This window comes from Equus asinus, chromosome 14, assembly GCF_041296235.1.
Source record: "Equus asinus isolate D_3611 breed Donkey chromosome 14, EquAss-T2T_v2, whole genome shotgun sequence".
NCBI lineage: Eukaryota > Metazoa > Chordata > Mammalia > Perissodactyla > Equidae > Equus > Equus asinus.
The window spans coordinates 48,891,760-49,164,416 of NC_091803.1; the positions used below are offsets into that span (position 1 = coordinate 48,891,760).

The 272,657-nt window shown below is 60.0% G+C and overlaps 7 protein-coding genes and 1 long non-coding RNA gene across 16 annotated transcripts; 4 read left to right on the top strand and 4 right to left on the bottom strand.

Annotated features, from left to right (window-relative positions):
• Positions 1–6,832: 6,832 nt before the first annotated feature.
• On the bottom strand, positions 6,833–14,496 carry SSTR5 (somatostatin receptor 5). Its single transcript, XM_070484006.1, has 2 exons — positions 14,391–14,496; positions 6,833–9,436 (listed from the first exon to the last, which is right to left on the bottom strand). Exon 2 carries the CDS (start codon positions 9,398–9,400, stop codon positions 8,303–8,305), a length of 1,098 nt encoding a protein of 365 aa, XP_070340107.1. The 5' UTR covers positions 9,401–9,436; positions 14,391–14,496; the 3' UTR covers positions 6,833–8,302.
• Positions 14,497–88,254: 73,758 nt separating this feature from the next.
• SOX8 (SRY-box transcription factor 8) lies at positions 88,255–93,439 on the bottom strand. Its single transcript, XM_014849019.3, has 3 exons — positions 92,835–93,439; positions 91,252–91,478; positions 88,255–90,499 (listed from the first exon to the last, which is right to left on the bottom strand). The coding sequence occupies exons 1-3, from the start codon at positions 93,254–93,256 to the stop codon at positions 89,775–89,777; spliced, it is 1,374 nt and encodes a 457-aa protein (XP_014704505.2). The 5' UTR covers positions 93,257–93,439; the 3' UTR covers positions 88,255–89,774.
• Positions 93,440–105,680: 12,241 nt separating this feature from the next.
• LMF1 (lipase maturation factor 1) lies at positions 105,681–222,494 on the top strand. Of its 5 annotated transcripts, none has more exons than XR_011494397.1 (12): positions 105,681–105,885; positions 117,377–117,686; positions 128,368–128,378; positions 156,160–156,308; positions 172,915–172,980; positions 187,900–188,067; positions 196,548–196,731; positions 197,235–197,388; positions 197,651–197,834; positions 198,431–198,543; positions 198,934–199,215; positions 202,946–203,320. XR_011494397.1 is itself a non-coding variant. In XM_044747608.2 (11 exons), exons 1-11 carry the CDS (start codon positions 105,714–105,716, stop codon positions 199,106–199,108), a joined length of 1,686 nt encoding a protein of 561 aa, XP_044603543.2. In that variant the 5' UTR covers positions 105,681–105,713; the 3' UTR covers positions 199,109–199,248. The 5 variants fall into 5 exon arrangements, 1 of the variants encoding a protein (XP_044603543.2); XR_011494395.1 differs by lacking the exon at positions 202,946–203,320 and adding an exon at positions 201,435–201,573; XR_011494396.1 differs by lacking the exon at positions 202,946–203,320 and adding an exon at positions 199,348–199,485.
• Positions 208,056–209,641, bottom strand: LOC139040235 (uncharacterized). The gene is made up of 3 exons (XR_011494401.1): positions 209,504–209,641; positions 209,287–209,380; positions 208,056–208,169 (listed from the first exon to the last, which is right to left on the bottom strand). It is a non-coding gene; the product is annotated as an uncharacterized lncRNA (long non-coding RNA).
• An 18,616-nt stretch (positions 222,495–241,110) lies between the features above and the next one.
• On the top strand, positions 241,111–250,991 carry LOC106836191 (uncharacterized). 2 transcript variants are annotated; one of them, XR_011494399.1, is made up of 8 exons: positions 241,111–241,220; positions 246,153–246,513; positions 247,221–247,307; positions 247,693–247,808; positions 248,437–248,557; positions 248,726–248,766; positions 248,934–249,024; positions 249,169–249,416. XR_011494399.1 is itself a non-coding variant. In XM_070485283.1 (8 exons), exons 2-5 carry the CDS (start codon positions 246,941–246,943, stop codon positions 248,441–248,443), a joined length of 396 nt encoding a protein of 131 aa, XP_070341384.1. In that variant the 5' UTR covers positions 241,113–241,220; positions 246,153–246,940; the 3' UTR covers positions 248,444–248,557; positions 248,726–248,766; positions 248,934–249,024; positions 249,169–250,991. The 2 variants fall into 2 exon arrangements, 1 of the variants encoding a protein (XP_070341384.1); XM_070485283.1 differs by having other exon boundaries at positions 241,113–241,220; positions 246,153–247,126; positions 249,169–250,991.
• Positions 250,992–252,018: 1,027 nt separating this feature from the next.
• GNG13 (G protein subunit gamma 13) lies at positions 252,019–254,174 on the top strand. Of its 2 annotated transcripts, none has more exons than XM_014848907.3 (3): positions 252,019–252,150; positions 253,704–253,835; positions 254,005–254,174. In XM_014848907.3, exons 2-3 carry the CDS (start codon positions 253,738–253,740, stop codon positions 254,108–254,110), a joined length of 204 nt encoding a protein of 67 aa, XP_014704393.1. In that variant the 5' UTR covers positions 252,019–252,150; positions 253,704–253,737; the 3' UTR covers positions 254,111–254,174. The 2 variants fall into 2 exon arrangements, with proteins under 2 accessions (XP_014704393.1, XP_070341385.1); XM_070485284.1 differs by having other exon boundaries at positions 252,029–252,150; positions 253,669–253,835.
• On the bottom strand, positions 254,143–263,160 carry CHTF18 (chromosome transmission fidelity factor 18). 2 transcript variants are annotated; one of them, XM_044746935.2, is made up of 22 exons: positions 262,972–263,160; positions 262,599–262,772; positions 262,369–262,519; positions 262,017–262,185; positions 261,504–261,596; positions 261,366–261,418; positions 261,094–261,238; positions 260,398–260,607; positions 259,781–259,878; positions 259,376–259,499; positions 259,143–259,294; positions 258,812–258,905; positions 258,350–258,448; positions 258,147–258,277; positions 257,684–257,855; positions 256,602–256,826; positions 256,372–256,521; positions 256,153–256,283; positions 255,340–255,484; positions 255,082–255,222; positions 254,575–254,632; positions 254,143–254,499 (listed from the first exon to the last, which is right to left on the bottom strand). In XM_044746935.2, the coding sequence occupies exons 1-22, from the start codon at positions 263,060–263,062 to the stop codon at positions 254,363–254,365; spliced, it is 2,943 nt and encodes a 980-aa protein (XP_044602870.2). In that variant the 5' UTR covers positions 263,063–263,160; the 3' UTR covers positions 254,143–254,362. The 2 variants fall into 2 exon arrangements, with proteins under 2 accessions (XP_044602870.2, XP_044602871.2); XM_044746936.2 differs by having other exon boundaries at positions 262,376–262,519; positions 262,972–263,118.
• Positions 263,161–263,301: 141 nt separating this feature from the next.
• Positions 263,302–266,929, top strand: RPUSD1 (RNA pseudouridine synthase domain containing 1). 2 transcript variants are annotated; one of them, XM_070485285.1, is made up of 6 exons: positions 263,302–263,435; positions 264,224–264,413; positions 264,489–264,612; positions 264,741–264,843; positions 264,982–265,083; positions 265,615–266,923. In XM_070485285.1, exons 2-6 carry the CDS (start codon positions 264,232–264,234, stop codon positions 266,052–266,054), a joined length of 951 nt encoding a protein of 316 aa, XP_070341386.1. In that variant the 5' UTR covers positions 263,302–263,435; positions 264,224–264,231; the 3' UTR covers positions 266,055–266,923. The 2 variants fall into 2 exon arrangements, with proteins under 2 accessions (XP_070341386.1, XP_014704392.3); XM_014848906.3 differs by lacking the exon at positions 263,302–263,435 and adding an exon at positions 263,487–263,625 and having other exon boundaries at positions 265,615–266,929.
• Positions 266,930–272,657: the final 5,728 nt, after the last annotated feature.

The following is a 272,657-nucleotide window of genomic DNA, read 5'->3' on the forward strand; positions in this document are numbered from 1 at the left end:
CACCAGGAGCAGGCTGCCCGCTGGGCTGCCTGGGGCCTCATGGTGCTGGACAGGCACGGGGGCTTGCTCAGTCCTCGTCCACCTCAGGGGCTCTGGGCCCACAGAGCACCCAGCCTGGCTGGTCCCTCCATCACGGCCCACCCCAGCTTGGCTCCGTCCCTCCAGGAGCCCCAGCCCATGAATCGATGACCCACTGGGGGCCCCACATCTTCGGGCTCACTGGGGCCCCAAGGAGGGTGGTGTGCGGGCCGGGGGACCTTCTCTGGACAATGGTCAGCGGATGGGGGCAGGTGGGAAGGAGGTGGAGGACCTGCTCATCCATGTCACACGCAGGCACCTCTTTGTCCCTGTGCTGGGGGAGGAGACGCAGGTGGGCACACGAACACCCTCCCGGCCCACATGGAGCTCGGTTACCCCACAGGAACATCACCCCTGAGCTGGGGCTGGAGCAGGAACCTCCCTGCCCGCCCCGTGGACAGGGGCCGGGCAGAGGGGACCTGGGGCACAAAAGCCTAGAAAAGCAGAGCTGGGGGGGAGGGGTGGTGAGCAGGCCCCGGCCTCCCGGACACACAGAGTGGGGCTCCCTTGACAGGTAGGGAAACTGAGGCTAGCAAGCGTCTCCAGAACCCCTGTGCCTGTGTTGACCTTGTCTGCCGCCTCCTCAGGGCAGGAGCCTGCTTTGTCTGAACCCAGCACCCTGTCGGGGGGTGGGGGAGCCCGGGCCGGGGCTGGGGGTTTGGAGTCATGGCCTCCCCCAGGTCTGAGCACAGGCCCCACGCCCAAGGCCTCAGCTTCTCCCTGGGGCCTCCCAGAAGCAGGTGTCCGGACCCAGAGACACAGAGCATCAGGGGCTTAAAGGGAACCCCTGTCCCCGGGACCCCTCGCTGGACCAGACGCGGCCATGGCACTTGGCCAGTGACAGCACACTCCTGGGGGGCTTGACGTGGGAGGGGGGCCACGTCCTGGCCTGGCGGAGCCGTGGCCCTGCCGGAGACAGGACTGGTGCTGGGAGGCAGCCCTGGACGCTGAGCTGGGCGGAGGCTGCCCTTTGGCCCCTCGGCCTGTGTCCTTTTATGGCTGGAATAGCCGGGCACACCCAGGGCGCTCGGCAACGGGCAGACGCGACGGGAGCCACCTCGGAGGCTGATGGGGCTCAGTGGTGGGGAGATTCTGCTGTAGAGATAAAGGAGCCTGAACAAGAACACGGGGTCTGCAGGGCATTGGGAGGACCCCGCCTCCCTCCATCCTCCCAGGCCCTGGACTCCGCACCCAATCCCGGCCAGAACCCCAGACACCCCTGTGTGCCACGGGCCAGCCTGGCCAGGAGGCGGGGGAGGGAAGTCTCTGTTCGGGCTACAAACAAGCCCATGTTCTTCTCAGCTCCCCGCCGGACAGTGGGGACCCAGGGCCTCTGCCAGGCCCCCCAGAGCGGCCTCCAGGGACCCTGAAGGTGCAGGGCTGAGAGCACCGTGGCCTGGGAGGGGTGCCTGGGCCCGGGGAGTCTGCAGACCCGGCGGCCCCTGCCTCCTTCTCACCTCCCCATGTGAGCCTGGCTGTCCACGGAGCCAGGCAGGGATCACAGGGGCAGCTCGGCCGAGCTCCCCAGACAGACCCTGCTCCCAGCCACTGACCCAGGAAGGTAGAGCCGGTCAGGCCAAGAAGGGCATCCAAGCGCCAAGGTGACTTGCATCCTCAGTGAACCAGGGGTGGGGTGGGGCTCATGTCCTGCACGTGGCCGAGACCCCCAACAAGATGCCCCCAGAGCCTCAGGGCACTGGAGGGGGACACTCAGGGGGATGCAAACTGCCGGAGGGTCCAGGAGGAGACGGCAGTCCCGTGACCCCTCACACCCTCCAAGCTTATTTATTTAAAAAAAACCTACTGAGAACAGAGGACAAGGAGGGCTGATGCAGAGGCACTGTCTCCACGAGGTAAGAAAGGCTGGAGGCAGCTGAGCAGCCTGGGGGGGCCACACGGGCGCCCCGCCCTCGGGAAGAGGCCGGAGACACGAAAGTCAATGCACCCGGGCGCTGCCGACCACTGGGAATCTAAGAGGGTGAATGACCCCCATCAGCACAGCGGGTGACGCAATCAGGAGGGGACCCCGCCACTGGGGAGAGAAGCCGGGGGAAGGGGGGACCGAGGGACACGAATGAGGGGTGGCTGCGCCTTCTCCTGACAGAGGGAAGCCCGTCGGCCAGCCAATTCATCCATATTTATCTGTTGAGTGGAATTCAAGTAAAACATCCATTTTTTAAATTTAGGTGAAATTTATAGAACATAAAACGAACCATTTTTAAGTGCAGAATTCAGAGACATTCAGCACATTCACAGTGCTGTGCAACCACATCCTGTATCTGGTTCCAGACATTTTGAACCCTCAAAGAGACCCCGTCACCATCTGTGGTCACTCCCTGTCCCCTCCTCCCACCCCTGGCGCCCATCGATCTGCTGTCTGTCCCCGTGGGTCAGCCTGTTCTGGACATTTCACAGAAATAGACTCACACACCACGTGGCCTTCTCCGTCTGGCCTCCCTCACTGAGCATGCCGTCCTCAGGCTCATCCAGGTCGCCGAATGTGTCAGGATTTCACTCCTTCTTGTGGCCGAATAACATCCCACGGTCTGGATGAAGCGGAGTTTGTTTATCCGTCATCCGTCAATAAATATTTGGGGTGTTTCTCGAATGAGGCCATTATGGGTGTGCTATTATGAACATTTGGGCATAAAATCCATTTTTTTCACTTTAAAAAATAATGTTGGAGAGAACCTGGAAGAACGAATAGGCAGAAGGAACCTGGAGGATTGTGACCCAGCTCCGTTTTGTGGGGACACTTGTCCTAGTCGATACTGAAATAGAGTTTGAAGATGTAACTATGAATGCAGTGGGCACCAGTCAGGGACAAATGGAAGCCCCAAGGTCTGTCATCCCAGAGGACAAGGGAGCGTGCACGTGCCAGCAAAGCCGGAGGCTGCGAGGAGGGGGATGTCCATCGGAGGTTCGCCTCCTGTGCCAAGGCAAACTGCAGTTGAGTGAAAGAGTCATCAGCAAGGCAATCATTACAGATACATGGGATACACACCCACGGGCACAGCAGCATCATTCAGAAGAGCCAAAATGTGGAAACAACCCAAGTGATCTATCGATGATGGACAGATAAACAAATGTGGTACCCACAGTGGAATATCACTGCTACGACCTGGCTGAACCTGAGGACACGAGGCTCAGGGAAATGAGCCAGACACAGAAAGACAAACGCCGTGTGATTCCACTCATAGGAGGCCCCTGGAGGAGTCAAATCACAGAGATGGGGAGCAGGACTGTGGGGGGCCAGGGGCCTAGGGAGGCAGCTGGGGGATTGTTTAGTGGGGACAGTTTCAGTTTTGCGAGATGCCCAAGTTCTGGAGATGACGGTTGCACAGCAGCATGAGTGTAATTAATGTCACGGGACTGTGCACTTCAAGTGGTGACGGTGAATTTTATGTTGTGTGTATTTTACCACGATTAAAAAAATATGTGGGGATATTTAACTAATCTCTGGATGGGAAAGACTTCTCGATTCTAAAGAGAGTGGAAGAATTCCCCAAGTAGACGAGTGATGGGTTTGACTTTGTAAAAACAGGAAGCAGGGTTCTATATCAATCCTGAAGCCAAAATGCAAAACACAGGGAAGCGCTCCTGCCCTGGGGAGCCACGGGGGGCTTCCTGCCGTCAGAGAGCCTGCACAGACAGACGGATGAGAGGACAGGCAAGGAGTAAACCCATCGTGGTCACCATGGGCCCAGGGGTGCTCCTTCCAAACCCCCCAGAGTGTCGGCATCTAGATATTCTTCTCTCCAGGCTGCCTGGTCAGCACCGTCACCTGTGTCCCTCAGGGAACATGTGGGCAGGGCCTGGTGGGGGACCCAGGTGGAGCCCCCAGCTTGGCCAGCTCCCAACAGGGTGGCCTCGGAGGAGCATGGACAGACCCATCGTGCAGAGGGCCGGGCGAGGCCACAGCCTGGTGTGGGAAGTTCTGTCGCCCCATGTCCACCCCTTCCCGTCCCACCGACCCCTGTGGAGCTTCCAGGCTTCCTCTGTCCTGCAGTGGGGAGCCCAGCAGGGTGCAGGAAGAAGGGAGGGTCAGGGCTCAGTCACTGGCCACCAGGTGGCTGCTGCCTCGGCTGAAGGAAGCCCCTTGGTCTCCTGGTTCTGATACCCCATCCCCCACCCTTGGGACGTAAAGCCCCAACATTGTCAGCCCAGGGCACTGTGCCACCCACCGCCCTGCAAAGTGTCCTTTAATTAAAGTTCCTCAAACTGCGCACATGGATGGGGCTGCCCGCAGAGTGGGGACGGGGTGCGGCAGACATTGGGGCAGCGGGAGCCACGAGGGCTGTCGGGCAGAAGAGAGACACGGCTGGTGCCCCCTGCCCAGTGCTCACTTTCTTCCACTGAGAACCAGCCCTGCGGACAGCCCCAGAAGGACTGTGCCCCTTCCCCTCAGGGCACCCCTGCCCTGCACCCACAGCCCAGAGCAACTCACACACATGAGTGTGGCCTGGAGGATGGACACTGGCCCGTGGGTGCAAATGTCGGGGATCAGATTGGCTTAGGAAGGGCCTCAAGCCCCTCTCTCGAGGCAGCGGCCTGAGGAGGGATGTTTGCTTGGGCGGAGTCCCTGCCCCCCCAGTGCTGGGACCCACCCAGGCACCTAGATGGTGCCCCTTGATCCCCGTCAGTGAGAATCTGGCAAATGCACAGCTGTCACCACCATCTCCAGATATGTAGCCTGACAGAGGGGAGAGAGTGGGCCTGGGACCGGGAGGGGCCAGGGCCCTGGAGGGAGGTGAGAGCCCCAGGGCAGGGAGGGGCAGAAATGGGGAACCCCCCCCCTCAGGCTCCTGGGCAGTCACAGGACCTTCAAGGTAAGGTCCCCCACCTGGCAGAGTGCCCACCACTTAATGTCACTCAATTATTCACTCAACAAACACCCTTCAGGGCCAGGGTGGCCAGACCAGCCCTCAGGAGCCGGGATGGCATAAGCCAGTCTGCACAGAACAGGACAGTGTGCTTGGCTGCAACAGAGGGGAGCCGGCAGTGTTGGGGTTGGGGACCCCTGTCGCCAGGGCTGGAGGAGGGTCACAGACTCAGGTGTCCTTCCAGGTCCTCCTTTCCACCCAGCCCTTGAGATCCAGGGTTCTGCAGGGGCCTGAGAGGTGACCATCGAAGATCCTATTCCCAATGCCATTCAGTCTCCCTGACCCCACCAGAGGACATCACAGCCCCCTCGGTCCCCAGGTTCCTGTGGGAAGTCCTTCCTGGTGTCTGCCTGTGGTCCGCCCATCGTCCTGTCACAGGACATCCAAGGAGGGTGGGCCCTTCTGACCCCTCCTCAGGACCCCACCCAGGGCACCCGACACCCCTCCTGCCGATGGGGATTCAGCTGGGAAGAGCCGCCACCCGCCGGGGCCTGTGAGCACAGCCTCGCTCAGCCCCCGGGATGGGCCAGACTCAGTTTCCTTCACTGTTGGGGTACAAGACCGGCTCTGCCTGTGGGAGCTGTGCCCTGATCACCCGCCCTCCCACCCGTGCCCCACCCTGCCAGGCAAACAGACCCCTCCTGCCTCTGCCCCCATCCCGGAGGCACCGCGTCCTGGCCCCGGGCCGGATTTCCTGAGCAAGGTCACTCCGGGAGCCACTGGAGCCCAGCGGCCAATAAAACCCATTGATGCGGACAGAAAGCCCATAAAGTCGTCACCCCCCCAGAGGGTGTTTGCTCTATGTCCCCCCCCCACTCCCAATCAGGGCCTGGGGATGCCGGACCTGCAGGCAGTGTGGAGGCTCTGGGGCCCCGACAGCTGTCCCCAGCCTGCGCTGGGTACAGGAGGGCAGCGGCCTGGCCAGGATGTGTTCCCGTGTCCACTGGCTCCCAGGGCCCATGCTCCTCCTGGCACACTCATGGGCCTGTCCCGTGACAGATGCTCGGGGGTGTCCAGGTCCTCGTTCCCTCCAGCTCCATGCCCCATCCCCCCTGGGGGCTTCAAGGACTGTCCACGCTGGTCAAGCCTCGTTCCCCACGTCCACCTAGACCCAGCGTCCACGGCTGCCTGGAGTCTCACGGAACATCCCACAGGTTCCCCCGCCCACTGGGTCCACACACACATGCACACGCACACGTTCACACCCCACAAGGGCAGGAGCCGGTCAGGACACTGCTGGCGTCTGTCGTCCCCATGCTGGCGCGGTCCTGGGGAGGGAGCTCGCGATGTCGGATCAATCGGGAGAAATTGATCTGGGCAGAGATTTCTGAGCCATCTGCTCGCTCCCCAAAGTCATTCTGAACAGATGTACTTTGTATCCACATCCTGGGGGAGGCCTGACCGTGTAGGGGAGGCACAGGGTGAACAGGCCTCAGTTTCTCCCTGGGCACCCCGCCTCGCTCTGGGATGCTGTCCCTAGGGCAAGTCGGGAATGGGTTTGGTCACCAGTACCTGCTGACTCTGATTCCAGGCTCTGGAATGGAGGAGCTGTCCCCCTGCGCCCCAAATTGAGCCCAGGAGGGATGGAGACTCAGCCTGGAGCCCTGGAGGCTGCTGGGTCCCCACCCACCCAGGAAGAGGGTCCCCAACCAGTCTCCCACTCCCAGCCCCGTCCTGGGGCCTTGAGGGGAAACACCACTCCCCCCTTCCAAGCTGGTTTACACCTCTGCTTTGTTACGTCTAAGTGACCCAGCTGCCCACTTCCAGCCAGGGGTCCGCCCACCCCCACCCCAGGCTCCTCCATCCACTGCCTCTGATTTGCACCAGCTTCGATCGGCTCCAGGGACAATATTTGCTTTGGGAAAGAGTCAAACATTTATCCTCTCGTTTATTCAGGAGAGCGGCTGTCACACACAAGCGCCCTCATTATGCGATGGTGTTCCCAGGGCTTGGCCTCTGTCTGGCCAGTGCTCAGGCCCGGGCAGCGTGGACCAGGCCTGTCCCTTGCCCAGTACATCTCTGCCTGCTCCCTGTGCCCTCCTGGGGGTCAGGGTCCTGCTCTGGGAAGACCCAGGAAGCCCGAGCCAAGCTGGGGGTGGCACCGGGCAGGGCTATCCCAGATGGGGGCCCCGCGGGCTGAGTGAGCCCCCAACTCTGACCCTTCTCCTTCCAGCCTCAGAGAGAGGCCCAAGGCCCCGGGCTCCCAGCAAAGCATGGGCATCTTCCAGGGACCCACAGGCCTGGTGGCGGGAGGAGCTGGCGTTTCTGGGGGTGGATAAGACCACTCTTGTCCAGGGACGCAGAATTCCTCAGGGGCCTGGCATTTGCTGGTGTTTTCACGCCTACACGGCACTACCTTTCCAAGCCGCCTGCTATTTGCGCTGGGAGGCGGCTCCCCCACTGCCGTCTGGATATTTCTCTTCTGCTCCTATCCACTCTCCCTCCCGGGCCGGAGCCCCTGCTGAAAGCAGAAGAGCCGGCTGCAGCTTCCTGCGTCCTTGCCTGCCCCTCCCCAGGAGGGCCTCTCGCTGTGCTCCTGGGGACACCTGTGTCACCCCCGAAGCCTGGGGGCCTACTCTCCACCCCTGACCTCAGCCCCTTCGCTCTCCCTCTGCACTTGCTGCCCTCCCCACTCGCTTCCACGGTGGGACCAACGGAGCCCCGCCCAACCTCAGCAGCCTCCTGGGACCATGCCTGCAGCCAGCCAGGAAGGGAGAGACAGTGACGGGGATGGGTGGCAGGGCGGATGGGGGCTCGAGGACAGGAGAGCTCAGCAGGCCTGGCTGTCTCCCCTGGAATGCCAGTGCACTCGCTGCCGGGGGGCCGTGTGCAGCTTCACACCTGCCACCCCCAAAGTCAGCACAGCCATAGGTCCTGAGAGCTCTGGGGTAGAGGCCGCAGCCCAGCGCCTTCTGGCTCTTCAGTTTCACAGAGCAGCACCTGATGCTGACCAGGGGACACAGGGCTGATGTGTGGGGGGTACATGTGATAAGAGGGTGGGGGCCGGGCAAGCCATCACCAGCTCACACCGATGGTCACTCCCGCAGCCTGAGGACAGGACTGGAGGGTCAGGATGCCCTGACTGTTGCCCGGGACACCCAGGCCTGTCCTACCCACCCCCTAACATCCCGGGACCTGGCCTGCATGGCGACAACAGACTGGTGAAAGTGACAGCTTGTCACTGCAGGACCAGGACCACCCATGGTCCTCACACCACAGGGAACCTCCAGGCCGCTGAGGGGGTCAGCTGGGCAGGCCCCCGAGTCTTGGGGGAGTGTTCTGCCTGGGAGAACGAGACCAGACAGGGGCAGGAGCCACCCGGCGCCGCCCGCCCACGGCCCTCACAGCTTGCTGGTCTGCATGAGCCCATTGGCCTCGGAGCTGCGGGCGGGTAGCGTGGCCTCCTCTGGGCGGCCACCCTTGTCAGGCCGAGGCTCCGTGGCATCTGCGTCCTCAGCACCTGAACCCTTGCGGAGGCACAGAACCTTCCGGAAGCTCTGGCGGAAGTTGTCAGAGAGGAAGCCATAGAGCACGGGGTTGGCGCAGCTGTTGGCGTAGGACAAGATGACCACGAAGAAGTAGGCGCCGGCAGAGGCGGGCTCCTCGGGCAGGACGAAGGCCAGGTTGACGATGTTGACAATGAAGAAGGGCAGCCAGCAGCCCACGAACACCACCACCACCACCACCACCATGCGGGTCACCTTGCGCTCCGACCGCCGCCTCGTGGAGCCCACGCGCACGCCTGACGCCTTCACCTTCACCACGATGAGCAGGTAGCACAGGCAGATGACGAGCAGCGGCCCGAAGAAGCCCAGGACGGACGTGTAGATGATGAAGACGGCACCCCACAGGCCCACGGGCTCCGGCCAGCTGAGGTTGCAGGTGTTCCAGCCCTCCTGGATGTCCGCGAAGATGACCAGCGGCAGCGACATGAGCAGCGAGAAGGCCCAGACTGCGGCGCTGGCCAGCTTGGCCACCCTCGGGCGGCGCCAGCGGGTGGAGCGGATGGGGTGGACAATGGCCAGGTAGCGGTCCACGCTCATGACGGTCAGGCAGAAGATGCTGGTGAACTGGTTGATGCCGTCCAGCGTCATGACCAGGCGGCACAGGACGTGGCCGAAGGGCCAGTAGGAGATGGCGTTCTGCGTGGCCAGGAAGGGCAGCCCCAGCATGAGCAGCACGTCGGCCACGGCCAGGTTGAGGATGTAGATGTTGGTGACCGTCTTCATCTTGGCGTGGCGCAACACCACGTAGATGACCAGCGTGTTGCCGCCCAGCCCCGCCACGCACACCAGCAGGTACAGCACGGGCACCACGACCGCCCGGGCCCCCGGCGAGGGTGCGGGCCCCACCAGCGTCCCGTTCTCGCCACCTCCACTGGTGGCCGCTGAGGAGGTGTTCCAGCTGGCCAGTGCGGAGGCCGGGGACAGAGGCTCCATCGCGACACTGAGGGCAGGGCTGGTGCGTCGTCTTCTCTGCAAGAGAAGAGGAGGGGACGCGGGGACCATTAACCGGACAGCCAGGCACTTCCTCTCCCGCGTCCGCCCTGCCTGCCGGTGAGGCACAGGATTACCCCACGGCATCGGGTAAACACGATTACTCGTGGTCGACTCCCCGGGAATCACGTTAAGCAGATTGTTTGGAAAACAAGCCCAGAGAGGAAGGAGCACATCTGCCTGTGAGCCGAGGCGTCGTCTGTCGATGCCCTGATGGCTTCCGGAGACATAACCGTCCCCAAACCGTCCATGGCCTCCCAGCTTGGCCATGGCCACCCTTGCGTCTGCATCTGGTCTTGCTGAGGCTCATGGAGCCCTGGGGGCAGCACTGCCACCCCTAACTGGCAGCAAAGGGACTGAGGAAGGCAGGAGTCACCTCCCCAGGGACCCACAGGATGGGTGGAGAGGGACAGACTTGGCAAGCCCCTCACACCCAGCCAATGCCACCCACCAAGCCCTGCTCTCCTGGGCGGCCCCAAAGCCGGACTCTGGGTGGCCTTCTGGAACCGTCAGGAGGGGCTGGGCTTTCTGTGTGGCCGAGAAGCCAGACTTCAGGCTGCAGAGGCTCTGCCAGTGTCCACCTCGCTCTCGGGAAAGCTGCCTCCTGGGAAGGGGCGTCTGTGCCACCCCCGGCACAGCCCTGGCCATGTGGCCGAGCAGCCTTGGCCTCACTGCCCCCTGCCAGCCCCTGTCCAGCCCATCCACCACAGCATGGATGTCACTGGGCCAAGGAGACGACCTGGAACAGTTGGGGGAAACGCACATGTGTGTGCGCACGCGTGGGTGTGCAGGGCAAGCCCAACCCTGGGAGAGGGCGTGTGGAAGGGGAAGCTGGGGAGAACAATGGAACGCAAGGGGTTTTGCAGGGAAAGAGCCGAGGCAAAGATGGGGGAATGGTAATGCCCGTGGTGCAGGGTGACAGGCATACATATTCCTTACACAGCTTTCATCCTTCTCCATGTGTCTGAAACAGTCCATCACGATGATGATGCTCAACAGGAAATGCCTCCATGGATGGGAGGGGGAGGGGAGAGGGTAGGCGGGCAGGGCTGGGGCCTTGGCCACACAAAGTAGGGTGGGGGTCCAGCAGGGAGGCTAAGTGCCCCCAGGGACCCAGACAAGGACCTGCGAGGGGCTGGAAAGGGCGGCGATGCCCCAGCAGGGTCCCTCAGGCCCAGCAGCACCCAGGGCTTCTCAGAACTCACGACACCCTCCAGGAGGCCCGGAATCAACCACACTGACAACGACAGAAAGGATCCTCTGCTCCCAAAGGGCAGACACACCAGAATTTCCAGGTTCACTGGGCCAACTGACACCAGGAAACGTGAACACGACCAAGAACATCGCCAATGGGCAGGTGGACGGGTGGATTCATTTCAGGTGAAGTAAAAGCCATGTGACAACAAGAATGCCTGAGACACGTTTCTATGTGTTTAGCATCCTCAGCAAGGCGTGGATAAAAATATTATGAAATAAATTTGGCTTCTGTCTAAGAAGTAAAACGAACAAGTGTCTATTTTTGAAAATTACAACTCTTGGGTATGAAAAATTATCATTTGGACAAAAAAAATAAAACAACACACAAAAGTCAGGATCAACGCCAGTCTGGATGCAGTTGGAGAGAGAATTGGCAAATCGGAGGAGGGGCTGAGGGAGGCCCCCAGAGCGTGGCACTGAGGCCAGGAGCCTGCAGGGGGCTGGGAGGGCCAGGGGGCAAATGCGTCATTCAGGTGGAAGGCTGGCCACAGACAAGAGTCCTGCTCGAAAGCACCAACCCTTCCCCAGAAGGATAAAGTAAAAATGCAACAGCATCAGAGCCAACCTCCGGAGCATCAGTGATAAAAGACGGCCTTATGGAGGGACAAGACAAAACCCATGAGGAGTGAGGATCCAGACAACAAGTCCCACCGGCCACAGGAGCCACGGAGGCAGCTGAAGAGAGAAATGCCATCACCCTGGATCCCCACCTGGATGGGATGTTGTGACCTGATGTGAGGTGTGTGACAAAACCTCTGTTAAAAAAGGTCAAAGTTTGATGTTGGGGACCACTGCATTTCAAGACAAAGCTGGGGTCCCTCAGGCAGCCTGCTGGGCCCTCAGTCAGAAGGGGTGCTCCTGGGTTGGGGGAACCCACCCTTCCCGGGTATTTTACCTGCGTCTGTGCCCAGCGGGGAGGAGGGCCTCCCGGGACACTCAGAGATGGGTGACCTGCAGGCTCGCTCTGCAGGCAGGGAGTCAGGCTGCTGATCTCTGTTCCTGGGACCTGGTGCAGAGGGGGCCCTGCTCATATTTAACAAAGCAATAAAAAATTTAAAATAATGTTTGAAGCTCCCTTGAGGTGCTGGTGGGGAATGACTTCTACCAGGACGCTGGTCTGGAGACAGCCGGGTGGGCTGTGTGCATGTCGAGGTGGAGAGTCCTGGGGGCCGCACCTCTCCCCAAAAACACCCAAGGAGAGGCTTCCGGCCCATTCTGCGTGGGACCCAAGGGGGCTGGGTGGGGAGGAAGTCGCAGCCCCCAGAGGAGTTTTGTTCACCCACAGAGAGCGGGGTCTCAGACGCGGCCCCAGCATGGGGCCTGGATGCGTTTGATGCTAAATCAGGAATGTGCTCTCGGCTGCTCAGGGCGCCTCCAGGGCCACTGCCCGGCGCCCGGCCGCCCAGGACCCTGAGCGGGCTGCGCAGAATGCCAGGCACCCCTGCTGTCCCCCCAAACGCCCCAACTCCCGACCGACTTCAGAGCGGCGAGGAGCTAAATCAGGCCGCGCTGCTGTGCCCGCGCTCGGAACATAATTCCGCAGGAGCCATTATTCAGAAGCGGCAATCTTCTTAGTCACAGAAATTGCACACTCGTGGGAAAACCATCCCTGGGGCCCTTTTCCCTGTGGGTGGGGGATGCAGCAGGGGTGGGCTGTGCAACGGACTGTGAGCCAATGCTGGGGGCTTCCCCATCCAGGAGGGATCTTGTGGGGAACAGACCCCGTCTTCACCCTGCCCCAGCCACCCCCACACACTGGCCCAGTGATCCTGGGCAAGTCATGCCGTGTCTCCAAGCCCTGGCTTCCTGTAATCAGTGACTCCTACAAACTGCAATGTTGTGAAGCAGATGAAATAAGCTCGGGTGTGCAGGACGCAGTGTGCAGCACCTGGCTCACTGCCGGTGCTGCCCGCTCGCCTGCCCCAAACAGCCCGGCACCTCCTGCCCACCGTCAGGAAAGGCACCTACCCTGGGCAACACGGAGGAGGGGGCTTCCCAGGGGCTTGGGGACAGGGACGAGTCAATGCTCAAGTGCTCTGTGCCTGGGCGGGAGGTCCAGCCTGCACCACTCCAAGCCCTCCCAGGCTAGCCTGATATCAGGTCAGTGGGAGGGAGCCGGCATCCCCCATCCATGGGCAGCTGCCGCTCGGAGGAGTCGAGTCTCCGTGCTCCTGGGGCCCATGCCTCACCTGGGAGGCTGCGGATCCACAGGTGCTCCCTTGACCTGTGTAGGGCGGGGGCAAATGTGGGGGATGGCATGGCTAAGAGGACAGGCCCCAGCACCACCCCAGGGCCCTGGATCCAGGCCTGCCGCCCCTGTGGGAGGACCTTGCTCTGGTGTGCAGCCAACTCCTGCTCCTTCCCCAAATATGCTCCGGCCGTCCTTATGGCAGCCTGTGGTCAGGGGCTGTACCCTCTCCCCAGGAGGGGGACACTGAGGTGGGTGTGGGCAGCTCTGTGCAGCAACAGGGAGGCCAGGCCAGCAAAACCACCTCCTCAGGGTCTTGGTGGGGTCTGCACACCCTCAAGACCACGTTTCACCCCCAGCAAACTTTCTTGGAAATCTGGGTTGTTATTTTGCCGGGAACGAATGGTGGTGAGTCATTGTCATTGGTGCTATGGACCACCTTGTGCCCGGAGGCTCCCAAGTGGTTGGCTGTCCCCAGGAACCTGTTCTTCAGTGGCGGCTCATCAGCAGCCAGCGCAGCCTCAGAGTCTGGACAGCACTGGCTCCAGCCCTCACCCTCACCCAGGACCCAGGGTGGCTGGCAGACCAGGGACAGTGGGCCAAGCAGGTGGGCAGGTGAGGGCCCTGCCGGGAGCCTGGGTGGGGAAAGGGTACACAGGTGAACTTCCAGGGCTGTGTTCCCTTCTGGGGAGGCTGCAAGAGGGCTCCAGAGCACAGGTTCCAAGCCCTGGAGAGGTGAGGGCTCCGTATCCAGCAGGCAGGGGCAGCCCCATCTCCTCCCCAGGTCAGGGTCACGCAACTGCTGGAGTCCCCAGGGCCAAGCAGACCGTGCGCCGGCCGACAGGCCCCTGGAGCTGGCCCCAATGCCTACAGTCTTCCCACCACCTCCCCCCCCCGGTCGAAGGGCAGACCCCACCTCTACCGGCCAGCTCAGACCGGCTCCCGCTCGCACCCCCACGGCTCCTGCTCCCTCGGAGTTCCGCTTTCCACACCCACCCCCATCCACACCCACCCCCCATCCACAGCCTCTGAGCAAGGGAGCTAACCCTCCCCAGACGCGCCGCCTACCCTTCACCAGCCCCAGGACAAACCCCACTGTGGCGCCCACCACGGGGATGTCAGGCCGGGAGGGGCGCGGTGAGCAGTGTCCCTGCGGCCTCTGCCTGGACCCTGGCGCACAGGGCCCAGAGGCCGGAGGATGGCGAGGGCGAGGGCGAGGGCAGCGAGGTTTCGGGAGGGGATGGAGGGGCTGAGACTGGAGAGCAGACGGAGGGGAGGGGAGGGACCCCGCGCGGCAGCAGAGGTGCATAGGGGGCTCGTGGGGGACAGGGCGAGCCGCAGCGAGGAGAGCACGGCGGGACCCCAGGCCAGGGCGGCGCGGGGCTGCACGCAGGGTGATGAGACCCCCGCAGAGGATAACAGGGACCTGAAGCGGGACCCCGGCGAGAGCGGAGGGCAGGGGCGCGGGTGCGGGGGCGCAGCACTCACCTGCGGTGGCGGCGGCGGCGGCGCCCTCTGGCCCGGGGAGCCGAGTGCCGCGCTGCGCTCGCTCGGGGCTCGGGGCACCGGCGGGGCGGGGCGGGGCGCGGGGCGGGGCGGGGGGCGGGCGCTCGGCTCCCCGGGCCCCAAGCCCGTCTGCCTGTCTCCGGTCCCAAAGCCTTCGCATGTTTGCCCGCAGCCCTTGTCCCGTCGCGGCGACTGGGTGACAGCGGCGCCCCACCTCCTTTTCTGTCCGTCTGGTCTCAGATCTGAGCTCGGAGGGGCTCCTGCAGCCAGCACGACGGGGGCGGAGGGGCCGGAGCGCACTCCCGGGAGTCCGAGGTGGATCAGGAGAGTCCTGCCTCCGGGGAGAAGCGCTGGAGGCGTCTGCTCTGACGGATGCGGCCGGCTGTGCTGCAGAGACGGTCAGCGGCGTGGCCGAGGGGCAGCAGGAGGCCCCAGCTGGTGGGGTGGTTTTGGGGTTCCCAGCATGCTCCCTTCATTCTGGGGTCTCCCGTTAGCAGGCATGAGAGCCCCCCTTGCCCATCAAAACAGGCCCCCCCCCCCACCGTCTCACACCTAGGGTGGCCAAATTGGCAGGTCGGCCGAGAATCTGCATTTCTGACAAGTTTCCGTGTGCTGCCATTGCTGCTGGCTGGGGCCCCGCTGTGACAGCCACTGACTTTGACAAGTAGTATGAGCTCCTCATGTCCACTAGGCACCGAGAGCTGGGTGGGCATTTGGACAGTACCCTACACGGGATGCAGCCCCGAGCTTGGGGAGCCCAGCTGCTGGCTGAATGACACTCCGTGCTGGACACTCTGTCTAGAGGCCTGAGGGCACACAGCCAACCCCTGGCCCCACTGTGGCCCCTTCCAGTGACATCGGGATCCTTCCAGGCCTGGCGCTGGGCCTGGGCCCCTGGGGCTGCCGGGACAGGGCAGCCTGTGGGAGGAGCCCCTGCTCGGGGGCAGAACCCAAGGACCCCTAGTTCACCTCCGCCCCCTCACACACTCCGGACCTTCCACTCACCCTGCCCTGGCTGAACTGGGCTTTGCTCTGGAGACCTCCCTTCCGCCAAGATTCAGCTGGAGCCAGGCGCTGGGGAGGGGCTACAGGCTGGGTCCCAGGGCCCCTCCCCAGAATCTGCCTCCTGTAAGCCCTTCACCCTCTCGCCCTCTCTGGAGGGTCCCGCGTGGGAATTGGTGCCCAGTGGATGGGTGCTTGGTCCAGTCATAGCCCAGCACCAGGCTGGGATGCCTCTGACACTCTAACATCCAGGTGGTCTCACCTGGGTCCTCCTGGGGGCTCTGATGGGAAAGGAGAGAAGGTGCCCAGAGATGTGGCCGTCCCCTCCAAGGCTACCTTCCCCCCCCCCCCCGTCACCCAGTGCTCCTGGCAAGAGTCTCCTCGCCCTTCAGCCCCGAGTTCTGAGACTGCACACCACCCCCTGCCCCAGGAGGATCAAGTGAGGTGAAGCCTGGGGACACTCTGCAGAGGTCATGCCCAGCACGGGCAAGGAGGGCAAGGATTAGTGGCAGCTGGATGCCATGGCAACAGGGCAATGCCCGATGTACTCCCCAGAGACCATCTCTGACCCCTCGCTTGGGGACCCCACCTTAGCTGTGAGTTCCATCATAGCTTGTGATTCACCCTTTCCAGAGGCTGAGGCCTTGGAGGCTGCTGGACATGAAGTCTGCCCCCTCCTGCCCTCCAGCCACTCTGCATCCCTGCCCCCCCGCCCATGCCAGGCTTGGCCACCGCTGCTGAGGCTGCCCGTGATTATTCAACAGCGATGGAGGCTGACTCCAGTTCACCTGGAAACACCCCGGAGGCCCCTTGTCTGTGTTCCCAGGAAGGTCCCCAGGCTGGGGCGGGCCCTGGGGTGGGGGTGAGACACTCTCTGTGCTCTGGACACGCTGGCCTTCCCTCCACTCTTCGGGTGGGCTGTGCTGCCCCACACTGGCTGTTTGTCCCTTGGCCACCCACTGCTCCAGACCACATCCCCTTGGAGATGTCTGTCCTGGTTGCAGAAGGTGTGAATGTCGGTGAGTGAGCGTCTGCCCCCCACCACTCTGCAGATGCCACTGTGGGCTCGCGGGAGGCACAGGGCCGCCTGCAGGGGCCTGAGCCCCTGGGAGCCTGGGGGTGGCTGGGCTGACCCTCCTGGCCATGGTTAAAATGGGGGCACATTAAATTGCAGTTTCCCAGCCTTCAGAGTGGGAGGTGGGGTGCTGTGAGGCTTCATCCCAAAGGGACTTAGTGGGCATCACGCTGCGCCGGGCACCAGCCAGGAGCCAGGATAGAGTGGGGACCAGAGACCCAGCCCCTGGCAAAGGGGCGATGAGCCTGGCTCAGCTGGGAAAGGGAGGATGGGGAATTTGGGTGGAGTGCACCCCAGGAGACTTGGCATCCGGCGCTAGTGAGGAACCCCTGCACCCCTCGGGGCATCTTTGGCACCCTCCTGGCCCCACCCTCTCCTAGGCGGCTCTTCCCTCACCTGCCAGTTGCACAACCCTGATGAGGCCTCAGGCCCGCCCTGGGCACTCTGATTGGCTCAGCTGGGGCTGGGGTGGGGCCTGTCTCCTGAGGGCACTCTGATTGGCTCAGCTGGGGGCGGAGCCTATGCTAGCCTAGCCCCACTCCCCGCCTGGAGAAAGAGGTGGAGCCTGTCAAGTCAGGACCGGGCAGGTGTGCCTCCCCGCTGAGTCTCTCCTGGGCACTCCAGAGGGTCAACACGGCTGGAGCACCATGGCCAGACCCCCAGGTGGAGGGCACATGCCACCAGACACGAACGGGCAAAGGAAGAGGCGCAGGTGGGACACACGGTGGGGGTGCACCTGCACCTGCCCAGCCTCCTGGCACACGTGGGCCCCTCCCCATCCTGTGGCCTGGAGGGGAAGCGGCAGAATTCTGCAGGTCCTAGCTCTTCATTTGAAGAGGCTCAGAGAGGGCAAGGGGCTTCGGCGGGTGCAGAGCAATGGTGGACTAGGATCCAAGTCTCTGGATGCCGAAACTGGGCCCTGCTCAGGACAACCTGCTGTCCCTCGAATGTCGGGCTCTGCAGGGGTGAGGAGGGGACTGATGTAGGCTGTCCTGTCTTACGTGGGCTGGGATGTCCCACATGTGGCTGCTGCAGCCCAGCTGGGAGCCGCCTCATCCTAGACGGTGAGTTCCTGGGAGGCCAGGCCCAGCCTCACCTCTGGCAGGGCCTGCATGCCCAGGAGAGGCCTCTCAGAGTGACTCAGCAGCCCCACTCTTGCCAAAGACTCCCCATAAGGCACGCTGCTCTTCCCCACCTCCCCACTGGCTGCGTTGGGTGGCCCTCAGGCCATTGCTTTGGGGGGCCGGAGGCTCAGCCCAGCAGGGTGACAAAAGCAGCCGAGGCCCATCCATGCAGGTGATGTGGCTGTTTCCAGGGCCACCCTGCCTGTGTGCAGGACACCAGCCCCTCAGGCAGGGCCAAATCTGGCACTTGGGCCATGTGGCACCGAGCAGAGCCATCGGCACTGACTCAGCAGTAGGGTGTGAAGGCAGGCGAGCCATGAGAGGGAGGAGGAAGGCAGTGAGCTTCCAGAATTAGCAGACATGAGGTGGGGGCTGGTATTGTCCTGTTTACAGACAGCGTCATTGATCCAGGAGAATCACCAAGTGCCTGCCCTGAGCCCGGGGCTGTTCTGGAGGCTGAGGGCACCAGGAGAAGGTGGCAGAGCCGGGACCCAACCCTGCCTGATGTCAAAGGCTGTGGGCTTCCCTGCTGCCTGGCCAGGGAGGAGGAGGCAGATGGAGGGGGAAGTCCTGAGGTTTGGAGCCCAGGCAATGAGGAGAGGGCAGTGCTGTGGCATGGAGAGGAAATACACATCCCATTTGGGGATGCTGTGTCCCAGGGGCCTGGGCCTGTCTGCAGAGGTGCTGGAAGGCAGTGTGTCTTGGGGTCCAGAATGCTCTATGTGGCCAGGCAGAATGGTGGCCCCCTCCTCACACAGGCTGCAGTCTGCTTAGACCAGCCTCTCCTGGAGTCAGGGTGCGTCCTGCGGGCCCCGAGTGGGCTGCTGGGTTTGGGCTGCCGTGCACTTCCACTGCCCTGAACCCCTAGGGGGCAGGGGCAGGAAATGCCCAAAGGAGATGACTGGAGTTGGGGCAGCCCACTGGGGGTGGGAGACTGAATATACAGATGGACAGTGGCCAGCCACATATGACAAGGGAACTCTGATCCACAACGTGCGGCACCCAGGCGGGAGGCCCAACCACAGCCTCTGCCCAGATGGGCCAGGACTTGGTCAGTGACAGCAGCTACCCTGCGTTGTTCCTGCTTCCAACCCAGGATCAGTCAGAGAAAGCCCACTGTGCTCCCAAACCCATCACATGGGGCACCTGCTTCTAGTCGGCCGCCCTGGCCTCTGTGAGGACACACCTGCAGCTGCCCCTTTTGTCCACCATTAAGCTTTCCCCATCCCCAGCCCACCCTGGAGTCTGCCCAAGGCGGTGGCAGAGGCCCACCCCTTGTTATGACCAGCTGTGAGTAAACGGCCTCTCTGTTCTCGCCTGGGTCTATAGCCAGTCGGTCGGAAGCACAAGGAACTACCTGGAATTGCAACTGGCATCTGAAGTGGGGGCGATCTGGTGGGGCTGAGCCCTCAATCTGTGGGATCTGATGCCATCTCCAGATAGACAGTGTCAGAATTGAGTTAAATTGCGGGACGCCTGGCTAGTGCTTGTTGTGTAGATATGTCTGGTGTCAGACGTGAAGAACTGAGCATTCCGAGGGTGGAGAAAATAGAAGAGGTTCTCCTATACAGCGTGTGACCGTGTGGTCACGCAGGGCCCCGTGCTTGGTCGAATGCTCTGCTGTGGCCATCTTGAAATTCTTAACAACTTGATCTTTGAACCAGGGTTTTGTAAGTGATGTCCGATGGCTCAGTGGTGCATGGCTGGGGGCAGAGGAGATGCATGCAATATGCCCCGTGTGCATGTGGCATCCGTGATGCCCCTGAGCACAATTCCGGTGGGGCCTCCATGCATGGAGTTTAAGACCAGAGCTGGTATAGGGGCTCCTGGGGCCACCATAACAGAGGACCATAAACTGGGGGGCTTAGGACAACATAGATGTAATTTCTCCAGTCTGGAGGCCAGAAGTCTGGAATCAAGGTGTCAGCGGGTCCACACTCCCGCCAAGGCTCTAAGGGAGAATCCACTCCTGCCCCTTCCAGCTGCTGGTGTTGGGACAACCCTTGGTGTCCCGTGGCTTGTGGCCACATCACTCCAACCTCTGCCTCCATCTTCATGTGGCCGCTTCCCTGTGTCTGTGTGTCTGTGTGTCTGTCTGCATCCTCTCCTCTTCCTATAAGGGTTGGATGTAGGGCCCTCTAAACCCGGGTTGATTTCATCTTGAGATCCTTAATTACATCTGCAAGGCCCTATTTCCGAATAAGATCATGTTCTGAGGTTCAGGTGGACATGAATTCTGGGGTGTGTGTTGGGGGGTACTTTTCAAGCTGGTACACAAGGTGAGCCTGTGGTGTCTATGACTGAGTGATCCAGGAGGGAGGGAGGGAGGGAGGCAGTGGCAGTGAGGGGCCGTGCTCTCTGTTGGAACCAGAACCTGCTGTGAAGGCACACAGAAAGACGGCAGGGCTGTTCTAAGAAACACAACAGACCGGGGCCCCATCTCATCCTTCCAGGCTATTTCCTGCGTGAGCTGGCCAGTTACAGGGAAGCGGTGGTGGAGAAGGAAAAGGGGGATGAAGGTGACACGGTTCCCTTTCCCTGGGTCCTGGCTCCCTTCCTCTCCGAGGCCCAGCAACAGGCAGGACGTGTGCATCAAGGAGCGGGGTTGCGGCAGTGCTGCGTGAGTCCCACTGATCAGGTAACAACAAAACACAGGTGCAGGGACGAACCACGACGTCGACATCGAGGTGGGCGATTCGGGCAATTTCCCTGAAGGCGAGGAGAGCCACAGCTGCCTTTACAAGTGACGTCACACAGAGAGGAGGCGGAGGGTAACATCCACGTCGGTGGTTTTAGTCTCTAATGTTTCCTTACATGGAGCAACGTTAAATAACAAATGGAAACACGACCGCAGGTTGCAAGGGGCTGCGGGAGAGGCAGACGTTTTCTGTATTAGTGCCGTCAATGGCCCCACTTTCTCATCTTGCGCTGAGCCCCACAAACTGTGTAGCCGGTTAATCCGAAGGAAGAGGCGAGAAAGGAGAGGAGCAGAGAGCAGGTGGGACCAGCAGAGAGAAGAAGCAGACGCGTCTCCTGCCTGGGTGCTGTCTGGTGGCTGTGTGGGCTCTTGGCACCTAAAAGATGTGTTAGCGAGCACCAGCCTTGCAAACCAGAATGAGCAAACGAGCAGAGGACTGACCCCAAAGCAGGCTGCACACACACCCCTTCGAGGTGCCAACTCCTGCCCAGTTACTCAGTTAACAGACCCCACTGAGGGTGGGCCTGGCGTCAGTGGACATTCGCCCAATGTGGCCTTTAGCAGCCTGTGGGTGCCTTTCCCCCCTGGACTGTGCCCGCAGCGCCCAGTGGCCAGAGCCGGGTTGTCACTGCCTCCCCCACAGCCTGGCTTTAGCTGGAAGGAGATGCTGGGCCACGAGTGACCATTTCTCCAAGGCAAGAGGGCAGCCTCGGCTGAACTCAGTGAGAAGGTGGAGCTGTCAGCCAGGGTGGGCTGGCCAGTGGTGACCTGCCCCTTCTGTCCTGGGGCCTTGGTTGCAGTTCATCTCTGTCCCCACTCGGAGCCCCTTGGGCTAGAATCAGGAGCTGCGCCCTCCCCCACGACGCCCTTGATTTCTCCCCTGCCCTTGAGGACCCACAGAGCCTGCCTGGAGGGGCTTCAATCAGCGTGATGTGACAGCAGTGGCCGGCAGTGTAATGTAATCAACTCGGCTGATTGCTACAGTGACATGATGGCACTTGGTGGCATAGTGATGAGGCGCAAGTTCCAGATCTAAGGCAGGAGTGACAAACACACAGCCTTGGCCCTGAGGAGGGGCCCGGGGATGGCAGGCCTGGGGGGACAGGTGCGGGGACGGAGTCCTGGGGCTCCCACAGACACCTCCACGGCCAGCCTGCGGTGGCCTGGCTGCAGCCTGAAACCCAGGAACTGGCCCCTTTTTTAAAGTAATAGACTTCATATTTTAGGGCAGTTTTAGGTTTACAGAAAATGGAGTAGATAGTACAGAATGTTGCCCTATATCCCTGCCCCGGCGATTTCCTCTATTGGGGATCTTGCATTTGTGTGACACATTTGTTATAAGTCATGTTGCATTCATGTGACACATTTGTTATCACTGGTGTTGCATTCATGTGATACACTTGTTATCACTGATGTTGCAATGACCCATGGTATTGATACATTATTACCAACTAAGCCCGTAGTTGATGTGCTGGTTCCCTCTGGGTGGTGTCGGTGCTGTGGGTTTGGACAGACGTATATGACGTGTATCGCCCATTATGGTATCACCCAGAGAGATGCCACTGCCCTAAGAACCCCCTCCCTCCCCAGTGTACCCCTCCCTCCAATACCCCCTGGGAACCCCGATCCTTTTCTTGTCTCCATGGTTGTGCATTTCCCAGGCCGTCACGTCGTTGCAATCATCCGGGATGTGCCCTTTGCAAACTGGCTTCCCTCCCTTAGTCACGTGCATTCAAGGTTCCTCCGTGTCTCCTCGTGGCTTGGTAGCTCATTTCCTTTTAGTGCTGAATAATAATCCATGTAAGGATGGACCACAGTTTATTTCTTTCTTCATCGCTTCCTGAAGGAAGTTTGGTTGCTCCCAGCCCCTGCCCTTCGAGGGACAAGCAACACTCAAAGTCCCCAGCAGTGCCCTCCCCGCAGCCCTGTGGCCTGTGCCCTGCACACGCCTGTGAGGGGTTTGTTCAGGTGTCCACCTTTCGGGAACAAGAACATCTGGAAGCTTCCCCGGGCCCATCTCAGCCTCGCTGCAGGCCTGGGACAGGGCCAGGCAAACGCCAGGGTCTCTGCTAGCGTCGGATGGGTCTTGCCCAAAGAATGCTGGTCCCAGAACACAAGGGGGAGATACATCAACTCTGGGTAGCAGAGCCCTGCTGTCTCCTCCAAGAAGCGCTCCTGCTCAGAGCTCTGTTGCCATCGTGGGCTTACGAGTGTTAGAGGGCCTGTACTGGGCTGAACAGCGTCGCCGCAAAATTCGCATCCACCCAGAACCTTGGAATGTGACCTTATTCGGAAATGGGGTCCTTACAGATGTCATTAAGTGAGGGATCTCGAGATCGTCCTGGATCAGGGTGGCCCGAAATCCATTGACTTGTCTCCTTACAGAAGACGGACATGGACACAGGAGGAGGCCACGTGGAGACGGAGGCAGAGACTGGGGTGATGTGGCCACACGCCCAGGATTGTCTTGTTTGGAGCCCTCAGAAGCTGGAAGAGGCAGGAAGGATCCTCCCCAGAGCCTCAGAGGGAGCTGCCGACGCCCTGACCTGGGACTTCTGGCCTCCGGAGCTGTGAGAGGATGCAGCTCTGTTGCTGTAAGCCTCCAGGTTTGCGAGAATTTGTTCCAGTGGCCCCAGGACACTAGGACAGGCTCGGTCCCCGCAGGCTGCCTCCCCCCCTCTCCATGTCGGGGCCCCCGGAGCCCCTCCTCCCGGGCTGATCCCCGTGCTCTCCTGGACTCTGGTCTCCCCTCAGAGACCTTGCTGGTTGCAGCTGAACGTCCAGAGGGCCCGGCGGGGTCTCTGTGGCCCCAGCTCCCAGGGGAAGGAAGGGCTGCATCTTGGGGGGTGGGGCACCCCAGCACTTCTGCACCTTTGCTCTCCCGCACACGACAGCGCTGTCCGCACTTTTCCATTTCATGTTTGCACATCGAGTGCGTTTTGGTGTTGACGCATTTGAACCTCATTTCAGTCACTTAATTTCCCACTCGGAGGCAAATCAGAGGAGAATTTTCCTTGATTTGTTCGTATCTGTTAACTTTTACATCAATAAAAAAAGCCCATTTCGCTCGCCGGAAGCCACGGTAATGCTCTTTTCTAATATATTAGCATTTACTCATTCATCAACTTAGTTCATTCCATTTTACATCTGGAAGCCAAATGGCACTTGGAGACAGAATTCCTCATCAGAGAAGCAGTCGTTTCCAAGTCAGCAAGAAGACAGAAGCTCGTCGCTCGGCTCTGGTGGTGAACTGGGGGGCTCGAGGGTTAGGGGACACGTGCCCCACCTCACCTCACGTATCCGGGCCCGGGCCAAGAAGAACCACCAGACCCTCCCAGGGCGTCCTGGCCTCGTCTCACCTCACAGCTGCCCTGACACCGGGGGGCTGGCCACTCTTCCTTCGAGCCAGCTGGCCCGTGGGGACACGCTGGCCCCAGGGTCTGGTCCAGTGGCTGCGTCTCCCCAGACCCCCAACACCTGACCAGCAGCCTGGTGTCCTTGGGTCCTTGGGGACCTCAGCTCAGCCCTGACCCGCTGCAGACCCAGGACAGTGGTCACCTCTGAGCCTCTGCTTCATCATCTGCAAAGCGGGGATAATAAAAATAATGAAAATGAGGAACAGCGACACTGACCGTGATGGGTGGTTTTGTGTGTCCACCTGGTGAGGCTCCAGGACCCATTCCCCAGGCTCACGATGGTGCAGGTGCTGCAGTGGCCGTCTGTGGATGTGGATGTGGTGGCTCTAAGCAAAGGAGATGACTTCTGGGGTGTGGGTGGGCCTCATTCAAGTGCTTGGAGGCCTTAAGAACAAAGCCGAGGTTTCTGCCCCAAGAGACTGCCACAGCATCAAAGGCCACCATGGGGATGCTGCCATTGCAGGGACCCTGGACCCCGTGGAAGCCATGAACACGTGGATGCAGACGCCTGCAGCGACTGCCCTGGGTGGCGGTGGACCCCGCTCTGTGCCTGGCCGGGCCTGAGTCACGGGTTAGCTCCACGCACTGAGATCAGAGCCTCTTAAAAGGCGACCAATGTGTGGCCTAATTTAACCTGTGATGACCGGGGGCTCCAGCAGGGGCGTCCAGTGGGCAAAGTGTCCAGCTGCCTCACGTGTCTTGGGTGGCCGAGTGATGGCAGAGGTCACCCAGGCCAGGTGGGGCGGTGGGTCACACAGCCGCCCCCCGTGCGTGTCTGTGTCCAAGTTTCCCTCCCCTCTTGAGGACACAGTCATTGTGCTGCCCCCTTACCTCCAGTCTGACCTCATCTTCTCTTGGTCACGTCTGCAAAGACCTTATTTCCAACAGGCTCACGCTCGGTGACTGGGGGAGAACTTAGATGTATCTTTCGTGGGGACACAATTCAACCCCCACAACCAGCTTCAGAGCATCAGGGCCTGATTCTGCCCCAGGCTTCCGGCTGCGCTGACCACTGGGCTGTGCTGCTCATCGGCAAGCTCCCTGCCGGGGCAAAGGCTGGATCCTCCACTTGCCTCCATGAAGGGACCACCTGGAACTCCCACAGTAGAGGGAGAGCCTGGGGAGGGACTGGGCCCCCCGCCAGGCTGCTGGACCCCCCAGGGACTGCACTGAGGGTGCCTCCACGAGGAGGGGGCTCCCCTGAGATACCCCCCTCCAAGTGCCAGGCCAACCTTGGGGTCCTCTCAGAGAGCTCCAGGCTCTGGACTGGTGGCCGAGAGTGACCGATGTCCACTCCGCGCCCCAGCGGGGCTGTCCGAGGCTCCTCTGGGTGTCTGGACAGTGTCCCTGGAGACTGGTAGGCAATTCATTTGCTCATCAGCTCTGTAAGGCTCTCAGCGGCTCCCTGGAGGCATTTAAGAGCCGCTGTCTCTAACTTCATTAGGGGCGGCTGGACCAGAGGAGGCCTGAGCTCCACCCTCCAGGTGGGGTGGGGCCAACGACCGAGTCGGCCATGCCCCCTCTCAGCCCTGCCCCAGCCCCGTCTGCCCTGGCTTTGGAATCCTCCCTGTCTGGGGCGCTTAGGCTGGGGACAGGTTCCTGGCTGCCGAGAAGTGGCCACAAATGTCGCCAGGCCAAGGGTCACCCCACCCCCAACCCCTGGTAGTGAGACTGGGCAGCTGCTGTGGGATGTCGTCCCCCCTGGGCTCTGAGAGGACGCTGGCGGTCGCCCTGAGAAAGCCACGGGTGTTTTCACATCCCAGCAGGTGCATGGATGTGTCCTTGTCAATACCCGTCTGCTCCCTGGGAAGGCCTGGAGTTCAGCCAGCTCCCGGCCTGGCCAGCACTCACTGGCCGTCGGTTGGAGGGCCAGAGCCGGGCTTGCTGGCCTGAGGCGGGATGCTGGGACGGGCTCTTCAAGGTCTGCCCCATTCAGCTCTGCCAGGGGACCTCTGGTTCTCCCGGCCTGGGGGGCTGGGAGGGGCTGACGGACCGTGTGCGCGAATAGCATAGCGTTTACCCTGAGCCGGGAGCTCTGTCTTTTCAACTATTGTCCTGTTTGATCCTTTCAGTTCCCACGAGGGAGGTGCCTGCCACCATCCTGTGCCACCAGGAGGGGACGGGGGCTCCAAGGGCTGCAAGCTCGCCCCCACCACACATCTGCTAAGCAGTAGGGCTGAATCCTGATGCCCCGGCTCGTGCCTGAACCTGCGGTGCCCACTGCTTGTCTTCTCCAGGGGATGGTCAACAGGGCACCACCAGCAACTCCGTGGGTGGGGATGGGGGAACATGGGGTCTGTTCTAGGACACAGAGACCACCCACGCTCCAGCGAGGCAAGCCTGGGTGCTGTGCAGAGATGTGTCCACCCCAGGGTGAGGGCTCCGCAGGAGGAACCATCCAGATGGGGATGACCTCACACCAAGAGGGAGCGCCCGTGTCAGCACTTTAAGAACTAGAAATGACAACAGCAGAATGATTCAAAGGAGATCATGCAATAAGCATAAATGATTAAAGAGATAAGAGTGGAAATAAAACCAATACGACAGTGTGAAAAAAGACTCAGCAGATTCGAAAAACAAATGGAAACTTCAGGATGAGAGGTGTGCTGAGTGGCATAGAAACCTCACCCTGTGGGCTAGAAGGCAGCTTAGATGTGGCCAGAAGAGGCTAAGGGAGTCGGAAGACAGAGCCAAGGAAATCGCCAGGCGGTGCCTCGCTGACTGAAGTGAGAGGTGCAGCAAGATTAGGGTTCTCCTGCCGCAGGATGTGACAGCCATGAACCGAAGCCTAGACCCAAACAGGAGGGTGGGGGACATCAGGAAATGTGCAACGGGGGCTCCCGAAGGCCCTGTGCTCAGTGCCCATGTCTGTGATGACGAGATGAGGAGCAGGTGTTGGGCCCCCAGCCCAGCGTGGTCCCCAGAAGGAGCAGGGTGCCCTGATGATGGATGGGGCTGGGCGGTCAGTGGTTCCTGCCAGGCCAGGAAGCAGGTTGGGGGAGTGACCTGTAGCCCCAGTGCCAGCATGGAGAGGGGCTCCCAGGCAGCTCGGGGACCCCCCCACCAGTCTCTGGTTGGACAAGGTGGGCAGAGGGGGACGTCTGGAGTCAGCAGCCAGCTGTCTTAGGGGCTCAGCCCTGGCCCCCTTCCCTTCACACCAGGCAGTTAGGGGGGTGGGCATAGGGGCTGTGTTGGGGGTACTCAGGCCTCAGTAGAAAATGTTCAAAGCCGCCAAGAACCTCCAGCCCTGCGTGTGCTTCCAAGTGGATCCTCGGAGCATCAAGCTGACATTGCGATAATTGGTTAAAAAGACAAATTAAGGCATTAGCCAAGGACAAATTACAGGCTCTCAACACTGCTGGGAGGGGGGGAGGGGACCTGGTTTGAACCGAGATGGCGCAGTGAGGGGGGAGGGGAGGGGAGAGACACAGGGGCTCAGGGCCCCTCCCTCTGCCATCCCTGCCTCCTCCCCCAACACCTCTCAATGGGTTCCTGAAGGGGTGTGCACCCCACTGCCCCCTCCCCTACCAGGGCACCCCCATGGAGGGTCCTCTTCCTGGGACCCCCATGTCCCCTGCCATGTCCCCTCCACCTGTCCTGGACCCCAGGCTCTCCTCCTCCCCACACCTCCCTCTCTGCCTAGACCCTGCCTGGGCAGTGGCGGGGCAGCTTGTGGTGGGGGAGAAGGGAAGGCAAGGACCCACTCCCTCCCCAGGTTTCTGAGAGGAGGCAGCCCCCCTGCTCTCCCCGAGGGGAAGTGGCCTCCCTGCTTACAGTCAAGGGTGCCAGGGCCTGACCCCCGACATCTCAGCTCCCACCAGCTCCCCCCTCCTCCCTCGCCGGACCCTGGGCACACGCGGGGCCTCGGGCATCGGCCGGCCTCTGGCGCCATCTGCTGGGCACTGTGGTCACTGCGGGAGGCGGGCTTGGCTGGGAGCAGAGGGTCGAGGATTAAGAGGGTGGGAGAGCCCCCCCAACGCTCTCCTTCCGGATGGGGGCGCGGTTAGAAAGCCTGGGCCTAGGGCCCGCCCACGGCCCCACAACTCCGCCCACAACCCCACGGCCCCGCCCACAACCCCACCCACAGTCGGATCTCCGCGCTACCCGCCACGGCCCTGCCCAGGTCCTAGCAAGGAGCAGGTTCCCGTGGCGCCTGCTGTGTGGCCTCAGCGGGTCACTCAACCTCTCTGAGCCTCAACGTCCTCCGCAGCAACACGAGGTCATCATTACTTCCCCTCCTGTTCTCTCTGCCGGGAGTTTCCAGGAGGGCCCGGCCCTGCACCTGCCCCAAGACCCAAGTCTGCGCGGCTCAGACCTCCCGCAGCACTGCTGGGTCCCTGGGGACCCCTCGGTTGGAAGGCTCCTCCCAGTGCCCCCCACGGCCCCTCTGCCTGACCCGCAGCCCTCCATGGGCGAGCCCTTGTCTTGGGGATCAGTGCGGACAGCTTCAGGGCCCCAAGTGCAGATGGTGTGAACAGAACGGGGGACGGGGGGCTCTGCAAGGACCTACCTGGGGGTCTGTGTCCACTCTCGCAGGAGCCCCTCCAGCAAGAGCTCACCATTCCCGCCCAAAGGACAGCTGGGGCCGGGTCTCGGCGGGTGCTGGGCGACCCCACCTGACAGCGGGGCCGGTAAGACCTGGCACAGCCACCCCAATGCCCGAGGGTGCCCCTGGGCCGCTCCTAAGCCCCCACCCTCCCCAGCCTTCCTGCTAGGGTCTCAGGGCCAGATCTGGGAACCCCAACCCGAGGCAGCCTCCTCCCGGTCCCCTCCTCCACCCCAGCCCCCTCGACATCCCCCCATGGAGAGTTCAGAAGCCGCTCTGATCCTGCGCTCTCAGTGGACCGCAGCACAGCGCCGCCTGGCTGCTCCCTGATCCCTGGGCCCCGGTCCGCGGAAGCACCCGGAATAAAGCGGGCGTTGGCCACCGGGGGGCGCGAGCACTTCGCACACAGCTCCAGAGCTGCCGACACAAAACCGGGAGCGTCCTGCGCAGCTGAGACCCCAAGCCTGGGGGAGGGGGATGTCCTCGCCGTGGCTCCTCCCTGCGTTCTGGTTATGACTTCCCACTGGGACTGAGGACCTGGGTTTCAGGCGGAGAACCAGGGAGGCTGTGGGGCCTTGAGGAGCTGGCTTGCATCTCGGCTCTGGCAGGGGTTCCCGGACCAATGGGGAGTGTGGGCCCTCTTGCTGCCCCCAGCCCGTCCACCCTCTGCTGGCTTGGCTGCCTGGGCCAGTGGCCAGCCCGGCCGCCCCACACCCTCCAGCAGCTGGCTGGCGACCATCCTGGCGGCCGGTGGACTCCGCTCAGCCCGGCTGGCCACACCTGCCACAGCAGCTGGTTCAAAATCCCCAAATCCCAAAAAACCGGCCCTGCTTGGCCAGGCCGGGGAGTCCTTGGCCCTGACGGTTGGCCTGTCCTTTGCTGAACTGGCTGTCAGGAACTGCAGCCAGGCCAGTGGGCAGACAGCACCCCAGCGCCCCGAGGTGCCAGGGGCTGCGGGTGCCCCAGGCTGTGTGGACCTTGGCTTGGTGGGGTGGATGTGTCCCCACTGCTGGAGTGGCTCTCAAGTCTGCAGACTCACTTTTCGGCACAAGGATTAGTGGAGATGCTCGCACAGCAGTCTGACCACCCCGCCACCTCAGGCCAAGGAGGAGGGGGCGTCTGGGGCGCCCTGTGCAGTCAGGCCGCCACTGGGGAGGCCCCAGCCCGCTGTTGTGACGGGGACCCTCGGGCCCCTATGGCCTGGAGGGAAGGGACGCAGTGCTGCAGGGGCCCCTGGGTTGGCTCCCAGCCTGGGGTGAGGCCCTGCTCCCCTCCTGCTCAGGGCTCCCACCCAGGGCCCAGGCAGGGGGCTGCTCCCTGACTCCCTGAATCTCAGGCTACGGGGACATGACAGGCCCCCCAGGAGTAACCTCACAAGTCTGTGCGCTCGGCACCTCACCACGCGGATGCTCACTGACTCCTCGAGCGTTTACTGAGCCCCTGCTGAATGCCAAGGGGCCCCTGGTGACCATGCTGTGCCCACACAGGGCAGCCTTCTCCCAGATTCCCACCTCCTCCCTGCGGTGTCTCTCCCCGAGGTCGCACAGCCTCCACCTTGACCCCTGACCTGCCTACCTCCATCAGCCCCAGGACGCTGGTCTGGGACATATGCCTCAGGAACAGGGTGAGGGCAGCTTCTTGGGGTCACTGTGTGCTGCCCAGAGAGTTAACGGGAGCGGGTTTTCTGGGGGCTGGGGACGGCGGTGGTCAGAGCAGCGAGCAGACCCAGACCAGGGGAGGCCGGGTGCCATCAGTGGTAAACCGCCCCAGGGGGATAACTTCCTGCGAGAAGTGCACGACTCCCGGAGGAGGGGGCCATCCCAGGAGCCGTGTCCATGTGGCCTCCCATCTGAGGAAGTGCTGGTACCTGGGGGCTGGGGGTCAGGTGGGGGTCAGCCGTGTGCTCTCCCCGATGCCTGCCCTCCCCGCTGCGCCCCCTGCCCCCGCATTGTTCCCCAAGCATCTGCAGCCGCTGTAACCGATCCCCGGGCGGGCGGGGCCAGCCTGGGCTCTAGGCTCTCCTGGCTCTGGAGCCTCCGGCCCAGCTGTTGCTGGGGAGGCCATGTCTGTCCTGGGGACCAACAGCTGCAGGCCCGGAAGCACCCCCCTCCCCCCGGAGCAGGTGTGCCCCTCACGGCCAGCCCAGCCTGCCAAGGGCCGGTCCCAGGGGCACGGGGGCCCCTCACCCTCGTCTACTTGGCCTTGGGGAGGCCCTGGGCTGGGACTGGCATTCGGGGTCCACAGGCCTGTGGCAGCAGAAGCTAGGTCCCCTGAGACCAGCCTGTGCGTAAGGCTGGCCGGGTGCTCACTGTGGCTGCCACCAAGAGTGGCCCCTGCCACGAGCCCCACTGCCCCGACCTTGTGAGGCCGGCCGTGCAAACCCAGACAGGGTGCCTTCTCCAAGGTCCTGGGGGCAGGGGCCAGGAGGTCAGCCTCCCTGGAGGGACACGGAGCCTACTTGATCCCGGCCACCCAAGTAGGTAGCAGTGAGCAGCCGGGGAGCCCACCCCTCTCCTCCATCCAGGCTCGGCTGGCCTGCCCCATGCCGGTCCCTGCCCTCCAGGCCGCAGGACCCACAGCGCCTCCCTGATCCAGGAGCCTGCTCCACTGTCCTCTCCGATTCTGGGGTGGGGTGCCCTGGACTGTCGAGGCCACTTGTGAACATTTGTCCAGGGGTGTCCCTGCCCTGGGGTGCCTCCAACCGGCATTTGGCCCTGCAGCCTGGCTGCCTTTCCCCGGGCCGTCCGTGGCCATGGTGGCAGGAGCTCGAGGTTTCAAACCAGGAGCACCCTGGGGGCCGCCTCCCCCTGCCCTGCGCCAGCTCTGGGCATTGACTCTCGCCCTGAGTGCCCTCCGTGCCCTCCAACTCCCCACCTCGGCCCGGAGCCTTCCTTTCTAGTCCTCGGAGCCCCTTCCCCATCTATGCCAGCTCCCGCCGCCAGCGCACCCTTCGAGGAGAGGGAGCAGCTCTCAGTTAGGGCACAGGGACGGGAGGCCCAGCGGGGGCCCCAAGGGCAACTGGCCCCCTTTACGGAAGAGAGGCTGGGACTCTGGGAGGGGGCTGGCCCCATGGGTCGGTGTGAGCCACGCTGGCTGCCCCTCGCACACTTGGTGCCTGTCCTGTGTTGGGTAGTGTCCCCCCAAAGTCGTGTCCACCTGGCCCCACAGCATGTGATCCTGTTCGTACGTGGATTATGGTAAGAGGAGGTCAGACTGGATTAGACGGGGCCCTAAATGCAGCGACTGGTGTCCTCAGGGGAGAAGGGAGATGAAACCAGAAGGAGCTGGGGCCAGGAGGGCGGGGTCAGCCTGGCGTGGACGTAGGGTCTGGGCTGAGGTTCTGGGAGGAGAGAAGACTCGTTGCTCCCTCTGGTACCACCAGGGCCACCGCTGGCTGTGGGTGGGCTGGGCATCTCTTGGGCCGGGGTCACCAGATTCCCCACAGCTGCCTGGAGGGATAAGCTGCCAAGGCCGTGAGGCCGTTTCTGCCAGAGCGCAGGCTCCCTTAGTGACATCTGCCCCGGGCCGTGCTGAGGGACGGTGTCACACGTGCCCGTGCTCACCATGCCAGCTGAGAGGGACGAACCAGAACCCGTATAGATCCTCCCCAGCCGGCTCCTAGCCTGGGGTCACTCGGGGCCTCAGAACGAGGCTGAGGCCACTCCCGGGAGCCATCTCTTCCACGTCAGCCTCAGACGTCTCCAGGACCTCGGGACTTCCTGCCTCCCTGGGCTGCCCTGCAGGACGGGAAGGGGGTGGGCACGTCAGCTTCCCCAGCCAGGTCCTTTCCTGACGCCCCGGTGATGGGAGGCTGGGCCAGAGGTGGCTGGTCAGGCAGACGCGATCCCCATGCTCCTTGGAGCCCCCGGCATCTCCAGTGTCAGTTACCGCGGCCCCCTCCTCAGCACCCAATCCATCAGCCCCTCAGCACAGGCACCGCCAGCCCGGGGCCCGGCGGCGAGGTGGCCAGCTGGCTCCCCGCAGGTGATTCGTCTGGGCCATTTCTCCCCAGTGTCTTCAGACGAACATCTGATGACCTCACGCCGAGGGGCGGCTCTCCGCGGGGTCTGGATTTCCCATCTCCGGGAGCCTTTCTGCACGGGGCCGAGTGGTGGATGTTTATTTTATCGCTTCCCCCACGCAGGGGTTTCATCATTTAGCAGCAGGCTTGAGGCGGCTCCACGAGGACCCATTTGTTTCTCCAGATTTCTCTCCTTTTCCAGACCCCCAAGTGTACGCGCCGCTGGCCGCGTATCATGTGTTCCCTCGAAAGAAGTGGTTTTGCTATTAAGGGCTTCATTTCAGCCAGATTGTTCTACCATCCCTCGTCGTGGGTCCAGCTGCCCGGGGCCAACGGCCGCTCCACGGGGCTGAATGGACCCATGGGGCTGGACGGACCCATGAGGCTGGGCTGGCTCAGCCCAGAAACGCCTGCCAGAGGTTCAGCTCAGGTGCTCGGGCCAAATGCTCGGCAGGCACTCTCAGCCCCATTTCATGGGCCCCTCAGGGATCTAACACCACAGAGGGCAGACCCTGGGGTAGCCGCCGCCTCGCAGGGGTCTTTGCTCTGGCCAGGGCCGTCGGGCACCCACCAGAAAGACTGTAAAGAAAAACGAGCACTCATTAGGCACCTACTGTGTGCAGCTGGCTCTGCCCACCTTCTCTCTAAACGAGAAGTTCAAGGCCTTCCTGCCCCTCCCAGAGAGGATGTGCGGCTCCGAGAAGTGATGGTTCACAGACGCATGGAGCATCGGGTGCGCCAGACGCTGGTCAGAGAACATGTGCTCTGTTCTCTCCAGCCCAGTCCAGGTACAGGTGTGACTGTTGTCCTTTTTCTCAGACAGGAAACCCAGCCAGAGGCTGAGCACCCATCAACGCTGGTGCCCACTGGCCGCCTGCCAGCCCCTCCTCCACACTGGGCCCGGTGTGGGTGCCCGGGTGGGCAAGAGGGGTGGGTCTGGATGAAGGAGGAAGGGTTCAGGAGTCCAGGAAGACTCACTGACTGAGGGGATTGGGGGCGCCTGGGGGGGCCCAGGTCTGCCCCTGCTGGCCTGGATGCAGGGGGCCTGGAGGGCAAGCCTGGAGTGTGCTGCCTGGATGGGGCAATGGGGCCTGGGGTATTCCCCACCTCCTGGCCCCTCCCTCTCTGTGACCATCTTGCGAGTCACCATCAAATGGCCGTCGAGCTCCTTCTGCGCTCCAGCCGTCTTAGGGAGGCACCTTAATTCAAACAGCCTTGCGCTGACTGTGCTCCTTGGTCCTGCCCAGGCCCCTGGACAGATCTGAGGGGCCCAGGGTTGGGCCTGGCCTCCCCTCCCCACCTGGGTCCTGAGGCTCGGTGAGTCCCGTCAGAGAGGACAACTGGGACCAGGGGGTCAAACGGACAGACGAGGAGAGCAGGTGTGGCCACCTCTCAGGCTCTGTGGGCTCGTCCACAGCCTGGAGCCTGGCTCGCCGGGGTTATCAGGATGACATGAGGGTGATGCCCTTCGGCCCATGAGGCAGCAGCGGCTTCAGCCTGTCTCTGACACCTGCCAGCACCAGGCCCCAGGCTGCCTGGCTCATGCAGGGGGAGGCCCGGGGAGCAGCCGTGTGCTGGAGGGAGCACTTCCTGACCCCCGACCCTGTTTCCAGGACCGAACGCAGGTCTGAGGAGCCCGTGCAAAATGAAGATGTTCACAGATGGCTGAGAACCTCGAGTCGTAGCCGCAAAGCGCTGCCCAGCACAAGCCCACAGATGGGAGCACCAGGGCCTGCCCCCCACGGCACATGTCCTCGAGCCCCTTGACACAGCAGCTCACGGCCCCATGGATGCAGATTCTCAGGCTGTGGGACTGGAGGACCCCTGTGGGCCCCCAGCCCACCTCCCCCAACCCAGGCCGGCTGGGGGTCTCCAGGAGCCGTTTGCCTTCTCATCTCCTCGGTGTGAGCGCAGCTGTGGCCCCGGCGGAGGAAATCCTCAGCTTTGCACGGCCCCCGGGGACGCACAGCTCGTCTGGAACAGCTGGGAGGGAGCTGGCTGACGGGACGTGGGGCTGCTGCCCGTTCTCAGGCAGGGCTTGGCTGGGGGCGCCATTTCCGAAATGGGGGACCCCCGCCAGGAGCCAGCCCCCCAGAGTTCAGGGATCTGCCCCACCTGCCAAGGAGAACTGGGTCGCGGGCCTGTGTCAGCATCCCGGGCGGGTCCACCACCCTCATAGGGCTGCCCCAGGTGAGGGGCTGGGGCCCCAGGCCACTCCTACTTCCAGGCAGGGGCAATCCCCCTGAGTGGCTGTGGCTGCTCCCAGAGTAAGACTCAGCGCCCCCCCCCGCCCTTGCTGGGAAATAACCCCATCCAAATGCCAGGAGTTTGTGTCACTGAATTACCTCCACGACACCCAGGGTTCTGGGCACAACCAGGGGCCAAGAGAGAGAGTAGGGCGGCTGCCCCTGGAGCCGTCCTGGGGCCACAACGCTGTGATCTAGTGTAACTGTGACACAAGAGACCCCCAAGGGGGTGGTGGTCTTGGGGTGAGGCATGGGGGTGAGACACTGTGGCAGGCTGGACGGGGCGCATGCCCCTGCTCAGAGACCCCCCGACACTCCCAGCTGGAGGGAGAGGTCTTCTTGGAGGTCCTTGCAACCACAGCATCTCCCTGATCAGGTCGTGCTGCCCTGAGGGGCAGGGAACTTGTCCCCAGGTCCCCAAGGGTGAGGGGCTGTTTGGTGTCCCCACAGTGGGGTTGGGGAAGAGGAAGACAGCCTGCTGCGTCTGCCAGGCTGGAGAGGGTTGGCGATGCCCGTTAGGGCAACACATGGGCACAGGCAGATGAGACGAGGCCCAGGCCACTGAAGCCTTGGGGTTCCCAGGAGAAGGAGGGACAAGAATGGGGCTCACCCATCTCAGGCCCTGAGCTTGTCCTGGGTGCTCCTCCCCTACCCAAAACGCCTGAAGGCTTCTGAGGCAAATAACAGAAACATCCATCTCCCAGACTCAAGTGAAAAGCACTAGTTTCTAGATCATGAAGTTAGGATATGGCTTCAGGCATAGCTGGATCCAGGTGCTCAGCTCTCCTGCCTGTCCCACTGCTCAGCTCAGCTTCTTCACTCTTTTTTTTTCCTAAAGATTGGCACCTGGGCTAACAACTGTTGCCAATCTTTTTTTTTTTTTTCTGCTTTATCTCCCCAAACCCCCCCTCCCCGGCCCGTACACAGTTGTATATCTTAGTTGCATGTCCTTCTAGTTAAGGGATGTTGGACACCACCTCAACGTGGCCTAACGAGCAGTGCCATGTCCGCGCCCAGGATCCGAACCCTTGGCCGCCACAGCAGAGCCCACGAACTTAACCACTCGGCCACAGAGCCGGCCCCAGCTTCTTCACTCTTTCAGGGAAGATGGCCTCTTCCATGCACTGAGCGCCCAGGGATGAGAGGCCCTGTCTCTCCTTCATCCAGCTCAGGGGTGGCTCAGGTTAGCCCTGTGGTCACATGTCACATGCCATGGTTGGGAAGAGGACCCTGTGATAAAGCCCCTTGCCCACCCAACAAAGTCCAGATGGCCAGGGAAAGAGTGACCTGTATCCCCTCTGAGGACCTGTGAGGTCCGAACCTCCAAGAACTTCAGTGTTGAAAGGCTGACACTTGAGGCTGTTGGCCACTGACCTGGAGACCACCCATCTCTTAGCCCAGCAGAGACACTTGGTCTTTCTGGGTGACCAGCCTGGAGTGTCAGCAGGATCCCAGGACAAGCTCCCTACAGCCCCTGGGGAAGCAACAAGAAGCAGGACAGCTCCGAGCCCATGAGCCCTGTGTCCTGCACCGGCCGCACTCAGGCCTCCCCACCGCCCAGCACAGGGACACAGGCAGCTCCCCCTAGGCTGGCAGCTGTTCCCAGAGCAGCACCCAGTAGGCTCTCCGGGGACCCCTTTCCCAATGGGACGTATCCACAGGCTGCCCCAGGCCCCCAGGAGCAGAAGGCCTGAGCAGCTATCCATCCACAGGGTGCCTCCCACTGCACCCTGGCCGTGAGGAGGCCGAGGTTTTGGGGGGAGGTGAAGCCAGGAGTGGACGGTGGCGAGGGCTGGTGTGCAGCTCCAGGCGGCACCCTGGGGAAGGGGTTCTTGGCCCGGACGGGCCCCGCCTCCCCACCGTGGGTGCTGGGCCATGGGGTGGGTGGGGCGGCCTCTCTGGCTCTGTGCTGCCGGCCAGGGCGGCCGCCCCACACAGCACGGCTCTGAGCCCGGGGCGGGCCGGGAGGTGCTGCCCGCTGCCTGCCCGCCGGCCGCCCGCTCACAAGGGCCCCATTGTGCGGCTGCGGCTGTGGGCAGCAGGTGGCTGCCCGGTCCCACACGGGGAGGCCCTGCCGCCAGCCGCGCGAGCGGAGGAGGGCACGGCGGGCACCGGCGGGGTGGGGGGTGGCTGGGCCGGCTGGGCCGGGGCGCAGCACACACAGAGCGGGGCTGCAGCATGAAGGCGCCTATTCTTCCGGCCCGGCCCGCCTGCTCGGCCCGGACGGCATGTGGCGAGGCAGCCCCCACCCGGCCTCGGGCCTCGGGCCAGTGCCCGGCCGCACCCCAGACTCGGATGCTGGCTCCGTGGCCTGGACAGTGGCTGGGGCTGGGGATGCAGGGCCAGTTCTGAGCAGGGCAGTCCAGGCAGCTTCCCGGGGGTGGTGAGAGGCAGGAGAGGCAGGGAGCAAGCAGCAGGGGACCAGCATGAGAGCGAGGGACCCCAGGCGCCAGGCGAGGCCAAGCGCAGCCACTGGGCACTTGCGGGCAACAAGCTGGCCCCTCAGGAAAGGCCTGAGCACAGTGGCGAGGTTCTCACGTCCCCTCTCTGTGCCTCAGTTTCCCCAGTTGTGGAAGGAGAGGGCACTGGAATTGCCCTGGAGGTGGCTTGAAGATGACCCATGGATAGGCCAGGGGGCGGAGGGTGAGCGCCAGGCCAGGGCTGGTCATCCCTCCCCTTCAGCCTATGCATGAACCAGAAAGACCGCCTGCTCTGGGGCCTCTGGCCACCCAGCCCTCTCTGGGAGCCCCCTGCCCACCTGGCTGGGCCCATCTCTGGCAGCTGGTGGGGATGGGGCTCCAGGAGGGGCTCGGCCACCGCCTCCCTGGGCCCCTGTCTCTTCTCCCCTCCCCAACCCATCAGGCAGGGAGGCCCCAGGCTGGCCGCTGGGCAGGCAGCTCCTGTGCAGGCGGGAATACACGTGGGGGCAGCAGCCCAGCTTCCCCGCCCCCCCCGCCCCGGCATTAGGTGAGGACAGCTGGAGCCAGCCAGGGAGGCCAGACGGCCCAACGGTCATGCGGGCCTCTGGCAACCGGACGCTGGGCCGGCTCCCCGCAGCTCCAGCCCGGGCCCGGCGGGCGGTCGGAGAGGATGCCCAGTGCCCAGACCAGGGCCAGTGGCCCTCCCTCCGGTGCCCCAGGGCCTCATGGCTGGTGTTGGCACAGTTGTTTCTCAAAATGAGAGGCTGGAGTCAATGCTGCTTTAATGCCCAGGATGTGACAGATCGAAGGGTGGGAGCAGTTGGCCCAACGGCAGAATTTGAGTCAAAATAAAGCTTGGCCCTGGGCCTGGCTCCCCGGGCCCTACAGGAGTGTGGGCGCACCCTCCCCACGTGGACACAAGGCCCGGGATGGGAGGGCACCTGCGAGCGTCCACCGTGGTGCAGGCCACCCGCCTGGCGTGAGCTTCCGACGACGGCCTCGGGAACCGGGCGGAGCCCCCACGGTCACCTTCACAGATGAGAACCCGGGGCCAGAGCCCGCCGACGCCAGGGACTGCGTGCGCAGGCTCGCTGCTGGATGCCAGCCTGGACCAGGCCCGCGGGGTCCTTCTTCTGAGGAGGGCACTCCTGGGACTCAGCCTGTGCCCTCAGAGGCTCCTCCCGCACTTGCCCCCAAGGGCCCAGGGGCTGGGTCTCCGCGGAGCTCCCCCCCAACACACAGTGTCAGGTGGTGGACGAGCCACTGGGCTCTGAGAGCCAGAACCCTCTGGTGCCTTTCCCACTCGGGTCCTGACCGGGCCTCCCGGCGGGCCCCCTGCCCAGCTGTGCCTGTCCCCAGATGCACCCGGCGAGGAGGACCTGGGGCCGGCGCCCTGGAAGGGCCCCGCATACAAGATCAGCCTGTGGGCCACCTCGGCTCTCTGGGAGCTGGGGCGTCGGGGGGGAGAGGTTCCCACAACTGAGAGCGCTCAGCCAGTTGTGAGCCGGCAGGAAGAGCTCTGTTAACTCACTGGAGCTGGCATCCGGTGCCCGGCCGGCTCCCGAGCCAGGTGAAGCCTCCCCCAGGCCTGGCCCTCAGGGCTGCCTTGCTACCGCAGGACCCAGGAAACGTACAGCTCTGACCGAGGCCCCGCAGCTCTCACCTCCTGCCAAGCATTCACTCTCCCTCCTCGGCCCTACCCACCAAGCCCTGCCCGTCCCCACCTGCATGGCTCAAGGCCGCCTCCTCCAGGAAGCCTGCCTGAAGCCCCCCTCTCCTTCCTGTAGTGGCTCACAGCTGGATGGTCAAAGAGCCCAAGGAAAGGAAGTGGGGCCTGGAGACGTCTGTCCATTCATCTGCCGGCCTCACCACCCAGGCCTGGGAACAGGGTGTCTTGAACACACTCCCCGCCTCTGACAGTCCCCTGGATGAGTGTCCCTGCCCTAGTGGCCCTCAGGTCAGGGCGTATTCTTCATCTCTGTGTCCTGGCCTGGCATGGCGCCAGCCGGCAGGTGAGGCCCGTGTGCAGAATGTTGCCCCAGGAGACCCTGCTGGGCTCCTGCCTCTGGTGGTGACCGGGCCCTGCACGCAGGCCTCCACCACCGCTCCTGGCTCCGCCTTTCCCGGCGCCAGCAGGCTGGCCAGGGGTACTGGGGAGGGTGGGGAGAGGGGAGGGTGGGGGCCGGGCCGGGGGCTCCCCACCCCCGGTGGCCTGGACGTGGCACAAATCAATTCTCCCCCAATTTCTTCCTGGGCCAATCTGGAGACGGATCAGACGAGGAATTCCACAGCCGGCGGAGTGGAGCCAGGCTTAATGCCGACCAAACCCGCTGCACCGCTGCCGGCCTCCCCCGAGCCCCAGTCACAGCCAGAGCCCGATTACTGTGCTCCCGTCACGCCCTGCGGCTCCGTGGAGGGGGAGCCTGACGCCCCCAGGCCCGAGGGGGCCCCACCCCCACCCAACTGCTGCTTGGTGGTCGGCCACCCACTGGCCCTGTGTCCCGGAGAGGCAGAGCTGGACCCCCGGGCGGGGACCTCACTGTCCCCCTGAGGCCTGGACTTGGCCCCCTCCCTCCAGCAGGTCAACCCTGATGGCCAGCTTCCGGGCCACGGAGGGCACCAAACCAATGTCCGCTCTGGGTGGACACTGAGTGTCTGTCAGTGTCCCTGAAGATGTGGGCTTCATGGCTGCAGAGTAACACACCCCATGGCATGTCCCCAATACTTCTCAGATTTTAAAAATACTCTGCCGGGGGAAGAGGGGTGCCGGGTTTGGTTTTAAAGTGAGGAGGTCTGGTGGAGGAGGGCCAGAGGCAGCATCAGAAAACCACACGTTGTCGCGTCGGGGTGCACGTGCTGTGGGGTGGGCAGGGGTCCCACCGAGGGGGCTGAGAAGACCGGGCTCAGGTGTTTGGGTGTCACTGGGCAGCTGAAAGGGCAGCTGGAGACGTCCGTGCGAGGGAGTGGCATTCGGAAGGGGCAGACCTGGGGGGGCTGCAGGGAGGCCCCCAGACTTAGGGGGCAGGCGGCTCATGTTTCCCCCACCTGGGGCTCCCATCTGTGAGGAAGGAGCTCTGGGCTCAACCACACGTGGAAGGTACCGGTCAACAGGCGGCTCGGCCACGTTGCTGCCCTTCCCACCCTCATGGGTCTCCTGCTCCAGTCACCGCCTCTGGCTTCTCTGTTGTCCGCTCCATCTCCCTCCCACCATGCTGAGCACGGTGACATGAGGCCAGGGGCACAAGCTCTTGCTCCTCCCGGGCTTCCTCCACCCCAGATCTTTCCATGTGGGCTGTGTCTTGTCCACCAGACCCAGACAAGACGGCCACCTCCCCTGCCTTCATCCTCAGGCTTCTGTCACAGACTGCCGTGCACTGGGTGGCTTAGACAACAGACGCTTATTTCTTACAGTTCTGCAGGCTGCCATGTCAGGGCGCCAGCAGATTCAGTGTCTGGTGAGAACCCATTTCCTGGTTCAGACAGCCAACCTCTTGCTGTGTCCTCCTTGCAGAGGGGGCAATGGGACTCTCTGGGTCTCTTTTATGAGGGCGCTAATCCTATTCATGAAGCTCATGACCTGTCACCACTCAGAGTCCCCATCTCTTAACACGATGACCTTGGGGGTTAGGATTTAGCACAAGAATTTTGGGGGGACATGAGCCTTTAGTCCATAGCATCCTCTGAGAAGCCCTCCCCGACTGGCCACCGTGTCGTCTTCCCCCAGCACTGTCCCTCACAGAAGTGGCCCCGTGTGTGTCTCTGCCTGCCTGGCTGGTGTCTCTTCCTTCTCAGTTGTCTGGATCCTCAGCCCCACTTGCTGCCACCGGCCCTGCCGCCCAGTCCAGCACCCGGCACTCGGAGGCCATCAACACGTGTCGCCCAGCGAATCGGTGAGCAAGTGGTGACCAGAATCCCCGGCTAAAACTGAAAATAGAGACTCAGCCATTTGGTTACATGATCTGCCGACATCTGGCGTGCAATTCTTTTCACTGAATTAACCAGCTGTTTTGGAGTCATGCATAACCAGGCTGATTAAATTCATTTTTGTAGGTTGGTTTGAGTTGATGGAACAGAACAGAGTCCAGCATCGGACCTCGCACGCGGAAGGGCCGAGCGTGTTGAGAGTTGGTGGAAGACAAGCGTGCGTTCTGTAACAACCGGTGTGGGGACAATCGTCCCCCTGTAAATACATGCACAGCTGGATCCCTACCTCACACCGCACACGAAAGTAAATTCCAGATGGTGGAAACGGTTAACGTGGAGAATAAAAACTTGTAAGCGCTGGAAGACATGAGAGATAACATTGTAGCAAGACTGAGGTGGGGATGCTCGTGTAAGCCTGATGCTGAAGCCAGAAACCACCAAGGAAAAGACCGTCGTGGTTCATTCACAAGCAATTAAATATCCCAGCTCCACCCAGGGTGCACGGAGCGAGGTTACAAATGAGCGACAAATGGCGGTAGGGCAAGATTTGCCTCAGTAACATGACGTCACAGGGTAGGAGGGAGGTGGTCTTAGCTCGGAAGATGTGAGGTCCAGTGGTCCCTGGAGGCTGGCCATTAGTCAAAACATGGAAGGATGAGGGGGGGGGGTCCCTTAACCGTCTCTGCTTTCTGGGAACGTGAGGCTCAGGAAAGCTTCACAGAGGGAAAGCTTCCCGCGGCCGACTTTCTCGAGTTCTCGAGCCGGGGTGGGGAAGCTCTTCGTGGTGGACACAGAACCGAGTCCCTCTCCTTGCAGAGCCCGTGTGACTTCTGCAGTGGCCGACAGCAGGTGTCCGGGGACAACCCAGCCCATGCAGGACTGAGTCCTGCAAACTTTATATCAAGTAAAATACGCGTGACATCAGTTTACCAACTTAACCGTGTCTCAGTGGCATTAAGCACCTTCACAGTGTTGTGGAGCCATCCCCACCCTCCATCTCCAGAGCTCTTCATTGTGTAAAACTGAAACTCTGTCCCCGTTAAACACTCACTCCCCCTCCCCCAGCCCCCAGCACCCACCCTTCTACTCTCTGTTGCTATGAGTTTGACTCCTCCAGGGACCTCCTATGGGTGGACTCATACAGCATTTGTCCTTTTGTGTCTGGCTTATTTCACTGAGCATGATGTCCTCACGGTTCATGCACATTGTAGCAGGTGTCAGGATCTCTTTCCTTTTCAAGGCTGAATAATATTCCGTTGTGTGGAGAGACCACATTTTGCTTGTCCACTCATCTGTCAATGGACACTTTGGGTTGTTTCCATCTTTTGGCTCCTGTAAGTAACAGACCTGTGAATGTGGGTGTACAAGGATCTGTTTGAATCCCTGCTTTCAACTCCTTTGGTTGACTGCTTCGGCCCAGGACTGCTGGGCCCCATGGTTTAATGTTTTAGGTCCTTCATGTGCCTTTGAATGCATCGGCTGTGCGTGTCACCTGCCTGACGTGGTTTCAGATTCCCTCCTCCTCTGGGCCCGTGTTCAGGATGCAGCCATGGCCGGGGGAGAGAGCAGGTGCTTGCACACCGAGGGGTGGGCGCCTGCACTGCACGTCCCCGCCAGGGCCAGATTTGCCCTGGAGCAGCCCTGGACAGAGCCCCTCTGTGCCCACCTTGTTCCGCTGTGGTTGTCATGGTGAATTCCGGGGGCGTCTGCCTGCCTCCAGCAGTTTCTGGAAGTCTCCAGGTACAATTTTTGCGGCCGCACCAAGACTTGCTTGATCTGAGGCAGCCGCTTTTTGGCAGCTTCTGGAAAAGAACCATTCCTATGTGCCTGCCCCCATGAGGGTTGGGGGCAACTCAAGAGAAAGTCGCTCAGGAAGATGTGCACAGAAACCCCTTCCTTCAGCTTTGGTTCGCCCTCCACTCTCCTGACCTCCTGAGCCATTCCTCCCTGCCCCCCCAACCCGCCCCCTACCCGGGCCCATCACCCCACCGCTCCCCTCCTCTTCCATGGCCTCCCCTTGGGTTTCCACTCCAGGGCGACACCAGCATCTGTGCGAGGAAGGCAGAGCCCCTTGCAGGGTCCCAGAGCAGCGTCTCCCTGGACGGTCAGCCAGAGCTGATGGTGCCGGCCAGTGCCCTGGGCCTGGCAGATGGGTCATCAGGCCTGGATCTCCCCTGATGCAGCTCCCGGGCTGCCTGGGGACCTAGGGCAAAGGGACAGCCCAGGAAAGGAGGCCCAGAGGATGAAAAGAGCGAGCGAGGAGGGGGGCGCTCAGGGAGAAGGTGGGGGGCCCTCAGGACTGAGGACAATGCCAGGGCTCAGAGTGGAGGCTCTTGTGGTCAAGGGCTGGCCGCCGTCTGTGATCCCAGGTACTCAGTCTCCGTGGTGGGAGCAAGGCCCGCACACTCGCCCCTTAGCTCAGGGTGTCGGTGGAACCGCCCCCCGGCTTAGTTGGGGAGCTGCCTGACATCGCCTGCAGCTTACGACACCAGGGCTGGCTTCTCAGCCAGCTGCGTCTGCCCAGGGCTCTGCGGTCCCCACTGAAAGCCCACTTCCCTAATTACACGTTGGGACGGTGGTGGGGCCAGCCTGGCGGCAGTCGCAGGCCTGGCTGTCGTCTCAGAAGGAAGTTTCCAGCCTCGGGGCCCCAGGAGACCCAAGACCCTCCAGGCTCCCCGGGCAGCCGTGGGGCTGTGCACGTACACGGCTGTTTGTTGAGTGGGAATGTCTGTGCCGCCAGATGTCCCACGGCCGTGCTCCCATGGTGCAGGCCAGGTCTCCTCTCCCGAGACTTCTGTCTCCAAAGATGGAGCCGCCACTGTTCTCGGTGAGCAGATGGACTTTTGTCAGATTTGGGTTCAATGTCCAGCTTAGCTACCAGCTGTGTGACTTTGCCCAGGTCACCTAACCTCTCTGAGCCCCTCTTTCTGCACGTGAGATGGAAATAATAATCCTCTCTTCTCTCAGGCTGAGGATTGAGAGCGAGGCTGCGTGCGCAGCTCGGGGCCCGTCCTGCTCCGAGCTTGAGGGGCTGTGGGCCTCAGCGGGCAGAAGGCCGCGCCTGCATGTCAACCAGCAGCACCGTGCAGGGAAAGAGCCTTCCTCTTGGTCCTCCTCAGCCTCCTCGTGATCTGACGGAGAACGGCAAGGGTGGTCACCCCGACTCACGCAGGGAGGGCAGGCCTCAGGCCCAGAGCCTCCCAGGATGGGGCAGCAGCCTCTGTCATGGTGCTCAGCCTGCCCACTTTGTGTGGCCGTCCAGGCAGTGTGTTTAGCATAATGTGGAACTGAAGACCCCAGACTCAACAGGGGCCTGAGTTTGACATTTGGCACATCACTCAGTCCTGTCTGCCTCAGTTTCCCCATCTGAGAAGGGAGAGGCCGACAGAACGTGCCTCAGCAGGCCAACATCAGGAAACCTGCACAATGGGCCCCTTCTTGGAGCTTTAGGGGTCCAGAGCAAGCTGTGTGGAGAGTTCCGCGAAGTTCTGGGACCCAGCGGAGCCCAGGGTGTGGGCAGGAGCCGGGGCAGAGTGGAGAGGCTAGAACAGGCCCACACACGAAACCAGCTCTGCGGGGTGGGCAAGGGGGATGGCACTCACGGCGCGTCCCCAGGACTCAGCCTGTGCTTGGCACAGTGAGGACTCAGAAGGTGCTTTGTTAATGAATGAAAGCGTGAATGAACGAATGCGGGAATGAGTAAATGTGTGAATGGGTGAACGTGGGAATGAATTAGTGACCACACTCATGTTGGGGAGCAGGGGGCAGGCCGGCCCCTCCAGCCCCAGGACTCCACGTGCCCTCTCCCTGCAAAGGCAGCAGTTCAGATCGTCCCCTGGCAGCCAGTGCTTCTGTTGGACACCTCAGCGGGGGTTGGAGGGGCAGGGGCTTCTGACGGAGGCTGGGGGGGCACGACATCAACCTCACCGGAAAATGCTTGAGAAGTGGCCAGTGTCGCTCTCGTCAGATGAAATGGTGAAAGACAGAAAGTCGACCAAGGACACGGGACCCCTCTCCCTCGCTGCCCCGCGAGTGCCAGCTCGTGCAGCCTTTGGAAGGAAGCCCTTTGCTGTGGCGTCCACATTCCCAGGAATGGGTCCTGAGCAACAAGTCACAGGTGGATGGTGTGCCAGGGTGGGCCACACCACAGCAGCTGCAGGGGAGAAAGTAAACAGCCCTGGACCTGCAGACTGGGAGGCCACATGGTGCCTCTCTAGGACGGGCAGTGGGCAATGAGTCTTCATGGGAAGATGGCCTCGAGAGAGCAAAGGCCACAGAGAGGGCACCCAGTGCAGTGTGGGCACCAGACTCCTGCGTCCCAGCCTCTGGGCCTTGGGATGAGACTGCTTATGAAGACGGGGTCTTTGAAGAGAGGATAAAGGTAAAACGAGGCCCCTCAGGTGGGCCCTAATCCAGTGTGACTGTGTCCTCGTGAGAGGAGGAGATCGGGACACAGACACACGGGGATGACCACGTAGGGACACAGGGAGGAGACGGCCGTCTGCCCGCCAAGGACGGAGGCCTCAGGAGAAACCAGCCCTGCCGACGCCCAGACCTCAGACCTCCAGCCTCCAGGACCCGGAGCAAATACATTTGTGGGGTTTAAGCCGCCCGGTCTGCGGTGCTTTGCTGTGGCGGCCTGAGCTGACCAGAGCGGCCGCGTAAAACTTGCCCCACACTTAGCTGCTTAGAACAACTACCAACGTTTCTTCTTATTTTTTTTTCTTAAAGATTGGCACCTGAGCTAACAACCGATGCCAATCATCTTTTTTTTTTCCTCTCTGCTTTTTCTCCCCAGATCCCCCCAGTATATAGTTGCATATCTTAGCTGTGGGTCCTTCTACTTGTGGCACGTGGGGCGCCACCTCAGCGTGGCCTGACGAGCAGTGCCATGTCCGCGCCCAGGATCCGAACCAGCGAAACCCTGGGCTGCTGCAGCGGAGCACGTGAACTCAACCACTCGGCCACGGGGCTGGCCCCATTACCAACATTTCTGCCTCACGGCTTCTGAGGTCAGGGGTCCGGGAGCAGCTTCACCAGGTGGCTCTGGCTCGGGGTGCCCCGTGAAGTTGCATGTAAGATGTCAGCCGGGCTGCGTCACCTGACGGCTGGACTGGGGCCGGAGGGTCCACTTCCCAAGGGGCCCACTTGTGTGGCTGCAAGTCAGTCTGGCTGGGCGAGGCCTCGGCGCCATGTGGACCTCCCCACGGGCAGCTCCCTGGGCGAGGCACCTGAGAGAGAGGCGGAAGCCGGAAGGCCTGTCGGACCAAGCTTCGGGAGCCACACTTTGCAGCGTCCTGCCAGTTACACAGGCCAGCCCTACTCAGGGTGTCAGGGACCACAGCAAGGTGGCAATACCTGAGGACGAGGACCATTGGGACCACCTTGGAGGCTGGCTGTCCACATGGGGTTACGTGGACCTGGTTCCATTTTGCTTTGCAAGATTTTACAGTCGGTAAACAAACACGCTCTACCCACCTTCACAGGGCATCATCTGGAGGGACGCACACTCCGACGTTCCCCGAGGTCGCGCCTGTGCATTTGGGGGTCACAGTAGAAACCTGGGCTGTCCTCTCTGCCGTAGTGGGCACATTCTAAGGGGCTTTGTGATGGGCGTGTCTTACTTGTTTTTAATGTTTAAAACTTTGTGCAAAAGAAAAAGATCAGAGATTCCTGAGTCCCGACCTTGAAACTGAAGGCCACTTCGCAGATCAGACAGCCCTTCCTGGGGCCCCACCGCCCAAGGAGGCGAGAGATGATGACTGAGTACAGGAACCTGGCCGCGGGGGGTCCCGGCTCCATCGAACCAGCCTCACCGTCCTCCTGTGCCGCAGCTCCCGGCGCAGCTGGTCACTGCTGAAGTTGGAGGCTCAGCTCCTTCTTTAGGGGTGAAGGACTCAGTGGGTGTTTCTTCCGGTGGGCTCTGCTCTCACCAGGGGTGAGTCTATACACAGAAGTATTGACTGAGCCCTGCTCCCAGCGAAAGCCATGAACAGGAGGAAGAGGCTCGGCCGTCATGAGGGCTCTTGAGCCAGGCTTCAGGCTAGCAGACCTGGGCTAAGAGTGGACTTCTCCCTCTGAGTGGACACCCATCCCCTCCCTGTGACATAGAGCCCGCCCCTGGGGCCGTGATGGGGCTGAGTGATGGGAAGTCTGTCTCACTCGGAGGGGTCACATGCGCTGCTGACCATGACGGCGGACCCATTGAGAAGGGCTGTGGACACACTCACAGCACCTGCGAGGTGCCATTTGGGGTGATTGGCACCTATGGCCCCTTGGCCCCTGACCCTAATCCTCACACATGCTCCCTGGACCCCACCACAGTGGCTGAGTTACAGGCTATGTGGCCACTGCCGCCACCCTGGTGGCTCTGAGAACCTCAGCCAGCCAATGGCCGGCACAGGAAGGACTCATGAGTCCACAGAGTTGAAGGGGAGTGTTGAGGTCACCTGGCTGGATGGGGTGAGACAGTGGATGCCCAGGCCGAGGCTCCACCTTGCAGCAGAAATCACCTGTGTGGGCGGAGGCCTGGCCTGAACCCAGACCCTCCCGGTGCGACCGGCCCAGGTGCCACCCCACCCCTGGCCTCGGTCCTTTTCAGTCATGGGCGGTAACCGGCAATTACCAAGGAAAACCCACAAACGATTGTATGTAATTGTCCCAAATCCCCAAAGCCACAGACGCACAATCCGCCTGCTGGAGGGCCAGGCCGTGCGGGGAGGCGTCTCCAGGCAGATCCCAGCTCTCAGCCGAGGGATCTCCGGGCCCAGCCCCTCCCGGGCCCCCCAAGAGGCTGCAGTGCAGCCCCCCAGGCCTCCTCCCGGCCTTCCTCCCTCCTCACGAGGGCGCCCCCGGGGTCCGGGCTCTCCCACGGGAAGCTGCGCTGGTCCTGCTGATGGCAGGGCTTCCTTCGGAAGTTTCTCGGCTGGAGCCGAGGTGAGCACGGGCGAGGGGAGAGCCCCACCATTGTAAGTGGGCAGGACTCGCCGGGCCGTCGGAAATGGGACGACGACGTGCTGGGGTGGCAGCACCGTTGGACGAGCATTCTGGAATGAATTTCGGCCAGTTCCCCCTCCTAACTCCACGGCCTGCTTGGCTCTGGGGGTCTGCCCCTGCCAGGACGGTGGTGCGACGCGCAGTGCCTGGACCCCAGGCACCGATGACCCCCTTCCCGGTCAGAGGGTCTCCCCTCAGCTTTGAGGTTCAGAGGGTGGGGGATGCCTGGACAGAACCCCGGGTCCCAGCCCCCTTCCTGCCCTGAGACCCCATGAAAGGCAGGCACTCAGGGGGCCAGTGGGGACCCCTGCTCAGCCCTGTGAGCCCCCGGACGAGGGTCCCAGAGGTGGGCCCCACCTCCATCCAGAGTCAGACCCCAACGAGGCCAAGCGCCTGGAGCTTGTTTGCAGGGGTGGGGAGGTAGAGGGGGCTCCTGGCGCTCCCTCTGCAGGTGGGAAGCCGTGTTTATGCACCAGCTCCTGGGCCTTCAGCGTCCAGAGGGTGCCTCGGCCCGCGGGCTGCGGCAGGAGCAGAGGGGAAGTGCCACGGAGAGTCTGGCTGTGTCCCGTCAGGGTCTCCTCTGCAGGGAAGAGAACGTGGCCCCACACATGGGTCTGCGGGACATTTCCTGAACAGCCGGGCACACCAGAGGCAATTAATAAGCGCAGATGCCCTCCTGTGGGGGTGAGGCAAAGGGATGAGGGAACCCATGCCTCTCCTAGCACAGATGGTAAGAGCCGTGTGGTGCACCTTGTCCTGGGGACGTGGCCCCTGCCGCAGCACAGGCCTGAGCTGCGCACAGTAGGTGTGGAGGTAAGATCCGCCCCCTAGGGACCCACTGTGCACCCGGGAGCCCTGGGGAGCTGGCCCACCCCTCCCTGACTCCGGCCCGGCCTTAAGGGGTTAATGACAGGTGGTCAGGCGAGCCCCTGTCCTCCGCCCCTGCTGACCCCTCCCGACCCCCTGAGCTTTTCCTCTTCCCCCCCAGTGCCCACTCATCCAGCTCTGAACAGGGCCCTGTTGTCCACTGCGGCCCACACCAGGGGGCAGGGGACGTCAGGCCACTGCCCTGAATGCCTGTGGCCTGCTTGGCAGGACGGCAGGAGAAGCTGCTGCCTGGCTCGCTAGCATGGCTGGGCCTGGTGGCTGGCTCAGGGGCCTCCATGAGGGGGCACTGACCAGGGCCAACTGCCCCATCTCCTCGCTGGCCTCTGTCCACAGTGGCAGCAGTGGCCAAGAACACGGGCCCCACCACTTCCCACCTGCGTGGCACTGAGCCTCAGTTTTCCCCCTGTACCTCTCAGGGAGGTTGGAAGCTTGAGGGAGGCATGTGGGAGGCGCTGGACCAGGGCCAGTGCTCATCAAGGTCCCCTCCCTCCTGGTGGTCCTCCAAACCAGGGTCCCATCCGAAGCCAAGGCCCCCAGACTCCTGGCAGCTGCTGGTGGCCCCCACAGCCCCAGACTGGCCCCTCCAGGCACCCTGAGGGTCACCTCCATGGCCAGCAGCCTCAGACCAGCTCCGCTGGCCTCAGGAGCCTGGGGGAGGGGCTGTCAAATTGGAGTCAGAGGATGTTGGTCACTGCACCTGGAGCGCCATCCACTCGGGCCCCGGCCCCTCCAGGCCCCTGTCCAGACACCCTGGTCATGTGCTTTACCATGAAGCTAGCCTGCGCTGGGCCCAGCGCCCCCCTCACTGAGTTCCCAGGGCCCTGGAAGCCCAGCCACCCTGGCCAGCAGCTCCCCCTCCTCAGCCAAGCACACACCCCAGGTGCCCCCTCCCTGGGTGCTCCTCGTCCCCTCCAAGGCTGACATTGCACCCTCAGGCCCCAGTAAAGTCTGGACAGATGGATACTGGGGGCATGTGGAGCTGCCCTCCCTGGGACCCTTGCCCTTTCACAGCCACCTGCTCTCGCCCTTCCACCCCTGCCCAAAACACCCTTTGTCCGCTTTTTCTGTTCTCTCCTTGGTGTGAATCAGCTTGGACCGGCCACACCTCTTCCCTCCCTGAGATTTCCCCCGCCTCAAGGAGGGCCAGCAATTACGCTGCTGCAAACTGGAAACACTCCTTGGTGCAGCGACAGGCGCCAGCAGGCGCAGACTCCCACCCTGAGCCCACAGACGCAGGCTGGGCAGCCTGCCTGGCGACCAGCGGGGAAGCCAAGACCCCGGGAGGAGGGTGGGCTGTGAGGGGCCGGGGGCCTGTCTGGGGCTCCCCTCCACTCCCATTCATCCTTCACCCAAGTTCAGACACGTGGAGGGATGGGTGTGTGGACAGACAAATAGATGGACAAACAGATGGTTGGATGGGTTAATAGATGGGCAGATGGATGGGTGGACAGATGGATGGATGGACGCGTGGAAAGATGGACAAACAGATAGATACATGGATGGGTGGATGGATGGATGGTTGGATGGAGGGATGGACAGATAGAAAGATAGATACATGGATGGGTGGATGGATGGATGGTTGGATGGAGGGATGGACAGATGAACAAACAGATGGAAAGATAGATAAATGGACGGGTAGATGGATGGATGGATGGACGGGTGGATGGATGGATGAACAGGGTTAACAGGGCCTGCAAGGCACATGGAGCCTTTAACTCCCTTCCCTTGGCAGTTAGGGGTTTTGGGGGCAGCACCACTAGCTGGGGGTGGGGAGATGAGCCGGGGCTTGGCCCTCACCCGAGGGGCTCATGCAAACGTTGAGTCTCCGCGCCCCTGCCCTCTGAATTTGGTGGATGGTTCTGCGGGTGGGCACATCCCACATGCCCAAAAGCCTGCTTGGGGCTCTTCTTGCAAAGACCTGGAGGTGGGGCAGCAACCTCTGTCTGGAAATGCCTAGGAGCCCCAGGCACAGGAGTCCAGCCAACCTGGGAAGTTGTGGGTGGCTTCCAATCCCATCATCTCTGGGACCTGCCTGTGTGCCCGGCTGTGGTGGGCTGAATCGTGCCCCACTAAATTCACGTCCACCAGAACCTGGGAATATGGCCGTCCTTGGGAAAAGGGTCTTGGCAGATGTAATCAAGTTAAGGCACTCTAGACGAGGGCATCCTGGATTACCCGGTGGGCCCTAAACCCGATGACAAATATCCTTATGAGAGACAGAAGGAAGACACAGACAGAGGAGGAGCAGAGATTGGGGTGACGCAGCCACACGCCAAGGGACACCGAGGATTGCCAGCTGCCACCCCTAGGGCCACCTTCTCTATCTGGGGATTTGGGGCGTGGGTGGTCAAGGCCCCATCCACCAGGGCCGCTGGCATCTGAGGCCAGGCTCCTGGGTTCACCTCCCAGCTGCCCCTAAGGCACCTGTCTTGGCGTCTCTTGTCCTCTCTGAGCCCCAGGCCCCCCAGCCTCTGGCCCTCCAGCTGCGGTGCGGTCCTGGCGGCTGCTGCTGTCCCTGCAGGCCCCGCCCCTCCTCTACGCCCATCACAGGTCACTCGCTCCCTCTTGTGTGAACACTCGGGGAGCGGGTTCTCTTTCCGGGAAGGCCCCTGACTGAGGGGCCTTTCTGTCAACATCGTCACCCTGTGATTAAGCCATCTGGCTCCTGTCACGGCCCAGAGCTGCAGCTTCTGACCCCAGCATCCCTCTGGCTAAGTGACTGCAGACGGCCCTCCCGAGGTGGTGGGTGAAGTCAGGCCCTCGTGTCCAGCCCTGGCTGAGTTCTCCCGCTCCATGTGGCCAGCACCCAGGTGTCCAGGTCACGAGAGTGGAGCCCACCGCCCACCCACTCCTGGCCTCCTCCTAGAAAGACCTCCGTCATCACGGCCCAGGGTACAGGGCAGAGCCTCAGCAGCAAGGGGCCTTCTGACGGGGCTGGGAATGTGAACGCCCCCCTTCATCACGGAATCCCGGGGGCTCTGGGCACAGCGCTCTGGAGAAGGCCTCCTGCCCGGCAGACCCCCAGCCCAGCCCACGGTGTGGGAAGCCACCGCCCCCTCAGGATGCTCTCTGAGGTCCCACGGGCCTCCCTGGCCACCCCACCCTCTGATGTCATTTTCCACCCGGCCCACGCCCTCTGGAAAAAGAGACCGGGACCCCTCGTTGCCAAGCCAGGGGGGCCAGGGCGGGGGGAGGCCAGCGGGAACCCAACCAGGCGGCAATTTAAAACAGGAGGCACGGCTCGGAGGCCACCAGGGGAGCGGGCCCAGGCGAGGCGCCTCTCAAGGGGAGGCCACATCCAGGCCAAGAGGAGCTGCGAGCATGAGGGGAGCCAAGGGCCAGGAGCCGCTCAGCAGACAGACGGCTGACGCCAATGCGGGTGACGTCCCCCTGTCCCAGGGGCAGTCCTGCATCCTGAGCCCTCACGTGCTCCCGTCCTACAGATGGTCACAGGGTTCAGCGTGGTGTGACAACACTCAGATCCAACGGCCCAGGTTGGGGCTGGGGCTGGGGCTGGGAGCAGGGCCAGCTACGCAGACAAACCAGGGGTGGGCTGGGCGGCGGCTTAGTTCTGGGGCCACATAACAAAGTGCCACAGACTGGACAGCCTGAAACAACGGAAATGCATCCTCTCTTGGCCTGGAGGCCAGAGGTGTGAGGTCAAGGTGTCGCAGGGCCGCGCCGCCTCCGGAGGCTCCAGGGAGGATCCTTGTTGCCTCCTGCAGCTCCTGGTGTTGCCGGCTGTCCTTGGCTTGAGGCCTCGTCACTCCAGCCTCCGCCTCCATCATCACGCACCGTCCTCTCCCCTGTGTCTCTGTTTTCTCTTCTTATGAGGAGACCAGCCACTGGACTCAGGGGCACCCTGCTCCAGTCTGACCTCATCTTAACCCAATCACGTCTGCAAAGACCCTACTTCCAAATAAGGTTACTTTCTGAGGTTCCGGGTGGATGTGAACTTTAGAGGGGCCCAGCACAGCATCCCAGGATGTGAGCAGAGGCCTCGCATCAGGAAACTGTGATTGAGGTCTGGTAAGTGAGGACACAGCTGGGCGGGCAGAGCACCGCTGGAAGCTTTGGGGCGGGCCGGGTGGGTGGGAGAGGGGACGGGGCCCCCTGGGCTGGGAGTCGGTTGGGGCCCTGCAGCTGGCTCACGGCAGTGGTCAGTGGGTGCTCACGGAGTGACCGGGAGGGAGGGGGCAGCAGGACTGTGGAAGGAAGAAGGCCCTAAGTGGGAGAAAAAGGGACACAGGACAGGCACATGCCAGCCCAGGGAGGCGCAGAGAGTCTGAGGGAGAGATGGCCATCCAGGGGTCAGACGCGTGTCCAGGGGACTGGCGGCCACAGTCGGCCTTCCCCGTGACGGACGTCCACGGTGCTGAGTGGAGACACAGCGCATCCACCCTCCTGGCAGGCAGCCAGCGAGGAGCCAGCCTGGGGGGCGAGGGGCTGAGGCCTACCAGGGGTCTGTCGGGGTGGGGGTCACAGGGAGGGTCAGCTGAGGCAGCAGCTGCGAGTCTGGCGGAAGGCGGGGGGCGCACAGACTTCCTTCCCGGGGCTCAGACGCGCATCCGAGACGGGAAGCAGTGACGGGTCTCGGAATGCGGAGCGGGCGTCCCAGCCTCCCTGGACGGGCACTGAGGGTCCCCCGGGCTCCCAGTCTGCGGCGGGCTTGGGAGGAAGGAGGGCCATCTGCTTTCCGTCTGGCGGACAGTCCGAGGCTGCCCGTCATGCGGCTTGGGCGCTGCCCTCCCAGGCGGGGGTCCTGCAGACCCACCGGCCACCCCGATGACGTGCAGAAACGGGAAAACGATGACAGCAGCTCGGCAGTGGTCTGCGCTGTGGGTAACGTGGGCTGTCCCTGTTGTCCTCGCTAAACCCACAGGGCAAGGAGGCCGAGCCTTCTGGAAGGTTCTGTTTTGCCCCACGGGAGCAGGGTGGCAACACAGTCTCCCCAGTTCCCCGTGGCACGGCCCCCAGCCCTGCCCCGCGCCAGCTCACTGGCCCCTGGCTCTCTTCGCAGACAAGCTGGCTCGTCAGGGTCTTGGACGTGGGGCCTGTGGTCTCTCACAGGGGCCCCCAGTTCTTTCCGCCCAACGACAAGGGAGAAGAGCATCCATCCAGGCAGGATCTGCCGTCTGCTGTGTGCAGGGTCTCCGCCCTGACATGGGGGCGTCCCCTGGCCCGGCCCTTCCGGGCGCGCTGGGTTCCAACCCCCAAACCCTAGGACGGGGCGCTGCTCCTCCACTCAAATTCATCCTAAAGAAAACCAGGGTGCACACAGTCAGGCTGCTGGGAGAACGCAGTCACGGCTGGATTTACAGAAGCAGAAGCCGGGGTGCTTCCACCAGGACCTGTGAAAACAGCTTGTTGTCATGGACAGAGGACCGGGCGCAGGACTCCGTCCCGGACGTGCTGCACGAGAATTGCAGGAAGCGGGGCTGTGTAACTGCATTATTTTTTTTCCTTTTCTTTATGGTAAAAGATACATAACGTAAAATTTACCATTTAACCACTTTTGGGTGCACAGCTCAGCGGCATCAAGCACGTTCACGGTGCTGTGCGGCCACAGCCCCCGTCCTCTCCAGAACTGTTCATCTTCCCAAACGGGAGCTCCATGACCCCCTGGATCCAAAATACTATCACTTCCACGTGTAATTAATATTAAACTTAACTGAATAAATAATATTAAAATGATTAATGAGACATTTTACGTTTCTTGAAGCAGTTTTACAGGGATACAATTCACATACCACACAATTCACCCGTTAAAATGTGCTCTTCGGTGGCTGTTAGTATTTTCACAGTGGTGCAAACATCTCCACAGTCCGTTTTAGGACATTTTCATCCCCACAAGGGGAAACTCCATCCCCATCAGCTGTCACTCCGAGTTCCCTCCTTCCCCCAGCTCCTGGCACCCACAGATCCACTTTCCATCTTGTCTCTGTGGATTTGCCTGTTCTGGATGTTTTACACTAATGGTATCACACACGCTGTGGCCTCCGGTGTCCAGCTTCTCTCACAGAACATGACATCCTCAGGTCCATCTGTGTTGTAGCACGCGTGTCAGAGCGTTGCTCCTTTTTATGGCTGCGTAATATTCCATTGTGTGGATGGAGCCCATTACTTTTCTTTTTTTAAGTTTTGGAACTCTGACGAGCATTTCGCTCTGATGGCTCATCTTGATTTGGACCAGCCACCTTTAAGGTCTCAGCAGTCCCAAGCAGTCAGCAGGGCTGGAGGACACGGGCCCATCAAGCCCCAGGACTCTGGCAGCAAGGCACGCCATACTCTGCAAGACAGCACTGAAACAAGGGGAAGCGAACAGCTCTGAGTTCTCAAAAAGAAAGAAAGGAGGCTGTGTCTGAGGATGTTTTCCAACTAGCTCTTTGACTTGGTTTTCTGATGGAACAAGCCCGAATGTCTGTTGGGTCCTTTCGGGGGCGCAGCACATCCTGACCCCACACTGCCCATCTGAAGGGGCCGGGCTGGGCTGCAGCCTCTGGCCAGCAGCCTCTGTCCTGCTCCCCACACGCAGACGCCCCGCCCTCCGGCTCACCTCTGTGCTCACCAGTGCCCACCTCCTCCTCTAACGGGCCTTTGGTGCCCGGGACCATCTCCATGGCAACACCAGCACTCAGTGGCGGCAGGGCGAGGGCAACCTTCTCACGGGTGTCAGGCGTCTGGCCAGTGAGCTGCCCTCAGCAGAGTGCTCACCCTGTGGGGTCATTTTACACATCAGATGCCATCACCTCCTCCCGGTGCCCTGAGGGGAAGCCAAGACCCAGAGGGTGTAAAGTTGGCCAGTGCCACCTCTTTACTGGCTGACGCATCCTGATGGCCATCCTGGGCTCCTCTGGACACCTCGGGCATGCTCAGAACCACCATACTGCCCTCCACCGTGAGCATGGCTGCGAGGGAGGGCCGGCATGGGGCAGGAGCTGCCCGGGCTGACATTCCCACCACTATTCTAGATTGTAGAAGCTGCCCCTTATAGATGGGGAAACTGAGGCACAGAGGGACAGGTCACTTGTCACCCAGCTGGGGGTCTTCCGACTCCTAATGAATGTGGTGATGACAGCACTTGTCACATGCTGTACCCTGTGACTCCAGACCCCACATGCTTGCCCGGCAAGGCCAGTTCCAGGAAACCAGGTTTCCTCTGTCTGCATCTGCTCACGGCTGCTGTCGGAGAAGCTGGCTGCACCCATGGGACAGAAACCTGGCGGCCAGCATGAGCCCTAGGCCAGAGTGCTTTCCTCGAGGCTCCACCCAGGTGACCTGGTGGCACCCGGCTTGCTAACACACATCCGAACGTCCCTTCAGCCTGGGGGACAGACGATGGAGTTGCAAGGCCGGCTGTGAGGCCAGCCAGCCACCCGGGAGCCAGTGCCCGAAACCTGACTTCTCCAGAGGGGCTGTCCTCTTGCCGGCAGGGGCTTTTCTTGCTGGAAGCTTCTTCGACTTGCTGTGACCTGGGCCTCTCGGGAAATGGGTGGCCCTTGGGGGTGGGCACAGGCCCCACGAGGCTGCCACGGGGCCCCATGAGTCCCAGTACCTGACAGTGTCTGTCAAGTCTGATTCCCGTGTCGGCCGGGGGCCGGGCTGGGCTGCTACTCCGTTACAGGTGGGGAGACAGAGGCTCAAGAGCCAGGTCAGTGGTCCGGGGTCTCCCTGGCTCGGTGGGGTGGGCCTGCCATTCAAACCTAGAGTTTTCTGGCTCCTAATTAATGTGCATGATGAACCGCTCACCAGACAGGGAACCGCTTCCCAGCAGGGAGCCCAGCGCCCCCGGGGCACCTCATCGCGCCCCTAGCACTGTGGGAAGGAGGCCATCGCTCTGCCCACCTCACAGATTTGAGAACTGGGGTTGCAGAGAGAACGGATGCGCTGGGGACGGCAGCTCAGCGTCCCTCCCCGGTCCCCCTGTGTAGGGACGATTCTCTGTACTGTGGGGGGAGTGGGGTTCACAGTGAGGAAACTGAGGCCTGGGGAGCGGGTGTGGCTCCTTCCTCAGACCCTCATGAAGCTCCTCGAGCCGCCTGCACCCTGTGTTTGTTTGAGCTGTGGCTCAGGACTGTCCCCACAGCTCATCCACCAGGCCAGGCCGCCCAAAGCTGGCCCTCAACTTTGCCGGCCAATGTGTGGGGTCAGCGGCCTCCAGCCCCAAGGCCACGGCTGAGCAAGGGACAAGAAGGGGCCTTATCTGAGCCGCCACCTAGCCAGACCCCTCAGTGGGGGACTCCAGGGTTCCTCTGCTGCACTGCGGCCCCCCAGGAAACAGGAACCAGCGTCTCTGTCCGGTCATGACCCGATGACAGGCCCTCGTCCACCAGGGAAGCTGCCTGGCCACCAGCCCTGCGTCCCCAGCCCGGGCAGGGGGGAGCTGCCGCCTGGCTGTGGGAGCCGGGTTCCCGTGAGTCACCCCAGGGAATTCGGCCCGGGTCCAGCAGGGCGGGGCGGCAATTGCTCTCGCTGGAGGCAGAAGGAGAGGCCCGCAGAGGGACCTTGGCTCTTGCCAAGTGGATTCCAAGGGTGTTTCCAGGCAAATCAGGAAGTGGAATTGGCCCCTCATCCCAGAGGGGCTCCCACCGCCGGCCCCCGGGAGGGAGGGCAGGCCCTTCCCCACCAGGAAAGAGAAACCAAGTCACGCTTCACCTGACTCAGCCTCGGATCCCTGACACCTGCGCTCCCTCGGACCCAATCCCCAAGGTCCCACAACCAGGCGCCCCATGACTCTGGACAGTCACAACTCCCGCCACGCCCACTCCCAGAGGGAAAGACATGGCAGCTTTGAGGGCAAGGCAGGATTGGATCGTAGATCAGACCCCCAGGACCAGAAGAGACCCCGACTCTGGGGTCTAGATCTGTGACGAGCCAGCTCCCACTGGGATGGAGGACCACGCTGGGGCCAGGCTGAGGGGGCCCCAACAGTGGAATTGCCTTTTGGGATGGGAAGGTTCGAGCCATGTGACGGGGCTGCGAGGGCTCGAAACAGCTCGGCCCAGGGCCCCCTGCACCCAGCCGTGCTCGGGGTCCCGGCTTCTCCACTCCGGGCCAGCGCGGCAGCCGTCCAAGGCAGGCGGCCCCACCCTGGACATAACGCCCTCTGTCCACTCCCGCCATGGCAGCCGGCCGGTCACTCAGGGCCACCTCTGCTGGCACAGCCCTGCATTCCAGCCAGGAAAACCCCGCTTCCCTCGCTTTGGCGGGGAATTCGCCCAGAAGCAGAAGTTTATTCAGATCACCTGAAACCCCCGGTGAGGGTCACAGCCGGGTGAGGGCCACGCAGCCTTCCACCCCAAGCCCCTCACCGGGCCCCTGGGGGCAGCAGCCACTGGTGGAAATTGGGGAACTCGAAACTCCCCGGGTCAGAGGCAGAAGCTGAGGGGTCTTGATGGCAGAGCCCAATTTTCTTTCTGGGTACAGGGGGACACGTATGGCCAAGTTCCACCCCCTGAGCGAGGTCCGAGGAGGCAGTCAGCAAGCCCAGCCCCTGGCCGCCGTGTGGTGTGGCCCGAGCGAGTCATTTCGCCTCCCCACCCCCCGGTTCCCACATCAGCTGCCTGCAAACCCCCACTGCCTGGGTCCCTCTCCCATCTCGGGGGAAGGTCTGCTGGCTCCGTCCTCACCCACCTGGCACCCTGCCCGCCTGCCAGGGATGGGCTGCCGGCCGCACGTTAATCTGTGTTAATCGATCAGTTCCTGGTGTGGGCTGGGACGGGGCCCCAGCTGGGCCTGTCTGGCTGCTCTGAGTCTTCGACTGGCTGATAACACTGCCCCTCCCAGGAGGACCCCCACACGCAGGCGGGGCCGGGGCCAGAGGTCAAACTCATTAGCACACGCAGAGCCGCTGGCTCCTCCAAGGACGTCCTCCCTCCCTGACCTCTTGACCCAACCTCTCCCTCTCTCTCTTGTGAAAAATCCCAGGATCCTGACCCTCCCTCCCCCACCCTCCCCTCTGTTTGCTCGGACGTCCCAGGCCCTGGTCCCTCTGCACAAGCAGGGCCCCCTGCTGGCTTTGTGTGACCACCTGGAGGTGAGAGCCTGGCACCACAGCTGGGACCAGCCCCTGACCGTGCCCGAGGTCCCCGACGGGCGGGGGACACAGGGAAGAGGACAGGGAGCCCTGGGCCCCCATGCTCGTCCTGAGAGACGGTGCTGAGACCCCCAAGGTGGGAGAGAGACGTCTGCACACAGACCCTCAACACGGCAGCTCACGCGTCCACACGCGTGCACACACGTGGACACACAGCCCGCTCTGTGCAAGAGCAGAGTCTCAGGTGCCCTAGGAAAACATCCTCGTGCAGAGCTCGTTATTCTGGGCCGAGGACACCAGGAGTGCCGGAAGGTCCTGGTGGGCCAGAGGACTGCGGGCAGACACCCACTTTTCTGGGAGGAGAGTCTGACTTTCGGAGCGTTTCTGCCCCAGCTTGCGGCCTCGGCGGGGCAGGTGCACAGCTGCTCGGGGATCCAGACACGGAGAGGGTGAGTCCCAGGGCCCCCGGCCCAGGCTCAAGATGCAGCCACCAAACGCAGCGCAGCGCAGGCGCCCGCCTCTCCAGTGGACATCCAGGGCACGAGGGAGAGTGGCCACTGCCCTAGAGGCCGCCAGGAGGACCAGCCCAGGACAGCTGCTCCGACGTCCCTGTGGCCACATCTGCATGGTGGACCCTTGCTGGGGCCCGGAATCTTCCATTGACTCCACTCCACGGTCACCCTGTGTGGTCCTCTCGCACCTGGACACCAGGGGACCTGAGGCGCCGGCCTTTCCTTGTGTCATCTCTGCCACCCACAGGCCTCCGGCTCCCCCAGACACTGGCCGAACAGCCGCCAGCGTCTCAGGGCCCGGGGAGGAGTAATGGGGTCTCCAGGTCCCAGGACAGCAGGAAAGAGGAACGAAGAGGCGGCCTGCACATGATTTACGGCAGTCAAGCAGCCACCCTAGTGACCCCCGAGCTCAGGGCCCTCGGCCCTCGGCCCCTCCCGCCCGGATGTGTATGGGTCCACCATCCATGCAAGTGGATGGGGCCAAGGGGGGCCGGGGTCAAGTGTGGCCGGTGGGCACAGGGGCTGGGACGCGGGTGTCGTCGCCAGCTCTGTGCAGCCACCGCTCTCCGGGGTACAGCTGCCCTCCTGAAAGCTGTCCCCTGCTCTCTGATTCGCGGCCGCCCTAATCCCGCACTAATTAGATTTCTGCGTCGATGGAGAAAGGGCTCCGAGTGCGCCAGCCCACCGGCGGCCCCGCCTGCTGCTTGTTTTGCACAGAATTTTAATTGTTTCCAAATTAATCCTCAAACTCGGTGAGCTCAGCGCAGATAAGCCGGTCGCGGGGAGGGAGTCGGCTGAGCCTCCCTCGGACGTGACGCGATGGTCCAGCGATGTCCAGCTCCTCCGCGCTCTCCCGCCGCCGGAGCACAGCCCTTCAACCTGGCTCCGGAGTTTCCCTTCTGTTTGATTCTGGCTCAGCTTCTCTCCTAATCCTATTTTCACCAGTTTGTATCCCATTTAATACAGCTTCTGTAAGTCAAAATTAATTACCCTGTGTGCTTCCAGCCCTGTGGTCTCCTGCTCACCGTTCCAGGAGGCCGGGCTCAGAAAGGAGGGGCTTGGAGGGCAGGCAGGTGGAGGAGAGAGGACAACCCCACGCGTGGAGGGGGCTTTGGGGTCCTAATTCCACATCAAGGAGGCCCCGCCAGGCTGAAGGGGCAAGGTCCCAACCTGGTAGTGTTGGAGGACCAGCCTCTTCCACCAGGAAGTCCTCCCTGATTGCCTCGGCCTCTCTAAGCTCAGCTGCTCAATGCTGAGCACGCCTTCCCCTGCACCCTGCTCACGGAGGACTCAGGCACCTGGTAAAATGTGTCCATTACAGTGGGATAAAAATGAATAAATGTACCAGAACCCAGGAAACAGAAGAAAAAAGAGAGAAGTTGGACTTCACCAATGTTAACACCTTTTGTGCATCAGAGGACACCCTCAAGAAAGTGAAATGACAGCCCACAGCATGGGAGAAAATACTTGCAAATCAAATGTCTGAGAAAGGACTGGTATCCAGAATATATAACGAACTCTTCAACTCAACAATAAAAAGACAAATTACCTAATTTTAAAAAAGTGGACAGGGGCCAGTCCCACGGCCTAGTGGTTAAGTTTGGTGCACTCTGCTTCAGCCGCCCAGGTAAGGTCCCTGGGTGTGGACTACACCACTTGTTGGTAGCCATGCTGTGGTGGCAACCCACATGCAAAATTGAGGAGGATTGGCAGGGATGTTAGCTCAGGGCCAATCTTCCTCAGCAAAAAAAAAAAGGGGGGGGTGGGCAAAGGCTCTGAACAGACATTTCTCTAAGGAATATACACACCCGGCCAATCAGCACGTGGACAGATGGTCAACAGCACCAGCCATCAGGGAAACACAAATCAAACGAGAGGGCCATGCACGGGGGCCCAGAATCAATAAGCAAACCCCAGAAAACAAGGAGTGTTGTTGAGCATGTGGAACCCTGTGCATTACGGGGGGCGGGGGGAGAAGAGAAAATGGTGCCGCCACTGTGGAAAACGGTTGGGTGGTTCCTTGAAGGTTAAACAGGGGGTTCCCACACCAGCCAGCAATCCCACTCCCGGGAACACACCCGACACAACACACGTCCACATGGAAACATCTCTATGGATGTTCACAGCAGCACGACTCACAGAGCCGAAGTGGAAACAACCCAGTGTCTGTCAACGGATGAGGGATAGACAACTGTGGTCTGTCTGGACCGTGGAATATTACTCAGCCATGAAAAGGAACGAAGTTCTAACACAGCTGCAGCGTGGATGAACCTCGAAGGCAGGACACTCAGTGAAAGGCCAGACACATCCTGTGCGATCACCCCTCCTGAAACGTCCAGAACGGGCGATTCCATTGAGACAGACAGTGGTCAGTGGTCAGTGGTGGTCAGGGGCTGAGGAGGGGGGAGCCGTGTGAGGGGTGCAGGGTTTCCTTGAGGGCTGATAAGATGTCCTACGATTGATCGTGATGATGGTTGCACAACCCACTATATTTAGTGAGTGTATAAAAACTAAGGAATTATATACACTTTAAAAAATGATGCATCTCATAGGATGTAAACTGTATCTAAGAAAACAGAAAAGGGATTACAAAAAATGAAGAATGAGTGACTGAGGGGAGAAGAAAGGTCCAAAGAAACCAAGAAGCTCAGAGAGTACCAAGAACCCCTGAGATGGGTTCAGGGGGTCATGTCCTCTGCTTGGAGCTTCCCGGTAAGCAAAGCAAAGATGGAAACACTCTCATTATGATGATGCCATTGGTTCTCCTGTGCGGAGCACTGACTCTGTGCTGAGCACATTCCAGGCACTTCTCATGTGTCAACTAAGTTCACCCCTGTACGATGTGGGCAGGAGAAGGCCCAAGGTCACTAGCTGGTAAGTGGCAGAATCCAGATGGGCACCCTGGCGCTTATCACCTCCACCCCCTTACCACCTGCCCATCTGACCACAGGGATGCGAGTGGTCACCACCAGCAAGGACAGCCACACGCAGCCTTGCCAAACGAGGTTCTGGGACTTGTTCTCCAGCACAGGGTGGGGGATGACCCAGCAGGGTGACAGCCACCAGGACCAGCCAGCCGCCCTGCAGACAGAGGGCAGGACGGAGGGCAGTCCCTGAGAGACCGTCCAGGGCTCATCACAGGCGGTCGCCAGCCAGAGGGGCCCCTCTGGCCCCCCATGACTCAGGTTTCAGGAATGTTTCCAGCCACAAGGACTTGGGAAGCCAGGCCCATTCCTAAGTGGGTCGGGAACTCGCTGGTGCCCTGGACGGGGGACCCCTGCGCTGCAGGCTGTTGGCCCCCCACCACGGTGTCCCCACAGAAGCGTGCAAGCTCGGGGGGCTGGAGCAGACCCTCCAGACGCAGTGTCTCTGCGAGGCCCGGGCCCTGGGGGCTCTGGGGCTTGTGGTCTCCGTGGTGCTTCCCTTCCTCGCCGCTTTCCCCCAGGGCGAAGTCAGAGGGCGGCGCGGGCACCGCAGACCACAGTTCCCACGGCCTGAGCCCCTCGGACGCCTCCTCTGACCACCCCCCAGCTCTCTCCCCCAGGCATGCGGGGGCTCCCTACAGCCTGCCTCTTGCTCCCTCTTTTTTCTGGAACCCTTGGCACTGGATCCTGCTTGACTCTTAAACACCCAGCATCACGAGGGGCCTGGAGCCTCAGCACCTGCACACCCCGAGGCCTGGGCCAAGGGGAACAGCATCACTGCCTGCACCCAGTTCCCCGGCCCCAAGCCTGCGGGAGGTGGGGGCTCTAGGGCACCACTCACCCACCGGGCCAACCCTCGGGCCCACAGTGACCCCACCTGGGGTTCAGACCAGGGGTCAGCCTGGCCCCTCATTTCGGAGTCCCAAGCGGGCTCACCACACACCTCCAGGAAACAGGCCCCGAGCAGACAGAGTGCAGGGAGCCCCCGGAGGCACTGGAAGGGTCTGTTCCAGGCCTCTCCAGCTGCTGGTGGCTCCCAGCTTGTGGCCGCGTGGGGCCTGTCTACACGGTGCTGCCCCTGAATTTGTGCTGGGTCCACACTCCCCCTTCTCATAAGGGCCCCAGTGCTAGTGGGCAGGGACCACCCTGTTCGGGCATAACCTCATCTTCCCTTCACCAGTGACAGCAGCAATGACCCTATTTCCAACGAGGTCACATTTGGAGGCACTGAGGGGCACCAATCCAACCCATAATAGCCCCTGCCAGAAACTCCAGCACCAGCACGGCTGGTTTCAGGCCGAAACGTGTGCCGGGGAGTGGGCTGCACGAGACGCCTCGCTGGCCTGGGTGCAGCTTCTCGGCGTGTGGGCAGGTCTCTAGGGCTCGGCCAAGGGAGTAGGGGCAACTTCCTAGGGGCACTGAGGCCGATGGGCTGAGCTGGTTGCAAAGAGCGCAGAGGACCCAGTCCGGGGTCCTGCTGTTTGGGGTCTGCAACCGGGCTACGCTGTGGGGCAAAGCGAATTAATGTCGCAGGTGGAACTGAGTCTGCCAATCAGCCGACCTGAGAGGGGACCGTCCTGGGTTACCCAGTGGCCCGACGTCATCACGGGTCCTCAGAAGTGGAGGAGGGGCCCAGAGAGAGGCAACATGAGCTCTCGGCAGCCACACTGGCCGTGAAGACGGAGGGAAGGCCACGCGTCAAGGACGCAGGCGCCTCTAGGAGCTGGACCAGGCACGGAGTAGGTCTTCTCTCCCTCCAGAGGGAGCCGGCCCTGTGGACACCTGGACTTCAGCCCTGAGAGACCTCCAAAACTGTGAGCGCATAAGATGTCACTGTTTTAAGGCACCAAGTACGTTAGAACAGCTAATGCGCCCCGTGAGAGTAGGGGGGCCCCGGGAACAAGGTCCAGAGCCCACGCCGCCCACATGGGTCCAGCAAATTGGCCACAGAGGCTTTGGATGGAGTGCCGGTCTGGTGCCACAGAGGGGGCCGCAGAGGGAGGAGAAGAAGCTCAGCTCAGCCACACCCACGAGAGACGCCATGCAGACCCAACGCCACGCAGACCCGACGCCACCAAAGGCCATGCCCTGCTCACTCCACCTCTGGGAAGGACAGCTGGCTCTGACGGGGTGACCAGCGCTCTGACTGTGTGCCGTGGCTCAAGGCCTAGGGACTGCCTGGGGGGCCCTGGGGCTCGTGGGGAGCCCGTGGGACCCCAACAGGGCTAGGCAAGCCCGCCTGTCCCTCTCTGCGCCCTGGAGGCCTCTGTCCTCCGCCGACCCTGGTCCGAACGGCCGGTCTGCCCAGCTGCTCCGAGCAGACGCGGCCACAGAGAGTGGGCCCGGCCCCAACACACACAGCCCCGGAGCTCTGGCCCGAGGCACCCTCCCAGAGGGAGCGGCTTCCAGCCGTCCAGGGCGTCGTCTCCATCCTGAGCCTGGCCGGGGTCATGCCGTCGCCAAATGTTGTCCTTAAACGCGGGTCGGTGCCAGCGTGGGCCACGCTCTGCGCCACCCCACTGCTCAGACGAGGAGACCGAGGCTCAGAGGGGCCACCAGCTCCGCAGCCCATGCCCGGACCTCTGCCCTACAGGGAGAGGTCGCCCACTCGGTTCTGCGTACAGAACACAGGAAGGGACCAAGAGGGAACCAGACGCCCAGGCGGGCTCAGGCTGCCCCCGGAGTCGGGGTGTTTGGATGCCAACCCCTCACCCCCGGCATCTTCCCCAGGAGCCAGAATGGCTGCCAACGAGAACTATCTGCGAGGAGGTTGCTGGGCTGTGAATCAGGGCTGTGTCCACAGCATCAGGCCAAGAGGAATCGCAGGCCCCTGTCCGGCCCCCTCCCTCAGGAAGCGCAAGCCAGGGGAGGGAGTAGGGGGTCTCCCGGGCCCGCAGCTGATCAGGTGAGAACGAGCTCTGCTGAGGTGCCCTGGGTGCCCTGCAGGGTGAGTGGGGTCCCTCAAGCCAGCCACTGGCCATCCCTGCAGCCTTCATCCATCTTGCTCACCCCAGGGCCCTCCCAGATCTTGGGGGCAAACTGAGGCCAGGGAGGGAACACAGGTACCTAGGGTCTCACAGCTACTGGGAGAAAGAGTGTGACCCCAGACCCAGGGCTCCACCTTACTGAACACCTGTCAGATGCAGGTGGAGGTGAGGACTTCCGGCCAGCTGCAGCCCACCTGGCCACGGGGACACTGCCCTGGGCTGGGCTCTGCCCCACCAGCCCCTGTGCTCCGAGCCCCAACCAGCTCCACCTGCAGCTGCAGGTCCCCAGCACAGCCTGGACGGCACCGGGACAGCCCAGGAGGAGCCACGCAGGTAGTGTGGACCCTGAGTGGGCTGAGGGAGGTGGGGCATACCGGGCTGGAAGAGCCCAGGACCCCACTGGTGACTGACACCTGCTTCACAAGCGGATTAGTGGATAAGAGGCCATGTATGAATCGGGCATGCTGGGCCTGCAACCCACACGGATGTGTGAACACCACTGGTGTTCGTAGACATGTCCCCATGCACGTGCACACATGTGTGTGCATGGGTGTCTCTGCCTTGTCCCTGAATGTTTGAGCATGGCAGTGTGCACGTGTGTCTGTGAGTACATGCGTGTGTGTGTGTGTGCATCTAACATGGGGATGCTCCCATGAGCTTTGGGAACCATGAAGGGCCCAGCCCAGCCCCAGGATCCCTGTGGGCTGCAGCCGTCTGCTCTCCCTGGGACACTGTTGGCACTGGCCCTGGGCCTGGGGCTGGCTGAGCGGACACCTCGGTCCTCACACCCCAGAGGCCCCCGCCCGCTCTGTGACTCATGCCGGCGGAGCAGCAACACAGACAGAGGCAGGGAGGCGGCCCCCATCACAGCCTGGCCCCGGGGCTCTGCAGCATCGGCTGGATGCCCCAAGGCCCAGCAGCCGTGACCAGGATGACGGCTGAGCCCACATGTCCTGGGACCCAGGGCGGCCCCTCCCGGCGCTCTGCATCGACCACGTGCTGCCTTCCCAAATGTGTGGATTCCAGAGCAGCTGCTCAGCTATCAAATCGCCTTGGGAAACAGACAGACGTGCCTGGCCGAGCCGGGAAATCCGCGCCTTCCTGGGACACAGTGGCCGCCGGAGAGCCCTGAAGACCAATTTTCCACTCAATTTAACTGGCTTCCCCGTTCCTCCCAGCACAGCCCCGGCCTCGGCCCCCAGCACGGCCCCCACCATCGCCCCGGAGCCTCCACATCGCTAGATGCAGACCCACCTCCCCACGGGGCTCCTGGTGTTAGCAAGCCAAGGGGGCAAAGTGTGGCTCCCCCATGGCCCTGGAAAGAGCCGCACACTGAGGTCCTCAAGGAGGTTTCAGGAGTCTGGGGGAGAACCCTACCAGCATCACCAACCCGCCATGGGGGTCGCCTTTTGAAACAGACTTCAAGCTCAAAAATGGATTAATTTTGAAAAACAATAGGTTGCTAGCAGCACAGGCGGCCGTGGGTCCAGCAAGGCAGTGTTGTAGACGCCCCCCCACCCCGGGAGTGTGGGCTCCTCATGCTCAGCGTGGGCACGTCTGAGGGTGTGGGAGATAAATTAGGTCAATGGGCCCTTCCAGCACCGACCATGCGGCCAGCTCTATGCTGCCAGCTGAGCGGGTTCGAGCAGAAAGAGATGCATCATCCCTGCCACCCGGGAGCTGATTCCACCGGAGAAAGCAGGCTGGCGAGGCAGGACGAGCCCCTGGGTCATCTGACCCAAGCAGGGAGGAGGGCCAGGGTGCTGGCCAGCAGGGGGTGTGTCACGTCCCCAGCCTCGCCGACACCGGCCCCATCGTGGCCTCGAGTTGGTTTCCTCCAGCTCTCCCCTGGCCCAGTGAGCTTGCGGCCCGTGAGAGTCAAGACGGAATCAACGCCTGTGGGAACCTCCCCCACCCGCCAGCCGGGCCAAGGACGTGAGTGGAGGGCAGGGCGTCAGCGATGGTGGGCGGCTTGGAGAGATGTGGCCACCAGCCAAGAGCACCGAGGATGCCAGGGAACCACAGCAGCCTCAGGGACTAATGCATTTCAGGGCCCGTAACATGGGCCACAGACCGGGGCTGAAGACACAGAAGCTTGTGCTCTCGCAGCTCTGGAGGCCAGAAGTCAAAAGTCCAGGTGTGGGCAGGTTCCTTCCTGCCCATCCACCTCCCGGTGGGTCCCAGGCGGTCCTGGGCTTGCGGCCTTGTGACTACAGCCTCTGCTCCGTCCTCACTCAGCCGTCCTCTCCCTGCGTCTTCTTGTCTCCCTCCCTCAGGCGAGACCACCCCGGGCTGTGCCCACTTCAGACCACGGACGGAGCCTGGTGCTCACGGCTCTAAGCTGCTTGCTCCCCAGCATTCCTGGAGTCAACCACTCCCAGAATCCTTGTCTCTGGAACCAGCCTGGGACGCATGGGGCTCGCGCCGTTTCCCCTCGACGCCTGGAGACCAGTAGGACAGAAAGTCGGCCGCAGGTCACACAGACCCAGGAGGGCCTGCTTCACCTCTCCTGCAGAGCGGGGTCTCCTGCCTACAGATGGGGCCACATGGACTCTCAGCTGGTCACCCTGAGTGGAGACAACCTCGGCCTAGCTATGTCACTGAAACCACCCTTGGCCTGCACACCCCCTCATGTGTTGTGCCTGAGTGTGTGTGAGCCGGGCCCCCTCGTGTCCCTCTCGCCCCTCGGTGTTGCTGTGACCATCTGGCCTCACTGTCACAGCCCAGGCGTGTTTTCACGGGCTGTCCCTGCTTGTGGACAGGCGGCGATTCTAATGCAGGGTCACCACTGGCTGGCCACCCGGCACCTGACGTTTACGGCGAGAAGTCCTCCGAGGTCCCTCCATGCCCCCGCTTCCTCTGGCCGGCCTCTTTTACGGCCTCACATTCGAGACGCCAGATGCTCCCACCCGCTCCCCCAGGGAGGCTGCGGGGAAGGACAGGCTGGACGGGGGCGCAGGACACCTGGGGAAGCGTGCCGGGGCCAGGCCTTGCTGGCCAACAGCTGCTGCCACGGAAGTGCCAGCCGGGCTGGAACAGGCGATAGCCCAGCCCACGGCTCACGGCCAGGCTCCCGCGCAGCGGCCCGGGGGCCTCGTGTCTCCCTCTGGCAGTGTCTCGCGGACATTTCTCTCTGTTCCTGTGGACACTCTCTGAACACCTGCTGTGCGGGACTTCCCAGTAGGCCTCCCCTCCTGCCTCCAACAGACCTTGTGACTTCCTGCCACCATCCGACGGGGAGGCTGCCATTTAAGGCCCCGTCCCTCCCTGGCCTCCTTCCTTTATTGAAATCATAGCCCAAATCACCTCTCAGAGCGCGGCCCTGGGGTTGCTGTTCCAGCCTGGTCCATCGGGACCCACAGTCTCCCCGCCTCCCAGCCCCCCGAGGGTCCCCAGGCCACAGTGCCCCTGGCAGCCTCTTTCCCCGTCTGGTGGCTCCAGCTCCAGCTCCCTGACATCCTCCTCCAACCAGCTGGATCCCCTCAGTGCCGGGGGCTCCCCTCCTGTCCACAGTGACCCCCAGAGCAGCCCCCATACCTGTGGACCTGGCTGCCAACCTGGGAGCTGACCTGGGTCTGGGGGCTCCCCAACCTCCCTGGGCCTCAACTTCCTGAGCTACAGTTGGGGCTGCACTGGGTTGAATGGCATCCCCCCAAATTCATGTCCGTTGCGACCTCAAACATGACCTTATCTGGAAATAGAGTCTTCTCAATGTAGTTAAGTCAGAAGAGGTCATCCCAGATTAGGGTGGGCCTCCATCCAGGGACGGGTGTGCTTCTAAGGAGAGGAGTGGGGCAGGCAGGCACAGAGGGGAGGCGGCCGTGTGACGACAGAGCCAGACCCGGGCCAGCAGACCTACATCTCGGACTTCCGGCCTCCAGAACTGCCAGTGAACAGTGCTGCTGTGGAAAGGTCACGGTGGCGCCAGGACACTGACAGACACTCGTCATTGCTCCTTCCCCCAGGGTATCGGGAATCCACCGGCCCCATGGTCTCACCCACGACAGACCACTTTTGAGGCCCGGCGATGGCATCCTGGCTTCCCTCTGGCTGGCCTGGGGGACATGGGGCGAGGGGGCAGGACTCCAGCCAGGACATCTAAGCCGAGGACGGCGACGGGTGCCCTTGGTGACAGGGTCCACAGGGGCCATGCTGGAGGCTCCTTCTCAGAGTCTGCAGGCCCAGCTGGGAGGGTCCAAGAGACATCAGGGACCTACAGAGCTTCATGGGTCCCGGGAGCAGCCCCGCCCAGGGTCACAGGGAAGAAGGGAGTGGGGCGTTACAGGAACTGAGGCCAGAGCTGGCCAGGTTCCCTCAGGGCCTGGCACAGCCGGCAGGGACGGGAGGAGGACGTGGAACCTCATGGGGAGGAGTAGGGACAGCCAGCTGCCCCCCCAGCTGTTTGCACCTGGGCCAGAGGGGTGTCCCCAGGCCAGGTTCCAGTTACCTGGCCTGGCAGGGCTCCCCGTGGCTCCGGGCACGTCCGTCCTGCCCGGTGTCCACACCCTCCTCCCTGTGCTGGCCGCCTCGAGAGCTATTTCAGGCGCCTGGTGGAGACACGACCCGTCTGGCCAGAAGGGGGCACAGCCCCCGCCCACCGGGCACTCCCTGCCAGGGCGCCCTGGCCCTGCATGCTGGGTGACTCACGCCCGCCGTCGGCTGCCGGCCATCTCGGTGCAGGCCCTGGCCCCCCGTGGTGAGGGGCCCCTGTGCCTGGTGCTCTGTGGAAAAGCTGGTACCTAGGAATGCCCCCTCCAGCCCCCTCAGCAGCTCCCCGAACCCCAAACAAGCGTCTTCCCACATCTGCTCCCCACCAGGCACAGGCCCCACCTGGAAGATCCCTGGTGGCCTGGGGGCTAATGTGGGGGTTGGGCCTCCAGGCCTCTCCTTCTAGAGTCTGAGCCCGGCCTTCTGCCCCTTGGCATCAAGATGTGTCCCCACCCAGAAGAGAGAAATCAGACTCGCACCGTAGTCCTCATGGTCCCCTCGGGAGTCCACACCACCCTCCCCTCATTGCTCTACACTCCTGCCCCGTGTTGCTGGGCGATTGACCAAAAGGCGCCGGGTAGCTTTGGGGAGCCTGCCACCCAAGGTCTGGAATTCTGGGACAACTGTGGGTGACAGTTTCTGGATGGATGGGGGCAGAAGTGACAGGCTCACCTCCCGAGCTGCCCACGCCCCACCTGGGCCATGACTACAGTGGGAGGGTCACCCGCTCCAGAATAAGAATAGCCCAGGCCGGCCCCTCGGGCCACAGTGGATGAAACGAAAGACCATCCAAGGTCCTACATCCCTTGGGGCCTGGCCAGTCCACACCAGGGGTCCCAGGACCCCTGCCCTCACAGGGGGTGCATGGAGGGGCTCGGCTCTCCAATCCCGAAGGCCACCCTCTACACCAAGCCCTTCACACCACGTGCCTGACTCCCTTCAAGTGACCCCAAACCTGAGAGGGCGCTGCTACTGCTGAGAGGTCAGGGAGGAGGTCAGAGAGCTGAGCATGGCCCCCAGGGCCACCCCTCCCTGCCCCACACTGTCTTCCAAAATTCAAATCCATCCAGAATCAAGAAAATAATGTTGTCGATGCCCACTTTAAATTGCCATCCCCTTCGCACCCCCGATTGACTGGTTACTGGAAAGTCTGTTTTACCAAGGGCTTTCTGTAAACGGCTTGGTTTTGGCAAGTTTGTGTGACTATCTTTGTTCATACAGAAATCTGGAAGCCGGCTCTGTGTGCGGGGTCTCTCCCCCCACCCTGGGCGCTCAGCGGGGTGCTTCTGCGTGAAATACACCCCTGGCCGGCCGCACGGCCCTGCTCGAAGCAGTAAATTCTGCGGAGGAATTTGTTTAACCTCTCGCCCCGAGGCGGTGAGTGTGGCGGGCAGCCTCCTGGCGCACTCTGACAGGTTTTATGATGCTTGGCAAGGCCGCTGTGGAGACAAGAGAAGACCCGCCAGTGGGAGTTGCTGCAGGGTGGGCTCGCTTGCTGGCTGCTGCTCTCAGAGAAAAAAATCTGAAGCCCCAGGAGTCTCTGCAGCAAACCCACTCATTCATTCATTCATTCATTCATTCATTCATGGCCGACTTCCCTCTCTAGCCAGGCTGGTTGCTGAGGACTAGACCATGAAAGATCCTGCCCTAGGCCCTGGCCCACAGCCCTTGCCCACCCTGAGACGATGGGGTAGGCCATGCTGAGTGGGGAGCTTCATAACACGCCCAGCTCTGTCGCCCCCAGAAATCAGGAGGAACGGCTGAAGGAAGAGGAAGAATCAGAGAAGATCTGCCACCCTTCAAGCCGTGCTGCCAGGTGTGGGGTGCCCTAACGGAGAGTGAGACTCCTGCCTCCAGAGGTAAGCAAGGAGAAGCTAGGAAGCTGTTGGGTTCAGGATGCCCCAGAGAGCAGACTGGGCCGGGTGAACCTGGGGCCTCTCTGGGAGCTCCTCCGTCTCCCCCGCAGAGACAGCGTGCTGCTGCCGGCCTGGGTCTGCAGCCCTGGGGCGGGTCCTGTTCTTCCCGCTGAGGGTGAGGAAGGAGGTGGTGGGCAGGCCCAGGAAGACGAGAACTTGAACCAGCACACACGCCCACGTTCGACACTCAGCGCCTCACCAAGAGAGGCCCAGCACGCCACCCCGCGGCCCTGGGTTTTGTAAGACTCTGATCTTTCAGCTCCATCTCTCAGTTGGGGCCTGGATGACCATCCTCTGGAGAGACTGTGCCTCCACAGCCATCAGCCGCCTGGGCTGGTGCGGGAGCAGGGGCTGGGACGAGCAGGGCACTCAGGCAGCCTGGTCCACCAAGGGCCGAGGAGATGGGGACAGTCACCGCTGTTCCTGGATGCCCACCTGAAACAGATGTTTTGTAAAATGAGTCTTAATTGAAATAAACAAAGGAAATTCTCCCCTACTTGGTGTTGGTGTTGGCAATGCAAAACAATCCACCCACTATGTGAGTTGGGGGCAGCCCACACAGGTGCTGAAGCCCCCGTCTCTGCCCACGGCCCCCATCTCATCCCACGGCTCCATCTCATGCCACAGCCCCATCTCATCCCACGGCCCCATCTCATCCCACGGCCCCATCTCATGCCACAGCCCCCCATCTCATCCCACGGCCCCCATCTCATCCCACGGCCCCCCATCTCTGCTCACGGCCCCCATCGCTGCCCCAGCCTGAGGGTTCTGTCCAGCCAGGCCCGGGGCCCCTGGCAGCAGCCCCTCAGCTTCCCCGCAGGCTCCCTCCACCATGGAGGCCTGGCTGGTGCCACCTGCCCTCTGCATCAATATTGACCCGGCCCAGGAGTCGGGACCCATGGCCTGCCGGGGAATGCAGGGGGGTCGCACGCGCCCGCCACGCTCGCGGGCTCCTGGAATGTTTGTGGAGGCTGGAACCGCCCCGGGCGCCACTCAGGGCACTCACCCTGACTTTGGGAAAAATAGCAGGTTTCTTTTTTCCATGAAACGTTCGTTAACGGCTTCTGGAGGGAAAGAAACCTCGGGACTGGACCCACCGGGGGTGTGAGACTCCGTTGTGCTGGCCGTGCGGCCCGGTGGGCGTGGAGCCAGAGGTGGAACATTCCGGGGCGGCCTCTCCATCGGCTTCTTCTCACTGCATGGTTCGCTCAGGTTTCGACACCAAGCTCTGGTCTGCGGCAGGGCCAGTTGGGTGACTAGCCACCATGTGTGTCCACGCGGTGGTTTGTGCAGAGGGGGGTCCGTACAGAGAGCATGGAACCCTGCTGGGCTGGCCCCGGGGAAGGGCTGGTTCATCAGGGGCACAGAAGCCTCTGGAACCCGTCCCGGAGTGTAGCCATGGACTGCCTTAAATCACACGGCATTTGACCTGCAAATATTCTAGGGGCTTCTGTCCGCTCGGACCGCCATGACCGAGCACCACAGACTGGACGGCCTCGACTGCGGAAATGTATTTCCTCCCCATCCTGGAGACCGACATCCCAGGTCCGGGGTCTGTAGGGCTGGTTCTCCTTAGGCCTCAGCGTGCAGGTGGCCGCCTTCTGCCTGTGTCCTCACATGGTAGCCCGTGTGTGTGTCTGCGTCCCGATCTGCTAAAAACAGTCACCCTGGACCAGGGCCCCCCCAACCACCTCTTTTTGCTGTAATAACCTCTTCGCAGACCCTGTCTACACAGGCAGGCACGTTCTGAGGACCTGGGGGTTAGGACGTCAACGTGTGAATCTTGGGGACACACTCAGCCTGTAGGTCTCCCATCTGGCCATCTCCCCAGAAGAAGGCGACAATGAGAATCGCGCCCAGCACTCAGAGCTCTGCCGTTCACAGACACCTCCAGCTCCATTGTCCCCCTTCAGTCCCATGGGCAGGGCACTGACTGTCCCCATTTCCCAGGCCCCAGGGTGGCATGGAGATGGGGACACAGCTCTCCACCGGCGGGGAAGAACGGGGGCCACATTCGCTGTCCAGGGGTCTTCGACCTCCTGCCCATGGGAGCCCAGGCCGTGCAGGACCGCAGGGGGTGGGGCAAGGACTCCTGGAGCAGCGCCTGGGCCCGAACCTCGCCTCTCTGAGCCTCAGTTTCCCCACCAGAGTCTCCGCCTGGAGGTCACATGTGTGAGGGCTTTGGCCTGTGTCCTGAGCAGGGCAAGTCTCCTTCTGGGACAGCTGTTATTGTCACCAGCATGTCACGGGTCAGGAGTCACACCCAGGGAGCAGGGCAGCAGAGGGTATACAACCCTGGGTAGAGGCGGCGTCCAGACGGGCCTGGGTGAATGGCGCCCCAGAAACCCCCCACCTGCCCCTTGAGGGACTGCCCTGCCCCGTCCCGCACGATCACCCCCACAAAGTTGGGGCCTGGCCACAGAGCCGTCTGCCTGAGCCGCCAGGACCTCCTGGGGCACCGAGGCACCCTGGTCCCCCTGGGGTCCACTAGTCTTTGAGGAACGACGGGGCTGGCGGGCGCTGCCCATTAATGAGGCCTGACAGCCGACGGATAATGAAAAGGGACATTATGCGCTGGACTTTCCAGGGGGTGTTGGCCTTGTACAGCATCCAGGTGCTGCCGTTAGGGGGGTGTGGGGCGTGCGGGACTCTGGGCAACCAGTGGCCGCTCCAACCCCTTCTGGGGCTGCTTCTGGGCTCCCAGCCCAGTTGGGCGGTGTGAGGAGGCCCTCCCGGGCTCCGGCCATGGGCAGCGGTTTCCATGAAGCCTGGAAAATCTCTTTGGGGCCTGCCCCTTGTGGGAGCGTGGTGTGTGACTCTGGGGGTGGGCGAGCCCCTGGGCTCCACGAGACTGCGTGGACGTGTGCGGGCAAGTGTGTCTGTGGTGCTCACTGGGTGTGCACATGGCACGGGGGGCCCGGATGTGGAGGGGAGCAGGGGCTGCTCCAGATCCAGCATCAGCTCCTCATTCTGAGCCGGAGTCCTCGGCTCTGGGCAGCGTCCTCAGGAGGCTCGCCAGGCCACTGTCCACGCCCCCAGGGAGGCCACATGCCCTCCTGCCACCTCTGCAGTATGCTTCTCCATGCCCACTTCTCCTGCCAAGGGCAAAGGCTAGCCCCACTCCTCGCCCCTACATCCCCAGCCTGCCAGGCTCAGCCTTGACAAGGACTTCCATTTCTCCAAACTCAAAGCTGTCCCCTGACCTGAGAGGGCCAAGCCTGCATCTACTCCTCGTTGGATGGAACGTCTGAGCTCCGGGTCCATCCCCTGCCTTGGGCGAACACCAGCCATCGGACCGGACTGGCCAGGCCCATGCTCATCAGGTCTTCTCCCGCCCTCCCAGGCCCTCGGACGTCACCTTGGCCTTACAGCTTTCTGCAAAAGGTCAGATTTTTCTTTAAGTGACCACAATGCAAATGGTCTGGATGAGTCACGTCCAAACCTGAGTCATCCTGGCTGCCACAAATCTTTTTATTTTAATTTATTTTCTTTATTGAGGTGAGATTCACATAGCATAAAATTAACCATTTTAAAGTGTACAATTCTGTGGCATCTGGTACATGCACAGTGTGGTGCGACCATCACTTCTATCGAGTTCCAGAACTTTTTCATCATCCCAAAAGCAAATCCCGTCCCCATCGTCAGTCACTCCCCATTCCCCCCTCCCCCAGCCCCTGGCACCCACTGATCCACTTTCGGTCCCTGTGGATTTTTCTGTTCTGGACATTTCATAGAAATGGACTCACACTGTGTGGCCTTCTGTGTCTGCCTTCTCCCACCAAGCATGACGTCCTCAGGTTCATTCATGTTGTAGTGTGTGTCAGAGCTTCACTCCTTTTCATGGCTGAGTAATATTCCACTCCGTGGATGGACCACATGTGTTCACCCCCGGCCTAACCCTTGTTGCCTCATTTTCCCAGGACCATGAGAGGGAGCAGGCTTCTGAACCTCCACGCTCATCCCAGCCCACTTATTCAGCCACTGCACATCCAAGCTTCAATTTTGCAAAGGTTTGTCCTCGAGGTGTCTCTGGGAAACCAGGGGACAGGACTAACCGAGCGAGGTTCAGGTTTCACTAATTTTAAACAGCCTGGCTGTGGTCTGTCAGGGTCCTCGGGGCCTGACCGGCTGCCCTCTCTGTACAGAGACATCGATTCCTGTTCGTGGAGGTCGCCCCACGTCTGCTGTCCTTCCCTCTGAGGGGCAGCCCCCATGATTCCAGAAGCGGGCTCGGAGCCAGGCGTAAAGGGGCCGCCTGTGTCCTGTCACCTGATCCTCCGGAGCCCTGGCTGCAGATAGGCTGACAGACGCGCCTACGGCCGCAAGGTGACGGGCAGAGCCGAGGAGGCTGCGTCCCCCGCCCGCTCCAGGGTCCGAGCCCCCGTCTCTGCTTCGCCTAACGCGGCTCCCAGCTGGTTTTCCTGCTGGCGTTCCTGGGAAAGTCAAATCCTCCCGGGTGGAAACGGCATCTGTCCAAGTGAGTTTTCTGAGTCTGGTTTAAACACTTTGGGAAGCTCCAGGAGAGAAAATATGGTTTTGATTTCCTGGAGCCGGCTCAGAGCCTGAGCTCGGCCCACGTGGCCTGAGAGCCGTCTGCTGATTCTCACCCAGACGGCGCGTCACGGGGCGCGTCACGGAGCGGGCCCAGCGGGAGCTTGCTGGCAGGTGGCCTCTCTCCAGGGCCCGGGGCTGCTGTCCGAGGGTGCTGCTCCCTCCAGCCCTGGCTGCGGACACAGCCAGATGTCCAAGCTCGGACAGGCCACTTGTCAAGGTCACTGAGAAACTTGGGCGGGGGGAGAGCTGACGCTGTGGGCTTCAGGGGAAACCTTGACCCACCCTGGCAGCCACAGTTTCCCTTTCCAAGCCCCGTGGCTGAGGGACAGGGGCCCCCCTCCCGCCTGGGACTGCCCAGCAGGGTAGTCGCTCCCCGGGTCAAGGATTTGGCAGCCGGGCACATGGACGGGGTGAGGCCCTTTGAGCACCTGGGCCCATTTCCCAGCTTGTCTGAGGTCAGAGGTGTCAGCTGTGCTCACCTCTGATTAGGGGGTCCCAAGCCCACAGGCCGCAGGGGGCGTTCAGCCACCAAGAGTCCACGGCGAGGGGTCCCTCAGGGTTCTCCTGCTGACTCCCCCAGGCTAGGCTCTCAGAAGCCCCTGGGAGCATGTTGGGGGGAGACCCACAGGCCTCGAGGGTCTGGGGCCACAGGGAAAAGGCTCTCCTGCTCCTGGGGGTCCCTGAGGTCTACACATCTCCCTGCACCCCACACCAGTTGGAGAACAACCCGAGAGGCCTCACTGGTCTCTGACGTCTTATAACCTGAGCCCCCAGGTTCCTATTGACAGAATGTTGGAGACCCCCACCAGGGGAAGGAACGTCACGTGGGGCCCTGACAAGTGCTCAGCCCGGGGGGACGCGGGCCAGGATACGACCAAGCACCTCCCAGGCAGACTCTGCCCCTAAGCCCCCATCCACCCCTCTGTCACTTGAAGCCACTCAGCAGATCACAGCCCCTGCTGGGCAGCTCCACGTGCCTGATGTGCGGTGCTGGGTCAGCGAAAACCGAGTGGGCCTGCCAGTGCCCGCCCGGGGCTCACGGTGTGGGGGTGGGGATGATCGAGACCCACACGGTCCCACTGGTGGTGGTGATTGTTGATGGTGACAATAATCAGATGGGCTCATTGTTCAGGGCAGTCCAGGAAGGCTTCTTGGAGGAGGCAGAGACAGCATGTAAGCCGAAGGTGAGGGGTCCAGTCAGGGAGAGTCAGGAACGCACATGTGAGGACACCCAGGGTCGTGGGGCAGTGGACACCACTCTCCCCTTCTCCAAGAAGGGGAGCTGTCCTGTTGAGGCAACAATTTTGGGAAGGTCTGGCTGGTGCCCTTTGCCATCCTCCCCACCGGAAGCCAACAGATGTCCCACTCCATCCCCATCCGGCCTCGTGGGAAGCGGCTTCTTCTCTTCCCTTTTCTCTCTCTCAGGTCCTGGGTGCAGGGAGCCGCACCCTGGGCCCAGGCCCCCTGCCCAGGCTCTCAGCCTGCCTCATTAGCGCTTTTCTTCCCCACCGGCTCCTCTACCCTCTCCCCCTCAAGCACTGGCCCTGCTGTGTCCTGGCTCCTACCAGGGCATCTCCCTGGAGAACCCACCAGGCCAGCCCCAGTGCCCACTGGCCATCGGCAGACGTGGACTTCCTGCTGCTCGCTGGCTCATGTGTGCCCACTGCCCACCAGGAGCCAGTCCCTGCATCTAGTGGTCCATTGTTCCCAGGAGCCCCCACGCCTCTCCCAGGGTGACCCCCGCGGCCCCTTGGCGTGCTCCAGAGTCCAGCGCAGGATTAGGTAATGGCTGGCTGGGCTGTCGGGGCCACTGGGCACACATGTCCTGTTTTGTGTGCGTCTCCTGGGGTCCACCCAGCCTCGGAGCACAGCCTCAGCACTCGTTGCTCTGCTTCTGTATCCCTGGCTGCGAGCGACATCTCCCATTTTAATCCCATGCTCAGGCTCCTTGGGGCCCAAGCCTCTCCTCCCTCAAGCTGACCGCCTGGCCGCCCTCTCCTTCCCCATTGGCTCCTTCACCCCTCAGAGCTCCAGGCAGGCAGCACTTGGGTGTCCATTTCCCAGATGCGTAAAGTGAGTCTGGGCCTTCTCAGATGTGCCCGGCCTGGGGAACCAGCAGGGACTGCAGAAGCGGCCTCTGGCTGGGGTCCCTCCATCCCTCTGACATGGCGTCCAGTTCGGGGAGCTGAGGCTGGGGAGTGATGGGGTGCATTTTGCAGACTGGAGCTTCAGGAACTCCAAATAAAGGAGGATTCGGTTGGGACTCTCCGGGGGCATCATGCAAATGAGCCTCCACTCCTGCTGTTTCGTAACGAGGGGCAGGGAGCGGCCGCGCCCACACTCCCGGATCTGCCGCGCCTGCCGCCGCCCACGACCCTGCGGAATTAGCTGGCAAATGGGAGGAACAGGTGACAGGGCGCCCGCAGGAGGGGAGTCAGCCTCGCCATCTCACCCTCGGGGTACGCAGAGCGGAGGCGGCGGCAAGGGCCCCTCGACCCCATCCAAACGGAGATAGAATTTGTCTCCTCTCCAACAGCACCGAGCAGGCTGCATCCCCGCTTTGCAGGAAAATGACTTTCCTGCCAGATGGGATCAGGACGCCCACGTCCCACAGTTCCCGCTTCTGTCTTCCCTAGCGACAGCACCCGCTGAGTCCTGACGCTGAGCGCCTTCCCGAAGTGATGAAAACCCCCGCTCAGCCTGGGCCTGGGGCTGGCCTGCGACATCCATTTCCCCGGGCGGTGGGGCTGCGGCTGGTGTTTCATGGAAGGAAATACTCCAGCCAGCACTTCCTGCTCAGGTTGCCTGGCGAGCCTGCAGCTCCCACGGGGCCTGGCGGTCACAGTGCACCCCACCCCCGTGTGCACCCCACCCCCACTCGCCACCTGCGGCTTCAGGGCAGGCCTGGGCATCCAAGGTGCCCGCTACCCTCCCCAGGGGGTCCAGAGGGGGTCCAGAGGGGGTCCAGAACCTCTGCCAGCCTCAGGACTGTCCCCTAACCAAGACGCCCAAGAATGCTTCTCCATGGGCATCGCCAGTGCGCCCGGTTACCCAAGAGGTAATGGGGCTTGGGGCTGCTGGGGCAGGGGCACCTGCAGTCTGACCTGTGGGGCGGCAGAGCCCAGGAGGAGGGTCTGGGCCCACAGCTGACACAGCAAGGGCCCTTTCCCCCTCCCGGAGAGGGTGGGCAGATAGGTGCAGGGCCCAGAGTCTGCCCCCTCCCTGCCCCCCGGACCTCCCCTTGCTCCTCTGCCCAGGGCTTGGCCTGGGGTCCCGGCCAGTGGGGGGACTATGGGGCAATCACAGGCCCTTCAGGCTGAGTCCCCTCCTGATTAAATAGGGCAAGGACAGGCACCAGCCCAGCAAGCCTCCGAGGTCACGCTGGCTGAGGACGGGTGGCCTGGACACCCTCCTTACCCAGCCGGTGTCCTGGCTGTCAGTAGGTACCCCATCTCCTTCTGCACGCCTGTCTGCTCCCGGCCCAGAGGCTGGGGTGCTCCCAAGGTCCAAGGAGCACCAGCCTCCTGGCATCCAAGTTCCTCTTTAACAGAACCCCGTTCTCCTTCAGGGACATTTTATCTCCAGGGGACGCCTTCCCTTCCCGCCTGTCCCTCCGCGGATGGAAGGTGTTCCAGATGCCCCAAGGACCTACAGAAGGCTGCCTTCGCTGCCACTCCATAGTCTCGGGATATTTTCTTTCCATCTGATAGAGAGGAATGTTCCAGAATGTGTAGACTGGGGGGCACACATCCCTGGGTTCTGGAGAGAAACATTCTAGAGGCCTGGCTATCCACACAGTGAGTCAACATAACTGGATTCATTTTGGAAAAAAGCCCCTTGAAATGTTTTTCTCACTGCCCTGCCTTAAAAAACAAAAACAAAACCAAACCCCAAAACCCTATTGATGTACACCAATGGAATCCCACAGAATGTTCTCTGCCTGAGGGAGGCTCTGGGTTGTCTCCGTTCCTTCTCGTGGCCGAGTTGCGTCCCCATGTGTGAAAATCCCGTAATTCACTTATCTGCTCCCGGGGCGTGCAGGAGGCTGTCCACCAAGAACCTTCCAGTCTCGTGGTGAACGTGGGTGTACATTCTGCTGGGTCCGCCACACCAGGGAACAGAACTGCCAGGTCGTAGGGCACCTGCATGCCAGCTTTGGGGGGCACTGCCATTTGAAACTGTTTTGAAATACAAGACCCCGGTTGCCCACTTCCTCACCAGCACTTGATATTTTCCCTCCTCTTAATTTCAGCCATCCCGGAGGTGCCACGCCTTTTAGAGAAGAGAGTTCGGCACATGCTTCAGCTGTTTCTTGATAACTCAAGGTCGAAATCATCAGCATTAGTCACTGTCCTGAGTTAAATAGCTCAGTGACACTCGGGCTGAGCAGACGAGCCCTCCCCGTGTCAGGCACTCAGCGCCCATTTCACAACAATTCACCAGGCACAGACGGCCAGACAGCGACCAAAGGTGCTCAGCTCCTGAGGCCTCATTTGTGCCTCTGGGCCTGCCGGTGGGTCTCCCGTGCAAACGGCCCTCGCCATCTGAGAAACGTAAAGGAGAAGGCGCCGATGATCTGAGCGTCCTGCTCTGGCCCCGCCCTGCCCATTTCTTTTTCCACGGGGCTGTCATCTGGCTTCAGGCTTTGAAAGAACTGACACTTGGCTTGGTCCTGTCTGGAGCAACTGTGCCCTGGCTGTCCCTTCATTCATTCACAGACTCCTTCGCTCAGCAAATACGCATTAAGCGCCTGGCCTGTGTCCGGGATAGCCTAGGTCCCATGTGGACGTCAGGCACAGCCACAGCCCCTGACCTGTTGAGCTCGTAAGGCCACCCAGGGGCACGTTGCCCACGTTAGAATGGGGCTGTCCTCCACCCCCTGCTCTCCCCCACAGCACAGAGTGAGTGTGTTTCCACAGACAGGCGTAGGCGAACCTCTTTGCCAGGGTGACCACCATCCTTGTTCCCCTGGGGCACGGGGGCTTCCTAAGACACGACTTTCAGTGCTAAAACTGGAAAGTTCTGGACAAACTAGGGTGACTTGGGCACCTGCTTATCAAGCCCTGGACCCAGAACTGTGAAGAGCTGCCCCTGGGTCCAGTCAGCAGCTCTGCCCACCTTGGGCATGGCTCAGACCAGCCCCTGTGCTCCTCAGGGCTGCTGCTCACTCAGGTTCAGCGAGAAAAGAGCTGGCTGGAGTGGCCCCGGGGGGCTTCTGGGGGCTGAGCGAAGGAATGAAGGATGATGTCGTTTACCAGGACCAACAGTGGGCGAGGGGGAGCTCACAGACCTTTGCTCCGAGACAAGATGCAGTGGAAACGTCTCAAGGAGGGGCAGCTTCCTCAGGAAGACTCCCTGACAATCACAGAGCAGGCTTGTCCGTGTGTGCTGCCCACCGTGCCCTGCGTTTGTCCTGGGTGACCCACTCCTGCTGCACCAAGGAAGGGCAGGCCTGGGTCGGTCTCCTTCTCCCTTAAAGCCCAGTATCTGGTGTATGATGGTCACTGGACGGATGGACAGATGGATGGATGGTAGATGGATGGATGGATGGATAAGTGAATGATAAATAGATAGATGGACAGATAGATGGAATGAAGAATGGAAAGATGGATGGATTGATGGATGAGAGATGAATATATGAGTGGATGGATTGATGAGTAGATGGCTGGATGGCGGGCTGGTTGGATGGATGGTTGGATAGGTGATGGATGGGTGGATGGATGGAAGGATGGGTGGATGGATGGATGGAAGGATGAATGCAAGGATGGATGCATGGATGGATGGGTGGATGGGCAGGTGGGTGGGAGGATTGGTGGAGAGCATGTCAGCCCTCTCCAGAAGGCTGACTTCTCGCTGAGGTGTGAGTCCTATTGTTTTATCTCAGTGACAGCTTTGGGTGCTCTTCATCGAGTGGCTGTTCCTAACCAAATCCTGTGCTGAGCACCTGCTCATATGCATCTCCCATGTTCCTGAGCACTGTTCCTGGGGATGTAGGGACCATTCTTCCCTTACAGACGGACCACTGAGGCCAGAGAGGCTGGTAACTTGTCCGAGGCCGTGCACCCTGGGGGACCCAAGCTCCCAGACACCAGGCACCATGCCTCAGGATGAACTTTGACCCTGCCTTGACACCCCTATCTCTGTTCGGGAAAAGGTAGAAGACAGGTTTCCAGAGCCAGGGTCACCCAGGCCCTCCGGCTACTTTCATCCCTCCCTCTCCTTTAGTGATCAAGTCCCTCAGAGGACCTGAGTGACCCCGGGAAGTGGGGGAGAGCGAGGGGAGGTTCCTCTTCTTTGGGGGTGATGCCCAGTGTGTCGAAGCCCCCTCAGTCTAACACACATGTTTGAGAGGGGACACACACAAAGCCATCAGGTGGAGGGTTGCAAAAGTGTTGAAATTGCCTCCCAGTGGTATCCGGGTACCTGACACCCAGAGGGACACTTATTACCTAGAAACAGGTGTGGTCACTTCTCCATGCATCCCAGACTTTGGGTGGAGCCCCCCTCTGCCCGGGGGCGCCCAGAGCTCGCCCTCTGCCTGCGAAAGGGGCCGTCCTCTGCTCCCCATGAGGGTCCCAGTGTCCCAGGAGTAGCCCCCTGGGACGCAGCCTTGCCACTAGCCCGGTTCCAGTCCTGGAACAAGAGATGCAACCTCGCACTCGTCGTCTGTCAGCCGGGGCTGCAGGAGCCTCCCTCCATGATCCGTGCAGGTCGAAGGAGAGGATGCTGCCGCGGCCTCTCCTGAAGATGTGCCACCCAAATCAGGCGCCGAGGCTCTGCAAGGTGTCCCAGTGGTGGTGTCGCTTGGCCCTTAACATCCAGCCCGAGAAGGGTTGTTGACTGATTGGCAGACACACCTTGCTTGTCCTCCAACATTCTCATCGCCCCTGGGGCAGGGGTGACCCCTTTCCCAGTCTGTCTGGGTATCAGCTCCTTTCCTCCTATCCCTGAGACAACACCCAAAGGGGAAAATGGACATTTCAAGAAGCAGCAGGAAGCCAGGGAGCCGGGGGTTGGGGGCGGTTTTCAAATCCAGCCCCCTGGGGGGCTGCCGAGTCACATGGATGGGACAGGGTGAGCCTCTCGTGGGCCAGGAGCTGTGGGTGGCAGGGCCCCACGATGCGCTCCTAATCCACAGGCTCTCTGTTGTTGTCCCCCCCGAGGAGTTCAATTTTCCTGGTGGGAGAGCCGGATCTGTGGGTGGCACTCTTCCTGGTGACGTCTAAATAACCATGACAGCAGCCGCTAAGGATGGTGGAGCCGGGCGCGGGAAGAGTTTCTCCTGGGTCTTCAAGGCTCCAGGTCTCTCTCCTCCTCCCCCTCCCTCCCCTCTTTCCCCTTTCTCCTCCCCACCCCTGCCTTCTGCTTCTCACAGTGTGGGGAGCAGCCCCACTGCCGGCCTCTGTCCCCCGAGCCGGGACGTGGAGTCCAGGGGCCAGAACACCCACCCCAAAGTCCCCTCTGCGTCTAAATATTTACTGCTGTGTCTGCACACAAAAATTAATACACCGATGTTGTGGGCCGATCCCCACTGCCCGCCTGGCCTTTGGAGAGTCAGGCCGCGGCCCGCCCTGGCGGCCACAATGGCAGCGCCCACAATGCAACTCAGAGGCCGGCTGGTCGCGCATACAAAGCACCCGCCCGGCCATTATCATTCTGGAGCCGAAATCCACCCGGCGCGCATCTCCTCGGTCATTCAGCAGCCCCTAATGACATGTCAGTTCCTTGCCCTGCTATTTTCTGTCTAATTAATTCTTTTATTGTGCACCGGATAAAGACAGACAAAGACTTCCCGGCAATAATGATTCATTAAAATGCAGCGCCTTCGCCCGGCCCTGGCCCCGCACCAGCCGGCTGCTCTCCCCTCCCGGTCCGCGCCCCTTAACCCTTTGCAGATCCTGCAGGCCTGGCTACTGGCCGCAGCCGGGCATGGGGTGCTGGCCCCGCCTCGGCCCTGGGGGAGCAGTCGAGGGGGCTCCTGCAGCTGCCCCAGAAGACTCCGACCTGCCCATTAGGGGGCCTCTTGGAAAGGCCTTGTGAAGGTCTCTCCATCTCTCCTGGCAGCCTCCCAGAAGCCGAGCCCTGGGTTCCAGCCCCAGCCACCTGGGGAAGGCAGGGACCAGGGAGAGTCGGGGGACTACCACACACAGGACGCTGATGGAGACAGTGCAGCCTGGGCGAGGAGGCAGGGAGGCTGCCCCGGCCTCCACCCGCTGTTGTGCAGCTGAGCCGAGGGAGGCGACAGGTCACTGTGAGGCTGGGGGAGGCCAGGGATGAGGAGTGAAGACCCCAGAGGTCCAGAGACAAGTCTGCCAGCAGGATGGGGCAGGAGGTGCCTGTCACATGTGTTTGTGTGCTGGCCTCGGTCATGCCAGGTTAATCCCCAGGGCACCTTGCTGAGGTGCCATCCTGTGGTCACGGGGGGAAACTGAGGCACAGAGAGGTCAACTGGCAGGTGGCAGAGCTTCCAACCACTGGCCCACCTGCCCTGCTGCGGGGAGGCTTGGAGGACACCTTGGTGCAGCAGGAGGGACCCCAGAGGTGGAGGCCGGAGAGATGGCACCCAGGCCCCAGCCTTGGGATGCACACTTTCTGCCCAACTCACTCTTGCTTAATTTTCTTACTGGAAAACGCACCTTATTTTGCAGATGAGCAAAAGGAAGCATCATGCTATTGGAAGCAGGAATAAAACTGCCAATCGTTGCTCTCCGGCATCTGTGCAAAATGCTCAGTCACAGGTGGGTCCTGATCTCACCGAGTCCCCCCAACATCCCTGGGGGTCGTTCCCATCTCACAGGTGGAGAAACCGTGGCTCCCAGAGGGAAGCCAGGTGCCCCAAAGCCAGCCAGAAGCAGCAGAAGACAGGATGCCCCTCAGAGCCTGGTTGCCAGGGGTCGCCAGTGTGGGGAGCGGGCAGTGCCAGGCCTCCGTCTGCTCTCTGCTCCAGGACTGTCCTTATGCAAGGGTGGGCCCAGCCCCGTGTGCGTTTCCACTTTGCTCCTTGCCTCCCCGACTTTTCTTCTCTGAAGCCTCCTGCAACCCTGGGGAAGCCCCAGGGTCCCCACAGCCCCATCCTGGGAAGACATCGTCTGTAGATCTGCTCCTCCTGGGCACAGGGGACCCCAGAATCGGGCAGGCCTTGGCTCAGGCTGAGATGTGGCAGCAGGAGGCTCTGAGAGACAAAGTCTCTGACAAGGCAGACGGCAGATCACTCTCCTCCCCTCCCCCGACAGCTCTCAGGAATGTCGAGGGTCCCTGGGGGAGGGGACCACGGTGGGACTCTGTGGCTCCTGGGCACGCCCTGGGCTGGGGGCAGCAGGTGGTCAGGAGGCCACAGCCACCTTGCCTGCAGTGGCCAGCTCCACCGCTACCACGTCCTCAGGATGGAGCCAAGGCTGCAGCACAGGCTTCGGGGAACAGGGCAGAGGGCTCATCCCAACAGGTGAAGCAGGCGCCCCAGAGAGGGAGCTGCCTTTGGGGGCAGAGTGTGGCTCGTCTCCTTCCCTCGGGAGTGATTCCTGGCCCTGAGTGCCTGGTGGGGGTGGCCCCGTCTCCCTTGTCCCGGGGTCTACACTGGCCCAGGGTGGAAGGTTTGGCACCACTGGCTCTGCAGCCCTGAGAGTGGGTTCTGGTCACACAGGTTTCTCGTGAAGCCTGGTGGAAGGTGTCTGAGGAAGCTGTCCACACAGGGTGGTGAGGGCTGGTCCAGTGTCCGGTGGACATGTCCACCACCCAGAAACATGTTTTCCCCCAGCCCCAATGCCGTGGACAGCAGCCCCTGCTAGCCTGGTCGGCCAGAGACGGGGTCGACAAAGATCCTCCATCCTGGGCTGGCTGGAGGCTCCGGACCAGACTCTGCGGGGGAAAGATTGGGGTCCAGACATCAGGCTGGGCCCCGGGGTCTGTGACAGCCAGCCTGGGTGCTGTCCCCCTAAATGTGGCCTAAAGCTGCAGCAGGCTGGATGGGTCCTAAGTCTGACCCCTGGGACCGGCCTGGTGCATGGGGCTCAGCCTCTCACGTCAGCTGCTCCAAGGACACTAGCCCTCCCAGGGCTGACAACCACACCGGCCGTAAACTCACACCAAACCGAAAATCTGCTCCCGAAAGCCGGTGTCGGCCCAGGAAGAGCGTTTGTGTGCGGGACCAGAAGGGGCTTTTCCAGTCCATCGGAGTGGGGCTGGACCCTAAACACCATTTCCCCTTTCTCTTGGACCAGGGCAGTCTGTGCAGCTGAGATCAGAGGCAACACACTCTGTTCTGGGCGAGTAAGTGAAAAATGAGGAACTTTTCGCACCAGCCCATCCCTGGGATGGGCTGGTGCGACGCTCTCAGCAGGAATGGGGCTCCCCACGAGCTTGGGCAAACACCCCTTGGACTTGGGGCTGGGTGGGGCCGAGGCCGGCCTTGTGAATAAAATTGTCAGCTGAGAGCTCGCCAGAAAAACCCTCACCAGTTGGAGGACCAGGGCAGCCCCGGGACCCCTCCCAGTGACCCTAATCCCTTTGTGTCCACCCTTTGCTGCCTGTTCAGAGCATCACCAGAGACCCCACATTCTCGGAGACAGAGACCCCACAACTCCCAGGGCCCTTGGCCGTGGGCTCAGCTTCTGGTGCCTGAGAAAGCTCTAACGGGGAAGACACCAACCAGGCACCGGAGAGGGGAGGTAGTCCCAGGAGGGGCAGCGATGAAGCGCAGGACAGTGGTGGCCGTCCTTCCTCTTCCTGAAGCTTCACTAGCTCAGATGTAGGAAGCCCATGGGAGGCTCGCCTGGGACCCACGGGGGCTTTCAGAGCAGGGCAGGCCGCTGGGAGAAGGGCTGGGACCCGGGGAGTTAACACGCAGGAGCCCCGCCAACTCCAAACAAAACTGGCAGCGCCTCGGGCCTCGGGAACCTGGCAAGACCGGAGCGAGTCCCGGAGCAGCACAGGGGCAGCCGTGCCCACTCTGTCAGCAGGCCTGACGCCCGGGGTTTTCCTTGGTTTGGGGTGTCAGTGCAGCAGCTCAGAGGGCCATATGGACCTGGACAGCCCTTGGCTGGACGCAGGACGGGCTGGGCCATTTCCACGCAGGCGGCGGGCTGTGAAGGCCATGGGCATCTCTGAGCCTGGCTTTTGGCAGCCCCCTCCGAGACCCCTCCTCGCCTGAGAGGCTTGGCACGCCCCGGACCTCGTAAACCCGGCAGCTCTTCCCAAAGTCTGCTCTTGGCAGGCCCTGGACATGGCTCCCCAGCGTGAGCGAGGGACGAAGCTTGAACTGCAGCCACACAGGCGGCTGGGCAGGCGAGGGGACGGGGTGGGTCCCCCCCTACCCGGGCCACCCCGTTAAAATCACAGAGGCAGCTGCCTTGTGTGTTTGCCTTCACGTGGGGAGCTGGATCCTCCTGTGTCCGGACGCATCTCCAGTCTGCACAGCCCGGAGGCGGGCACCCAGGCGCCGTGATGCCCTGCATGGCCGAGGGCGCGTGTACCGGGGAGACCCAGCCCAGAGTGAGGCCCAGCCCAGGGTGAGGCTGCCCCTCGCTTGCTGTCGCTCCCCACAACCGTTTCTCCCTAGAAACACTTTCCGCCAACAGACAACCCTGCCCGGTTCCCGCAGGGCGGCTTTCTTCCAGCTCCCAGTCTGGCTCCGTGCCAGCGCCCGAAAAATGCCGTCAGCCACCCAGGGACAGGCTCTGGGATTTGCTGGGAGGAAACCACAGCCCAGAATCTGGCCCATCTGGACCCATTCTGCCTACTAAGGAGGCCCCCCCCGGGGAAGGAAGACTATCGCTGGCTTCCTGGAGGTTTCTAGACCCACGGTGTTCAAATTCAGACACAGCACCTGCGGGTGGGGTGGTCTGGCCGTCCACTGGGACAGGGAGCTGTCTCCACCCTCGGTGTGGGTCTGAGTCTGGCTGGCCGGGGGCTCCAACTATCCACGTCCTCTGAGGGGGCTCGGGGTGAACCCTCGCAGAACCCCACTCCTGTCTTGGCCAAGCCCTTCAAAGAGGGACCCCAAGGCCCTGGAGCCCCACATCCCGCCCCCCACCCCCAGCCGCCCCTGCTTACGGAAAGCAACACACAAATTGCAGCTCACGTAGATAAAAAGCGTTTTTTTTTAATTTTATCAAATCGATCTGTACAAAAGTTAGCTTTGCTTGGTCAGAAAGTAGCGAAACACAGCAGGTAAGTGACAGCGAAAGTCCAAACTCGACACCAAAAAATAGATGGCGTAAAAACGGGTTTGCTATAGTTCCTTGCCCCCAACCCCAGAAAGAGATAGGCCGAAAAAAAAAAAAAAAAAAAGAAAAAATTTTTTTTCTTCTAGAAAATGGTAGGAAAAAATAGAAAAAGTAAAAAGGAGCAACATCTCAGATGTCTTTCAATTGACAAAGTCTTAAAGGCACAAGTTTCCGTGAAGTAGGCGGTTATCTTTGCTCAGCACACAGCGGAAGCAGGCAGGTCAGTCAGGCGTTACTCACCTAAAACTAAGAATCTAAACTCGCTTAGTGGAGAAGGTTTCAGTTTCACAGCTTGGAGGTGGCGCCTGGTTCCTAAGAGCCGGGATTAACGCGTTTTGCAGCCATCGCGTCCTCCCAGGAAGTTCCCGTCTCTACCGCTTGGCACCAGCGGTGGGCAGGGGGGAAATTCAGCGACGCCCACACCCGCTAAACCTCAACTTCATCCGAGGTGCCGGGGCCCCCAACCTGATCAGAGACTATGAGGCAGATCCTTTTCCTCCCTCAGGGGCCCAGCCGCCCCCCCAGGGGGCCTGGAGCTCGGGGACCTCCGCGGCACCCCCAAAATGCCCAGGGCAAAGGCCCTAGGCCCCCTGCCGTCCTCGCCCTCCCCCTCGGTTCCCCGGCTTCCGTCTTGTCTTAAATTCTAGTCTCTGCACAAATCAATTCATTAATTACAGATAAAATAATACAGAACATAAATACATTTTAACAGCTTTCAAAACCAAACACGTTTAAGCTTCAAAAATAAAAATTAAAAAAATAAAATAAAAGGAGAGAAGTGTTAGTCACAGCCAAACCTCGCTCAGGAGAACCCTAGCTACAAGGATCACCCGGATCTGATGGGCTGGTCCCCACAGGTGCTCCTGCAGACGCGTGCCCACCAGGCTGCGGGTGCCCCCCTGCCGTGGGGATGTCGTCGTTGGTCCTGGGGTGTCTCAGTGCCAAGGCTGGCCAGGACCTCGGAAGGCAGGTGGCCGGAGACCCCTTGCCCCTTCCCTCCTTTTGTCCTTTGGGCTGTGCCTGCCGCTTTGCGCCCACCGAGGTACAGAACAAGGTGCCGGTGTCTGTGCAGAAGAGGACCCAATGGCCGTCCTTCGTTTCGGAGTTACCAGTCCCCACAAAGAGAGAGAAGGAAAGGAGGGCTGTGTCCGTTGATGGGAGTCTGGAGATCTGCAGGCAAAGTGGCCTGGGCTACAAAGCCAGCTCCCCGCAGACCCCAGCAGGCACTGACGAGCCGTGCACACCGAGCGCGCCTCTCCTCTGCTCCACGCACACCTTCCCGAGGGCCTCCGAGGCCCCAGCCGTCTTCGCCAAGATAAAGTCCGCCTCAGCCGACAGCCGACGCGGGCCCCTCCACGCGGCCACAGCGCCCTCAGGGTCTGGTCAGGGTGGTGTACACGGGCTGATCCCAGTTACTAGGGGGGCTGTGGGCAGGCGGCACGGAGAGCCCGCTAAGCAGGGGTGAGGCATAGGGCCGGCGGGACGAGTGGAAGTAGGGGTGCTGGTAGAGGCTGGCCGGGTAGCCGGGGTACGGGCTGTAGTAGCTGGGGGCCTGCAGGTCAGTGTAGTCGCACTGAGAGCTGGTGAAGGAGCTGGCGGCCGCGGCGGGGGCAGCCGTGGTGACGCTGGCCTGGGCGCTGTAGGAGCTGTAGTCGGCACGGCCTGGGGAGTCGTGTGACTGGTCACCGTAGTGGCTGGGGCTCAGCTGCTCCGTCTTGATGTGCGGCCGCGGGGGGCCTGCCTCGGTAGGCGACGCCGAGGCCGACGGGGCTCCCTTGTGGGCCCACACGGGGGACGCTCCGATGCCGGAGTGTGAGTAGGAGGTTCCCCCGTAGGAGCCGGCAGCGGTGGGCTGGTCTGCAGGCAGGGCCGAGTGGCCGTTGAGGGGCAGGTACTGGTCAAACTCGTGGACATCGAAGGTGTCCATGTTGCCGATGACCTCGCTGCTCAGCTCCGAGATGTCCACGTTGCTGAAGTCGATGTTCTGGCGCCCGCTGTCCACCAGGCGGCGGCCTTCCAGCTTCAGCTCCTGCTTGCCCCCGTGGTGCAGGTCTGTCTTGGGAGTGGTGGGCGGGGTGGGCGGCCCGTGGGTCTGCCCTGGGGACAGAGCACATTTCAGGGATGAATGCCTCTTCTGTGGGGGGTGGGGTGGGGCTGGCAGGGCCGGCCAGGCTGGCGAGGCGCGCACGGGAGGAAAACCAGCCCCGCTAACTGAAGGTAGGAATCAACGGCTTTTTGTTCCTGTACGTTTCCCAGAAATTCCAGCAAAGCCAGACCCAGACCTCACGCCTCGGCCGAGGAAATTCCGTGAAGCACTGTTCTGGGGGAAGACCTGGGGCCATGAAGGCCCCATGGCGAAGACCACAGTGGGAGAAGGAGACCCCAGCCCAGTGCACACGACGACAGCGCAACCCACACAGAATCTGTTTTCCCCGAGAATGCTGGCTTTAGCCAACTGGACCGAGACTGTTTGGCTGGCCAGGACTCCACTCTGGCCAGTCTCATCCTGAGCGGGGGCTGACCACCACGCGGGCAGTATGACTGAGTCCTGGGTCAGAACCAGCAAGAAAGCCAGGGGACGCAGAAACACCTCGGGCAGGACAGAAAGCAGCAGGTCACAGGGCAAACCATCATACCCTCGGTGTCCAGAGGGGGCTAAGCAGGCGACCCCCACTGTGTGCGTCAGACACGGCTGCTACCTGGGGTCTGGGGACTTTCTTGGGTACCCAAGGAAGGCCTGATTCTCTCGAGGGTGCCTGCCCCCAACCCCCTTGCTCATCTCAGCCACGGCCAGAACCCCTACTTCTCCCACTGGGGAGTGTCAGAGGCTGGTGGCCCCGGGAACCCACCTGCGTGGTCGCCATGGTGGTGCGTGTCACCGAGGCCCGAGTCGCTCTTGTACACGGCTCCCCCGGGGTGGTGGCCCAGCTCAGTGCCTGAGTCCCCGTCGCCCTGGCTCTTCACGCTCTTCCTCCGGCGCGGCTGGTACTTGTAATCCGGGTGGTCTTTCTTGTGCTGGACCCGCAGCCGCTCGGCCTCCTCCACGAAGGGGCGCTTCTCGCTCTCGCTCAGCAAGCTGTAGAGCAGAGGGCAGAAGCAGGGTGGCGGGGTGCCCAGGTGGCGCTGGCAGGGGACCAGGACGACCCCCACCAGGGAGGCCTGCGTGCATTCCCAGGCCTCGGCGGCCACCAGGCAGGCACTCCCCCCTCGCTGAGGACAGGAGGGCTCAAGCTGGCCGGCCGTTTGCTGAGGTCTGTGCTCATCAGGGTCACAGGAACAAGCCAGAACAAGACCCGAACCTTTCTGTCTCCACTTTTCCCCTCCTCCTTCCCCTCTCGCTGAGCTGTCTGTCCTCTCCCTTTGGGGTTTCCAAGGCAGGCGGGGGAGGAGGGCAGGACAGAGCTGAGAAGACACTGGACAAAGCGAGACTTCCCGGGAACCCGGCGGGACTTCACCGGCAGCTGATCTTCCCAGACCTCTGGAAACACTGGTGAAACCCAGTGGTCCTCACTGAAGCTCTGAACACACACTAGCCCCTCAGACCCTTCCAGAAGCTCACCGGTAACTGCCTGCGGGACTGGGCTTAGGGGCAGAGAGGTACGGGCTGCCGCGGTCCACAGTGCCCAGACCAGAGACAGGCAGGAGCACAGAAGACATTCACGCCAACTCTGAGCACCCACTGACACAGAGAGGAGTGAGATGTGGGGAACCAGCACCCCAAAGCCAAAGCTGTCCATGGTAAACCCAAGCGGAGAGCATTGGTTGGGGTGGGCTGTCCTGAGCAGCAACTCTGTCACTACTTTCTGCAGAACCAACCAGCTTCCCCAGGCCCCAGTGTGCACAAACCTTGTCTCTGCTGGACACCACTTCACCCCACTCCCTCCCTGCTGCGGGGTGCAGAGGTGGCAGGGGAGAGGAAGAAGCTGTGGGGATGGTGACATGCACTTCCTCCCCCCGCGTTCTGGACTCCCTCCGAAAGGTGGTCGGAGAGTGAGGGGGGAGCCCTTTCCAAGGAGGGGGCACCTCGAGAGAGCAGCGCACTGCTGGAGGCTGTGTCCTGCTTCCAGAGAGAAACCACCTTTCCTCGGGGGCAGGGACAGGCCACCAGGATCTGGGGCCACTCACAGCTGGGGTCTCCAACTAGGCATGCCAGCCACTGCCTTCAGCAGGCTGTTCGCGGACTCTGGGAATGTGCTGGGCGGTTGCACACTCCTCCCGCTGCCCTCCACGGGCCCTTCTGAGTACCCCGTGCCTGGTCCCAGCTGGCCAGAGGGGGTTTTTCCACTAGGACTCGCCCTGGGAACAGCCACTGGGAGCAGGGCCGAGGCCGGGCGCGGTGCCACCTCCTCGAGCCCCCGCGTACCCCAGGACCCGCTCCCAGCCCGCGGGGCCCGGGCCGCCGTCCCGCCCTGGCCCGGGGACGTGCACTCACCGCCACAGCTTGCCCAGCGTCTTGCTGAGCTCGGCGTTGTGCAGGTGCGGGTACTGATCGGCCAGCTTGCGGCGCGCCGCCTGCGCCCACACCATGAAGGCGTTCATGGGCCGCTTCACGTGCGGCTTGGCCTTGAGCGCGCCGCCGCCGCCGCCGCGCACCGGCATGGGCACCAGGCTCCAGTCGTAACCTTTGAGCACCTGCGACACGGCGTCTCGGATGCAGGCCGGGAAGCGCTCGTCCGCCGCTTCGGCCGCCTCGCCCCGGCCGCCGCCCCCCGCGCCTGCCGCGCGGCCAAGGCCCTCGGAGCCGGCGGGCGACGGCGGCGCGTCCGAGTCCGAGTCCTCCACGTGCGACATGGAGCTGGCGGTGCCAGACGGGCTGCAGGGCGGCTGGGCGCGGGCCTCGCTCATGTCCAGCATCGGGGCCGCGCGCGGAGGGGCGCGCACCGGGGACGCACACCGGGTTCGAGGCCCGGCTGCGCTGCGGCCGCTCTGGGACCTGAGATGGCCGCGCGGTGGCCCGACCTGCGTCGTCGCCGCCGCCGCTGCCGCCGCCCGATCCCGCGCTCCCGCCGCCGCCGCCGCCGCCGCCGCCGCCGCCGCCGCCGAGGCTCAGTCCCGGCGGAGGGACCCGCAACAAGTTTCTTTAAGCGGAGGCCGCGAGACCCCGCCCCCTGCCCGGCTCCCCATTGGCCGGCGCGCGCTCCGCTGCCCCCGGGGGCGGAGCTTGGAGCCCCCCGCCCCCTCCCCCCACCTTAAAGAAAGCGCCGCGAATCCCCCGGCGCCCCCTCCTGCCCCGCCCGGCGCGGCACCACGTGGGGCCCGGCGCGCCCGGCAGCCCAGGACCGGAGCCCGGGCTGTGCACGCGCCCTCCCGTTCGCCTCGCCACGCCGTGGGCCCCCCTTCCAGGAGGAGCGGGAAGGAAACAGGGGTCAGAGAAGGGAGCAGTGGGGCGCTCCGGGGCGCCCTGCTCCCTCTGCGGGCGCGTCTGGGCTCCCGTGCGTCCCGCCTCCGGTCCCGTCGCGCAACCGGCTCCGCAAGGAGGCGCGTCCTCAAGGGCCCCCCCAACCAGCCCGCCTTGAGCCCCGACGTCTCGCCCGCAGCCCAAAGGCGCCGGGGTCAACTGCTGCCAGCCTGCGGCCCAGGGGAGGGTCGGCTGGACCGCGTAGCCTCAAAGCCCGGGCTCCCCGCCCGCAGGGCCAGCGCGACATGCGGGAGGCTCCAGCGCGCCTGAGTCTGCGCGCCGCGCGCGTCCAGGTAACTCGCGCCCAGGGGCCGCGGCTGCGAGCTGGGCGATCCCAGGTTCCCCGCCCGGACCGGGCGCGAGCGTAGACAGCGCTGGCGGGGGCGCGGTCCTAGGAGCTGAAGGGGGCGGGAGCGCTGGGCGGGGCCTGAGCTGACCCTAGCTCTTGAGTCCCTGGGGCCGCCCGGCGGATGGCGTGGCCGGACGCGGGGGCCCAGGGCCTTCCGGGCGTGACCCGGGGGGTGGGGGCGCGGAGGCTGTCCAGCGGAGCGGTCCTGGGTGGTCCGGGGGGTCAGGGGCCGCTCGGGGCGCCTGGAGTGGAGGAGGTGGGCGCGCCCGCCGAGGAGGGAAGGGGGCGGGGTGTGCCGCCGTGTGTGGGGGGGCGGCGGGGTCGGAGAGGGGACATTTCCCCGTAGGCAAGCGCCGGGCCGCGGCTCCGAGTCCCCGCCCGTGGCCGCCCCCGCGAGTTGGCCTTGGGCCCGGCGGTCCCCGAGGGCGGCTCAGATTCTTTCGCCAAACCCGCCGGGAGCGACGGACCGGCCGCCCAGAGCTTCGCCATCCCCTCCTTGGGCGGCCGACTCTGAACAGGCGCGTCTCGGAGCTTGGGCCCGCGCGCCCCAAGTGACTCCGGGCAAGGGCGCCCAGCTTCCCGACCGCGCGCCTCCCGCCGAGTCCTGGACGCCTAGGCGAGTGGCCGCCGCCGCCGAAGGAGTGACGCCGTCTTTCTGGCGGCAGAAAGGGCTGGTCTATTAGCAGAAAACTCCGAATCGAAAGCCGGCGAGTGGTGCTGAAGCGTCTCCCCGCGCACCTTTCCCGACCCGGGGGCCGCCCCCGCGCCTCTGACCGCGCAGGATGCGCCTCCTGCCCCGACCCCGGCGACGGCCCGCCCCCGCGCGGGGGGCTGCCAATTCCTTAGAGAGGAAGACGCTGCGCACTTAGGCCTTGGAGCCGGGTCCCGTCCGGACCGCCCGTTTGGGGACTAGGCCTTGGCCTCGGTGGCTCCGGGGGCTGTCGGGGGACCTGGAACAGCGGGTGCCGCGGCCTCTACGGGACGCTTCGGGGCCTAAGAGGGAGGCGCCCGGCGCCTGCGATGCTCAGGTCTGCTGCCACCTGCAGGGTGACCAGAAGGCTGCTGTCTTTGTGCGCTGGGCTAACCCGCTTGCCCCAGACAGTGAACCCGACCTTCTGCCTTCCTGGAAAGCACCACGGGGAGCCTCGCTCTTCAAGGCGAACAGTGGCTGGGAGGCCCCACATGATGGTGAGGGCCAGCCGGCCTCCAGGGTGACCTGTCCTCCTCTTTTCTCTGCCGGGTCACCTGCCAGGGAACACCCTTCCCTTTGGGGTCCCCGCTCTGCAGTCTCAGGACACTGAGGGAGGATCCAAGTGGGGGCGCCTGCTGAGCTCACTGGCCCAGTAACCCTGCCAGTGAAAGCAGGGTTTAAGTAAAGGGGGCAGAGATGACAGACGGAGGCCCCCACTGCCCTGCCCAGACCCCCTCAGCAGATCCCGCCTGCTCCCCATGCCTCGCGCGCATACTGTCAGGCACCAGGTCTGGGTTTTCACGAGGAACTCTGCTTTGCTGAGGAAAACGAAGCCCAGGTTGCACTGGGTACGGTGGGCCAGGCAGCCTCTCCCCGCTCCCCAGCGACCCACAGAGGGGCACCTTACAGCTGTGTCCCCGGACACAGGTGACCCCTGGGACCCTTGGAGGGAAAGAGGCCAAGCTGGGGGAGTCTGGGCTAGACCCTGGTGGCACAGTGGTGTGGCACGTGCCGTCCTAGGCCCCACCCTTGGTTCCACCAGCTGCAGTGACCACCCTGAGGGCTGGTGGGGGGGTGTTGGTGGGCAGCCCCTGTTGAATTTGTGCAGGCCACAAGTCCCATGGGATGGTGGGGGGAGGCAGAGCCCCGCCAGAGCGTGGGTGCCCTTCCAGGGAGGCGGCACTTGCAGTGTAGCCCCACAGCCCGGGGTGGCTGCTGGCACGTGGGCTGGTGCCCAGAAGTGCCCCCAAGTCCTCCACTGTCTTGAAGGCCTCCAAAGTTGGCCAGTGCACTATCCAGCCTCATCCTTCATTCATGCTGACCTCGGTTTGTGTCCTCAGCTGCTGGGTTGGTCCTGAGGGGACACCGGGATGTGGCCTTCAGAGGAGGAGGTGGCCACGGTTGGTTCGTGTCTTCATCAGTGTTGATGAAGCACCTGCTTTATGCCAGGGGCTTTCTGGGCAACATGAAATAGAACCACACTGCACAGTCCCTGCCCAGAGGATGCTTGAGTTGGGGTGAGGGGGGGTGACAGCACACACACCAAGGGGTCGAGACACTCACCATGGGGTGCAGGAGGGGTCCAGGAAGGCAGCTTTGGGGAGGTGACAGTTAAGCTGAGACCTGAAGCTTCCAATCTCTCAAAGAAGAGAGGACGTTCCCTTGGGGGGGGGGGGCATGTGCAAAGGCCCTGAGGCAGCAAAGAGTACAGGGTATTTGAGAACAGAGTGAGGCCACAGTGACTTGAAAGTTGAAGGGCAGCTCTTTGAACCACCTCTCAGTCCACCTCCTGCCTTCCCCCCTCTTCTCTTAGCTCCTCCTTCCTGCCCCCACCTGCCGCTATCCAGATGGCCTCACCTTCATCTAGTGAGTGGGCTTTGAGGTTTCAGGGAGATGATCCCATTGGCCAAGTTTGGTCAGGTATCTGACCCTGGAATGTCAGCCCTGGGGCAGAAGGAAGCTGATGTAAACGAGGTTTCTAGACCAAACCCTGGCAGAGGCTCCAAGAGTACCTGCAAAGAAGGAGATGTGGGCTGGCAGGCACCCCTTGTGTCTACAAGACCTGAGACCTGGCCAGCCTAGGCCTGGAGGGCTCAGGGAAACCGCTTCCAGGCACAAGGACCCCCGATGTGCCCATCCCTTGGCTTGTAGGAACGGCAGCTCAGGAAACCCCTGTGTGTGTGTTTGTGTGTGTGTGTGTGTGTGTGTGTGCGCGCACACACACTGCAGAGGCTGAGTAGGAAAGAAGGGGCTGCTGAGGGATAAATGCCACCACAGACGAGAGCACCCTGCTATCGCTCCTTGCATCGCCCTGCCCAGCCTCTGCCTGGCCCTCGCCTTCCAGTCAGGGAGGCTGAGTCCGTGGTTTGCAGTCTTTAAGAGAAAAGTGTTGAGACAGGCCACGTGGGCCCACGATCCCCAGGGCCGGCATGTCCCCTGTGCGTCCACAGCCCTGGCCCGGGCCTCCACAAGCCGGCCTGAGGAGCTCGGCATCACATCCTTGGGACCCCAGCTCAAGCTCAGAGATCAATTGATGCTTTTAGCTACTGGCCGGTCTGCAGAAACCAGATGTCCAGGACGAAGGTGAGGAAGCAGCTCTGTAAAGGCAGCTCGTCCTGCCCCGCTGGGTCCAGAGAGAGAGAGGAGGGGTGCCCACAGGGCACCAGGACTGCAGCGTCCCCTGGTAACAGACTCTCAGAGCTCTGGGCCAGCTCTTTGCTGAAAGCCCCTCCCCAACTTGGTTTGCTAGCTGCTAGGGAACTTCTAGTTTGGGTGGAACGCGGCCCCTTGGTTGGGCTGATGTCCACTCGGGAGCTGGCCATCTCTATTCCTCACCCTTCCACACATGCAGAAGACACTGGAAGATCATGCCCAGATTCCTCCCCTCGGCCCCCAGGACCAGGGTGTTCTGGGCCGGTCTGTGGTGGGCACTGGTTCCGTGCAGGCTCCTCCAATGCTGTGTCTCGGCTTCAAGCTGGCGCATCCTCGCAATCCCGCGGGCTCAGGTCAGGGTGGACGTGCTCCCGGCTCTCCCTCTGCACCTTCTCGCCAGCTCTGAAGCCTCCTGATAGATAAAACCCATACTGCCTGGGAGTGACCTCCGACCACCGGAGGTTGGGGACGCCACTGCCGTGGCTGTTCTCCTTTGAAAGGATTCCGGGAGGGGACAATGCTCAACCCGGGGAGCTGAGCCCCCGTGTGCGCTGTCTGCTTGGGGACACGTGCTGCGCAGATGTGTCGGGAGCAGCTGTGGTCTCTGCGCTGGCCTCCACTCAGCCCCTGCTGGTCGCGGTCCCCGAGCATCCAGCTGTGCCCGTCCATCTCTCTCCAGCCCGTGGGCTTGGGGGAGCTGGCTCCAGCAGCAGCCGGCAGGCCTTGGCACATCTCTCTAATGGCCTCGGCACATCTCGGCAGGGGTGCTTCTGTAGCCAAACGCTGTCCTCAGGCAGGATCCTGGGTGTCTCAACACGCAGCCTTCCCTGGGTGGAGGGAGCACCAGGGCGTCCAGACCAGGCACCAGCAGTGTCTTCTGCAGGGGGAAACTGAGTCTGCTGAGGCAATGCAGACTTGGGGTCAGGCTGTGCCTCTGGGCGTTTCTATATCTAAGCCAGTAAATTCCACTCCTTGTTCATGCACAAGGGGTCTGTGTGATGCCAGGCTCCTGGACCCCCGGACCCCAGCCCCATTCTGGCTCCAAACTCCCCTGGACCACCAGACCCCACCCTCATTCTGGGTCCTCACTTCCCTGGACCCCAGACCCCACCTTCATTCTGGGCCCTCATTTCCCTGGACCCCAGACCCCCCCCTCATTCTGGGTCCTCACTCCCCTGGATCCCAGGCCCCAGCCCCATTCTGGGCCTTCATTCCCCTGGACCCTTGGACCCCAGCCCCATTATGGGCCCTGGCTACCCTGGACCCCATAACCATATTGGATCCTCACTTCCCAGGACCCCCAGACTCCATCCACACCCTAGATCCTCCTTGCTCCAGATCCCACTCCCATTCTGGGCCCGCACCGCATGGACCCCAGCCCCCAGGATTCCTGCCCTCCACCATCGCCATCACCTGGTCCCCGGCTCCGTGCACCATGCTCCTCTGTCTTCTGGGCCCTGAGCCCCCCTGAGAAGTGACGAGGCCAGGAGAGGCTTTCTGGGCCCACGTGCAGGAGGCGAGCCAGGATGCTGAAGTTGACCCTCGCTTTAGGACACCAGCTTTCTGAGCCCAGACAGGCTGCCGAGAGCTGTGCTCGTCCTTCCAAGCGGGACTTCAGGTCTAATGACGCTTCTTGTTCGAGATGTCTGAGTTGAACCTCTCTGAAGCGGAGCCCTGCGTCAAGGATGACAGGGAAAGGCCCACAGTGGCTTGAAATAAACGTGTCACAGAGAAAGTCTCCTTTCCTAGAAAGGGATCTGGCCGGCTGCAGGCCCTGACTGCCTCTGCCACAATGGAAGGTTCCAGAGACTCATCATGCCAGAGGCAAATTAGGACACACCCCCTTGGGAGATTTCCACCCGTACGCCAAGTAGTTATTTTTCTGCGCGTGGTGGAGGAGGGTTTAAGACACCCTCAGGCAGGAGTGGTGGGCAGAATGGGAGAGAGCCATGCCCTCCTGCATGAGGAGAATGGCACTGTTGTGAAGGTGCTGGAGTCCGGGAGGCTCAGAGTGAGCGTGGCACAGCTTTGCCTCCCTGGGCTCCAGGTGGGGCAGGACATTCGGCTCCTGTTTGCTTTGGTCCCTCGGGGCCTGGCCCTGGGGAGCAGGTGTGGCAGCCGCTGGCTGGCGCAGACCCCCCCCCGCCCCCCCGCCCCCCCCCCCCCCCCCCCGCTTCCTCAACCGCAACCTAACATCCCCTTCCTCGTGGGACGTGGCAGGTGTGGAACAGGACCCGTTGCCAACTGCTCCTGCACCCCAGGACCTGAGGACTGTGGGACATGCGCCAACTTTGCTGCTCAAGCTGGGGGTTCCCACCCAGTCACCTTTGCCATCAGTTTGAGAAGAAATCGGTTCCTGGTCATCAGAGGAGGTAGCTGGGACCTCAGGAACAGGTGGGTTGGGGCGTTCTACTTGACGGTCCCTCTCTGATTTCTAAGCAGAGGCCAAGTGTCTCCTTCGACAGAGGGGCCCCTAGTGGGCTTTGCAGAGGTGGGTGAGGCCTGGATAAGCCGACGAGAAAAGTTCCTGCTAATGTGACCTCTGAGCATCGGTTGGAAGTGACGGTACAATCTGAGGGGTTAGAAGGGCATTCCTGGTGGCTTTCAACCTTCCAGATGACCACTGTGAGATGGAGAGAACCCCCTTCATGTGGCCCCTGTGTGGGTCCATGCAGCAAGATCCTGGAGGGTGTATCTGAGCATTTTCTATTCCGTGGCTCATTCCGCAAACATTTCTGGAGCTCCTGTGCCATGGCAGGTGCCGGGCAGAGGGTGGCGACCCACAGGGGGCCCGCCCCTCCAGAAGCTCGTGCTGGCAAAGCATTCTAATAAAGCGTGAAACGAGGCCTACGGAGTGGCTTGTGAATTGGGGCTTCATGCGGGCCGCCTGCCCCTGCCTCCTGCCCTTGGGGTGTGGAAAGGGGTAGGAGGGAGTTTGGGGCTCCCCCAAGACAGGAGGGCATTGGAGATCACGGGACCTGATGCTGTCGTCTGTGGCCCTTCGACTTTGGGGGAGTTCTGGGGTTACTCAGCGCAGCGGAGGGAGCGCCTGTCTGTTCTGTGGGCACTTCTGGGCCTGCGTGAGTTGGGATAAAATAGCATGCCCGGCGTGCGATAGCCAACACCTGATGTTACTGTACTTTCTCTGTCTGTAAACTCATCATCGCTCCAAACTAGCACCTTTCAGAGCTCGTCTCCCGCTGGTGGGCCCATCCGGGCTCGCCTTCAAGGAGAACATGTACCAGGCATGCCCTTCACTCTTTCCACAAATGAACTGTCTGCTTGGATCACCGGGCGAGGGTCAGAGGAAGCCAAGACCGGCTGATGGATGGCACTGGGCACAAGCTCCCAGCCCAACCCTCAGCCCTCCCGTCCGTGAAATAAGAGGTTTGGGCCAAATCAGGGAGGGGTCTTGGGCTCAGGTGCCTTCAGGAACTAATCAGGGAGAGGAATGTGGAAGCTGCTGTGGTCAAGGCCATAAGGAGTTGTGGGGCCTGTGGATGGCTGGAGAGAGGCCCCCATCATCCCAAGGGCCAGCCAGGGCCCCCAGACCTCAGCTGACCACAGATGCACACCTGAGCCCAGCTCGGATGGGTAGCACTGCTCACCAACACAACAACTTGTGGCTTTATATTTTATTTTACTTTATTTTTATTTATCTTATTTATTTATTTTTTTGAGGAAGATTAGCCCTGAGCTAACTGCTGCCAATCCTCCTCTTTTTGCTGAAGAAGACTGACCCTGAGCTAACATCCGTGCCCATCTTCCTCTACTTTATATGTGGGACGCCTACCACAGCATGGCCTGTCAAGCAGTGCCATGTCCACACCCAGGATCTGAACTGGCGAACCGCGGGCCACCGAAGCAAAACATGTATACTTAACCGCTGCACCACCGGGCCAGCCCCACAACTTGTGGTTTTGAGGCTGTTTGTTACGCGGCATTATTGTGGTGATCGGTAGCCCATATGCTAACTGATACAGCTCTGTGGGCAAAATTCAGCCCACAAGCCTCCTGTTTGTGACCCATGGCCTAGGCCATTTCCAAGACTTCTTCTAGTGTAGAATATGATTCTAAGAAAAACCTGTGCATTCTTCCCTGCTGTAGGACTCTATAACCAGAGAATGTGAATGCACTGGGATTTCTTGCTTCTCACTCTGCCCAACAGTCATGGCCCCCCAGCTTGGAGGGCCACACGAAGCACGTCTCCTTCTGGGGTGCGGGTGTGGGAGCGTTCATGGCCCGGAGCTGGCGGTGCTGGGAGAGGAGACAGGCAGGCCAAGCAGAACAGCCGTCCATGAGTCATGGTTCCAGAGCAACCAGCAAATGGCCCAGCACCTGCTGCCCACCCCCACCCGCACCTGCCAGCCTCACCAGGGGGTTTTGGCCGCTGGACAGTCAGGGCGGGACCGGCCGAAACCGACCACCCCTCCAGAAGAAAGTGACAGATGTTAGTGCCAGCGGGTCCTACCCTCCCCATCAACAGATGTCAAGACATGAAAAATTGGGGTAAATGAAGGGTGCACAATTAGATTTGGGCCCAAGCTGGGTTCCTGAGGGTGCCAGAGACAGCTGCAAATGCTCGTCAGCGACAATTGCCCTGATGCAGGGAGGCTGCCAGGCCGGGGTGCCCGGGGACAGCTGGACGAGGTGCCGACATGGGGCTCATTCCTCTGTGAAGCCGTCCCGCAGCTGCTGGGAGTGCCGCCAGCCCGCGGGCCTGTGCGCCGCAGCTCTAGGGCGGCCTGCTGGGGACACGGCCCTCCTGGGGGTTCCGGCTCCTCCATGGGTCCCCACCACACCATCCCATCTTGAGCTGCCAGCTCCGCTCAGGGGAGCCCCCCTTTTCTCTTCTCTCCTCCTTTTCTGGGCTCCTTCTCCCTGCCTCTGTCCAGGTGGGGCTTGGCGCTTCCGCCCAGCCCCGGTCCTCCTGTCACGGGCCCTAGGACAGCCAGGCCTCTTCTCAAGCACCTCAGCCTGACTTTTTCTCATGGAGTTTTTTGTTTGAAGATGGCGGTTCAGGGCCCCTCCCCTCCCCGTGCACACACACACTTCCGGCACCTGGTGTTGGTGACAGGCTTTTTGGGAGGGACCCCAGGTTCCTGTGGCTTGCAGGCCCTGAGCTACAGGGTGAGAGGAAAGCATTTCTGGGCCTCTCTGGCAGGAGGATCCCGGCCCTGGGCTGACTCTGGGTTTGCAGAAGAGGTTTTGTTGGGGTTTTTCATTTGTTTGCGGTTTTTTAATGAGGAAGATCAGCCCTGAGCTGACATCTGTGCCAGTCTTCTTCTATTTTGTGTGTGGGTTGCTGCCACAGCATGGCTGATGAGTGGGTCTAGGTCTGCGCCTGGGATCTGAACCCATGAACCTGGGGTCACTAAAGCGGGGTGTATGAACTTAACCACTACGCCACCGGGCTGGCCTCATTTGGTTGGTTTTTAAGTGGAGTGCCTTCTTAGGTCATAAGATGTACCCATGTCTAAATATTATTTTAAAACCGTTAGATGCCCCCCAAGATAGACGAAGAGGTGCGTTTGACGTAAACGACATGACCTAGTCCCAGGCAAAGCCATGCCTTTCAGGTGCCTCTGAGACACCAGTGCAGGGTTCCCACATAGCAGAAAATGAACCATTTTCAAGTGAACAATTCTGTGGCATTTCGTGAATTCGCATCCTGTGGAACCGCCCCCTCTCTCCAGTCCTAGAACAGTTTCATCACCCCACAAGGAAACCCCGTGCCCCTCATCATCAGTCCTCACCCCCTCCCCCAGCCCTGGGACCCACCCTGGACTTCCTGTCTCTGAGGATTTGCCTGTTCTGGACATTTCATATAAATGCAGTCAGACAGTATGCAGCCCTGTGTGTCTGGCTTCTCTTGCTTAGCTCGGTGTTTTCGAGGTTCATCCATGTTGTAGCCTGTGTCAGGACTTCACTCCTTTTTATGGTTGAATAATATGGGTGCACTGTGGATTACGTTCAGGCTGAAACGGGCAAGAGCTGAGCCACTTCCCAGCCTTTGCTGTTCCATGAGGTCCCTCCTGTGCCGGTTCCGGACCCTCAGATGGACTGGATCTCTGTGGTCAGCTCCCAGGAGGCGACCCCGGAGAAAACGTGAGAGCCTGAGCTCCCGGCAGACCTCTCCAATGGCCTCGCCCACCCTGGGCAAACCCAGTGAGGGAGCCCAGCGTCCAGAGCCCAGCGAGCTGGAGGCCAGACAAGGGGCCCCTTTCTGCTCTGCACAATGCCCCATTGTGCCCTTCTCTGGGGAGAACAATGCAGCGCTGGCCAGGGGAAGCTGAGCACAAAGGGCCCTTTGTGAGGACCGTCCCCACCTGAAAAGCATCACCAGGTCACACCTGATGGCAGAGCTGTCCTTCCTGGCCTTCTGTCCCCTGAGCAGCTCTTGCATCTGGATGGGGACCCAGGGACCTCGCCTGAGCTGAGGGCACTGGCTTCTGCCCACTCTCCCTGAATGGCTGTGCTGGCCTGTCCCGAGCGTGGTGCCTAGACAAGGGGGAGGAGAGGTGCAGTTCATGGGTTTCTGTGGAAGGACCTGGAGGCAGGTCATGGGCTCTGGCTCACTGTCCCGCTGACCCCCAAGGCTGTGAGCCTTCGGGTACACGCTTCCCTGCTGGCGGCTTGCCATGACGTAGAGATGTTTGCCCAGCCCACTGCAATGTCTTTTACAGGTCCCACTGCACAGGGGGCTCCGAAGGGAGGGTTTTTCATGGAAAAGGAAAAGAAACAAACAAAAAATCACACTGTAAGATACACACACATGCTGTTACCCCAACAGTGGTGTCGGGGGGCGGGGGGACGTTGGGGAGGGGTTCCAGAAGTTGCTGGTCTGGCCAAGATCTGGGGGATCCTGTGTCTAGAGCCAGTCCCTGCCCTCATGGAGCTCACAGTGCAGATGGTGAAGATATAATTAAACAAGAAAGACTGATCATTTGACCACAAGAGTATTGATAATTCATATATCAAAATACTAGGAACAAGATGTAAAGAGAAACAAACAAAAAACCCAGGACAAACATTTGCAATATGCGCACAAGAATAGGATCTTTAATATGTAAAGAGCTCTGACAAGTGAATAAGAAAAACCCACATCTACTTCAATGATTTGCTTCTAAGTGCCCCTCAGTTTACCCAGTGACCCCTAAGCTTCCAGTGCAGGACCTCTTCTTTGCTCTAAGGAATGCCCATAACTCCACCCTCTGGGAGCCACCTCTCCTGAGCAGTGCCTGGGCTGCTCTATGCTCAGAATGTGCAGTTGCTCGTGTCCTCACCGGGGCTTTACTTGGGTCCTTGGTCAGTAAGTTCTTCCCTTCTCTGGAGTCCTCAGTGCACCTCTGTTCCCAGTGGCTGGAGGTCCAGTCTTGACAGCCAGTAGGAGTGCTGCTTGTCTGATGGGGGCTTTGCTGACGTGGGCAGACCTGCCCCTCTGCCGACCTGAGCTAGAGGATCTGGCTGAATTTGGGAGGTAGAGGCCCAGCTACTGCCTGCACTGTCCCTTGCTAGCTGTGTGACCGTCACCCCAGCATCCTCCTCGGACAGTGGAGATGAGGCGTCGGGGAGGGGACACCTGTGAGGTACTTGGCCACCCACCGTGTGCAGGCAGCAGCAGCCTGGGTCCCTGGGGTGAAGCCACTGCTCCCACCTTTCCTCCACGGGAATGCAGAGGGAGTGTAGTACCTGCCACGGTCCTCGGCTGCCTTGGACGCTGACCAGGCCCACCTTGGTCCTGTCCAGACACAACCTCTCCGACAGTCTCCTTCACATGGAATTTCTACTTCTGGAGTGCCTTCCGTCCTCTCTTTAGAGTGAGGGTCCATGAGGGTAGGCGGCTAGGTAGGGGAGGGCACGAGGTGGGGGGGAAGGGGGCGGCCTCCACAACGTTGGATGATGAATGAATGAATGCATAATGAACGCAGTGGGTCCACCCCGGTCCAGGTGGAGGCATGCACGCCGTCCTCCCAGGCCCCCAGCCCCTTGCCCTCACTGCTGCAGCGCCCCGCGCGGCCTTGAGCGCGCTCCCCGGGCGTGGGTGCGGCCGGCGGGGTGGGCGTGTCCTCCAGGCGTGGGCGGGGCGGACCAGAGAGGGCGTGTCCTGTGGGCGGGACCGCCCGGAGTGGGCGTGTCCTCCGGGCGTAGGCGGGGCCGGGCGGAGTGGGCGTGTCGTCGCCGCGCGCCGCTCCCCGCACATGCGCCTTGGCGGCCAGCGATGGCGGCGCCCGAGGAGCCGCTGAGGAGGCGGAAGGTCGGGAGCGCGGGCCCGGGACCTGGGTCTCCGCCGGGGCCGGGGCGCGACCCCGCGGGCTGCCCGGCCCGCCTCGGCGCAGGCACCTTCTGGCTGACCAGGATCGTGCTCCTGAGGGCGCTCGCCTTCGTTTACTGTGAGTCGCGGGCCCGGGCCCCCGCCCGCGCGCCCCTGCGCGACCCCTTCACGCCGCGGCCCCTCTCTGCCGGGTCGGGTGAGCCCGGGGCGAGGGTCTTCGCGGGGACTCCGCCCGCCGCCTCCGCGTCGGGGGCCCCAGAGCCCGGCCCGCCTCGGGGCGCCGCGCGGACACCTCCTTCCCGAGCCGGGGCGGCTGGGCAGCGGGCACGTGGGCGCTGCCAGCACCCCGGCAGCTGGACTGCAGGGGGACAGTCCACTGCGGACCCCCGAGCCCCCGACGCCTCCCTCTGAGTCTTTCCTCCGACTTCTCCCTCCAAGCCCTTCCTCAGAGTCCTTCCCCAGAGTCCTCCCTGCGAGTTCTCTCTCCTGAGTCCTCTCTCCTGGTCCTCCCTCCAAGTTCTCCCTCCCAGGTCCTTCCTGTCGAGTCCTCCCTCTGAGTCCTCCCTCCAAGTTCTCCCCCCTAGGTCCTTCCTCTCGCGTCCTCCCTCCGAGTTCTTCCTCCTGAGTCTTCCCTCGTAGTCTTCCCTCCCGAGCCCTTCTTCCTAGGGCGCTGGGCCTGGCCGAGGCCCACCCCTGCCCCTGGAAGGTCACAGCTTGGCCATGGCCTGGACACTCCATGGCAGGGGCATCCTGAGCCCCTCCTGCAGGCCACTGAGATCCAGATTTGACCGCTCAGCCTGCAGGGTGCGGGGCCTAAGACCAGTCAGTCCAGGCCCATAATGCAGACACCCAGCTGCCCACCAATGCCCAGCACACCGCCCCCATCCCACCCACCCACTGCCACCTCCCACTGGGCGTGGAAGCGCAGTGGACCCACCAGTGCACGCTTCCTGAGCCCACCCTGGTGCTGCCTGGCTGGCGATGATCTTGTGCTGTGGCGCTGACCACCTGGACCGCGTTCTGAATCCATTCCCTCCACGTGGAAGGAAGGGTAGTTGCATTCTCTGGCAGCTCTCTCTGGCGCTCTCTGGGCAGTGGGTGCCCACTGCAGGGTTCCTGTGGCGGCTCGGCCGTCTCCCACACATGGGTGTTGTCTGGAGGGATTACTTAACCGTGGGGTGGCCAGTGCGGGCTTTCAGCTGAGCCACGCTCTCTCTTTTCCGAGTTACTATGAAAATAGCTCTTGCCTGTGTTCTGTCCTCCACAGCATTAGAGATTCACTCTGAGCATGTGAACTGTCACCTAGCAGAAGGTGAAGTCAGACAGTTGATCTGTGAGAATTTAATAGGCCTTTAAAGGGGCCCGTGACAGGGGGAGCCCCAGTGGCCCGGCACTCAGAGCACACAGCCCTATGGAGCTGGCTGCTGGCTTTGGTCCCTGCAAGGACCTTGTTCAGTGCAGAATGAAACAGCTCTGAGCCACCAGGTCCAGCAGACATTTTAAGCCAGGTGCTGAGCACAGAATGACTTGCTTTGGCAGATTCACTTTTTTTCTCTCTTGTAAGGATATTTGGGGCAGAATCTGCTTTTCAGATCAACGAAGGAGTCGGTTTCCCATCTTCCAGGGACGAGGTTCTGTGGCTCAGGTGGCCCAGGGCAAGGGGCAGTCATCCCACAGGAATCTTTCCCTGAAGGGTTCCGGATCTCACTGGGGCCTCGAGCTCCCGCAGAGTCCCCAAAGCCCAGGGGTTTCCCACGGTGCCTCAGGGGCTCGCCACATGGATCCCTTAATGTCAAAGTCTAGCTGCCCCCGTGGACTGCTGACCCCGCCACCAGGCTGCACTCTGCTCCCTCGCCCTCTGCACCGTTGACAGTGTGCTTGTCCACCTGCAAGCTCCTTGCAGCCAGGAACCGTGTTCTCTTTACACCTCTGTCCTCTGTCTTCCAGCTCCACAAAATTCTCTTCACTTTTTGCAGACAGTCTTTCTCCTTGCCGCGTGTCACCTTGGGACACTTTTCTAAGCATGCTCTCCACCCCCTTCCCCCCTACCACCCCTGGCCCCTGGGTGTGGACACTTGGGACACAGACTGCCCACCTGCAAGGCCCCTGGTTCCCTCTTGGGTTGTATTCCTCATTCCTTGGATCTCATGTCTTTCTGTTTTTTGGTTTACTCTCTCTTTTTGCTGGAGGGTACCCCTAAACGTGTCTGCACGGAAGGATGTGGAGAAGGTGAACTTCCTGAGTCGCACGCACCGACAGTGCTGGTTTGCCTGGGTCTACGATTCTGGGCGATGAGAAGTCTCCACACAGCCTGACTCCTGCTCTTTTGCAGATGACTAAAGGGTTTCGTTTCTTCTACACACGCACTTCTGACACCAAATTTGTGGGGTTTTTTCCTCACATTAAACAATTCTGACACTAACGGCCCAGAGCTAGTGCAGACGCCACAGGCTGAGGGTCAGTCCCACAAGACCACCCCCACTGCAGACACCAGTCACGAGTCCAGGTTGCCACCTGTGCTCTGATCCACTGGCTATAAATCAGGGTTCCCACGGCCCCCACCTCTGGTTCCATAATTTGGTAAATGGCTCACAGAACTCAGGGAGACACTTTACATAATGCTTACTGGTTTATCATAAAGGATACAACTGGGGAACAGCAGATGGAAGAGACGCACAGGGAAGGAGTGGGGGCCGACGAGGAGCTTCCACGCCACCCAGAGTGCCAACCCCAGCACCTCCTGTGGTCACCACCCCGGAAGCTCACCAGACCCTCTCATTTTGAGATTTTATCGTGATTAGCTCAGTCTCCAGCCTCTCCCCTCCCCAGAGGTCAGAGGTTGGGGTGGGCCAAAATTTCCAATCCTGGAATCACGTGGTTGATTCCCACGGCAACCAGCACCCGCCCCAGAATCACCTGTCAATGTAGACCCGGGTCAGGTTGAAAGGGGCTTCTTACGAATGTTGACAGACCCCCTTCTCACCCCACCACTCAGGAAATCCCCAGGGTTTTAGGAGCTGTGCGCCAGGAGCCGGACAGAGACCAAATGCGTACATCTTATATGACAAGATGACGGTGACCTGTTTTTGCTTCTGGAAGCTTTTAGAGTTTCTGCTGCCTCGCCGTCCTCACTCTGGGGCCTTGTTATTAATGGTGCATGTACCTGAGAGTCCCTTCCTCATCCCTTCTCAGGCCTCATGCTCTCCTTGGTCTCCAGGCTCCTGCCCTAATTCTGGACGAGGTTCTCTGGCCCCCCAGTCTGCTGACTCAAGGCCCGAGTCTGTCCAAACACCCCACTGGGGGCCACTGACCTGTCAAGACCCTCCTCTGGCTGGAGCTAAATGAGGGTCTGATGGAGAAGATGGGCTCCTCCCAGGCCCGAGGGGAGGTGCTCCCACATGGATCCCCCCGCTCGCCCCCCCCACCCCGCTGTTACTGGCTGAGTGATGGGGACGCCACCATGGGGTCTCCAGGAGGAAACGAGCATGGGAGCGAGCAGAGGGGGGGACTTTGTCAGGCGTGAGCAAACCTGCTCAGCTCACCCTTGGTGTCCCCAGATCACGTGTTGTTAATAACACAGCTTGGACCGGATCCCACGGCTAGCCTTGCCCGCTCTGTGACTCCTCGTGTTTGTAACCCCGCCCTCTGGGCTCGTTTGGGTGCTCAGTGCCTTGCTCCAGGCTTTCCTTGTTTACGCTCACGTGCTGGAGAGCTTCCTTACCTCTTTTCCCTCATCGAACAGTTCTCATCTAGTACTCTGAGGCGGATCGCAGGTGCCCTTCTGCGAGCGGTCCAGCAGTCGCTGCTTACCTTTCCTTAAGAAGAGCCAGGCCTCCCCGGGTCCTCGCTTCGCAGGCCACACGAGCGAGCGCAGGATGGAGGCAGCGGAGGAGAGCCGGCTGCTCCGTATCTGCTAAACTCTCAGCTGTTCTTTGAAAAGTTTGAGGGGAAAATGGAACCAAAAGAATACTTGAAATCCTGCTTCTTTTTTATGCTGTTCTGAGCTTTCAGCACTTCTAAGAGTTCAGAGGAAATGAGTCTTCATTCTTTCCTCCAGGCCACTCGCATTCTAATGGCAGCTCTGCCTGGAGTTACCAGCTTCTCTGTCAAATACTTGCAGTTTGTTTAAGAAGCAAACAACTCTGCCCGGGGAGCTCCCTCCAGCACGTGCCTTTTGAGAAGAACACAGGGCAGGTTATCGTGGCCCAGAGTTCAACCAGGGGCTACAATCTGTGCAGCGGAGAAGATGATTCTGCTCTAATGCGATAGTAATTTATCTGAAAAGAGAAAACTAAATTTTTTCTGATTTTTAAAGAAAATATTTGCAGACATCCTTGACAATGCACTTTTAGGGGACCTGGTCACCTCCCCTACATCAGTCTCTGGGTTACCCCCAGTGAGCAGCAGAGGAAGAATCTCCAGCCCCCACCCCTCCTCCCTAGAGTGTGGGGGGGCCGACCCCTCCTCCCTAGACTAGAGTGGGGTGGGGGCCAACCCCTCCTTCCTAGAGTGGGGTGGGGGCTGACTGAGTCTAACATTGATTGGTTGGTTTAGCTTTGAGATCCTATGATTCTTGGAAATTGTTTTTTCTTTGTACTTAGCCATTTCTGTAACAGGAGTGGAAACTGAAATAGGTTTTTTCCTCTGAAATTTAAATCCAATCTATCTGTATTTTTTTCCTGATAAGTTTAGAAGTTTCCTATGCTTCTTGCCTTAGAATTACTTTTTAAACCATTTACTTGGTGAGACCAAGTCTCCTTTTTCTCCTGTGGCATTGGAGCGTGAACTGCGGTGCAGGAGGACGTCCAGTTCCTGGGCCACTGCTGACTAGGTCCTGCTGGAGGAGCCTGGGGCTCCAGAGTGGGCAGGGGCAGCCAGAGTCCGCGGGGGAGAAAGGCTGGCCTCAGGGGGCACCGCTGTGGGGGTGGCCTGGACATGGCCAGGAAGGTCAGTGGCACGTGGCCTGGGGCAGCATCTGGAGGTGGGAGTGTGGGGGGAAGAGAGCAGGAGCAGGGCAGCCGCCCACCCCCACCCTCTGGTGTGCAGCCTCCTCTGTCCTTAGTGATGCTGCGCGGCTCTGCCCTCATCTCCAGGGCCCCCAGGAGACGCCGGCCCCTCTGCCTGCCGCTGTTGTGGGAGGAGGTCAGGTGCCCTAACTTCCTGTAGTGCAGGGAGCCACATGTGTGGGCTCTCAGGAAACATCCGCCCTTTTCTTAAACTATTAACCAAACCCCAGATTTTATTCGGCTTTTCCACCCAGGCCCATCTCCCTTCAGGATCCCTCCCAGGACCACAGTGCACCTAGTCGTCTCGTCTCCTGTCCCGTCTGGTCTGTGGCGGTCTCCAGAGTTTCCTGGTCTTTTGTGACCTTGACAGTGTTGAGCAGTTCTGTTCCTGCATTTGGTAGAATGTCCGCAGGCTGGGTTTGTCTGTTTCCTCATGTTAGGCGGGCCATGGGTGTGGGAAGAATCCCACAGAGGTGAGAGGCCCCTCTCGTCCCCACGTCAGGGGCACCTGAGTCCACACAGCTCATCCTGGGCGATGCTGACCTGCAGCACCCGGTTAAGGTGTGTCTGCCAGCATCTCCTCTGTCAGGTTCTACTCTTCCTGTGCGTTCTGTCCTCTGGAAGGGTCACTGAGTCCAGCCCACACTGCAGGGATGAGAGGACTCGGCGTGCCTCCCCCCTCCCGCCTCCCCCGAGGGGCGTCTCCATGTGTCCATGGAATCCTCCGTGAGGAAGATTTGCATCTTCTCCCGTTTATCTGTCAGTCGTCTCCTTCACACCGTGGGTCAGGCTCCAGCGCTGCCACTTGCTGTGGGCTCTGGTCAGGGGTGATTCTTCTCGCTCGTCCCCCGTGTCCCCGTGACCTGCCCCATCTTCGTGTGCGCTTGAGCACTTCCCTGCTTTCTGGGGCCACAGGACGCTGGGCTCCTCCCGTATTTCCTAGCCCTGAAAGCAGCCATTTCTTGGGAGTGCTTGTTGCTGTGCTGGAGAGTGGTGTTGGGAGCCACACGCGGGTGGGAGAGCGCCCGGTGCTAAGGGGTGTGGCTGCTGCAGTCCCTCTTGGGAGACAGGGCTGAGTTGTCATGTGTGCACACTCACAGTTGATCGCCTCTGCGTGGCCAACTGAATATTCGTTAAGGGAGCACAAGTTCACGTGGCAGCCCCGACCCTAATCTAGTGCAGGTGTGTGCTGCCCGCCCTTCCTCCTTATCTAGAGCTTCTTTCTCCACTGGTGAGACGCCTTGCCCCACACTCCACCGTTTATTTATTTGCTCACCCTCAGCGTGTGTGCAGAGCAGTCTCAGAATTGTTCACCCACCCCCGTGAGAAAAGCCAGCTCGACCCCAGTGTTACATGTCGTTCCTTTTGTCTTTGTCCTTACAGTTTTCACTCAAAACGTTTTCCAGAGTCACTTGGGCCAGCCCTGCCTCCCCCTCTGTTCAGTGTGGCTGTGTGACGCATTTGCAGTAGAGCTGGGCTCACTGCTCACAGCGCATTCCGTCCTGGCCTCCCCTGACCTCCTGGCTGGCTTCTTTTGATAGTCTGTGTACATTGAAGTTCATTTTTGTGATGTACTGGTCTGTGGATTTTGACAAATGCATAGTTATGCATTCCCTCACTACTGTACAGAATAGTTCTATGCCCCCAAAATTCCCCCTCCAGCCCCTCACATGCTCAGATTTGGGTCCTGTCACTGTGGATTTGCCTTTGCGGTGTGTCATATGCATGCATTCCTACAGTTTGTAGCCTGTGGGTCTGGATTTTTAGCGAAATGCATTTAAGATCCATCCACATTGTTGTGTGAAGCAGTAGCCCCTGCATTTTTCTCTCTGCATATTATTCCACTCTGTGGACATACCAGTTTGTTATCCGTTCCCACGTGGAAGGCCGTCCATGTTTCCAGTTAAGCAATTGTGAACGAAGCTCCTGTCGACGTCTGCACGCAGGCTCTTGTGTAAATGTGTTTTCAGTTCTCTCGGGTGAATACCTAGGAGTGTAATTCCTGGGTCATGTGTAAATCCATGTTTACCTTTATGAAAAACTGCCCACCAGCCGTCCAGAGGGGCTGTGCCAGCATGTGTTCCCACCAGCAATGAATGGGAGTTCCTGTTGTTCTGAATCCTCTGGGGCTTTTGGTGTTTTCAGGGTTTGGATCTTGGCTGTTATGATAGGTGCGTGGTAACATTGCACTGTGGTTTTAATTGGCGTTTCCCCAATAACAGATGATGTTGAGCATCTTTTCACGTGTTTATTTGCCGTCTGTGTATCTCCTTTGTGTGAATAAGATGACTTCAGGGTCTGTTCACATCTTTTGCCCATTTTAAAAACTGGGTTGTTTGTTTCTTATTGTTGAATTTTAATGGTACTTTAAATATTCTGGATACAAGTCCTTCGTCAGATACGTGATTTGCAAGTATTTTTTCCCCGTCTGTGGCTTGTCTTTTCATTTCCTTAGAAGTATCTTTTACAGAGTGCAAGTTTTTCATTTGATAAAGTGCAGTTTATCAGTTTTTTTCATCATGCTTTTGGGGTTACATCTAAAAACTCATTACCAAACCCAAGTCACATAGATTTGCTTCTGTATTTTCTTCTAGAAGTTCTATTCTTTTCTATGATCCTTTTTGAGTGAATTTTTGTGTGAGGTGTGAGGTATGTGTCAAGACTCATCTTTTTTGCATATGGATGCACCGTTTATTGAAAAGACTGTCTTTATTAAATTATCTTTGCACCTTTGTCAAAAATGAATTGACTACATTTGTGTGGCCCTATTTCTGGGCTTTAAATTCTGTTCCTGTGGTCTCTGTCTGTCCTTTTGCCAACACCATACTGTCTTTTTTTTTTTTTTTGTGGAAGGTTAGCCCTGAGCTAACATCTGCCACCAATCCTCCTCTTTTTGCTGAGGAAGACTGGCCCTGAGCTAACATCTGTGCCCATCTTCCTCTACTTCATATGTGGGACGCCTACCGCAGCATGCTTGACAAGCGGTGCCTAGGTCCGCACCCAGGATCCAAAATGGCGAACCTGGGGCCGCTGACGCAGAATGTGTGTACTTAACCGCTACACCACCGGGCCGACCCCAATGCTGTGCTGTCTTGATTCCCGTAGCTCTGAGGTGAGTGTTGAAACTGGGTAGTACGGATCCTCCAGCTGTTCTTCCTCAGGATTATTCTGACTATCCTAGCACCTCGGCCTTTCCGTGTGCTTGTTAGAATCAGCCTGTCGGTATCGACAGATGAGCTTGTTGGCTGTTCTGATTGAGACTCTGTTGAGTTGTAGATCAGACTGGGGAGAACTGACACCTTAGGAATGCTGCCTCTTCTAGTCCACAAAACACCATTTGTCTCTCCATTTATTTAGATCTTCTTTGATTTCTTTCATCAACGTTTTGTAGTTCTCCACATACAGATACTGTATATATTTTGTTAGATTTTTATCTATGAACGTTTTTGGAGTTGCTATTGTAATTTTTTTGAAATTCAGATTACCGTGGTGCATTGCTAACATATAGAAATACAATTGACTTTTGTCTATTGGCCTCGTATTCTCTGGCCTTGATAAACTCCCTTGTTAGTTCCAAGAGGTTTTTTTTGTAGATTCTTTGGGATTTCCTACATTGACAATCATGTCATCTGTTTTATTTCTTCCTTTCCGATCTATGAGCTTTTTTCTTTTACTTGCCTTGTTGCACTAGCCAGGACTTCCTGTACAATGTTAAATAGGAGCAGTGGGAGAGAGATCCTCATTTGTTCCAAATATTAGGGCCAAAGTGTTCAGTCGCTCATCTCTAAGGATGACCTTGGCTGTAGGTCTTCCACAGCTACTGTTCACAGGTGGAGGAGTTCCCTTCTATTGCTAGTTTGCTGAAAGATTTTATCATGAATCGGTTGTTGCATCTTGTCCTGTGCTTTCTTGTGTGTCTCTTGATACTGTTACAGGGTTTTTCCTATTGAGTCTGCTAGTATGGTGAATTACACTGTTACTTTCTGAGTGTTGAACCAGGCTTGCATTTCTCAGATGCAACTGGTTGTGATGTATTACCTTTATTTCTTCTCTTGTGAGTTTGGTAGTTTGTGTCTTTCATGTAATTGGTCTGTTTTATCTAAGTTCTCAAATTTATGATCTTAGAGAGATTCGTAGCCTTCCTTTATTATCTTTTCAATGTCTGAGGGATCCTCAGTGGTGTTCCCATTTTCATTCTTGATATTGGTATCTTCTCTCTTTTTCTTGATTAGTCTGGCTGGAGCTCTATCAATTATATTGATCTTTTCAAAGAACCAACTTTTGGTTTTATTGATTTTCTCTATTTTTTTCCTGTCCTCGATCTCGTTGATTTCTGCTCTTGTATTTAAAAAATTTCTTTCCTGCAGCTTGTTTTGTGTGTGATTTGCTCTTTTTTTCCTGACTTCTTAAAGTAGAAGTTTAGATTTGGGACCTTTCTGTTTTTCTAACATGAGCATTTCACTGTAAATGTTCCTTTAAGCTTCAGGAGATTCCCACAATTTTTGATATGTTGTGTTTTCAGTTTCCATTCAATTGAAAAATATCTTTGTAGTTTCTCTTGTGCCTTTTTTTTTTTTAAAGCCATGGTTTCTTTAGAAGCGTGTGGTTTAATCTCTCAAGATTTGGGTGTGTTTCCAGATAACATCCTGTCACTGATTTCTAGTTTAATTCTATGTGGTCAGCTAACATATTTTGTAGATTTCAGTTCTTTTCTATATGTAACTTGTTTTATGGCTAACAGTTTGGTGTTTCTTGGTGAATGTTCCCTGTATGCTTGAGAGTTATATTTTGCTGTTGGGTAGTGTGTTCTGAAGACATCATATAGTTGTGTCTTGCTTTTGAGTACCATATGGCAATCCAGAGTGTCAACTAGGTCAAGTTAACTAATCCATACATAGACTACGTACCCACAGGGATCAGGTTAGGTCCGTTTCCATATACGTAGCTTTGTTGTCAGGTCCATGTCCATTTGCTGACCCCTCCTCATATGCACTGTCCTTTTTATCCCTTGTATTACTCCTTGCTTTTACGTCTGTTTTGTCTGATTTTAATGTGACCATCCAGCTTTCTTTTGATTGGCGTTGGCAGGATGTATCTTTTTCCGTGCTTTTCTTTTAACCTACCTACGTCTTTATGTTTAAAGTGGATTTCTTACAGACAGCATAGGTTTCAGTCCTGCTGTTTTATGCAGTCTGACAATTTCTGTCTTTACTACTCTGATTGGAACTTTCCAGTGTGAAGAGACAGAGTAAAACCACCACCTCACTGGTCATTTACTATTTGTTCCTTGTTTCTTTCTTTTTTTTTTTTTTTGTCTTCTTCTCCCGAAAGCCCCCCAGTACATCGTTGTAATTCTAGTTGCAGTGTTCTACCTGTATTTTTCCCTCTTTTCCTGCCTTCTTTTTGGTTAGTGGAGCATTTGTATGATTTCATTTTAGTATCTGTATTGATTTATTGCTTAGAATTGTTTAAAAACTGTTTGCTCTTCCACAGAACTTACGATACACCTTTTAAGTTGAGTCTCCCTTCACTAATAGCATGCAGGCACACCCGCCTCATGGTGGTGGCCTGGACCCGGTCCTGCAGGAGCTCTGGGGTGCACCGTTGCTGCTCTCTCTGTTGTGGAAGGTCCTTCTAAGAGTGCAGCCCTGATGTCGCCTGCTAGCCTCTGTGCTTTTGTCTCCTGCATGTTACTGACATTTGCTGTGAGCACACAGTTCGTTGTCACTGTGCTTGCTTTAGACCAGGAGTCTAACGCTCTCCTCCAGGGCAGACGGTAGACGTCACAGTTCAGGCTGAGCCTGAACCACCACCATGTCCCCCACCACCACCCCAGCCCTGCCCGCAGTGCCTTTTTATTTGCTGTGGAAATGCACAGTGCTGTTTAACTTTCTATGAAGCATGGCTGTGTCACGGGCCCGCATCACCCTTTGGTATGAATGCTTTCCACTTGGCGTGTCTCCGTGGTTGTCCCCAGTCTAGGGAGCTGCCTGAGCCCACCTTAGTCCTGCCTCTTCTCTCTTGGGCCGTGATTTCCCTCCTCTGCGTGTTCACAGAGTGCTGCGCTCGCTCCTGTAGCATCTCTGTGCAAACACGTCTGTGCAAACACTGAAGCCCAGAGCATATGACGTGCTCTTGTCAGTGTACTAAATTCAGAAACCCGTGGTGTGAAGGGAGGGTTGTCATGCCTCATGTGTGAGCAGTACCACGAGCTTCAGGCCCTGACGTGTGTCCTAGGTGGAGCACTGCCGGACGCACGGTTATCAGGATGTGTTTTATGGCGGCAAATGCTGAGTGCCATCTGGGGTGGGTGACTGACCACTTACATGTAACCAGGCCCCCGTTCACTAGAAGTGTGCGCCTCTTTTATATATACGTACACAATGAGTACAAGCAGATGCGACACAGACAGGGGTGTGCACATGCACATGTACCGTGTGACCTCCCCTGACACTCTGAGGCATGCTCAGACCCCTCGAGTCCGTGCCGACTCCAAACCACTGGCCGCGCTCTGCCTCGTCTTCGGCCCCCCGAGCCCCCGCGCATCTGAAAAGCGCCTGGGGTGCTCCTGCCCACACTCCTTTTGTCTTCTTTCTCTTCCAGTCGTGGCGTTCTTGGTGGCTTTCCATCAGAACAAGCAGCTGATCGGAGACAGAGGGCTGCTGCCCTGCAGGCTGTACCTGCGGAGCGTGCAGCAGCACTTCCGGGGCGGCGCTGGCTGGGACGCCGTGAGCTACGCCCCCACGCTACTCTGGCTGCTGGACTGGTCGCACATGGACTCCAACCTGGACGCCATCGCGCTCCTCGGGCTGGGCGTCTCGTCGTTCATCCTCGTCACTGGCTGCGCCAACATGGTTCTCATGGCTGCCCTCTGGGTCCTCTACATGTCCCTGGTCAACGTGGGACAGGTCTGGTAAGTAGAGGAACTGGGCAGTGCAGTGGCTCAGCGTCCTGGGGTGCTACACCCAGAACGAGCGGCTAGGGAGACTGAGCCGGCTTTCTCCTACGTTAGTCTGGGAGACGGCCACCGTCTTAATCAGGCCACGGGAGAGACTGCCAGTGCAAGTCAGACAAAGCCAGGGCCTCTCTCCTGTGGGAGTGGTGGCGATGCTATTGGGAGTGGCCTGTCCACCCCTTGAGGCCAGGGTGCCAGCCTCGCGGGGCCAGGCTGAGAGGTGGAGGCAGACTTGGCTGGGTGGCTCCATGTGGAGGCTCCCTGCTTCTGCTCCTGCCCGCCTCTCCTTGTCAGGAGGGAGCATTGCCAGCTCGCACGGGGCTCACAGACCAGAGCTCACAGACCAGGCCGGCCCTGCTCGAGGCACGGGTAGGCTCCAGTGCCGGGCTCATCAGAGGCGGTGATGGCGCTCCTGGAGGCGCCCTGTGGAACACAGGCAGGTGCATCGAGCCGCGTGTGGCCCGGATGATGGTTGAGGGGCTGTGAGGTGCTATGTTGTGTTTGAACGGGTCAGAGGAGGGGCATCCATTCTTCATTCAAGTTCGGGTTCCAGAAAAAGGGAAGAGCCGCCTAGCAGAGGAAGCACAGAGGGCTCTGTCAGGGAAGATGAACGCTCTGGGGTCGGGGTCGGCATCTGTGTAGACATGCAGGAAGCAGACGTGGAGTTCGGTGTCTGTGTAGACGTGGGGATCTCTGTAGATGTGTTGGGGTCTGTGTAGACATGCAGGAGGCACACATGGGGTTTGGTGTCTGTGTAGGCATGTGGGGGTCTGTGTAGACGTGCAGAGTCTGTGTAGATGTGTGGTGGTCCCTGTAGATGTGAGGGGGTCGTGTGGACATGCAGAAGCACCCACTGTGGGCATGGTCCCACGGGGCCGCCATCTCTGGGAGAGAAGCTTTGGTCCTTGGTCTGACCATCTGTGGAGCTGGCCCCAGATGGAGGGGCTCCCCAGGCCTGTGTCACGACAGCCATGCTTCTGAGATGGGCTTTAGGCTAGGTGGTCTCCGTCTGATTCCTGGGCTAACCTTCAGCTTCACCCTGCTGGTTTATTTCAGTGGTCTCCGGGCTGTGGCTGTGGGCTGGGTGCCGTCTGAGGTCCCCTCTCAGCTGCTGTTGCCTGCCCCCTGGCCCTGTGCGCCTGTGCCTGCCAGCTCTGATTGGGAGTATGCGCGTGGCTCTTGCCAGCCTCCTCCTGCTGTGGGAGTGCTGGCTAGTGCGGGGACCAGGGCTGCCAGAGCTGGGACCAGGCTGGCCAGAGCTGGGACCGAGCTAGCTAGAGCTGGGACTGGGCTGGCTAGTGCTGGGACCGGGCTGGCCAGAGCTGGGACCGAGCTAGCTAGAGCTGGGACCGGGCTGGCTAGTGCTGGGACCGGGCTGGCTAGTGCTGGGACTGGGCTGGCCAGAGCTCGGACTGGGCCCACAGGTGTGATGACACTTCCCCCAATCCAGTCTGCAGAAAGGACTTGCGTCTCCATTACCCGGAAACCCCCTGCTCTCCGCCCGCTCCCGCACCCTCCTGTCACTGTGTTGCTGCTGACGAGTAAGCACTGTGTTGGTCAGAGCGCCCAAATTTCCGATGGGACTCAGGGACCCCTGAGCACCCTGAGTCGTGGCTTGAGCTGCGTTTGGGAAGAAAGCCCAGGGGCCGGCAGTGGCATTCTCGCCTGTGGTGCATCGCGTTAGGTGTGTGCACCGAGCACAGCAGAGCAGAGCAGCTGTGAGGTGAGTGAAGCCTCCTTCGCGCCCACCTGCTCCTTCCCATGTGGAATGCACGGGTGCTGCCACCTCGGGGGTCTGACTTCCGTGCCAGCCACAGCCAGTCACTGCGGCCTCCAGTCTCTCCCGGTCAGTAGACGTTTGCCAGCACAGGAGGACTCTGGCTGGGTTTTTCTGTGATGTCCAAGAGGCTGCTTCTTGAGACAAGTGACTTTAATCCACACCAGAGGAGGGGGAGTTCTGGGTACCTTTGTCCCAGAATCACAGTGAGTTACAGAGAGCGAGAGTCCCAACCCGTGCCCCACAGAGGTGACATGCTCCACCTGTGACGTGGGGCTGGGGTCACCTTTGCTGGACCTGGCAGCCAGGAGAAATCACATCAACTTGACGTTTTACTTTTAAAAGCATTTCCCAGTCTGTCTAGAATATACTAGTCAGGAAAGATTAACCCCACATTTAAATTTTTGAAAACCAGTCTGAGCACGTGTGGCCAAAAATAGTCTTGTATTTTTTCACTGGAAAAGAGATTCTGCTCCCCTCCCCTTGGGTATGTTAAAAAATGTGCTTTGAATTAATTTAAGCTTGCTAAAGCGAAATAAAACAAAGCCGTATCTTCCCAGAATTGGTGCATGAGATGTTTTAAGTGAAAATTGTAAAAGAAAAAACATGTCAGCGGAGACTAGTGGTGTATGTCCCGCGCGCCTGAGGCTGAAGGTCCGCATCACGGCTGCGGTGCGCCACTCATCCTGGCACAGACGGGGCCGTGGGGGGGTCGTGTGAGCACCCGGTGAGGTGGTGAGCGTGATTCAGGCCCCTCCACCTCAAAGGTGTTCTCAGCTCAGCCCTGACTCCGTTTCCCCGATGGACAATAGTTTTGGGGTTGTCAGAGTGACATTGAAAACCTACCGAGAGTGAGGACCCCTTGAGTGGAAAAGGGGCTTTCTTCCTCTTGATACCCCAAAACGAGAGTTAGACACAGGCTGTTCCTTTCATGTCCTGTTTATTTTAAGTTGAGAGAAAAGAATCTTTGTTTGGGGTGAGATGCTCAGATAATGGACACCGTTGAAGGAGCATCTTTCAAGTCTTGTCCGGGTGGCATCCTGCAGCCAGGACAGGAAGCCCCCATGGGGAGAGGAGGCGCCGGGCAGGTGCCACCCTGCACTGGGGTCGCGTGGCAGTGGCACCGTGTCCAGCCAGCCTTGCTGTGGGCGTGCGTAGCAGCTGCCTCGCTTGGAGCCTCTTTCTCTCCCTTCTCTCCCACGGCTGCCTCTCGGCATCTCCGTGCCTCAGGCCAGTGTCTGTGCCGCAGTGCCAGCATCGGAGACGAATGTTCTCCGTGGATGTGGAAATCCTGCGTCTCTGCACTCGGTGGTACTTGAGTCTCCAGGGTCGGTGTCGTGGGGCAGAGCCCGGCAGCCTCCTTGCAGGACGTCCTGTGCACTCCAGAACGGTGACTGTCCTTATCCCGCTCTCCTGACGTGATCCTGACGCTCCGCCGGGAGCCTTGTGAATCCCTTCACCGTGGCGAAGCCCAAAGGGCTTCGTCCCGGGGAGAGCCGGCCTCGGGCAGCCAGTGCTTGCTACGGTGACAACCCTGTCCTCAGACTGCGAAGCACAGGACACGTGCTTTCAAGGGAGCCCAAAAAGACCGATTTGATGAACTTCCTCTCTCGTGGTGGCAGGAGGCACAGCGGGAGGGAGGGAGTGGGCACGGGTGATGATGCCCAGGTGGACACAGCGCTCTTGCCTTGTTGGTAGGAACAAGGGAGCTGGACAGAGGGCTGGCTGGGGCGATCTGCACCTCGGCTTGGTTTCAGCTCTTGTGGGCCCTCGCCTGAGCTTCAGACCCAAAGGCGGCATGGCATGTGGTTAGGCGTGGGCTGGTCCGTGGGCTGTGAGCACTGCCACGCTGGCCACTTAGCTGCGCTGAGGCTGATCCAGATCCGTGGATACCCGGCCTGTGAACACCTGGCCTTGGACCCCTGGCCTATGGTGGTCGCCATGGCTCCATGTGCCCAGCTCCACAGTCACATCCCAAGGCAGGCCCCGGGAGACCTGGACTTGTCTGTGACTCTCCCCACTTCCCTCATGTTTCACCAGCTCCACATCTTCCTAACTTTACCCACAAAGTGTTTCCGGAAACTTTCTCAGTGCCAGCACGAGTGTTGCCCCGAGTTCATGACGGGCATCAGCTCTTCTCACACGCCATTGTGGCTTGTCGAGGACGTTTTGGGTTTCCATCGTCCAGGCATGGACAGTTAAAACGTGGTATTTTCAGGGGCTGGCCCCGTGGCCGAGTGGTTAAGTTCGTGCGCTCCGCTGCAGGCGGCCCAGTGTTTCGTTAGTTCAAATCCTGGGCGCGGACATGGCACTGCTCATCAGACCACGCTGAGGCAGCGTCCCACATGCCACAACTAGAAGAACCCACAACGAAGAATACACAACTATGTACCGGGGGGGCTTTGGGGAGAAAAAGGAAAAAATAAAATCTTTAAAAAAAAAACAAAAAAAAAAAACGTGGTATTTTCAGTCGGCGAACCTAAGATGATGAAGTGGTTTCTTCATTTGCCTGCCACCCCCCACATTGAAGACCAGGGCAACCACCTGCTTGGTCCTTCAGGCCATGGAAGCTGGGCTTGTTGCCTATTAGACCAGAGCTGCTGCTAGGCCCTTAGGGGAACAGAGTCACCCTGTGCCCCAGGGAGTGGGCTCTGAGGGTCCTGGGCTAGCAGACCACGATGTAGGAAGTGGGCCTGGGGACTCAGCTGCAGGCCAGGTAGAGAATGCCAGGGACTCGGGGCCATGCTGCTGGCAGGCGGGCGGAGAGATGCATTCACGTCCTCTGCAGCGTGTTCTTAGGCTCTGGTGTTTTCCTTACCTGGTTGATTGGGAAGCTCTCTGCCTTCCAAGGAAGGAGCGCAGCGGATGGCTTGGGGGCCTTCTGACTCCTTTCCTTTCTTCCTGACGTGGGGTGGTGACTGGACTGCCTCCCCCAGGACAGGAAGTAGGCAGGTGGCATGGTACCCAGTGGCAGACACACCAGGGGTCTGTCGGGGCCATGCTCTCGATGTGCCATCTCTGCTGATGTCAACCTGGTCTCCCGGCCGAGGGATCTGTCAGGTGTCCCCACTGCTGGGGTGCTCTTCTGTCGTAGGTCCACGCCATATGTTCTCCTGTGGAGAAATCGCGCCACGTAGCTCTCACATGAGGACTCCTGGTGGCAGCATGCCTCCGCAATTGTGTGGGACTCCCGCACGGGGACAGCCTCCCATCTCATGCTCGTTCAGTCGCTGGTCATGTCAGTGTGGACTCCTCCGTGTGTCTGTACTGGGGGGAGTCTGTCCTCTCACTGTAGGAGTTTAAGCATCTTGGGGACCAGCAACACTTAGGAGAGAGAGAACCAGAATCCAGGAACGTGTTGCATATGATTTCAGGGATCTTACAGACACATCTGAGGACGACCCCACCGTCCTGTCGAAAACAATCGGAGCTCACAGAACCATGGAGCCCCAGTTGTGACTTCTGCTCTGGTTTCTTCAGTTAGCATCAACTTTTCCAAAAAGTTGGATTCTGATCCTTTCATCTGCGCTTTACTTTGGCTCTAATCCTAGAGGGCAGCTTTGTTGCTGTTAAGGACGGCTGTACAACTGCCCCTTTCTCCTCCCCACCTTGCCGGCCCCCAGAAAGAAGAAGGGATTATCTCTGGAAACTTGGACGGAGGTCGGAAGGCACTGGGGGTCTCTTCCTGCAGAGGAAGCTGCCTGTGGCACTTCCCTCTGAGGGAGGCGACAGGGTATCGACTTCAAAGAGAGCCGAGAGCAGATGCCAGAGGCCGCGGGAGATGCCGGGGGACAGGGTCAGTGCCACGTGACACCGTGTGTGGCTGCTCTGTTCCGACTCTTGAGGATGGAAACCTTGTTTTGGCTCCGGGCATTAAATGAAGGACGTTGTGAGGACCCGCGGTGCCTTCCCGCTGCGCCCCTGCTTTGGTCCGTAGCCACCATGGGTTTTCCTAGGGGTGGCTGTATTTGAGGCATAAATATGAATTCCTGCCTTGGTTTGGGAGCTCCAGGGAGCAGAATGGTGCCACTTCCATTCTGCAGTAGGAGTGGGCTTGCACACCCCTTGCCCTGGGAGCCCAGTTCCCATGTGGCAAGGGAGGAGGGTGGAGCTGTCCCCCCCCGCTTGATGGGAAAGCCCTTTCACCCTTGGCCAAGGGATGTGGTCACAAATGTCCACTGGGCCCAGAGCCCCTCAGCTGGGACACAGCCATGGAAGGGGCCAGTCTCTGCTCTCTCATGGCGGTACCAAGACGTGGCCTTGCTGGTTCCGTGGAGGGTCCCATGTCCCACTGCCGGGGTGGTGCCTTCTCCCCAGGGTGCCCTGCCTGTTTGGTAGAGGTGGGAGGTGGGCATCTGCTGATGGCGTGGGCACACCGAGGCCCCTGCCCCTGCTCCTGGGGCGTTTTCATCCCGAGCTGCTTCTGTTTGGTCATCACCACGTGAAAGGGCTTTAGTGTGGATGACGTGGTCAGCCACAGACACGCATCAGGAATTGGCGTGGCTGAGAGAACACGCTTTATTGCAAATTCCCAACTCCCTGCTTCCTGAGTGGGCCTTCAGGGAGCTCTCCGTGCCCAGCAACCAAGTGGGAGAATTCTTGCAAATTCATTTAGCCTGTCCACAGCCAGGGGAGCATCATCGAACCAATGTTGGTTCATGAAGCCTTTTACAAAACAAAGACCAATGTAGTTTTCGATCAGAGGCTTTGTATGGAAACAGGAGCTTCCTGTGGAAGTTGCTGGGGTGGAGTGAGCAGAGGCCATGGACAAAGCTGCTGCTTCCTGCAAAGGGCAGTCTTCCCACAGGCGGCCGGTGGCCTCTGCAGCCTCCCGCCATCTCGATCCTCCCCTTGCTTCCCACAGATGTCCCTGCCGTGGGCAGGGCCCTGGCCTACAGCGCCAACGCTGACCATTGAGAGCAAAACCTGGGTCTCAAACAAGGGAGGACTTGAGCTTCTTTTTTTTTGAGGAAGATTAGCCCTGAGCTAACTACTGCCAATCCTCCTCTTTTTGCTGAGGAAGACTGGCCCTGAGCTAACATCCGTGTCCATCTTCCTCTACTTTATATGTGGGACACCTACCACAGCATGGCTTGACAAGCGGTGCCATGTCTGCACCCAGGATCCCAACTGGTGAACCCCGGGCCACCGAAGTGGAACGTGCACGCTTAACCGCTGTACCACCGGGCCGGCCCCTGAGCTTCTTTAAAGAACAAAATAGGAGAACATCCCCCAAGATAGCTCCACATGGATGGCCATCTCTTCTAGAATAAGGTTTAGCTGCTAAAAAATATAACAAAAGCTATGAAACTAATGAAGACATTTAGTTTTTCATATCATTAGGTACAACTTCCTATATTTAAAAATCTCATATTAGGCAGCTTTGAAATTCAAAATTGGAAACAGGTGACGTTATGAAAGAGTGCAAGCATTTTCAAACACCCCCGGCACGGGTGATGCGGTAATGTCACAGCCTGTCCCTGATTCCCACGGGGACGCTGTGTCCCGGACCCAGGCTGCGGGCCAGAGCCTTCAGTGTCCTCCAGTCTGGGCTGAGGAAAACGTGAAGTGCTCGTTCCTGGTGAGTTTGTAAAACTCAGCTCCTTTCCCTCCCTCCAGTCAACAGGGTCATGTGTCGGGAGAATTTCCTGGGTCAAGGTCTCTCTTGCATTAGCCACTGTGTACACTAGCTGTTTTAGAGGTTTGGTTCTGGAAACTTAGACACCCGTTCAAAAGTACAGAGCATGCAGTCACGTGTCATTAACGTCACTTAACGACATGGATTCGTTTCTGAGAAACACGTCGTTGGGCGATTGCATCGTTGTGCGGACATCATAGCATGTGCTCACACAAACCTAGACAGTACCGCCTGCTGTGCACCTGGGCTGTATGGTGCTCCTCCTGCGGGGCCGCCGTCGTCTGTGTGGTCCTTATTCACTGGAACGTTGTGACACAGACGTGACCTCTCTAGAGAGAACCCTCATGTGCTTGTGTGATGTCTTCTCTCCCTCCTAGCGTCTCCTTTCTGGAGCAAGAGCGGATCCCAGACGTGGTGTTAATTTACCTGTGAGTGGGCTGTGTCTCTAAGGCCAGGCCACCAGCACACCCGATGCTGGGAGAGCAGCATCTGGCGCCCGGTCCCTCCCTGGCACCCCCGCCACCGTCCCGTGGCTGCGCATCCTGACTTCACTGGGCAAGATCACCCCTGTTCAGAGCGGGCAGCCATGCCCAGGACCCAGCCCCTCTCCAGGCCTTGCCTCATCCCTGCAGGTGCTGCCTCCCCTCTCCCAGGGCCTTGAAGCAAATCCCAGACTCTGGATCCTTGCTTTCACACGTATTCCATCAAACAACGGTTTTTTTCTTAACGTCCTTATTAAGGTATAATTCACATATCATCAAACTGATCACATTCCATCACATTGACAGTGTACCAGTCAGTGGTTCCATATATTCACAGAGTTCTATAGCCGTCACCACTGCTAAGTTTGAAACATTTCATCACCCCGACGAGAAACCCATACCCCTGAGCCCTCACCCCCGGTGCCCCAGCCCTGGCCCCCACTCACCTGCGTCCTTTCTCTGGATTCTCCTGTTCCAGATGCTTCCTAGGAATGGAGTGCCTGTGGTGTGGCCTCTGCATCTGGCCCCTCAGTGAGCTGAGGCTCCCAGGGGTCATCCGGGTCGTGTGCGTCGGGGCTCATTCTGTTTACTCCTCGGTAAGAGGTGACAGTCTTGGTTCAATATGGTGGTGGTCGTTTTATCCCTGACCAGGTGGCGGATTTGGTGAACTGGGCAGGCTCAAAGGTGCCCGAGCTGCCGGCAGTAGGAGCACTGTCCAAGGCCGCGCGCCCCCAGCCCGGCAGCTCCGTTTTGTCGTAGGGATTGCATTCTGTGACTCGGTCCTTTACACGTGTGTGCTGACTGTTCCTACACCAAGGGCACAAGTGAATCTCCACATCGTGGAAGCCCCGTGTGGCGGCGAGGAGGACCTCAATGCTCTGATCGGATCCCCAGTGAAGACAGACCTGGCTCAGACCATTAGCAGTGCGGTCAGGCCACCAAATGCCTTTCCTTTAGGATTTCTTTTCTAATAATCAGTGCTCAGGGTAATGGGACATCCTTTAAACTTCTAGGTTCTAGGGGAGGACATTTTCGTGGTGTTTGGTGGAAATTATTTACTGCAGGAAAACCAAGTATTACATGCCCTTTTCCCCAAAATATTCTTTGATCTGCCTGTTGTGGGCGTGGCCCTGTACTGTTGGGGTGGGGCGGGGTGGGGCGGTGCGTAAGCAGGCATCTGTCCTTCAGGGCAGCCTCCTGACCTCCAGGCTCCACCGCCTGCTCAGTGCACCTGAGGACCCACGTCCCCTTCACCCTCACCTCCACTCAGCACCTAGGACAGGTGTCCCGTCTGCCCTCACCTCCACTCAGAACACATGAGACAGGTGTGCCCTCCATCCTCACCTCCTCTCAGAGCACCTGAGGACAGGAGTCCCCTCCACCCTCACCTCCTCTCAGAGCACCTGAGGACAGGTGATCCTCCACCCTCACCTCCACTCAGAGCACCTAAGAACAGGTGTCCCCTCCACCCTCAACTCCACTCAGAGCACCTGAGAACAGGAGTCACCTCCACCCTCACCTCCTCTCAGAACACGTGAGGACAGGTGATCCTCCACCCTCACCTCCACTCAGCACCTGAGGACAGGAGTCTGCTCCACTTTCACCTCCTCTCAGAACACGTGAGGACAGGTGATCCTCCACCCTCACCTCCACTCAGCACCTGAGGACAGGAGTCTGCTCCACTTTCACCTCCTCTCAGAACACGTGAGGACAGGTGATCCTCCACCCTCACCTCCACTCAGCACCTGAGGACAGGAGTCCCCTCCACCCTCACCTCCTCTCAGAACACGTGAGGACAGGTGATCCTCCACCCTCACCTCCACTCAGCACCTGAGGACAGGAGTCCGCTACACCTTCACCTCCTCTCAGAACACGTGAGGACAGGTGACTCTCCACCCTCACCTCCTCTCAGAACACGTGAGGACAGGTGATCCTCCACCCTCACCTCCACTCAGCATCTGAGGACAGGAGTCCGCTACACCTTCACCTCCTCTCAGAACACGTGAGGACAGGTGATCCTCCACCCTCACCTCCACTCAGCAGCTGAGGACAGGAGTCTGCTCCACCTTCACCTCCTCTCAGAACACGTGAGGACAGGTGATCCTCCACCCTCACCTCCACTCAGCACCTGAGGACAGAAGCCCCCTCCACCCTCACCTCCTCTCAGAACACGTGAGGACAGGTGATCCTCCACCCTCACCTCCACTCAGCACCTGAGGACAGGAGACCACTACACCTTCACCTCCTCTCAGAACATGTGAGGACAGGAGTCCGCTCCACCTTCACCTCCTCTCAGAACACGTGAGGACAGGTGATCCTCCACCCTCACCTCTACTCAGCACCTGAGGACAGGAGTCCGCTCCACCTTCACCTCCTCTCAGAACACGTGAGGACAGGTGATCCTCCAGCCTCACCTCCACTCAGCACCTGAGGACAGGAGTCTGCTCCACCTTCACCTCCTCTCAGAACACGTGAGGACAGGTGATCCTCCACCCTCACCTCCACTCAGCACCTGAGGACAGAAGTCCCCTCCACCCTCACCTCCTCTCAGAACACCTATGGACAAGTGTCCCCTCACCTCTTGCCTCATTTAATGCCCGTAAGCTCTGTGACCTGACCCTACAGTCTCCTGGGGTCACTGGGGTGGCCTTATTAGTTGGGTAACATGATGCTTTTAATCTTGCAAGTTTTTGGACAGAGCAAACCAACATTTTTATATGTTTTTCTTCTTTTGTTTTTCAGGTATTCATTTGGTAAGTGAAAAATCACTGGCAAAACCTCTGCAAGCATTTAACATTCGTTTCGGGGTATGTATCTGCATTTTCCTACTTTTCTCATGGCTGGAGTGTCTGTTACAGCTCTGCAGGTTTCCCCATGTTGTTCTGAGACCGTGTTTGTTGCTAACCTGGAAACCTGACCAGGCTGGCTTCCTTGCCGAGAGCGACGGACTGACACAGACGTGGGCCCTCATGATCTGCAGGTCCGTTGCATGTACACCCAGTCTCCATATGACTGGGCAGAGCCGTCCCACAGTGGTGACGGTCCATCCCATTTTCATTGGTCTAGTCCCATTCCCTGTGACGTGTGTGCTCACAGTCATCCCACAGGCCTGCCCTCCCCTCTCCAGGCCACACCGAGTCCCCAGTGGACACAAGCCCATGGACACCCCTGTGCAGAGGAGGGCTCACCCTGTGCTGACACTGGCAGGGCACCCCAAGGGCGGTGGGATTTCCACTTGGTTTGGTTGGAGGAGGACTTCCGGCTCCCCAGGCCGTTCCCCAGCACCAGAGGCAGTGCTGTGGCTCGAGGAAGCGATAGGATGTGCAGACTCCGGTCCCCGGGCGGATGCAGAACGGGGAGAACAGTGATATGTGGGTGAGCGCAAAGGACGCGCCCTCCCCGACTTCCTTTCCCGTGCGGGTGACTGTTTAAAGTAGAATGAATCCAGGCCTCCAAGGGGAGCACGAGACAGGCACAACGTGGAGCATGTGGGGGCACGCAGACTTCCATATGTGACGTGACGTGGCACGATCCTCTCTTTAAGTCGAGTCGACAAGTTAAGGACACATATTCTAATCCTGGAACAGTTACTAGGAAAAGGCAGAGTTACAGCTAAAGTGCCAGTGGACAGGCTAAAGCGGGGTTTCAAAACATTCGGATGGTCTAAAAAGGCAGCGAAGGCGAGCATGGGAACAAAACTGAGGGTGTAATAGGAAATAAAAAATTGATGGTAACCCTAAATACCATATCAGGAAGCACATTAAATGTGAATGGACCAAGCTCCCCAGGAGAGAGAAATCAACAGGACGAATGAAAAAAAAAAGTAAGATGCAATCACATTCTTCTATAGGAGATGCACGTTAATGTAAAAACACAGAAATTTGAAAGAAAATGGATGGGCAAAGATGGACGCACTATGGAGACAATAGTGAGGAGGCTGGAGTGGCCGCGTTGCTATCACATGAGACAGAGTTGAGGACCGAGTATTCTCTGGATGAAGAAGAACGTGTCCTCATGGCCAGAGAGGCAGGTCATGAGGAAGACAAAGCAGACCTCCAGGTAGCTGAAATGAAAGGGGGCAGAGACAGCCCATGACAAGAGTAGGATTTCAGCACCGCCTCCCTTGCTGATAAACGACTAGACGGAAAGTTAGTAGAGGCACAGCCATCCAGCAGAGCTGCCAGCACTCGGCCCGCACCGACCCGATTATTTTGTGACCACATTCTGCTCATGTGCACGTGGTACAGCCACCAAGATACACCAACCACGTGGCAGGCGTAAGCACATATTATATTCAAAAGGGATTAAATTATATAGAGACTGCTTGCCTGAGGTGTCTCTCCCATCCTAACAGTGAGCAGAGCTGGGTAACCTGCAAAAGCGACAGCTGCTCTTGACTCCATCAGCCAGCTGAGTTTATGAAGCAGCTGAGGGATCTGGATTCCCAGATGCCCGACTGAGCCAGGTTGGGGCCTGTGACCAGTGTCACCTTTGGCAGAGCCCAGGAGGAAGAGGGTAAGGAGAAACCCACCAACATGCTCACAAATTCTTAGGGAGATGTGTCCCCAGACACGGGGAGTTCAACTCACAGAGCTCCCGTCCACAGGCCTCCACTGAGGCCTTTGAGAAAGCCTGGAGCAGGGCAGGAGACCACAGAGAGTCTCCTTGGGGGTGCGGTGCAGGAGGTGAGTGGCTACTAACAAAACCCCACCCGCTCCCTGGACTGTCCTTTGAGAGGACACAGAAGCCTTGAGCCACTTGGGAAGGGACATCGACCTGTGCTCCCAAGGCCCCTGGGGGAAGGAGTTGAAGCCACTCGGGGAGGGGCCCAGGTCATGCAGGTACACAGAGCCCACTCTGCCACTGCTGAGGGCCGAGGGAGGATCGCGGGAAGGCTGAGGAGGCCCCCTGCATGGCCTCAGGCGAGGCTGGACCAGGCACTGGGTCCCTTCTCCCACCATCAGCCCGGCACCCAAGGACAGGTGCAGCGTGCTGTGGGGAGAGGCCGCTCGGGGGCCCAGGTGAAAGTGAGGAAATCCTGGCCCCTAGGTCCACGCCCAGCCCTGTGGGGGGCAGCAGCCCTGCTGAAGGAAGCTGCAGTCTGTGGTCACTGAGGGTGACAATGAGGACGCCAGACCAAACTCGGCCTGTCTCGGGCTAAAGTGTCCTCTCCCCACCCCCACCCCCCTGCCCCCGCTGATGGCCTTGCAGGATGTGCTCCGTTCTGGGAAATTGTTTCCCTCAGGAGCTACTGTTTTTCTACACACAACATTTGATGTAATAAAAAAGTTACTAGACACACAGAAACCGAAAAACTGGACCCGCTGACAGTGGATAGCCAAGAGAGACAGCAGTCAACAGAGATGACCCAGATGTTGAACTCTCGACAAGGACTTGAAAAGAACAGCGATGGGTGCATCACAGGGTCCAGTGGAAAAGATGGACGACCTGCAAGATGGGCAACAAGAGAAACCGTCCAGAGGAGCCACAGGGAAAGGCCAGAAGTAGGACACAGGCGGCTCTGGACAGCCTTCCGTGGGCTGCTGCAGAGCAGACAGACACACTCCACGACGTGAAGATACCCAAAATGAAACACGATGGGAAAAAGAATTAAAAAGCAGAACAGAACAGAGCTCCTGAGGGAACGTATCCGCCAATTCCACAGAAAGGTGGTTGAAACCTCGGAGGAGGAGAGAGGAAGAACAGGCAGAAGAAGGGTTTGAAGAAATAAAAGCCAAGGATTTTCCAAAATGAGTGAAAGGCAAAATGCACCAGATTCAATACTTTCAGAGACCATTAAGTAAGAAAAACACTCTCACCACACCCATTCCTGGATACCTTACAGTCAAATGCCAAGAACCAAAGAGAAAGAGAAAACCTGAATTGCAGCTGGGGGCAGGAGAGACGCGCGGAGGGTAGACGCTGTGGCTACACACACTTCTCCTTAGAAGGCTGCAGCCAGAGGACGGGGCGTGCACCCGACCGTGCCAGAGGGAGGGAGGCCCGCCCAGCCTGGAGCTCTTCCCCTGCAAACCCGGCTTCCACAGCCAAGGCTGTCCAGGGTCGGCTGCCCAATGTGGAGGAGGGTCTTCGGGAAAAAGGAGTTGGACGTCAGTGGAAATTGGGCTCAACCCAAAGAAAGAAAGAGCATCAGAATCTGTTAAGATGAGGGTGAGTACAGAAACGTTCTCCTGATTTTTAATTACCTGAAGAGGTAGGTCCTAACCAGCTGAGCAGAGCAGGCCAGGGAGGCGGCCCCCTGGGGTCAGGAGCCTGAACCTCTGGGCAGGGTGCTGACCCCCGCTCACCACTCTCAGAGTGACGCTGTTTGTTTGTTTTTGAAGCAAGAAGAAGCAAGCAATGGAGGTACTTCAGGAAATGTTCTCTTCTCCCATTTGCAAATCTGGCGTGGCCTGATGGTGACAGTCGTTGTCTGACCTGCGAGTTGTGTCCACTGTCGGAGGCAGGGCGGCTGTGGTGGGTTAGGGAGTGAGGATGGGCTCAGCAAGCGAGGACTGTGCTGCCTTCCCCAGCGGGTTCGTCTGGTACCCGAGCTCTCCTTGAAGACACTGGGCTGTGCCAGCATTTAGACACATCTTCCTTCTCAGTGGAGTATACTTATTTATTTGAAAATGTGACAGAATTTGTTTTCCAGTTGTTGTGACAGACAACACCGTCAGACCCCACCCCCATGGCGAGTGGATCCTGGGCAGTTACCGTGAAGTCAGCCGTGGTGGAGCCACCAGGCGCACGAGGGGGCACCACTGGGGCCTTGTGGGTAGCTGCAGGGCGGCGCTGCGGGGGGCTCTCTGGCTGCGTGGCGTGGTGCTGACAGGAGACTTGTGCCAATGGCGCTGTTTTGCTCTGAAATAAAAGGAATCTGGCTCCTCTTGTACCTCTCCTGGTGTTGTCTGGGCTTCTCGCAAGCTTTCCTGCCTCTCGAGTGGCAGCTGGTGACATTGGAGACTTGGAGGCAGGCTGCTGACTTGCTCACACGTGTTCCTCCAGGGGCTCCCTGAGTAAGACTGGATTCCACGCGGCATCCTCTCTGTGCAGCAGCTCGGCAGGTCAGTCCCGCTCGCTGTCCAGAGCGGATGCTCAGATGACCTAAGAGTCACGGCAGCCCACTCGCTGCCTGCTGGCCGCCACGGCCTCTGGACCATCTTCTCCTTCACTGACCCTGGAGAAATGAAGCAACCAGTTGTCGAGGCGTGCGGGCCCCGGAGCAGCCAGCCGAAGGCCCCTCGACCTTCCAGAGCTGTCCCCTCCTCTGCTCCTCCCGGGCGCCCTGTGAGAACTTGGTTTTCACCGTGCTCCTCATCCTGCCCCATTGTGCTCTGCTCTAGTTTCCTCTTAATGGAACTTACTGTCTTTATTTTGCAAAGTGAACTTTGATGACTGTGAAGCGGCTGCGTGGATTCCACGCGGAGGTCCTGAGCTGCGCCAGGGGCAGCATCTCGGAGCCGCCGTGCCCCCAGGGGCCACCAGAGCCACTCTCCTCAGTACGGTGGTCACTAGCCACGTGTGCTTCCCCATTTAATCAAAATGAGTGAAGTAAACGGTGCGGCTCCTGCCCGCGCGTCAGGTGCTCCATAGCCGTGGTGGGCCGTGCAGACCACAGGCCGTTCCCGTTGCTGGAGAAGGTTCCACGGACGGCGCTGGGCGGAGGGTTTGTGTTCCTTTCCCTCTGGGTGCCCCACTGGCCTGTCTCCTCTGACCCTTGTCCGGCGTGGCGCTGCGAGTATAGCCCCTTCGGTTTGGGAGTCAGGACGCTGGCTTTCTCGTGGATACGGGCCCTCCTCTCAGCTGTCCTCCCCGTGTCCAGAGTGACCACATGTTTCCCAGGACATCTGGGCTTCTGTGGCTACTTCTCCCTGTCCGGAGAGGACCCTTTTCCAACATGGGTGTCACCGTCCTGTGGCCTGTCCCCGGGTCTCGCACTCCAATGTGCAGATGGATGCGACTACCAAGGGAAGGTGCTGGCGTGTGGATGGGGGGCTGTGGCTCCTGGACACAGGAAACCATGGGGGTGGTGGTGAGGCCACCCTGCTGGCCGCGTCTCTGTGCAGCATGAGCGGGGCCGCGCTGTGATGGCGCCAGTTCAGAAACTTCCAGTTCAGAGAATGACCCTGGGACAGGATTAATTTGGTGCCCCTCTAGTGTTGTTTCCTGGTCCCCTGCAGGAAGCGTGCGTTTTGATATCTGCAAACTCGGGGCTGGGAGCCTCTTCTGAGCTTCACGTGTCCTTGTGCGTTTGGGACAATGCAGGATCTGCAGGCCCCACTCAGCCGGGGCTTCTGGGAAGGGCTTTCTGGTCTTTTCCGCCAGCATGAGGCTGCTCTTAGCCCACACTCTCCTGACATTGCGCTGAGCCTGTCACTGCCCACCTTTCGATGTCCCAGCTGGTCGGCCATCACAGAGGGAGAGCTCCTGTCTGCCCACGTTTGGTGAGGCTGGGATGAGCAAAAGGAGTCCCGTGACCTCCCCCAGGTGCTCCTGCAGGCTCTGCACTCAGAGGTAGGCCCCTGCCAGGCCTGGGGCAGCCGAGCGGGCGCTGGAGTGGGGCAGGCTGCAGGCAGGGCCCATCCCACCGGCTTCAAGGAGGTGCTGGGCAGGGAGGTGTCTTGTGGGAGGACGTCGATCCACACTGGCCACGCAGGGTTGGGGTCTCCTTGGGCTCTCGGCTGTCTCGCGGTGTCCTGGTGCCCAGACAGACGGACCCGAGAAGACGGGCGCCTTCCTGAGGCCTCACTCTTTCTTTCAAGGTTCCCGAGGCCCTTGGAGTGTTTTCTGCCCCAAAGGGCATTTTGTAACTTCTGGGATCGTGTGTTTAGCCTGGCGACCTGGGTGTGCAGGTGTGACCTGCGGGTGGTGTCCCAGGCAGGTGAAGGCACACCTTCTTCCCCATCTGTACCACCTGGGCTGCTGCTCTATCAGGAGCTCAGGAACCTTGCCGCCCTACATCCCGCTGCGTTACCCGGAGCCTGCGTGCCCTCCCTGGGCCCTGGGGTGTCCACAGGCCCCGAGAGCGGGAAGAACAGCGGACATGGTGTGGCCTTTTCTCTGCCCGTGGGAAACGGGTCCAAGGGGGGCCACCTGAGGCCACCGTGACGGAGGGGTGTGGCCTGGGGAGGGGAGGTCCTGCATGCTTGGTGGTGACAAGGGGTGGCACCCACGGAAGAAGAAGGGGGTCCAACTGAGGACTCCAGTCTGCTGGGAGGCCTGCTGGGCGGGCGGCTGGACTGGAGGGTGGAGGTCAGGCCGGGCCTGGGGGTCAGGGTGAGAAGACCAAACTCATTCCAGGTGAGTGGGCACCCAGGAAGGCAGCTGACAGCAGGAAGCTTCTGTGGGACTGGTTCTGCACTGTCCCTCTAATATATTGGTTCTGAATCCATCCCTCTAATATATTTGTAATTGTTTTATCAATTCAAAAGGATGCCGAAATAACTGTCAGTAAAATTGATGCCTCAAGATGAGCTGAATTTAATCTGTGGTTTGGGTTCTCAGCATAGTGTTGGGAGCAAGGGGTTCTGTGCAGAGGGGGCCTGTGACTGGGCCGGTGCAGAGGAGACCTGGGGGGCTGGACTGATGCAGAGGGGGCCTGGGGGCTGGGCCGGTGCAGAGGGGGCCTGGGCGCTGGGCCAGTGCAGAGGGGTCAGCAGTGGAGTCAGAACAGGTCGCACTCCAGGATCGAGTGAGGGCTGCAGCGGAGTGAGGGGTCTGGAGGGAATCTTAGAGAAGGATTCTGAAAGGCTCTATACCTAGCGACCTTCCTTTTTAGGAAACGAGCATTCCATTCATTATTGCAGGCCCTTCGGGCTAAGAATTGGACTTTTTAAGGATCTTTCGTTTCAGTAGGAAGCTCGGTTGATGAATTATTGACTTATCCTAATGTTGTAAAAACTAAGCGTGAGCCGGTCTGGAGTCTTCCTTGGGACTGGGCAGTGTCGAGGAGTCCTGCCCAGAACTGCAGGGTCGGGAGAGGGCAGGAGCATGAAGGAGCTGTCGGGGGTGATGTGGATCGTGCTGTGTGAGTTGTGAACACAGAGACCTCGGGAGAGCCATCCTCATCACGGGCGCAGGGAGCGAGTCGCAGCGTTTAAGATAAGCACACCGAGGCCTCAGGGGCAGGTCCACGGGCCAGCGAGCCAGCAGCGCTGTCCTGGACAAGCCGAACAGCCAGGGGCCTGGCAGGGGAGCTGATGTGCGGTGGGGCCACACCTGCTCCACAAGCCGTGGCGAGCCTGTGCTTCTCTGCGGGGTTCGTCCAGACATGTGTGTTCTGAGCCCTGTCATTCATCGCTGCACAGGCTGGGGTAGGGAGCAGCTCTCTGGGGTCACATTCTCCTCACGCCAACGGGGGACACTTTTGCTGCTGCCTTATGAAGCGTGCTTGCCAGGCAGGTCCAGTGCCGGCGTCAGATGATTATGTGGCCCAGACACTCGAATAGTGTTCTGTCGCTGCCTTGCCTCCCGCCAGCTGTTGTGAATTAAATGCTCCCTGTGACCCCTGACCCTTACCGCTCTTAAATTCATGCTTTAAAAACAGCTTAATGAGGGGTTTACTGGTCCAGTTGGAAGTTTTTATTAAAACCTATTAGTGCTGGAGCAGAGCCTGCCTGCAGGAAGTGATTAGCTGGCCCAGAGCCCCGAGCCCCCAGCCGCAGCAGCTCCCACAAACCGTTTCCAGACCCTGCTGCCCGACCCCCATCCTGCCCCGCCTGGTTCTCATATCCTCCGCGTCCACCCGGGCTGTCTGAGCCTCTTCCCAGCCCCCACGCCCGGGAAAGCAGTTCCTGTTCCCTAAGTGACTCCCGTTCTCAGAGGCTGCCCGCCCGCAAACCCTCTGGGGCGTCCTTCACTGCTGTTTCCCAGGTGCTGGGGTCGACTGGTCACTTTCCAGAAGTGTCCCTTTCCCCCTGCCCCCCAGGAATGTGAGTGGCCACTTGGCAGTGTCTGGTTTTGGTCTCCTGTCTGGTCCTGTCCCTCTTAGGAAGGACAGAGGAGCCTTGATCAGTGACATTTAGAGCCGCTGTGTGGCACGTGCTGGATGTGAACCGTCTCAGCCAGCAGAGGTGTCGCTCAAAGGGGGAAAAACAGCCTCGAGCAGCATTTCCTCCGCAAGCAGCCCTGGTCGTCTGGCCGTGGGAGCCGGAGAGGGGCTGGCCCTGCTGGGGCTCCCTGCCATCTGGGCCCCATTCTCCAGGCCCTGGCTTTCCAGAATCTCTGATGCTCTCTTGACCCTCTCTGAGGTCGGTCTTGATCGGGGGGTAGTAACTTTGCCTCATTCTTTCCTGTTTCCTCGCCTGCACCTGCCTTCTCTGGTCACTGGGAACACCAGGTGGGGCGACATGCTCCTAGGGGTGGCTCTCTGTTACTGGAGGGAAAGGAGCGAGCAGGTGAGGGGCTGCAGAGGTGATGTCCCCCTGGGGAGCAGCTGGCGCTCCTGGCTGTCACCACTCAGGACAGGTGTCCACAGGGCCTCAGGCAACAAGTCCCCCTGGTTTCCAGACGGGCAGGGTGTGGCGTCTGGACCAGATGTCTAAGGGGACGAATCGGGTGTGGGCGTGGGCCCCTTGGGGAGTGTCTCCGGTGCTGGGCTCTACTCCTCGTGGCCGTTTTCAGGGCGGCCCTTCTCACCCAGGGTCTGTCCTCCCCCATGGTATCCATCTGCCCGTCTTTGTTCTTACCTTTACACCCGCTCAGCTCTGCATCCGAGCATGGCACACGCGTGTGCACATGCGGGGTCAGGGGTCAGTGTTTGCCCAGCGGGGCCACAGCACATGCACTTTTGCCATTCTCTTTTCACTGAGTAATATCTGCTAAAAAGTCTTAGTTGAACCTAGAAGAAAATCTGTTTTAAAGACCATTTTTTAATTCATGTGGTCATTAACACTTGGCTTCTTCTAATTTTCTCCCATCACATCTAGTTACCCATTTCTACTTCTAAAACACGCTTCCTCTGTAATATGCAGAATTCTAGAATACTGAAGAAGCATTTGGTTCCTGTAATTCATACTTCCAGCCCCAAATCCTTTTGGGTGGCTTTTGTCTGGAATGCTTCTAAGTTAGATTTTATTTTTGTTGGATGGTGTAGATGTGGATGTTTGACCAGCATTTGCCTTTCAGCTCACAGTGTAGTTAATAACCATGGTCTCGCAGTTGGCTGTTGAGAGTTTCCTGGGGGCTGGTGCCCGTGCAGTTGAAGGAGGTGGCTTCATCAGGGCCTCTCATGTGGCACGCCCCTCCCCGCACCCTCCCGCTGGACCGTCCTGGCCACGTGCTGTTCTGGTGGCCTCTCCACAACACACCCCCACACACACCCCCCCTGCTGGAGCTCTGCCTCGACTCCCTGCGTGTGCTCAGTGTGTGTTCATCCCTCCTTTCGCCCCGTGGTCAGAACAGCCATAGCTTGTCTCCGTTATGGGTCTTTTCAAAGACCTGGTTTTATTTATCAGATTTTTAAAAAAATGTGTTGTAGCTCATTAATTTTTACTTTGTATAGGTTGCTTCCTCCTTCTGGGAGGAAGGAGTTTATTATTTTCTAAGATCTTGAGTTGATCGTTCAACTCATTAATTTTCCATCTCTTCTTATCTGCTAATGAAAGCATGGAGGCAGGTGACCACTCCCCTCTGGCTGTGCCCCTGGCCTGCCCTGTGTCCACCCTCCTGTGCTGTGCCCCTGGCCCGCCCCACGTCCACTCCCCCCTGTGCTGTGTCCCTGGCCAGCCCCACGTCCACTCCCCTGTGCTGTGTCCCTGGCCCACCCCACGTCCACTCCCCCCGTGCTGTGTCCCTGGCCCACCCCGCGTCCACTCCCCTGTGCTGTGTCCCTGGCCCACCCCGCGTCCACTCCCCCTGTGCTGTGTCCCTGGCCCACCCCACGTCTACTCCCCTGTGCTGTGTCCCTGGCCCACCCCACGTCCACTCCCCTGTGCTGTGTCCCTGGCCGGCCCCACGTCCACTCGCCTGTGCTATGTCCCTGGCCGGCCCCACGTCCACTCCCCTGTGCTGTGTCCCTGGCCGGCCCCACGTCCACTCGCCTGTGCTGTGCCCCTGGCCGGCCCGTGTCTCCTGACGGGCAGATGAGATAGCTTTATAACCTCAGTGCTGCTGCTTCTTTCGTCCTCTTGGTCCAAGTGCTGTTTAGAGAAGAGCTTCAAAAGCCCCAAGCCCTAAGGGTTTTATAGGTTACCTTTCCTTGATCAATTTCTGATTTTGTTATGCTGTGGCCGCAAGATACAGTCTGAAGATTGTTCTTTTAATTGTTAAAGAAAACGTTAGACGTGTGCATGGATTAGGAAGTCACAGTGTATCTCGCGGCTTACAGCAGACACAGCAGCACCTCCCTTCCTGTTCTCCAGCCACTCTTCCTTGCCCTCCAGCCCTTCTGGTGTCGCCTCCAAGTTTCTGAATAAGCTGTTTATGTAGATTATTCCTGGTGTATCACTTTTAGACGTTATCTCTGTACTTCCTCTTAGGAATGATGAGGATTCCTCTCTCACATCCCTAACGCTCCTCCCCTCGCCATCTCAGTATAGCTATATCACAAATAGAACTTTTTGTTAAACTAATACTCAGTCTTTACATTATTGGGACTATGTCAGTTTTGTTGACCACTGAGCCACTAGTGAAGTCTGATAATTTTTTTCTAGTCACTTTTCGTTTTTCCTGGAGTTGATAGTTGCCTCTTCTTTTTTGGTTTGCTTTGTTTTTCATTTTTGATCATGTTTCCACAATTTGTTCCAAGTTCACCAGCACAACTGCTGGAGCACTCCCAATACTGGTTTTTACTGAATCAAACACATTAGGTATCTATCAATTCCTTCTCCCACCTTCCTGGAGATTTCTGCTCGGGAGCTCTCTCTGTTACCACCTGGGGTGGAGGCTTTTTAGGTCTCTGGATTTGGAGACTGTGGGGCAAGTTAACTCTTTGCCGGCTTGGCTACCACTGACTGATTTGTCCCTCTCTGCATCCTAAGGATCCTTATGCTCTGGAGCAGGTGCCTGGTTGTGCTGGGGGTGAGGCTCGGAGACCCAGCCGCTCCTCCACTGCCTTCTTCCCGAGTGTGCTCTGGAGTGGCATCCCAGGGAAGATCATCCTAAGCCCTTTCCTGACCACGTTTGTGTGCAGACAGCCAAAGGCAGTGGTGGACGGGCCCTTCTTTCTCCTTCTCCAGCATCAGCCGTCGCCTGTCTGAGGCAGGGGGAGCCAGGCTGACTTTGTCCGCATGGCCCTGTGCTGCTTCCCTGCCCAGTAAACGCTGTGTGTCCTGAATCGCCGTGAGCAGCTGAGAGGCCAGAGAAGGGCGTTTGGTCTCATCAGACACCGTTGCGGCCATGGGCTGGCCTGGAACCTCCAGAATCTTGTGTGTCCCTGGAGCTTCCTGGTTCCAGTGCCCCATTGTTGGATGCGAAAGGAACACGGCGTCGGCGAGCCTGACCTTTGCCAACGCAAGTAACAGGGAGAGGCATTGTTAGGTTAGCCCTGGAGTAGCAGCTGTGTGCCAGTTTCTTTTGTAAATGCTTTGATATTTTAAAACAGAAATTCTAAGCGAGGAAGCCATGCTTTGTTGCTGTTACAATAGCGGCTCTTGTCTGTGTGGATTCACTGAATGGAGACACAGATACTGATGCGGTTTTAGTACCATTAATGGTTCCCAAGTGCATCTAGCGAACCTGTTCTTGGTGGCCGTGTCCTCCTCTCATCAAGACTGTTACACATCTTAAAGCAGGACGCTGCATCATTTCGGGCGTACCAGCTGGTCTCAGTGACACCCCTCTGAGGAGGCAGAGAACTGCCGGTTTCCCACTGGGTTTCAGCCTAGATGAATGTCTCTTGAGCTTTTCGAGCACTTACGAGCCTCGGGACTGGCTGCTGCGGCTGGGGGACCCCGGACCTGCGCACCTCTCCCCCACCGTGCCTCTGGCCCCTGTGGGGCGGGCGTGCCCCAGCCTGGGCTTGGCTTGGGTTTTCTCCAGCTTGCCACCTCTGACGTGAATCTTTGCATGTATGTCGGTTTATCGTCTCTCCCGCCTCCTCTCTCCAGACTGTCAGCCCCGTGGGGGCCGGGGCTCTGCCTGGTTCCCCACTGTCCTGCAGCGCACAGGACAGGCAGGGGTCTGACCACGCTTGGCTGATCCGTGACGAGGGCCTCTGGATCCACATGCAGATGTCATGAGCAGGCAGACGGTCCGGTGGCCCCGTGTGCTCTTCCATCGTCACTCTTGAAGGAAACATCGCACCTGCTGGAGGCTGCCGCGGCCTGGGAGGCTTGCTCGGTGCTGAGGGGCACGCTGCATCGAGAAACCTGGTTATTCGTTTTCTTGATTTTCATCCACACGTCTCCTGGACCCAGAACTGCCAGCACGACTGCTGTGTGCGTTCTGGTGTTCCTGAGAGATCACTGTGTCAAAGCCGCAGAGCCCTCCTCAGCGATGTTGTTGGCTTTGGTGGCAGCCCTCAGGTCTGGGGAGGTGGCAGCCCTTCCTCCTCAGCACGGTGAACCAGCCCCCGGGAGGCGCCGAGCGGAACGTCCGCCGTCACTTGCTTGAGCACAGCCACAGGCAGCGGTGGATGGAAACCACGACCCCAGGGCGAGGCGGCAGGGGCCTGGCCCCGTGAGCTATGCCCAGCTCGGCAACAGCCGTGTGACCGCAGGATTGACGGCAGCCGCGGCCACGCTCTGTTCCCAGGCTCTTGTCCAGGGCAGGGCCCCTGAGTCCCCGTCCTCTTCGTGGTGCTCGGGTGCGTCCTTGTGCTGAGGCCCGGCCGAGCCAGGCGCTGACCAGGGCTCCAGCTTCTACCTGTGAAGTGGTGTCAGCAGCACTTTAGAAAGACGGTCTTGGCGTCGTTTCTGAGCTGCAAAGGTAGTGCCGAGGCCCCATCGACGTTCACCAGCTTCCCCTCATGTCAACATCTCACACGACCGGAGCACTAAACGGTGGTCACAACGGAGCCGTCGGCACTGGCGCGGCCCTTGCCTGAACTGCAGACTTCTGTTGGTTCCCCGCCCTTCCACCCAGGCCTGTCCAGGATCCCTCCAGGACCACAGTGCACTGAGTCGTCGTGTCTCCTGTCCCCTCTGGTCCTGTGGCGGCCTCCAGACTTCCCTGGTCTTTCATGACCTTGACAGTGTTGAGCGGTTCTGGTCCTGTATCTGGTGGAATGTGCACAGGTTGGGCTTGTCTGGTGTTCCTTGTGATTAGGCGGGCCGTGGGTTGTGGGGCTGGGCGCCCCGGGAGCCGGTGAGTGGGTGTGACCTCCCTGGAGGACAGTGTGGCCGCACAGCGATGTGCCTACAGAACATCCGTGCCTGCGGGTCCCCAGCCCCCCTTCAGGGCTCCTGCAGCAGGGCCGGGGTGGGGCAGAAGGACTCGGAGCGGGGGCATCAGCTCTGCTCATGGCAGGAGGAAGGAGCCTCCAGAGGGTTTGGCCGTGGAGAGTTAGTTAAATAAACCTCCATCTTCTCCATGGATTACTATGTAATGCGACTCAATACTACGATACAATCTGATAAGAAAATATAATTGTGTGCTAAAATGGGTTTAAACAGTGTGTTCTTGTTCCATTTTTGCCTCTAAAAAGATCTATCAAAACTATTTTGAAATCCATGACCAAGGGGCTAACGAGCTTTATCTGTGGATGAGCAGATCACTTTTCTTTCTTATCTCTAGTAACAGTTTATCTTCAGTGAAAATTTTTGCTTACAGTTAAGGATGAGTTAGTTTTAATAAATTGGTTCTAGTAAAATGAAATCAGTGTTAATAAATTAGTTTTAATAAAATGAAATCCAAAGGTGAACAGGTGCGAGCTGGGCACAGAGCAGGTGGAGCCGGTGTTCACAATGGACAGGCTTCTAAGGATGGGGGTTGTGGGGGATGGGGCCAGAGTCGGGGGGATGGGTGTGGCTCTGGCCGAGGGGCCGTCCCAAGGTGGGGGACTCACTGGCCTGGTCATCGAGTTGGAGAAGGAGTGCCTTGGCCTGGTGGAAACGCACTTCCCTCCATGGGGGGTCTGAACAGCTTGTGGGAGAGGCCCCGTTCTGAGCGGGTCTGCGGTGACCTGCCAGTGCTGGAGATGTGGGAGGGCGGAGGTCTGTGGAGGGCAGTCGGGTGTCGAGCCGCCGAGGAGGACCCGAGGCTCTGTCTGGGGCCCGTCCCAAGGTTGACCTGCGGTCTGCACCGCTCCCAGCAGGAGGCGCTGGACACATTGCCTGGACTCCACAGCTGGCGCTGGAGACAGCTGGTAACTGAGAGAGCGGAGGGTCCCGGGGGGTCATCCGTGAGGTGGCGTCCTGTCCTCATAGGCAGGGAGGGGGCTGATGAACCAGGACAATGATGGTTTCAGGACTCGGGCTTTCACTGAAGCCCAGCTCGGGCGTGGAAGTGTGGCTGGGCCGCGTAGGGAGTGGAGACCCACAGAGTGCTTTTTAACCGGTCTCTTCTTGTCTTGTGCTGAGGGCGCTTTGGGGGGGTCTGCAGAACTAGGGCGGGGGGGGTGGTGGTGACAGCCAGGACCTGGCCAGCGCTTGGCGCTTCCTCAGGGCCTCGCAAGCTTAACGCCCTTGTCCCTGCAGTGTTTGTGCTGGGTTGCGGGTTTTGCATCTTCTGATGGCGAGAATGTCCTTTCCTCTGAGTGAGAGCTGTCTGATGTGCCTGGAAAGGCGGCAGGACCTAGGGACACAGGTGGTGAGACCTCGATTCTCATCCTGCTGCTCAGCCGTGTAAGTGAGGCCCGAGCCTCGCAGTCTTCTGGGCACCTCTTTCCTAAATTCTGAACCTGTGTGAGTGTGATGTCGCGAGAGACTCACGTCAGGTTTTAATTCGGTGTCGAGCGCTGCCTGTTACAGCGACAGAGGGAGTGGGTCTGCGTTGTCCCTGTTTACATACGACAGACAAGCGTCAGCGTTTCAGAATAGACACTGTTATGCAGTGTCCGCTGATGAAGTCTTGCCCTCCGCATGCAGTCACTCGACTTCAGGACCCGGATTAGGGACAGTTGGTGCCATTAAATCCATTTGGCTCATCTGCAGTAAATGGACAATTCTCTTCCTTTTTTTTCCTTTTGATTGTGCCAGAATCAGCAATTATACTCATAATCCCCAGTGAAAATAACAGCTGAGAAACGTCAGGAGGAGTGCAGGTGGCCTGCAGGTATGTGGCAGACAGGGACAGGCGTGGAGCCTGTGGCCGGCGTGGGGGCTTTGCACGCACAGTGTGGGCTCTCTGGTTTGGGGGCAGGACGCCCGGGTGGGACGCACCCTCCCTCACGTGGACGTGGACCTGGAGCAAACCCTACAGTTTTCTCGGAGGACGTGGCCACTGCGTTACCAGAGTGCTCCGTCCTGCCTTTCCCTCTGCGGGCCCACGTGAGGCCCCCCCTGTCGGAAGGGCTGCTTCACTGAGCGGGTTCCGGCGGGGGTCCAGCCATGCAGAGCATGTGGCTCTGCTCACTCCTGACTTCTGTGTCAGCCCCAGGTGAGTACCCTCTAAATCGGAACCCAGTCGAAGAAGTTTCCATCAGTCCCATGTCAGGCTCCAATTCTTAGCTTCCTCGGGGAAACCAGTCACTCTGAAAAGTAGATCTCCTGTCTTGTTTTGGAAAAAAAAATCTTGTTTAATTGTTTTTAGAGTAACACCTGAAGAGTTTTGTAGCCTCACCACCACGGGCAGTTGTGTCCCGACTTCCGGGGACGACGACACTCAGCTGTTCTTACGGTTTCTTCTTCTGTAAAGTGCACGCTCACTCCATTGTGTTTGTTTAATCTTTTATGACCTTCTATGATGTTTAGTGACTTTCTCCATAAAGCTTGTAAATACTTTTTAAAAGGCTTGTTCTCGTAGTCACTGTAAGTTTGGCTTCCAGAGCAAATGGCACTTTAAGACACGGCATTTCACAATTGGTTTATTACGGTTCGTGGGAATGCCGGTGGTCAGTTTTAAACATCCCACGCAGAAGAGGGGAGAATTCCTTCCTTGTTTGTTTTTCTTTAACTTCTGGTTATGAAAAAGTTCCAACTAATATGAAAGTGAAGCGAAGGGCGGCCTGCACCTCCGGGTGCCGTCTCGGCGCACAGTTCCGGCACCGGCCAGGCTGCCGTTTGCTGCCCTCCCCTTCTGCTCCGTTACGTACAATCCGGGCATTCCCTGTTCCATTCCGAAAGACTTCATTACGTGCTTCGGAAAGATCAAAGTAACTACAATACCGTCATCACATCCAAAAAGTTAGGACGAGTTCTATCAAATATTTACTCAGTGTGCCAGTGTTGCCACTCGTTGCATAGGTTTGTCCCAGGAGGGATCCGACCCGCTTGACGGATGTGCCCTTCCAGTCTCTTTAGAGCCGTCTGTCCTCTGCCTTCCCGGCTGCGGAGTCGTGTCCCGCCGTGTCGCAGACTCAGGGAGCACCGTTCGTCCTGCTTGGCTGGCGGCTCCCTCCAGGCCGGGTGTCCCCGGCCCTTATCCCCTGGGCTGGCTGCGTCAGTCGGCTTTGCTTTTGGCAGGGACGGGTGTGGGCCTGTCTGGCGTGGTGGTCAGAGGGCCCAGGCTGCCCCCGCTTCCTGCCGCAGGAAGGTGGCTGAGGCGCCAGGCCTTGGCAGCCTGATCCGTCTGTCCGTCAGAAAGTTCTCCATCAGCCGCGCCAAAGGGCCCTGTGGGCTCCGTGGTCACTGTCTGCACTCGTCCGTGGGGTCTGCAGGGGGCAGTGTTCTAAGTCTGTCACTCTGCTGGCTTTTATTATCAGGGGCTTTTTATCAAAGAAACTTGCCCTCAACTGCTTGGTTGCTCCAAATCCAGTTTCTCCAGGAGAGTCAGACTAAACTCTTTGTTCTTTCCCTTTACTTATCAATGTCCAGAATGACTTGGTTCCCAAACACCCTAGAGGACTCCTTTTAATGTCATTTCTAGTCACTCTGTTGACACCACTCAATAGTAGAGTTCACCTTCTGTAGATTCTCTTCTTTTTAAAAAAAAAAACTTCTATGTAGGCAATCGTATTTTTTCCCACTTCAAACCCTATGACTTTTCTGTGTTTCTCTCATTTTTGCTATGGCTAAGACCTCCATGTGGGTTGGTGTTGAATGGGACTTTCAAAACCATGTAATTACAGAAAACTTAAAGCATACTGTGAAGGCTGAAAGAATTGTGTAGTAAAAACCCGTATGTGGGCCACCTAGATTCCATAGTTTCATCATATATTTTGATAGATTTCAAAGTAAATGCCAGATATCAGGGCACTTGCCCTAAATAACAAAGGCTTCAGTGTGCAGACCTTTAACCAGAGCTCAGTGTGTGGCGGCTTTTTCCCTTGACAAAGAGTTCACACGATGAAATGTGCAGATCCTAAATATACATTTTTAGGGTTTTGACAGTTGCATACACCTGTGTTGTCCAGACTCCCATGGAGATCCAGACATACACCATCACCCCGGAAAGTTCCCTCCTGCCCCCAGCCAGCCACTGCTCCCACCGCGCAGGACTGTACCTGCTCTGTGCCAAGACTGGGTCTGCGTGAGAACCCGCAGGACTCCTCGTCTGTGCGCACCCAGTGAGGAGGGAGGGTTCGCTTCCGGCCAAGCTGCCCGGCTGACTTTCCCAGGGACCTGCCCAGCGGACAGCTCTCTGCAGGGCACTCGTGTCCTGTTCGTTCCACACGAGAGTTCCTTGGTTTTGGTGGCTGGAGGGGAAGGGCCATAGTTACCTGTGTGAATGACAGTTAGAGGACTCAGCATGTCTGAAAACTGAAATCAGAACACAGACCTTAGACAGTTAACATTAGGGAGGCCTCTGTTTTCTCACTTACAGGCCACAGCATTTTTATGACGATGGTAGTACCGTTTTCATCTCTGTCGTTACTAATATAAGGCACTTAAGGCAAAATCTTACGTTTTTGATTTATGTCCAAAAGAAAATGGTCCGTGTTTTTTACAGTGTACCTTCTAAGCACAGTCTGTGATGATGACCAGCATTCTGTCCGTGCCTTGCTGAGGCAGACGGCTGAGTGTCCCACTGAGTGAGGGCCATGGGTTTCCCTTCACCCCGGCACGGGATCGCTTGAGTGCGTATTTCCTCTGAAATCTTTGATTGTGCTCAACACTCGCCCTTTGCACACAGTTGGGGCATCTTGCTGTTGGGAAAGCTGATGGACTCGGGGCTCTAAGCTCAGCACAGACACCCTGGTTGGGGGGGGGGTGCCCCCTTGGCTCGCGGTTCCCCACCTCCGCCATGGCTGCAGGAAGTCGGCTGTCGTGCACCCTGTCACTTCTCTGAGTGGGAATTCCAGTCTTCTCTGTCTGCCCTGGAGGCTGTGTCCTTGGTCTGCAGCAGATGGCTGCGACGTGCCTACACATGCATCCTTGGGAGGATATTATCCTGCTTATGATTCCCTGAGGTTCTTGAATCTGTAATTTATGTCTTTTACCAAATTTGGATAATTTTTGCCAGTGTTTTTCAGTTTTTCCTGCTCCATTTCTCCCTCCTCTCCTTCTTAAGCGTCTGTTCTCCAGCTTGGGTAACTCTGGGCCGTCTTCATGTTCACTACCTCTTATTCTCTGTCCTCCAATCTGCTGTTAAGCTCACCTAGTAAAACTTTAATTTCAGGTTTTCCTTTCCAGTTCCAGACTTTGTTTGGTTCTTTTTTTACAGTTCTGTTTCTCTGCCAAGTTTTCCCGTCTGTTTATGCCTTATCAGTGCATTTTCCTTTACATCCTGAACCTGCTGATTGTGGATGCTTTGCCTTGTCTGCTTGCAGCCTGCATTCAGGGTGCAGAATGGATGGAGAGTGGAAACAGGTAAGACGTGCAGTATGTCGTGTGGTGAGAGTGTTCTTGGGTATGCCCTGTCAGGATGGTCTGAGGCCCAGTTGTAAATTTCATGTCCAGGGAAGGCCACCCCTGAGAGGGGGCATCTGAGCAGAGACGTGACCAAAGGGCCGTACGGATGGGTGCTGGGGCAGAGACTAAAGGTGGGCCTGGGCCTCCAGCAAGGAAGGAGACCCCAGGGAAGAGAAGAGGGGTGCACGAGGCCATCAGTGGGCTCTGACCAGTCCCGTCCTCTCCTGCGGTCTCTCTGGGGTCACTCCTGTGGCATTTCCCGTGATGACCCACATCAGCTGACCTTCTCCTGTATGCTGATCCTTCTGGAGGAAGCATTTCTGAAATGCTCCCTGATGCATCGAGGACGTGAAGCCTGAGGGTGTCACTGCCCCTCCCCAAGTTGCTGAACCACCACCCCAGGCTCCTCTGTGAGTGACTTGAGCGAGACTGTGGCTGCGGCCGTGCCCACTGGGCCCTGGCTCTGTGGCCGAAACGTCTGCCCTCCCCCTCGTCCCTGTGTGTGTATGGTCTGTGGGGTGGGCTGCGCCTCAGCAGCATCCTGGCCTCTGGATGCAGGAGCTGCCTGTCACCGCTGACCTCGCTGGAGGGCCAGACAGAACTGTCTTTCAAAGGGATGGGGAAGCCAGCTGGGACACACGTCTACTTGTTAGGACATGTGGACAGACAGAGCTGTAGGGAGGGAAGGAAGAACGCTGGTGTGTCCACTGCACGACCCCCAGTGGAGATGGTGTCTGCATGGGGCAGAGGCTGGATGGCCACCCTGACCTCTAACCTAGGTATGTGCCACGTGGAGAAGTATGTGTCACTCCTTCCTACTTTCCAGGTGAGCTGGCCCTCCCCATCATTTCTGACGAGCACATGTGTTATGTAATGACCAGACCTGCCAACCTCTCCCGTGAGCGAGGCCCCACCCTCCCTCATGTGACAAGGGCATGCCCATCAGCAGCCTTGAGGACGCCCAGAAACAGTGTTCACTGAGTGTGTGGGGAAGATTCAGAAAAGCTATGATTGCAACTGGGTCATCCTTACAAGATCATGTGGGGACGAGGGCAACACCCACTTGAGCGGGCACAGATGCCCCATGTGCTGACAGCCCACTCAGACGTGGGGTTCATTTCAGCGAGCACAGATGGCCCACATGCTGACAGCCCGTTCAGATATGCGGTAGGGTGACACCCCACTTCAGTGAGCACAGACGCGCACGTGCTGATAGCCTGCTCAGATGTGGGGTAGGGTGACACCCCATTTCGGTGGTCGTGGGGCCTGGGGTGCATGTGGGTGGGAGCTCGCCTGGCTGCTGGAAGGGTGCTAGCCTGGCCACCCATTCCATGCAGGGCTGTGGACACACAGCACCTCAAGCAGATGTGCCTCTCGGACTGGCCAGAGCAGGGTCTGGGGCTGCTGCGTCCCCCTCAAGCCGCATTTCAAGCCCTCAACGGCCCCCTGTGGCCAGTGGGCACCAACGGCACAGGCAGATCCGGAATGTTCCCATCGCTGTAGACAGTCCTGTGGACAGCGCTGGCCGGCACTTCTTTGGGATTCTGACAGTCACTTTGAGACAAGCTTGGGCGACTTTTCATGCCCAGGAAACAAAAGACAAAGGAATGGTTATGCAGCATGCCCTTCAGCCTGATGTACATTAACTATTTGGAATATATTAACCCTAAAAATCTTTGGGGCTATGTCTAATTTCCGTTGACAGGAAGTATTTTCCTATTTATCCAAAACCAATAAAGCCACCTCAGGTCATTACTGTGGACTCTGTTTTGGGCTGGCTGGTGACACCTGTAGATCTAAGCAACAGGGGACACCTGGGGCTAGGAAGTCTGGTTGCCACAGCAACTGTTAACCAGGACCATGGACGGAGGGTCACCGTGCGGGTGGGCGGGCTGCACGGGTCACTTCCTGTTCCCAGCAGAGCCCAAGGAATCCTTAAAACGTATATTAACAATTTTCTAAACGCTTCATAATTGGGAGCATGCAATTTAAAATGATTTTATTTAAAGCATGAAGCCTTTAACCAGCTCTTTCAAAAATACTTGCTTGCTAGAAAATGTGCTCCCATTCACCATCTGATCTCTGGCTTAGATCTCATCAGCTGAAATGCACAGTGTCCCGTGGCCAGCTTTTCCTTTTAGCGGTCAGGCTGTGTCCATGTGCTTCTCATCGGCTTCCCAATAGCAAGAACAGCGAAGCCAGCCTTACATGCCACATTCTCCTGATGCGAGATGTGACCAGGTGGCTGGACAGATGGGGCTCATGTCCAGAGAGACCCGCCCAGCTCCAGCTGTTTCTGGAGGATTCCTGGGCAGGCCTGGCTTTGAGTGGGTCCTGGGACCAGGCGGGGAGCAAGGGGCACAGGAGGCTCCAGACCAGGCCAGCATGAGTGAGTTAGGCCAAGGCCAGGGAGGCGGCAGGAGCATGACCCCATCTCTGGGGTGTCGCCAGTGTCAGTGCCTCCCGGCCCCTTAGAAAGAAGGATGAGCCCGAGTCTGTCCCCTTAGGGCAAGGGCAGCTCTGGCAGGTCACTCTGACAGCTGGAAGGGCAGTGGGCCCCTGCAAGGCCCTCCGACGGCACCCTCCCTGCAGGTGCTCGTGTGGCACCTCCTGGTGTGGCTGGTTGCCATGGTGACAGGGTGTAAGAGGGAAATGACCAGGTGAGCAGGCCAGGTGGGGATTCCTCCTCTCGGCTGGACAGGTGTGGGCAGGTTGTGGGGTGGCCCCCATGACTTGCCACACGGATGCTCCATAATGGGAGCCTGGTTCCAACACTGGCAGGAGTTCGCCTTCAGATTCTGTCTCTGCTTCCCTTACGTTTTTCACTTGATCTCCTTTTGCATTTTGTCTCAGTGAGAGAGGAAAGCGTCTTAGCCGGTTGGTTGGTATCATGCGCCTGTCACGACAGCGGTGTTTGTAGCAGCAACTGGCAGCACGCGGCTCTCCCAGCTCCCGTCTGGGTGGCAGCCGGGCAGGCGGCACTTCACGCACAGTATCAGGGAGGCTCCCTCCCCTGCCCTCCTCTCAGGGAAACACACAGCAGCGAGGACTGTCCTCTCACTGATCCGTGGCTCCACGCCACAGGAGTCGGGGCTCCAACGGGCCCCCTCGAGAGCCTGCTGTGGCCTGATTGGGCGGGGTGGCTTCTGCATGTGGGCCAGGCTCGGGGGGTGCACACTCCTGACCGTAGCTCTGCTTTCAAAATGCACTTTCCTTGAGTGGCGTTTCCATCACACACACTGAGCAACAGTGATGCAGACTCAGGCCTGGCCTTGTGGAACAGTGACGTCGCGGGGGCAGAGCTGTCAGGACTTGTGAGAGGCACACCCTGAGTCCCGGCCACCTCAGTTGTTCAAGCGAGAGGGGAAGGCTCTGTCCTCCGCCGGGACTTGGCTTGCTGCTTGGAGCCTGCAAGATGTGCCAAGGACGGGCCTTTGTTAGAGGCGTGCGCTTTGCAGACGTTAACCACGCAAGGTGCTTTCACTGAGTCAGAGATGCATGGAGAAGCGGAGTCCGTGGGCCATGCACTCGTGGACCACAGACAAAGTCAGTGATGTTCCCGGTGACTCAGGTCCCAGCACCTGTGAGGTTCACATGGCCCAGTGGGGGTGGCCTGCCTCCCTCATGATGGACAGCCCGGGATGGTGGGCCCTACCTTTTAGACACAGACCCAGGCGGCCCTCTGTAGCTTGGTCTGTGGAATCTGAGCGCCTCTCCCGCCATCTGAGGTCGGCTGAGGGGGACCCGGGATCAGAGTGAACGGCACCTGGTGTCATAGCACCTCCTGAGTGAAGTCTGAGCTGCCCGCCTGGCCCTGCCACCACACTGCCATGCTGTGTGCCTGGGCTCCCCCGCCCTGTGCCCTCCCCAGCAACTGCTGCTGGCCCGTTGGACCTGGGCACACGCCCACCATGAGACCCCAGGCGGGGCAGTAAGAAGGACCCAGCACCATCCTTGCTGATGTCAGAGTCTGAGTGTCCCCCGCCACCAGGTGGTGCCAAGGACAGCGGGCCAGGATGCTGGCGCTCCCACAGCTGACCCGTCACCCTGCAGTGTGCACCACCCCCCGCCCTGTCTCACGCACTGGCTTTCCTGAGCCCTCCTACACGTGAGGTCTGGTGCTCCATGACCAAGGAGGGGTCGCTACCTGTGAGAGGCGGGGTCACCCCGGAACTGCGATGTGGGGCTTTCTTATCCCAGAGCACAAAAATGGCCACTGAGTTTCCGCAGCCAACAGCCCACCTTTGCCGTGTTGGTGGCTGTGCAGACGAGACCTGAGACGTAACCCACGGAGATCCACATAGTCACTTCTTCGAGCTCCAGGCGCTCTCCAGGGCGTCATTAGGAGCCGGGGCGGGCGGCCGAGGGCGGGCGCTCGGCGCAGGAGTGACAGCCCATCAGGAGGGAAGCGCTTTTCTCCTTTTCCTTGTTTTTAACCGTGAAGCTAATGGGTTTCCCGTTCTCACGTGGATGGTGGCTGTCACTTTTGAAGGATCTGTGCGTGCAACATTTAATTGCTCTTTCTAAGTAACTGTAATAGTTTCGAGGATGGTAACGAGATCTCGGTTAGTATTTTCTCCTGGAGCGGGCACCTGGTGGCTTCCACCTCTGAGATGTTGTTCAGGTGACATCTGCCTCCTTGGTCAGAGGCGGCTTGGCCTGTGTGAGTTGACCTTGATTCTGGGCGATCTCCCCAGGGGCCTGGCGCGAGCCCACCCTCTGAGCCCCCACAGCCCAGTGGCCCTCTTGTCGGCCGCAGTGTGTCTGCTGGCCTCCCTGTCTCCACTCTTCCCACCCGGAGCAGACAGTCAGCGGGACTCTCCTGGAGGAGCAGCCAGGCCGCACCGTGCTGTCACCGTGAGGGTGCAATGCCTGTGGGCCGTGCACCCCGCGTCTCCAGGCACAGGGCAGGCCTCTGGGTGGTGGGTGTCCTGGGCCCTCAGTAGAACAGTGTCTGCACTCTTTCCCACGGCCCTGAGGAGAGGGAGACGTGAGCAGCACTTCCACGTTGGCTGTATTTGGGGGGCAGGTGCCCCGAGCGGGGCAGAGGAGTGAGGGACCCCAGGTCCGAAGCTGAGCAGGAGCCCAAGGATCTGTGCTTCTGTCTAAACATGCCGAGGGTCCAAACTCAGCTGGTGTCATGGGCCTTTGCTCAGATGCCGTGTGTGGCTGCCTGGCAGGCACAGCCAGGCGCCCCGTGCCCTGGAGTTTTAAACGGTTGTTCAGCAGCGTAAGCCTAGAGAGCAAGAGCGGGGAGAGCGTCCGCCTGTTCTGACCGCTCGCATCTGCTTGGCCGAGGCTTGTCCAAGCATGCAGAGGCCTGAGCTGCTGCTCTCCGACCTGGAGGCCATCGATGGACTGTCCCCAAGAAACATCCAATGCGGTAGAACCTTCCAGGGCCCCCTCGAACTGAAATTGTTATGTAGGTGTTTGTGCACCAAGTGGAAGAGCTGGGGACCTGTATCCCTCCAGAAAGGGTCTGGGCACAGGGGGCCCCCTGAGTAGGGACTTCCAGCTGATCAAAGGCTCATAGTGGAACCTCTTAACTGTTCGGGTCGGCATTTGTCACGGTTGTGAGCACATCCTCTAGGCTGTCCCCTGCCCAGCCCAGCAGGCGATGCCCTGGCAGTGTGCTGTGCCATCCGTAGGCACACAGCCTCTCGGCCGCAGGAGGACACCGGGCAGCGCACTGGGCCTGTGTTTTCCTGGAGATGCCTCCCCACACCGAGGCAGAGAACAATGGCGTTCCTTGTGTGAGCAGCACAGCTGCCGAGGACCAGCAGGATCCAAGCAAGAACGCAGGAGCAGGTGGGCCTGCCGGCGACCCTTTCTTGCCCAGGGGTGTCCGCGAGCACTGGTGGCTGGACTGCAGCTTGGGTCTTGAAAACGCCTCCAGCGAGATGAGGACGGGGTATAGGCAGGGGGTCCCGCACACCTGGCTCCATGCACCCCAGCAGGGCAAGGAATGTTCTGGCAGGTTCAGAAGGAGGCAGGAGGGCAAGGTGACCCACTGCCAGTACACGTTCATCCCCAAGGTGACAACGTGTCCCCTGTCACCCGCTTCCTGGCACTTAGGTGGGTCTCTGGGCTCTGCCATTTGCATGTCACTTTGATTGGTGTCACTCAAACTGCGTATTAAAATTCTGCTCCTCATGTCTGTGCGGAGCGGTGACAGTTAGAGAAGGCAGGCCGGCCCAGGGGAGCGCTGTGCCCGCCCGCATGAGCGCCTCGGCGTCTATGAGGGTTTCAGCATGTGAACAGGCAGGCTTGGCACTGTGGAGCTGTGGGGCCCAACCTGCTGTGGGGCGGCGGCGCCCCCAGGCTCTCGGTGCCCGACCTGACCCTGCCAAACACCCTGAGTCTGCCTGCCCTGCTGCGGGGCCGCGTGGTGGCAGGGCCTCTCGTTCCCTGAGTTTTCTCACCGGCAGGTAGAGGATGGGTGGGGACAAGTGGCCTTGGAGGTCCTTTCTCAAAAAGCAAAAGTATCTGTCCTTGAGTGCACTCGAGCCGTGACAGTAGCCACTCCATGTTCCGCGGTGTCCTGGGGCCTAGGATCACATTCATTATAAAATGTACCCCAGCGACTCATGGCCAGACTCCATGAAAATCGTCTCGAGATAAAACTAGAGAAGTTGTCGCATCGGGAACAAAGCCTGTCCTTTCCTGCCTGACACGAGCAGGGGGTGTGGAGAGGTTGTAAAGCAGACGGCTCTCACCGTGCGCAGGGCGAGGAGGACTTGACTTGCATGAACTGGTCTGTGTCTGAATCTCGTGACGCAAAAGAAGTGCAGGCGATTCCTGTGTTTTTCCCTCCCGAATTTCTGAGGGAAGTCGGGGGTGTGCTCGGTTCTGGTGGGGTGCAGGTGGGCCCTGGAGGGGCCGGGCTGAGCCCACGTGGGCATCCCAGGCTTCGAGTCCCTGCAGAAGGGTGGCACTGACGTCTCCCCTGGCCAGCCTTGGCCAGAGTGCCCTGCTGCTCTGTGCTCCCCTCTCCCGTCGGGTGACAGCTGTGCCGGCAGGCCCCCAGCCATGACTGATCAGGCCGGCTGCAGCATGGTGGCGCAGTGGGCTCCGGCTGCCTACCTCACTTCACCCCCTCCCGTCGGCCCCATCCCCCAGGACCCTCCCAGCTTCTTTCTGCTTCTGGAATCATCTCCAGACAGGTGCAAGGTGCACACTGGTGGCTCCAGAGTTCCCAGCACAGCTGCACATGGTCAGCCAAGGCAGCGAGCCCATGGAGACGCCACGCTCACCCATCCAGGGTGAGACTCGCTGCCCTTCCAGCTGGGCACTGCTGCTCTCGGACACTGCTTTGTAGCAAACTGACTCATTTCTCTCCAGAAGAAGAACTGATTTGGAACTGGGGTTTCAGAAATCCACAGAACACATGAGAGTCAATGGGATTTCTACCCCCCATTTTATTATGAAAAATATCAGACTACAGAAAGTCTCAAACAAGTGTACAGTGAAAGCCCATAGCCCCCACCTGGCTCCTGGGGCGGCTGTCCCTTGTCCCACCAGCCGTGTCACGCATCTGTTCCTTCCTCGTCCTGATGTTCAGGGCATCTCGCGTGAGTTGCAGACATCAAGATCTGCACATCTAGCCCTAAACTCTAGGGTTTGTACTTTTATTTGGTTTTTTTGAGAAAGAAATTTACAAACAACGAAATGCACAAACCTTAAGGTGCCTCGATGAGTCTTGGCAAGTGCACCCCCATGACCCCACCAGGGCACAATGTCACCCAGCATCCCCCGCCCGCCCTCTCCAGGCAACCATGTTCCTCTTTCTCTCACCTGCCTCAGTTTTGCTCATTCCAAACCTTCTATAAGTGGAACCCTAGAGTATGTACTCTTGTCTACAGTGTCTTTCACGCAGCATAATGTTTCTGAGATTTGTCAAAACAGGATGAAATACACAAAACAAAGTGCAGGTTCCTTCTGAAGGGCTGAGTTGGTGACAGCCTGACACCTGTCCCAGGCCCCGGGTTTCCTGTGACGCAGTGTGAGCAGGGGTTTCCATGATGGGGGCCGACTCCGTGAGTTTTTACCAGAACCTGGAGTGCCCATCTCTGCTGTGAGGATGAGAACCTGGGCTGAGCTCCTGCACAGCCCATGGCGGGTTCCCAGCAGGAGAGTCAGCGAAGGCCCCACACCCACCAAAGAGCTGCCGCTGTGCCGGGCTGCGCCCTGCGGGGCTGACGGGAGGCCGTCTCACGAAGCCCCTGTCACCTCCACCACCTCCGCCTGCTTCTCCGCCTGGCTTCCTCCCTCCCCTGGGTGGCAGGGACCAGAGACAGCTCTGCTTGCAGAACCTCGTGTGCAGGCTGCTGGCCTCGCGCACGCTGTCCATCCTGGTGGCTGCTCCTCAGGGAGGACACGCACAGCTGTGATCTCACATGCAAGCCCGTTGAACGGGAAAGGCTTCCACAGGCCCACTGGCAGTGCGTGCTCAGCATGGGGCCCACGTCACGTTTCCGCAGCACCCTGCCAGGACAGGAGGCTTGCTTGGGCCCTGCCGCGCAGTCCCACTGCTGCCACAGAGAGGCGTCTGGACTCGGGGCTGAGATGCACCCTCAGTGGCACCGTCTGTCCTGTTTTCAGGCCTGTTTAAGTTGACCTGGGTCTGGGGACTTGTTTCGTTGGCAAATGCCCGGCTGTTGTTAATGTGCCCCTTTGTGTTCTCTCCCTGTCGTTGTTCCAGGATGGGAGTCCCAGCTTCTGGAGACGGGCTTCCTGGGAATCTTCCTGTGCCCCCTCTGGACTCTGTCTCGGTTGCCCCGAGGGACCCCCACATCCCGGATCGTCGTGTGGGGCTTTCGGTGGCTGATCTTCAGAATCATGCTCGGAGCAGTAAGTAGAACTTCTATTTGTTATTTTTTGGGGGGAAATGTACTAAAAACCAGTCATTCTTGTCGTGCCCTCTGGCTGGCCCAGCATGGCCAGCTGCGCCCCTTCAGCTGTGACATTCAGAGGCCTCTGAGCCCTGGAGCTCCACCGGAACTCCCTGGCCCTTTGCACAGCCATTTTCTGTGTTCACAACCATGACTCTGGGTTGGTTCATAGGGAGACTAGGGTTCCATGGCTTGTCTTCCTCGGAATCACGGAAGGAACGCATCCTGCTTTAATTTCACTAACAATCACCTTTAAGATTTTCAGAAACATCATCTGAACCTTAAAACCGGGAGTGGCTGGTCCTTTTGACTCTGACTGTTCTAGAGAATCTGGCAACTTGCTCTCACTTCTCTTCCACGTCTCGCCCCTGTGAACGAGATCTTCATTCCTGCACCAGAACCGTTGGGAAATACTAATTCCTCTTACGTAGGAGCCTTGGGCACAGAGACGCCAAGCTGTCTGTTCGCTTTGTTTTCCCTTGGGGGCGATCACAAAGAACTCATTCCTGACCCACCCGAGAGCAAGCCGCTTGTCCATCAGGACGGCCTCACTGGGTCCCTTTCAGTCCTGGCGGGTCTCGGTCTCCCTGCGACCCCGACACTGGCTGCCCAGCCTCCGGTCCTGCACCTCTGGCAGGCGGCCCTTCTCCTTCTGCTTCGGGGACAGTGTCCGCTGGGCCCAACACTGACTCAGGCGCCCGCCGGTCCTCCCACAGAGTCGCTTTTCCCTAGGTAATTAGTGAGGATTTGCAGCGAGGTCCCGTGCAGTGACATGGCTGTACCCCCTCATCGAGCGCTCCATCTACTCAGTGTTTCTGATGTGAGAGTGCACCCCGTGCCCCCGGTGCTGTCACGTCCCTCTGGCTGTCGCTGATTTGATGCCCTCACTCCCTGTATCTGGCTGGGGGCCTGTCTTGTTGCCCCCATCACCCTCACATCCTGAGCAGCACCAGTCCTTAGCTGGCGGTTGATGGGCGTCCACCCTGGGAGGCTGCCGTGGGTCCTGCAGCAGGATCGGCATCCCAAGGGCACATCTTCCCTTTCCTGTCATTTGTCAGGAGCCCGCTCTCAGATCCGAAGCATCGTTCATCGCAGCGTGATCACCATCTGGGGTTAGGTTAACAGCCACATCATTGGCTGCGTGGCCGCAGGCTCTGGGGACACTGGAAGCAGCTGAAGTGCAGAGGGACGAGCTCGCCCAGGGCAGCAGGCCTAGGGCCAGGGCCCAGCATGAGCCACCACGTCCACTCATGTGGGTGGTGGTGGGCCCCCAGACTGCTTGCCCAGGGGCCGGGTGGCACCGCAGGAGGGGCAGACAGGTGTGTGTGGAGGCCTCGGGGGTATGCCGTTTGGACCTGGCATGGTTGGCAGGGCATGCAGCCTGGGCAGGCTGTGAGTAACTGCAGATGCCCAGGGCTTCTGTGTCGTGCTGACCGTGTGTCCAGATCCCACAGTAAGGTGGCTGCTTCCTCCGAATTCATTTTCCATGTAATTAGAAAGCAGGAGTCCATGTCACGGTTGCTGTCAATGAGACGCTCCCAGCAGGCTGTGCTTCCTTGACCATCTGGGTCTTGATTTTGGACTCTCTTCAGCTGGCTTTAAAAAGCATGAAAATATGAGACGTTTCAAAGGACCTGACTGGGGACCTCCTGGGATGGCAGCTTCGTTAGGTGGGATGTGAGGCTGAGGGCCCAGGGGGAGCACCCACAGGCAAGCAGCCTGCGTGACGGGGCCGTCAGCTGCTGGGAGCCAGGCCTGCGACACCAAGTCGCATGGACTCCCACACTCCCACAGAGCGCGGGCCTCAGGAGCGCATGCCAAGCCTCCTTTTGTGGCATCTTGATTGGCCGTTAGCACCAGCTGGATGAAAATTACCAGGTGCACCAACAGGTATAATCACCAGATTCAATCTGCATGTTGGGCGGTGGTCATCTTCCCTCACTGGCGAGCAGAGAGTCGACCTGGTAAAAAAGAGTGACAGCATCTGCTGAGGAGGTGCGAGAAAACCGTGTCAGGCCTGCCCCGGAGGAGGTCCCAGCCTGACCTCCTGCTCTCTGTCAGCCGGTGCCTCGGATCAGCTCAGAGCTGACTGTCTGACCCTTGGACGGCGCCCAGGGCTCATATGCCCTGAAGATGGCAGCTGATTCAGGGCTCAGTCTCCAAGGGATCCTACCTGGAGCGGGGTGGCCGAGGTGCCACACAGGCCTGGTCTTCCCAACACCCAAGCTGCGTCGGTGTGGCCCCCCTGTCCTAGGCTTCCACATGTTTAGCTCTTCTGAGCCCTGGAGTGCTGTGTGGGGCCGTGTCGGGAGGTGGCCTGGGGTGACCCTGCTCTCTGTAGACAGCTGAAACTGGACACAGTGCATGACACAGCTGTCCTCACGTTGGACAGCAGACAGTGTGGGATGGGGGGCCAGAGGGAAACCCATAAGGTGGGCCCCTCGACTGCCTGGCTCTCTGCAGGGAGTGGGGGGGCAAAGGTGGAGACTCGGGGGGCGGGTCAGGCAGAGAGGGAGACCCAGGGACAGGGGGTTGGCAGAGGGGAGACCCAGGGATGGGGGGGCTGGCAGAGGGGAGACCTGGGGAGGGCAGGCAGTGGGGGAGACCCGGGGAGGGGGGCAGGCAGAAGTGAGATCTGGGGAGGCGGGGGCAGCCACACGGGGGGAGACCCAGGGAGGGTGGGGCAAAAGGGGAGACCTGTGGGGGGCAGGCAGTGGGGGAGACCCGGGGAGGCAGGGGGCAGGCAGAGAGGGAGACCCAGAGAGGGGCGGCTGGCAGAGGGGAGACCCAGGGGGGTGGCGGTCAGGCAGAGGGGGAGACTTGGGGAGGCGGGGGGCAGGCAGAGGAGGAGACGGGGTAGGGGGCAGGCAGAGGGGAAAGCATTGCCGAGTGGATGGAGTGAAAGTTGGTGGAAGGCCGTAGGTCCTCCCTCAGCTCCGAATCCTGCTGGACTTCGGGGACAGGGTTCAGAGAGGAGGGATCTGTGCACAGAGGGACACGTCTCACTTCTGTTGCAGTCTTGCAAAATGCACAGCTCTTATCAAATTATGAGAAAACGTCAGACAAACCCCAACTGAGGGACGTTCTTCAAAATTACTCACCAGCATTCTCAAGTATCAAAGTCATGAAATGCAACTGAAGACCGAGGAACTGTCGGACTCTGGGAACACGAGAGTGGCACCCTGGACTGTCCCTGGGACAGAAAAGAGGCATTTGTGGGAAAACTGGCGCAGTCCAAGTGAGGTTGGTGGTTTAATAGAATTGAATTCATAGTGACAGTCGTACAGGAACTCCAGACTGTTTTACAGCTTTTCTGAAGTCTGAGATTTATCAAAATAAAAAGTTAAAGAGAAATCACATGAGCAATTTTATGCACATAACGTAGGCAATTAGATGAAATAGTTAAATTCCTTCAAAGGCATAGATTAGCAGCACTGACAGAAGAAGAAACAGAAAATCTGAATAGTTTCATAAATTGAGGTCATTGAAACAAACAAACAAAAAGCAGCTGCCCCCTGAGAAGGTCCCGGGCCCAGGAGTCCTCACTGATGAGTTCTGTGATGTGCTCAGGGGGGACACAGTAAGGATCCTGTGCGCTCATTCAGAGGGCAGCCCTTCCCAGTCATTGTTCTGAGGCCAGCGAAGGCACAGATATGCCAAGAAGAGGAAATTACAGAGCAATATTCTTTAAGAGCGCAGAGAAGAATTCTTAAGGAATTATTAGCAAATGAATCCAGCAGAGCATGAGGAGCATAACGCATCAAGAGCGAGCGGGATTGTCCTCAGAATGCAAGACTGGCTGGACACAAATGAGTTGATGTAATTCGCCAAATTACCAGATTACGGGAGAGACATATAAAATGATGCGATCATCTTAATCAAGGTAGAAAAAGCATTAGACAAAGTTAAACACTCATTCACAACAAAAAAAAAAATTATCAGCAAACTAGGAATAGAAGGAAACTTCCCACCTGATGAAAGAGAACTATGTAAACTACCTCCAGCTATCACCATACTCGATGGTGAAAGACTGAGCGTTTTTCCCGTAAGACTGGGAACAGACAGGTGTCCACCCTCATTGTGTCTGCTTGACAGGGTATTGAAGATCTTAGCTTGTGCAATAAAGTAAGGAAAGCAGTAAAAGCCCTGAAGATTGGAACAGAAGAAGTAAAATTCTCTGCATTCACATGTACATAGGAGATCACAGGGGCCCTGGAACTAATGAGTGAATTTAACCACAGTGCAGGATTCAAGGCCAGTGTACAAAACCAACAATATCTAGCAAAAACTGTTGGAAAATGAAAATTTAAGATAGAGCATTAATGATAACATCCAAAACCATAAAATACTTAGGAAATTTTCAAAGAAGAAGTGCAACACTTGTACCCTGAAAGCTCCCAGACATTGCCAAGAGAAATGGAAGAAGACTTGAGTAGACGGACACATCATGTTTGTGGATCAACAGTCTCCGTGATGCTCAGCTGTCACTTGTCCCCAGATTGACCGGTAGGCTTCATGCAACCCCAAACATAGTCCTAGAAGGATTTTCTGTTTAGAAACTGATGAACTGATTCTTCGATTTATATGGATGTGCCAAGGTCCTAGGATAGCCAGAACAATCTTGAATAAAGAGTAAAATCTTGAACAAGAATAAGAACACTGCTTGTTCCAAGACTTCCCAGAAGACACAGTGATCAGGATGGTGTGGTGTAGGCATGAGGATGGACAGCGATAGCGATGGAGTGGATTGGAGGGTCCGGAAACAGTCCCACACTGGAATCATGGCCAAATGACTTTTGGACAAGGCACCAAGTCAATTCAACTGACAAAGAAAAGTCTTTTCCACAAATGATGCTGGAACACCGGGATGTCCACATGGGGTAGACGAACCCAAACCCCTCCATTACACCATACACAAAAATCAGTTTGAGGTGGATGGCAGGCCTAAGCTGAAACTAACACACTTCATGAAGATAACATGGGAGAATATTTTTTGCAGTCTTGGCATAGGCAAAGATTTCTTACAACACAGAAAACATTAACCATAAAAGAAAAAAATGGATAAACTGGACTTCATCAAAATCAAAATCTTCCATTCTTCAGAAGACACCATTGATAAATAGCAAGTCACAGTTTGGGAGAAAATATTCACAATACCATGCACCACTTAGCACATACCTGACAAAGACCCTCTATCTGGAAAATCTAAAGAACTCATAAACTCTGTAATAAAGCCAAATCAGCCTAAAAAGTGGGGAAAGATTTTAGCAGACGCGTCACGAAGGAAGACATGCAAGTGGCTGTCCTGAGCGCCTGCAGTCCACTCGCTCTCCTGGCTGTTAGGGAATGCACGTTAGTCTAGTGAGGTACCGTGTGTCCCACGAGAACAGCTAACATCTCAGACTGACAGAACCAGATTTGGGCAGGTGTCTCAGCGTGCTTGGGCTGCTGTAACAACACCACAGTCGGGGAGCCCTACACACTTATTTTCACCCAGTTCTGGAGGCTGGAAGTCCAGGATCATGTTGCGGCTGCTTCTGTTCCTGAATGCCGAAGGCCGCCCTCTGGGCGTGTCCTCGCCTGGTGGACAGAGAAGCTGGCGTCTCTTCCAGTAAGTGCACTAGTCCTGTGGGGTCAGGGCCCACCCTCATGACCTCATGTAGCCTCATGACTTCTTAGTCCAAAGACAGCCGCCCTGGGGTCAGGCTTCAGCACACGGACTGGGGAGGACATGAACATTCAGTCGGTTGCAGCAAGGGTGTGAGCAAGGGGAACTCCCACATTGCTCTCCCGTGGGCTGTAAAGGTGGTCCTGCCATTGTGGGAGCCATTCGCGGTTACCCACAAAGTTGACGCTCCTCCTCCACTGTCGCCTGGTGTTCCCACTCCTCCACACCTACCCAAGAGAATGGAACCAGGTGCTCGGAAAGGGCCCTCGACGCAAACACGGCAGCCTTGTCCACGAGCACTGAGGACTGGAAACCAGCGCAGTCCGTGCACAGGAGGATGGGTGGGCAGGCTGCGCTAAATCCCCCAAATGGAAACCACTCGGCATATGGTGGAACGAGTGCTGATGCCTGGAAGGCCTGGGCGACCTCGCGGCCTTGTGCTGAGTGAGGGAAGCCAGCTACGAGGGAGCGTGCACCATCCGAGTCCTTGTGTGGGAGGTTCCAGAACCGGCAGAGCCAGCACGTGGCTGCACACTCAGAAGCTATCACCTCAGGGATTTTGGGTGGGGATTGACTTGGGGGGTCATGCGAGAACTTTCAGAGTGGCGGAAATGTCCCGTGTCTTGACAGAGTGAGGGTGTCACAGGCATGCATCCACGAGAGTTCCTCAGCCACGCGCTTCAGGGTGGGATGTGAATTAGATTTTGAAATCCAACAAGAGGTCAGCAGCAGCGGGGAGCCTCAGGGAGGTGGCCCGTCGGCCCCGCACAGAGCAGGACGTCTGTCTTTGTGGGCTGCGCTGGAGACAGACAGACCCCCCCAGGCCAGGTTTCCCTTGGCATCACTCTACTGAGCACCAGACAGGAGCTGTGTGCCCTCGAGCCCTCGAAAGACCCTCAGCCCCTCCAGGTGCTGACGCTCAGACAGACTACGGCTGCACTTCCTGCCCATCTCCCCTGCCGCTGGGGGCCTGGCTGCTTGGGGTGTGCCAGGCGTTTCTCCAGCTACTGGTGACTGCTGAAGTATAGGTGGTGTGACAGCCCCAGATTGTCAGCACGGGCCTGGTGGAGGCAGGAGTGGTCGCTCCACGGTTGGCATGATTGGAAGTTGAGCCCCATCGGGAGCGGCTCCCTCAGCTCCCTCCGTGAGCTCCAGGCCAGCCTCTGCAAGAACTGGCAGGTTCTTCTCACGGATTCAGTGTCCTGAGGCTGGCTGACTGCAGCGTGGCATCCCCACCTGCTCCCCGGGGCGAGGTGGAGAGGCTCCTGTCTCCCTGGCCTCCTCACTTCCAGTCGCTGTGACAGTGCAGGGTGGCTGTCGGGGCGCAGGTGACCCCATTTGGCATCCTTCCTCAGAACAGAGGTGCAGCTTTGCCCAGGATGGGGACTGTGCCTTCTCCCCGGGGGAGGAGGGGCGGGGACACAGGCCAGTGCTTCTGTGGAAGAGCTCCGGGCACTTCTTCAGTTTTCTGCTTTAAATGCGTGGATTTCGGTCACATTAGAGTGGAGACTCTCCCCTGCAGGAAATGGTAAATGGCATGGCGTCCGCATCACTGTGCGTAAGGCAGTAGGGTGCCTGTAATTGTGCTTTAAAAAAGAAACAGTTTTCAGTTTTTCCTCAATCTCAGTTCTTGTGGAGACGGAGTATGTGTGTGTAGCTGAGTTTGCGCTGGCCCGGGTTTGTATCCGGAGCGCGTCACATGCTCCTGGTCCCCAGCTCCTGCGGAGCAGACAATGGGTGCCCACGGCGCTTTGGAGCGAAGCTGTCCTGGACGATCTCGTCCTGCGCTGAGGGCTCAGATCGCTGTTGCTAAAACTCCGAGAACCAAGCCAGCGTCCTGGCACTGGGACTTCTCAGAGCTGGACCGTACCAAGGGGGGACACTTGGTTTCGGTATGAGCTCTAGAGATCTCCTATCCACGCCTCCTGCTCTGGCTTCCGCTGCCCTGCAGCCTGGCCACCCGGAGTGTACTCGTGGCCGTGGGGGTGTGCGCATGGCCGTGGGCGCGTGGCCGTGGGCGCGTGGCCGTGGGGGCGTGTGCCGTGGGGGCGTGCGCATGGCGGCCCGTGGGAGCCTGGAAGAAGCTGGCGTGAGCGTTGCGGTGTGGAGGGGCGCGGGCTCACGGGCCACGAGGGGAGCCGCGCGAAGCTGAGCAGCGGCGGAGGCGAACTGTGTGCTGTCTAGAGGATCCTCGGAGTCGTCCGAGTAGGGAGAGCAGGTGTGGGGGCTGCTGCTGTCGAGTTTCACGCCGGGCAGCGTCTCCAGCGCGGCTGCTGCTGCCGCACTCCATCCGTTGCTGTGGCTTTTCTTCTTCTGCGTGTTCTCTGCAGTTCTCCCAGCGTCTTGTACTACGTTTCCCCTGATATTCAGATATTTTTATTATTGCTTCACATTTTAAGAGTTAAGAATTTGATACCGTAAATTCTTACGGAGCAAAATTGCAGCTAAAGTCAGCACTTTTCATCGCGAGCTGCGTATTTGCTGTGGCTGGAGCCGGTCTTTTTTATATAAAGTAGATGGAGAGGAAGGAACGTAGGAGGAACAGAGGGAGGGGCCCTGAGAATTAGGGCGTGAGCGAGCGCCCCATAAGCTGTCACGAGCGTTAACTCTCTTGTTGCATACGTTTAGGTGACCCCACAAATAGCCTGCAGGCTGCAGAAAGAAGTGACAAGATGCTGGACGTCTTCGACATGGCTTCAAGCCCCTCCTCTTTAAGCGTGGGTCCTGACTGCCACACCGTGCGGCTGGTGGGTCTGTGCTCCGCCTGTACTGCACCCTCGGTGGGGCCCTTCTGATGCTCCTGTGTGGCCCCTGATGCGGACCGTCCTGCTGTCTTGTTAACATGAGAGAAATAGCCGTACCTGGAAGTTAGGACATCCAGGCCACTGCCCCCGCAGTTTCCAGGTCAGAGGTAGTGGGGCTGGTGCGCAGCCGGGCTGTGACTGAGGGGCACCGGGGAGACATTTCCCACCAGCAGCTGGCAGCTGAGCCGCGGCTCTGCCGTCAAGAGGCCCCTGGGATAGCATCAAGGCTACGGGCCAGTCGACTCGACAACTTAGATAAAATGGACAAATTCCTTGACAAATGCAGCTTACCAAAACTGAGACAGAAGGAAACAGGCAGTCTCAATGCCTCTCTGTCTGTTAAATAAATTGAATTTGTAATCAAAAACCATCCCAGAGAGAAAAGCGGAGGCCCAGATGGCTTCACCGGTGCGATCCATCAAACGTGTAGGGAGGAAGTAACAGCAGTCCCGCACAGACTCTCGGGAGACAGCGGAGAGGAGGACACCCCCCAGCCTGTCTCTGTGACCAGTGTACCGGTGGCACTGAAACCTGACAAGGATGTTACAGAGGAAACAGAGACCAGAGTCCCTCGTGAGCAAAGGCACAGAACCCTCAGGAAAACATCAGCAAGCCCAGCCCAGCCACAGGAGAGGCGCCATTTATCTCAGGAATGCGAGGCGGGTGTAACACTTGAAAATCCATTAATGCAATTCACTAGTCACAGAATAAAGATGAAGAACCGTTTGATCATCTCAACAGATGCAAAAAAAGCACATGATGCAATTCAGCCTGCATGCATGCTGGCATGGACGACAAAGGCATCTGTGCAGGCTGCACTAACACCATTGCTGATGGTGTGGGAACAGAGCATCCACATGGCTAGGAGAAAGGCCCATGTCCGTGCTCTCTGCTGCTCCGCTGCATCGGATGTCTTGGTACAAGAAGGCAGGAAAAAGAAGTAAAAGGCATAAAAGTGGGGGAAAGAAATGAAACTTGTATTCACAGACATGATGTGTATGTGGAAAACGCAGTGGAATCTAAAAAGCAACGACTGAAATGAATGTGTGAGTATAGCAAGGCTGCAGGACACAAGATCAGTGTGGACGTGAGGGGTCCTTCGTATTACCACCAAGAAATCATTAGAAAGTATGATTTGAAAACACTGTCTACAGTCGCATCAAACGCCTCGTAATAAATCTGATGAAGGCTGTCTGAGACGTACATTAAAGCCACGAGATGTTGCCAGTGTGGCTGTAAGAAGACCTCCCTGGACAGAGAGAGGCACGCATTCGTGGCCAGAAGACGCAGCGTCCTTAAGGCTTCTGCGTGACCCAGAGCTGTATAGAGGTTCAAGGCAAGTCCTATCAGACTCCCAGTGGGCTGTTTTGGAGAAACTGACATGGTGATTCTAAAATTTGCATGGAAATGCAGAGAATCTTGAAAAAGAAGAACAAAGTTGGAGGGCTTTACTTCCTGATTTCCCTGCTTAATGTGAAACTAAAGTTCGGTATTGATCTAGACTAGAAAAACAGATCATTGAAGGAGAACAGAGTCCAGAACTAGACTCATGCATATTCTGCTGTCAGTTGATCTCAACCAGGTCCCACGTCATGACTGGAATGGAAAAAGGAATGTCATTTCTTACAAATAGTCCTGAGATAATTGGGTATCTGTCCAGAAGAATGACATGAGCTCTGACGGCTATTTCATCTGTACCAAACTCTAATTTGAGGTACCTCATGGACCTAAATGTGAAAGCAAAACCATAAAGTTCTCAGAGGAGAACATAAAAGAATGTCTCCCAGAAAGAGACCCACACAGGCACAGTCAACTGATTTCCAGCCAAGACACTAAGTCAACACAGTAGGGCAAGGAAAGTGCCTTGCTTTTTTTAACAAACATAAATGCCAGAACCATAAGGTTTTCAAACATGACATAGTTACCCTGGGGTAGCAAAGATTTCTTGGATGGGACACAAAAGGCACTAAACAGTAAAGAAAATATATTGATAAATTGTACTTCACTGATATTAGAATTTTCTGTCATCAAAATACACCGTTAAGAAAATGAGTAGGAAGCCACAGAGTGGGGAAGATACTCGGAGTGCATAGGTGCAGCCAAAAATTAATATCCAGAATGTGCAAGTCACAATGAAAAGGTGGACATAGGACTGGAACATACTTCACAAATGAGAATGTAGGAGTGGCGATGAGTGCATGGAAAGCCATGAGCCCGCATTTCGCACCCACAAGAAGGGCTGAGTCCAAGACACCGTCAGCACCACGTGTCAGTGAGGGTGCGGACAACTGGAATTCCATGTGGGGCGTGTCACACATGGGGCGTAAGATGGCGCAGCCACATTGATGATCTGTTGGCAGTTTCCTACAAAGAGAAACATGGTCTCCCCTGTGAGCCAGCCCTCCACTCCTGGGAATTTGCCGGAGTAAAATAAAGACCTGTGTCCATGCAGAGGCTGTGCACAGATATCCGCAGCAGCCCTATTGTAACAGAGAACTAGGAAACAACCAGACATGCACTGACAGGGTGGACAACCTGTGATTCGTTCACACAGGGACGGTGCTCAGCCGTAAAAGGGAGTCTGCTCCTGATGCTACCGCAGGGACGAGCCCCAGAGCGTACTGAGCACAGCCTGCCTGAGCCAGGGCTGGAGAGCACCTGGCGCATGTGTCCATGTGTGACACCCTGAACAGGCAGAGCTGGAGCTGCCACCTTGCCTCCCGCCCAGTTGGGTGTGGAATTGCCTAGAGAGGGGTCGTGGAGAATGTTCTCTGGGATGGAAATTGGCATCCTGTTCTGAGTGGTGGAAATCTTATTGTAACAGTTGTCAGGACGCGTGGAGCTGAACCCGTCAGATGTGTGCGTTTTGCTTTATGTAAATTGCAGCTCAGCCCTTTGACTTAAGAGGGTACCAGAAGTTTGCTTTCTACATGCAGTGAGCGCTGTGAGATGCAGCCCGATTACCTCCACACACCGTGGGGACAATGAACGAGTTGGTCATAACTGATGTTGAGAGAGCCTCTGCCGTCACCCCAGCCCTGGGGAGCCCCCAGCCCAGAAAGCGAGAGCAGCTGCGCAGCCCGCTGACTTTTCTACTCAGCAGAAGCCATGTCGGGGCACAGTGAAGTGTCAATGGTGTGTCTCCCCACATCCAGGCCTGCGCATGATTTTGCTGGGCTTCCACAAGGCTCTGGTGCTGCTGGCAGAGTGGCAGCGTCCTCAGTGTGCAAGCACGGTACGTGCCCGTCTGTCCACCACACGGCAGAGCTGCTGGCTGCCACAATATGCAAGCCTCTTCTCAATTCAGGCTGTGCCGCCAGCGCCCACATCTCCCCGTCTGAGGCTCGAAGTCCTCGTCTGGTGGGAAGAAGGTTCTGGGTTGAGGTGAGGCTTCGACCAGGAAGCTCTGCGAGTCGTGTTTGGCCTCTGCTTTCCCCCTCGGACGCTCAGGGGTTGCTTTGAGCAGGTGAACCGGGGTTATCAGAAAAGCTCCTTCTGTGTGCACGTGCTCCACTCGTGGTGCCTCCATCCCAGAGACCTGTAGGCTGCGGAGGCGGCACTGACGCCTAGCGAGTGGGTGAGACGCATTAGCCAGGAAGAGCGAGGAGCTAAGTAACCGAGGGAAAAAGTGATACTTTGAAGCTGGGGGCTCGTTCTTGGAGTCAGAACGCCTCCAGTAAAATCACATTAAATGTAATGAAATAAACGTCGGAATGCGACAGGCCCCTGTGAAGACCCGAATCAGGCGGATGTGTTGTCATTTCCTTGACGAGCCTGCCCCGTCCTGGGGTCCCTGCTCCGAAATGAGAGCAATTATTCTAATTTGTTTTATTGCATTAGCGTGGGCAGAACCAAAGAAAGGGGCTTTCTTCCCGGCTCTGTCATCCTTCCTGCAAGAGCACCCAGGAGGCCAGACCCGGGACTCCAGCTCGGGGGCGTCATGGGAATTTCTGGAAAGTGATGTCTGCAGCGCTCTGACCTCTGGCCCCCAGCTGCGGCCCCTGCTCATGGCGGGCCCCGTGCTCGGCTCCTCGGCACCTCTGTGCGTCTCTGCCACTTGTCTCAGAACAGCCCCAGGCAGAAAGACAGCCGTTCCCCTGGCCTAGAAATGCACCCAGCCCCTAACGCCAGCGCGGAGCCGCCACCCCTCCCACAGCTCCTCGCAGCCCCGTGTCAGCCTGTCCTGGGCGGGCTTTGTCAGGGCAGGTTTCAAAGGGTCACCAGGATTCGGGGAGGGGGCAAAGTAAAACTCCACGAAACGGCTTTGGTCGTTTCTGCTCCCGGCCGCACGTGTCAGCCCAGACCGTCTCCTCTGACCGTCTGCATGCTCACATGTGTGTTTCTGGGTTCAGATGGTAGGTTTCTCTTTAATCGCCCCTGGGGGTCAGAAAGTGCAGGTACCGCCCAGTGACACGGCAGAGGAGCTGGCCCAGGTGGCTACCTGGGGTTGGCTGGGTCCTTTACGTATGAAGACAAGTTGGTCTTGACAGGTGCCCAGGCGTGCCTGTGCTGGCTGACATCACATGCGGAATGCCAAACAGTGAACCTCCAATGTGGTGGTCGCCGTGCGCCCTGAGACCCGGGATCCCCCCTCCACTGCTGGTGAAGCACTCGGGGGCCCAGCTCAGCTCCCAGAGCAGAGACGCAGCTGGGTCAGCACAGAGCCCAGGGCGCCCAGCCTCCTCCCCGTGGCCCGAGTGGCATCCAGACCAGCATGCCCACTGGCAGAGGAGGCCTGTCCCTTGCACCTGTGGCCCGTTCGTCAGTGCTCACAGCCCCGGGGGCGCAGCTCCTCTGTGGCGAAGGAGCCACGAGCAGGAATGCCCTGTCTTTGCAGATGGAGGAAGGGTTCCAGAGTCGGCAGAGACCTCCAGCCATGAGAGAACGGGCTGCCGAGTGTGTTCACAGTGAGGCCGCTGGGGACAGGGCTCTCTGCGTGGCACATGTGTCCCTGAGGGCAGGGACCCCCCTCGCCGGTGTTCGTGGGCTGTCCCCCCTTGCCCGGGCACAGGCCTGGGGAACCCCTCCCTCAGGTGTGAAGGGACTTGTGCAGCTTACAGATGCGGATGCTCTTTCTGGGGCGGAAGCCTGGTTCTCCCAGGCTGAGTGGGAGTGTTTAAGAAGCGTGTTCTCGGAGCGGGCACTTCGGGGAGAAGCCGTCTGCACCCCAGGCCCGTCTTCTGCTCCTGCCTCCACCCACCGCCCGGGGCCGAGGCTTCCTCCGTCCCCAGGAATGTTCCAGCATCCTGGCACTCTCCCTTTCCCAAGCCAAGAGCAGGGGTCGCAGGGACAGCTCTAGGTCGCTCGGCCCTCTTTGGGTCTGGCATGTTACTAGCCTGTCTGTGCCTTTTTTTTCAGAATTAATTTTGGGCTGAAAAAGGCTCAAAGAAGGCTTTGTTCCTTTGACACTTACTCTGGAAGAAAAAAAATCCGTGGAAAATCTGACATCTGCATTGTAGGGAGAAATCAATAGATGGGGAGGAATATAATTATCCTCTGCTCCTGAAAGAATGTTTCAGATTTTTAAGTGTCTCATATCAGCTTAGAATTTGAATGACATTTTAATTACTTTGTTTTTTTCTTCTTTGCCTGGTTTGAATCTCCGAAGAGTACCACTCTCGGATCTGGGAGGATGCGGGAGCGGGCCCGCGCTCACGGGGGAGCTCGTGTGACAGCGGGCTGAGTGCTCCTGCTGAAGAGCGGGCGCGTCCGCATCAGACATGGGCGGTCCCCGCGCGTCAGCGGGACGGGCTTGCTCAGAGCAGGTCCACAGGACACCTCGGACTTCTGAAGTGCTGTCTTCATACAAACGTGACTGCACCGCAGTTCAGACTGGGAGTGGTCTCTCTGGCTCTTTTGTGATCCAGAAAGACGTGACTCTGCTTTTCAAAGTGACTCATCCTGCGAGGCTCTAAATAGCAGCGCTGGGGTCCCTGGAGCACGACTGACTTCTGACGGGACACACAGCTCCCGTGATGGTGGCTCGGCCCGAGCCGGCTGAGGGCAGGGGGCAGGTTCAGCACCCCCGCTGTGGTGTATGCAGACCCCAGAGAGGCAGATGCCGAAGCAGGAAGTGGCTCCCTCCAAAACCAGCATCAGAGTAACTGCTGGGTCTTCGTGGTGCTCAGAATTGAGCACCTTTGGGATACGTTTGTAAACTGACTGCCAGGCTGCGTGTGCAGCTCGTCTAGCCTGTGTGCACCACAGGAGCTCTCATTTGGTCTTTCTGTAGAAGCCGGTGTGGCCGCCACACATTGCCCTGACGTCCTTGTCATTTCTCATCCCTGCTCTTTTGGGCGTCACTGTGTCCGTGCCACCCACCAGCGGCCCAGGCTGGGGGTCTTAGCTGCTCCCTGCCCCACACACACTCCAATCCTTCAGCCCATGCTGTGGGCTCCACATTCCAGACATGTTCCACATCCTGGGTGGTCATTCTGCCCTGTTGGCCATGTGGCCACCAGAGGACCCATCAACTCACACTGTCCCGTCCTTGGCTTAGAGCCCTCAGCTGCCCCAAAGTCCTGCCCATGCGTGAAGGTCAGTTTTATATGTCAACCTGGATGGGCCACTGTCCCCATTTATTCATCCAAACACCGATCCTGATGTTGCTCTGAGGGTGTTTCACAGACATGATTGAAGTCCATGGTCAGTTGACTTTAGTGAGGAAGATTATCCTGGACAACCCACGGGGTGGATGATGGCTGGATGGATGGTAGATTGATGGGTCGGTGGGTGGGTGGGTGGATGGATGGATGGATGGTGGATGGATGGATGGTAGCTTGATGGATGGGTGGATGGATGGACGGATAGTAGATTAATGGATAGGTGGATGGGTGGATGGATGGATGGATGGATGGATAGTACATTAATGGATAGGTGGATGGGTAGATAGATGGATGGATAGGTGGATGGATGGATGGATGCATGGATGGGTGGATGGATGGACGGATAGTAGATTAATGGATAGGTGGATGGGTGGATGGATGGATGGATGGATGGATGCATGGATGGGTGGATGGATGGATGGATAGTAGATTAATGGATAGGTGGATGGGTGGATAAAACTGATGGAACTCAGCCCAGAACAGTTGTAGCTGCAGAAACCACCATCACAAGAGAAAGCTGAGCCATATTCCATGGTTGTTTTCTTTGTCGGTGCAGTTTCTCACCTTCTAATCCAGCTCTTACATAAGAGACAGAAATTGGCACGGAATTTCTGTATCTCAAGCCAACATTTTTAGTCCCGGCAGGGGGGACAGTTTGTTTCTGACCTATGAAGGAATTGTATGGAGCTGCGAGTTCCCAAGAGAAGGGGGGTGGGGCTGTGTCTGACCGGCACCGAGCTGGCCGTCCTCCCTGCGTCTGCCGCCGGGCCATGCTGTGGCTACTGCACGGTGTCCTGGAAACGGCAGCAGGGCTGCGGGGAGCTGACAGTGACAGGGCGCCTGGCTAGTGCCGAGAAGCTCGCCTGCAGGCTGCTCAGCAGAGCCCCACTCTCCACAGCCGCTTCCCTGGTGGACCTGGCCACAAAGCAGTTCCCAGGACACTCTCAGGCCCGAGCACCGGGGGCTTATGTGCTGCAGAATGGCAGTGGCCACTCCCAGCAGGTGGGTGGGCGTTGTCGTCCAGCCCGCCTGAGCTGCTCGAGTGTTTGTCATCGCAGCAGCTGAGACGACCTCTCAGTCAGGTCTCCCCGGTGTCTGGAAGTGTCAATAAGAGTGGGCGTGTAGCTTCACAAACTGGTCTATTTTCAAAGCTTCCCAGTTGCATCACTGGGACGATGCTCAGAGCCTGGAACCTCGGTTGTAAAGACAGCACAGAAGGGACTGACTTCATAAAGAAAGCCAGTGTTTCCTGCTGGCTGCAGCGTGTGTTTGCTAACTTTTAGTCAACAAGAATCCTGCATATGTTTCATGAAGCTTTGCTTACCTTTTACCTCTCACCTCACTTCAGGTGGGAGATGAAATCCGTCAGTCCCCTAAAGCCCCTTTGGCGTGGGTCCTCCACCTGGTGGCCAGGGTACCTGTCCTGAGGGACCCATGCCATTCTTGGACAGTGGTTCACGTCCCTTCCTCTCTGTCTCGCCTTGGCAGGGCCTGATCAAGATCCGGGGGGACCAGTGCTGGCGGGACCTCACCTGCATGGACTTCCACTACGAGGTGAGTAGCGCGACAGCTGTGTGGTGATGCAGCAATGCAGACGTGAGCTGAGCTCGCCTGTGCCCAGCCCCGCCCCATCCGGGAGACCAGCCACCTGCACTGCAGATGCAGCCTCCTGGAGGCTGCAGCTCAGCTCACTTGAGACCGCGCCCCCGCCCCGCTTCCTTTCTCGGGGGCTCGGTCACAAGGTGGCCCGCAGAGGGTCCTGCTTGCTGGGGCTGGAGGATTGGGCATCAGGCCACCATGGTCGTGAGTCCAGTGGTTCATTCTCGTTACGGGTGCTGCGTCCCTCCACTGCTGTCCCCAGTCCTGCCCAGATGCCAGGCCCGGTACCCTCCCTCCTAGAGTCTGAGCTGGCCCTTCATGCCCCAGGGCTCTGCTCTGCTTTGCCCCATGTCCCGCCCCCCAGCCGTGGGGACAGGGGCCATGGGGACAGGACATGGGTGCGGGTGCGTTGCGGCTCCGCCGGGAAGCAAGCGCTAGTCCTGCTGTGCTCAGCCCCCCATGGCCCCTGCCCGGCCAGGCCCAGGGCTTTGGGCACGATCGTCCACCCCCACCCCGCAGGCCCAGGCCCGGTGTGAGCCCCCCAGCTGCTCCTGCTCCGTTGCCTGCTCACGTGTTCACGGTGGGGCTGCACGCTGACCCGAGGGAGCCTGCGTCAGGACAGCAGTCATCTTCCTGGTGACGATGCTCACTCTGCATACACAGTCATGCCTGTCAGCGACCGCGTTGCTCACTTGGGCCCACGTTGCTCTTGCTGGCAGCGCCTTTGACGCGCCTGGAGCGCCACCTGTCAGACAGGGTGCTCCCATGTTCCCTGCTCATTGCTTATGGCTTGATCACAGGAAGGTGATTTTTATCTGCTCTTGTCAGAGGCAGCTCACTGACACTCTCACACCAGGGCTGGGTGGGGGACCCTCTGCTCTGTCCTGGCCCCCCCCCAAACCCCCAGCCACCTGGTTGACACTATCCCGATGGGTGAAGAGCGTGTGCCCTGAAGGGAGTCCGAGCAGGTGAAAGGGTGCGTGTCAGCGTCCTCACGGCACCAACGCCCGTGACCTGCATGCGGCTCTCGGCCAGCGTGGAGGCCCCTGACTGTTTCAGGTCGAGGGAAGGAGTCTTGGCCAGTGGAGAGGGGCAGGGTGAGCCCAGAGGGCTGGGGGTGTCCTCACCAGGGCAGGCTTCTCCATCCCCATGGGGACCACTGACTCTTCCCAGCAGCAGGAGCCTTTCCTCGGTGGAACCTCGTTTCACTGCCCGCTCTCTGAGCTGGGGTGGAGTGAGGGCACCTGGGGACGTGGGGAGTAGGGCTGGGACCCCTCATGCTGTCTGTGCCGTGGGGGCAGGGACCATGGGCCATGGAGCCTGTCCTCAGTGACCTGGACTCCTCCAATCCATGGCCAGTGGCAGCAGGGGCTCCAGATAACATGACAGCAGGGCCTGTGAAAGAGAGAGGGCCCCTCGTTTGCTGTCACAGCACGACTGGCGGAGACCTCACGAGAGGGACGTGCTGGAGAAGGTGGCAGAGCCAGTGGGGCATTGGAGTGGCCAGGGCCTACAGGGGAGCTGCAGGGAGGGGCTCCTGGGCCCCTCCTTCCCCCTCTGGCCTTGCTTCTGTTTCACCTCGAACTTGGCTGCTAACCCCGTGAGGGGATCGTAGGAACTGCACTCTGGCACTCTCTGGGCACTCAGGGTCCCTGCGAGTTCGGCCCAGCAAACTCCCGGCCCTGAGAGCACAAGTGGCCATCCTGCTCAAGCCGACGAGGAAGCTGACACAGAGCTCTGCCCACCCCAGGCCCTGCCAGTGCGCAGAGGGCCAAGCAGAAGAGGCCTCCCGCCTCCATCCTCCCGCCTCCTGTGCTGTGGCCCGTCCAGCTCATGGCATGACTGTGTGGAGAGACCTGAGGCCCCCCGATCTTTTCATGTCCTCCAGCTGGACAGGGCGCAGGCTGCGGGACGTGCCGTGTGTAGGGGCCCCGTCCCTGTCCTCGTGCTTGGACCCGGAGTGCTCAGCAGGGCCTGGTTTCGCTTGCACACAAGGTCTTCCAGCAGCACGAAGCACGAGCTGAGCAGGCGGAGGCATCGTGACCGCCCTGCGGCTCCCGGAGCACACACCCCTGAGGGCTCCTCCCCCGTCCGCGGGGCAGCAGAGGCCTCACTGCTTGTCTTCCTGTCCTCGTGACTAAAGGCAAGTGCTGGTGAATTCAGTCAGTCAAACCAGAAGAAGCCCCGGGGCAGAGGTCATTGAGTGCAGACCGTTGGTCCCGCCAAGAGAAAAGGCCAAGGTGTGGTCACTGCAGATCTCGGGATGGCCCGACCGCAGCCACGCAGAGCCAGTCACCGCCAAGTGCGTCAAGGTCAGAGCCGCCACCTCAGCAATGCTCTGACAGCCTTGGTCCACACGGCAGCGGTTCTGCCCGAATGGCTGTTTCTGATCCCAGCCACACAGGAAGCCGAACGCAGGAGATGCCGCTGGAGTGCCTCAGCCGTCAGACGGAGTGGAAGGAGGAGAGAGAGCTGCATCCTGCCCACTTGGAGTCTCACATCTCAGCCAGTTAGCTAGCGTGCCAGCTGGAACAGCGAGAGGGGCTCTCAGCGGCAGGCCCGCGTTCCCGTGTGGGCCTCGTGTTCTGTACAGATCCATCAGAATCTGCATTTCTCAACTTTGGATACCTTGATTACACAAGTTTATACTTAAAATTCTTCTGTATTGGACCTGTCACTCAGCGATGCACTCGGTCGCTGAGCAATCGAACGTCTCTTGGCCTCACTGGGCCGCTGCCCACGGCTGTTGGTGGTCCTCCGGGGCTGGGTCTGTGCCCGAGGTGGCGCCATCCTCAGGTGACCCCTTCCTTTCCTGTCCCCCCCAGGGGTGCACAGAGGAGTTAATACAGGTTTATGCAGTGGTTTTGCCCCAGAGCCCTAGAGGCAGAGCTGCCCTCTAACCCAGGGACATAAATCACTTTCCACTCCTATTATTGGCAAAGTCCCACAGCCTCACAGCACATAAAGGAGGCCTTTGTGTTGCCTTGATGCAGTTGTAAGCGAGAGTTTCTTGCCTGAGATGGGAACTGCTGACGTCCAGGGCGCCTCCAGGATCCATCAGAGCCTGACATGGGAGTGGGGGGCCGGGAGCAGGCGCCGCGGGCCGCTGCGTGCACGTGCCCTCGCCACCATGCGTGCCTCCTGCCTCTCAGGTCGCAGGGGCACGCAAGGTGGTCCCCATACAGCGCTCACCCCGGGGGTCAGGGAGCAGCACAGTCCTCGTCGCTCTTCTCCTCTGACCGGGCCGCAGCCTGACTATGAGGGCAGCTTCCACTGGCGTCTCCTGGAGAAGGTCCTTCCTCGTGCTCTGGGGTCCAGAGGCCTCTCACCTCCCGTCCAGGACGCATCTTCAGATGCATCAGGGTGGGAGACGGTCCCTGGCTGCAGCCATCCTGCTCAGCTCACAGCGGGTGCTGTGTGCCCCTCGGCAGGCAGTCTGTGCTGCCCGTCCCTGGACGCTGCTCGTCCTTCCACGAGCCAGGCAGACAGCCTGAGAGGGGCCGTCTTCACGAGCCCCTCAGCCTGGGGCCTGCGGGAGGGGACGCAGTCAGCTCAGTGCTCCGATCTCAGAGCCAGTCAGCGGGAGGAGGGGCGGGGCGCAGCGGCCTCCCTTCAGCGCTCTCTGCCGTCCTCACTGGCTGTGCCGCAGACCTCGTGTCACCCGTGGCATCTGCTGACGGGTGCCCCCACGCAGATGTGACCACGAGGTCTTCTGTCCAGGCACGGTGTCCCTGCTCCCACCCTCCGGGGACTGCTGGCTACGGTGGAAATGCTGTGCCCTGCGCATCTGGATGCCCAGTGCTGTCAGGGGGAGGCCAGATTCCAGTCACCTGGCCTGCGAGGTGCCTCCCTACGAGGAGGCTGGGAGAGGTCACATGTCACCCCTCAAATTGGACCCATTTCCCTTTAGTCCAGAGCAATGGTTCGAGGGCGCACGCATGCGCAGAGCCTCTGCAGCACTCGCAGCTCAGCTCCCCGCGGTGGCGATGGCCACGGTCTGCCCACTTGTCTGTGTTTCCATGGACGACCAGTGCTCGGGGAAACTCCAGGCAAGTGGATTGCAAGTCGGAGATTGCACAGATCTGGAGCCGGCAGGTTTGGGCAGACATCTTCAGGGAGCCAGCAGATCACAGATGCGGGGAATCAACGAACCCCGAGGCCCCCCCATTCACCCCCTCCAGCCAACTGCCCTTCTGAGAGTTCGGCAGGCAGCGTTGTGCACCGCTGGCAGGACATGGACCCCTGAGGGCCACCATGCGACAGTGCACGCAGAGGGCTCTCCCAGGACGCCTGCAGACCTCGTGCTGCTGCAGCTCATCAAAGGGGCACCTGTGACAGCGGGAGGACGTTCACGGCAGGAGACCTGGCTTCCAGGGCAGGTTCCCCAGCCCCCGTTCAACGGACAAACCTGGGCAAATCATTTCTTGTTTTGAGCTTCCTCATCGGCAAAGCACTAAGCTTGCCCTTTGAACCAGAGTGTGAACCGATTGTTGACAAAAAGCCAGAATGAGGAGCCGCGGGACACGCGATTGCCATTCGTTCCAGCTTTTCCTCCGTGGATTCTCTTCCCTAAAAGTTAGCGGCCATGGTCAGAGAGGTCCCAGAGTCCGCGCCCTTCACGGCCTAGGGCCACCCAATCATCGCGCGTCTTCCGCTGAGTGGTGACACCTGGACAAGGTGGTGTGAACACGTCGCCAGTGGGTTGGTGCACCGGGGCCTGCTCCTCCGGGCTGTCCCTGGTCAGCTGTTTTCTCGCAGCTGCCCTGAGAGCACAACGTCTGGACGTGCTCTTCTGCCACTGTGGGAAGTGCAGGAGGCTGGTGAACGGGTGGCACCTCCGCCCCTCCCAGCTCGCACACCCATCCCCACCCACACACGTGCCCTTTACTGCTTGTGGGTGTGCGTCCCAGCACCAGGGGACAGTGGGCTCTTGCAGAGCCACAAGGCACAGGACACATGGAGACCCCGAGCCTGAGGGGCATGTCATGTGCTGGGCTGTCCTGGTGGCCTTGTCCAGCCCTGCTTGGGCTCAGCGTCCGGCCCTGCTCAGGCTCAGGCACAGTGTCCAGCCCTGCTCAGGCTCAGGGCACAGTGCTTTGCAGGCAGGAATGAGCTGTAGCCCAAGATTTGACTGCATGTTTCTGCTGAAACCTGGTTTCCTGCTGTTGCAATTTTATTTCTCACTGTGGAAAATTCCAGAGTAGACAGATATGTAACAAACCTGCAGCCACACCCCAGGTCATCCCGCACAGACCTGGGGTCACGGCAAGGACATGTGCATCCTGTGTGCCCTCCAGGCAGCTCTTGCTCAGCCTTTCTGACCTCATGTCACAGGTGCAAGCCGGGCTGGCCTGGGAGAGATGGGACGAAGCCAGCAACACGTCCTCAGCCACATCCGCAGGAGTGCGCCTGGCGCCCGCACAGGACAGCACATGGTGACTGGGGGTGACCAGAGCGACGACAAGCTCACACCCCCAGTTTCCACGTCTGCCCCGTCTGTCATCCCTACATGTCGGGGCGATACCGTCTCGTTCTTCCTAACATGTGAGTTGCATATATGAAATTGCTGGTTTCAGAATGCCTTCCTTTAGCAGCAGGGATGTCAGCACTAGCTGGTGAGCCGCTTTGCCTTGGAATGTTCCGGGCTTGTCATCTGTCTCCACTTTGAGGTTTCTTTTTCTTTCTCTTTTTTCTTTTTTTGCTGAGGAAGATTTGCCCTGAGCTAACATATGTGCCAATATTCCTCTATTTTGTACGTGGGACGCCACCACAGCATGGCCACTGACAAGCAGTGTAGGTCCGTACCTGGCATCTGAACCTTGGCCACCGAAGTGGAGTATGCCAAACTTAACCACCAGGCCACATGGCCAGCCCCTCCACTTCGGTTTTAAGAAGCCAGTTGTCACCAGGAGGGAGCCCCCTAGGTGGTTTTGGTCCAAAAGGAAACACCCTCAGCTGGATCCCAAGTGAATCAACCACAAATATTGCATTTATATACCTGCTTTTTAGGGGTTGAATTTAATTGTTGCTGGAGATTTGGGGAAATTTAACACTGCCTTCCGGTTCCACGGTATGAAACAGCCCCTCTTTCCCCAGCCTTCTGAGGCCTGGGGGGGCCCGGGGCTGGCGGGTGGGCAGGTCCCCTGCTCCGTGTGCAGCCAGCAGGAGCCCCACCGGGAGCCACAGGGGAGGCTCCTGGAGGCCTGGCCCAGCTTGGGTTTGTCTGTAGGGACATGCTTACACGGCGGAGAAGCAAAGCTGTCCCCGCAGGAGACACGGCTCCTGTCCTGACTTCCAGAACCCCATCCCGCCTGCCGGTCAGGACCAGGGGCCGTCCCTGCTGGGAGCAGCCAAGCGGCAGGGCTGAGGTGGAGAGCTGCTCAGGCCACCCCAGTTACTTGAGACAGACGCACAGGGGCTGTCCTGGGGCAGGCGGTGTGCCCTGGGGTTTGACTGACCCCCGAACCCGGAGTGCCCAAGTCTGCAAGGTTGGTAGGCTCCATGGCGCCCCACAGGCAGAGGCAGTTTTAGGCACGTGGCTCAAGGCCACCTCCGCAGGTTCTGGAAGCATCCACCTCATGCACCAAGCACTGCAGGTCGTCGCTCCCCAGCTGCAGCTGGCCCCGCCTGCCAGTGGGCATTCTCAGACGCTGACCCCAGGGCTCTGGCCAGGTGCTCCTTCCCAGGTGCCAGTGACCTCAGCAGCCATGCCACGGTGCTTGTGGGGGTGACCAAGGTGGGTGGAGGCCCAGGGACAGGCCCTGCTGCCCAGGATGGCAGAGCCAATGGGGCCTCCAGCCCCTCCCGGCCAACCCCCGACTCCCAGGCTCCCCCGGGACTGGGCATTGTGTCCTGACCCTCTGGGCGAGCTGCAGCAGTCCGCATGTGAGCGCCAGCTGGCCCGGCCCACCTGCCTGCGACCACGTGTTTCACGGCCCTGCGCTGTGGGCACAGCTAGTGCCCCGCTGACCCACACACAGGCACGGCCTAACCTTCTTCTTCTCAAGTTCCAGGCCGGCCCCTGCACGGGAGGCTTCTGCTGTGTCTCGGGCCAGTGGGTCCCACTGTTAATTGCAACCTGGGGACATGGGCTACCAGCTGTTCTGCACTGTAATTGGATGGGGGTCAGTGAATGCCCTCAGAGACGGGGCCCACTAATCTGGAAGCAATTTGAGTCAAGGTTGGTGCGACAGAAGCTGTGACGGCTGCCTCCAGGAGGCTGCAGCCGTGGCTCATCTGCTTGCTCCATGGGCAGTTTTATTGATTTGTAAAGGAAATGTTTCGTGTGCGCTGTGACTGGAGGGCAGGTCCATGCTGGGCCTGGGGAATGTCAGGGCCCACAGGGGACACGGCCTGGCTGGGTGACCAACCACAGGGTGATTTTGGTGGGGCACGTGCCCTGGAATCAGCCAGATGGGGAGCCCCACCAAACCAAAGCCAGGCCCCTGGAGGGTGGGGCTGCGGCCTGAGGGTCCGTGATGGTCAGTGCTGTCTGGCACAGAGCTCCAGATGGTAGCCCCTGAACTTGACCCTGGGTCCGTGTGACTCCCTGCTCTTTACACAGACCTGCGCTGCTGCTCTCAGGCACCCGTTCCTGGCTTGTGTGACCCTGAGCCAGTTACCTGACTGTTCACGGTCTGTTTTCCCAACTTTAAATGGATAACAACCCAGGGTTGTCGTGAGAACTAGTGACATAACATACATTGGAAGGTAAACTCCACGAAAGCTAGTTAGAGCGTGTGACTGACTTCCCAAACGTATGGGAATTTTCCAGCTATCTTTCTGTTACTGATTTCTAATTTAATTCCTTTACTGTCAGAGAATAGACTTTATGTGGCTTGAATCTTTTAAAATTTATTCAAACTTGTTTTGTGGCCCAGAATATGGTGTATCTTCATGAATGTTCTGTTTAAGCCTAAAAAGGAATGTGTGTTCTGTGTCCCACAAATGTTCGTTGTCAAGTTGGTCGATGGTGTTTTCACGTCTTCTGCGTCCTTACTTATTTTCTGTCTGTTTGTCCTATCAGGCATTGAGGGGGGTGGAAATCTCTGACTAGAATTGTGGATTTGTCTATATCTACTTGCGTATCCATTTTTGCTTTGGGTATTTTGAAGCTCTGTTATTAGGTGTGTAAGTGTTTGAGTGTGATGACCTCCTGAGGAACGGACCCCGTTGGCATTGCCAAGTGTCCTTTTCTTCCTGATGAGGCTGTTTGTTCCACGTCTGCTCTGTCTGGTGTTAATGTGGTCACTCCAGCACTCTTTCGACTAGCGTTTGCAGAGCATGTGTTTCTCCCCGCATTCACTCTCCCCTACGTGTGTCTTCACATTTGAAGTGTCTCTTACAGGCAGCGTGCAGCCGGGTCTTGATTTTTATCCAACCCGACAGATCCTACTGTTAATTGTGTATTTGGGTCATTTGCATTGGATGTGACTTGGAGGTGGTTGTAGTCCGTCATCTTGCCATTTGTCTTCATTCCTCCCATCTGCTCTTTGTTCCTTTTTTCATCTTTTTCTGCTGCTTTTGGGTTAGTTGAATATTTTTATGACTCTTTTAGTTTCCTGTCTTGGCTTGTTAGCTGCAACTCTGTGGTTTTATTTTTGAGGTTGTTTGGGGTCTGCAGGGTAGGTCTCTGTCCATCGAGCTCACTCTTAAGGGATCACTGTAGGTTTTGTAGCAGGTGGCAGGACTGGACCGCCCCGGCCCTTGCTGGCGTGTCACCGCCCGCTTACATCAGCCTCACGCCACATCATTGTTACTGTGTTTACACACCATTGACCTCCACAGGCATCTCACTGGATTGGAAAGGGCCCGTGTGTCTATCCCGCCGCGTGCTTCTCCCGCCTCTCCCCTGCCTGCAGCCCTGATCCCCCGTGACCACGTTTCTTACCATTTTTCACATGCCAGTTTTCTGGGGATGAATCCTGTCAGCTTTTCTGGAGGCGTCTCCATTTCCCCATCGTTTTAGAGAGATTTTCGGCAGGTTCTAGGTTAACGGCTTGTTCCGTCCTTTGGGGCTGCTGCTTTGCTGTCACCTCACTGGACCCCCTCCCCTCCCCTCTGGTCAGGTGGGTGTGTGCCCTGCTGGGTGGCGGTGCATGGTGGCTCTGGGAGCCACACCACAGAGGACCTGATGGCACACTGTCCGCCCTCCTGCACATGGCGCATCAGTGGCCCCGGCCATGGGGGCATCGGCACCGTTCCGGCTCATTTTCCTGTTCTCTCTGTCCCCACTTGCCCTGGAGGGAAATGAGCAGCCTTAGGGTAGGTCGTGCTCAGGAGAGGAGCGCCACGAGGTGACCCCACAGTGTGTCCCCTTGGCATTGTGGGGGAGGAGCCTTTGGCCCCCGACACCGAAGGCCCTGCCGTCCCAGTGTGCATGGGGGCCACTGCCAGCTGTACCTGAGAACACATAGTAGGTCTCACCTTTTTATCCAGAGCCCTCGCTTGAGAGGCATAACCCTCCTGTCAAGGAGCTGCCAGTGCAGACACCCCACATCCCCAGGACGCTCATCACACACCCTGAAAACCCCGAAAACCAGAGCGAGAACTCGGACTTCGGGGTGCGTGCCAGGCGCCCAGCACTGCCGCCTCCCCATGGCACCTTGCCTCCTGGCTCCATGGGCCGAGGCCCCGGTTGGCAGGGAACGGGTACGACCCACAGTTTTCTGTTAAAACAGAATACGTGGAGCTTGAGAGTTTTAAGAGACTTGTTCTTGAGACAAGAATGTGTGCTCCCTTTCTCATTAGAACCCCAAACACGGAATTCACAGTCCCTAAAGTGGGAAACTGGCTGAAAAACTGTTCCTGTTCTGGGACCTCTCACGGGGGAACATGGGGACAGGTGTTGAAGGCGGGGCTGGTTCTAGACAGGAAGTCACGTCGCTCCCCCGAGCTCTTTACCTGCCAAGTCCCTGGACGGCCATCATCACGCTTCACGCTCTTCTTATTTCGAATTGTCTGTGTTTAGGGGGACCAGCTGTAGAGGCCATGGGGCCGGGTCGGCCAGCCTTGGCGCCCAGGCTGGGCTGTGCTCTGGACGCTCGCCTTGCGGCCATGCTGGACACCCACACCCCGAGCTCCACAGGTGCATGCTCCAGGTGCCACTCCCACAGTTTTCAGCCAGACTTTACAACCCGGTGTCTTCCTCCAGCTTCAGCGCAAACAAAAATAAAACTCTGTCCTGGGCTTGCACGAGAAGTGAGGCCTCACGACCCTGGCTAGCAGCGTGGCCCACACCTCGGTGCCTTTGAGGGTCAGCGCACAGAGCAGGCCCCGCCCAGACACACCGAACCCCGCAGGTCGTAAATCCCAGAAGCCTGACCGTGGTGTTCCCTGGGGGCCGGAGCCCCTCAGCGGCGGTGCAGGCCCTCGGAAAACAGCCCTCCTTCCAAGGAACTCCCCCATCGTAGGGGACCGCCAGCGTCGCAGTCACCGTATTCGTTCTGTGAGCCCCAGTGAAGCCCACGTGGGCCGAGGGCATGGCCCACTCGGGGCTCATGCCGCAGACTCAGGAGCCGCTGTGCCCAGTCTTCCAGCTCCTCGCTGACCGCACTGCGTGGTCCCCCCCATGCCAGGGTCCGATGCCTCCGTCGTGCACGTCCCTCCTCTTCACCACACCCCACCCGCGTGAGCTGAAGAGCCCCGGAATGTGAAGTCCCGCAATGGCAGGAGCCGCCCCGGCTTACGTTCTTCCCGTTTAAGAACCCGATATCCCCCACGTAGCCAGTGCCCAGGTCCCCACAGAGTGGCTGCTGCCACTGCTCCACCCAGGCTCCCACTGCCAAAGGTGTCGGTGCCGGCCAGGGAGCCACCCGCAGGTCTGCCGTCCCCGGGGCCAGGTCCTCCTGAGAAGAGGCGTCTGGCTCAGTCAACACTGCAGGACACAACATTACCCACAAAACTGGGGAAACACTCCCTTGTCCCAGGATGCGGTTTGTAAAGATCTGCTCCAACCACAGAAACACACGTTTAATCAAGAAACAGACCCTGCGAGCCCCGCTGGGCACGTGGGTGGAGAGCGAGGAGTGCCGCCACCACCCCACCTCTTGCAGGGCCTGCCCGGCTGTGGGGAGCCTGGCCTGCTGTGCTCGGACCCACACTCTGCCCTGAGGAGAACGTCGCATACGGCGCTCGGCCTGCCCGCTGCCGCCCTGACCCGGCCACGCTCCCCTCTGCACACGGCCGGCGGTTCCAGTGTCTCTCCCTCAAGAAAGAGCAGGCGGGTGGGCAGGTGCACCAGCCAGCTGTCGTCTTTCATGCTTTACACGCATCGTACAAGCAGCAGGGGCTGCCGTCGGGGTGGCACATGCGGGAGCTTCTGCTCAGGCTCCTGGAGAAGGCCCCGGGGACGCAGGGGCCCACGCCTCCTGGAGAGGGGATGACACCCGGGACGACCAGCCGTGATCCATCGGTGCAGGGATCCTGAGGAAGTGGCCCTTCCTGAGGATCGAGTAGAGCCCGTTCTCTCCCGTGCTGTGGGCTCCTTCCCTCCCCGGTGATTCTCGCGTCGGCATCCTGTCACCGCTGGGAGCCGGAGCCAGGAGGTCCCAGCACACACCCACACGCCACGTGGCTTTTCGGGAAGGGCCCAGCCGAAAAGCCTTGTCTGCACAGCTGGTGCCAGGTCCTCTGCGCTCGTCGGTCAGCCTTGGACAGCCCACTCCGAAGGGGCTGGGGCGGGGGCCATTCTGTCTGGAGGACCCTGCGGGCAGTCAGCACCACGTGACAGTGTACGGGGAGGCCACGTCCAGGGGGCATGTGCTGTGCTCACTCACCCGTGAGCAGGTGCCCAGGGCACCCCGCCTGCGTGCCTGCCATCTCGGGGCGAGGGCCTCCACCATCCAGCTCACCCAAGTGTCAGCCAAACCTTGGTGCTGGGGATGAGGATCTGAGGGGCTCAGCATAGCAGAAACCTCAGGAGAGACCAAATAAGGCCCAAAGGCGGTGGGAGCAGCTGCGCCCCATGCATGGCCGGCTGGCAACCTCGGCCCAGAACCGAGCTGGATGACGCCCTGGCTCAGGGGAGCTCGCGTGGCTGCCCAGTGCAGGCCTTACCTACTGCGCCCCAGGTTCTCGCCGGGTCCCCAGCAGGGGGGCCAGGTGCCATGATGATACTGCCGCTCACCCACAGATCCTGTCACCAGAAGCCCCAGCATGCCCATGGCTCCCCCAACCCGAGTGTCTCCAGGACCCAGAGGGAACAAGCGGCCTTTGAGCTCCCGCCTGACAGTCCTGCTGCCCACCTGCCCGCTGTGTCACCCACACGACCCTGCACTCCCCAGAGAAGACCCCCCCCATCGGTCTGCCTTCCGCATTCACAAGGGGGCGCAGGCATTAGTTGCTGGGAGCCCTGGGGAGAGGCAGGGTGAGGCCAGCTGTGCCCCCGAGAGCTGCGGAAATCTGCTCAGAACACAGGTGAACGTGATTGCCTGCGAGCCGGACGGGCACAGACGGGGTGGGTGAGACGGGCTCACGCATTTCAAGCTGTGCCCATCGAGGGCCCAGAGATGGCGAAACCCAGCCCAGGCTGGCTTCCCATGCAGCATCCAGGCAGAGGGCCCAGGGCTTCCGGGAGAAACGGCTGCGCCGAGGACAGGAGCAGGGAGGGGCATAGCTGACCCTGGGGTACTGTTAGTGCCAGAAAGCAGGGAAACACTCAGAGAGTGTACAGGCAAGTCAAAGTAAGTGACAGTGGAGCATCATCTCCCCTGAATAAGATAACCCCACGTCCGCACTGCACAGGCAGGGGCGCGGGGCACAGGGGCAGCTCTTCCTTACAGCAGACCCACATCTCTCCGTGTGGATGCCACGGAACCGTCGGCTGGCAGGAACCATCCGAGGACCCTGAAGCTGCCACGTTGGGTGTGGTGGGTCACCTCCCAGCCTGGACCTGCGCGGAGGAGATGCAGCTCTGTGGGGAGGACCTGCTGACACCCGCACCCGGAGATCCGGGCAGGCCCACCCTGGGCCCAGAAAGGATACACGTTCCCTCTGGGGTCTTCCTGCCAGACATGCCCCCAGGTCTGCCTCGAGGAGAGGGCTGCGGTGAGCTGTGCTCTGGAGCATTGGCATCCGAAACTCAGCCTGGGGCTGGACGCGCGAGCAAAGGCGGGAGCCGAGTCAGACCCCACGGGCAGGCCAGTGTCACAGCTCTGAGTCCCCGGTCACGACTGCCGTGCTGTGAGACGCCCTCCCAGTTGGGAGACTCAGAGTGGATCCGGGACACAGGGCTGCTCTCCAAGGGCCAGAAAGCACGCCATCGGGGCTGGGGGGTGGGGGGAGCACGGGGAGTCAGGCGCCCGGCTTTTCTGTATGTGTTCCTAACTTTTCTCTACCTCAGAAGTCAGGTCCAAACAAGTGAGCAGGAGAGCACTTTCCGGGGGCAGTGCCCTTCCCCGCGGCCGTCCTCCCTGGAGCCACCTCCACCCCTGAGCTGGGGCGGGAGCCACCGTTGTCATCATGTCCTCTTGCTGTCCTGAGTTTCAGGCGGGGGCTGTGCATTCTTCAGGACACCCAGGCCAGCGCGCTGTCACCAGTGCCCCTGTGAGTTCGGCGGTCACTCCCCGTGCCCACCACACGACAGGCCGCCAGCAGGACAGGCTCCTCCTTGTGTCCACAGCAAATCCAGGGTCAGGCTGCAGCCGTGCCCGTGCCGGGGGGCTAGGGACAGCTGGGGGACCCGCGTGGCCGGGGGCACCGTGATCCAGCAGCAGCTGCAGGAGGCCCTTCCTTCTGTGGGGCCTAAACTGTCTGTGACAGTAAAGCCCATTTATTGTCATCAGGAACATCGTTAAGTCTCAGAATTGGACCCTCGCTGGCACTGCCACTGTCAGCCATCTGTCTCCCTCTGACGGTGGACGTCACCGCCCCACATGGCAGCCTTTCTGTCTGCCCGGTGTGCATGTGCGTGTGCCTGCGTGTGTGAGTGCCTGCGTGGAGAACATGAGTCCCCAGGAGGGAGAAGGGCTGCTCTCAGGAGCCCTGTGTTCAGACTGCTCGGCAGTGTGAAGAGGCGCGAGGCCCAGGCCCGGCTCCCCTGCGTCTGCCTTCGGACCCCAGGCTCCCAGGCCTGGGGTGGGGGGACACAGTGGCCGCACCCCCTTCGTGGAACCGCAGCTCCCTCCAAAGGTGGGAAGGCGGGTCTGTGCAGGGCGACCCGTGCTGCTCGCCCACGCCTGGCTGTCAGCACCGGGTAACCTGCCCCAGCCCACACAGTGGGCCCCTGTGAGCGTGGTCGGCCGCGTGGCCTTCTGCGTGGTCTGCTCCTGGCCTCGGCTGCGGCTGCTGGGGGAGGACAGGGCCCTGTTGTCAGAGGTGCAGCCTGTCAGTTGGGCCCTAGGGCAGCCAGCATCACGGCTGAGTCAACACATGGGTCTCCCAGGGCATGCCGCACCCACCCACCCCGCACACGTGAGCCGGCCGTTCCCAGGATCACACACATGGGGCCGGGACCCCACCTCCCCCCCCCCCCCCCCCGCCTCCTAGCAGAAGTCCACCGCGTGGAGCCTTGGCCGGGACATGGGCTCCCTCAGTCCACTGCCATCCACATGCCCTGTCCCTTCACCCAGGCTCTGCGGGCACTGACGCAGCATCTGAGCTCCCATGTCACCAGGGCCACTGGGGGCTCCTAAAGGGGTCAGTATTGGAAGTGCAGTGCAGCAGGCAAGGGGAGAGGGCCGAGACATCATCGTCCCCTCTCCTGGGGACTCATGTCCTGGCAGCAGGTGAGCTGCTGGAGGAAGGGCTGTGGCGCCAGAGCCCCCTCCCCTCCTGGGCCAGCCAATGGGCACCGAGTGGGCGGGGCTGGGGCAGCGGGGTCCCCGGTGGGGCAGGTTCCCAGGCTCGCCTCATGGGCCTCCTTCTGTCCCACAGACGCAGCCAGTGCCCAACCCTGTGGCCTACTTCCTGCACCGCTCCCCGTGGTGGGTCCACCGCATCGAGACGCTGGGCAACCACTTCCTGGAGCTCGTGGTGCCCTTCTTCGTCTTCCTGGGGCGGCGGATGTGCGTCCTCCACGGGGTCTTACAGATCCTGTTCCAGGTGAGCCTGAGCCCACTCTAAACATGAGCATCCACTTGTCGGTTCCCAGGAAAAACGTTGGGACTTTCAATCCGTGTTGTGTTCCTTGTTTCTATTGAGTTGTAACGTGCACCCTGTGAAACGCACAGACCCTGAGTGATCTGACGAACGTGCGCCCCGCACATCCCGCCCCCCTGCAGATGAGAGGCGCCATGCCCCGCGCTCGGTGCCCTGCACGCTGGCTCGTCCTGCCTGCTCCGGACCCTCATGTCCGTGGGCACAGAGCGTGCCCATGCACAGAGCTGCCTCGCCGGCATCTTGGCGTGGGGTCCACGGGTGGTGGCGGCATGTGTGCTGGCCGCGCCTTTGTTTACTGAGCATGGTCCACGGCATGAACATGCTGCCGGTGGCGTCTCTGCTCCTCTCGCTGGACGTTTGGGGTTTCCAGGTTTTCACTGTTACGAGTAAACCTGCCGTCCTCCATGGCCGTCTTCTGCAGGGATGTCTGTCACAGGGCAGGTGTGTGTGGCTTTCCAGGCACCCCATTGTCCTTTCACCCCCTCCAGGGTGCGGGGAGCCCCACGTGCCCACGTCCTCACGAGCATTGTGCGGCTGGTCTTCCTCGTTGCTGTGCTGGTGGTGAAGAGTGGTGTCTGCTTGTGGCTTGCTGGTATCTCTGATGGGGACAGTGTCACGTTGAGTCTGACAGGAGGAGCTGTCATCTCTGCAGGATTGTGTCTTGTCCAGGACTGCGGAGCTGCTGCTGCAGCCACTTGAGATCCTCTGATCCCTCGGGAGACACGTGACGTCCACGTAATCACGTTTCCATGCGCACTTGGGCACGTTCGTTCCTAGGAACCTCATTTTTGTTGCTGATTTTGTAAATGGAACTTTTTTCACTGAAACGTCTCCCTGTCTGTCACCTGAGTGTGGAAATGCTGCTGGCTGCTTGTTGTCATCGTTCTCTGATAACCTCTCTGTGTGTATCTGTCCTCACCGTTGTCTGCAAGCCCTGGGAGATGCCCCCGTGAGTGACGGCGGCATCCTCGTCATTTCGCCAGCCGTCTTTCCATCTTCCGTCCTTCCTTGTCTGGGGGTCTGATGGCAGGTGCAGCGGGAGTGGGGCCTCCCCCAGTTGCTAAGAGGGTGCTCACAGCGCCCCCCGCCTGGTGGGAGCCTGCATCGGTCGTGGTTGGGCTTTGTGGCTGCCAGGCTCAGGATCTATTTCTGGCTCACCAGGAAGTCTTGTGTCGTTTGTTCGGGGCACTTTCATTCATGGATGGCTGTTGGACTGGAGCGAATGGTTTCTCTCCACGAGTTGTGAGGAGATCACGGGTTTTCCCTTTATTTTGTTAACGTGGTGAGTTGCACTAACTCCTAAGGCTGAGCCAGCTAACCTCCCTGGGTTACACTCCGCACGGCCACACTGTGTGTTTTCAGTCACTGGGAACCACTCGCTCCCTCTGGTTCTGTGGGTCGTCAGTGGACATGACCAGTCTGTCGTGTTCTGTCCACACGGCCGTGCTGGCTCGCTGTGTCAGGCTTTTACTCTCACTACACAGAGCTCCTCGAGGGCATCTCTGAAGGAGGGGGGACACTGCTTCTGCATGCGCCGCCGGGCCTCACAGGGCCTTTGTGACTCGTCAGCACCCTTCCCAGCTGTCAGACGTGGAGGCAGTTTTAATAGCAAACCCTTTCCTGGGAATTTGTCGGTTTTGTCCGTTTTCAAATTTACTGGCCAAACAGAAGGCGCAGTGTTCTTTTATTTGCAGAGTCTGGGTTTGTGTCCTGTCTCCGTGCGCCGCGGTCAGGGCACAGGGCAGGACCCGTCTTCCACCCACGTTCGCCTCCGTCTCTCCACCACTGCCGTTGGCTTTGCCTTCTCATCCCGGTGTTTTCTTCTTGTCCCATCCAGCTTTCTTTTGAGCTTTTTCTCTTTCTGTTATCTTCTTTCCCCAAATTAGCAAGTTACACCTCTATCTCTCTCAAGTGACTTCATGCCAGCTCAGACCCAAGAGTCTGGTTCACCCCCATCTGTGCGCTGTGCGAGCTCGAAGGCCCCGCCTGCTCTCCCTGCTTCAGGGTTTCAGCTCTAATTTGTTTGGTTTTCTACTTAGTGGCCTTCTTTTCAGAACCGTTTTAGGTTCACAGAAAAACTGAGCGGAGAGTACGGTCTTGTTGCGCCTGCGGTTTCCTGTCGTGACCGTCATGCTATTCGTTGGTTCCAGCTAACAGCCAGCGCTGGTGCCGTCTCAGTAACAGAAGCCCGGCGTTCGTTGGGGCCCCTCCTGCTGTGACGTCGGGCATCCAGCCTGTGGTGTCACACACAGAAGTCACTGCCCGAAACCCCTGCGCGTGTCCGCCTCCCGCCTCCCGAGCCCCTGACAGCCACACCTGTTTACCGTCTCCACAGTCCTGCCTTTTCCAGAATGCTGCGCCGCAGGAATCATCCAGGATGGAGCCTCTCCAGACTGGCCTCTCTCGCCTCGTCGTATACCTGGAGGTTCCTCGTGTCTTCTCCTGGCTTGAGAGCTCATTTCTTTTCATTGCTGAGTGATATTCCATTGTCTGGATGCACCACAGTTTATCCATAAATGGTCTGGGTTTGGCTGGGGGCCACAGCCCTGTCTGGCCAGTGACCCTTGCTCCCTTAGCCTCCAATGAGGGACACCCCCAGGAGGCCGGGGACGCCCTGCACCGTGCCTGCCCCATGCACCCTTTGGCCCTGTGGCACCATGGTTCTGAGCTAGTGGGAGGAGGCTCCGGGCAGAGGCTTGAGCATCCTTGAGAGTGTCCAGCATGGGCGCCGCCTCACGCTGGGCCTCCCTTTATCACCCAAGGATGCCAAGCCCGTGACTCCTGCCTTCCCCTCCTGGTGGAGAACATGGGTCCGGTTTCTGAGGCGGCTTGGAGGACCCGGCCTGGCACACAGCCTTGGCAGGAATGCAGGTCTGCTCAGACCTCATGGTCATCACAGTGACCGAGAACCACGTGAAGCTGTGGGGCATTAATTAGCCACTGCTGCAGCTACTTTTACAAGCCATGGACCAGCGGGACCCCCTTGGGGCCACAGAGTCAACTGGGCCGGCAGGGACCGCCCAGGGTCCCATGGCTGCACTGGCCAGTTTCTGCCTACTGCTTTCTCTCAAATGATCCAAAGGCCGGCTTTGACAAGCTCCAGTGTAAAGCAACGGTCATACCACTTGAAAAGGTAATTGAAGGGAGATTGAGCTACTAATGTGGGTGGAAAGGGTTCAGCTACTTGGAAATAGGATTTGGGAAGATATTTGCATTGACCATTGAACCAGCAGCCTCGAAATACCCTTGTTTCTTCATATTGCACTTGGCACGAGTCTCGAGGCGCATCAGGACGAGGACCAGCTACCTGGACCTCACCTGGCAGCAGGTCAGAATCCTGGCCTGGGGCGCCGTGCATCCACTGCAGGGGACCACCCAGACATGAGGCTCAGGTCTCAGGCATGGACGGCTCCCAGCAAGGCTGGGTCTCAACCAGGTTCTGGGGTCTACTGACTTGATGGACAGTGGTAGATGGTGCTGGGCAGTGGTGGCACAGGAACACTGGGCACAGGAGGGCCAGAGCTGGACCTCGAAGGGCCTTGCCGCCAACCTGCGGCTCTGGACATTACTCCAGAAGGCCAGCCCACACGCTTGCCTTCTGTTTCCCAAAGGCCCTGGTTCAGGTGTGTCCCTGGCATTGTCCTCTCCAGCCCCACTCTGTGCCTAGGATGAGGCAGGAGAAGCCCAGGGCTGCAGCTCTTCTCTGAGGCCTGCTCTGGTGCCCTCTTAGGGGCCAGGCCTCAGCTGTCAGAGCGGAGAGGCCGGGGGATCAGCTGGCCCAGCTGCGATGTGTGGGGCCGCCGGGCGCCGTCTCATGGCAGGCATGCGCCTCTCTGTGGGTCTGCGGCACAGGCCAGGAGCATCCATCCCCAGGGAGTGGCACTGTGTTATGAGTGCCTGGGTCTGTGTGGGGCCCTGCAGGGCTGCGCTCCTGTCTCTGCGCCCATGACCCCGAGGGGCGGCTCTGGTTGTTTGCTTCCCTTCGTTCCTTCGGGAGAGGATGTGAGTGTGCTCATCTCCTCCCACACTCGGTTTACACAGCTGTTCTGGAGGGTTCTGCAAGGCCACGGGGTCCCTTGTCTCCTTGGAGAGGTGCGTGTGAGAAGTGAAGGAGAGCCGTACCACCGCAGTCTCAGACCCCACTCTCATTGCCAGGGAGAGACCCTGGCGGGGACGGTCATTGGCTCCCACTGTGGGGCCGGGCAAGACGTCCCGTCCTGGCGTGGGAGTGGGCGTTCGTCAGCCGTGGCTCCTGGTCAGCGCAGAGGCTCATCCTAGATGCCAGACCAGGTTCTCCTTCCTCACCTGCCACGTGTCCTGCTCTTTCTAATCTCTGTGACATTGGCCAGAGTCCCGGGGACAACTCACAGGGGGGCCAGCCCCTGAGTGGCCCACCCAGAGCTGGGATCACAGGGTAACTGCCCTGGGCTCCTGGCCCCAGAACAGCGCCCATGAGCACGTGTATATCCGCCGTGAGGCTTTTGAGCTGAGAGCCAGCAGGGGAGTTCCAGAAATCCATGCCCTTCCTTTGCGGGGTCGGGTCGCTGTTGGCTCATCCCGGAACATCTGCGCGGTGTCTCCTGGGCCCGAGATTCCTGCCTCATAGCTCATCTTCCTGCCTGGTCTCGGGGCCTCCCTCCACCCGGCCGGTGTAAACATGGATGGACGGGGTGATGGGTTCATTTCCCTCTGAGAAGACGCTGCAGCGATGCTGAAAAGGAACAAGGAAGATGAGACCTGTCGGCGCACGGGGGCCACGCACTTGACGCCACGTGTCATTGTCCGTATTAAGAAACAGCCATCCAGATGGACAAGGGATGAGGGGTCGCCTGCGAGGGCTCTGAGCCCCGCCTCTGATGTCCCCAGGGCCGCGCTTCTGAGTCCTCAGAGCCCCTGTTGCATTAGCAGAACCGGTGTTTCGTCCCCATGCTGTGCTGTTGGGCTAGCTGTCTGGGTCACGCCCCCAGCGGGCTCACGTTGCAGTGACCTGGGGGTCTTTGGGAATGTGCGCATGCCAGGGCCCCACCTGAGCCCCCTGAGGCAGGACCCACAGGAGGGCCAGGCGTTGCTCAGAAGTCCTAGAGGGCCACATGGGCAGTTGGTGGTCTTTTGACGCCTGTTCCCAAGTTCTCACCCAGATAAAACTAGCAGGCCTCCACAGTCCTGTCATGCTGGAACATTCTGGATCATGGGTGTGTGGACCAGCTATCAGGGGCCTCAGCCCTCCCGCTCCACAGACCCTCCCCGCCATGTTACTTCAAAGCCACTCAGCGTCTTCCTGCCGTGTTGGGGGGTCAGGGCTGCCAGGTCACCTTGTCCAGGACGTTCCTTCATCTGCGCGGTTTCTGGCCATCTGGCCCTGCAGGGCACAGGGCTGACGGCACCCCACCCTCGGCTCCAGGGGGTGGGGCCAAGCCAGTAGCCAGGGGGACGGCACCAAGTGCAGGTTGGCCTGACACGGACCCACATCAGAGGCAGCTCGGTGGGGGCTGGCGCTCCAGCATCTGTCCAGAGAAATGACCCTCCCTGGGCCAGCCCCACGCAGCTCCTGCCCCTGAGTCTGCAGCCAGAGCTGAAGGTCCCCAGGCAGAGGGCTGAGGGCAGACCGACACAACCTCCTTGGGGAGCAGGACCGGGTCACCGGGCATGGGTTCAGTACCACCATCCACCAGGGTAACAGTACCAAATGGGCAGCAGTGCCGCCCGGAAGCTCGGGAAGAAGGCTCGAGTCCCAGGCGCCTCGGCCCCGGGCTGTGCTGTGCAGCCAAGATCCCAGAGAAGGGGACACAGAGAGGGGGCCGAGCGCCTTGGTGTCTCCCCTCGGTCACTTGCTGCTGCAGCTGAGGAAGCCTGAGGGGCAGGCAGAGCACCCGAGCTCTCGTTGGTTGAGGTCAGAGCCCACAGGAGGAGGGACAGTGACAGGGACCGCTCCAGCCCATCCTGGGCAAGCTTGGCCCAGGCCGACCACAGGGCAGTGTGAGGGAGGCTGGAGCTGGAGCCACCAGGTGCAGGACCCCAAAGGGCTCAGCTCCCAGCCCGACACCCTCCTCATGTGGAAGAGGGGGCTGCCAGGGCTCTGAGCCACCCCCCTGCTGGTGCCACAGTCCCAGCGGCAGCCAAGGCCCAGCCTCAGCGGCCTTCAGCGCAAGCCCAGCCTGCCTAGGGCAGCCCCGCCATCTCGGACCAGGGACCTGACTGACGGTGAGCAGAGCTGGCAGGAGAGGCTGCCTGCGGGGGTGGGCTGGGCCGTCTCTGGCACAGGGGGTCTGTTAACATCATAGACAGTGAAGAGTAAGAAATAATTATTTTTGGGCTCAGAACCAGGAAAACTAGTTTTCCAAATTAACCTAGGGAGAGTCACGAATCCACGATGTCTCTTGTCATACATCCTAAAACTCCGTCGTGATCCACAGAACTGAGGCGCCGTCCACAGCCCAGCATCTGTTCCTCATGTTCCTCCCACTGTGGGGACCAAGGCCCGGATTTAGTTAAAATTCAGAAATGAAGGGCTGGGGTGTCATCTGCATTTTGCTGAGTGAGGTGGGTCTGCTCCCCGAGACCCGGGCTGGGCTGGCCGCACAGAGAGCCACGTCCCTGCCACCATCCGTGGGGATATGCCCGGGGGGTGCCCCCATCCGTGCGTCTGTCACCCCGACTCCGCATGCAGCTCTGGCCGTCTGACCACCTGGCTCTCTGGCTGTGAGCCTGCAGCATCCCCTTCGTGGCCATCTGCACGACAGCGCCAGATCAGCATCGCCCTCGGGGCCGCGGGAGCCCTGCTGTCGGGTCCTGCGCGGGCAGCCAGCTCTGCCCATCCAGTGACAACTGCCCGCCAAGGCCTTGTTTCCAGAGATGTGGCCGTGTGGTGACGGGGCAGGTGCACTGACGCATTGAACTTAGTGAAGTTTTCTTTTCCCTCTTGTCTTCGTGGTGATTTTCCCATTTTCATGGTGACTTGGTCTCCGTGTCGCCTCCTCTCTCTCGAAGTCCCTCCCCAAGTGGCCCTCTGGCCGCTCTTCTCAGGCGACTGGTGCGGCTGGAGGCTGTCCCGTCCCCTTCGTTTCCTGTGGGCCCAGCCGCTGACCTGCAGCTCCCACTGTCGTTTCCTCTTTGCTGAGGCAGCCGGGTCCCTGTAGACACCTGAGCCGTGCCCGCGTGGCCCCGCATGCCCGCACCCCCCGTCAGCCTTGACACTGGACCCCCTGCCGCCCGCACTCTCCAGTCTTCCCCCTCATGGTCTAGAAGGCGCAGCGGCTCTTCCCAGGACCCTGCTACTCAGCTGCTGGCCAGGAGGCCAAGTCCCTTGTAGGGTAACCCTCACGGGAAACACCCTGTGGATCACCAGTTAGCACCAAGTCCTGAGAGGTGAGCCCACTGGGTCCGGGGCACGGGGCAGGCCCCAGCCTCCCTGGTCCCCATTTTTGGAGGGATTTTTCCGTCACACCAGTTTGTCAGCAGGCACGTTTGGTCTTCCTGGACCCTGTGTCGTCCAGGCTCACCCCGGATCCTGCGCCAGAACCAGCTGGGGCCATTCGAGGCCTCTGAGGAGGGGCAGTGCCCAGCCTTGCGGACAGCCGCCTGGCGAACAGCCCTGGGGTGGCCCCATCCTCGTGGCCTCTGTCAAAGTTCAGGCAGATGGGCTCCATCGACACCACGCCCAAGGGAAGGCGGGCCTGCACACAACACAGGAACCATCACACCCGTCCCTGTGGGTGCCCAGGCCCAAGGGACGGCCTTGAGTGTGGTCACTCGGGTGTGGAGGACAGGGCAGCAGACAGACAGGCACAGGACACACGGCTTCCCCCAACCCTGATCCAGGAGAGCGCAGGAGCCCCATCCAGCCCCACGTGAGCCAGGCACAGTCCTCAACATCCAGGGCCTGTGGAGCTGGCGAGGGTGGTGCCAGCCAGGCCGCAGGTCCCCAGACGCCCTCACCTCTAGTGGCAGGGCCCTCCCCAGCACAGGCCCTCACCACAGGGTCCGTGGGGCTTGTCCATAAGGCTCGCTGCTGCCTCCAGGAGGGGACTGAGGCCGGAATCACCGTGTCAGCGGGCTGGGTCTTCACTCGAGGCTCCGGGAAGAACCTGCCTCCGAGATCATCTAGAGTGAGGACGTCCCTGGGGCTGGTCTGAGAGATGCCAGGGTCTGTGGCCTGGGGAGGGGCGTGGGGCCTGGACCACGTGCATCAGCACAGGCATCCCACGTGTGCCTCTGGGAAAGGACTGGAACACCTCTGGGCGTGGAACCCGGGCGTCACTGCCAAGTTGCTCGGTCCTGGCAGAGCAAGTGAGATATGGATGGCCGGAGCGGGTGGTCTGCTACCCACAGAGGACCCTGAGCCACGATGTCTGGGCAGGACCTGCCACAGACGGTGGTCCTTGGTCTTGGCTCAGCCCAGGCTGAGGTGCCGCCCATCCCTCCAGGTGGTCCTCATCATCAGCGGGAACCTGAGCTTCCTGAACTGGCTGACCATCGTGCCCAGCATCGCCTGCTTCGATGACGCCACCTTGGGCTTCCTGTTTCCCTCTGGGCCAGGTGGCCTCAAGGATCAAGTCCTGAAGATGCAGAAGAAGGAAGGTCAAGGGGTCCAGCCCATGCCAAGATACGGTGGGTAGACCCCCGAAGGTGGGATGTGGCCTCGGGTGGCCTGCCTGGTCTTCTTGTCCCGTCAACACGGTGTTGACACACCCAGCCCTCCTGCTGGCCCTGTCAGCCATTGGAGACAGGATGGCATCTCGCATGCTCTGAGCGTGAGTCACTCCCGTCTGCTCCATGTGGACCTCGTGTCCTCGTCCTTGGGAATGGAGGCACAGTGACCTCAGGACACTGCTCTGTCCCCAGGACCCGAACTGCTGGCCCTGGGGGTGCTGCACATCCCTAGTGAGTGACGGCCCAGCCCACCTTACGAGGGCAGTTGTCGTGCCTCGGTTTCCACAGCAGCCTTGGCGTGGGGAGAGGGGCTGTGGACAGGGTCCCTTCCCAGACTCCCGGACGGGGGTCCAGCGGCCTCTCCCTTGGCTTCCTTGAGTCTGGGGGGCCGGCCAAGGCTCCTCCCTGAGGTCGGATGCCGGGCCTGGGGGCTCACCCGCTGCCTTGCCCTCTCCGGCCAGGCTGCATGGTGCGGCAGGCGGTCAACCTTGCGATGAGCGTCCTGGTCGCCTGGCTCAGCATCCCTGTGGTCCTCAACCTGCTGAGTCCCAAGCAAGTCATGAACAGCTCCTTCAACCCCCTCAGAATCGTCAACACGTACGGGGCCTTTGGAAGGTACCACGCTGAGCTTCTCATCTCCTCACCCCATCCGCCGGGTGGCCATGCAGGTCCCAAGGCTGCTGAGGGAGAACAGGCTGGACCAGCCACATGGGCAATCTCGGTCCGGGGCGCGGTCGCGAGGTCTGCTCTACGCCCTGTTGGGGAGGCGTACACTGTGTGGGGCAGGCCGCTCCCACCTGCTCCTCCTCCCCCACAGTCTGCTTGGGAGGGGGCCCGGGGTGGAGGGTGCAGTGCCCTGACTCAGCCTCCCCAACAGCATCACCAAGGAGCGCACGGAGGTCATCCTGCAGGGCACGGCCAGCCCCAACGCCAGCGCGCCGGACGCCGTGTGGGAGGACTACGAATTCAAGTGCAAGCCGGGCGACCTGAGGAGGCGGCCGTGCCTCATCTCCCCCTACCACCACCGCCTCGACTGGCTCATGTGGTTCGCGGCCTTCCAGGTGGGCCCTCTCCTTCCCTCCCGCCGCGTCCTGGGTATTCTTGGCGGGCAGTGGACGGCGGGCTTCGGGCACTCCAGTGTCCTTGAGGCTGCAGCGGCCCCGGAAACGCCCTCAAGTGGCTGGCGGGGAAGGCAGGCAGGGTTGAGATCAGACCCCGCAGAGATGACATTAAGCCCACGTGGCACGCAGTCTGCTGGCGCCTGTGCAGCTGCCGCCCGCCTTACGGCCCACCCGGGCTCGCTGATGTGGATCAGGCGAAGGACCAGCATCCGGCGTCCACTGTGGAGCATTGTCTTGGGCTCCCGCACTGCCCCTCAGGGGAACACACCCCACACGCCCTCTGAGCCCAGGACCAGGACCCAAGGCCGGGCACAGCGTGTGACGACACATGACAACACTGTGCCCGGTTCCTCCCCAAGGCCGCCTCCCCTCCGATCTTTCTTGTGCGCCCACCGCACACACAACAGGCGAGAAGGGGAAGCAGGCAGCCCCTCTGGAGGGACCTGAACCCAAGAAACGGGTGGGCACCAGGGCAGCCCACCCTGCGGGAGGCCAACCCCACACCATGGCCTGAGCACCCGTCCTTGTCATCCCAGACCTACGAGCACAACGAGTGGATCCTCCACCTAGCGGGCAAGCTCCTGGTCAACGACGCCCAGACCCTGTCGCTGCTGGCCTTCAACCCTTTTGCAGGCAGGGCCCCGCCCAGGTGAGACTCGCCACCTCGGCCCCAGCCACCTGTCAGGGCTTCTCCCCAAATGCAGGGGTCTGCTCTGGCCCCACACCATTGACCGGCTCCACTTGCCTGCCGAGGGGACACAGTGGGGGGAGGGAGGCATCCTGGAGGAGGGGTGGGGGTCCGAGGGGGCTCTGGAGCCTGCCGGTGAGCGCCCCACCCTTCCTCCGTCACCATGCAATCCCTGCAGTGTCTCCTCCAGAGCCCGCCTGCCGCACCGTCACCTGGTCAGGGGCCTGGGTGTCAGGGCTCCACCTGGGCCCCTCAGGCTTCCCCAGGCGGCCTCTCCCTCTGGGGGCTCAGCCCAGCCCCTCGGAGACGCCGTGGCCACGGGCTGCAGGCTAACGCACCCTCCCGCCACAGGTGGGTCCGGGGTGAGCACTACCGCTACAAGTTCAGCTGGCCTGGGGGCGGGCACGCCGCCGATGGCAAGTGGTGGATCCGCAGGAGGCTCGGCGCCTACTTCCCCCCGCTCAGCCTCCAGGACCTGAAGGGCTACTTCAAGGCCCGGGAGTGGCCGTACACAGAACTGGAATAGAGTGACCTGTGCCCGAGAAATAAAGCGGGAGGCCACGCCAGCTCCTCTGAGTGAGGTCTCGTTCCCAGCGCCGCTGCCTGCGCCTGCACGTCCAAGAAGGCAAACCGGTGAGAGGGGGGATCTCGGGAGCCCCTGGGTTTCCTAGTTGATTAGAGACCCCAGGGGGCGGGAGGGCCACCGGGGTCCAGGTGGAGATCATGCGCACAGCTCTCCAGGCTGGGCCCTGCTTTCCTCCCCAGGGACCAGCATCCCAAGCACGGACAGAAGCCCTTTGTCCCCCTGGGGCGGGCCGCCCCACCGGGCCTCCGCCCCTCCTTTGTGACCAGAGCCCCCAGTCTCGTGCTGTGGGGCCTCCTGCTCCCTGACCTGCAGAGGGGGTGGGTGGCCTGGTGCTGCAGCAGCGGGGATGCCCACAGCCGCGATTGGAGGCCCGGTCGTCACAAGCTAAGCAGGAGTGTTTTCTGCTTGGCGATCCTTCTGGGCCCCGCTGCCACAGCACTGGGTGCATCCCGAGTCTTTACTGCCCGGCGTCAGCTGTGAGCGAGCAGAACGCCCGCCCGTGGGGTGGGGGCCCCCTGGACTAACAGCCACGCAGCGGGCAGCACGGCCCCAGCCCTGGTCGCCAGACCTGAGGAGTCGGAGGGGCTCCCACCCAGGGGGCAGCAAGTGGGGGCACCAGGCGGCTCCCCCTTCCTCCCACCCCTGACCGTCCAGGGCACAGGCCACACCACGGAGGGTCTCGGCTGGAACGAGGGGGTTCAGGCCAGGAGGCCGGCCGAGGTGGGCACAAGTGCGGGTCTGTGTGGAGCCCCCGCCCGCCTGGGGGGCCAGCCCAGGTGCCAACAGAGAGTCCGTGTTCCTGCTCACAGGGAAACAGGCTCCCTGTGTCTGTGTCGGGACAGACGGGGCCTCAGACGAGGAGCCTGGAGCCAGCAAGTCTGCCCGCGGCGGCCGCGTGGAGCTAACCGCCGGCTGCTGTGCCTGAGCAGCCCTTCCTGGGGGGCTCTGCCAGCGGGGGGGTGCACAGGGGGTGTCCTGTGAGGCCCAGTGTGGGCAGGGGGCCTGAGGAGACACTGCGCCTGGGCCCAGAAGGCGCTCCCCCACTGTGCCCAGAACCATGAGTGGCCTCCCTGCCAGGAGCCGTGGGGGGAGCGGGGGAGGGATCCCTGCGCCTGCCAGCCGGGCTCGTCGCCACCCAGGGCTTGGGCAGGGGAGCCCCAGGACTCAGATGCCCTAACTGTGGGCTTCTCTCTGGGCCTCGGTCCAGCCATGCCTCCAAGTCTCCCAGAACCCCCAAGACACACACAGGAGGTGACGCTTAGGCCTGGGGCGTGGGGGCAGGGCTGGAGCTAGAGGCAGAGGTGACACAGGGAGACCCCAGGCCCAGTCACAGGGACCCCTTGGCTCAGGGGCACCCCAGGAACTGGTGGCCCCACAGCTGTCCCAGGACAGGACAAATACACGCTCACCCCAGGGACATCACAGGTGACCCCAGGTCTGGGTCTGGCTGAGGGCACTGTGGCTGGAGAGAGGCCACTCCTCTAACAAACTAAGGACCCCCCAGACCTGCTCCTCCTGCAGCCCCTCACCCTCCTGGGCTCGGGGCCCCCTGCCCCCACCCATCCAACAGCAGACGGCACCGGCTTCACCCTCAGAGTCTGTCCCGAGGCCCACACGTCCCTCCTTGCTGGCTGTGAATAGTCACTGCCACCCCAGCCCACCCAGGGCCTTTCTGCCCCACACTCGCCAGCGCCTCGGGCGCGGGGCCTCCGCACTGGCACCTCCTGGTGCCCATGCCCCCAGAGCCACCAAGCCCTGCCTTCACCTGCCACCAGGCTGCTCCTGGTCACACTCGCAGCTGGTGGGAGCCCAGCCTGGCCCCTCAGGCCAAGCGGCCCCTATCCAGGTCTGCCAGGTAAACTGTCGCCTGGTGGACGCAAAGAGCGCAGACACCGCGGGCACCTGCTCCACCCAACACCTCCCATGAGACCTGTTGTTTCTTGACCCAAGAGAAACTTCCGGAGAGGGGAGGGGCTCAGGGACACAAGGTGGGGCATTAGCCGTCTGGGTCTGAGGGACCGCTGCACGGCTGAGTCCGGGAGCATGGGGGCCATTCTCTCCTCTTCCCTCTCCCACCAGATGTTGGCTGGGGCAGATGGTCCAGGCACGGCTCTCCGCCCCACTGCAGGGAACTGTGGTCAGACTCAGTCGGGTGCTGGAGCCACTGCAGCCACTTCTGCCCTGAGGGGTCTAGGGTGTGGGGGAGGGGCGGCGGGGGGGGCTGAGAACTTCAGGTGCCCCTGGTCTTCCCACCCACTCTCTCTAGCTGATGGCCCTGGAAATCATGCCTGGCCGAGCCAGCCGTGCCGAGACCCCTGCCTCTGTCTGGGGACTCCTCCGTGCAGAACACTGTACCCCCATGGCTGTCACACGTCTGGACGGGGACTGTCCAGGCATGGCAGCACACCCAGGCCACCTCATCCCACCTGGGCCCCGCCAGGACCGTAAGCTGCAGAGTTTGTCCCTGTGGCCACACCACATTCCAGAAAGTTCCTCAGCCCAGAAGGTGCTGGGCACATGCTGAGACGTCTGTGCCCCACCCCCCCCACTGCTGCCCCAAGACGTGGAGGGGACCCTGACTCTCCACCTCGAGGGCCCCCCCCCACCCCCACTGAGCAACGTCGGCCCCCAGCTTGACCTGCTGAGTCAGGGCCGGGAGGCTGGGTCCCCTGGAAAGGGCCTGGCACAGGAGGACCACCCAGGCCGCTGCCTGTTTTGGGGGATCTGGCACTCCAGTCGCCATGCGCCAGGCAGTGGCGGTGCTCAGGGTGACCTGCTGGGCCTGGCTGTCGGCTCTGTCCCGAGCCGTGGGCTCCGCTGAGGGCCTGTCTCGGGGGACGGCCACCCTGCCTCCCCTCCTGCTCCAGCGGCCAGGTGAGGAGGCAGCTCCCATCGCACACGGGGCAGGGTGCACGGGCTGTCGTCAGGCAGAGGGGCTCTGATGTCCCTCCTTGGCCCAGAGGCTTTTACTTCATGGTAATTAGATACAGTTCGGCACCTGGGAAGGCCGAGACACGCCTCTGGGCCTCATTCAGGTGAGAGACCCTCCCTGGGCGCCCCTTCTCTCCTGGGGCCGCTGCACCTGCTGGTGGGCCTCACGCCCCATGGTCTTGGGCCGCTGGTTCCAGCTGGAAGGGTCTGTGCCTCAGGCTCTCAGGAGGGGATGGAGCTTCAGCTCAGCACATCTGGAGTCCGGGAGGTGACAGGCCATTAAAACTGGGCCGGGGAGGAACAGAAAGCTGAGCAGCTACTGTACGTAACCGCTTGCATGGCCTCTACGGTTATTCACGTCGCTCATGGCGCCCTTATAACTTCCAGATCTCTCCCACCAGGGGGGCGGCCCCTCTCCGTTCCTGAGCTTTGTTCTGGGCTTTTCTCTTTTGTCTCCTGGTCGGTCTTCCCAGGGCGCCAGCTCTGGGTCCTGCAATCAACTCTCCTCTTGCGGTTTCCAGTTCTCGCACGGCTTGCTGTCATCTCCCTCCCTTCCTTCCACATCTGCCAGGCTTTTGTCCGCTCTCTCCCTGGGTTGCAAACTTACTTCGTTTCTGTCCTTCCTCCTGATTTCTAGGAAACGCGGCTACGGAGCCCCCGGCCGCACCCGTGGGTTCTGTTGGATACTGTGGGCCTTGTCTGTGAATTCTAGAGATTCTCATTTCCTCTTTAAGCCATCCCATAATAGAGGTGGGGACTTCCATTCTCAGATGAATGGATTTGGGGCGCCATCTTTTGTTTATATTTAATTTTATCGCCTGTGTTGGCCACTCCTGGCTCCCTCAGGATCGACGCACCTTTCAGAAGTGAACGAGACTCCTGGGAAGAATACCATCTTGAATTCTGAGGCACTGCTTGCATGTCTCTCCTGAGGGTCCCCTTGCTCAGCAGCATGACAGTCTGCCCCCAGGTCCATTCCCATGTTGACCTCCCGACCCCGTGTCCTCACGGTTAAGAACCCACAGGACCGGGGCTGGCCCCGTGGCCGAGTGGTTAAGTTCGTGCGCTCCGCTGCAGGCGGCCCAGTGTTTCGTCGGTTCGAATCCTGGGCGCGGACATGGCACTGCTCGTCAGACCACGCTGAGGCAGCGTCCCACATGCCACAACTAGAGGAACCCACGACGAAGAATACACAACTATGTACCGGGGGGCTTTGGGGAGAAAAAGGAAAAAATAAAATCTTTAAAAAAAAAAAAAAAAAGAACCCACAGGACCTTCATCCTCAGGGACTCAGTTCCTACACCACTGAGTAAGGTGGAACTCACGTAACAGCAAATCGACCTTTAAAACTCCTGAAGTCAGGGCCGGCCCCATGACCGAGTGGTTAAAGTTCCGCATGGTCCACTTCAGCGGCCCAGGTTTGCAGATTTGGATCCTGGGTGCGGACCTGCTCCACTCATCAGCCACGTCCTACACATAAAGTACAGGAAGATTGACATAGATGTTGGCTCAGGGTGAATTTTCCTCAGGCAAAAAAAGAGGAGGATTGGCAGCAGATGTTAGCTCAGGGCAAATCTTGCTCACACACACACACAAAAAAAAAACTCCTAAAATCATCAAAAAAATTGACGAACCTTTAGCTTGACTGACAAGAGAAGACGCAAGCAAGTAAAATCAAAAAAGGAACTGGGGGCAGTACTACTGACCTTACAGAAATACAAAGGATTATAAGAGAACTATGAACAGTTGTATGCCAGCCAGCCAGATCAACCAGATAAAAGGGACAAAGCCCCAGAGACACAGACTACTAAGAGGAACTCAGGAAGAAACAGGAAATTGGAAAAGATCTGCAACAAGTAAAGAGATTGAATCAATAATCAAAAACCTCCCAGCAGAGAAAAATACTGGACCAGATGGCTTCGTTACTGAGTTCTACCAAGAATTTAAAGAGGAATTCACATCAGTCCTTTCCAAACTCTCCCAAAATATTAGAAGAGAAATACTTCCTGACTCATCCTGTGGGGCCAGTGTTACTCTGATAATAAAGCTGGACAAAGACATCAATATCCTCTATAAATACAGATGCAAAAACACTCAAAAAATAATAGAAAACAAATCTAACAGCATATTAAGAGGATTTTATGGCCTGACCAAGTGGGCTTTATCTCAGGAATGCGAGAGTGGTTCCCTGAGAAAATCAGTCAGTGCGACAGACCCCATGAGCAGAACGCGGGGGAACCAGGACCGTCTCAAATGATGCAGAAAAAGCATTTGACAAAACCCAACACCCTTTCATGATGAAAACCACTCAGAAAACTAGGCATAGAAGGAAACTTCAACATCATGAAAGGCATTTACGAAAAACCCGCAACTAACGTCATACTCGAGTGAAAGACTGAAAGCTGTGCCCTGGGGTCAGCACCGAGACAAGGTGCCCGTTTTCATCACTGCTGTTCAACTTCAGACTCGAGGTCTAGCCAGAGTGATTGGTCAAGAAAAATAAATAAAAGGCTTTGAAATTGGAAGAAGTAAACCTCTCTATTCACAGATGACATGATCCTACGTATAGAAAATTCCAGTGACTCACACACACCCAAAAAAACTACTGGAGCCAATAAACTAAGTCCGCAGAGTTGCAGGGTACAACGTCAGCACACAATGTCAGGTATGTTTCCATACGATGAACAGTCTGAAAAAGAAGCTAAGGAAACAATTCCACTTACAATAAGCATCCAAAAGAGTAAAATACCTAGGAATAAAGTTAACCACGGAGATGAAAGACTTGGACACTGAAAACTAGAAAACACGGCTGAAAGAAATCAAAGACAACGTAGATAAATGGAAAGGCACCCGTGTCCATGGATCGGATGACTTAGTATGGTTAAGATGATAGTAGTACCCAAAGTGATGGACAGAGTCAGTGAGATCTCTCTCAAAATTCCAATGGCCTTTTTGCAGAAATGGAAAAGCCAGTCCTCAAATTCACATGGAATTGCAAGGGGCCCCAAATAACTAAAACAATCTTGAAAAAGAAGAAGAAAGTTGAAGGACTCATACTTCCTGATTTAAAAGTTTACTACAAAGCTACAGTAAGCCGAACAGTGTGGTGCCGGCGTGAGGAGAGACACGTAGATGACTGGAACAGAACGGGGAGCCCAGAATGAGCCCCCACACTTACATCAAATGACTACTGACAAGGTTCCGAGACCGTTCAATGGGAAGAGGACAGTCTCTTCAACAATGGTGCTGGGACAACTGGATCTAAATGCTAGAGGATGAAGTTGGGCCCTTACCTCAAGCCATATACAAAAACTAAAACGGACGAAAGACTTAAACATAAGAGCTACCACTATTAAAACTCGTAAAAGAAAATGTAGCTAAATCCTCACGACCTTGGATTTGGCAATGAACTCAGATAAGCAAGAGCAACAAAAGAAAAAACATCAATTGGACTGCATCAAAATTTAAAACTTCTGCATCTAAGGACATTATCAAGAAAGTAAAAAGACAATCCACAGAATGGGAGAAAATACTTGCATGTCATTTATGATAAGAGTCTAGTTGTAAGAATTCTTTATATATTCTGGATACTAGACAACAGAAAAGAACAAACACCCTAATCAAAAGGACTTGAAGGGCCAGTTCTCCAAGGAAGACATACCGGTGGCCAACAAGCCCGTGGAAAGATGCTCGGCATCCTTGGTCATTAGGAAAAGGCACAGGAAAACCACAATGAGGTACCAGTAGGGTGACTGTAATTTTTTTTTAATAGAATAAGTGTTGGCAAGGGGGCAAAGTTGCAACCTTCATGCATTGCTGGTGGGAATGCAAAATGGCTCAGCCGCTATGGAAAACAGTCTGGCAAGTTCCTCAAGAAGTTAAACATGGATCAGTTACCAGATGATCCAGCAATTCCACTTCTGGGTATCTATCCAAGAGAAGTGAAAACGGAGACTCACACAGAACCTTGTACGCCATGCTCACAGCAGCATGGTTCGCAGTAGCCAGAAGATGGAGACAACCCAGGTGTCCATCACCAGGTGCATGGAGAACAAAATGTGGTCCATCCACACAGTGGAATATTATTCAGCCATAAAAAGGAATAAAGTACTGACACGCTACAACACGGGTCAGCCTGGAAAACGTATGCTCAGTGAAATACGCCAGACACAAAGGACCCCCTCTCACGTGATTCCGTTGATGTGAAACATCTAGAATAGGTAGGTGCAGGGAGACAGAAAGCAGAGCAGGGGTTGCTGGAGGCTGGGGGGTGACCACTAACGGGCATAGGTTTCCTTCTGAGGTGATGAAATACTTTGAGATAGAAGTGATGATGCCACAATGCTGTGATGTACTAAATGCCACTGTTTGTTCACTTTTAAATGGTTGATTTTATGTTATTGTCAGTTTCGCCTCTACTTTTTAAAATAAACTCCCCCCAGAAAGCCTCCTCAGTGTCAGACCCTGGCCCCCTCTGCCGAGACCTCGTGGGCCCAGGGCCACGCAGATCCGGTGCTTCCTCCCTTCCTTGCTGAGTGCACAGCCTGCAGCGCACGTCACACGCCAGTTCTCTTTTAGCTGGTGGTCTAGGAAAGATGGTGGCAGATACGCAACTGCCAAATAGCCGAGGAAAAGGCGAGCAATGAGAGGGCAGCCAGAGCTGTGTGATGGTGGCGGTTCTGGAGCCGTCCGCCACCCGGCTGGGTCTCTGCAGAGGCTGCCTGCCTCGCCCTTTCCCGGGGTCAGCTCCCTGCTCAGCAAGGCCTCAGGGCAGAGCTGGGGTCACGCCCCCCCTCCCTACAGGTGTGCGGCCGCCTCAGTCCACCGGGACCGGCCTGGCGAGGTGGCAGCCGCTGGCCCTGGCCTCCCGGCTGGGCTCTCTGCCTGCCCAGGCGTTCCACTCGGTCCGAACTGTTACCGCTTCATACTCAGTCCTGGTACCTGGTGGTCTCAGCCCTTACTTCTCGAAACTGCCTTACTATCATTGGCCCATTGCTCAAAACAAGCTGACGTTTCTTAATCCCAATGGTTTATGTGCAAATAGCGGACGGCGTGGTTTCTTCCCCTCCTGCTCCCAGGCCTCTTTTTCTTGTCTTCTTGTGCTGGGCATCCAGGTTGAGGCCTCCCATCTCTCTTAGGATTGCTCATTTTTTTCCTGAGCTAGAATTGTCCCTTTAAAAATCTCACCACAGTGAGCCGGTCGCCTGCAAAAGCACTTCAGCTGCACCCATGTGGAAATGCTGGAGAAAACACTAAAAAACCTTGTATCTGAACTCCCAAAAAAGAAGGAACAATCTGGTGCAAGACAAGAAGAGAAGCTCAAAGGCAGAGCAGTGCGCCCGTCCTGACCTCGTGGGGCTCCGAACAAAGACCTCAGCATAAAACGAGACCCTTCCAGGCCAAGACATTGGAGAACAAAATCAATTAAACCCAACCTGGTTCTCTGAAAACATTGGTAAAATGGATAAACCTCTAGCCTCAATGATGAGGCAAAAAGGAGAGAAAACACAAATTCCCAATATCAGGAAGGAAAGAGGGGACGTCGCTACAGATCCTACAGACACTGAAAGGACGATGTTCTGAGCAACTTTAATAGATCTGATGTCCTAGATGAAAGGAAAAAACCGCACGACAGACGCAGGTTACTAAACTGACTCAGGAAGAAAGAGAGGGCGCGAATAGCCTGTCAGCGATTAAAGAAACTGAGTTTGTAACTTAAAACCTTCTCTTGAAGACAACTTCAGGCTGAGACAGCCTGATCCTACCCAACACTGAAGAAGAAACACCACCAGCTACACAAACTCTCAGAATCAGGGGGCGAGGGACACCCGTCCCATCCCGGTCGCGACACAGAGGCACAGCCGCTCTGCAAGACGTGAAACACGGCCCGCCACACAGCTCAGCCGTCCCTCTCCAAGGCTCCCACCCAAGAGAAACGAAAACACAGGGACCTGTGAGCAGTGTTTTCCGCGGATTTATTCACAATAGCAAAAACGCTGGAAGCAGCCCAGGAGTCCGTCAGCAGGAGAGTGGAGGGTCCCATTGCGTTGTATCCACACGGTGAATAATCCTTAGCAATAAATAGATCGAATTATTGACACACATGTTTGAACCTCGAAAGCATTATGCTGAGTTAATGAACAAGGAGAGGGAAGAACAGACTGCGTGTGATTCTGTTTACACAGGAAGCCAGGGGGAAGAGGATCTCAACTGGAGACAGAGTCAGGGCAGCGGTTCCCTGGGCGGGCTGGGGAGGCGAACAAAGGGACATTTGGGGGCTGGAAACGTCCAACATGTTAGTTTCGTGGTAGGTACCCCGGTGCACACGTGTCAAAACCCATCAAGCTGTGCACTTAAAATAGGTGCATTTTATTTTATGGAAATTACAACCGACTCTTGTCCCACATACAAAATAGAGCAAGATTGACAACAGATAGTAGCTCAGGGCCAATCTTCCTCACCAAAAAAAAGAGTAGGATGGACGAATGAGTGTCGTGCACCCACACAATAGTTACAGCAAAGAGATGGACAGTCCACAACCACATGCAAGGTGGGGGTTACCATCAGACATCCTGCTGTGTGAGGGGCGAGACCCCGAGTGTGTGCTGCGTAATCTCAGCTGCAGCAGACACGCAGGGCGTGCTGTGTGCTAAAGTCAGGGCCGTGTTATGCTGCAGGCACACGGGGGCGGCGATGTTCAAGTTCTTGGCGGGTGGCAGTTACCCAGCCTTCCGTTTGTGAACATTCTGAGCTCACACGTTTCATGAACCTCTGTGTGTGTTCCAATTCACGATTAAAATGTTAGAAAACCTGCCTTCTTGGGGCGCGTGAGATCCTGTTTTGTCCCCAGTGTGCTCGTCACAGAGAGCACAGAGTGACACACGTACGAAAGTGTAAGACAGACTCTGTGCGCCATGTGGCTCTCGGGCGTTTCTTCCTCCCTTCGCACGCGCGTGTGTGTGTGTGTGTGTGTCCGTCCGTCCGTCCTGCGCTTTTCCTTTGCTGTTCCAGTCTCCCCACACCCCTGCCCCATTCCACTCTTGGGAAGTGTCTTCTGTTCCCTCGGTTTCCAGGCCACCGTCGGACCCACTCCGGCACAGGGGGCAGCTCAGGTAGCTGCCGTCGCCCCCCACTCGTTCAGGCGTCCTGGCAGGTCAACGGTTTGCTCCCCCTGCAAGTGAATCTACCTGGTCAACGTCTGAGCCCCGAGGGCCGCCAGCCGCTTCGCAAACCCTCCCGCGACAGAAGAGCTGGCGCCACCCCGCTCGCAGCCGCGTCCACCTGCAAGGACACCTTGCTTTAAGGCCAGACGCCAGGAAAGCCAACAAGACGCCTCCAGCCTCTCCTTTCCTCCCGCCAAGGGTGGAGGGTTCCATCTGTCCTCAGGGAGGGCCGCCGCGTCACCTCGTCCCCGCGCTGGCTCTGGCGGCTGCACCTGGGCGCGAGGGCATTCAGCGCCAGCCCTGCAGCTGGGCCTTTCTGTGGTGGGCACGCATTTGCATCTCAATGACCCCCGATTAATATTTAAGGAGCCAGCTGTCTGAGCCACAGGAAAAAAACGGAAAAAAACACGCCTTGTCCTTTAAGGGGCGGGCTCAAGGCCCCTCATCAAGTGGCCTTCATCCCTCCTCTCGCTTCACACACACACAATTCTTCTGGGTGAAAAAAATATGAAGCGCCACTAGCCAGTTATCAGGGGCCAACTGTGTCCCCATCAATGCCCCTCAGTCCATTGTGGCCGCCGTGCAGCTGCGCGGCTGGCGCTGAGCGGGCCGCCGGGCTGGGCTCCGTCCCTCCGTCTGTCTGTCGTCGCCGGGCACCTCGTCCACCCTGCCCTCCCACTGCCCCCTCCAGCGGAAGTGGATGGCACGTCCAGAGCTCATGCCCCGACCTGGGGGACACGCCCTGTCACTGTCGTCCCCCTGGACAGCTGCACAGCCCTCAGCAGATCCCCACTCTCCCCCGAGCCCCCGCTGGCCAGCCACTCTGGGGAGGACCGGTGGTTCTCGTCAACTAATCAGCCCCCTGTGCAGAAAGCTCCCGTCGTCGACCACAGCCCCTCGGGCGGCTCCTCGGCCACCCCAACGCGTCCCTCCTCTGCACGTCTCAGCAGGTGTCGCTGGTCCTGGTGTTTCCTGCTGCCTCGGTCCCCTCACGGGGCATCAGCTCCACGAGAGAGGGCCTGTGGGCCAGCCACCCTGGGTTGGAACAGTGTCCCCGCAAATTCACATCCACCAGAACCTCAGAACACGGCCTTTGGAGGCAGGGTCTGTGCAGGTGTACTGAGTTAGGAGGGGGGTCTTGCTGCGTTAGGGCAGCTGTACATCCAACGTCTGGTGTCCTTATAATGAGACACAGAGAGGAGGCCATGTGACAAGGGAGGCAGAGGTTGGGGTCATGCGGCCACGAGCCCAGGACCCCAGGAGCTGGAAGAGGCGGGAAGGACCCTCCCCTGGGCCTCAGAGTGGCACGCCGTGCGGCACCTGGATCTCAGCCCTCGGTGAGAGGACAGACGCCTGTGGTTCTAAGCCCCCGGCTGTGGCCCTGCATTTCGGCGGCCCCGGGAGACCCCCACGCCCCCCAGGAGCAGTGGCAGCGACTCTGGACCCAGGAGAGCCTCGCGTACCCAGATCTGGCCGTGCGGAGCCTGTGGCCAGGGTGGCCCCCACGCCCCCTCCTCACTGACCTGGGGGGCAGGTGGCCTGAGAGGGGCGGGGCTGCAGGGCCATGAGGCCGATGGTTCCCTGAGGACCGGCCTCACCCCTGTCAGCTCATGCAACGTCCCAGGCACCATCTGGGCCCTTGGCCTCCACTTGCCCCTGGGAGTCCTGGGCCTCCTCAGAGCCCTTCATGCCCAGCGGGAGCCCCCCAGGACCCCTCGCCCCCATCCAGGGAAATAGAGCCCTCAATACACACGAATTACTGGTGTAACGAGTCCCTGCATGGGGGGTGGGGGGGCGCGCTGGGCATTCACTAGGCTCCTCGGCCTCAGCCTGAGGAGGGTCCCAGGCCCCAGTGCCTTGCTGCCTGGCCCACCCGAGGGCAGGTCCAGAGGAAGGAAAGCCACCCCTCCTCAGACTTCATCCTCACGTTCCTCCCTGGGGGCACCACCAGGCCTGCAGCCCGGGGCCAGGCTGGGCCTCTAAAGAGGAGGGGCCTGGGCGGCACCCACTTTGCATCACTAGCAGGTCCAGACCAGGAGGCACCAGGGGACCAGAAGGACAGGCTCTGCCGTGCCCAAGGGGACACCGACCAAGAGGCTGCACTCCGCCCAGGGAGCCCAGTCACGCCGGCCGCGGGGACCTGCCCGGCCACCCGTGTCCCTCCCCTCCCCTGGGTGCTGGGGGCCCACCCGTGAGGGCCGGAGGGCACAGGTCACCTGGTCCCAGTGTGTTTGGGGGTTTAGAGGGCATCAGGCACCGGCCGGCAGGGCCCAGGCAGCCCCGTTGTCGACATGAGCACTCGGGGGTTCCGCAGGGACCTGGGAGAGCCGGCCGGGCGAGGCGGGTGGAGCAGCCGCGGATTCTCGCCGGATGTCTGAGAAAGCCTCTGGTTCCGCGAGTTTGGGGTCTGGAGTCTCAGACCAGGGGCCGCGGGCTGGCCTCCTGTCCACGGAGTTCCCGGGGAGGAGAGACCCCACTCCCAGGAGAGAACCTGAGGGGCGAGCAGAGAGGGCACCAAGATGGCCCGCCTCGGAGCCGGTGGTGTGAGCCCTGCTCACACACGTGTGCACACACATGCACAGATGTGAACACAGGCACGACCAGGGCACACGGGCCAGGACACACAGCACTCATCCTAGTGAGCAGCCGTGCACGCGACATTTCACACTAACACCACAGTTTCATAAATCATGTCAACGGCCAGATATTTGGAAATAGGAGCGTCCCCAACACCTGACCCCTCGTAGGCTCGCCGTGGGGGCCGTCCTCATCCCGGGAGGTGGCACAGCCACACAGAGCCTGCTGCCGAGGGCGCGTGCCCACTCGACCCCCTCCAGGCAGGAGCCCAGCCCCAGGCCACTGCCCTTCTCCTGCGGGTGGGGACACCAGGAGGACTCTCCTCCGAGGAACCCCGGTGCCCACACTGCGGGCTCATGCACCCACCCCGCACCCTCCCCCACGATGCCCAGCAGCGCCCAGCCCACCAGCCCCTCCCAGGAGCCAGGACAGCCCCTGAAGGGCACGGGCCAGCTAGAGGTCCCCCAGAACCCTGCCCACAACAGTGGCAAGTCCTACGGGAGCCCCTAGGCCCATCTGGGGCTGCCCTCACCAGCCCACCCAGGGCAGCCGGGGTGGCAATGAGCCCAGGACAAGCTCAAGGCCCCGCACAGCCCCCACTGTGTGCAGCCTGCCGGCTCGTTCCACACTCACTGGTGTCACGGGGTCTTGGCTGGCAGGACACAGTGACCAAGGGGAGCTCCCTGCTATCATCCGAGTGATGCTGCGGCGGGGAACCACAGCAAAGCCAGGAGGGCCTCCAGGTGGAGGCGGCAGCTCTGCCAGCTGACCCCTGAGATGCATCACTTCAGTTTCCCTTCTCACGTCCCAGGGCCCGCAAGGGCACCCTGGAGGGGCTCTGTGCCTTCCTGGTCAGCTCCCCCAGCCTGAGTGTCAGGGGGCAGAGCTGCTGGAAGAGGAGGAGACCCCAGGGCACCTTCTCTGCCTCCACAAAGGAATACACAGGGTCCCCAGACCTGGTGGGACCTGCCTTTCCGTGGCCGGGCTCTGGCTCCGGTCCAAGGGCTGCTCCCCTCGGGAACGAGATCTAAAGGACTCGTCTGCCCCGGGGCCGGCTGGCTGGAGAGCCAGGAAACCTGCATGTACCCCTCCAGCCGGACTGCGGAGTGAGCGGCCCGTGGGTAAGGCTCAAACCCTTGGTGAGAGGACGCCAGGGTGGGGACAGCTGGCCGGCCCCCATCGGGGCTCAGGCAGCACAGCTGTGCCGATGGTAGGAGCCGACTCCACTCTGGGAGAACAAAGTGCCCCCAGGGCCCGGAATTCCGGGACAGGCCTGTGGGGTGGCACAGGCTGGCGGGGCACACCCTGGGCCCCGGCCTGGACTTGGGGTGCCCACAGGTCCTGCCCAAGATGGGAGCACCGGACCCAGGCCCTGCGGCAGAAGTAAGGGAAGCAAGAGCCCGTCGACAGGGCACCGCTGCTCAAGCAGGACCGGGCTGGCCTCGCAGCCTGGGGGGCAGGAACCGCGCCCACCTCACAGATCAGAGCCGGACACTGAGGCACGACTTGCCTGCCTGGACATGCCACCCCGGCCCTGTCCCGAGAACCGGCCGGCCGCCCCGCAGCCTCGGAGAGCTGCCCACTTCGCCTTCTCAGGGCCTGTGGGTCCAGATCCAGGCCGCAAAGGGTACCCCGTGCTCAGCCGGCACCTGGGCCAGGCCAGAGAGCAGCCCGCGGGCCGGGCAGCAGGGGAGGCAGCTGCCAGAGACCTCTCATGGCGGCTCAGGAATCGACCCTGAGAGAGGCATCCACACTCCAACCCCAGAACCCGCAGACGGGACCTAATTTGGAAAAAGGGTCTTTATGGTTGTAATTAGCATCTGGAGATGAGGTCATGCTGGCTTAGCAGGTGAGGCTCTTAACCTACTGACAAGGTCCTAATAAGAGAGAGAAGAGGAGAGAACAGACACAGAGAAGAAGCCACGTGACGACGGAGGCAGAGATGGGAGCGACGTGGCCACAACCCAAGGGGCACCTGGAGCCCCAGAAGCTGGGACAGGGAAGGCACCTCCCCTCAAGTCCCGAGCGAGCACGGCCCTGCCACACCTCGACCTCAGACTTCTGGCCTCCAGACTGTGAGAGGGTGAGTTTCTGTTGTTTGAAGATGCCCAGTTTGTGGTGACTTGTTATGGACACCCCAGGACACTTGCACACCCACCAGCCCACCGTGGTGTGGGTGTCACGGGGCCGGCTCATCTCCCTGGCTTCCTCTGACTGCTCCAGTCCGCCCTGGGGGTGCAGCTGCCCTCCCAGCCTCGCCAGGACCATCCTGGGCCTCCGGCTGCACTGGACACACCAGAGTCAGAAGCAGAAATGCCCTCCTTTGATAACTTAGATGAAATGGAGCAATTCCTCAAACCCAAAACCAACCAAACTCACCCAAAATGGAATAGATGCTGATAGTCTTATAACTATTAGAGATGTTGAGTTTGCAGTTAAAACTGTGGAAGAAAAATGGCCAGGCCCAGGAGGTTTTACTGGTGAATTCTACCAAACGTTTTAAAAAGAAAGAACATTAATTCTACCCCGTCTCCTCCAGAAAGTAGGAAAGGGGGAACACCCCCCAGTTCACTTCGTCAGGCCGGCATCAGCCCGAGACCCAAACCAGGAAAGAGAAAGAAGAGAAAACTGCGGACCAGCCTCCCTCATGAACATTGACAGAAAAATCCTCAACAGAACCTGAGCGGATGCACCCACGGTTCATACAAACAGTCCACACCGTGGCCCCCGGGGCTCCCCCAGGAGTGCACGGCCGGCTCAGAACCTGAAGATCAATTAAAAGGCTAAATAAGAAAATTCATACGATCGTACCAACAGGTGCAGAAAAAACATCAGGCAAAATTCAGCATCTATTCACAATTTAAAAAAAACCCTCAGCAAGTTAGGAAGAGAACGTCCTCGCCCTGAAAAAGGGCATCAACAAACGTGAGATAGGGGACAAGAGGGGGACACCTGTCTCACCACTTCTGTTTGGCATCCTGCTGACGTCCTCGCCAGAGCAATAAGGCAAGAAAAGGGAATAAAAGCAACCATGATGAAGCCCAGGGGCACAGCACTGAGTGAACAAAACCAAACGAAAGAGGCCAGGGACTGACTCCGTTCACATGCAGAATGAGAACAGCACTCCCTCTGGAGGGCCGACCGAAGGGACAGGAGGGGCTTCCTGGGGAGATGGGACCGAGGGGTGAGTTACAGGTGGATCATTTGTCAAAACCCACAAATTGTAGCTTCACACACGTGCGTTTCGTGACATCAGTCGCACCTTGATTGTCTTAAGGAGCAAATAGAACAGGAGCATAGGGGACTGACACGTGTCTCTGGTCCTCTGTGGACCTCAGTCTCCTCATCTCTATGGGAGGGCACGGCCAAGATGACCTCTAAAGCCCTCAGAGTCCTCATTCCGCAGCTCCACCCTTCATCCAACTTAATTACACCTGCAAAGGCCCTATTTCCAAACAAGGTCACGTTCACAGGTTCTGGGGGACATATACTTGGGGGCCACCATTCAACCCACCACAACCTGGCTCCACGAGGTGGGGGTCTCGGCTACCTGCTGTGCCCGGCCTGCCCACATGGAGGCACCGCCCAGCCTCAGCACATTTGCACACAGCCCGGTGACCCCGAGGGTGCACCCTCAGACCAATGCCCCACATTGCTCCCCCTTTACGCCCCTTCCAGGACCACCCACACGATGTGCTCACACGCTCAGAGGGGAAGGGACTGTGACCTCTGACCCTTCCTTCCACCCTCTCTCTCTGCACCACAGGGTCACCCTGAAAGGCCACCCCAGTGGTGGGTTCCCTCCTGAGGGTCCCAGATGTGCAGCCAGGCACCCACCTGGCTGGCTTTCCACGCCCGGCATGTGTCCAGGCATCTGCGGCGTGGCTGGGAGCTGACGCCTCTGTTCCAAGGAGCTGGGGCAGGGGCGGGCAGAGGCAGACAGTCCAGAGAAGGCAGGACGGCCATCACCCCCAGTGGCCACCACCGCCGGGTCCCAGACAGAGCGTCACAAGGGCCACCTCTGCCCAGGGCAGGGCCGCAGCCCAGGAGCAGCCCCTGCGGCCCTATCACCAGGACTGAGCTGTGGTCAGGCCCAGGTGGGGCCTGCAGGTGACCCCAAGCCCCTGGGGTCTTCAGAGGCCGGGTGTGACGGGGCCATGGCCCCCGAAGCGTCTCCCCCAGGCCCAGGCTCAGCCCGGTCAGAACTGGTCTCTCTACCACCCTCGCGGCAGCTCTCAGCCTGGGGACCCAAGAGGGGCGTCCCCATGTTGGCACAGTTTATGGGGGCCGTCATCAGTGACAGCTGGAGGTGAGGGCTGGCGCTGGATCCCCAGGCCCCACTTGACGGCGGATTTACGGCTGGAGGGGCTGGGCCAGGCTGCCCCCCCGCACGTCACGCGTTAGTCCATCGATGTCCTGACATTTCGTGGTCATCTTGTCCTGCTGAAAGGTGAGACCTTGACAAGGCCTATGCCGCGGCCACAGGGCGGCCCCCAAGCCGGCCCCCCAGGAAGGGCTTTGACCTCACCAGGGGCCACCGTCCAGCACTACGGGCAGTACCCAAGGACAGAGCTGGGCCCAGGGCCACCATCCTCCAGCCGGGCCCAAGGAGCCGGACCCCCAGCGTATGGCCGACCTTCTTCCAAGGTCCAGGAGACACAGTGAAGCAGCCTGGGCCGGGGCCATCCTCTGCAGGGAGGTTGTAAACTACTGATTTAATCTGTTTCTCACAGGTCTATGCAGATTGTTCTTTTTTATTTTTAAGTTTGATTTTTTTTTTTTATTGCAGTAGCAGTGGTTTATAACATTATATAAATTTTGGGTGTACATCGTTATATTTCAATTCCTGTGTAGATTACATCATGTTCACCTCCAAAGACTAATTACCATCCGTCACCACAGACAGGTGCCTAGTCACCCCGTTCCCCTCCCCCCTCCCCCCTCCCCTCTGGTAACCACCAATCCAATCTGTCTCTATGTGTGTGTTTGGTTGCTATTTTTTATTTATGAGTGGGCTCATACAGTATTTGACTTTCTTCCTCTGACTTATTTCACTTAGCATAATACTCTCAAGGTCCATCCACATTGTCACAAATGGCCAGATTTCATCATTTGTTATGACTGAGTAGTATTCCATCGTGTATATACCACATCTTATCTATTCCTCCCTTGATGGGCACCTAGGTTGCTCCAAGTCTTGGCTATTGTGAATGATGCTGCGATGAACACAGGGGTGCATGTATCTCTGTGCATTTGTGTTTTCATGTTCTCTGGATAAATACCCAGCAGTGGGATAGCTGGATCAGATGGTATTTCTATTCTTAATTTTCTGAGGAATCTCCCTAGTGAGATTTCCGTAGTGGCTGCGCCAGGTTGCACTCCCACCAGCAGTGTCTGAGAGTTCCCTTCTCTCCACATTGGTTGGTGGGTTGTCTTTTCGTTTTGTTCCTGGTTTCCTTTGCCTTGCAGAAGCTTTTCAGTGTGATGTAGGCCCATTTGTTTATTTTTTCGTTTGTCTCTCTCGCCTGAGTAGACACAGTATTCGAAAAAGATACTGCTAAGACTGATGTCAAAGAGCGTACAGCCTATAGTTTCTTCTAGGAGTTTTATGGTTTCAGGTCTTACATTCAAGTCTTTAATCCATTTTGAGTTGATTTTTGTGTAGGGTACAAGATAATGGTCTACTTTCATTCTCTTGCATGTGGCTGTCCAGTTTTCCCAATACCATTTATTGAAGAGACTTTCCTTTCTCCATTGTATGTTCTTGGCTCTTTTGTTGAAAATTAGTTGTCCATAGATGTGTGGGTTTATTTCTGGGCTCTCGATTCTGTTCCATTGATCTGTGTGTCTGTTTTTGTGCCAATACCATGCTGTTTTGGTTACTACGGCTTTGTAGTATATTTTGAAGTCAGGGAGCGTGATGCCTCCAGCTTTGTTCTTTTTTCTCAGGATTGCTTTGGCTAATTGGGGTCTTTTGTTGTTCCATATCAATTTTAGGATTCCTTGTTCTATTTCTGTGAAAAATGTTGTTGGACCTTTGATAGGGTTTGCATTGAATCTGTAGATTGCTTTAGGAAGTATGGACATTTTAACTATATTAATTATTCCAATCCACGAGCACGGAATATCTTTCCATTTCTTTGTGTCTTCTGTTTCTTCCAACAAGGTTTGACAGTTTTCAGTGCACAGGTCTTTCACCTCTTTGGTTAAGTTTATTCCTAGGCATTTCATTCGTTTTGTTGCGATTGTAAATGGGGTTGTATTCTTAATTTTTCTGCTACTTCATTGTTAGTCTAGAGAAATGCAACTGATTTTTGTATGTTGATTTTGTATCCTGCAACTTTACCATATTCATTTATTATTTCTAATAGTTTTTTGGTGGATTCTTTAGGGTTTTCTATATACAAAATCATGTCATCTGCAAATAGTTAGAGTTTCACTTCTTCCTTTCCAATTTGGATCCATTTTTTCTTTTTCTTGCCTGATTGCTCCAGCCAATACCTCCAGTACTATGTTAAAGAAGAGTGGTAAAATTGGGCACCCTTTTCTGGTTCCTGTTCTCAGAGGGGTGGCGCTCAGTTTTTCCCCATTGAGTATGATGTTGGCTGTGGGTTTGTCATACATGGCCTTTATGATGTTGAGGTATTTTCCTTCTATCCCCATTTTATTCAGAGTTTTTATCATAAATGGATGTTGGATCTTGTCAAATGCTTTCTCTGCATCTATTGAGATGATCGTGCGGTTTTCATTCTTCATTTTGTTAATGTGGTGTATCACATTGATTGATTTGCAGATGTTGACCCATCCCTGCATCCCTGGAATGAATCCCCATGATCATGACGTGTGATCTTTTTAATGTATTGCTGTATTCGATTTGCTAGTATCTTGTTGAGGATTTTTGTATCAATGTTCATCAGTGATATTGGCCTGTACTTTTCTTTTTTTGTTGTTGTTCTTGTCTGGTTTTGGTATCAGGGTGATGCCTGCTCCTTCTTGACTCGGTTTGTCCTCAATGTCTCTCTGGGAATTTGTCATCTAGTTTGTGGGCCTGTGGTATCCACCCTGCCCCTGAAGCCCTGTTGACTCTGTGGGTGGGCAGCGGCCTGCTCCTTGTCCCCGCTGCCCCCGTCACACACGTGCCAGATGCGCATTTCTGGTGCACGCCCTCCTCGCAGTTACAGAAATGACCCGCCACTCCTGTCTCCTCAGGACTGTCATTGTAAACTGGCTTTGAAAGTGAGCAGATGCTGTATCCGCATTAGCCCAAAAACAAATGACCGACTTTCTGATGTGAACCCACATCGCTGAGTCCCTGGAACAGCAGCCTATGAAATAATGCTGTGCGTATATCTCAACTATAAATTCATAAACAGAATCCAGTTTATTAACAAAGGCACCCTAATTTTCTGTATCTTTGCTTATTTTTGTTGTACTTGGCTGTCAACATCTTAGAGGGGCGCGTTCAAATCCCCAAGGACAGCCCCCGCCCCCCCTCCCCCCGGCATCCATCTTGCCCCAGCCCCACAGTAACCTGCTGCGTGGGTCTGGCTCAGTCTGAGCTGCTGTCGTCTTGTCAGAGATGCTTAAGACACCGGCCCTAAGGACAGGGCATACCGCACAGGTGGCATGTCCCCTTCTAGCTGTCGCTCCCAGAAACCAGCCATGCGCCTCACACCTGCAGACTCACCCCTTCGACCTGGGCCTCGCTTGAATATATCTATTCATCTCCTTATTTCTAGTGTCTTCCCAACTGTTTTTGCTGTGCAGGGTGGAGGTTTGGAAAGCTCCAGACACGTGGAGGGGTTGCACCTGACCCTGGCACCGGAGCCCCCGGGTACGCGGAGGGGGCGGCATGCACTTGTGCCGAGTCTGGGGGCAGCCCCACCGTGAGCTGGAGCAGGTCAGCCCTGGTCCTCGGGGTGACGGGGAGCAGGAACCACGGGTCCTGGGGGCAGAGAGCTCAGGGGAGGGGGCACCGACGTTATCTCCCCAACATCCCTGCCCAGGTGGGAATGCCGCCTGCACCTGCCAGGAGAACTTGGCTTTCGCAGTGAGGAAGACAAAGGGGAGCACAGGGAGAGTCAGAGGGCGCGGGGCCTGGTCTCCCTCACACACGGAGGAAGGGACCCACCTGGGCTCCTGGCTCCAAGTTTCCCGATTGTGACTCGAGCATCTTCTCTCCAGGCTGAAGTCGTCCCAAGTGTCTGCGGCGAGGACTCAGCGGAGCCCCTCCAGGGCCAGCGCCACTCGAAGCCACGGGGCTGTGTCTCTGTGGCCTCTGACCCATCGAGACGCCTCCAAAATGGGAAGGTGACAGGCGTCAGCCCGACAGCTGGTATGCGGCCACCACTGCGGAGGGGCCGATGCTGGCCCACCTGGGGGAGCGTCAGAAAGACGGGTGGGCCCTGCAGGCATCCCCAGGGGTGAACCCCCTCCACCTGGGGGTCCTCTGGTGACCAAGCCTGGGGCCCTCCCCAATGCGGCTCCTGCAGACGCCGGGTCCACTCAACGTCCACAGCAGCAACCTTCTGGACAGAAGCACGCCTTCCCCGGGCCCCACTCAGAGCTTCCCCCTGCACAGCCGGGTCCCAGACACTGCCAGGTACCCCTGGACGGAACACGGCTTCCAACTGGCCACGTCCAGTTGAGTCCAACTGAGACCAGGGGTGGCCCCTGGACATGAGCATGAGGTGACCGGGGGCTGGGAGTGGGGACGGGGCAGCTGGCAAAGGAGACCGAGGGGCATGACAGGGAGGGAAGAGGGCACTGAGCAGCACAGGAACCGCCACACAATCCCGGGTGGTGCAGTGGAGGCGAGTGGAGCGCTGGACAAAGCCTGACCTGTCTGGTGGTCAGGGAAGGCTCCCCAGAGCGGGGCCCTCCCAGCCGGGACCAGAAGTTCCGCAGGACCAGACCATTCTGGGCAGACAACACCATCTGTGGCCCTCAGACTCCAGCCTCCTCCTCCCCTCCCCACCTCCACGTGGCTGACCAGGACCCCCGCCACCCACCTCCATGTCACTGCTGCCGCTCCCTCCCACCCACACCCACGTGGTCAGGATGGGCATCAGGAGCAGGCGGATCCAGCAACTAGCTGTTATGAGAGGAAACTTCTACACACACGTGTCCAGTCGCCACAGGCCCACGGAGGGCTGCATCCCCGCCTGCTGCTGACAATCACCGGGCCCGTGGGTGGGCCTGCCACACCACACAGCAATGGTGATGGGACTCCCGCGATTACCACCCCGTAAGACTTGAGGCGGCCCACCGGCGCTGCAGCCCTCCTGCTCTGCATGACGAGCGTTGTGAGAAGCTGCACAGTGAGGCCTGCGGGGCTGCAGCGACAGCCAGCAGAAACCGGGGCCTCCCCCGCAGCCGCAGGAACTGAGCTCCACCCCGAATCCTGGCTGAACGAGCTGGTGGAGACCGGGTTCCAGGAGACGCGGCCGGGACGCTGAACTGCGCTGGGCCTGGGCTGCTGAGCGCAGAGCTGATACTAACAGGTGTGGTTTAGGCCGCCAGGTCGTCCTTCGTTACACAGACGCAGAAACCTAACACAGCTGCCAAGGAAGAGTCCGCGGTCCACGAGCTGGAAACATCACAAAGCCGGTCACAGCGCGGTGAAAATCACCGACCACTGACGACGTCAGGACACAGGCCGGAAAGAGCGCCACGCGGAGGATGCTCCTCAATTTAAACAGCTCTCGGATGAGTTGGGAATGCAGTTGAAAAAGAGGCCCTGACAACCGAATGCCCTGCCTGATGAAAGTAGAAACGGTAAGGAAACTAAGAATTGAGAGATGTTCTCCTAACATAATACAACCCACAGGCCTCCTCACCCGCCGCCTCCCGGGGGAGCAGCCGCTGCGCCGCTCATCGCATCCCCAGCCCCTGCGATCAGACGAGAGACAGCAGCGGACCCTCGGGGCCTGTCTCTGCTCACAGAGGCTGCGACCATGAAAACCCAGAGCCGTGCCACCAGCTGACCCTCTGGGATGACAGAATGTTCCGGACCCTCAGCGCCCAATGCAGGACCCACGAGCCACACGCGGCTGCTGAGCGTCGATGTGGGGCCAACGTGACCCAGGACCGGTTTCATCTCCTCGTCCTGTTTTGTCACACGGAGACTCATGCGGCCGCACGTGACCGCTGCATGGGAGGAAGGGCATCAACAGGAAAAACGGAGTCAGACAATAAGTGAGTCCAAAAGGCACAAACTTAACACAGAGGCCCAGAGCCTCGTGTCCACACAGAGTAACCGCTGAGGATGGGGTGGGAGGGAAACCAAGCAAACACTCAGGAATGAAGCTACCGAGAAGTGTGCAAAAGTCATTACTGGGACAATTAAGGAATCTGAACACAAGCTGTGATTAGAGAACACGTAGCATCGTGTCAGCATCAATGTCCGGGTCTCACGGTGGGACCGGGTTGGAGGAGACGCCCTGTGTCCAGGAGACAGCCTGAATCTTCGGGGTGAAAGTGAGGGCGGCATTCTGCCACGTGACCCTGAGAAGGGTAAAGCCACAGGGCACAATGCTGACAACCGGGCGACCTGGGAGGAAGGAATCTGGGATCTGTTGTCCTGTTTTTGCAGCTTTTCTCAAAATGTGAGATCCTTTCAAAATAAAAGTTTACAGAATGGAATTACGAACGCCCACAGCTGTGACCTGGAGCTTCTCTGAAGGACCGCGGGGCCCCTGCCCGGTGGGCCTCCACCGCCAGCTCCGGACGCACTTCCCATGGTGGCTGCTCGAGAGGCACCAATGTGGAACTGTCCCCAAGGTGCGCTGTTGAAATAAAGGTGCAGAACAGGTGTGTGGCGAGAGTGCACGAGTGTGCAAGGGGCCCTGTGCGCACACCCACACACACACAGTATCCCAGGACTCGCAAGAAACGGGACGGTGGCCACCTCTCGGGGAGAAACTGGGAGCACTGGGGTAGGGAAAAACACTCGTTTCCATGCACAGCCCTAAAAGTTAACTTTAAAAATGTAAGTGATTTTCGATACTGTCGAACACAAGATGATGCAGCTCGGACCCTGTTGTGGGTTGAAATGTGTCCCCAAAAAGATATGTTGAGGCCCAGACCCCAGTATCTCAAAACGTGCCCTGATGTGGAAATCGGTCACTGCAGATGAAGGAGTGAGGACGAGGTCAGGCTGGAGCGGTGGCCCGAGTCCCCCCACACTGTGTCCTCACAAGGAGAGGAGACACCCGCACAGAGATGTCCACCGTGTGATGAGGAGGAGACTGCCCAGGGTGCTGGCACTGCCAGAAGCTGGGGGCGGGCGGGAGGGACAGAGCCAGGGGCCCCACGACACCCTGGTTTCAGAGCTCTGGCCCCCAGCCTGTGAGGGACTGTATCTCAGTTGTTCGAAGCCCCGAGTCTCTGGCCCTTTGTCAGGGCAGCTGTAGGAAAGGAACACGGACCCTGAGGACACTGAGCCCCAGGTGGCAACAGATGACTCGTACAAACCTCCCCCTCCCCCGTGTCCCTGTCACCGGATATCAAGTCTGTCCCACCCGCTGTCGCTAGAAGCCACCTCTGGCTGCTCACATGCAAATGTGGATTCTTTCAAATGCTAATCGGGATGCGCAGGAAACCGAGGGAGTGGAGGATAAGAAGACCCAGGACGGCAGCAGCACAGCCGCTGCCTGAAAGGACGGGGGCGCGTGGAAGGGGGACGGGAGGCTGCTGCCTGAAAGGACGGGGGCGCGTAGAAGGGGGACGGGAGGCTCGGGGGGGACCGACGCGGACAGAGGGTCCACCACAGAAGGGACATGTCTGTGGGGCAAATGGTGACAAAAATGCACTCACAGGGCAAACCGAGGGGCGTCCAGTAGCCAGAGAGCTGGGGGCGGGGGGGACAGGACAGCGACAGAGTGTGCCGCAGAAGTTCAAGTGTCCAGCAAGGACAGGACTCGGGCCAGACCTTGGGGTCCCAACGCTGTGCTGGAGGGACCCCAGCCAAAGGAGAGCCGTGTCAGCGGGGGTCTGGGGCCTGAGCAACCTCCTGAGCGCAAGGAGCGGGCGGCTCTGCCTCGTGGGGCAGGTGCTCTTGTGGGAGGTGCGGAGCAATGCACCCAGCCGCCCCCGGCCTCTCCTGATGTGTAAATGCACCTCCCACACCTCCTGTGCACGTGCGCCCCACACACCCCCCAACTCTGAGGGTCACCAGGCACCACGTTACATCTCGACATGCACGACCTTATTCCAATAAGACGGGCGATGCTGTTCCCGACTCCGGAGGAGCTGAGGCGGGCGCTGGGAACTATCCATGCAGCAGCTGGTGGTGGAACTGAGGTCCCCATCGGGGCCACACCCTCGTCCCCCAGGTCCCTCATGCCCCCTTATAGTCCCTCTGAGCAGAGTCCAGGGGACAGACCAGCTCTGCCCCCTCCCGAATGTGCAGCCCAAAGCCACCGCAGGGACGGACCAGGCAGGGGAGGCGCCCGCAGGCGGCAGAGCTGGGAGGCTGGTTATGGGCGGAGGACGGAGGACCAGCAAACGCCCGAGCAGCACGGGATCGGGACCCTCGCTGTTGCAGATGTGGGTCACAACACGGAGAGAACATGCGAGTGAGGCCTCAGGGTAGGGTGGGCTCAGAGGTACCATGTGAGCCCATGTTATTACCATGAACGGCTGCAGACGTGAGCACACACACAGACGGGACGGCATTCACACGCCCCGGGCTCTGTCCACCAGAGGGCCGAGAAGCACGGACCCCCGACGGTATTAAACCCTCCGTCCTCTGGGAGGCCCCAGGCTCTCTGGGGGGACAGAGGCAGCAGAGTCTGCACGTTGTCAGTCCCAGAGAGAGGAGGGACCCCGAGGATTGAGGGGCTCCCACCAGCCGAGGCCAGAGAGCCGCAGCACGAAAATAAAACAGGAAATGAATCAATGGACCGATGGATGGATGGATGGATGGATGGATGGGAGTTTGCTGAGGAACAGGGCATTTGGAGTTTCAAGGTCACCGAGGGGAAAGAAGCCTGGCGGCTGGCACGCTGACGGAACCATCAGGGCGAGCATGGCGGGACACAGCTGTGGACGTCCTGCCCCCTCCACGGGCACTGGGCACCATCACGCAGACGCCCAGATGACCCTCCGGTGCTGAAGCAACATCAGGCGCCCACTCGGACACGCCCCGAGGCAGGGCCACGCCCTCCAAAAGCAGGACACCGTCAGGTCACAGCCAGTGCAGGAGCCGTTCCAGACGGGGGGACGCTGGCAGGCTGGCCAGCTCCTCCAGAGCCCACGTGTCCCCAACATGTGCGGGGTCCCTGCTTGGTGGGCTTGGGGGTCTACTTGTCATAGCCTGTCCCCTTCCCAGAGGACCCCACGGCGTGGCTTAACTTCCATGCTGAGTTTGTGTGGTTTTCTCCCAAGAACTTAGTGACCTCCCTCAGCATCCAGACCCACCTCAGGACCCAAAGGGTCCCGACCCGGAGGAAGAACCCGTGACATCTTTGCTCGAGGCAGGAGCACAGCCCTCAGAGAGGTCCGCTTGCGGAGACAGAGGGGGCCGCCCGTCCAAAGGCAGAGCTGGTCTCCAGCCAGAAGGGCACCATCGCCCTGAGCGAGGCCCAGGCCACGCGGCCAGGGGCCAGTTCTGGGCCAGGACCAGGGTCAGCCACCCACCCCAGCCCCATGACTTGGCCAAAACGGGCACTTCTCGCGGTTCTTGGAGGAGCCATCCCTCCAGACACCAGCTGGTTCCCGGGGCATCAAATGGGACACCTGGGCCATCACCCTCACTGTGGCCAGGGGAGGGGACAAGGGGCCAAGCCATGCATTCCGGCCCTCGGTGACAACAGAAGACGTCCTGCGGGCACTGAACGGCGGCACAGGCCACGATCGGGGAGCCAGGGACTGGGCTCCCAGCCCACGCAGGCCCGGCCGGCTCCTTCTCCTGGGCGCAGCCTGCCCCTCCGCCCGCAGCTGCCCGGTGGGATCCAAACCCACTCCTTCTCTTCCGTGTGTGTATTTTCTCTGGAGCCCGACCCATGGGCTCTTCTGCATTCTCTTTGAGATAAAAATCAAAAACAAAAATCTTTAAAGGCCATCTCCAAAAACCACAGAATGGCTGGAATTAAATAAAAATAAAGCCTGTGGTTTTCCTCTCAGGAACTTCCTCTCATCTGCGATGCGCTGAGTCAGCAGCGCCCGAGCCAGGCAGCTCCCAGGGCCCCAGCCTTGGGACGGGTCATCCCAGTGGAGGTGGCCAGTCTCCCTGCCCTGTGTGTCGCGGGAGGTGGACAGCGGCCAGACCTGCAGGCCTAATGTCCACGTCCACGCATGTGGTCTCCCGCTCGAGGGCAGATATCACTGAGGCCAAGAGTCTACACGGAGGGGTCAGTGGGTCCCCCATGTTCACGTCCACCACGACCCTTGCCCAGGCTGCTCCTGCCCTTCTGTGCGACGGTCAGACCAGTGCAGTCATGTGAGAAGACAGAGGAGAGGCTCAGAGCCACAAAGCGAACAGACTCGTGGTCCTGGAGACGGGGACATGGCGCGCAGGGCCAGGGGAGGCGGCAGGGTGGGGGCAGGCCGAGGCCACGGCCTTTACGGATTCCGGAGGGGACAGAGCCAGGGGTGGCCCTCACTGTCTGGTCCCCGGCTGCGGGTGACATGGTGGAGGGACATCGGCCACTGGTTGGGGGACAGACTGGGGTTGGGTGGTCTGAACACGCCCCGTGGGCCCTGGGAGGGGTGGTCTCTCCTCCGCCGGCAAGCTTTTCTACAACATCAAAACATCCTACGACAGAAAACTAAAACATGATCAACACAACCTGGACATCAGATGGGGATGCGATTAGGAAACAGGGTCCTCACAGATGTGGTTAGTTAAGGTGAGGTCCCCTGGATTAGGGTGGCCCTAAATCCAGTGACGGGCATCTTTATAAGAGAAAGGAGAGAGACCCAGAGAAGCCACATGAAGACGGAGCAGAGGTTGGAGGAATGACAGGAGCCCTGAGACGCTGGCCGGGCAAGGAGCTGCCTGGAGCCTCGGGAGGGGGCCCTGCAACACCTTGACCCCAGCCCCTGGCCTCCCCACTGCGAGAGGATGGATTTGCATTGTTTCAGGCCCCGTTTGTGGTCCTTTGTCCCATCACACACTGTATGCAGCGTTTCGGTCAACGGCGGCAGTCCCCAGAATTAGCGCCATGAGGCCCAGGTGTGTCGCAGGCTGGACCATCTTGGTTTGTGCAAGTCCATGCTGTGAAGTTTGCACAACGATGCCTCTCTCAGAACGTGTTCCCCTCATCAGGTGACAGGTGACTGTAATTCAGTCAAGTTCTTGGCTTTGGCTTCAAACGGCTCACATGGGCGCCCTCGCGGCCTCTCCTTTGCAAGGTGTTTGCAGGTCCATCCCGTTTGGTGAGCCCACAGTGTCCTCCCCGCCCCCTCCTAGCCCAAAGCCTGCGCTCCTCCTGGATGGAGACACCACCTGGACACCCGGGTGCTCAGGAGCCCAAGGGCATGTGGTCTGCTCAGCAGTGCAGGCGGGCCGTGCAACCCACGTGGCCCAGCCATGGAACTGCATTTGGCTGGAGACGCCACGTGAAAACCTGCCAGGCTGCTGTCCATATGGCCCAGAGACCGCACAGGGTCGGACCTCGGGCAGCAAAGGGGAATTCTATGAGTTCTCTCCTGACAGGGGTCCTCTCGTGTCCCCTCAGCGAGAGGAGCGCGTGCCATGCGGACCCTCTGAGGCCCGTCACTAGGCGCAGTGGGGCTCCAGTGTCATCCCACACAGGGCCCGGATTCCTCCTCCAACTGGTATTCGAGGCCCCGAACCCTCACCTCGTCCTCACCAGGAACCCCACTGGGTGGGAACGAGAGGCCAACCACGTGTGCTCACAGCGCTTCTGACACCAAATGCTGGGCTTTTCTTCCGACGCCAAGCAATCCACCCACCCCCTGGGCACCACCGGGGGTCCTGCAATTTAGCTCATTTCTGCACCCAATGCCCACGTTAGTGCTGACCCACCGGCTGAGGGCTCAGCCCCTAAGACCTCCCACTCCAGACAGCAGTCTCCAGACGACCCGCACTTCTATCTGACTCGGCTTCAGGGCCCGGGGGCCCTCCTAAAGGACACGACTCGGGACCCAGGTGGACGAGACACACAGGGAAGCTGTGGGGAGGGGAGCGCCGCCCCCAGCCCCTCCCCTGGTCACCACCCGGGAGCTCACCAACCCCTGGTCCAGGGTTTTATGGAGGTTCCATCACAGAAGCATGATCAATTAAATCATTGATCGCTGGTGATTGACTCAATCTCCAGCCCCTCTACCTTCCGCAGAGGTCAGAGGTCAGGGGTCAAGGGTCAAGACTGAAAGTTCCAATGCTCCAGTGAAGGCTTGGTCTTTCTGGGGACCACCCCAGTCCTGTCATTGGACACAGTCTGAGGGTTTCAGGAGCCAGGGGCCAGGAACAGGGGACAAAGACCAAATACCCACTTTCCGCTTTCCCACAGTCATCTTCTGGTAGACGCCATGCCGGGTTTTGAGAGCAGAGGCACGTGAACGTTTTCTAATCCACAGGTGGAGAGTGAGGACCCAGCAGAGGCTGCACACGAATATGCAGTTCCGCCCAGGGGCCTCCCTGCGGATGCTCCGGGGAACGCGCGGTCGGAGCAGCGAGCAGAAGACGGGCACCCGCGCACCCCGAAGGGCAGGCGCCCTCGTCTCACCCGAGGCCCAGCAGGAGGTGGCCAGCGACCTTCAAACCCCGGCAGCCCTCACAGGTCAAACAGAATGGCCACATGGTCCAGCGACTCCACTGCTAGCGGACGCCCGGCAAAGCGAAAGCGCGTGTCACACAGGAAGCTGCACACGGACATTCCCGAAACCAGCCAGGTGGCCATCGGCGGGTGACGGGTGAACAAGATGGTCCATCCGTCCAGCGGAACGTGAGCAGCCTTAAAAAGGAGGGACGCCCCGACACGCTGCAACGTGGACGCGGCGGGGGACGCCGTGCTCAGGGAGGTGACAGCTCGGAAGGACAGACGCCGCACGATTCCACCTCTATGGGGCCCTGTGCCGGCAGCTTCAGAGAGACAGGGTGGGCAGTGGGAGCCAGGGCCGAGGACCGGGGGTAGCGGCTGCCAACGGATGCAGGGTTCAATGGGATGATGGGAATGTTCTGGAACCAGACAGAGGTGGTGGCCGCACAAGACTGAATGCCACTGAGTCGTTCACTTTAAACTGGTCACTGAGCATCATGTGACTTTCCCCTCAATCGAGAAGCACAAGGCCCCTGCAAAGCCAGGCAGGAAGCCCCAGGACGGGAGGACTGTTTTGAGAAGCATCGCGCACGAAACCCTGGGCAACCTCACAGCTGAGACTCCGGCCTCGTGACCCTCCTGCGCCTCGTTCCTTCGACTCTGGCAGCCACATGGCCTCTCTCACCTCAGCCTGTGGGGTGCGCAAGCCCTTTCACTTCTCCTCATTTCCTCTGGCTCCCCTACTGTGATCCCAATTGCCATCCCCACATGACAGGCGCCACCCATTTAAGAAGCCAAGAGGATGACCCCAGTGACCCCATGCAGACACAGCCCCGACGGGCCCCTGCTGCCTGCAGGTGGGACGGCGAGGTCTCAGCCCCAAAATCCCATGGGAGCCTCAGGCTGAGAAGTGAAGCCTGCACCCCTTCCATCCCTGCAGTTTCAGGCGTTTAAACCCCCTTCACAAAGGCCCCTCGCAGCAGAGATCTGCTTCTGTGCCTGAACAGCTGCCAGCCTCGTTCCCCGCGGCCCGGAGTGTCCGCCTCGGCGCACTGGGTGCAGGCGGCTCTTCCAGGACCTGAGGCCTGGGGGCCGCACCGACAGCTTCCCTGGCATCCACGGTGGGCCTGCCGGCTCCCAGAGCCCCGGGTGGGGCTGCTGTGCCTTCGGGTCTGGAAGCGACACCACGAGAGTTTCCTCAAAGGGAGTTGAGGGGTCAGTGGGCAAGAAGCCAGAGCCCGTCCAGAAGCTGCAGCTGGTGGCCGGCAACCCCACCCGGGGTGCAGACCCTGGAGAAGGGAAGCAGGAGTCCAGACAACGCCTGTGGCCACGTTCACAGCAGCACGACCCAGAGAAGGGGGACATCAGGGGACGACGAGAGAAACATGTCCACGCACACGTGAAACAGCACAGCCCAACTCTGCTCACGACTGAGCCCAGCTCCCCCACACTGCCCCTAGCACAGGCGAGTGAAGGAACAGCGAGCGGACACATGAGCCACCGCTGGCCCCATGGGGGATGACAGGTGGGTGGCAGAATGACCATTGGAATGGCTGCCATGATTGGACACTGACCCCAGGCCTCATCCAGGGCCTGAAGGGCAGCCCCTCTGTCCAGGCCCTCACTGCTGAGGCTTCATGGTGTCTCCTGATCCATGGTCCCAAGATGTTCCAAGGACTTGGCAATGGCGTCAAGAACCAGTGAACTGTCCGCCAAACGTCCCACTCCGCTGACAAGAGAGCCCCCTTTGGGACAATGTTAAAATTCAGGGGGGTGGAAGGAACACCTTCCTGGGGAGCACGTGTCTGCAGTGACGGGCGAGCCGGCACCGCGGAGCGAGGGGCCCAGGGAGCACAGAGAGGCATTCACCCGGGAGGCGTCATCTGGGAACAGGTGCCTCTGACCACGCAGCCCTGAGTGCAGCGCCCTTCCACGCCCACGAGGGACGCGCGCATCTGCTCCGCCTGCAGTCTGAACACAGCATGGCAATCTCCTCCCGCCTCTGCAAGGCCATCTCCCCCACCGCTGAGGTCAGATGCTGGACCTGCGGGGCGAGGCTGGCTGACATTTGCTCAAGGTCCCGGCTGAATTCCACGTGGAATTTAATCTAAAGAAACCGCCACTCGTGTGAACAAGGCCCGCGGTCCACGGCCCTCAGCGCTGGCTCCCCCCCTGACGGATCTCAGCTCCTCCGGACGGACGGGAGGCCTAGTTCTCGTGCAGATGATCTTTCTTCTCTTGCACTGATGCTGTCAGAAGTAACAGCTGTTTTTAAAATTCACCACCCACCGCGGTGACAGAAGACAGCCACCCGTCAGAACCTGGCTTTGCTAAAAAGTGGCTGGTTGGGAGGCAAACTCTTAATTCTACTGAGATGGGCGAGACAGCGGGTTAACTTTGCCAAGACAAAGGAGAACTTGGGAGAGATGAGACAGACAAGGAATCGGATTAATTTCTTTTTTGCAGCAAAATATTCTACCAGCTCACAGCTAGAGAATTCTAACAAGCTCCACCGAAGAGAGGAAGGAAACCACGCGCCAATGCTGTGCCCCGGCCCATGGCCTCCTGGACCTGGAGACACTGGAGCAAAGGAAGCTCTCGTGTGAAACAGCAGAGGCTCAGAGGGGGCGACAGGACAGCGTTGTTTTCAGGGAATAAACATCCTCAGGCACCTACTGGCCAGAACCGAGACAGAAGTAAAGACCAGAAAAGAGCCGAGGGGCTCGTGTGGGCCGAGGGCACCAGGACGCATCTGATCTCCTCTGGCTTCTTTCCAACAAGAAAATCTAACCCTTCATTTTCTCCGAGCGAAAGCTCTCAATGAACATTTAGAGACTGACTGAAATTCAGAATTCTCCAGGACTCTGCTGGGAAGACGTCTAGCAGCCGCGCAAAACCCACTCCAGCTGGACCCGCTGAGCAGCCGGCCACGTGCAAAGCCATGGGGGGCAAGGTGGCTCCAAGACCCCTGTGCCCCACACCGTCGCAGGAAACTCCCCCGGAACAGGGCCGACACCTGCTCACATCCGTGTCTCCCAGCCTCCTCCCGGCCTGGAGAGGTCGGGGTCTCCTCCTGGACCCCAGTTTACAACTCTTGGCCATAAAACCGTGTGGGGGCTGGACGGAGACGGCAGGTTCTTGGAGCCACACGCTTTCACCCGATGACACTGTCCCCTGTCACTGTCCTCACTCAAAGACGGGAACAAGGAATTTTGCTCGTCTCTGTTGTCAACTACCACCTCTACCTAGTTCCAGACCTTCCTGTCACCCCAAAAGGACCCCCTGTGCCCATGATCAGTCACTCCCCACTCCCTCCCTCAGCCCCTGGGGACCCCTCGTCTGCTTTCATCTCTCTGGATTTGCCTGTTCTGGGCGTTTCATATATATGGACTCAAAGAATATGTGGCCCTTTTTGTCTGGATTATTTCACTTAGAATAACGTTTCCATGGGGCTGGCCCGCTGGCGCAGTGGTTAAGTTTGCACGTTCTGCTTTGGTGGCCCCGGGTTCACCGGTTTGGATCCCAGGTGTGGACATGGCACCGCTCATCAAGCCATGCTGTGGTAGGTGTCTCACATATAAAGCAGAGGAAGATGGGCACAGAAGTTAGCTCAGGGCCAGTCTTCCTCAGGAAAAGAAAAAAGAAAAAAAATGTTTCGTTATTAAAGTTAATTAATAAAGTTCGTCCACATTGTAGCATGTCAGTGCTTCATTCCTTTCTATGGCCGAGTAATATTCCATCGTGTGGATGGACCAAGATTCACGTACCCATCACCTGCTGAGGGACATTTGGGTTGTTTCCACCTTTGGCCGCTGTGAATAACACTGCTGTGAACACGGGTGTACGGTATCCGTGAGTCTGTTTTCAGTTCTCCCGGGTGTAACTGCTGGGTCACATGGTAACTCTGTGTTTAACTTTCTGAGAACCACCGGACTGCAGCGGCTGCACCCTTTCACATTCCCACCAGCAGCGTGAGGGGCCCAATTTCTCCACATCCTCTCCACACCTGTCATTTTGCATTTCGTGTTATTACGATCACTGCAGTGGGTGTGAAGTGGTATCTTATGGTCGGTTGGTTTTCGTTTTGGTTTTGGGTTTCTTTGCTGAGGAAGACTGCCCATGAGCTAACCTCCGTGCCCATCTTCCTCTATTTTGTAGGTGAGACGCCTGCCACAGCATGGCTTGATGAGCGTGTGCAGGCCCGCACCCAGGATCCAAACCTGTGAACCCCTGGCCGCCGAACCCAACCACTATGCCATTGGCCCGGCTCCTCTCGTGCTGGTTTGGCCGCATCTTGCTGAGCATCTTGTCAGGTGCTGGTTGGCCATCTGTGTATCTTCTTTGAGGAAGTGTCTGTTCAAGATCTCTGGTTGTTTTTTTTGTTGTTTCCACTCGTCTTTCCTGAGCACTGATCGCGGGAGCTCTGGGCGCCCCCGGGTGGGGTCCCCTGTGGGCATGAGGCCTGCGGGGCCCTCCCGCGCCGCCCGCCCCTGGAGGACAGCAGGCTGAGGCGGCAGCTCCTCTGGTCAGTGTCTGGAAACAGGTGGGAGGGGTGATGCCAGCCTTCTGATGTTCTCCTGGGGGTTCCCTTGTTAGGATCTTGGCTCACAGGTCATACCGTCCAGGATACTTTATCTTCCCCTGGGAATAAATGGATCCCAATTATCACAGAGCACAAGGAGTGACCCAGAGGCAGGGCTGACACCTCGAGGCCGCACAACGTGAAACAGCAGCCAGTGCTTCCGAACCGCCAAACCGCAGGCCCGGCACAACCTCAGCTCCTGGAGGCGTTTAAGAACCAAAATCAGCCCTCATGCAGAGGGAAAAAACGGCCAGTGCTCAGGCCAGACAACACGCAGCGATACCGGACGCCAGCATTAAGTTAAAACCATGACAGAATTACCTGCAAAGATGCCTCGTGCGTCTCCAAGCCAGGCCACCAGGTCCCTTCCCAGCGGCTTGGCGCTCCCGTGGCACACAGGCAGCCCAGACTCGTTTCCACGCGAGCGGGGCCCGCGCTGTCCTCAGCAGAGGCACAGGGAGCACGAGACGCCTTCCAGCTGCAGTAAGTCACTCTACGTTTTAACTTGCTCACGTGCTGAAGCGTCTCTCCCGGGAAAACCAGCATGACTTCAAAGGAGACACACAAAGTTCCAACACTCTGCTTTTCTGTATCTGCCTGAAAATACGGGACGACGCCCCACGTGCAACCTGAAAACAAAGTTCCTAAAAAAGTCAGGTCAGCGGGCCGTGGCCGGAGCATCTGTATCAGGCGGGGGTGTCGCCTCCAGGAGGAGGTGGGAGTGGCCACTGTACGCAGGGCTCCTCCTGACATCAGAGGTCCACGGAAGCCCGGGAGCCCCGGGGTCTCCCACTGGCCCAGGCAAGGACACCGCCGGACTCGTGGTTCTCTCTGAGCATCAAGGAGATGACAAGTTTGGGGCGCAGTGGTGGCTCGCAGCAAATCCCCCTTTTATTTCCTACATGGGACGTTCTGAACCCAATTTAAACCAAATGCAAGGGAAAACTAAAATTTTTTTTTAATTTTCCAGTATCTGTAGCCACCCAAGACCAGGATGAGTCGCCCGCCACGCAGGAGTGCGCAGGCCGTCCCTTCTCCACGGCCCCCGCTGGCCTCCACTGGGGACCTCTTTCCTCGCTCACTTCACGACATGACAGTGTTTTGTTGCTGAGGAAAAGCCGTCCTCTGTCAGCCGAGGGGATCATGACAATCTTGATCTTTCCACTCATTCTGGTGAGTTTTGAGAGTGTGATGTCACACAGCTGGGGAGGAGCAGCAGATGGAGGGTGTGGGTCTTCAGGCTCAGCCCCCACCTCCCGCACCTCCATGCCCCATCCCTTCACCGCACCCCACATCAGCCAAGTCAGGGAGCCTCTGTGGTAAACGAGGCTGTAGGGAAGGAAAAACCCTTTCCTCTACCCTCTTATCTTCTGTGACTGGGGCCTGCAGATTAAATTGACAAACAACAGATTAACAGAAGAAAATGTTGATTTGTATGCACATGGGGACCAAGAAAAGTAGCTGACTCAGCAAATGGTTCCAATTAGATGCTTATATACCTAACTTAGTAGGGGAAAGGGAGTGGGGATAAAAGCCTTCTTATAGGAAGAACAAATAGGTTTCTTTAGGAAAAACAAATGAGTTTCAGGAGAACAATTGAGACACAGGAAAGTTTGTGATAAGTTTGTCTGTGTAGGTGTGAGTGGTCTTCCGTCTCTTTCAGGGCCATAAAACTCTCCCGGGGGAGGAATCTGAGACAGGCCTCACTCACAGTATCCCCCTGGGAGTAGATCCGCCCTAAAGAAGGAATTGACAGCAGCCTCTTTTCCCAGAAGTTGCTGTGTTTAGTCTGACAAGGGAAGCTCCAAGAAGGCGTTTTTCTGCATTTGTTGATTCTCAGTTGGCTTCAGCTCAAAACAATCCTCGTGCCAAAAGGGCATATGGTGGAGGGGACACATCCTGATGACCTTCAAGGCCCTTCACCATGACACTTCGCCCCATCACCCAGTGTTGTAACCAAGTCCCCCTGAGCCAACAGGAAATGCTGTTGTGTGAACTCGGATCTGCTCTCCCCTTTAGGACCAGGCCCCAGCAGACCTTTTCAGACCCACTTATCTCCCAGGTGAGGATGTTCAGAACACCCAGCGACAAAGGAGCAAGAGGAGAGTGTGGTCCCCACGGGGGCCCCCAAGCTGGCCGCAGAGCAGAGCAGAGGAAGCACGTTGGGTCCTCATCCAGGAAGCCCTGAAAGAGCTGAGGAAGGGGCGGGCCAGACACGTCAAAGGCTCCGCCCGCCGGTGGTCCAGGCTCTCCTAAGGAAGGCAAGGCCACAGGACGTCCTCCCTCGGACGGAAACCCTCCAGCCAACTGCTTCCTCGGTTCCTGGCTACACGGACAGTTCTGGGCGGCTCAGACGAGCGCTCCAGTCACCTCTGCCCTCCCCTCCCCTCTGTGTCCAGTCTCTTCACGGTCCACTCTTTCAGTGAAACAGAGCTCATGTTAGGGCATTGCATAAATTACTGCGACGAGAACAAAAGTCAAGATTTCGGTCCTTACACATCAGAGTTTCTTCCACTTGGAATAAGATGAGTAAATTCCCCTCTGCCTCCCCAAAATACAGGCACAAGTGTTAACTTCCGACAAAAGACGTGTGCTCGGAAGCACCTGCGACCCAAAGATTTTGTCAATTCAACATGCACGGGGGCCAAAGAGGACCGACAGCACGTCCTTTCATAACTCAAGTCATCCTCTAAGTTACCTTTGGTCACTTGAGCTTACACACGTCCTGTTTGTTTTCAAGTGGGACCTACTGCCATTGTTCTTTATACGTGCTTATTTTCTAATTTAAGAAAAATGACTCAAAGGAGATGAAATGGAATATTGCTACATTACGGTCCCACGTGTATTCCACACTCAGAGCCAGGAAAGAGTGGAGCTAGAGCTGGTTCGACGGGCTGGGGTCTGGCATCCTCGGACTGTCCTAGCAGTTGGCGGTGGCTCCAGGACATGGTTCGGCCAAGGCTGTGAGGCCTACCACCATCGCCACTGTCATCACCACCATCATCATCATCATCACCATCATCACTATCATCATCACCACCACTATCATCACCATCATCACCACTGCCATCACTATAATCATCATCATTGTCACCACCATCATCACCACTATCATCTCCATCATCATCATCACCACCATCATCACTATGATCATCACTATCGTCTCAACACCACTACCATCAACATCATCACTATCATCATCATCACCACCACTATCATCTCCATCAACATCATCACCACCATCATCTCCACGAACATCACCCTCATCATCACATCATCATCACTATCGTCTCAACATCACCACCGTCATCACCACCATCAACATCATCACTATAGTCTTCATCATCACCACCACTATCATCTCCATCAGCATCATTGTCATGATCACCACCATCATCACCTCCATCATCACCACCACCATCAACGTCATCTGGGGCTGACACTGACCATTAACCCTTTCCACATATTAATTCATCTCATCCCACACCCTGTGGGGGAGGGACTATTAACTGCAGTTCACGAGTGAGGAAACCAGGGCACAGAAAGGCTAACACTACACAGCCAGGAGGGGACAACACCACAGTGTGAACCCCAGGAGTGTGGCTCCACAATCAGGCCCGTCCCTAAGACACCAGACCATTTGTGAGCCCGCTCCCAGGGCACAAGAGGCTGGTGGGTGCATGGTCAGCAGGGGCCGCCCGCTTCCCTTTCTCCTACCTACTCCCACCCCCATTCCCACACGGAGAGCTCTGAGCACCCGGGCCGTGAGGGGTGGCCTGTGTCGTGCTCAGCAAACCTCCCTCAGCCCCCACCAGGGAGGAAGAAAGGAGGCATGTGGATCCTGAGACGGGGAGGCCTGGCTTCGTCCACAGCTGGAGCAATCCAGACAGGCGCAACTCAGCATTTGGTGCGCTTTGCTGAAGACGAAACACACAGTTCAACTTCTGGGGAGCGGGACCGGTTCTGCTTCTGCTTTGAATGCTGGGGGAAACTGCAGCTGGGGAGGCCGTGGGGTGAGGGGGCGCAGAGGGGCGGCAGGGCTGGAAGAAGCTGTGAGTGCACAGAAAGGGCTGAGAGACGCTCTGGTCAAAGGCAGCTGGCTTGGCTATGTCACATCCCGCTGGGCCCCGCGTGGGGGGAGTGGTGCTGTCCATCAGCCCGTGTCCAAGGGACTGCGGGAAGCAGAGCCTGGTTAAGGAGAGCTGTTAAAAGCCAAGAGCCTCCAGCGTCACTCAGCTAAAGACACGTCGGCGGAGACTGGAAGCAAATGCAATCTTTCTAGGGAGGAAACAGGTTCTTCCACACTCCCCTTGCGCCAGGAGCAGGGGGGGTGAGGACAGACGGCATGGGGCTCCAGGCTGCGCCCACTGCGGCGCTGGGGAGGCCAAGGGGACGGCTCAGAGCGGGCACCAAGGGTTCACATCTCCAGCACGTCCAACCGGAGCCGCTCGGCCCAGAGCATCTGCCAACCACTTCGTCCGCGCACACCCACCTCTCCCCTCCCACCCGCTCCTGAGGGGCCCGGCCCTCAGCGGGAGCCGGTCACTCACACCAGCAGCCCGCTCTGAGCAGAGCCACATGGCTGGCCTAAGCCACCCTCTGCAGGATCCGAGTCCTCGACCCTCATGTGGATCCTGAGGTGTGAAGCCAGTAATCAGTGCCTCAAGGCCCTGAGAAACCCCCACGGCCAGAGCGAAGCCCCCAGAAAAGCAAAAGGGTGGTTCTGGGGAGACAGCAGCCTGGACACATACTCCCATTAGCTTACCCGAGGAGCACGCCCGGCGGGGAGACTGGAGGACTGCCGGGCAGGGCGTGTCTGCCAGACCCCAGGATTGACAGGCTGAGGCCAGGAGGATGCACGCTCCCTGCACAGAGCCCAGCCACCAGGGACTGGAGAGCCCCTCACCAAAGCAGATCCTCTGCTCCCCCTGAGACGAGCCCTCCAGCCCAGAGGGGCTTGCCACCGGGTGCCCCCTGCCAAGTGCTCCCAACAGGTGCTTGAGGGTGTCAGGCCCCATTTCCCTCAGCCCTGCCTTATCATCTTTGTTTCCATGACACTGCATGCTCTCCTAGCCCGGGGCTGCTGTCGCTTCATGCACTTGTCCCCTCCCTCCCCTGTCTCCCCTCAAGGAGGATGGAAAGGACCCCTGTCTCTCACCAGCCCCTCTCCATCTCAGGGGAGGAAGCGGGACCCACAGAAAGGTCACAGTCCAAGAAGCGGCCACATTTCCCCACCCAACCTTGAGGAGACCATCCGACAGACCCCCGCTGAGGGCACCCCCCGGCCAGGACGCCTCAGAACAGTCAGAGCCATCACCAGAAGTCTGAGCTGCCATCCCATCCCAGAGGAGCCCAGAGACACGAGGACCAAATGTCACATGGGTCCTGGGACAGAAAGCGGACTCGGGTGAAAACCGAGCCATCGGGATACAGCGCTGACATCAGTCATCACAGCATCATTGTCAGTGCATCAGCTGTGACCCACACACCACAGTGACACAGGGACACGAGAGCCGGATGACAGGGACGCTGCAGGACAGATGGTGTGAGCGCTCCGTCCTTGCCGCCCTATGTTCCTATAAGCTGAAAACTGCCCTAAAAAATAAAGTCTGTTAATTGTCAAATAGCAAGATGCCCCCATAATCATAGCGGCCCCATCTCTGCACAGGCCCCCAACAGGTAAGAGTCACCCCCTCACGACGGACCCGTAAAGTCCCCAACACAGACACACGCAGTCCCCTCACCCCGAGTTCCCAGGGGACTTGGGGACCGGCTCCCACATCAGCCCTGCTCGCCTGCAACTCCTCTCGGGGTTTCTTGAGAGTGTCTTTTGGGAATCCCGCACAACCGGGCCTCAGTGAGGCTGGGGGCACGGCTCTTACCGCCCAGAGTCCACTCTATTACAAATTGGATTTCCATGAGCTCGTTTCTCCCCATAAAATTATACTGAATGCTTTACATCTGACCCTCCCATCTTCAACAAAAGGAGCCAAAAAGCAGCAAATCAATGTGGACAGTACACCACGAAGGGCGCGAGTCAGCCGCACATGGTCCTCAAGCTGGTCCAGGGTGCGAGGTCCGCGGGCCGACACCATTTTCACGGGACTAAGACCTGCCTTTTCTCCCTCCGTCCTCTCCAAAGGGTTCAGAGGGAAGTCCGGGGGGCCACAGGCCGGCACATGGGACCCCGGAGCAAGAGCAGAGCCGAGGACGCCTCTTCCCTGCAGAGATGAGCACAGAGGTAAGAGGCCGCCGCTGAACTTGTTGAGGGAAAACGATGCTGCTTTTTGTTAAAAAGTGAGGTACGCTCAGTGGATTTATTACTGTTGGTTTTAAATGAAAAGTTTAAATGTAACCGATTTCTCTGTTCTCATTCCTAGCGCAGTAAATACCCCTAGATGTCACCACACCACAGGAGCCTGAAACCTTCGGGAGAGTTCAGGGGTGCTGGGACCCGAGCTGGAGAGCCAGTGGGCGGCTAAGATTCTGGAACCCACGGCGGTGACGGCGTGGGCCTGCGGCTCCACCTAGCGGCGAGGGTGGGCAGGGGGGCCACGGGTGGGCCCAGCCAGCTGAGGGAGGATGGACGGCCTGACACCATGCACGACGCGAAGCTGCGGGGCTTCTGCCTTCTGAGCTACAAGGGTCCTGTGGAAAGGTCTCGAGAAGCGTCTTTTTTGGGTGCAGGCGAAACGTAACCGTCCTGACAGAGCTGCTGGGACCCTCCTGCAAGATACCCCCCGCAGACCCGGCCCGAGACCCGGTCCAGGTCCTCTGGATCCAGCAGGCAGCATTTCTCACGCTGCCCTGTTGTGGGCCGTCTGCCCCCGTTAGACGTAGACCTCCAGACGGCACTTTGCCACCCGCACACCCCAGACCCCACCCGGGGCCGGGCCAGGGGCTCGAGGAGGGAAGGAAGGAGCCGGCGAGCACGGGGCCAGGCGACAGGAGGGGACGTGGAGGGACACGGAGAAGCGGCCTCGAGGCCAGCACTCGGGGACTCACCGAGAGGACAGTGGTGGGGCCGCCCTGGGCGCGTGGGTGTTGAGCGGCACCCCAGGCCTGCACCCACCAGACGCCAGGAGCACCCCGGTCATGACAACCCGAAACGTGTCCAGACGCGGCGCGGCGTCCTGGGGCAGACCTGCCCCGGGGGAGCGCCATCCACACCATGGCACAGACGGCGGGGGGCGAGATCAGAGAGGGTCACCAGGGAGCCCAGGCTTCGCAGGGGTGCCCACGTCACAGCTCCTCTCCTGGGCCTGACCTCGGCGCGTCCGGAGCCCCAGCCGCGGGGCATCGCTGCAGCCCATGGTCCAGCAGCAAATGTCAAACACTCAGGTGCCTGCTGTCAAGCTCTGACACAGACCTTCCAAAGACCCACCTTGAACAGTAACCACGGAGCTGCTCAGGTTCCAGAACGGGCCTGCAGGAGGGCAGAGCGTCACTGCTTTGCAGAGAAGCAACGTGGGTGGGGGCACTGGGAGGGAGGACGGGGTGGGGGGGGGACCTTGGTGGGGGCCTGGGGGGGTCCTGGGAGGGGAGGCCTGCGTGCGGAGACCTGAGTGGGTGCAGCTGAGTGAGGACCCGGGAGGGGGGCCGGGGGGCTCGCCCGGCTCTGTCGTCTGCCTCCAACAACGCCCGTTCTGCACGGAGCCCCACGGCTCGACTCGCTCGCCGACGCCGCTGGCGTGAGCGTCCGGCCCCCTCGAAGGTCATTTGACCAAATTTGACACCAGCCTAGAAAACCTTTCTAGCCACGAAATTGCACTTCGGGGAAACCAGCTCAAAGGAATAATTTGAAAGTCACACAGCAGACAGCGAGGAACCCCTCCAAGCTGCACTTCCGCTCCAACTTACGCGCTGCCCGGCTCCAAGATGGCCGCGTGACGCACGACGTAACGCGGAAGCCCCGCCCCTCGCGACGGCTGCTCCTCTTCACGCCCCGCCCCTTCCGGCTTTGACCCGGAAGTGGCCTCCCAAGGCGGAAGTGAGCTGGCGAAGCGCGGCGGGCAATTGAAACGTTGGAGGATGGCGGGGTTGAGGCTGCAGGCCGTCGGGGGCTCGCCCAGGTGGGCCGGGGCGCAGGTTGGGCTTCGGCGCGGGGGGCTGCAGGGGAGTCGGGGCCGGGGTCCGGACTGCTATGAGATCTGGACTGCCCAGAAGGCGCGTCCGCGGGCCGGACCGCATCCGGCGGAGCGGGGGCTGGCCGGCCTCGCTGGGGGCCTGGACGTGCGAGAGCGGAGATGGGGGCAGAGGGTGACGGGACGTGCGAAAGCGGGGATGGGGGGAGACGGTGACAGTGAGGGGGCTGGCCGGCCTCCCTGGGCAGACCCTGAGGAGCGGGACACTGGGTGTGGGGCTGTTCTTCATCAAGGCTGCAGGCTTCTCAGCCCTTTCTCTGAGGACGTGGGGACGCCGGCCCCTCAGGCAGCTGGGGCCATGCAGTGCTCAGTCTAGCCTCCCTGCAGCGTGGGCAGAGCTACACACACCCTTCAGCTCCCTCCTTCTTCCACTTTTGTCCCTTCTTTTTCCAAATTTCCTCTAGTTGGAGCAGGGGCTGCCCCTGCGTTGTGTGGCCTTTGAGCTAAGAATGACTTTCACATTTGTAGAGGGCCATGTTAACAACGATAGGAGAATAACTGCGGCCCACAGTTGCTCCACTCTCGCCCCTGGTGAGTGAGGCAGCTCCCACCCGCCAGCTTGGGGACAGTGCAGAGAGCACAGCTATTTGTCCTCAGGTTTGTGCCTGGCTGCTTTGAGACTGGAAAGGGGTAAAGGTCTGAGGACACTGCTCCTAACAGGTGCTCTTGGGATAGGTGGTCTCTCAGGCCCTGCCTGCTTGGGCCATCCTCGGTGACCGTCTGTGAGCTGGTGTGGTTGCCCACGGTCTAGCTGGATGCCCATAGGTGCTGCAGCTCTGATTGCAGGCGCCATGGGGCCCAGCAAAGACACTGTCCTCAATGAGTCTGAGATTTGGATCAGCGATGATGAGACCAACACAGACATGAACCCCAGGAACTCCATCCTGCTTGTGGGCCTCCCAGTCAGTGGCACGAGCCTCTGCCTTTCCTGTTGAGGTCGTGTTTGTTTTCTAACCACTGGGGGTTTTGTGGTGATCACCATGATGGCGGTATCCTGGGGGCTCTGCCTATGCCCTCTGACTGGCTTCACCCTGGATGTGAAGCTGTAGGTTTCTCTGCTAGGCTGGTGTGCTGGCTGGGTCCGATGGGTGAGCAGGGTCCTGCCAGGAGCCTCCTGGAAATGACCGGAGCAGGTTGATAAAGCAGTGCGACAACCGGCCCCCATGCTGGGGGCAGGCAGTGACATCCCTCAGGGCCAACCGCAGAGAGCCTGGAGGAGGGGAGGGGCCGAGGGGTTGCCCTCGGGGGTTGGGGGGCGGCGCAGCTTATGAGGAAGGGTCCTCTGTGGTGCGATCTCCTTCATGGCACCCAGCAGCATGTTGGTGGAGGCCTGGGGGTGCTCCTGCTCCACCCCGCTGACCAAGGACACCAACCTGAAAACCTCTGGCACCTGCGGGTGAAAAAGGTGTCCGGTCCCTTCACGTTCGGGTAACCAAACCCCAGCTTAGAAAGCAGAGGTCCAAGGGCTCCCGCCCTGGTTAAGGAGGCAGCACCCATAAACCAGCAGAGGCGGTACTTCAGCACCCCGATTCCCAGATGTAAACGTCCAGCTAACCCAGGTTCCCACCTGGGATCACTGTTGGGACTGCTCAGAGCTGTCCTCAATCCTCATCTGCAAGGCTACCACTGGACATGCAGGGACCCTCCTCACCGGCCACAGAGTGGCCACCACTTTCTGCTCTAGCACTCAGGGCAGAGTCTGCTCCCGTGGATGCCACAGGCCCTGACGCCCAGGCCCGCTACAGCCCCCCACTGGTGCGTGGGCTCTTTTTGGGGCCGCTGGTGGAGGGCGCACCAGCTGGAGTGTGGCCACAACCAACATGAGCTGGCAAGCTCCCACACAAACTGCGGCAGACGCTCCCCTGAAAGGGACAGGCCAGCTGCCAGCACCCCCCGGGTGGGGCCCACACACCCTGAGCCCGCGCCCGTTCACTGGCATGCCACAGGTCTGTGTCAATCTCCAAGGGCTCCAGGTGGCAGGGGACGAGGTCGCCAGCAAGCACCATGCTGCACTGACCCTTGCAGTGCTGGCGTCATCAAAGATGGGCACTGGGGGCAGGAGGAGGGAGGTCTCGGTGGCGCCCCGAAGACCCTGCCCCTGCACCAGCACCGAGCACAGACAGGCCACCTCATGTCCAAATGTGCGCCGCACAGGAACCTTCCTGCATGCACGCAGGAGCCACGTCACTCTGCGAGGAATGCCTTTGCTCATAGAAACTACACGTTTACTATAAACATCTGTTTCCAGAGGATGCGTCAGGCCTCGGGCAGTGAGTGCGAGACACCTGGGTCGTGGCCTCTGGCCCACATTCGCATCCTTGCCAGCAGCCCCGCGGCCTGCTTCTCTGAGCTGGGCCGGCTGCCCCTTCCCCCTGTATCCTGCGCCCTCAGAGCAGCACAGCCCACCGGGCCCACTCTCGGCTGCACAGGAGGCTCCACCACCCCCAACACTGAGCTCCCTGTACCTCCCATCCAGCGTGGCCTCTGCCCAGCAGCGGGCAGCATCCCACCGCAGCCGGTCCCGGTGGTGGCTTGGCTTTGCTCGGCCGCGTCACACACAGATGGCATCCGCCTTCTACGGCTCTGACAGCACTGTACTGGGGGGCCGGGTCGGCACAGCCAACTCCCTTGGGAGGTGTCACTGCGTCGGCATGGCCTGTGGCCTGTGCTCCGTTCTCCTTGCCCTTGTCCTGCCCTGTGTCCCAGGCGGCCCTCCCCGCTCCTGAGCATGCATCCCTCTCTGCTGATCGGGGGCAGAGGCGGGGCTGCTATGGCCCAGGGAGCTCCTCGCGGGCTCCAGAGTGGCTCCTGCTGGCCCTGCAGCTGCTGGCCGAGTCTCCTCCACAGCCGGCTCCAAACTCCCTGGGAGGTGACCCTCTGAGTCCTGAGCAGGACTTTCCAGACCTGCTGCCAGCCCTGAGGGTCTTCTGTGTGACGGCGAGTTGTGCTCACCCTTGGTTTGCTGTCACCCACTCTCCCCAGCCTCTGCACAGCCAGAAGCACTCAGCCCGTCCTGTGCTCTGGTGCCACAGGAAGCACATGTGTGTGTAGTGTGTGTGCACACGTGCAAGGCAGAATGGGCCTCGCAGACTTGCGCGGTTGCTTTTCCATCCTCTGGAGTTGAGTCACTGTTTGGTGACATCGTTGGAAGCGAGAGCCCTTGTCGCTGCCGAGACCCTGTGTCCTGAGTCCCTGGCCAGCCCTCGGCCCAGGGGCACCGCAAGCGCCCCGAGGCAGGGGAGCTGGGGCCTGGCCCTCACCCGCAGAGGAGGCGCCTCCTGGCTGCTCACATGGCCAGTCCCCTCCTTGTCCCTTTCTGCCCACTGAAGCTGAGACCCAGCCCAGCCCCTTTCCTCGAACAGGATCACGTGACACCTCTGGCGGATGCTGGTGCTCCGTGACACGTCCCTGAGCCCCTGCGCAAAGCTCCAGGCCTTCTCGGGACTCTGGGGGCTGGGGGAGGGTTATTGGTGTCCCACGGGCTCTGTGCGTCTGTTCACCTGCGTGCTGACCTCAACAGCTAGCTGGCTGGCCGGGTACTCAGTTCACCGGCGCATCTGACTCTCCAGGTAAATGGGCCCTTGCTGTGGCCTCACTCACTCTTTGAGCCCATTTTCCAGGCTGGCGAGCGGGCTCCCCTGCTGCCTTTGGGCCAGTGCTCAGGTCGTAGGAGCCTGTCGGGCACCCAGCAGTGGTGCTGAGGGTGGGGGCCTGGGCACCACTCACCTGGGTGCCATTCACCTGGGTGCCACTCACCAGGGCACTGTTCATCTGGGTGCAGCTCACCTGGGCGCCCACCATGCCTGAGCAGGAAGACTGGTCCCCAGGACCTTGCTGCATCTGTCCTCCTTTCAGTCTGAATGTTGTGCCGTGGGACCACAGGCTGCTGACCTCCATCTTAAAAGGCCCAAACATTACTGGACACCTGAAAGTTTCTCTGGGAGGTCTTCACCGTCCTTGGGGCTGGGGGGTCGAGAGCACAGGCAGTAAGTTCTCAAGTCCCTCCAGGGAAGGCGGGGGACAGTAGTGGTCTTGGGCTGCTGTGTCCAGAGTGCCCTGCCTGGGGACCCTGGCCCAGGCTGTTGTGGGCAGGCTGGACCCCTCACGTTCTTCAGGTTGGGGGTGCGTCTTCCAGGCTGGGTTTGCACAGCGTCCCGAGGAGCTGCCAGACACTCCTGGTTGTCAGTAATACAACGGGCCCTAAAGTAGCTGGCCTGTGAACACGCCGCCCTGGGCCAGGCTGTTGCCCCCTCGCCCCCACCCACCTGCCGCTCCCAGGGCCCGCGGTTGCCCCAAGTGCCGGGGACGCGCCCTCCATGCAGCCAGTGCGCATGCGAGGCCCCCGCCATCTGGGCCTCGGCTGGCTTTCTGGCTTCGTTCTGGGTTTCATTGTGGTTGTGCCAGTTTATACGGCTCTTTGTAAACAAAGGTGGTTGACTCTCTGCTGTACGTCGACCGTCAGTAATTTTCCTAGCGTATCCTTGTTGTTGTCACTGCTTGTACAGAACTTTTTAGTTTTTATGAGTTAAACCTGTCGTCTTCCTGTTGTTTTCAGGGTTTGGGTCCTGCTCAGAAGGCCTCCCTGCTGTGACACGTTAAGAACGACTTAGTGTCTCCCCACTGAAGTCCCCCTCCCCCATAATTAGAGCCTGTGGCTGTTTGGCTTGAAGGTCTGCGACTCAGCCTCCACCCTCCAGGGCTGGGGGGGCGCCTCTGCCGGAGGGTCTCACTCATGACCCTGCGTGAGTGGGCCAGCTCCGAGCACGGGGTGACGGCCGCTGGAGAGTGGGCAGGGCCTGGACAGCTGGGGTGGGTCCGCAGGTGTCATGGTGACACACTTTCCCTCCTGCCCCGGTTTAGGTACAAAGAGCTCATCCGCTCCATGAAGGCAGTGAGGTGTGAAGACACCGTCGGGAGAGAAAGGAGCCAGTTTCTCTAACACCTGTTGCCATCCTCAAGCTGTCACAACAAATCCCAACAACAGGGTGCCGGGCGCGTGCCCTGCCCCCTCCAGGCATGAGCGCTCCGGGACAAGGTCCCCTCCTACCTGCGCGAGTGCGGGACCTCGCCAGTGCCGCCGACACGCTGGTGGTGCCCCTGAGCAGCCTGGCCCGCTGCACCCGCGCCTGCCACTCCCAGCAGCTCCTGAAGATGTTCTGGCCAGGCGGTGTCCCCGTGGGGAACGACCTCCTTGGTGCTGACCGGTGGGCGGTCGGCGTAGGTGAGGCGCTGCTGGGGCCTGCTCTGGTTCCAGGACCCATGTCTGCACAGAGAGGGGAGCTCAGGCCCCCTGTCCCGCAGGTGCCCGCATGAAGCACCGCGTCCTCGCCAGGCAGGCCCTGCGGATGCTCCATGAGGACCCGTCCCCATGCACAGACAAGTGCTGGCGCCTGGCCCATCCTCCGCGTGCCACTCCCGCGTTGCTGGGCAGATTGCAGCTCAGAAGGCCAGTGGGGGGCCCTGAAGGCCATGGCCACCGCTGAGCACCCGTGTCACAAGCACACGTGAGGGCTCCCTGTGCACCACCTGGGGCGGCAGCCCTGTCCTGGAGCAGAGCAGCCTCCTGACCTCGCAGGCCCTGCAGGTGCCCCCACCCTCCCTCCAGACGCTAAAGCTCTCCACTTGCCCAGGCACGCCGTCTGGACACCATGCTGCTCTCAGGGGCACCAGGGCCTGCATGGGCTCTCCTCGTCTTCTCCAGAGCCTGTCCCAGCGCCCACCCTGCTCTCCACTGCATTTGGCGGGACTTGCCTGGTAGCCGCCCCACCCTCTGGAGCCTGGTGGAGCACCCTGCCCCCGCCACCCCTCCCAGACCCCCACCCATACAGCATCAGGTGCACTGGCCACCTGCCCCATCCTGTGACCGCCCGCTCCCCACACATGGCCCCATGGCCCCTGCTCGTCTCTGACACGTGCACTTCATTGCAGATGCTGCTGCATGTGGCTAACGGCATCCCGCAGGAGCTGAGGGCACACATGCAGCCCTCCCTGCCCTCCAGCTTCTTCCACGGCGAGGTGAGTCTGCGTGGGGCCTCTCTCCTCCAGCCTGCCATCTGATCTCCCCATGGCCATGGTCCCTCGCTCTGCGGGCTGGGCGGCCTCCCTCTCCACTTTGCCTTTTCTTGGGCACCGCTCAGCACCTGTGGGGAGGACTGCTCGGGCCTGGTCTCGTTGGCAGCAGCTGGAGCACTGCCCTCACCGCCATCTGCCCACCAGCTGGGCCTCAACGCCTGCCTGCTCCTCTGTGTCCAAGCCACTCTCCACATGCTGCCCACAGGGCTGCCCTGGCACACACCCCTGCTGGACATCACCCTTGCCTTTAGGGTGAGGCCGGCGACTGGGTGCTGGGGGCGCCAGAAAAGCGTCGTCCTCTAAAGCGTCTCTTTCACTTGCTCCGTAGGAAAACTGGGTGCTGAAGCTGTTTCTAGAAGGCCTCTTGCACAAAACCGCCATCCTCCTGGATGTGGTGGGCATGATTATGCAGGACCCAAGCAACCGACCAGGAGCCCGCCCTGCGTGAGTCCTGATGCTCTCGGCCGCCAGCCGCGCAGTCACAGCGTGAGGCCACTCCTTGGCCCAGCTCCTGGTTCAGGCGACAGTCCTGGCCCCAGCAGGCAGGTCTGCGCCGGTCTCCTCTGATAAAGCAGCAGAGAGCAAGCTGCTCCCAGAACCAGCAGACAGCTAGCCATGCCTGCCCTGGCCGGCATTGCTCCACCTCATCAGAGGACGGTGTGTGCAGTCAGCTGCGAAGCCCAGAATGCAAGGGGCCCTCCCTGCTCACAGACCCCCCACCAGCGCCGCCTGGCTCTCAGAGGGGATTCTCAGCAGTCACTGCCCAGAGCTGGGTGCCACTCCATGTCAGGAGGAGGCTGGGAGCCCGGGTAGGGCCCTGCCTTTGCATCTATGGGCCGGATGCCGGGGCCACGGTATGCTGGGCAAGGAGACTCGGTCCCCGCCACGAGCATCTGTCCCCCTCGCCACCCTTAAGGTGCATATGCCTTTAAAGATGCAGACCAGTAGACTCAGTGGCGACACACCGGGCCCTCTGAGTGGCACAGGCCTTATCAGGAGGGGACCCCGCATAGCCTGTGGACACAGTGAGACCAGAGCCAGCCACGTGCTGGAATGTTTCATGCTTGCGCAGGTGGTAGGCCCTGGGCCCTGACTACATGAGTGAGCTGCTGTGCCTGTCCCTGAGCTTCGAGGGTCCAGAAACGCAGCCCTTCAGCCTCTTCCTGTCCCACGTGGTGGCAGAAACCTGAGTGGTGAGTGGCACCTGCCCCAAGGGCCTGTCTCCCAATGGGCGGATGGCATGAACCACTTGTGGTGGTAGCGCAGGACTTGCACCCAAGGGCTCGGTGCTCCCCCACGTTGGGCCACCAGCCCTGGAGGACGGGGCTGGGCCAGTGCTGAGATGTGTCTTTGCTTCTCAGGTGTCCCTGGGCAAAGTCGCTCGACCTTCATTGTCTCTAAAGTAAGTGTCCACTGTGCAGCAGGGGGCGGCAGCACCTAAGGGCAAGAGTCCCGTTGGGGATGGTGGGATGTGCGGACAGCTGGCCACCTGGGACCACGGGGGTCTGTGAAAGCCACCGCAGGCTCTCCTGCCCCCACATCCTGGCACAGGTGCCCCTTTCTCCACAGACCTTCAGGAGGCCGCACCTCGGCCACAAACCACCTGTAGCTGAGCAGATTCGTGTCTGTCGTTTCCCTGGGAAGACACTGGAATGCCCAGGTCAGCCGGCCAGGGGAGGGGCGTCCGGGCTCCCCAAGAGAGCCGGCCCTCGGGAGGTGCTGGGGCTGCCTCCTGGGGAAGAGACAGGCAGGGCTGGCGGTGCCCCGCCTGCCAGCGTGTGTTCATGGGTTCATGTGACCTCAGGTGCGGCTGGAGCCCCGACAGCTGTCAGGATGCACTGCGTTAACCAAGGCCGGTTCCCCAAGACCAGGGCCGTCCGCCCACGACACCCCTGGAGTCATTCTTTGTGTTTTTGCACACATGAGTCTAAGAGCCTAAATTATTTTTGGAAATCATTTTGAAACTTTCAAAGATTATGTAAAAGCTATCTGGTTTTTTGAGCAATGTTTAACTGAGTGAAGTAAAAAGTTTCTTTGGTATTTTTTCAGTGCCCATGTTCACCTCTGCTGGTTTTGATTCCAGGGATGGGGAACAAGTCGGTATGTCCCCCTGCAGCCACCAGGCCCATTTGTTGTCACTGTGCCTCAGGGCGGGGGTGGCATGCAGCCTCTTGTTGCCCCAAGGGTCCGAAGTAAAGCTGCCCAGTGCTGCGTGCTCACTTGGGAGCCGTGTGGAGGAGAGCAGGTCTCCCCCACACGGAGCTGGAGCCCACAGTGCTGGGGTGGTACAGGGTCACCAGCACACCCCACACACTCAGAGGTGGCCCCGTGACAGAGACCAGCCTCAGCTCTGGCCCCGCCCGGCGGGGTTGGCAGCAGCTATGGGTCCCGTCTGGTTGGGGTGTTTCCTCCCCTCCTGCCTGAGCCCTCCGTGGGGACCCTGCCGAGGGGTCAGAGCACTCCACACAGCTTTTTGATTCTTATTCCTGAGCACTGATATCAGCACAAAGGGGCCCCTGCCCTGGGGTCTTGCTGCGCCCACCCTCCACAGCCCCCGGGGAGGCCCAGCAGCACCTGGGGTGGCCGTTTCCAGGCCAGCGAGAAGCCCTGTGGTCTCTCCCCAGCAACCCAGTTAGTGGAGCTAATTTCAGAACGGTGTCTCGTCTCCCTGGACCCGTTCCAGGCACCTGCGAGGCAGCGGTCAGCTGGAGGACAAGCTGTCTGCCTCCCTCCCGAGCATCCTCCTCCCACCGTGGATCCAGACCTGCCAGGTCCCCCTGGGGCGGGCTCCAGTGCAGGGGGCCTGGACTGGCACGTGTTGGGGTCCACAAGTCCACCCTCCCAGGAAGGTGAGAAACAGGACCTGCCGGGTCCCCTGACACTCACCAAGGACTGGGGATGCCTGACACGAGCAGGCATACGTCAGCTCAGCCACCGTGTGGGGTCATGGCCTCCGTCACACAAGCCTGCCTAGGTCAGCACAAGGACCGGTTCTGAATCCCAAGGGCAGCGGGCGTGACTGGCACCCAGACTGGAAACAGCACAGCATGCCAGGAGGGCAGGCCTGGCTCCAGCTGTCCTGGCGGCACCATGGCACCCCGGTGTATTCAAGCACAAGACGCAGCCCCACATGTGGACTGATTGCCGCTGTGACCACAATGGATGGACTTCCTGATCCCACAGTGAGAGCTGGAACAGCTCCCGAAATCCGGGTCCAAGCAGACCATGGAGGGCCATGCCGGCCGGGCCACACCAGAGCTTCTCCCAGGGGCTCTCGGGTCACTGTTGGGCTGGAACCTGGTCCTGGGCACCCAGCTCTGCCCGTGCCCTCAAGGGGAAGGCAGGACTGGTAAGGGGGTCTGGCTGGTCTGGGTCTCAGTCCAAACCTTGAGCAAGTCCTGGGGGCCGATGCAACACCCTGTCCTGAGCACCCAGCCCATGTGAGCAGAGCCCCAGGCAGCCTGGGTGACAGGCATGCACCTAGGGTAGGCAGGAACAGGCACAGCAAGGCCAGCTCTGCTGACCATCTGCCCTGAGGTGGACGCCAGTGCCCTTGGCTCTAAGCCCCCCACCCCCATAAATCCGTAATAAAAATAATCCTGAGTCTCCCTAATGTGCCCCAGTTCCAGCAGTGCCTCCTGATCCGTCATCGTGTTGATGTGCAAGGGGCCAGGGAGGCGCACTGACCCCATTTTAGAAAATGAGGACAGGGAGGGCCAGGGAGCCTGAGGGGGCAGGAGCGCCCATCCTGCCTTCCTGGTGGGGGCAACATGACCGTCCACAGGCCCCAGCCCAGGGATGCTGCGGGAGCACCCGCCAAGGGCCTGGTCCAGGCATCCCGGGAGCCACAGGGCCCAGCCTCCGTGGGGATTGAGTTTGGGGAGCCAGGCCCCGCCGTCCACGGCTGCTGTTGCTGCCTGGGGGTCCCCGCCCGGGATGCAGCTCCCCCGAGAGCTAAGTAGGGCGTGTCAGAGGAGGAGGGGTCGCCCTGCGGGGTGGGAGCTAGGGCCAGTGTCTTCACGGGCCTCTGACTGGGGCTGGGCTGAGGAGCCAGCAGCGGTGATGGGCCCATGGAGAGGAAGGAACCCCCCTCCCTCCCCAGCGCCCCAACAGCCACCCAGCCTGGGCTTGGGCACCCCTGAGCCAGGCACTTACTACCTCTCAGGGCAGCACCTTCCCAGGCTGACCCCTGAACCTGCACAGAATAAGGCTGGCTGACCCCAGCTCTGGCCAACTGAAGAACAGAAGCACCCTCCCACCCTCAGGGCAGTTGCCCTGCCTGCCTGCAGCTGGCCTGGGAATGGGGGCAGGGACCACAGCAGGGCCACCCACTGGCTCGTCCGTGGACATGGCTGAGGCCCCAGAGTTCACAGCAGCCTGACCCCATCTCCCCTACTCCCACTTGGCCTGGTGACTTCACCTCATGAAGGAAATTGGAGGACTGGGGTACAATCTAATGGCCAAAGGTCTTTGGTGCTGGCACCACGTGGCCACACAGCCCCGTGGAGGAGACCTCACTGCCCAGGGCTGGAGCTCGCCCCACACTGCCCCTGCTGCATCTCCCACCCCTGAGCTGGCAGAGCGCCGGTGAAGCCGGGTCCCCGGGGTCAGCCCAGCGCTGAGGAGGGAGGGTGGAGGGTGGGGGCGGCGCCAGGCCTGGCCCCAGGTGGCAGGAGTGGGCGGGGCAGCTGCCTGGGCTCTGCCTGCCTGTGTGCCCAACTCATTGCCCATCAGTTCGCCCTCAGCATCACCTTGCTGTCACTTCGCCCTTGCGGCCCCGTCCAAGGTAGGTCTGACAAACCGGCCCCTTGGGCTGAGCAGGAAACCGAGGCCCAGGGTTCTGGGACTTGCCCAGGTCCCACTGGGCTAACCTGGACTGTCCTAATGCCCAGCCGCCTCTGCCTGTCCGTCTTTGGGTTGAGGGCAGCTGCCCTCCATGTCTCAAGGGGCCTGGCCGGACCGTGGGGAGGACCCCCTTCGTCTGTGGGCAGGCAGGGTGGCAAGAGAGGGAGCTGGTCCCGGCACCTCACACATCACCCACGGTGCCTGCTGGGCACTGGGGCTGGTTCGGGGGCAGCACGGGGCACAGGGGGCGGACTGCCGGCTCTGGCAGCAGCTGTGCACAGGTGGCAGGGGAAGGGGCTGCAAGGAGGGGGACTGCGAGCAGGGCTGCTGCTCCCCGCCTGGGAGGCCCCCACCCACGCAGCTGTCAATGTACAGGGCCCAGAGAGCCGGCACCAAGGTAGGGTTGCTGGAACTTGGGGTCTCTGGGAGGGGAGCCCCTGCACACCCCCACATTGGCTGCCCCTCCTCCGGCAGACCACACCTCCAGGCAGTCATCTCACTCCCCGCTGACCCTCCTATGACCACCCCCAGGACAGACCCTCCACCCAGGAGCCCCCGCATAGCCTGAGAGCCTGAGACGGGTGGTCATGCTCCTGTTTGTCTCTGCCAGCCCCCTGCCCACACTGCCAAGTTCAAGGAAGCCAGTCCCCTGCTGCTCTGCCTCGGGGCTGGGGGCAGACGGACCCCCTGGGCCCCTGGAGTGGGGGAGGCAGGGAGCCACCGACCCTCATTTGCCCCTAACAGTTCTCCTGAGGTCTCAACCTGTGGCTTTGCCAGGCTGGTTCACAAGCAGAAAGTGGGCCAGGCAGTCTGTGGATAGTTCCGGGGGAGACAGTGGGCAGCGGGAGGCTCAGCCTCGTCCAGGGCCTGCTGTGCAACCTGTGACCCTGAGATCCTCAGCACACCACCACCCAGCCTCCCAACTTGGGCCCCTGGTCAGAGATGCAAATTGCAGCCAAATCCTCCTGGCTCCAGGATTAACTTGTTCTCTGGGTGGGCTCTGCTCATGCAAAACAAGGGGAGAGAGGCACACGGGGGGCAGGGGGCGGAGGACAGGGCCCCACCCCTCATGTGATGGGCAGGAGCAGCAAGTGGGCCTCACAGCTTATAGGGCATCAAGAATGGTGTGGGGACTGGCCCACTCTCTCCTGGGGCATCTGTCTCCAGCCCAGAGGCCCGGCTGCGGCAAGGCTTTGACAGGGGTGGGGGTGCAGAGCTAAGGGTGGAAAGTTTCCTCTGCAGTTAATTAGCCCCATGGGGGACAGGCATGTGGGACCTCATTAGTGGGGCCTCAGCTCCAGGCCTGCACCCCAATACTGCCTTTGCAAATGTGGGGAAGGGCCTGGGTGGGTGGTGTGGCCTCTGGGGACCTCAGGCAGTGGGCTGGGGGTCAGTGTGCAAGGGTGGGAGTTGGTGACTGGTGGGGAGGCAGCATCTGGGGGTGACTGAAGGCTGGCAGCCCTGGGCTCTGTTGCTTCCTTCTGTGCCCTGCAGCCCCAGGCTGGCCAGTGCTGAAGCCCCCGACGCCATGGAGGAGTGGGATGTGCCCCAGATGAAGAAGGAGGTCGAGAGCCTCAAGTACCAGCTGGCCTTCAAGAGGGAGCTGTCCTCCCAGACCATCCCCGAGTGAGTCCCAGGCCCCGCCCACCCAGGGCCACGCTATTTGCATCTCATTTGCACGTCTGCACTGGGCTGGGGCGCCAGGCCATCCGACGCGACCACAACCACCCGGCCATCGGGCAGCACTTCAGGGAGCCCAGGTGCCCTCTGTTCACACCACCCTTCCCACTCGCAGGCTCCTTAAGTGGATCGAGGACGGGATCCCCAAGGACCCCTTCCTGAACCCCGAGCTGATGAAGAACAACCCGTGGGTGGAGAGGGGCAAGTGCGCCATCCTGTGAGGCCCGCTGCCCTCCCTGTAGAGACCAACTCTGTAAAGGTGTGACTATATATTAATCACAAGTGCGTTCCCGGGGTGTTCGTGCTTCTCTGCGTTTTCTAACAGCAACGCCGGGGCGTCAGGCATAGGTCCCAGGGTGTCAGTGTGGATGCGGGGTGTCCGGTCTAGGCCCCGGGGGCAACCAGCGTGCATCAGGGCATCCAGCGTGGACCCCGGGGCGTCAGCGTGGATGGGGTATCCGGCACAGACCCCCCTACAGGAGGTCCCTGACGTACAGGCTGCGCCGCACGGCGTTGGAGACGCCCTCCTTGAAGCGGAACCAGACGTCGCTCCTGCCCACCGCAGTGCCCATGCGCCGCTCGGCCGCGTCCGTCTCGGGGACCCTGTCCTCTGTGCAGGCCACACGGTTGCTCCTCCGCCCGGCCCCGCCCGCCCTCCCTCCCCCACGCTGCCGCCCCCACGCACCTGCGCTGGTCGCTGCTGCTCTCCTGACCACCACACGGCCGAAGAAGTCCCTCTCGGGCTGAAGGAGGCGGGCTGGTCAGGCCGGTGGGGACAGACCCACGTGGACACTCCCAGCCTCGAAGGGAGGGCCCAGAGGCCGTCTCCCAGGAGGAGGGGCCTTGTGGTGCCCCTGGGCAGCCGGTAGTGGAGTAGATGCCCGCCTCCCCATCCCAGGCCCACTCAGCAAGTTATGTGTCCCCCACAGCTGCCTGCTCCCTGCCAGGGTCAAGTCCAGGGCGGGAGGCGCCAGCAGAGCCCACACCCCTGTCCAGGGGGGAAACTGAGCCCAGGTGGAACCCCACCATGCTGAGTTGGGGAGCTGGACCTTCAGACAGGCCCCCAAGAGCCAGCCCCGCCCGCACGTCCGCCCGGCCCCGCCCCACGCGCACTGGGCCCCGCCCCCCTATCCCCACGCCCACCGACCCCCCCATCCCCCCGTCCCACGCCCACTGGGCCCTGCCCCTGCACCTGCTCCTCCAGGGCCGCTCTCCGCAGGATGCGCTCCAGACGCTGCTCGTGGCTGTGCTCCTGGCTGTGCGGCGTGGGTGGCTGCACCCCTTTCTCCCCAGGGTTCCCCAGCGCACCATAGGCCCCAGGGGGACCCTTGTCCTGCAGGAAGTGGGGTGCGGTGAGAGCTGAGTGAACAGTGCATACCAAGGGCAGTGTCCCCTCTAAGGGCCCTGCCCTCCCAGGCCTCACTCTGCCCAGAGCCTGGGGCGGGCTCACCTGAGGGTTGTCCCCAGCCTGGGCCACGACCTCCACCCGCCTCATCTTCTCCACTAGGATCTCTTGGGCAATGAGCTGCTTGGCCTGGTAGGTGAGGGGCTTGCGGACGGGCAGCTCAGGAAAGCGGCAGACCTCCTCCACGTTCCTACTCAGGGAGGGAAGGGCAGGACACCAGGGGCCTGGTCAGAGGAATAGGGGCAGGAGCTACCCCACACCAAATGCCAGAACACAAGAGCTCGCTATGGGGCCCAGCCCTGGCAATGCCACATCCCAGCCCTGTGGCAGCAAGGGGAACTATCTGCACTCAGTTTCCCCAAGTAGATGGGGGCATGAGAAGGGACGCTCCCTGGTGCTGCAGAGGAGAAAAGGAGACAATGTGACCCAGCTGGGCTCAGGCTCAGGAACCGCCACCATCACGCCTCCTTGCCCTGGGACAGGAGAAATGCCAGCATCCTGGACGGCGCTGGCACCCTTGTTGGGCAGTGAGACCGGAGCCGGCACTCTGTCCCCACAACCATCTCAGGATGGGGAAACGGAGCCCCACAGAGCCCAAGGGCCCTCTGGGAGCCACTCCTGGGGGTGACTGAGGCAGTGAGAGGCTATGCACGACCTGGGGGCCCACTTCACAGTCAGGTCTGAGCAAGGGCTGGGCTGGGCCCCACACCAAACCACCCGCCTGACAGACAGGGACACTGAGGGTCACATGCCCTGCCAAGGCCACGCTTTTAGATTCCCGGCCCAGCAATCACCATGGCACCCGGAGTCCAGCCTCCCTGTCCCCAGGCCCCCGACCCCAGATCTAGGGAGACTCACGGCTCCAGCCTGTAGACATACTGCCCGTCGGGCGTGCGCTCCTGACGGTAGGTCAAGCTGTAGGCCAACATGGTGCCCACGAGGCTGGCCAACTGCTGCTTCTCACGGGCACTATACAGCTGTGTGCTCACCTGGAGGCCAGGGCCAGCAGGGACACTGAGTACAGCCAGGGGCCTGACCCACCAGGAGCCACACCCCTCTTCCAGGCGAGGCACTCACGGGGCGCAGCTTGGGAGAGAGGATGTCCAGGAGCAGACAGAGGGCGTCCAGGACAAGGGCCTGGGGTGCAGTTTGGCTGCGGGTGGCTGGCACGATGCCCGACACCAGTGTCTGGATCAAGTTCTGCGTCCGGTTTGTCCGGTTCTGGGCCTGGGGTGAAGGGTGGACCAGAACCAGGTCACCAAGGACCCCTGGGCCACCCTGGGCATGGGCAGGGCACAGGGGCGCACCTCCTGCTGGCTGCTAGGGAAGGCGATCCTCGGCACGTGGCTGGAGGCAAACAGCAGGTGGAAGGCCGCGGGCAGGAAGGGCAGGTAGCGCAGCAGCTGGAAGCTCTGGCCATGATGGGCGGCCCGGCCCAGCAGGTCGTCGAAGGCCAGCCAGTCGAGGGCCGTGCACACAGTGCCCAGGCTGGAGTCCCGCAGCCGCAGGCGCAGGAAGTTGTCAAAGAGGCCCTATGGGCAGGAGGTGGGCAGGCCCTTGAGCCCCTCCACCCAATGAGCACCACCCACTGAGACCCTTCACCCCCACCTGCCCTGCAAGTCCACCAGCAAGGCCACCGGGCCCTGGGGAGCCAGGAAGGCCCCCTGCCACCCTACTCTGGTTTGGCCAAGACCCTGGGATGTGCGGGAGAGAACCCCCACTGCCATGACCACCTCAAAGAGTCATCAGGCTCCAGCCCCAGCCTCTCCCTAAAAGCAGCCCCCACCACCCAAACGAGGGCATGGAGCCCCCACTCTCTTCCCCGGTGGGAGTCCTGCTCCTCCGCCACCACGTGACCCCCCCCTCGCAATGGGCTTCTGGATTTTCGCAGATCCCCAGCTGCTAATCCAAAGCTGCTTAGTCAGGAAGGCAGCTCAGGCCAGCTTCCCAGGAGTGGAGGCATCTCTGCCACCTGCTCAGGCCAAAACCTCACCCCACCCACGTGCACCGTGTCCCCATTCCCGAAGCTCACATCCAGAAACCAGCCCCTCCTGGCCACCAGGTCAGGCTGCCCAGCCATTGCCATTGCCCTTCAGACGGTTCCCAACCAGCAACCAGAATGACCCCATGGGTCAGATGAACCCCTGTCGCGGGCAGCCCAGGCTGGCCGTTCCCCTCCAGGCACCAGCCAGCAGCCAGTGCCTCCTCCTGGCCCTGGCCCTGCTCACCATCACCTCCCAGAGGACTCCGCCACCCCTCACTCTCGTTCCTGTTTCTCCTCGAGTTTGGCGCATCTGAAGCATCCCCCATTCACTGTCCACAGACAAGGAGACACGGCCAGGTGCAAGCCTCCTGACCCCCTGGAAAGGCTGGAGGGCAGCGTGGTTACCTGGACCACCTTCTCGTGCTCGCCTGCAGAGGCAGCCACGTGCAAGACGTGGTAGAACCGCTGTGAGGCCATGCTCAGAGGCACCTCTGCCGCGTGGGGTCCCAGGCCCGCATGCCCATCAACGAGCAGGAGTGTGTGGGTGGGCAGGGTTGGGTCCTGGCCCACGCGCCGCCTGCAGAAGAGGTGCTGAGGCTGGAATGGAACCCCCATCCCCCCTCAATCCCAGCCCCCATCTACTTCATTCCTCTCGTGGCAGCCCGCTCCCTGAGGGCTCCCAGGCATCTGGGGAGGCAGTGCCCTGAAGGCAGGGCGGAGTGCCTCCCAGGACCCAGGCAGCCTTGGGTCTCCATCAGCAAAGGCAGAGCTGGCCTACACAAACAGGGCCTGGTGTCCCAGGGCTGGGGCGCTGGGGCTGTCCAGGCCAAGGCTGGTCTGTCCACTTGCCACACCCGCCCCTGCCTACCTCTGGGACCGCGGCAGCTGGAAGATCTCCTGCCACACGGAGAACAGCCCCTTCCGCTGGTCCTTGAGGCCAACGTGTGTGGTCTGCACGGCCCGCACGCTCAGCTCCCGCTGGCCGCGCCCATGCAGGAACTAGACACAGGGGTGGGGGCGGTGAGAAGCCACCGAGCCCCCCTTGCCCCGGCCCGCCCTCCCCCTACCCACCTGCAGTGTATTGATGCAGGCGCGGATGTCATTGTCTGTCTTCTCACAGAGGGCCGCCAGTGCGCCTGGGTCGGCCTGCATGCCCTGCCGCAGGGAGATCTGAGGGAAATGAGAGGGTGGGCGCTCCCTTCCCCGAGACCCCAGAACCCCACCCTGTGGTCCCTCTTCCCTAGAAGCAGGTGAACAGCAACCCTCATCCTGTGAAGTACAAAGGCTGCGGACCCCTGTGGACCAGCCCAGTCTCTGCCTGGAACCATCTACCACCAGAGACCAAAGTGGTCCAGTGACCACACCCCCACGTCCTGAGCCAGGGAACCGGGGAGGCAGACTGCAGAGAGAATGGGGTCCTGGAGGGTAGAGGGGACAGGGGAGCTGGAGACCAGGACAGGGGCTGCATCCTCCCACCCAGTGGCCGGCCATGTGGCCCCTGGCGGCCTGCCCCCCGCCCCAGCCCTCACTGACCTCCTGGAGCCGCTGCACGAGCCGTGAGGGCAGCGTGGGCGGGAAGTGGAGCAGGAAAGCCTGCTGCTTCAGCTGCCGCAGGGAGGGCGCAAACCTGCAGGACCAGGCAGCGTCCACACCATGCCTGCTCGGCCAGGGGCACCGGGCCACACACCACAGCCCGGCAGGCACAGGGGACCGGCGGGACCCTGGGGCCAAATCTCAGCCTCAAACCCACTGGGTGGCCGGGAGGGGGTGGGGCCGTGCCCTCCCAGGGGCCCTCTGCCCTCCGGCAGAGGCCGCTCCTCAGCCCTCCAGAACCTGGCCTGTGGAGGACCCCTGCCCCACTCACTGGTCGTTGCAGATGCAGATGATGGGCCTCATCAGGAGCCCCCCCTCCGCCCGGCGTCGCCGCCCCCCACCCGCAGGCTCGACCAGGACCCCTGGCTCCGCCTCCTGCGGGCCTTTGCGGTCCAGGATGCTCAGGAGAACGTTGATGGCAGCCTGGGGGGACACACAAAGAGTGCCGTGAGCCACAGTCCCCGCTGCCCGCCCGCCCGACCTCCAGGGCACGGGGAGGCCCACCGTGGGGGCCCCGTCGATCTCGTCGATGACCAGACAGTTGGGCTTCCCGCCAGCACCCAGCACTGACTCCATCTGCGTGGCTGCTTCAATGCGCGTACGGAAGGCCTCGGGGCTGCGGTCGTCACTGGAACCGTGAGGCCAGGGGAGAGACTGTCAGGGCAGCTGTGGCCTCAGCCAGGGCGGCAGCAGCGTCCCTGGCAGGACACCTCCCAGGGCCGAGCCGCCATGCCTATACCTCACGGCTACGCCACGATGTGGCTGCCCCAGATCCCAGTGAGCCCCGAGGAGGATGAGTCCTACCATGCGTGCACCAGGGGCTCCAGCCCCCCCTCCAACCTGCTGGGGGCTCAGGGCCGTGTCCCAGGCTCAACCAGGAATGTCAGAATGGCCGGGAGACCCACTCACCTCGCATTCATCTCCACCACGCAGTAGCCCGCGTGCCGCGCGATCACGTGGGCCAGGGTGGTCTTGCCCAGCCCTGGAGGCCCACACAGAAGCGCCACCTGCAGCCGAGGCGAGGAAACTGTGCTGCGACCCGCGCCACTGCAGGGAGCCCTGGCCCAATGGCCAGCAGCTGAAAACCCGCCTGTGAGGCTGGGTGCTGAGGGACGTCCCCCCGCCCCGCCCGTCACCAAATGAGAACCCTAGCGTGCTCGTCGCTCGGAGCCAATGCTTCAGGGCAACAAAGCCTCGCAAAAACCGAGTGACATGGACCCTAACAAGGGTCCCAACAGTACTGACATGATTGATGCCCAGAAGCTACCAGTGCCCACCATGACCACACTGGGGAGATATAAGGCCCTCCAATGGACAGACTTAACCTGAATCACTAGAAGAATGGACTCAAATCCTAACTCCCATCCCTGACACTCCACACCAAGGCCCTGACATCACCGTACTCACACCCACGGGACAGCCACCATGCCCTACAGCCCCCAGAGGCTGCGAAGGTGCCAGAAGGTACCACCCAGAGTGCGGCCCCTGGGCTCAGAAGTGTGTGCAGTGCAGCCGGTGGGGCTCACCTTCTGCCGGGGCCGCCCGCGTGGGTCCAGCTCGGCCTCCAGCATCTCCTCCAGCACCTGCTCGTGGCTCTTCCACTTGCTGGAGGCTGTGGCCTCCTTGCCAACTCGAGCCGGCTCCACACTGGGCCTGGGCTTCCGGGTTGGCCTCTCTCGGCCGAACACCACCAAGTCCCACAGCTTCAGCCACTTCAGCAGGCAGCGGTTGGTGAACTGTGGGACAGGAGGTATGGCCTGGGGCGACCACCAGCACCGACGACTCCCCAGGCCCGCCCCTCATGTCAACCTGACGCCATGAGGCCAGGGACACGCATAGGAACACTGAGACTGAAAGACGAGTGACCAGCACTGGGTCACCAGCTGGGAAGTGGCACAGTGAGGCTCACCCCAAGTTCTCCCCACCACAGCCCTCCAGGAGCCCCGGCATCCCCAGGGCCCAGCTGCTGCAAGAGCAGAAAACAAAACAGATGCTCCAGGCAGAGAGTGCCCTGGGTCCCCTGCCCGGCTCACAGTGACCAGCAGCAGGCTAGCCACACGCTGCTCTCAGTTTCCCCATCTGCAAGTCAAGGAGGCAGACGAGAGCCCTCCCATCCACCCGGACAGCCCCGCCTGCTGGCAACAAAACATCAGCTGCATCCTGAATTCTCTTCCCTTGGCAACAAAATAACCAGTCACACCTGACCAAGAACAAGACCTTACATCATCACTGAGCAGCTCCGTGTAGTGCTGGGGCGCAAACTCATCCACCCAGAGGCAGTGCTGGGAGGTGTCTTGGCTGCCGGCCGGCTCCTCCTCAGGGGCCCCCGAGAGCTGGGCCTTTTCCTCTGCCTCCTCCTGGTTGAGGCTGGAAAGCATCATGCCCTGAGCCACCAGACCTTAACCCCGTGCTGGGACCACCACCCCCCCCCCCGCCCCAGTACAGGCTAGGGGTCAGCAGTCCAAGACCAGGGATGAAGGTGCCACTGCGTCACCTGCGCAACGTGTCTGAGAGCCGCTGGGCCTCCTCGAGCAGCTGCTGCCGCCGCTGTGCAGACAACAAGGGTGGGCATCAGGATGATTCAAGCACCCAGTCACCCCACAGCCACCCCTCCTCTCCCAGCAAACCCCACCTCGCTGTCCACTTGCTCCTTCAGGGAGGCAAAGGACACACCCAGCAGGTCCAACTGACCACGGCCACGCCACCGGACATCAAGGAAACGGCTCTGCGGGGAAGGGAGAGTAACAGTCACCTCCTCTTAGGTCCTGGGGTTCCCCATGCCCCACCCCTAGCAGAGCTCAGGGAGCCGGGGACATTTCCCAGCATGAGCAGACCAAGAGGGGAAAAAAGCCCTTCTCTAGCCACAGATCCCCACAGGGGAAGCCACTGGAATGGGGGCAGTTCCAGCAGAAAAGAGAAAGGTGAAAGAAGAAAAAGAAGAAGAAAGAACGACGGCAGAGCGAGAAGAGAATGGGGAAAGAGACCATCCAAAGGAGATGTCTGGTGGCCAAGTGGACTTCCTGAAAGGCCCCCAAGGTCCCAGTAAGGATACGACATCCAGGACCCTTTCCTGGGCAGCATCAAGCCTGTCAACCCCACCAGAGGGCGATGACCAGCCCCCTACTTGTGGCCACACAGCACCCACCTGCACCCCAGCACCCACTGAGTCAGCTCGCAGCACCAGAAAAGCCCGGTTGCCACCCGTGGAGGTCACGTTGACATAGTCCTCCAGGACAGGGGGCCGCCTCAGGACAGGATTGCGGGGTGCCGGCGAGGCCTGCATGAGACCCACTTCGGCACCAGCATCCAAGGGCCTGGGAAGGCACACGGGCTGTCTCTCGGTCTCTGTTACCGCCTCCTGTTACTCGAGGAGGAGGGACCCCGATCCACCCTGGGCTACCTCCCGAGCCCTCCCGCAGGTCCCAATCCTCAGGACCTTGTCCGAGGAACGGGATCCTTCCAAGGCCCCTGGGAGCCCTGTGCCCCGAGCCACACACCCCTCACCCCACAGCTCAGCGGGGACCTCGGGACTCGGTGGGGGGGTGATGTCCCGAGGCGGGGAGTCAGGAACCAGCAGCTCTTGCATGTTGTGGGGCCCGAAGTTCAGCCTCTTGACGGCCTCCAACCTGGGCCTTTTGACCTTGGGGGCTGAGAAGACACACGGAAGGAACAGGGGCGCTCCCCCAGCCTCACCGCCCCCCCACGCCCGGGGCCCCCGCGGACGTACTGGGGGGCAGGGGCTCGTCCCTCGGGACGTCGGCGGCCAGCGGCCTCTTCCCGGCACCGCCCGCGCGGCTCCCTGGAGGTCCACCGGGGGAGCAGCGGGCGGCGACGTCCCCTCCAGCCGCGGCCTCCTCGAACGCGGGCCGGGGGCGCCCGCAGGGTGACAGGCCCGCGCTCCCTGCGGGAGAGAAGACTCACAGCGGCCGCCCCAGGGCAGCCGCCTCCGCACCCAGGCTCGCGCAGCCCACGGCGCGGGGCCCTGCCCCTCCGACACGGCCCCACCACGGTCGTTGCCGCACCCGCCTCCGCCCGCCCCCCCTCCTGCCAGCAGCCCTCCCGGACTCCCCGGGCGGGACACGGCGAAGGCCCGCGCCCACCTTCCAGCTCGGCCAGCACCTCGAGCTCGGCCGCGAACTGGCTGTGGAAGTCGTCCTCCACGCCGTGCAGCTCTCGCTCGTAATCCTCCATCGCGGCCGGACCCGCCGCCGGACCCGCCGCCCGCAGCGCGCAGCCAGACGAACCTCGCGCGCCGCCAGCCGAACCTCCCGCGCCACCGCGCGCAGCCCCGCCCCGAGCGTCCCGGCGTCACCAATCAACAGCCGGCGTGCCCGACGGCCCTCGCCATTGGTCAGCGGGCGGGGCGTGGGCGGGGCTGCGCGCGCAGGCTGGGCGGGGCCGAATCAGCGCACGGGGGTGAAAGCGGCGGGTTCAGCGGCGCTCGCCATAGGCCCGCATGGCCGCCCGTCCCTGGTGTGGGCGGGGCGTGGGCGGGGCAGGGCCAGCGCTCTGCCGTCGGAGCGGCCGATCCCGGGCGCTCGCCATTGGCCGGGCGCGCTCGCAGGTCCGCGGCGTGGGCGGGGAGTGGGCGGGGCGTGGGCGGGGCTGCGCGCGCAGGCGGGGCGGGCGCGGCGCGGCTCGGTGGACCGAGCCGGGGGTCCAGGGTCGCAGGCTCGCGAGGCGCGGGGACGCAAGGGCTGGAGCCAGGGCCCGGCAGTGGCATCGGGGGCCCAGACGGCGCGGCCCGGCTGCAGGTCGGTCCCGGAGTGGGTGGGGGCGTGGGAGGCTCACAGCCGGGGTCCCCCCGGGACTCCTCGGCCTGTGCCCATCAGGCGCTGGGGACAGAGGCTTCCGCGGAGGGGGTGTCTGCCTGGGGGTTGTCGGGGGAAGAGAGAGGATGAGGGTAGGCGAGGGTGGGATGGCCCCTCCCGGCGCGTGCTGACCTGGGCCGCCCCGGCCGTGGGGACGCGGCGTTTCCGCACTCAGGAAAAGGTCCCCATCGCGCGTCCACGACCCGTCGGCGAGGGGTCCGTGGGGGCGGGCTGAGAGCGAGGCTGCTTGTTCCCAGGCCTAGATTTGGACAGGACGCCCCGCACTTGGAGCCCAGAGCAACCTTGGCTCCCCCGACCTTCGCCAGACTCCCCACCCAGCTGACACTGTCCAGCTGGAGTCAGGGTTGAGGGTGGTAAGGGACTTAGTAGGTGCGGGCGCACAGTGGGTGTGTGTGCTTGCCTGACCGGCAGCGTCGTGGTCTCAGATCCCGGGTTGGGGAGTGGGGGATGTCTGTGCCGGTTGGGCAGGACCCTGATGTGGGCTGTGACCCCTGCTCCACACACTTGCTGTGCCTTGCAGGCCCCGCCATGGAGCCAGGCAGCGTGGAGAACCTGTGCATCGTGTACCGCAGCCGTGACTTCCTGGTGGTGAACAAGCACTGGGATGTGCGTATCGACAGCAAGACATGGCAGGAGACGCTGACCCTCCAGAAGCAGCTGCGGCACCGCTTCCCGGAGCTGGCTGACCCTGACACCTACTACGGGTTCAGGTACGCTGGAGCGGGGTACAGGGGGCCCCCAGCAGCCTCCCACCCAGCCACCACTGATCCTCTGCCCCACGCCAGGTTCTGCCACCAGCTGGACTTCTCCACCAGCGGGGCACTGTGCGTGGCCCTGAACAAGGCAGCCGCGGGCAGTGCTTACAGGTGCTTCAAGGAGCGCCGCGTCACCAAGGCCTACCTGGCCCTGGTAAGGCCCGGCGGGACCCCAGAACACAGGGACTCTGACTCAGCCCGCTTCAGCAGGCCCTGGGGGTCAGGGGCTCCACAGCAGTAGCAAGTGGCCCCGTGAGCAGCGTGTGACTGTTTCCCTGGCAGGTGCGGGGACACATCCAGGAAAGCCAGATGACTGTCAGCTATGCCATTGGCAGGAACAGCACAGAGGGCCGGGCCCACACCATGTGCATCGAGGGCACACAGGGTACGGAGAGCAGGGGCAGGGCCGTGGGGCATCTATCACCCTGTGGGGACCCTGGGTGGGCAGGTGACCTGGGCTGGGGTGGACTGGGTTCCCAGGGCTGGCCCAGCCAACCCTCACAACTCGCCTTCCTCCCTGCAGGCTGTGAGAACCCAAAGCCGAGCCTCACAGAGCTCGTGGTCCTGGAGCTTGGGCTGTACGCAGGGGACCCCGTGTCCAAAGTGCTCCTACAGCCTCTCACAGGTGTGTCCCGGGGGGGGGGGCCGGGAAGCTGCCCGGGCCCCTCGCTGCCCGGTGATGGTCCCCTGCCCCCGGCGTGGTGAACATCTGGCGTCGCATCTTCTTGCACAGGGCACTGCGGTGTCCCGGCTTTGCAGGGAAGGAAACTGAGGCACAGAGGCAGAGTAGCTTACTTGGGGCCATCCCGAGCTTTGCTGGTCAAGCTGGTCTTACACTCTTAGCCTTAGTCCCACATGCTGCCACCTCACCCTGCACGGAGTCTCACTGGCCTAGACATGAGGGCAGCGAGAAGGCTGGCCAGGTTCTCCAGCAGACAGAGCGCTGCCCTGGCCCTTCTCTCACCAGGGTGACCCCAGAAGTCAACGCTCATCTTGATCTCTAATGTCTTTCTCTGCAGCAGGAAACAGGCAGGGCTGCCGTCCCCAGAGGTCATGTGAGGCTCTGAGGCCGTGGGGATCGGTGCTGGGTGCGATGTCACAGGTGGAGGGTGGGCTGGGGTGGCACCCTCTCTGACCGCCCCCCTCCCCCCCGCAGGCCGGACGCATCAGCTCCGCGTGCACTGCAGCGCCCTTGGCCACCCCGTCGTGGGGGACCTGACGTACGGCCAGGCCTCGGGCGGGGAGGACCAGCCCTTCCGCATGATGCTGCACGCCTTCTATCTGCGCATCCCCACGCACACAGAGTGCGTGGAGGTCTGCACCTCTGACCCCTTCGTGCCCGCCCTTGATCCTTGCTGGAGCCCCCACACCCTGGTGCAGCCGCTGGACCAGCTCATCCAGGCCCTGCGGGCCGCCCCCGACCCTGACCCCACAGAAGGGGGCCCTGGGCCCTGCAGCCCTTCCACACCCCTGCCTGGGCCGGGCCAGCCCCCACCGCCCCCCGCGAAGCCCCCTGCGAAGCCCCCTGAGACAGAGGCGCAGCGGGCCTCATGCTTACAGTGGCTGTCAGAGTGGACGTTGGAGCCAGACCACTGAGGTCACCAGGCTGGGGTTGGGGTGGCAGGCTAGGACCCCTAGGGTGACCGGGGCTGCGGGTCAGAACCCGAGGCCCACCCAAGGCTGGATGTTCCTGCTTGCGGCCTCGCAGTGGGCAAGAACTGAGGCCCCACCCCGACTGGAGTGGCCAGACCTGGAGAGGGGCCAGCAGGGGGAGCCCGGCCACCGTGGTTCCAGAGGATGGAGCTCCAGCCTGTGAGACTGAGCTGGCCTCTCTCCCAGCCCCGCAGGGAAAACCGAGGCCTGCCCGTTTTCTTGAAACGCCTTTTTGGCTCCAAAGCTTCACCCCCAGGGACCTACTTTTTCACCTCATCCAGATCACCCTGGAAGAGGCAGAGCGGGGCCATGGGCCACCTCAGGGTGGGCTCCTCCCAGGCCCCAGCCCACCCCACAGGGCACCCTGCTCCTCTGCTCTGCTCGGACCCTCTGTGCCCATCACCCTGGGCTGGCTAGGCCCTCTCCGCCTGCAGACCCTGACCCGTCCAGCGCAGCCGGTCCTGCCTTGCGCCTTCGCTTCTGCCAGACTCTGCCTGTGGGCCTCAGCCCCTCCTCCCGAATCCTGAGCATCGCACACAGGGGTGGTTCTGGGCCACACCCCCTGCCCCCCGCCACGCATGCCGTCCCTCCAGGCCTGACATAAGTGCTGCTCCTGCAGGGTTTTCTGGGTCCCCCACTGCACCCGTTGCCATCACTGCCTGCCTTGTGGTTCTCAGGTAGCCACAGGTCATAAGACTTCAGCCTGAGAGTAAGGACGGTCAGCCCCGTCTCATCTGTCCCCCACAACATACCCATGCCACCTTGGCCACAGCTGGGCTCTGGGGACTTGGAATAAACACTCAGTGACTGGCCCTGTGGCTGTGACTGTGTCCGATATGGGGGCTCCAGGGGGGCCAGGCCCTTGCTCCCTCTCCCTGTACTAGGCAGACCTTGGCCCCAGGCCCCCCAGCGGGGCTCAGGGTGAACTTTGTGGTCCTGGTTGGTGACCTGTTCTCCCCCCATGCAGTGAGGACCTTGCACCCTGATGTGGGGGCCATGGGGGCTGGGCTCCTGGCGGGGGAACAGAAGCTGAGTCAGCCACTTCCCTAGAGGGCCCCCGTCCTGCAGCCAAACAGGCTGGAGCATTCGCTTGCTTTCAACCAGGGCCCCTCACAGAGTGGCTGCCCCACCCCTACGCCAGCCCTTGGACCCTCTACTGTCTGAGAACAACACAGGAGGGCTAGCGCCTGGGCACCAGCCAGTCTGAGGTCCCACGCCCTGTCTTTGCATCCAGCTGGGCCGGGCCCCTTCTCCCAGTCCCGTGCAGACAGGCCCTGCTGTGGTGCCCGTGGGCTGGCCCCACATGTAGTGACAGCGGGAGCTCAGCTGGGACAGAGCCAGTGGCGGCCGCCCAGCCGCCGTGGGACCTCAGCAGAGACCCAGGCCCCAGCCCCTGCTCCGTGCACTTCCAGTTCCTCATCTGTGACAGGAGGGGCTGGAGCAGACCAGAGGGGCCCAAGAGGCACTTATAGCACAGTACAAGTGGACAGCCGGCTAGATAGTTACTGTGGTGGGCCTGGCGCGGTGCAATGGGATGGTACCACGGGTCCCTGTCCCAGCTCCCCCGGCTCCTCCAGCTTCTCAGACACCTTGGTGCACCTCGCCTTCCTGCTGAGACCTGGCCCCTTCCCTTCTCTGCTCTACTCCTACTGCCCACTCCTCCCCCCCGTCACTCACACCCCATGCCCCACGCGTGAAGGCCGTTTCTCACACCGCGACAGAGAGACTCGTCTTTCCAGGTTGCCTTTCAGACCCATTGATGGAGCCTGGCAGCTTCTTTCAGTTGCCGAGGTCGAATTCTCTATACCGGGGAGGGCTACTCAGTGTCCTTCCATGCCAGCCCCTTCCTAGCTGGGAGCAGGGGCAGCGGGCTGGCATCACCGCTGTCTTCCCCACCCCCAGGTCCCAGGAAGCTGCCGGTGAGCCTGGGGGGCCAAGGACGACCCACTACTCCCCATCCTCACCCTTCTGGAGCCAGGGAGGTGCAGGAGGTCAGCCACGGGGTGGAGCCCTGGGGAGGACTCTGACTGCCAGTCTGCAGGGTGGGGACTCCGGGCTGGGGTGGGGCCTGGGGCAAGCAGAGGGCGGGCATGACCAGCCACAGAGCGTGGATCTGGACACGCTGGTCTGGCACAGGGCCCACGGGCTGAGCCTGGAGAGCAAGTGACGAGACAGGAAGGTGCGTGGACCGCACAGAGGGGCAGCCACAGAGGGAGGGAGGGCAGGACGGCAGGGAGGACTGCCGGTCCAGGGGTAGGTGGCATGTGTTCCCCCTCCAGCCGGCTCCTACCCCCAAAAAACCCCATCAGCCCCTTGTGTCCCTCAGGACCCAGAGAGCCACCCACTGGCCATCCAGATCAAGGCTACAGTTGGGCTGCCTCCCCCCACCCCGTTGGTCCCTGGGCTGAGGCTTCAGAACCCAGACACAGGGGCCCACCCAGCCCGTCTGCCCCCATCACCCTACCTGTGGGTGGGCAGGGTTTCGAGGATGTGGGAGAAGAGCAACAAGGAGGATTTCTTCAGGCAAGGAGGGCCAGGCAGGCACTCCAGGGGGCACTCGGCACGGACAAAGTGATGCGTAGGCTTGCGATGGATGAGCTCCCAGGAGCCTGTGTGCCGATGGGGTACCACCCCCAGGGATGCTGCGAGGTCAGGAGCGCACACAGTCGCCCAGCCCAGCCACAGGATCTGATCCCGCTTTGCACTCACCGCTGTGTGGCCACAAGCGAGTTGCTCAGCCACTCTGGGCCTGTTTTCTCAACTGTGAAACGTGTTCCGGCTGTGCTGCGGGTTGGGGCAGATTCAGTGAGGCAGGATGCGTGGCTCTTTCTGGCCCAGCAGTTGCTCTGTTGCTGTGGCCATTGGTCCAGCCTGGGCCTGGGCTGCCCTGGAGGTCAAGCCCACAGCGGGGTTGGCCAGCATCAGGCTTCTTGCACTCGCTGGCCTCCTCCTGTTCCCGCCCCTGCTGGCCTGTGGGGAGTCTCCTTCAGCCCAGCCTGGGCCCTGGGGTGGGTGGAGACCCCACTACCAAGTGACACCCCCACTCTACAGGCCCCTCAGTGTCCCTGCAACCCCTCAACCAAAACCCGCTCCCAGGAAAGTGCTTGGGGCTTGGGTGGAGTGACAGGCCGGCCTCGGGTCAGTGCCGGGGCCCAGGGTGAGCCTGCCCCCTCCAGTGGGGCCCTCCCCCAAGCCTGCCCCCTGGGACCCCACCCCTCTCCAGACTCGGGGGGTCACCAGGCTCACTGCCATTTGCCCTGACAGGGGGAGTTTCAGCAGGAGGGGCTGTCACCACAGGCTCCAGGGTGCCCTCGAGCTCTAGCTGGTGTGGCTGGACTCCTGGGGGCCTGTCCAGGAGCCAGGTCAGTGTCTCTGCTTGGCCATGGGGCTGGCTTGTTGGGCACATGTGGTCCTGTGATGCTGACGGCATTGGCTCAGCGGCTGACCCTGTGCCGTTGGGGCTCAAGGCCCCAGAGTCCTCCGGGCTCCGCCAACAGGGGCTGTACCCCTCCCAGGAGGCGGCGAGAGCTGGAGCTGAGGCTGGGGCCAGACATCAGCCTGGGACACCCACCCCTGTCCCCCTTAGCTGGGGAAGAAGCTTCTGCAGGCATGCCTTCATTCCCAGCCCAGCAGGCAGGTCAGAAGTCCCTCCTGCAGTCACACCTCTGCTCTGCCTCGGAGGCCCGCCCGGTGGAGCCACCCCATCCCGGGCCCCATGGGACAGGTGGGCCCCAGGTCACGTGTGGCACAGCTCTATACCATCGAGGCTGCCCACCTGGTGCCCACACACCCTCCCCGCCCCACAGCACACTCACGTCTGGAGATGCGTGCCTATGGGCACAGTCCCCACAGGTTCTGTTTCCAGCATCCACAGAAGAGAAACAACACCACATGTGTCACTAAACCCAGGCGCCACGTTGGCCCCACGTGTGCCTAATGTCCCTCCAGGGAACACACATGCATCACACATGCATGTAGATGTGTGCGCTCCCAGGCACACATGAACACACACATGTGCACACACACATCAGCCCACATGGAGAATGCAGACGTGTACGTGTGTGATGCACGCACGACCCTCAGGGCAAGGACACCACCGGGCAGAGCCCCCCAGTGTGGAGCGGTGTGCACTGGGTAGCCGCCAACCGTGAGCTCAGCCTCCTGCTCCCCCAGGGCTGGGGAGCAGGTGCCTGCTGTGCCTGGGGCCCCAAGAGGCTGACACGGCAGTGTCACCTGGCACAGCCCCGGCCCTTCCCCTACACGTCTGGCTGGCGGGCGTCACTGCAGGAGTGGGTGGCCGGCCGGGCAGGGTGCTGTGTGAGGCATGGAGGCGAGCAGGGACCCCAGCACCCCCAGTCTGCACCACTCTTGCGCCCCACGGCTTGGTTGCCGGGGCTGACATGCTTGATGGGCTGCGGCTGCTGGTGTTTGCAGCACTTGGTATCTGGTCTACCATCCCCCTGCACAGCACGGCCACCGCCGGGCCCGGGAGCAGACAGTCTTCATGGTCAGGTGAGGGGCGGGGGCGGGGGCACAGGCCACCATCAGCTGGATCCACAGGGCTCCAGCTTCGAGTCTGGGCTCTGTGTGGCCCCTGGGCAGGTAGCTGAGCCCCTCGGAGCCTCTGTTCTGCCCCCTACTTGGGACGGTAACCTCCCTGTCCTCCTCCTGGTACCTGCAGTCCGGGGCCCCACAGCCGGCCCTGGCCGTCACTCTGTGCGGAGCTGTGCCCAGGGCCGGGCAGGGGGGTCTGGCTCCTGACACGCCTCCACCCCCAGGACCCGAGTCCCCAGGCCTCACAGCTTTGGTCTCTGCCTGGGGGTCTGGGTGTGGGTGGTGCCTCGGGCTGGGTGTGAGGCCAAGAGAGGGGCAGGGAGCTGCGTGGGCCACCCAGGTGTGGGGGTGAGGCTGAGGCTGCCCGGGGCCAGGCTGAGGAGCCACCAGGCCTCTCCCCAGCTGCCTGTGGGGCCTCACTGGGACCGCCACCCCCCTTCCTCCATAGCTGCTAGAGATTTGTTCATTGGAGACAACGCAGCCCACGGGTCCCCTGAGCCCCGACCTGTGATAAGAGAGGCCCCGGCATTAGCCCGGCTACCCCTGCGTCAGCTCCTTTTGTTCCAAAGACACATCGTTTGTGGGGTCACGCCCCTCCCCAAAGACGGCAAGGGGTCGCCTGCCCGGCAGAGTGCCCATCCTGTGTGACCCTGGGCGAGGCCTCCCTTTCTGTGCCCTGCAGCCGAGGCAGGCGGGGTAGGTGGTGGGCCAGCCTCGTCACCTCCCATGTCCTCTGCAGCTTGTCCTGGACCCGCCGCCCGTGACCCCGGCAGCTTCCTGCCAGGACGACCCGTGTACACCACACAGGCATGGGCCCCAGAGCCGGTGAGGTGGCTCCCCTTCACGGGAGGGGCACCCTGGGCCCTCTGGGTGGCTCCCACTGCCGGGCTCCTGGGGCAGCACCACCTCCTGCATCATGGCAGACGTGGAGGGTGCTTCCGCTCTCCGGCCACCCCGTCCTGAGGCCTGCACTTGGGGGTCCTGCCCCAGGCTCCCCCCACCCTCTAGGGGTCAGAGAAGGGAAGGGGGGACGGCACAGACAAGGCACCGGGCCCAGGGGTCCTGGCAGGGACAAGGGGAGGCCACGGCTATGAAGGGCTGAGCAACCCAAGGGAAGGTGGCCACCAAGCCCAGTGCCTCTGCTTGGGGTCTCGGGGCTCAGACTCAGGACAGAGCCATGGGGTAGAGGGAGGAGTTTACCCAGGTGACCCCGAGGTCTCCGTGCTGGGGTGGCCACAGGTCCACCCCAGGACACAGGAAGCCCTGGTCAGACCCATGCTGGACACTCCCACACACGTGCTCCCCCGGGCAGCACTCAGCCTCACGGGGCCAGCAGTTGCTCACAACCCCTTCTGTTCCAGGTGTCCTGGTGAGCCTGGGCCTCGCCCTCCTGGTGTGGCTCACTGTCCCCTGCTCTGGCCCCCAGGCTGAGGGCTTCTCCCACGGAGGGCTGGATGCCAGCCGGGCCGACCTGTGGGCCAGGTGAGTGCCAGCCGTTCCTGCCAGCTCTGAGTCCTGCAGCTCATTCCCTGGCTGGGCTGGGGTGGGGACCATCTCTGATGGCCCAGATGTGGCCATGGCAGGGCTGCCAACTCCCAGCTCCAGCCTGTAGGCCTGGCCCTGCCTGCCCAGGTCCGCCTTGCCCCAGATGGCCCAGAGCACCTGGTGCCCTGCATCAGAGTCTCGCCCACATCGCTATCGCAGATGGCTGGGGCGGGGTCCCCCCCTGAGACCCCCCCCCACTGCTCACACTGCTTCCTTCAGCCTGGTGGGTGGTGGCTTCTCATCCTGGGTCCTCCCGGCTTCCTTCCTTCTGCCCCAAGGCTGTGCCGCCCTCTCAGGCCCCAGACTGAGGCGCTCTGTCAAGTCTGTGTACTGTCCAGGGGTCTCGTGCATGGGCTCAGCCGTCCGCCCCTCTCCCAAGGGTTGGCCGTCACTGCTCAGCCATCAGGCTATTGACCAGTCAGGCAGGGCTGGAGGCCTGAGTTGGAC

Coding starts and splice junctions, on each gene's coding strand:
- SSTR5 (XM_070484006.1), bottom strand. CDS start 9,400: ATGGAGCCTCTGTCCCCGGCCTCCGCACTGGCCAGCTGGAACACCTCC.
- SOX8 (XM_014849019.3), bottom strand. CDS start 93,256: ATGCTGGACATGAGCGAGGCCCGCGCCCAGCCGCCCTGCAGCCCGTCT. Junction 91,479..92,834: donor ACGCTGGGCAAGCTGTGGCG/GTGAGTGCACGT, acceptor TCTGCTCTACAG/CTTGCTGAGCGAGAGCGAGA. Junction 90,500..91,251: donor CCACCATGGCGACCACGCAG/GTGGGTTCCCGG, acceptor CTCTGTCCCCAG/GGCAGACCCACGGGCCGCCC.
- LMF1 (XM_044747608.2), top strand. CDS start 105,714: ATGGCGGCGCCCGAGGAGCCGCTGAGGAGGCGGAAGGTCGGGAGCGCG. Junction 156,309..172,914: donor TCAGAATCATGCTCGGAGCA/GTAAGTAGAACT, acceptor TCGCCTTGGCAG/GGCCTGATCAAGATCCGGGG. Junction 197,835..198,430: donor TGTGGTTCGCGGCCTTCCAG/GTGGGCCCTCTC, acceptor TTGTCATCCCAG/ACCTACGAGCACAACGAGTG.
- LOC106836191 (XM_070485283.1), top strand. CDS start 246,941: ATGCTGCTCTCAGGGGCACCAGGGCCTGCATGGGCTCTCCTCGTCTTC. Junction 247,127..247,220: donor CCCCACCCATACAGCATCAG/GTGCACTGGCCA, acceptor ACTTCATTGCAG/ATGCTGCTGCATGTGGCTAA. Junction 247,308..247,692: donor CCAGCTTCTTCCACGGCGAG/GTGAGTCTGCGT, acceptor CTTGCTCCGTAG/GAAAACTGGGTGCTGAAGCT.
- GNG13 (XM_014848907.3), top strand. CDS start 253,738: ATGGAGGAGTGGGATGTGCCCCAGATGAAGAAGGAGGTCGAGAGCCTC. Junction 253,836..254,004: donor TCCTCCCAGACCATCCCCGA/GTGAGTCCCAGG, acceptor TCCCACTCGCAG/GCTCCTTAAGTGGATCGAGG.
- CHTF18 (XM_044746935.2), bottom strand. CDS start 263,062: ATGGAGGATTACGAGCGAGAGCTGCACGGCGTGGAGGACGACTTCCAC. Junction 262,773..262,971: donor GGTGCTGGCCGAGCTGGAAG/GTGGGCGCGGGC, acceptor TCTCTCCCGCAG/GGAGCGCGGGCCTGTCACCC. Junction 261,419..261,503: donor AGGAGCAAGTGGACAGCGAG/GTGGGGTTTGCT, acceptor TTGTCTGCACAG/CGGCGGCAGCAGCTGCTCGA.
- RPUSD1 (XM_070485285.1), top strand. CDS start 264,232: ATGGAGCCAGGCAGCGTGGAGAACCTGTGCATCGTGTACCGCAGCCGT. Junction 264,414..264,488: donor GACACCTACTACGGGTTCAG/GTACGCTGGAGC, acceptor GCCCCACGCCAG/GTTCTGCCACCAGCTGGACT. Junction 265,084..265,614: donor GCTCCTACAGCCTCTCACAG/GTGTGTCCCGGG, acceptor TCCCCCCCGCAG/GCCGGACGCATCAGCTCCGC.